Source organism: Columba livia, chromosome 6 (genome assembly GCF_036013475.1).
Source record: "Columba livia isolate bColLiv1 breed racing homer chromosome 6, bColLiv1.pat.W.v2, whole genome shotgun sequence".
In the NCBI taxonomy this organism is placed as follows: domain Eukaryota; kingdom Metazoa; phylum Chordata; class Aves; order Columbiformes; family Columbidae; genus Columba; species Columba livia.
Window position 1 is genome coordinate 35,481,892 of NC_088607.1, and position 211,268 is coordinate 35,693,159.

The window sequence follows — 211,268 nt, forward strand, 5'->3', positions numbered from 1 at the left end:
GTGCTGCAGGCTGAACACCCCAGGATCCCACACCCAGCAGGCATGGCAGGAAATAGAGTATCTGCGCTCAGCAAGCTCTGGCATGGACTGGTGTTGTGAGCACCAGGTGATGCTACCAGCAAGCAGCCCTGGACATCTCTCAGTTCCACAGGGGAAAAAGGGAGGTAACCAGCAGAAAACCTGGTTCCCATCTAAGTTTAGCCCCAGCATGACTTGTTTAGCCCATGCAGAAACCTAAAAAAGCGCTTTTTTATTTCCACAGGCATGTCATGAGGATGAGGTATTTAAGAGGTAAGGAGCAAAGAGCTTACTCAAGCAGATAAAGCCAGACTCAGGAGCTTTGATGAAATAGGATTCTCCCTGACAGCTGGGTGGGCAGTGAAGATGGAGCTTTTGGGGCAGGCAGCTCATTCTGAGTTATCTGGAGCTCATTCGGCCACGATGGAGCCTGAACATCACCAGGTGCACAGCTTGGGCTTGTCTTCTGATGGGAAAGAAAATTAGAGAGAGCAAACCCAGTCGAAGGGCTGAGGAAGGATAAGGCAGGATTCAAAAGCAGAGCCGACACCTTTGGCTTGTGTTGTTTTCCCCACCTGCTTGGATGTGGGGTGGGATGGAGGCTTTTTTACTTCCCTCAGAGGGACCAGACCTTTGATTTCTCTGTTGCTGTCTTTGCAGTGACCCTTCCAAGGGCTGAAGAAAGGGCTGTGCCACCTTAGAGCAGCTTGTATGACAGCTCAGAGCCGTGCCGGGGGGCTGGCAAGCATCACCGAGCCATGCTGCTCCCCAGACCTCCTTCCGTCTGGAGGCAAAGCCAGGCCAAGCACCGGGCAGCAGGCAGAGAGCATCCCTGGCTGCCCCAAGGAGGAGCTGCCACGCTCTCCTGCTGCCAAACTGCATTTCAGAGGCTCTTCTGCCACCCATCCAGCTGGGAAGGCAAAGAGGGGCTGATGCCAAGGGCTACAAATGGAGCAGCAAGGGTGCTGGCAGATGTCCTGCGCAACCAGCTCCTCTGGCTTTGGTACCCCAGGTTTTACCCATCGGGGTGACTTCGCACAGGAGCAGATGATGGAGAACTTTCCGGGGTGCAGAAAAATGGTACTCACCAGCCAGGAGCAATTTGTCGCTGCTTTGAGAAGCTCATGGCCCGCATTTCACAGGTCTGGCTGGCACATACACAACCTACCAAAGGTAAAGCCATACACCCTCAGCCGGAGATAAATTTTGGTGTGCATTTTGAATAGCAAATGGGGTGATATTTACTAGACGTAAGGCAGGGGAGGTCTGTGATATGGCATACACAGGTGTTTACCTTGCTTCGGGCTCCTCATTTCTTTATCTTGGTCAGGTAAGCACTGGAAATGTCACCTTCCCACGCCTGTAATTAAACCCTGCGACACTTGTCCTGGCGTGTGCATACGTGTCTGTGCGCACACACTCCCACGCACGGCTTCTTTCCTCTTTATGAACTACCCCAAAACTTCATTTTTGCTCCAAATCAGCAATGCAGATGTGCACCATGTAGCTGGATGTTGCCATGGAAACGGATTTTGTCCTCCTGTCCCCCCAACCCCTTCCCCTAGACAAAGAAAGGGAAAAAAAAACAAAACCCAAAAAAACAAACAATTTTAATAATGTCATGAAAAGCAGACAGGGATATAAAATCCATTAAGAGCTGGAGTGGCCCTCGCAATGGGAAGTGCTCCAGCTCCTTCCCTTTCTGTCGCTTGCTCTCTCTTCAACCCCCTGAAAGGTAACCTTTAAAACACACTCAGCAGCCTGGTACTTAAACCTCTGGCATTTACCTTCATTTCACTCCAGCTTTTATTTCTTTGGAGGGGAGGAGGGCTTTTATGTTATAAGAGGACAAGTTGTTTTTTTCCCTTCCCCTCGGCTTGATTATTTTCCCCTCCTGTGCATGTGGTTTCTTTTTCCCACCCCCGTCCTTGTTTCGTGGTCGCCAGCATCTACGCACAGAGCCCCGGGGTGCTCGGACCCTGGTGGAGCAGGATGGAGAGCCAGCCTAGCAGCCAAATCCCCCCAAACCAACACTCTAAACGCAGGAGAACGGTGAGGTGGGTGATGCTGGAGAGGAAACGATGGCTTGGGGTTCCCGATGGGCTGCAGGAGGGGATCCATGCCAAGGAGGCTGTGCTCCACAGCAGAGATGCTCAAGCCGCAGCAGCCTTTTAGGGCTTTTTCTTCCTTTTTACTGCCACATGTATACAGCCTTCAAAGCCCTCCAGAAAAGCAAAACTCTCCTTAATATTCCTCTCCTCCGGCATCTCTGCCCACGAAGTAATCCTTCCTGACAAGCTACCTGCCAAATATCCATCTCCGGTGAGGTCTCGAAGAAACGCCACTGCTCTCATCCATCTGTAACAAAATGCTGGGCCCCGAACCGCTTACCCCGGGCTGCCTCGCAATCAGGGCTTTGCTTCAGCCTCCCATTTTTTGGCCCATTAGGACCTGTTAAGAGCTCGACCTGGGGAGCCATCCAGCAGGGAACGCTTTGCAATGACTTCATTACAGTCCTGTGAGTCCCGACGTGAGCTTTTCTATCTCTTACTGAAGGACAGCTGCATGTCACGCCAGATCGTGATTTTATCACAGTTTGCTTACTACATGTGCTTTCTTCTTCCCCTACAGACCCTGATCAGGAGTCGTGTGACCAGCAGAGCATCCCCATTCTCATTACAAAACCAAAATCTTGTATTTTCTAGGTTGCAAGAGAGCTCAGAAGCACGATCTAATTGTGCCCAGACACCTGCGGTCAAATCAACTATATTAATAAAAGGAAAGTTGCCCATTTTTTTCAAAGCCATTCATTAATTTCAAGTGTGACCCAGCAATAGAGACACGAATTATTATTCCTGCTCACCCAGCAGCACCTGCAATCCCAGGCTGACCCTGTGCCATGTTGTGCACAGCAGAGAACCTGCTCCCAAACAGACACCCCAAATCCCTGGGAGACTGGTGCAGCCCAAGGGTGATGGGGGCACCCAAAAGCTGCTGTACCTCCCCAGCCCCACTTCTGCACTGGAGTTACACCCTGGGGACATCTCATGCCTCATAGCCCAGGCACAGGGACACGGGGAAGGACAACCTGGGTGTCGATCTGCTGGGTCCTCATGGCGCCCACTGACAGTTTGCAAGAGAGAATCTGAGTATATACAGTGTAGACTGGACCTAAAGTGAACTGAGTCAATGCGTAGAAGCTTTTTCTCGTTCACAATTATTGTCGGGTTTTTTTTGGTTTGTTGGGGTTGTGTTTGTTTGTTTTTTAAAGGGAGTGATACTCTGTGGCTCATAAAGATCAAACCTTCACCTCTTCATGGCTCTGCATCAAAATAAGTCAGCATAAAGTAATCTGTGCATGGGCCCAGCGCTCTGAGCGGCTCCAGGTACCAGCTGCTTTCCAGATTGCTGCTCCCTCTGGCTCAGGCCCAAAGAAGTATGGCAAACAATCAGCACTACAAACGATCATAAAGAAAACAAGGCTTGCTCACTAATTGCAACAGATTAAAACCACCCAGAAACAAGTAAAACACAAAATTATGCAGATCAACCATCTCACAGCTGCTGCACAATGGACTTTTCTCCAGCTCTACAGGTTGGAGAGGACAGACAAGCCTCCTGGTGAATGAGGTTTCTTTGGGACACGCCGTGTCACAGAATCATTTTGCTTGGAAAAGACCTTTAAGATCATCGAGTCCAACAATCAACCCAACACTGCCAAGCCCACCTCTAAACCATGTCCCTGAGAACCTATGTACACATCTTTTAAACCTCTCCATGGGGTGGTGATCCAACCACTTCCCTGCACAGCCTGCTCCAATGCTTGACAACATCTTGGGCTTGACCCAAATCAGATGCCTTCAGAAACCCTGCAGAGCCAAGAGCATGGTCCCAATACATGCCCCTAGCCAGGGACAAGAGGTTTCTGGGTCCTGAATCAAAGCAAGCAGTGCCATGACGCAGTCATGAACGGAAGCAAATACAGAAATCATCAGAAATGCTCCTCTCAGCAGAGGTGCCCAGGAGAGCCAGGTGAACCAGGCGACGGATGAACCCCACTTGGTCATTTTTGCCAATCCTTCAACCAGGGGAACAGGTTTTCAGTTACATTTAGATGGCACATCTCTGGACGAGGAGGGAGTTTCATCTAAAGAAAGGAAACACAAAGTGCAAAGGTACGAAATTACCTGAAAATTTTGTCTGAGCACAATGGGATGGGGCTCTGGAGGAAAAAAAGAAAAAGATAACAAGAGAAAATCTTGACTCTTCAGTGTTTGCAGAGATGAAATTGGAGCCTTCTGGTCTGATTACATCGATTGTGTTTCATTCCCCAAACAGTCACGTGGCCGTACAAATGACAGAGGATGCGGCATCCACTCACAATTTGCTCGTTTACCAGTGTGGATCTCTGTGGAGCAAACCATGGCGGCCAGGCTGGGATCCATAGGAATTCAATCCAAGGGAACAGCCACAAGCAGCTTCCTTCCTGGGCACACGTCCCAGCTGAAAATCTCACTTATACTGTAGATGTGCAGTCTTAAAAATGCCTCAGTCCATGTCTAAAAGTGCATCAAGATGAACCTGAGCGTAGAGCAGCTCCTTAGACCTGAGCTTCCAAAGAGCCCAGTCATCAAATTCCCCTCACTCCTCAGAGGGCGTCTAATATATGGCTGCATTTTTAATCTATCTAAAAAAGACACAGCAGAAAGGCAAGAGGCTCTGAGATGAGTAATAGAAACCAGCAGAGACAAGGAGAGATTGATGGGCCAGGGACTGGCAGTTTCAAAAAGCAGCTGGATAAAAGGGCCATAATAGAGCACGGACATAACTAATGGTCCTGGAAAGGTATTTCCCCTTTCTCAGACCATGAAGACACGCAGGAGGGGGAGCCTGATTTCAATTTAAAAGGGAAATTTTGCCTTTTTTTGAGTGGAGTGGGATGATTTACTGCAGGAACTCCCTGCCTCAGGGTGCAGTGCCCCATCACACCATCCCACTCCAACCTTGATGGCTCCGTGCGTGGACCTCTTGCCAACCCCAGCACGACTTCTCCAACCTTGCTAACTCCTGCAGTTGCACAGGTACTAAAATGCAAAGCTTCACAGAAGGAGAAGATGGGAGGGCAATGGGGAGAAGAGCAGCAGCCAAGTTTTTAAGATGAGCACAGCCCCCTGGTGAAGCATCTCTCCAGTGCCCAACCAGGACCTCTTTGGGAGGTCTGGTTGGAAGGGTCCTGCTGCTGGCATTGAGGCTTGGAGGTAATGCTGAAGCCTTCACGGCATGAGATGGCTGCAAAGGACCTTGCCTAAAAACACGGAAATCGGCAAATATCTCCAAACATTGACTTCTGCCAACAAATACATTCAAACCAGCCAACAGGAATAAAAACTGGCATAGCTGCTGCTCTGGAAGCTGGTATTTAGATAAGGCCTTCCCTGTTGGGATTTATGGTTCTAATTTCAACATGACATTCGCGTTGGCAAAGTCTTGCCATGGGGCAAGTTCTTCTGATCAACAGGCTTGTCCCGCCAGTGCCTGCAAACCTGGTGCTGCTGGAGATCCTCGCTGGCCCTGGAGTTCCCCATCGCCACCTCCAGCCACTTTTAGAGCTGTGTTTTCCGGACTCGCAGGCAAATTCCTGACGCAGCGCTTACACCTTGTTTTCCCTCCTCCAAATCTGCAAAGCCACGTTTCAAGTGAAAGCAGAGAGAAGGTGTTTGACCGTAAGAGGCAGAGTGACAAGGCCCTGCGAGAAGTGGACCCACAGATGCCACTAGGGTCACGTCAATACCTTTCCGTTTCTTTTTATCGTTGCCAATCTTTAATTTCACCCACTTTTAAGAGCTGGTAGCTTCCTGGGAACCCTCAGCCACCTGGGGAACCCCGAGTCGTTCCCCAAACACCAGAGAGGGGTGACAAGCGTGCAAAAGGAGAGGAGCTTTCTGTCAAAGACCGAGGGGAAGGATCACAGGCAACAAAAGCTTGTTGACCACATAACACAGTCTACTCATTTCCACACTTTCCTCCCAAATGGACAGATTTAAGGGCCATATTGCTCCTCCTTTCCAAGGAGAGGCGAAGTCTATTAGTGCAGTTGCCGTTATGTTAGCATCGGTGACACAGGCTTTTAATCCTTCACCTGAAGAAGTGGAAGGTATCTATGGTACCAACTAAGATTTCATAAACAGAAAACTTCTAACAGCTTAAACCACCTATTAGACACAGGCAATCTGCTTCTGCCCATTCCCTGGATGCCAAAAATCAGAACAAGGCAGCGGTAAAACACGAGCTCTGCAAGAACACACATAACTGGGGATACCGAAGCCAAAGGCACATCGTGGCTGAACAGCAGGGCCGGGGTGTCTGGAGGGATCTCCAGGGGACGGGGGCTTCACAGACAATCCGCTTTCTTTTGCCTTTCCATCACATTTGTCCAGAAGGGCTGGGAGAGCATGATAGATGGACAGGATAAGGGAGCCTTCAGCTAATTCCACTTCAAACCCAATTTCATTTCCTTTCTAATTAGAGCAGCAGGCATGTTTTAACAAATGATTATCTCTCCTGGACAGTTGTGTGTATTCTTCTTGGCTAATTTTTCAGGTTTATTTCCAAGCAAAGGTCTGTTGTGATTGTAACATTAAAAAAAAAAAAGGAGCAAGGCAGAGCACATGCAGTTTGGATGATGTTCTGCCAGCAACAGGGACCAAGGTTTCCTTTTGCATTCCTAACAGTGAAAACCAGAAGATGCAGCACTGGTAGCAAAGTACAGTCCTCAGTAAAATATTATTAAGGGCTATATATAAAATATAAAAGAAATAAATAGGAAAAATCCCTCTGCAACAGGCATTCAACACTCATTGCCATGCTATAGCCACCATATCTCCTACCTGTGCATCCCACAGCATCCAGGCAACGCAGCTCCTGAGCATCCAACTCCTCCTACCCACCAGACCCTGGAGCTGCCAACACCACCTACAAGCCCCTTTTAAAGCCGACAGCAAGGCTAGGGCACAGGTGAAGGGATTACAGCCCTGATGTGGGTAAAACCTCCACAGGTGGACACAGTTATCCCTAAGGTACAGTGGGAGAAGAAATGCACCTGCCTTGCTGCAGCAGGTCCAGCCCATGCACCATCTCCGAGGGCAGCGAGTCTCACTGAGGGTTAACCGCTGTCATTTCCTCGCCTCCAAATCCCACTGCTCGCAGCCATTTCTGCCTTGTTTCCCTGGGATGTGTCATGACTCCACTTGGCTCGCTCCTCCAGCCGCGGGTGCTAGTGCTTGGCTGCAAAGCTGAGCTCCGGGGAAGGGGTGACAGGCTGGAAAGCGAGTTCTGAGACCCCGCCGTGACACCCCTGCCTTGGCATGGGGGTACAGCGAGGCCATGGCACAGCCAAGCCCCCCCCAGGCTTACTTAGTGTGGGGAGAGCAGGGCTTGTGGGGGGTGGCCACTAAGCTCGCCGTGTGGCTCCCTTGCCATCATGCCACGCTGCAAGCATCCCCCCAAACTCACCAGCTTCCCAGAAGCACATGGCAAGACGAGTAAACCCACAGTGTTTTCCCCCAAAGCTTTTATATTTTATTTTAACCCCAAAAAATAAACTCATTTGGGTAAAAAGACCCAGACCACAAAGCTGAGCATCCCTCCCCATCCCCGGGGCTGCCCCAAACCCCCCGTCACCAGCAAAGGGCTGGGAAGCTATGAACCCCCTTTTCCGCTCTTCTTCCACGCTGGCAGCCCATTCGCAATCGTAAGACATAGTTTGTTTTCCCTTTCCCACGACCTCACCCCCATTTCTCTTGGTGCTGCCTCTCCCCTCACCAAGGACACACGCTGGCCAGCAGCAGCACCCAAAGTGGCGGGGGAAAGGGTATTTTTTCAGTAAAAGCTTTTTTTGGCACAAAAACCAGGTCTGCACCCAGGTACTTGCTGCTGTTGCAGATGCTTCATGTTGCCAGGGTGGTGCTTTAAATATTCCCACCCTCTTCATCACCGGGACCCGGATGAAGTCCATGGGCTCTTGTGCACCCATCCCACAGTAAACACACGCTGCACTGAGACAAGAGTGGGAAAACAAAGAGCGATCTAAACACCGCTATTCATAAGTGATCCAGTTTTATCCCTCTCCAAAGTCTCAGACTAGCGCTTAAGTTTCCTGCGCCCCATAAAAACTCATTAAGCAGTTTCAGTGCGACCGGAGTGGTCATCTTGGTGGCATTTTCCTCCCTCAAAATGAGATGCGACAGCTTCCAGTTAATAAGCCCAAGAGGAATGCTTATAAAATAAGATGGTGTCACAACGTGTTGTTAAAATAGCAGGTGAGCCGGCCCATTTGGAGAGGCTTAATGGCCCCAGGTTTTAAAAATATCTGTGCTACATTTTGCCCGACAGATAATAAATCTGCGGCAGATATGGATTTTCCTGCCTGGCCACTGCACTGAGCTCCAGCTCAGTCTCTGCACCCCAGGGAGATCTCACCCCCCACACAAAACCTCTGTGCTTTTGCCACCATGTTTTTGGGGATGGTGTCCCCTGCATGGTTCTGCAAAGGGCGTTTTGGTGGAGGCAGCGGTCAGCATTGTCCCTCGTGGGAATATTGCCCCACTCTTGATGCTCCTTCCTTCCAAGCATCTCTTCTTTGCCTCGGACAAACTTTTGGGGGATTAGCCAGGGCAAAGATGCTCCCACCCGTGACATATTCATGGTGGGGACAAACAGACGTCATTGCAGGGAATGGGAACCAGGAGCTCTCCTCCCATCCGGACACACCGATAAGACAGACCAGAGCGCTGAAGAGGGGCACGGTGGTTTTATCTTGATTTTTACCTTGCGCTATTTGCAAGAACTTAAGGCACAGCGTGAAATCTTCCGAGTGACAAGTGAAATTTAGTTAGCAGAGCTTCTGTTCTTCCCAATTTATTACTCCGCTGGAGAGTTGTGCAGCCTTAAGGGCTGGAGGAAGGAAAACACAGGGGCGCACGCATGCACCGACAGAAGCCAGCAAACCAAACCCAAGGCTCCCGCTGAATTATGACTCACAATTTATAAACCATTACGTGCAATGGATTTCAACTATATTTATTGCAATACGGCTGCTAGCAGTTCAAAAATCAATTTGGTAAACGTGGAGGGAAAGGGTGAAATTATTAATATGTTTTATATAAACGCTGTAGCTTATCCTTTCCCCAGTAAATAACTGCGGGCCCTCTGCTTGCTAAAGGCAAGGGGTTTGCCATGAGGGACGGGATTCACCCCCGGCTGCCTGACACAAGGGGGTGGGAAGGGAGGGGAGGGATGCAGAGGGTGTAATAAAGGCAAGGTGCCACAACAGAAGATGGAAGAGCCTTGGGACAGGCATAGGGACGGGAGGAGGAGACTCGTCAAGCAATAAGATGTTGCTTCAAAATGTTAAGATAGGAGAAAACGTGTTAAACAATAAAATGCCCTTGGTCAAGAGGTCCCATCTTCTGCGCTGGAGATGGATCATGGAGGGACACGGAGATGACCTCCTCCATGTACCCAACCAAAGGCCACGTGTTTCTCAGCACTACCCAGACAGAAAGAGGCCAAAAGCCAGGAAGTCAAGCTCGTGGCCACAGCGAAGGTCCCTAAAAGGTGACATTGTCAGACGGCCTAAAGAAGTGGGCTGTGTCACCAACACAGGCAAATAATGCCCGGACAAGGGACCCCAGGCAAGGGCTGGCAGCAGTTCTCTTTGCACGGGCACCGAGGGGAATATTTCATTTATACACTGGGAGGTGATGGATGGAGACATCATCTCCAGTTTGCACATCTCACAAGGGGAAACACAAGCCCAGCTTCATCAGGAAAGCTCTCGAAAGGCTGTAAGTGAGGTGGTGGCTGGTGTATCCGCTGTTGAGCACCCTGGAAAATCGGGGCGTCTGCTGCAAAAAGGTTGGATGATATCGGCTTTTCCATTTTGGTGATCTGCAACCATCTGGTGCACTCCAAAGGAGAGGGTTTCTTCTCCAAATTGAGAAATGGAATGGAAAAGTATGAGATGAGGCAAGAAGCGGAGGGGTGTTTTACATGTCTTTAAGGATGACCTTTTCCCAAGTTCTTTCTGTAACACTGGGAAGGAAACTACTTCTATTTTAAAAGAAAAACGGGGTTTCTCACACGTTCCCATGATTCCTGATGCTAGCACTTTAAATTAAACATTGCAAAGAGCCACCACAAAAATAGTGATACCAGGAACGAATATCCTCTGGGCAAACGTTGCAAATGCTGCCTGATGTGTTCACGGTAAAGAAAAGATCATTCCTCTCCTTGGCACCTCTCCTCTGGTTCTTCTTATGCAAAACATCCAGCTAAGGAGAGTTTCCCAGGCCGGTCAGTGGGGCAGATTGAAGCAGCAAGTTCACAGGTAATTATTTATGTGTGAACTCAATCCAGCAAGATTAAATCTGAACTACGTTCTCTGCCAGGGTCCATTTTCCCTTGGAGTGATGTGTTATACAAGGCTTAATTACTCGGGGAGGCAAAGGTTTGAAATGCTCCGAGATTTGTTAATCCTGCGTGTCCGCCGTCTCTCTCCAGGACACATCCCGCCCCACTGACTTCTGTCATCTCACATTTCAGAAGGGGAAACAAGAAGAAGTCCCGTGATTTACGTGCCCAGCCGCTGCCAGTCCTCACAGCTCACTTATCCAGCACCATAAGCCCAAGAACAAATTTGGAAGTGGCAAATGATTTCCAATAACTGGTTTACCTGAGGACACAGCGGGTCGCGGTGGGTTCACGGGCAGTTTGCCAGAGGCCAGAGAAACTCGATTCACTTAGCAAGCTATTTGCATAGAATTATTTGCTGGGGTCTGCTCACCACCCAGCAAAGTTTGGAGGCTGACTCTTCTCTGCACAACCCAAAGTCATCCTGGATTGTGCAAGATTTGTCCTTTTCTCCCTGGGGTTAATCGAGGACAGAAATATCACGGTGGTTCTCAACCGAGCTCACAGCTTGGGGTGGTGGCAGAAGAGGTGGAAGGATAAGTGATGATTCATGCAAGGCCACTTCCTTCGGGATGCTGCGGATGCTAAGAGGTTGCACGAGCTCCAGGAGGAACTAGATGAGATCATGGGTACGACCTCACTGCAGACTGTTAAACAAGCAGTACTTGTGTTTGTCTCCAGGTATCCCCAAGGAAAGTGGGCTGATGATGAGAATCAACCCCTCGTGCCCGGACGAGTGAGACCAAACAGTAGTAACAAAGGTTTCGCGGAAGAGGAGACCCATAATTTCATCCCCCATCCTTGAGGCAGGAGGGGAATCACTCAAATCAGAATTTGGCTCACAGTAAATGCACCTGCCTCTTGGGATGAACATCCCCATCCCTGCCTGCTGCGCTGAAAATGTTTTCCTGGCCTTTACAGTGTGAAATGACAGTGATGGGAAATTAACTGGTTTTACAGGAATTGTTACTCACCATTAAACTTAAACGACCTGGAAGCTGGGCGAGGTGCTGGGCTTCCCAGCATTTCTCCTCTTGCTCTAACACTTTCCAGACCGCTGCTTTCTTACGGCCACCTTGCCAGCCAGCTGCTGGGATGACTTCTGCTTTGAGGAAAGCAGAGCTGGTGTCTCCGTGCCCAGAATACGGAGGTTCTGCTGGGGTCTGTGGCTTTCCTGAGGACAGCAAAAGGAAGAAAACAGGCCTCTCACTACTGAAAACGTTTTCCCTGAGCTCATTCATACAGTCATTTTGCCTGGAACAGACCCTGAAGATCACCAAGTCCAACCATTAACCTAACACTGACACCAAACCATGTCCCTAAGAACCTCATCTATACATCTTTTAAACACCCCCAGGGATGGTGATTCCACCATTTCCCATGCATGGACCTACAAATCTTGGAGGAGAACATGGCCCGTGCCCTTTGGCTTGGGGTGGGGGGGTGCTAGGAGGACGGGTGCCCCACCTGATGGGCAGTTAAGGTGCAGCTTCAGCTGAGGAAGGGGACCTGTGGAAGATGGGCACGCTCAGCTCAGGTAGCCATGCCAAGTGCGAGCAGGCAGCTCCTGGGAAGGGATGGAGGTCTTTCAGCCCCTCTAGCTGCTCCTGACCCACGTGGTCCGTGGCCACTTGCATTCAGCAGTGTGGGTGCTGCAGGTTTGCGTTCGATCTCTGCAGGACTGGGCATTGCACAGATGCTTACCCATCCAGACACCCACCTCTCCGCCTGCCCCGGCTGCCTTTGCAGCGCTCAGGTGGCCGCATGCCTTGTTTCCCCCCAGTTTTACGCACGCATTTTGCTATCAGTGCTGACAGACCCACCCAAGGGACGGGAGAAGTCGAGCAGGATTCACAGCTCGCCCTCGCCCTTCCTGCAAAGGGGTTTCAGCTGAGCACCGGGGAAAGAAAAATGTGCCTTGTGTAAGCCGTGACAGCTGATGACTTCTGACATTTATCTTCCCTCCTGAGGAGGACGAGAGAAGTCACTTGTGGCTGGTTTCACCTGGTTGGCAGGAATCTCAGCGCTGGGTTTAGCCTCGGGGAGACAGCCGTGTTTCCACAGGCCAACGCAATGATGTGCTGCAAAATGCTTTAACGAGGGGCTGCCTCAGGTTCAACCCCAGGTCTTTATACCTGAGTCACAAACGTCACCTGTAAGCGTTCAGAGACCAGTGAGGGACACAGGTTGCTGTTCTCCCACCAAAACAGTTTCCCTTTAATGAATAAATCCCCTTTCAGACCAATTTGTTAATCCACCCATTGTGGAAGACTTGACATCACGTGGCTGGAAAGATGGATGGCACAAGTGGTGTATAGCTATAGGAAACGAAAACAAGACTCACAGAGAAAGTGTTACCTTAGAGCCTGGTTCCTCAAGCAGAGGTGTTGGGTTAACAGTTGGACTTGATGATCTTCAAGGTCTTTTCCAACCAAAATGATTCTATGATTCTAAGGAGCTGCTGCTCGTCCCTTTGGCTGCCCAACACCAGACAGCGGAGGGCTGCGGGGTCTTTTCTCAAGCACTGCTGCAAGGTCAGGATGTTCTGCTGGAGCAGAACTCCCTGTGGATGATTTGGACAGCGGAACATCCACTGAGCAGAGCATCGAGAGGTCTGGTGTGACCTGGCTCAGTCCCAGGCGGAAAGCAGCTCGTCTCCCACAAGTCTGTTCCCTGCATCGCTTGGCAGCAGAAGATGTTTCAGGGGGGTTAACACCTGCAAGCATCAGCAATAAACTCTGTGATCAAGGACAAGGGGGGAAAGGCGAGTGGGGTCCCTCCTGCTCATTTCAAGTTGAGGTGGCGTGATGGAGAAGAACAAGAAAATTCACCTCCTTAAGGAGCTTTTGACTTTCTTTTTTCTTCCCCTGTGCCTGTGTGCAAACTTCACCACCATTGCTCTGTACCACTAACAGCTTCAGGAGGAAGGGCTCTGTGTAGGGGCTGGAGGGAAGGCAGGGAGGAAAATGTGTTGGGTGTTACTAGGCAGAGGAATCGCATCAGTTCCCCAGAGAGGAGCAAAGCTGGAGGTCAGGACAGCTTTTGTGGCAAGCACAGATGCGCTTTTCAGCTCAACCAGTAAGGCCTTTCTTACGTCCACACACGCAAAGTGCAATGGTATTGGAAATGTGCCTTTTTATACGTATATTTTTTGAACTGGTAATGAGTTCTGTTGCTATGAACTCCTACCCCCTTCCAACTGAGTATTTAGATACTTCTGGCATTCTGCAAAATCTGTTTTCTCCCTGTCGCTGGTTTTCCTCCATCTCTGAAATGGTGAAGATGTAAACCAGCAGACTAACCCACCCTCCCCTGGCGGATTCTGCTCGGAGGCTTTCACCTGAATAATTCTCTGCCGGCTTTTCCCATCAGTGGCTGTGCCAACAGCCACCAGAGGTATTGATCAAGTGCTGAGTCACTTTTGAGCCAGCACAGACACTTGTAAAGAGAAAAAATAAAGTCCTGTAAAGGGAAATCTATCTCAGTACAAGAAAATAAGGAAAGAGATGGCTAAAAGCATAGGTATTAAATGCAATACAATCTGGCTTTATAGAGAGTCCTTTGTAGGTAATTCCAAGTTGCCTTACACGAGTTTAAAAATGATTAAAGGTAATACCTCCCTGAAAGAGCTGTTCCATTTAGGGATGGTTAGTCTTTTTTCATTTGTGGTATTAATGCAGTGCCTGAAAGGCCTATTCACGGGTCCTATTGTACTTGGTGGGATATTAGTGCAGAACAAGAGGGTCCCACAGGGGAGGTGTAGGAGAAGAGCCACCTGACAGATACTGATAGAATCATTGAATGGTTTGGGTTGAAAGGGACGTTCAAAGCTCCCCCAGTGCCCCCCCTGCCATGAGCACGGACATCTTCACCAGCTCAGGTTGCTCAGAGCCCCGTCCAGCCTGGCCTGGAATGTCTCCAGGGATGGTTCATCCACCACCTCTCTGGCCAACCTGGGACAGTGTCACACCACCCTCAGGGCCAACAATTTCTTCTTCAGTTGCCAGGGTAGGAGACCCATGGTCCATCTGATCCGTAGCAGCCTTAGCACATCAACGCCAAGCGTGGGGGTAGCTGAGGGACCTGGCGCCTCTGCCTCATGCATGGGGCAATAACCTCAACTGCTGAAGGAGAAAACAAGTGACAACATGGGGCCGTGAAGATGAGGAGATTAGGACCAGTCACAGCAGCTTGCCTGCTTCCATTCTTCCCTGAAAATATGTGTATAGCAGCTGCAGAAAAGATATTGGTCTAGATGGGCTTTGACTTGACCTCGTTACAGCCTTTGGAGGTGAAGCTGGTATAAGAAGCTCCCACAGCTGCCCTTTCCCCTGTACGCCCTGCTTCTTCCCACCCCCTGCCACACTGCACGTATCTCTCTAGATTTGGGGTTGTGCTAGCAAAAACATTCTGGTATGAAGGGTAAAACACAGCCTTTATGGAGAGGTTCCAAAACAAACCACTGCCCAGCTTCCCTTGTGGGACATGCAACACAAGTTTAGGGGGGGGATTACCCCATGCACAGCTATGGGGAAGGGGCTGCCTGGTGATGCTGAACAAGAACAGCCACAGGCTGCCTAAAAGTGGGGATGTATTGGTGCAAGCATGAAAAATAGGAGAGATCTTCTAACGGAGCGGGGAAAAGGCAGCATTTTAATTTTTGGTGGTAGTAGGTACTTGGTTTTGTGCTTAAAAAAAACAACAACAGATTCTATATTTAATTCAGCTCTAGGTGTAACATACCTTGGAAATGAGAACAGGATTGGTGAGCTGTTAAATATTGCCTTTCCATAATTCTGTGTGTGTTTATGTGTGATGCCTGCAGTTTTTCTCCTCTCTGTTCCCTTCCTGAAAGCATAATAGTGGCTTTCGCTTTTTTATTACACGGTGCATCTGTTGCCACTTCTGTTCAAATCTTCCAAACAAATGCATTTCCCCCCGATCACCAGCACTTCAAAAAAATGACAAAAGAGGCATCATCTGTGCAGCTCTTGCCTACCTGTGTCCTTTGCTTGGTGCGGGGCTGTGCCTCCCATCCTCTCCCTGGCATCGCTTGTGCTGCATCCTGGGGGTGCCCGGGTCCCAAGGATGCGGGTCCAGAGCTGCTCTGCCCTGGCTTTGGAATAAACAAGGAGAGTTTCACCACAAGCTCAGAGGGGATGTTAGGGTGGGTGCTCCTGTGCCCATCCACTCAGCCCCGAAATTAATTGTGTTCCTCCCATGGAGTGGGATGGGGGGTGTCAGAGTCGCCCACCAGGTCTTTTCAGTGCAGAACGTAGGATCCAGATGAAGAAAAGCACGGTCGTGATGCTGACAAAGATATGCCCCTTTTGTTTTATCATTTTCTTCCTAACACTGGACCAAATGTGGCCGCAGCTCAGCGTTGCCACATTTAAGGACTTTTGGCCCCCTTTTTTTTTTAATTCCCCCTTAATGCCTTAGACAGCGTTAATTTCAGTGTCTAATTAAGGGAAATTTGACCCACTTGCCTGTGCCTGCCCTTCCCACGCCCAGCCTCCCTCTGCTCCCTTCTAACCCCTTGCAATGCCATAGGTCAGGGGGCTCCACGCAAGCAGAAGTGGGTGGCCGGTGTGAGCAAGGCCATCTTCTCCACACGATGCTGTGATGCATGGGCTGCCCCGCTGGCTTTACTATAATTTAGAAAACCACACCAAAAAACAGCAATAATAGCATTTAGGATTTACATGGCACTTCCAATTTTCAGTGCAAACTGTTAATGAGTGAATGACCCACCTGCCTTTTCCCCGAGGTGGCAGTAAGCAGGCCACCATCTCCATACTGTGGGGTGGAGAAGGCTGGGCTGACCCACGGCGTGAAGCCTTAAAAAGGTCTTTTTCATCTGTTTGGGCTTCAATTTAAAAAAATATGAGAGAGGAAAACTTCCACACTGCGGCTGCTGTTTCTGAAGCCCCAACCTCTGCCAGATGCCAGCAGAGGACCGAAACGCCACCTCTGCCACATCACCTATGGCCCTAGCACCATGCGTCTGGGTGCAGCCTGCCACAGGATTGGACTCAACTCCATGGTTGTCTACACCAACCTCTTAAATTTCTCACGCTGCTCCAGCTCCGCTAGTAACAGGAGCAGTGATATCACTTTGTTAGACAGAAACTGGGGAGGTGATGAGCATGGACTCAGATGGATCTCCTCTACCTGCGTTGAGGTCCTCCTCCTCCTTCTTCTTCCTTCAGCTGTGCTTGATTTGACAGTTGATGGCAAAGCAAACCCTTGCTGTCTTCTATCCATGGTGCTTTCATACAAGCAACCACAACCTGGAGCTCCTATCTGTCTCGCTTGGGGTTTGACTATCTTCTTCTTCAGCAGTCAGCTTTCCAAGGTTAGCTGAGCCCCACCAGCCCCAGAATTAGGGTTGTCTTTCCCCCACATGACAGCTGACCAGCAGCATCTCCCTCTGCATTGTGGAAATGGGACCTCTACAATCTGCCATTTTTTGATACCCCAGCACAGGGTTAGTCAGCTCTCCAGGTGACAAAAGTGTCAATAGACCACAGTGTCTTCTCCAGACCAAGATCCACGGTGGATACTGGGGCCACATCAGCCACAGCACAAAAAGGATGCGTGCGGATGTCGAGCACGGATGGTTATCAGATCTGCTCTTCTCACTCTCACTCCTTGTCCTGTCTCGGAGCGGGAAGCATTATTTATTATACATTTTTGCTCCATCTAAACACAACCAACCATTTCTTGGCATGTCATCAAAGATAAATAGCCTGATCCTGCTTCCATCAACGCGGAAGGAAAAATTCCCCTTGGCTTCCTCTGCTACAGCCTGAAAACCCCAAGAACATCAGCATGGGCTGACAGATTTAGATCTCTTCTCACCTTTTTCGGTGTCCTTCCTCTGCCAGTAGACCAGGCTCCCTCCTGGGCTAACCCTCCCTCCCATCCTCAGGAGAATCATCTCCCTTGAACCGGTTGCACAACACCGCCTTGGCGGCAGAGAAGGAAGGAGAAGCTGCGTCTAGGAGCACGGCCCTGAAATATTTAGAGCTTCGTGTGCTAAATCCAGAGCCCCGGAGCGACAGCAGAAAGGCTAATGGCACGGATGACGGCCCTGCCACTGGGGTGAGGATTGCTGCAGGGGCAGCAGAGGAGCATCGCGCACGGTGGCTCGCTCACCCCACTTGTTCGACAGCTAAATAAAGGGTTTCGGTTTCAAAGGCCATTAATCTGGCATCTCTCATCAACTCCAAAATGAAGCCAAACCCAAAAAAACAGGACAGGAGGGAGGGGTGTTGGGGGGGGAAGTGTGTTTCTTTTCCCTTTTCAAATTTGTAAGTGTGTGTGTTTAGCGCTCATGAAAATGTCAAATCCAAAGCAGAGGGAACTAGTACATCATCTGTCAGAACTGCAGCTGGGTTTAGCAGCTCAGCATGACATTATAGCGGCACAACACGGGAAGGGAAAAAAAAGCAAGCAAAACTCCAGAAGTGTACAGCCCAGCACGAAAAGCAGAGGACGAAGGCCTGCCTGCCACATCAGAGGTCATTAGGAATAAATCTGACACATAAAACTGAGAATAAAATGCACAGTAAGCTTGCAAGAAGGGGCATATTGTCTTAAAGGCTATTTCTGTCACTGCCTTATGCTACAAATCTTTCTGCTACAGGGCACAGAGCAGGGCACGCTTTTCACCATCTCTCTTGTGTCTGTGGCTCCTCTTGTCTACATCTTCCTTCAGCCTCCCTTTGAACCATCAAAACCAGTGTCACCATGCTTTCCACCCACGGATCTCAAGGGGCCCCCAGAGCCTTCTTTTCTCCATCTTCAGGGGAAGGGGAGTGGAAGAAAGCAAATGACTTGATCTCAGGTCACACGGTGGTGGCGGATTCCAAAAATCACGATGCCCCAGCAGCCCTGCAGTGTGGACACTGAGCTTGTAGCAGACCCACATTTAAAGCCATAGGATCATTTTGGTTGGAAGAGGCCCTCAGGATCATCGAGTCCAACCACAACCTACTTCAGGCGCTAACCCATTCCCCTGGGAACCTCATCTATGCATCTTTTCAACCCCTCCAGGGATGGTGACTCCACCACTGCCCTGGGCAGCCTGTTCCAATGCCTCACAACCCTTTCTGTGAATACATTTTTCCTGATAATTTCTCTCTGTTTCCTCTTCTGGATCCCCAGAAGCTTTGCTCAGACCCCTCCTCAGCACCCTTCTCAGCTGGCTGTGCCCCTGGGACCTTCACATCTCTCCATGACTTTCGTGCTCCCCCAAGTTTGCTTTCTCTCCGTGTTTCCAAGCACTCTGGGGAGCAGGACCTTGTATTTTTAGCACTTGTGCCGTGAAATGCTAAGCAAATTCCCAGTGACATATTATCAATAGTCAGTGCTATTAAAAATTTCCCCCAACTCTAGCGAAAGCCAGCCAAGGACTGAGCAAAAAGCAGTCGATTTTGAGTCACTCCAGTCCCCGTTCCTCTAGTGTCTTAAGAGATGGTTACATGGAGATGTCCAGACGGGGTGGCAATGGGTGTCTGGATGTCTTCCTGGGGCTTGTGGAAGGTTTTGCCCTGGCAGTGAGCAAAGCCCTGGGCTGGTGTGGCCCACAGCAGGTTGGCAAGACTTGCCTTAGGTAGAGTTAAGGCAAAAAGCCCTTCGCTCCGCAGGGATGGAGATGGGGCTGGAGGAACTATTTGCTATAAGTCTGCTATAATTACAGGTAGGTGCCCTCGGGGACACCCACGCAAAGGGGAAAGCTTGGTGTAAGAGCGGGGAGTGAGGGCTGGGTGCCCCCCACCACCCGCAGTCCTGCATCCAGGGGTCTTGCTTGGCCACGTAAGGGTGAATGGCTCTCCGCTGCTGGCTCAGCGATGTCATTTAGAGAGAATTAAGTAGTGTAATCGTATCTTCTGAAGCAGGTAATGCTGCCTGATTATGAGTAGGGGAGGGGGAATTAGAAGCCAAGGCAAAGACAGAGCTGTTTAATGGACCCATTAGAGGGCATTAGCTGATAATAACAGGACATTGCTGGCATTTTAAAGAGCGGCAGCACGCGCAGGCATCGCCTGAGCTATAGGCTTGGGGTACGTATGTGCTTCTCCATCTGTCACGCTGTCTCTGGCCAGCTGTAGTGCTTCTCTTGTGCCCCAGGAAGTGACTTGTCCAGGGGCTCTCAAGCCTTGCCAGGTACTGGAGGAGGCACCAGGGGGCTGGAAGATGGAGGGCGGCAAGGTGACTGTCCCCAGGGCACATTTTTGGCTCATAGAGCTGTGTGGGTGCAGCGGCATCACACCCACCTTGCAGTGGGCATGGGAGCCCCGATGCTGCCACCCCAAGGCTTCCCAATCGCGGGTCATCACCACCTTCTCCTCTGTGACCCTCTGGGTGACCCGTGCCACCCAGGACCCATCCGACACCTTCCTGTAGCGCAAAGAAATCTCAGCGATGCTGGGAATGTCACCTGAACCGCTTTCTACTTTCCCAGCTAATTCATCACCCTCTACCTCTGACACTTGGGATTAAGCATCACTCACCAGGGTGGGAGGAAGGCCCAGGTCCGGCAGCACCACCCTTGCGCTTCCCCCCCATTCGGTTCAGTCAAGGAGCATCAGCTTCTCCAATCGACGAGGCAGTTGTGCTTAAAAAACAAAGAAATAAACATAAGCCAAACCACAGCTCTACAAATAGGACCCAGCTGGGTGGGGAGGATGATATTTAAAGACTCCAGAGAAATGGAGACACAGGCAAATTGGATACATATGGGGTGGGAAGGGTGGCAAAATAAGCCCAAACAGAATTTCTCATGGATTTAGCATTCCTGTGTATTTCAGAATAGTGCAGGATGCAGTCGTCCCTCCCCGAGACCAGAGAGGGACCTCGCAGGGGCAGCAGCATGGGTGATGGATATAACCTGTTCAAGGATGTATTTCTTCCTTCCTCTCTGCCTTTCTCCTTTTCTTTCTCTGCCCTCCCTTCCACACCCCCTCCTTTCTTTTCCCCACTGGGTCTTTTCAGTTGGTAATTACAGCTGAAGTGGACAATCTGTCTTTTTATTTTTAGGCTGGGTGCGCTGCCAACGGTCAGCGGGCTGCTGAAAGCAGTGGGGATGGCTGCACAGGGTCCTGTCCTGCCCCCCACCACCCTGCGGGGTCTCAGCCTCCTTGCACAGGGCAGATACACCCCTCTGGTGGAGGGGTGGGAGCAGGCTTGGGGTGGATGCTTTCTGAGCATCCCTTCACCCAGGCATCCTGCAGGCATCCCTCCTTGGCTTTGGGTTAGTCAAGTCCTGTTCTCCAGTGCATTTTTCCTCCCCTTGCCCCATCCTTTCTGCCCATCTGAGCAGTTTTGCTAATAAACCCTTGCACCTCATTGATGGGAGTGAGGCGGGAGATGCTGCTGGGCGCAGGGTGCGGTGGGAAGGGGGGGTCCTGGTGGGAAGGAAGGGGGTCCCGGCAGAGCCGAGAGCAGTTTGGCAGCAGCATCAGAACCTACTCGCTCTGCGGGTGCTCTGCCAGATAACAGTCTGCGATAGCCCTGCACACATGTGCCAGTGAAGATAAATCCTTCATTCAAAGGGGTGCAGCAAGAGCAAGAAAAAGCAGAAATTTTTAAAAAAGGGAAGAAGAAAACAATTAGAGTGACTTATGATTTAAGGGAAGGAATTCAAAGTCTCCGTTTCCCTCCTGGGTAGCTGGAGAGTTTTGTCGTCTTTCAGCTATGCGAGATGCACAAGCCCCAAAGTGTGAAGGGGTTTTGATAGATAAAGATTTGTTGCTGAATTAGTCTGGCTCAAAGGAATCTCAAGGCCGGTCCGAGAAGCTGAGAACAGAATGTGCTGTGAGAAAGAGGGGCGTTCCTCAACCAGCGGGGTCCAGGCGTGGCGTGAATCATCGGACGTATCATCAGTGAGACTCCAGCGCATGGACAGCCCATGACACTCATTTAGCGAACCCATGCTTGGAGCGTGGACGCGTGATTAGAATATAGTTGCATATATAAGGAGGCTTGTTTCTGTAATAAATGGCTTTGCGTGATTCACATTGAATCGGAATGCTGAGTCCTCTATCATTCCAACACCTTTCCTTCCCTTTCCATCCCTTTCCTTTCCTCCTTTCCGTTCTCCCCCTTTCCTTTCCGTTCTCCCCCTTTCCTTTCCCTTTTCCCTTCATTAACATGAAGAAGCCAAAAAGAGACAGGCAAAGCAGGATGGAGCCCGAACACAGGGCAGGTGCAGAGCCGGAGCAACGAGCCTGTGAAGTACAAGACGGGCTATTTGATACAGCAAACACTCATTAGTAAAAGATATTGTTGCCGGCAGGGAGACAGTTTCTGGGTGATTGAAAGTAGAACGGTTTGGAACAAATTCAATAAGACCCGCCGTGCCTTTTGCTTTTAAATATGCTGTTTTGTCTAAGCCGGCGGTTTTCATGGAAGCGCATTGATGGAGGCCAGGGGGTCACCAGGGGGTTGGGAGGCGAGATGACGGGCGCGGTGGTCACCTCAATCCGGGAAGAGGTGGTGACCCACACCCGGGCCATCTCATCCACAGGCAGATGTTTCACCACAGTCATCTTTGACAAAGACCCCAAGCTTGTGCTTCAGCATGAAATGTCGCCTCAAAACCTGATGTCACAACCTCAAAAAAAACCCGCTGCAAAGCCAATTTGGGGGCTTTTGAGTGGCCCAAACCTGAGGGCAAGGCTGGTTTTAAGTGCCTTCATTTTCCATGTCTTTCACCTGGTTATCACACGTGCCCAAGGTGCCAAGCTGTGAGGCAGAGGATTCCCAACGGATTCTCTATTTACTTTCATTTATAAGAGGCTTTAGGAAGGATTTAATTGCTGAGGTCTGGACTAGCCATTTCCAGTTGTGACTACGAGTGAATAAAAGCGCTGGAGCCCCTGTTTTAATTAAAAGACACGATATCTGTTCCTACCTAGCGTGCAATAGCAACAAGAGCAGGTTATTAGGAGAAGTAATACCAATCTAATCCGATCTGATCTGATCTGTGTAGTTATTAGGCCTAGCTAACTACTGGTATTGATTTTATTACTAATATCCCTGCCGCAATAAGAAATCAACCGCAGCGCATAGTTTTGCATCATTCATCATGCTGTTCGTTTGTTTGGCTTCAGATCAGCTGAATGTTTTCCCCCTGTTCTCAAAATTTACATACATGTCTCTTCTCTTGGGTTTAACTTCCTCTTCCTTCATCTTTACCTCTTCCTCGCTACATCTTTTGGTCGTCCCCTCTCTTGAGTTGCCCCTTGCCCTCTATAAAAGGACTCTGTGCAAGATCAAAGCCAACACATACATTTTCCATACTCTGAATTCCGCCAGAGAAGCTTCCAGCAGTTATGAGTCAGCAATGCAAGGCAGAGCTGCTGGTCACCGAGAGAAATTGCCAGGAATTTGGGGAGGATGAATCACCCTCAAAGATGGCTGAGAACAGAAACAGGCACAGAACCTCTTGTCCTTTCTCTTCGTCATTCAGGTCATGTTCGCCCCAGGCTTGAGCAAGGAAGGAATTATCTTGTGTCTCCCCGTAGGAAAGTAGCTGAATGTGCTCGGTGCTGGAGTAGGTCCGTCCATGAAGCCACACAGAGCTTGGCTTTGGCTCCTGGTGTTCCCAGGGAGTCTGATTCAAGCCGGGGTTAACTGCAGTTCCCTCACAAAGCTGTCTGTCACCTCTTGTACCGCTCAGTCTCTTCCTTATTCGCTCAAGAAAATAACAGCTCATGCCGCTCCCGGATGCAGAAAAAGCCCACATAATTGGTACGCTCTCCACAAAGTACATGTCGACCAACAGTGTGGCTATTTGGAGCGCGAAGGGTGGCCTCATCTTTTCAGATGGGTCATGGGTTTACAACCTTGCTTATTTTTCAAGAAAAAGTCAAGTCTGGTAGCATCAATTTAGGGCATGTTTGGAGGAAAAAGACAGGCTTCCATCCCGCAATGTTGCAAAAGCCTCAGCACCAACCAGCCTTGACCCTCAGGTGATTAACCAGCTCTCAGCTTTCCTTTCCTTCTTTTTTTTTGCCCTACATCTAGGTAGGATGAAGGATTTTGACACTGAAATGCAAAGATTTAGGAAACGTGGAGTCTGATCCTGCACATCCTCAGCCACCTCTCCATTCACATCGGAGCAGGAAATTGCCATGTCATCAATTTAGCGCAGACAGCATCTTGAGCACCAAAACCAGTTGATTTTGCTGTTTTGTTGCCTGACTCGGCAGTCTTGATGGGGTCCTGCTACCAGCTATCATTAGCATCTCTCTCTCCCACAACAGATAAATAGCAATACAAAGAGCCACACGTACTTATAAATAAATATAAAAGGAGCATCAATTCAGCCGTGAATCCAAAGCTTAAGTATAACTGCATCTCATTCCTGTCTGTTGCCTCGGGCACCGTGAACTGACGATCAAAATTCACCAAGCGCCAAAAATATTAGTTTAATATTTGTGTGTGCTCAGCTCCTTCTCGTGCTGGGATGACAAACAGCCTCGTGAAGGCATTGCCAGAGGCACTAACACTTCCATTCTCTCTCTCCCTGGTTCTGGCACACAGAGGGATCTTTTCAAACCGATAAACGCTTTCATTTTTGGCTTTGCTGAAAGGACTTCCTCTACGGGGTGATGTTTTGCTAGAGGAAATGATTTAAGAGCAGATATATGGTTGTGATTCAATAGCGCGCTCAGGAATTCCTTGTAAAGTCAAGGGAGAGACAAATTCTGACATTACGGGATTACCTGAGCCCTGTTTGGATTTCTCGGAGCCTTTCCGCAGTAAGAATCAGGCAGCAAACCTACAAAGACCATGACGCCTTTCCAGTGTTGTGTCTGGCAGCTCCTGCTCCCGGGTAGAACAGCAGCAAAATGGCTTTTCTCGTGGGTTACATCCTGACCCACGTAAGAACATGCAAAAGGAAGGGGAGAAAGGAAAACGGGTGAGCTTTTCCACCCCCTCTGTTAGGGATGGCTTAAAGCAGATGGGGTTCAGAGCGGCTATAATGTCATCAGAGCTGGTTCCTCACACCCTTTGCTAGTTGGGATGCGTCAGCCACCAACTAAGAGCCGGCAAGTTAACCCAGTAGGAAAAAAAGACCAGATTTACAGATTTTCTCTTTGCTTTCCCTCCTTGTGGCCTTTTTATTGCTGAGAGGCAGCATGCCGCGAGCTGATGTCCACCAGAAACCCAGACAAACAACGAATGGCAGTCAGAACCGGCCCCCAGAAGCGGCTCTGCTCACCCAGCGCCAGCTCAGGCACAGTGGCTGGGGTGAGTCACCTCCTTGCGTGACAAGGGGAAGGGCTGAAACGCTGTGGGGGCGTCCCAGTCACCCCCCGGCCAACACAGCATTGGGTCTCAGGCAGCAGCTCCCTCCTACCAATAACACACTGATTTCTGGCCTCAAGCGAAGATGTTTTGGACACGTTTCTCGACGAGCTGTGGAGAAGAACAATGCTGTCTCTCTCCTCGCCAAGGTGGGCTGTGGCAAGGCAAAGTCCTACTTTTGCTCTGGCGCTATGCTGAATCACCAGGCTTTGTATTTGCCTGTCAATATCCCAGTTGGATGCTGCTTCTATATATTTAATTTGAGATGAGTACTGCGGGACCTCTTTTGTTAGCTGGATACCTCATGCACATTGTTATTATTTCTTTCATGAAAATCAATAAAGACTTAGGAACAACAACCACCAATAATAATAGTACATCTCTCTTTGTGTCTTTGTGTTGCGACTGGCTGAACAACAACTCAGAAAAGCGTCTGACAACAGGCCAAACAGAAGATTTAAAAAAAAATAAATAAAAATAAAAATAGCGGTTTCCAACTCTGACCTAGTCTACCAACCTGTTGCCTTTGGAAGAGGTTTCCAGCCACTTCAAACTGAAGCACCATCTCAGCCCATAAGAAGTCAGCAGCAGAGGGTCGGGAAGGGTGGAGATGCTCAGCAGATGAGGCACCAGACGGAGTTCCCCTACCTTGATGTCCCGGTGCCCTTGCCTACGAAGTACAGACAAAAGCAGGGACAGAAATGTAAGAGCACCGCTTTGAAAGCTGTAGGCAAACCGTTGCTATTGAAGTGCCTTCCTGGGCACCGACAAAATCCAGGGAGCTGCATCCCCTTGATGTTTTATATCCTGCTTTGAAATGAGGAGAGATGAAGAAATATTTCCTTGCCATCCAGCTCCCGGAAACAGCCACAGAAGCTGAAATTACCCAGGACCTCTACAGTTCAGCTCCAGAGCATCATCTAATTACCCTACACGAGAGGTTAAGAAAACAACTGCATGCCTGCAAGGCAACACTTTCTGCTCTCCTTGAACTCCCGTGAGTCGCTCCTACAGCTCAAGCTGAGGCTCCTGTGTACGGAGCAGAGACCAGTCCTGGCTACGGCAGGACCGCTACTGCCACAGCGCTGCTGCAGGGACCCTGTTGGCTTTGATTTTGCTGGCCCGGTGCTCACAAAGCCCTGGCGGGACACAGCGTGGTCCCCGGGTCAGAAGCCGGCCAGCTGGGCTCCAGGACAACACCACCTTCAAGAGAACTACAGCAGCTTCTGCACAAAGAAAGCCCCAGAAAAAGCCCAATTTCCTGGGGGCACACTTGCTCAGACGCAACCTGCACTTCAGATTTACCAAGTTTCCAGTATCTGGGTTAAAGAAAATATATAACATTCTAATACTATTGTTTTAAAGGTTAATGTATTCCCAGCCACAAATACGAGCAGAGATTTCGGTCCAGGAACAATCACCCAGTGGCAGGAAAGTATTGAGTAGATGACCTAGGTCTTTCCATCTCTAATATTTATGCATGTATGGCTCCTTTTTTCATTTCTTTCCTTTTCCGGTTCACCCATCCAAATATAAAACTAAGGCTAAACACAGCTGGGGTTTTATCCACATCACAGCTATTACACACGCAGCATCAGCACATATCGCAGTACCAACGCTCCTCCGGTATTTTTTCCTTCCCCTATGAAGGATTGCTGCTGTTACTACACTCAGACCAACATGCCTCCCGACACGGCTCTCATAAACCAGAAGGCTGCTCCAAGCACAACAAGATAAGGAAACTCAAGCATCAAAAAGAAGCCAATCTGGTGCCATTGAATATATTAACACCTGGTGAAAAAAGCAGGCTCTATCTCCCCAGAAACCTTCTCCTGTGCTATGAAAGAAAAGGTGCAGAAAACAAACAGTAGCATAGCCAGAAAGCCTTTTAGCTCTTGAAATAAAGGAAAAAGGAAACCTTAGCAAACACCAGCCTCAAACACAGCAGATCTAGTGTTTTTTCTGCAGAAGCCCATTGTCCAAGACCCAGCGAAGAAGAGCCCCAACCAACCCAGTGCTGCTCAGCTCTTTCCTTTTGCCTCCCCAGCAGCTGACTCTGCTCCAGTAAATGCCCTTGGCTGGGACTGTGCCCCACTGTTAACCCAGCCCAGTTTGCCTCCCCACAGCTGAATCTGCTCCAGTAAATGCCCTTGGCTGGGACTGTGCCCCACTGTTAACCCAGCCCAGTTTGCCTCCGCACAGCTGAGCACCAAAGGAAGGCTGGAGACAGGACTGACCCCCCAGCAGCCACTTGGAGACCCGCAGAGACAGCCCGTGTTTGTGGCACAAATGAATTCAATAAAAAAGAACACTTTGGGGAAATATTCATATCTTTCTGCATCAGAGGAAGAGGTTTCGTTAGACCTAGAATAGCACTCCTGAGCGTGTGGAAATGGGCCATGCTTGTTTAACCCAGCAGGTTTTTAGTGACACATTGAGGAATGTTACCTTCATTTTTAATTTGAAGTCCAGGTTTTGGCTTTCACTGCTGGTGCTGAGAAAAGGTGAAAGGGCTCCTTAATCTTACACATAAGCAAGCCCAGGGTAGATCCTCCCCTCCTGAGGAGCATAGGGAGGGGACAACAGATGCTGGGAGGAAGACTTGGGCCACCCCGGAGAAGATGGTTGAGCATTCTCAGAGAGGGTGTGAGATGCTCTGAGAAGCTTTGCATCGTAAGACAACAACTTTTGGCAAAACATCACCCATCCCTTTCATGCCCTGGTTCATGAGCCTCAACCCCATCACAGCCCAGAGGAACCAGAGTTGGTATGAGCATCCAGCCAGGGCAGAGCTGCATCACACAGCAGCTGGGGAGGTCTCCTTGGCCTTCTCAATTCCAGGTCAGCACGGGCCAGGGATACAAATCACCCCCATGGCAGACCCAACACAAGATATCAACGGTCTCCTTTGGAGGCTCAACTGTGCTCAATGCTGGCCTCAACCCAAGGCTGAGTTACAATGGGAAACACAGAAGCAGGCGACAGAACACAAACAGAACGAATTAAAGAGAAGAAAGGCACAGCTAAGGTGACTCAGGTGAAATTGAGGCCATCAAAACACCGCCCTGCTGGGCTGCTGGGCTGCTGACTTGGAAAGCTCAGAGTGGGGAATGGGAGAGGTGAGGATGGAGCTTGTGTCATTGTGGCCTTAATATAGACAGCCCAATGGTGCCTCCCAGCATATGCCACGACTGCGTGTTTTCCTTCTGGAGAAGGAAACACAGACACCAGCACAAGAACTGGTCAATCAATTTTTACATTTTTTTAAGTTATTTAATTCAAACTACCATTCCAGGAGAATAAAAAAAGAAGGCTTCTTGATCCAAATATGATTTCCCATGAGATTCACACGATCTTGATGTTTTCTCGCGTTGCTTCTTGTTGGTGCTGAAGAAGTGACATGAGAGCTGGACTGGTCTGATGGATTTGGATGAAAGTGCTCGGGAAAATTCCAGAACAAATGTGGTAAGTTCTCTAAATGAAATGGTGCTTTTGGCATTCCGGGATCTTTTCTGAATTACAACGTTGACGTCGGGGTGAAGGGAAGAAGGGGAAAAGAAAGGTGTCCTAGCAAACCCCCCTTACATTTGTACATGGAGTAACTTCTTTTTGTTTTTTCCTCTGGCAAAGATGCTCTCAGGAAATTATGACACCAACAGGAAGGAACAAAATAAAAAGGTGATAATACCTAGTTATTCAAATATAGAGATAACGGGAATAAAAAGCCCACCTCTGGTGCTCGGAACGGCGTTGGATGGGCGATTTTGCTGTTACGGGTCTGGCATTTCTCTGCGCTCAGGAGAGAACAAAGTGGGCACGGCGGTCTCTCACACTGCCCTCGGATTAAGGGATTACCATTAATTAACACCGCGGCTCCACCAGGCCCTGCCTGCGTTGCCTGTGATACACTATCTCACCATCGGAAAGAAACAGATGGATCTGAATTTCCAGACTCTCCGAGATGGAAACAGCAGGTATGAGATAGGAGGTGGGCACTGGTGACGAGGCAGGTACGGGGACGGGAGGGCTGCGATCATCAGCGAGGAAACTCAAATCTCAGTGATTTATTTCAATTTCTTCTCGTTTCCTAAGGAGAAAAGGCACGTGGGGTCAGTGTTTGTACATCAGCACCTGTGTGCCCATCCTCTGCTATTAGGTTTTGACTCTAGCTTCTTTTAAAACAAAGCTGGTAGTGCTCTCAAAGTAACATATCCCCATGTATTTGGGGCAAACGCCACAAGAGGAGGTTTGTGAGTGCCCCTAAATTGAAGGCACTACTATGGGCTATGGTTGTTTTGGAAAAAAGGTTGAAGAGGTTCAGTTAGAGGCAGGAAAGCTCAGTTAAATGAGGAGGACAAGATATCTCCCCATCTCCTCGGTCCCTCCAGGGAGATAGCTCCTCCGCTCTCCGCTTCCCATCAGATACTGAGCCTGCAGCATCTACCGCTGCCACACCGTGAAAATAGCAAATCCTCCACCTCTCCTGCCCTTTGTGAGATCTGGGGACTGAGATCTGAACAGTGACTAATGGAAGCCAGCCACCCCCGTCCCTCGGCTCTTAGGATCACCTTCATTTCCAAAGAACAGCTGCTCGGCGTTACCCAAAACCTCATCAGTTGGATGCGCTGCCCTTGCAATGGCGAGTCACTTCAGAAAGCCCAGCGCTCGAATAACCGGGTCCAAAGAGGGAAACGAGCTGCATCGCTGGGAAGAGAGACCCAAATAAGGGGTTTGCGGGTGGTGCAGGAGCTCTCGTTAGCCCCAGGGTACGCCAGGACCTTTGGCATCCCAGGGGTGGTACCCTGCGCTCAGGAGGAGGAGAGCATCACGCATCCCAGCCCATCTAGAGAAGAAAACATCCAATCTGTTTAGCAGACAGTGTGGCCGAGCAGCGTCAGGAGGGGAAGATGAAGGTGTCAGACATAGCAGGAGCCCAGCTGATACTGTGTTCTCACTCTATTTTTTTCCTGTATTAATTAGAAAACACTTCCTTGAGGACAAACTGGCTAAGTTCACTTTGAAATCATACTACCAGTGGCATAAAACAAACCCTGATGCCCTGCAGACCTCCCGGACCTTAACTGTGTCCAAATACAAGTATGTTTATGCAGCAATAGGTCTGTCTACAAAGAAGTGCCCACCTGAAGAGCACCCCGACCTGCAGGATGTCACACCAGGTGCCAGGAGACCAGGACCACTGTGGTGCCACCACGGGGCGGTCCTTCTCCACAGCTTGCCTGGCCTCTCCTCATTGACAAAGCTATCTCAGCCATGACTTTCATGTCTAAATAAACACCTTAGCTTAGCATTGTCCCAACCATGTCGCCCTTTTAAACCTTCTCTGGTGGCACTTCAAGGCTGTCATGTGTTGGTTGCATATTATTGATAACAATAAAACCGTTAATACACGCGTAGCTGGTTCCATGTCCCCTGTCCCACACACCTGCCTTGGCGTATGTTGGCACAAATACTCATTATAAAGGTTTGGCTCTTTGCCTTGCTGCTTTTTTCCCTAAAAACTAAAGTGGACAAGGAGTGCCTGGTCTACAGCTGATTTTCCTGTTCTCTCCAATCACCAGGATTAAAAGCTTTCTTCCTGATGGCTGCTTCATAGAAGACACAAAGTTTTTACTCATTTATTCCTTGAAAAAGGAAGACATCATCTGTTTTAAAAGCTGTGATTTCATGGGTAAAATCCTCAGCAACTCTTTGTCTCTTGAATCTGATTTTCCAGACAAGCCGGAGCTACAGAACCGGACCTGAGCAAAAGCAGAAGTTTTGGCAAACTCCAGCCGTACTGCGCAGCCTCCGAAATCCAGGCGACCTCCCTTAGCAGTGCAGGATCTCTGATGGTTATACGCCTCCATCCAGGTGAGGTGGCCTGTTCCTCCTTGGAAAGGCTCCGGCTCCTCAGGGACCAGCACTTTCGGAGCTTTAAGTCAAAGCGTGCTGGGTTCTGAGTGCTGTAGGAAAGCAAACAGAGCACACACAGTCCTTTTAATATGTGTTAGCCAAATAAATGTTCCTATTCCAAGGCAGGTGAAGCAATAATAAATATTAGGTAGGAGAAGCGAGCCTGCCGTACCTTTTCATTTGTATGCACGGCATTTTTTTTTTTTATTATTATTATTAAATAAAAATTCACTCCCCAGAAACGCAGCCCAGACCTGCTAGCTCAGGCCAGCTCTTGTTAAAATGATTATTAATGGTAGTGCACCTCTTCATAATGGGAATGAATGGTCCAGCCACCTCTCGGCTCCACACATATTACTGACTTATTCCTCCAGCCTCCTCTCGGTCGCAATATTCCGCACAGCCGTCCCCTCCAGCCCTTGAAGACCCGCATGCGGGTGATCCATCTTCTGACTTCTAATGCCTGTTTTTCTAAAGAGATAAAAATAAACCATTGCATTCGGATGAAAAACACGGGATGCAGCGGCACCAAGCCCTCCAAAGGAGATGGGGTAGGGTGGGGGAGGAAGAAAAGTCTTTTCCTCCCTTTTGCATGTATCTAAACCCCAAATATATAATCCATCTCCCTCAACGGCCCCACCCATCCCAAATAAATCATTTCCTCACCGAGGTGGAACGGGGAGACAAGAGAGAGGAGGATCATAACTCATGGAAAGGAGGCCAAGGCAGAGGGTGCACCATGCAAACCCCAGGAGGACGTGGGGTAATTCTACCACAGCAAATTCTCTCAAAAGGGATTTTTAAGGCAAGGGCTGCTCCCGAACCCTTTGCATGGCCCTTCCCACGTGGATCTGTAGGAAACTCATAGCCCTGGATGCCCAGGAGAGCAGGGGAAGGGGTGGATAGGAGGGCAAAGGGGGGTCCCACAGGCATTTCATACACTGGGAAAAACCAACAACAATGGCTTCAGGCCTTGGTCTTTGTCTCTAAACAGCTTCTGGCCACACCAGCAGCTTGTCTGGACCTACAAGTCAAGCCCCTCTTGGGTTGCTGCGAAGCAATCGCTAATGGAGAGCTTGCATCTCGCTGCACTCAGCTCTTGTAATAGCACAACAGGCAAGTGCATTGCAATGCATCAGAGTAAATAAAACTCAGTGGGGCTGGCTGCAGTGGGGTTGAAAATAGCCAGCAACGTTGGACTTCTTGAAGCCATCACAGAGAATCAAAAACACAGGGGGAAAAGCTTCCCCGAAAGCCACGAGCTCTTTCAGACCTTCAGACACCCAAATCCCACTCAAATTTACCCGGTACCACAAGCGCGCCCTATCATATAAAAACCATCCCAAATACCGCCAGCTGCTCACCTGATACCCCACAAACATCACCGCGTTTCTTCAGAAGAACTCGGGGCTATGTGCCGCAGATCCCTCACTGTCAGCCCCCACCCGTCTCTACAGACTGACCACCAGTGAAGAATCTTGCTCTCGGTATTGGCGCCGTCTCCAGCGCTTCCCACCATTAATGGGCTATAAAAGAGCCGCTTCGCTGTTGCATTTGGTAGTGTGTTTGTTCAGATTCAGCAAAGTACGTGGGTTAAAAACATGGTAATTAGGGCTTTTAGCAGAAGAGCACTCACGGCAGAAGCAGCGGCGGTAGCGGCAGGAGCATGGCGGCCCAGATCAGCCAGGCAAGGTGTGCGGGACCAAGCCCAAAACACCAGAACGGCTCCACAGCACCGCTGGATGGGGCAAAACAGCCAAGGGGAGCATGGGTTAAACTCTTTGTCCTCCCATATACTTATTAATACATCCGCCGGGAAGCGAAGATGGAATTTGTCAACTGTGCTCTCTATGTTTGCTCCTTAATTGCTTTTCTAAAACAAAAAATAAAATTGCAAAAGCAAAACGACCAACCTAATAAAACCCGTAACACCCAACCCATGTCCACTGGCTGTCAAGGAAATTAAACCAAATTCTAATTTCGATTGAGACTTAATTAGCGGTTACACCAGCAGTCACCGGCCGCTGCCCACGCAGGCGGTTATCACCATATCTCTTCTCCCCGGCGTAACGCGGCTCTGGTATCATCTCCACCTGCGACGTGGTGAGCAGGGACAGAGGGACATTGGCCAACACGTATGTAAAAGTGATTACAGGCAGAAGCCTGGGGGGATTGGTTTGGGAACAATGTCGTAATGAGCCTGAATATAATCTGCTGCCCAGAGACGGGTCGTTCTTTCCCCCGGAGGGGTGGCGGCCACAAATGAGATCGTCACATCGCGTTATTTCCAGCAAGTTAACTCCCAACGCCGCAGCTCCGTCCCGCTGAGGAGGGCGACGGTGCGAATGGAACTGTCCCCACCAGATGCGCCCAAATCAAAGATGCTTTGGGTGGGACGAAGGATTTTAAATGGCTCAAAGCAGTGGAAATGTATCACTCTGATGAGGCCCTACGAGTCGTTGGGTTGAGCGTCAGCCATCGACAGTCCCTAGAGAAATTTCGCCGTCTTCAAGCTAATCTTCTTATAAACATTGTTGTGGGGTTTTTGTTATTATATTTTTTAATTTTATCTGACATGTGTTAAGCAGGTTTGCTAAGCCCATTACACCTCCTGGGAGGTTGGTGTTTGCTCTGTTTCCCACCCCACCATCTGATGCTGCTTGTCTCCTTGTTCACTCCTCTGGACATTTCTCCATCGCTGCAGGCAGACCCACTTTGTTTTTTTATAATTAGCAAAGGAAAAATATAATCTCTGCAGGCTTGGAGGCTCAGATAAGATGGACATGCAGGTTCCAGGTAGACATCCCCGTTTTCTGGAGCTTGTGGGCTTCAGACGTGAGCTATCAAACTTTCTGCTCCAGTCCTTCTTGCTCAGTTTACTTGTTTCCAATGAACCCTCAAAATAAATAGATGAAAAGTTAACTGGACATTTTAATGTGCTTCTCCAGTGCAAAATAGTTCAAGTTCTTGATAAAGCCCCACTTTATTTGTGTTATTCCCTCCGTTTGGGTTTATGAGCAGCAATAGGCAGGGATTAGACCCTTGGATGGTACGGTTTAAAATGATGTGATAAATATGAACCTGCCTTTGAGCTGCAGGTTGAGGGACATGCATTGATGAAGGGACATCTATTGAGACCTCTCCCCCTGCTCAGGTGGCAAGTCTGTAGGAAGTCAATAGAAAGGATGAAAAGGAGGAGAGAAACAAACAAACAAACCAACCATCAAGTTGCGCTGTAAATGGCCATTTACTGGAGGAAGTGTTGAGTTCTAACCACAGAACAGCAGATTAGAAATACCCAAACAACAAGACACATTCACACATGCACACGCGCACACACCAACACGTAGACTCTGGAGACACCGCTACAGAAAATCAATGTGAGCTTATCAGCCTGCAGCAGAGTCAGGACAATTAAACATTTCCCTCTCTGCCTTTATATATTGGATTCAAGTTTTGAAGTTGTTCTCACCTGCAAATGGAGAGAAAGAAGCATCTGAGCCAGCATCTCTTAGAGAGAGTTATCTCTAATGCAGGCAATAGCCAGAATTCTTTCCATAGCTAACTGCTGCCGCCTTTGCCCTTAAAAGAAAACACCTGGCTCTTATTTCCTACCTATGTACTGAAAAAGGAGGGTAGTGTGCATTCAGCATCGGTTTCTTTGCTGGAACCTTTCCTTGCGCACAGACTTCTGCACTCAGGGGAAAACTCCGTCCCCAAAGGCTGAGCTTTCGTCCTCATTTGTAGTCTCGGGTGCAGAGCCAAGCTTTGCGGGAGGAGGCCAGCAAAACCCAGAAACGGGGCCAGCCTGGATCTGGAGCTGCCCATGGGTCAGTGGTGGTGATATGACCTGCGACAAAGCAAGTCTATGAAAGCACCGCCTTCTCAGTTTCCCTGGAGCCAGAGGGTGCTAGAGCCCCAGAGGAGTCTCAAGCCAGCACCTAAACACTCTCCTATTAATTTGTCTGGTTTTAACTGTAAAAACAGCTACTCCAGCTCAAAGCCGGCTGTGGAATGAAAAAAAACCCCCCAAAACACAAACCCGCAACACACACCAAGATAAACGAAATAATTAACAAAGCAATAACAAACAAGCCAGCCACTGCTGTTCCTGGTGCTTGCTCTGGCCGCCTCTGCGTGCAGGTTCGGGCGCATTGCCCAGGAGCATTGCGTGACACAAACCTTTCTGGAGGGACATCAGCACCCCCAGAGCCCCGGCTGCTAAAGGCACATCCTCCATCTCCTGGGCATTTGGGTTTGAAGCAGCAGCTTCTTTTTTATATATATATATGTATATCTCCCCCAGTCAAAACAGGCAGGGCAGATAATCTGGGCTTACATCCCTTTGAAGTCAACCAAAAGACTTAACTTCAGCGAGCACTGGAGCGGGGAACCCAGGCCCCCGCATACCTGATCCGGGGATTTAAGCATCACGGGCTCTGTCCACACAGACGTGCTCTAAAGCCACCGAGTCCCAGCCCTGCCTTGGCCAGAGATCAAGGGCAGCGAGATTTGCCTACAACCCTCCCATCTTATCACACATTAGCCCCATCCAGATGCCAGGCGCTACCCCTCTGTTAACAATCCCCTTTTGCCGCCTTCTTTTATCTCCCCATTCAATTGCTGACAAGACCTTCCTGGCGGCCTTTTCAAAAGTAGATTAGAAAAAGAAATCAACGTGTTATTTCAAAAAGCAAAAGTCCTTAGGGAAAATAAGAAGAAAGAAATGAAATAGGAGCGAGGAGGGGACCGCAACACCGCTATAGTGCACAGAGCCGAGAGCGAGAGGAGGAAAGGGGCTGGCATGCTGCCTGCATGAGCATCCCTGGTACCTCCCGCCTCGTCCTTGTGAACATTCACAGTGCTTTACCTTCCTTGTGGCTTTTTCACAGCGTTCCAGGAAAGCTGTAGTAGAGTTTTAGCTTCGTGCTTGCTTTTGGAAAGGTGACACCGCCAGCTTTCAAAGGACACTGAAAAAGAGGTGACACAGGGAGGTGACTGCCCAAGCGGCTGACAGCAGCAGGCAGAGGGCACTGGATTTAAAACAAAACAACACAAATATATATATATATTCCTAACCTTTGCTGACATGGCCAACACTATGTCAGCAGTGGCAGCCCACGTGCACTGGGAGACAAACGCAGCCAAATAAAGCCCATGTCAAGCAAACCCCATCTTCATTTTTCAACCTGGCCGAACAGATTTGATTCTCCATTTAACTGGTGGCAGAAAGTTGCGGGAACAAAAAGCATTAGGGTTGCGGATCCTCCCACCCCCCCAGCTTTATTTATATCTTGTGTTTCCTTCTCTTAGAGGCTTTCCATCAGATTCAGAGTTGGCCAAATGCTGCCGGCTCCCCTGGCTGATGCACATTCGCATTGCAAACAGCTTGTTGCTTCAGCAGGACCCAAGCTGGGAAAAACACACCTCAATGCATTGCGCTAATAAAAAATAGCGGGCAGATAAATCCCCGTTCCAGCATGCAAGGGAGAACCCCTCGGCACAAACAGAGGCACTTGTTATTCGCCCCTCATGATTTGTTATTTATTATCCCGCTTCTTCCAAAATTGCACGCATCTAATCAGAGCGCAGAAGCAACAGAGGGTAATTTGGGTGATCAGTCACACGCTACCAATAAGGAATAATAAACAGCCACAGTGACCACTTGAGATGATCCACGAACCAGCGGTGGCTCGCACGAGCCGCTCGGTGGCCACTTCTGCACGATGAATGGGATCTCGGGCTCAACGCCCACTTAAGCCCAGCGTTAAGCCAAGCCTTTAGCGACGCCATCCATACCTGGGGATTACTTTACACACTCGAGATGTAAGCACGCGTGCCTGGGTTGGGGACGAGGTTCATTGTATGCCTGCCAGCATGTCGCTTAGGAGACAAGAAGAAAACAAGCAAATATAAAAGAACCCTCCTGCATCCTGGAATGACATAAAAAACTTTTGAATGTTTCCTGGTCTAAGAATGAGGTAGGTCACTATATCACAAGATGATGCTATAGAATTTTATTGCCTTGCTTCCCACCTCCTTATACAAGCCAAGCTGCTTCTGCGCTGCTGCAAACCCACTCAGGGAAACAGGGAAGCCAGAGGAGCCCTATTGCACAACTAGGAAAGGAAAGGAAAGGAAAGGAAAGGAAAGGAAAGGAAAGGAAAGGAAAGGAAAGGAAAGGAAAGGAAAGGAAAGGAAAGGAAAGGAAAGGAAAGGAAAGGAAAGGAAAGGAAAGGAAAGGAAAGGAAAGGAAAGGAAAGGAAAGGAAAGGAAAGGAAAGGAAAGGAAAGGAAAGGAAAGGAAAGGAAAGGAAAGCCCTTGCAGTAGAAAGGAGAGGACTGGCCAGACAAAAGCTGATTGATGCTGCTCTAAACCGTACTCAAAGGCTCACACGAGTGTCACTTCTCCCCCCACGAGGGAGAGGTGCGGACATCAGTTTCTACCCATAATACGCTTCTATAAACAAGTGGTATTAGACTACCGAGGAATAGGGGGCCAAGCACCCGTCCCCCGCTCCGCTGATGTCTGTGTCTCCCGTAAGTGCCTGTCTGGCTCTCAGCTTTGGGAACATGTCGCACCATTGCAGCTTCAGCTTAACTCTTCACAACGGCAACACTATAACCCTCAAAAAATGCAACATTGCATGACCTTTACGTTCCCTCCCAGCTGTGCTGTGGGTCTTCCTTCCCTTCTCTGTGGAGAAGCAAGGGGGACCACAGTTTTGGCAGAACTGATGGACTATATATATATACACACACATATAAATATATATTCCCATCTTTCAGCAGAAATGTTGCCAAACACTTCAACATGTTGCTTTTTTTGAAGTGTACCTGAGCTGCTGTGGATCTGCTGCCTTGGGGTGCTCTCCTGGGGTGCTCAGCTGCGTCCTGGTGCCTCCCAGGGCACCACAGCTGAAGAGTTCATGACTGGCTCAGGACCCTGAAGGTTTAGCTGGAGCTTTCTAGTCCCCCTGGGACCATCTGTGTCATCCTCTTGTCTGATACATGTCTGAGCTCTGCAGACGCTGCTTCAAAGGGTAAGCAGGGCCTGAGCCTTGCACCATTTACACCAGTGCAGCAAGAGTGGCGAAACTCTGGTTTTGCCCCACTTAGCTGGAAATAACATGGAATATCTCATCCTGCAAGTCCTGCATGGAGTTAGGGCTTGCACTGCAAGCCTTGGAGAAATGCAAGCCTGCCTCGCTGCTTTTCCAAGGTTAACCTCCCACTGCTCATATCCTGGCAGATGTTTCTGAAAAGCCTTTCTTGGAAAGGCTAGGACAACACACATCAGCAACACCCTGCTTGTCTAGATGGGGACACAATAACATCAAAAACCCCATGCCCAAAGCAGCTGGTGGACCTTGCCACCATCACCAACCCAAGGAAGCCTGCACAACCTCCCCATGGGACCGGTACGGCTCTCCTGGCTCCACAGGGACCAAACTTATTGCTGAGGTACCTGCCATGTGTGCGGAGCCAGCTCATCTCTTTGGGCATCCCCAGGGCAGCCCCGAAGCAGAAATTTGGGGGGAGGAGGGCTGGGAGCCCATTACAAGCCCCTGCCCAACGCTGGCTCCTGCACGCAGCCCTGACGTGCCAGCTCAGGATGAGCGGCGAAACCGCAGGGAACGCTTTCCAACTGGAAATATAAAGGCCGTTTCCACCTCTAATTAACCCCAAGCACAGTCAAGCGACGGAGTTTGGCTCTCGTTAGCTAAGCCATGGCAGAAACTCCTGCACTGGCTGCGTTGCGGGGAGATCTGCAGCTGGCACGGGGCGCCAAGGGCAGCAGGGCTGGCTGGGAAAGGCAGCTTTCTAGAATACCGGTTTATAAGGGGAATAAACCACCGTGAGACAGAAAATGGTTAAAAAAACCAAATAGCACAGGAAGGAACAAAGAGACTTGGAGTATTTGCAGTGGCCAGGGTCAAAACCAAATCTCTGCCTTGCTGAGGTGCCTTCTCTCAGGAGTGACGCTGCACTGTCCATCTTCCCTTTTTAAGAAAGGGTATTAAAAGCAGTATGAGCTTATGGATGGGAGAGAGTACCTGGTGGTCCATTGTTATTAACACTGGTAATGAACAGCTGAAGCAAACAACATCAAATTATCCCCTTGCTTGAAAAATATCATCACAATTCAGAAACTTGCAGCTGATTGAACTAGTTGTGGACTGAGCTGGAACCTCTGCCCTATGAGGCTTTTTCAGCTGCAATAGCTTCCCGCTTGTGGTTAGAACCAGGCTTCTTATTTTTCCAGGAGAAACTATTATTGTGCCCCTTCTGAGTGGCCACAGGAGTTGTGCTCTTGAGATAACACCTTGGCTGCCTTTATGGTACTGTTATCTGCTGTTAGATCATATAGAAACGCTGTGAACTAAAAAGATACAGCAAATTTAGGCACCGACCCCGTTAATTAACACACACCATAGGCATTGCAAGAGAAAGCAGGTCAGCTATCCTAACAGAAGATACACAACACAGCATCACCCCAAAGCCTTGGACAAAGGTCCCATAACAGAAGAGGCGTTGTTGTTAGACCAGCTGCTAGATTCCAGGGTGTTTCTGAAGAGCTTTCCAAAGGAAATGGTTAAAAATAGCAATTTTTCTGCACCAGAAGGACCAAAATACAGCCTGCACCATTGCATCAGCTGAAGGAAATGCAGAAAGTAAGTTATCAGGTTGAAATCAAAGGAAAAAAGAAGAAAAACGACAAACACAAACCAGCAAGCAATCTCACCCAAATCCACACACGTGAGGACTTTGCTGTGACTCCTTCCCCGACTCTATTTTCATCCTCCTGACCTTCTCCGTTCCCGCCAGAAGGGAATAGGAAAGCTCTAAGAAAGCTATTCCTGTGTTATTTTTAGCAGAGGCAGAAGAAAAGTGACTGGAAATAATCCATGAAAGCGAGCTTTCACCTTGGTCTGCAGACTCCGGAGATTTCCATAGCCTTGATAACAATCACAGCTTTACCAAAGGCAGAGAAAATGCTGAGTGATACAAGAAGCACAAATGGAGCCCTTCCTTTCTCCCCACTTCACATTGCAAACCCAGTGAACCACTGATGGAGATGAGGGAAACTCTTTCCCCCACAAGCCAGTGAAGTGGTGGCCACACTCAGGCTTGGCCGGGTTTCAGCACTTATGCAGCAAGAAAATGCTACGTTACAAGCAAACACGTTCAAAATACAGGCTGATTTTAGAAGATGCTAGTAGGAGAGGTCGCTCTTTCCCAAGCAGGATTAAGAAATAGCCATTCCTACCCCCCCCCCCCCCATAACTTGAACAAAATAACATTGCAAAATGAACAACATCGGGAAGAAAAGTCCTTACTCCTGAGTTATTAAAACCCAGCAAGCCCTTTCCCTCCCCGAAAGGAGGGACAAATTAATTGGGAAGAACTTTGGCACTTCATAGGGACCTCTGTGCTTCTTTGCCTGCCCCAGCCCACCAGCACAAGCAGCTGCTGATGGGATATGGACCTCAGCTGTGTCTTTTAGAGACCAAAGGAATCAATTAGAGAAGCTGCACTCCCAAGGTGCTGATAATAATAAGAAAGCAAGGGCTGATCCCATTTAAGTCAATCTCCTCCGGTGGCTGCTGCCATCTGATGTCTCCCTCTTCCCCATTGCTGCGGGTTCCCACCCCTCTTCCCGGGCTGCCTGTAGCTGTTATGGTCTCAGAGGAAGGCAGAAACATGTGGGGGACTGCAACATTATGGTCTGGGCTATGCCTGCTCTGCTGGGCATCAATGCACGGTGACCACATCTCCCATCCTCATGGGCTGCTCCCTAACATCACGCTGCCGGCTTTGTTTTACCGCTCAGGCTTCCTCAAGCCACTGTGGATTTAAACCCACTTTACTTCTGCTGATCCGTTTTAAAGCGACCATAGCAATGAGACCGATTCACTGGCTGGGTTTAAAAAAAGCGATATATCTATCGCTTCCCCACGCTTTTTACACCATCAGCTTTTCTTCTGCTACCAAACACCTGCTTTTCCCTCTGCGGCCAGGGCTGCTAAGAGCATTTCTTCATGGGATGGCCGTCCCTAAGCTCTCATCCAGCTCTGAGGTGGCAAAACCCTCCAGCCCTGAGCTGAACCTGGCCCAGCCTGGCACATCCCCATCTCCTCCTGGTTTGGCCCTTGCCCTGTGCATGGGGACATGGGGCTCCAGGCCAGAATGAAGCCCCTTGGAAGGGGACAGCAGCTGCCAGCCCATCCCTTTCCATCAGCCTGGGGAGAAGGAGTCTTCCCCGTGACTCGAGGACACCCTCCAAACGCAGCTTTGCTTCCCCGACACCAGGACAGCCACATCGGCATCATCCCTTCATCTTGCTTGTTTGTCATTAAGCGCCGCTAATTGGACGTGATGCCGTTCAGAGGGGGCGGGAGCGGAGGTGAGCGAGCAGGAGCTGCTCTGCTCCGCGCTGCGGGGACGGATTAATTGCAGCCGCCGATGAAGATGCGGTGCCAGGGAGGGAGCGGGTGGCGTTGATAAATGACCGTCACCCACCGACCCGTGGCATGCTCGCACGGGGAGAGCTATCGATCGCAATGACTATTTGGACCCCCCCTGCCCCACGTTATTCAGACTTTCTCAGACTGAAGAACACGAGCCGGGGGTTATTGATCCCTTGTAACTGATAAGCTGCTCGCTCATGTTGTTTTAATCAGCCTCAGGGAAGGAGGATGAACAAGTACCCAGTCCAGAGAGAAGCTTATTACTCCCCAGCACCCACTTTTGGGCCAGAATTGGAGCTCCCCAAAGAGCCATGAACCACATCATGTCTCCCCCATCCCACCCGACCAGGAGCATCCAGGGCAACTGCATCCAGCAAGAGCAGAGGCATTCAAACACTCCCACCTTGCCCAGTTTTTAAAACATTTTCCTGGATCGAAGCGGCACTGGGAAGTGCTGTCGTGGCAGGAGATATTTATTGCCGTCTCAGGAAACGTTTCATTATTCTTTGGTAAGCAGTGGCAGTGAATTTCAGCCTGTCTGCCCAGCCATAAAGCGGACCATCATCGGGCAGGTTATTTCCCGCAGCTGGACTCCGCCGAGGAATGAAGTGTCACCTCCCAGCTCTGAGGACTATTTTATCTGCAAAAACCTGCCCTCAACCCTGGTGGCAGCGGGGGAGACCCAGACCTCCCATACCCCATGGGGAGAGTGGCCGGCTGCGGCGCTGCTCCCCCTCTATTTGCAATAGATAGAAAAACACTATAAATGCCTCTGACACGTTCTTTAAATACTCATTCCACTCAGAAGCCTCCAAAATGAGCTCAGCAGGGTGGGATGGAGGTGGAAAAAGCAGAAAGCCAAGGCCACCAGCTGGATGGGACCATCAGATCCTGCCAGTGGCACAGGGCAGGTCAAACCATATAGTCACTCTGCAACAGGATGGGGAGAAAACATCATTTAATCATACACAACAGAAGTATTTAAACACTGTCTAACTCTATGTAAGCTTTCAGCACCTATAATTTCCCATAGCAGCGAGTTCTACTTTTCAACTGGGTGCTGGCTGAAGAGTTTGCCTTTGCCTCTTGCAGCTTCTCTAGATGTTCCTATTCCTGACATCGAGTGCTGCTTGAACTGAGCAATCGTTGCTGATTAATTCTTCAGCTCTACAATACAAATGGTTTCATATCTAGCCCTGCCTTTATCAATCCTTGCCTTCAGTGGATCATTTTCTAGGCTTCTTCCCATCCATTTTTTATGATGCGAAAACTAGAGTTGCTCAGATTATTCAAGGTGGGATACACCAGACATTCATTAAGCGGCACAGTAACATCTCCCACTTCATTCTCTCTTGCCTCCCCATAATTTCTATCATTATATTTGTTTTTTCGGACTACTATGGAGCATAGAGTGTCATATTGATAGATATTTCCAGCATAGCTCTCAGATCTCCTTCCTGAGCAGCAATAGCCAGTTCAGAGCCCATCACTGCAGGTGTAAAGTTAGAATGATCTTTCCCCTGTGCATTGTTTTTCATTTAGCAGCCTTGACTTTCATCTGCCATTTTATTATCCACTCACGAAGTATCATAAGGTCCTTTTCCCATTCTTGGAGGTTGGCCGTATTTTAATCTTTTTGGTATTAACTCAGCACTACCAGCAAACGTTGTTATTTCATTTTATCCCCCCCTAGATCCACTCGGGCTCCCCAAATTCAGGGAAACGCAGCCAGACTGACGCACAACGAAATGCACGTCAATACTATATCATGAGCAAGTGCATAAGTGCTTTCTCAAGCCAGTGTCGTCCATAGGGGAGCAGGGTGCAGGTGGGAAAGTCACAGCTACCACTGCACACACTGGCTTTAATAAGGCTGTTGAATTTTAGCATAGCTAACATAAGCTGAACTGAGTAATACAGTCGGTAGGGACTGCGTGGCAGTTGTGTGTGCAGGGCAAATGGAAAGCCACGCACCAAAGGCTCTGCTGCTGGTTACCAACCTGTCGAGCTCTCCAGCTCCCTAGTGGTCAGCAAAGAGCTGTTTCCTAAACGGTTTCAAGCCAACGGGCCACGGATACCTTGCAAAACCACACATTAAATTGAGCCCCGGACAGTCCGTCAGCCGTTCCTCAAAGCCACGTGGTGGAAAATAGTTTATTAGAACAGTTTCCTTCTATAATGAAGCTTTCTCCCGTATTGAAGAAAAGCCATGGCTTGCTTTCCTCTTCTAACAAATGGCTTCTTTAGAGTTTAATTAACTTCTCCCTGCTCTTCTTTTGTGGCAAAGTGTCACCCTGACCACGAGACAAACTCTGTTCCTTTATCTGGGAGAGCGCTGGCCTGTCAGATAAACTGCTCTGCCTCGTTTGCTGGGGCTTTTCTCTCCCCACTTTGCATATTCCAGGGAGGAAAGCAATAATAACAGAAAGTGATGTTCCGGGGAGGCTGGAAACCTCCAGCTTTGGGGCTGGGAAGGAGGAGCTACTTAAGTCCAATGTGCTCCCGCATCATTGCCGGACTGGGAACAAGGGCCCGTTTCACAGACCCCCCTGAAGCTGGGTCAGTCATTTCAATGGGCTGGGAGACAAACCTGGAGGAAACGATTTCTGCCCTTCCCAGAGTTCAGGATTTTGTATTTTCAGCAGTGTGTCTCCCTGCGTGTGAGTGCATATATACATATATATATACATATACATATATAGCTCAAAATCAGTAAGAGTGAGATTAGGTCACTGTATTCCTGAGAAACGTGCTCCTGGTAGCACACAAAACCAAACAGCTTCTGTTCCTTTTTGCTCGCTCTTGTGCTCCAGGAGACAGTGGCACAGCCTGGAGAAAGCCAGGCTTGTTTTCCTTCCGCTCTTATAAAAAGGATGCAGAGGCTGAATTTGGGCCAAGTCAAGAGGGACCATCGCAAGCTTTGGCTTCCCAGCCAAGCTTCCCGCTCCAGGAGCCACCAGGCAGCAGAGGATGGGAGCAGGAGGGACACAGCAGCCCACGAGTGTCACCTGGAGAGATGAGTGGCCTTTCCATGCAATGCCCAGGCTCTTTCTTAGGAAAAGACGGTGTATTTTGTGTAGTTTTGGGGTTCTGGCAGTAGCCAAGCCCCTGAGCAAAGCCACTTTTATCTCAAGTGGGTCTTTGAGTAAAGACATCCCAGGGCCAGGCTTGTTATACAATAAAGACACATTGGGCTGCAGCTTCTGAATGGGGACGCTTAATTAATTGTGCCAGGCTGACAGCAGCGAGGGTTTTTTGTGTGCTGAAGCTTTCAGACACCAACGCAGTAATGGTCTCCAGTACACAGACAGTCTCAGGGGACTTGTCCTTCCTACCCAAACAAAATTAATTAATGGTGGCAATAAATAAACCAAACCAGGCGAATGAGAGCGTCAGAGCCACCCCGGGGAGGCTGCTGCAAACACACGGTGGGAAGCAGATTGTGTGGTAGCAGGACTCGTGTTGGGGTGATGGACACCCCGTAGCCAAACACCTGCAAACGTGGTGGCAGCAGAGCAGCTCTGGCCACACAGTAGGGTTGGGCAACACCAGCACCGAGGTGGTACCAACCACAAGCATCTCGGGACCTGCTCTTCTTCCTCCTCTTCCCCGTGCTGCTCGTGTGGAAGGCAGCTAGCTGAGATATCCACCTGTAAATCCGAGTGGGTGAACCACCCTACCATGCTGTAGTTTAGGCTGAAATTTAGGCTCGCCTTGCCTATGGGTTGGAGGGAGACCGGTGCAGTTATGAGCTGCACAGCCTGCCTGCTGCTGTACTGTGTAACTGGGGAAGACAGCTGGTTAGATAAGTCTTCCTGTGAACATGATAGAAACAAAAAGTAGGGAAACCAGAGCTTTTTCTAGCACGTGTATGATGAAGGAATAAACCTGTTAAAGGGAAAGCTAACGCTTTCTGAGTACACCGGTGAAACTGGGCTGCAGTGGGAGCACAGGCCAACGCAGAGCATCCCAGGGAAAGGAATTCATCCCCCTCTTCTGCCACCACGTGTGGGCTGAACTCAACGGGAATGACTCCTCTGCAGACACAGTCCTGTTAGGTCTGCCCCAGCCCTGCCTTACAGACCCAGGCAGAAGCAAATCCCTTTAATCCAACTGTTTTATCCCACCCACTACACTCCTCGGGGCATAAACAAAAACATGGTGCATGCTTGATACTGATCAAATCAATCCATCACAGAGGCAAGCCCCTGCACCACCCCGGGATTGATCAACAGGACCTGGCACATCCCTGTGCTCGTCCCATTCCTGCTGTCCCTCTCCTACCTGGGCACAAAGCACCGGCTTAGCAGCCGCTGTCTCCTCGGATCCCCACCCCAAGGTCTAATCACCGGCCTCTCGTATCTCGAGCAGTTCTTAGGCGCTCCTAATTGGCACTTGACAAAGCGCCTGCCACATGTTGGTCAATACCAATTAGCATACTTATTAAATGCATGTATTTGTTGGCGGCCTTTATCTAATTACCTCGCGAGTGCATCAGGGAGAGGCTGCGCAAAGGGTGCTGCGGCCAAGAAGCAGCTTCTTCGGGTGGTTCATGTGCAAACCCTGTGAGGCATTAAACCCTGCCAAGCAGCAGGAAGAGGGGCTGCACCAAACCCTTGTCTAATGGCTCATGTTGGGCGTGGAACCTGCATCTCCAAGGTGCTGAGCACATTACAAACGGGGGGACACCATCCGCACGGCCCCATTTCCACCCATCCTCAAGGGGTGTCCCCAAAAGGGGCTCTCACCTTCCCTTGATCCCCGTGCACCTCCGCAGCCATGCTCTGTGTCTCCAGCCAAGTATTGTCACCTCCTCCAGGTTAAATCGCTCTGTTCCCTGTGCAGAACCTATTGGGAGATCCAGGGTTACACGACTCAGATATCTGGGCTTCTCCTTCCGCAGAATTAATTACCTGGGAGCCAGGAAAGAGGAGCAATGAGAGAGGCTGAGACACCTGAAATTACATTTACTACACAAGGCTGCTGCTTTTTCTTTCTTCCCTTCTTCTTCTCTTCTTTGCATATCACAGCAGCGGCTGAGCCTGGCCAGGGGTACAGCTCTTATCAGACAGCGGGCAGAGTCCAGAGCTGACGTTCATACCCGGGAACCAAAACAGACCCTGTGCGCTGTTTTAATTTAATGCTCATGAAAGCCTCCAATTCTGATTTTTGTTATTTTTCTATCCCCTCTCCCATTTGGAGCTGGTCCAGCAGCGTGTGCATGGAGGAAGCTCCTCACTGCTACAGCAGGGCTGGCACGGAAGGACTTTTCCCTCTTCGAAGAAGAAGAGGACGCTTCTGGGTGATGGATAAAATGAGAAAGGACGGTGGGTGCTGCGAGCTATTAATACAACAGACCCAACTCAGAGCAGAATAAGAGGCTGGGGGAGAAGTTAAGGAAAGTCATGGTCCTATTGCAGGCCAGCAGCCAGCTCCACTCACCATTTTGCCTTTTCTGTCCATCCTTGACATTTTTTTCCCCTTGCTCTGGTGAGCTGTGTCACTCCACTGTCGCTTGAGCTGGCCCAGGATGGATGGAGCACATCTAAGTCTTCCTTAAGGCTGAGTCTACTACATATCATATGCAAGCAGCGCGCCGAGTAGCTAATCCGTCATGTGTGCCTATTAAGCAAAAAATTAAAAGAAAATTACACAGGGAAGTCAGCAGCAAGTAGGAGGGGGCGGGTTGTAATTACATGACTATTAATTGGCGTAAAGTTACGGTTTAATGCTCTCCGGCCCGTGGTGGTGTTTCCTAGGGAAATTTTCTCTCTGTTAGTTTAGGATGAGGACTGGGATTGTCTCTGGAAGCTCTGGGTCTGCCCAGAGAGGTGACGTTAAGCTTGGGACCCACAGAAGTTTTTGTTTCCATGCACTGATGGACAAAAAGAAGAGGCTGTTCTTATCACAGCTTCACCTACCTGAGGTGCAGGGTGTGAGAGCCGAGTTTTGCCATTAGATGATGATAAGGAAGCGATGATCCTTTTGAGAACTTTCAGCCCACTAAATACAACATTAAGGAATAGAACACCCAAGCTTCTGTTCCATAGTTCCATGTTCTTCCATTCTAAGGAGCCCCATGGGCAGCTGGGAAGACACCAGAGCAACAGGAAAATCCGCCGTGTTATTACAAACTGGGGGGACAAGAGAAGAGAAAATTAAAGGTTTTAGATTTTTTTTTGCTAAAATATTTCCATGGATAAAGCAAAAAAAAAAAAAAAAAGAAAAAAGGGGTTTTTATTCAGCCCACAGCTTGGAAGCTCATAGCAAGAAATTCTCCCTTCACACCACGGACAGCATTAACGTGGAGCTACATCCCTTTGGAAAAGCAGAGCTTGCGCTACGGCCCATTTCAAGCTTTTCAAACCCATCAGTTGATTTTTAAACCCCTGGTTCTCCCTCTGTCTGCCCCTCTCATTTCTGAACTCTGCAGAGCAAACTTCTGTGCTAGAACAAGGACCAGGAGGCTCCACAGTCACCCGGCTCCTGCAGCCAAAGGGGCGAGAACATACGGATATTATGGAACTTCAGAGAAAACGCCCAGCTGTGGCGGCTCAGCACACTGCTCTGGACAGACGTTCCTCTGCCACGCACACCTAGCGCAGAGGAGATATTCCAATAACAGAACAACTTCAACATGCGATCACTAAACCCACTTCCTAAGCAAAGGAATAATACTTAATTTTCGTTTTAATCCACACTTAGGTTTACTAGTTGCTTCTTCCTTATGGTTTTGCTCCTCAGCAAGCGGCTGAAAAGATGGGATGGGGTCAGCACGGGGAGATGAGACTGGTCCCACCATCAGAGGTACCAGCAGCTCCAGCATGCTGCCCATGGCTGTATTCACCCCAGATGGGGATTTGCCGGTGGATTTGGAGCCTGGAAGATGTGAAAAACTCTGCAAACACCCATCCTCCTCCTCCTCCGAAGGTGCACGAGCATCTGCTGCCAAACAGCTGGTGGGAGCGGAGGAAGATGCGATGGGAGGGCAAGCGGGGAATGCAGCATCAGTACAGCCCTTGCATGGGAAAAAGGCCACGGGGCTCCCCGTGAAGAGCAAAGAAAAAGCCCCCCTGGCAGGCAGGGCTGAGTCACAGCCCCCCCTTCGCCCCAGCAGAAGGGACAGGGTGGCACTGATACTGCTTTAATCAACGGGGTAGCTGCTGAGCTGGAGGAGAGTCTGTAAAATCAATGTGCCGTTAGAGAAACCACCAAGGGCTGCCCGTCAATATGTGGAAAAGACACGGCTGCCTGTGAGAACCCCAACCAGCAACCCACTGGTACTGACAGGAGAAGCGGCAGGCTTTCAAAAACAGCATTTGTTCTTCCCGCCTCCCCCCCCCAGTAAATTAACCCCAAATCTCCTTGTTTACCCTCATCCCTAATAAGCTCTCGTGGCTCACAGAAACAGCATTCCAGGCTCTGTCCTGATCAGTCCGGAGCCTTTGTTCCTTTTCACCCTGGAAAAAGGAAGGGGTTTAGATAATCTCAGAATGCTAGAAAGCAATTTATTTTGACCTAGACTGTTTCTGCAATGTCATCGCTTGGCTCCAGCACAGGGGCAGCTTCGTTAACCAGCATTTATGCAATACCGCCGCGTTCAGATGGGGCTTCGTGTCCTGGACACCGCGCAGGACCAGCGATGAAAAACTGGTCCCCGTGACCCGAAGTGTCTTGACCCCAGTAAGGGACATGGAACAAGCGTCATCCTTCAAAGGTCCCAGCTGCAAAAGAGATGGACTCACCAGGCAGGAGCATGAGGTTGCTCAGGGGTAGCTGCACACCCCAAGTCCCTAATGCAGACGTGGAAGAGACTCAGGAGAGGACCCCATCCTGTCCCCCTTATCCCAAGGCAGTACCAGCTCTACCCCAATGATCCAGAAGGAGCATCTGGTCCTTCCCTCCTCCCCAGGAAAGAGATTCGCAGTGATGGATTCTCCCCGCTCTTCCTTAGCCCCTGGGCGAGCTCAGCTCTTCGCCTTCAAGATGTTTTTTTGGCAGCCTCAAGCCTGGAAAGTTTCTTTAGGGAGGAAAAGCGAAAGCAGAGAACATGGCATAGCCACGCGGCTAATAGCAGGAAACAACACCAGATGCTGCAAGACTCTCTCAAGAACAGCAAGAGCTGGCAGCACAGAGCTCAGCACACAAGAGCCCATGTCTCTTCCAGCTCCACTGGCCACCAAAATCCACCTACTAACGCGGCATGAACCCCGCTGCAAACACACCAAGTTATCTGAGACCCGAGAGCAGCATCGCTGCAAACCAGGCCAGGAGCACGGCCCCACCAAAAATCAGCTGTCTGCGGTGTGAACCCCCTTTTGCCAGACCCCAAATAACTCCCCCATTGCACAGCTCAGACCTTTAGCTCTGCCCCACCTGGGCTGCTCAGGGATAGCGATAACTCATCTCTCTGCCAACAGGGAGTATTGTTAAAACCCTTCCTCCCCGCAGGCAGGCAAAAGTCTCCTCTGCTCTTTCCAGGCAGATTTCTCTTTAATTATTATTATTATTAATTATTGTTATTTTTCTCTAGATGAGGAGCTTAAATCCCAAATCCTCCTGCCTCCTTTTGGGGCGGGGAATGACACGTGAGCAGCAACCCGACTTGGAACGGCTTGTTGCGGGCGGGCAGCAAGAAGAGCTGAAAGTTTGCGCACCCACACTTCTGATGCAGAGCATAAAGCGAGGCTTGTCCTCCCTTTCCCCAAAGTTACATAAACATAAAAGCAGGCTCTTTCATTCCCTTGGCAGCCAGCAGCACGTCCTGCCGAGCAACCTTGTGTCCCAAGGCTCTTCCTCTGGGCTGGCAAAAAGAGCCGAGGAGCGCAGCCCATTCCCCGACTGGCTCCCTCCGAGCCTCATTTCACCCCGTGTACTTCCCAGCAGGACATCGATGTGGACAGGCATCTGGAAAGCCTGCAAGAGTTTCATCAGTGCTTTGTTTTGTTCTGTACTTTCCATGCTCGGGGTATGATTAACATGCTGGTTTGGGTTGTGCAACAGCTTTGAAGAGCGAGGAGACGGGCCACCAAAGACCCGCCGAAATCCCTGCGGTTCTGCCACCGCTGAAGACCCATGCTGGATGTATTACAGTAAGTCAGCAGAAAGCAAATAAACAGGCAGACAGGATAAACAGGCTCTACAGCCCTGTGTTCCCTGGGAAAAGTATGATTCTTTTTCCTTGTTTCCCCTCTAATACCCATCGCTTTGTCAGCAAGCCTCTGTGCACAAGGGCATCTTTTGTCTCCCAGCCTTGCAGACCCATTCCACTGATAAACAAAGTGCTTGCTGAGCCCCAGGTCCCACAGAGAGACGACTTTACTTCAGATGAAATGCCTAAGCCTGACTCACAGAGATCAGCCACCCTGCCAGGCGGTTTTATCCCTCTCTGCAGCCCATGCTGCTAAAACCTGGCCACCATCAGACCCCTACAATATGTCTCATGTCCCCAAGTGACTAAGCTCACGTGCCGCAAAACAAGATGCCAGCTCCGTGCCCACACTTGGAGATCCAGCCACCTACTCTTAAAGCGCAGAAAACATGATGGAGAGATGTCCCAAGACCCCTGGGATAAAAAGCACGAGGGTAGAGGAGGTCTTACCCAGGGGCTATGGCTATTTTCCCCTTTAAAGACCTGTCTGTGGAGTAATTAAAGCTCCTGTTTCTAAGCCACTTGGTATTTTAATTGATTTTCTGCACTGGCTGCCCACAGTCTTGTCATTTAAATCTGACATTTATCTTGCAAGCCTCAAACAAGAGGCAAGGGAAAGCAACCTGCCCTGCACCTTCCTGCCAGTCCATCATGGTTTAGATTGGTTGGCACTGGGATGCTCTTGGTCAGGCCACCAGGATGCAGGAACAACGCCCTGACCTCCACTGGGTACCAATTCAGGACAAAGGAGCTTCCCACGCTCATCTTGTACCTGGTGGGTTTGGCTGTTTTTTTCTCATGGGAACTTTCTCTGGGTTTTCCAGTTTTCACAGGAAAAGAGATTATTAATTCTGCATGGTCAGATTCTCGTCAAGAGTAAACTGGGAGTGTGAAAACAGGGACTGATGTCTCCAAATTAATCTCTGGTTTTTCCCTTTCTGGTTTCAGATGCTGTCGAGTACCTGAAGAAGCAAACTGGGCAACGCAAGCATCCCTGCAGCAAAAGGCATTTCTCCAGCAAAGCGAGCTGAAGAGCTTGTTCTGTGCGAGACGCTGTGAAATGGATCCTCACCCTACATTTTTGTGGAAGGAGCAAAGGTCCCTCTTGTTCATCCTCTTCCAAGATCAGATTTTCTTTCCAGTGATGCGTTTCCACAATTCCATCTCTCCCCTCTTCTTCATTCCTTGGGGACCCATCAGACGTCAGGACACATGTCGACACCGGTGACCGCGGCCGGTTGTTTTTGAAACAACAACATTCCTGCTTCATTTAATTTAGCGTCTGAGACTCGCGCAGCTCCCGGCAGGAGGCTCCATCAAAATGACGAGCGGCTCCGCGCTGCCTCCCTCGCCTGCTGTGTGCTGGGAGCTGCGGCAGCATGAGCCCGTCCCAGTCCTCCAAGCCTGTCCCAGTCCTCCAAGCCCTTCCCAGGACACCGTGAGGACCCAAGGCAGGACCACCAGCTCCCCAGCATCCACCACGTCCACCCAGACATCCCCACGAGTTACCTTCAAAACATCCCGTCTTCAGGATAAACCTAAAGGAAACTCCTGGTCGAGCGTTGTGGTGTCTGGGAATACAGCTTGCGCCGAAATCCAGAAGGGTTGGGAAAGCTTTTTAATGAAATCCTAAGTCCAGCCCAAACTATTATTGGCAAAATAAAAATCTGGGACCTGCTGGGTGGGTTTTGTTTGTTTGCTTGTTCTTTTTAGTCTTCTTTTACCAGGACCCCAGAGCTGATGACAAATGTGTATAATAAGCCAAGCTTTAGAGTGGAAAAATCAAGCTCTTACAACTTGGTAAAAATTACTGACAGTGGGATAAAGATTCCTAAATCCGCGGAGTGACTGCAGGAGGTCAGTTCTACAAAACCAGACACAAATGCAAGTGAAAAGACAAAAAAGAAACCCACACAAACCCAACACATTGTCTTTCCAAAGTGTTTCTTCTGGCCTTGAGCTTGCTCATGCTTGTAGCCTGTATCTGGGAGAAGCCTCCATGCAGCCTCCAGCCGAGTCCTCCAGAAGGCAAGGAAAATAAACAGCTTCCAAGGTCCTAGGTTGGAAGCTTCTTTGCTTGAGAGATGCCTTCCTGTATGCTATGGACAGACTGAGCCTCCAGCCTCCTCTAGGAACCTGAGAATAACCCACGCGTATAATAGGTGCACATTTAGTATGAAAGGAAGATGCTTCACAGAGGACAAATATTAAACCAGAAAATATACCAACAGACATTAGCTGGGATAAAGCTGAGCAGTGAGCTCCCGGGAGCTGCTGCGACATCTGACGGAGGAATGAAAGCGAGGAGGAGGCTTTACACAAGGAATCTGCCTGGTCTTCCTAGAGGAAAGGGTCAGTGCAGGACCCTTCTGTGCTGTCAGCTTGCAGACACAACTCTCTGGGCACCCCTCTGAAACCATTGGCTTTGCAGGGAAAAAGAGGGGATGGACAGGTAAGATGAGCTTTATGAGGCAGAGCATCACAAGAACTTACACGTCTTGGTGATGATCCTGTCACCACGTGCGTGTGCCATAGGAACATCAGTACAGCTCCTCGGTGGCACATTCAAGGTCCTTCCCTCAATGCCTCCCTCAGTTGTGCTCATCAGCAGAAATCTTGGGAAAGAATACAAAAATACAGCAAGCAAAGAGCATTATTTCCCTAACATCACCATTCCAGCTGTCTGCCATTTCCATACTCTGAACTAGAGGCTACATTTCCATTTCTGAGTTTAATATCCCAAGACGGACCCTTGCCAAATCATTGTTCAGAGCCTACTAACAATTTGGGTCTCTGAAACAACTGGTACCAAGTTGTTTGACAATCCAATCCTTCTATCTGCATGGTGGTACTTGCTTTAGTTTCTAAAATACACAAGTAGTAAACCCAGGTGAGGAGCAGCAATGTGGGTAAATCCACATGGAACGTCCCTCCTGGGCAAGAGTGAGGCCTTTGCTAAACTGGTTTTACTCAGTCACTTAAAGTGGGTTTACCAGTTCACATCTGGATGTACCAAAGCGCAGCGTTACACGTTGCTTCGTACCTTGGGTGGGCAACAACGAGTTTAGAAGTACTGATGGACTGGCTGTGTAACCACACTAGGACAGTCTAGGGGTCATCATCGCCCAGCAGTTTGCTCTTTTTGTACCATTTCCACCTCATTGATCTTTTTCAACCCCCTCATCTTTTCTAGCAAGAAGCCCAACTCTCCCACTACCACAAAGCCTTTGTCTCTCTTCAGCAAGTGGGAATCCTTATCTCCCTGCCTGCTCATACAGAGCCTCAACAACTGGAAGAAGCCGAGAGACTTATTTGGCTTCTAGAGCACCGTGCTTCTGCTTATCTCCTGCCTACTTCTGTTCCTTACATTCGCAGGCGAGCCGGTAAGGAGAGCTGCATTTCCGTGCTGCAACCACCACAACAAAAGTTTGAGGCTCGTAAGCCACTTATCTGGGGCAAACTGCTCCAACTCTGGTGTTCTGACTGATCCTGGGCATTTTTCAGAGAGGCAAATCCAAGCCCTTGGGTGTCTATTAGAGTATCTTTACCTAGTTGGCTTAAGCTTTGAAAGCTTGTGCAGTCTCTGAAAGCCTACAGAGAAATTCAACCCTTGCCATTAACCACACTGGAAAACGGGGCTGCTAAAATGGAGGCATTCATCCTGCATGGACTGACCCATCTCTGTTCCTTCTGTAGCACAGTCAATGGATACAACACAAAGGATGCTCCTCAGCCACGCAGAAGAGAAAACTCACTGCCCAACACCATCATTGCAGGATGCCTGCCCTCTTCCATGCTCTGCCCTCACACCAGCTAGCAAATACAGCACCCGAGTACTTACCTGATATGCTTTAGACTAAACACAACAACCAAATGACTCAGGAAAAACTCAGCTACACTCCACACAGGCTTTCCTTGCAGCCATAAAGAACAGAGGCTTGTGTTTTTTTTTTTTTTTTTTTTTTCTCGCTATAAGAGATGAGATGCTGTAGAACAAGCCATGCAGCCCACATAAATACATCAAGCAAAGTGGTTCCCACCAATGGGCTGGGTGTTTGTCATCTCAGGTGCGGGGCTTTTAGCTGAATGCATCTGTAGGTGATGAAAAGGTCACCCGAGGCAGCTGGAGTCTTTCTTTTCTTATTATAAAGGCTGGTATAAAAATATATTAGTAATACATTCCTGACAGGTGCTCCTATATATGGAGCCTCAGATAGCAGCGATGGTGAGTTATGGCCCTATAATTCCTTCGTGGGGTCCCAGGCACATCCCAAGTCATTACCTGACACCTGAGAAGCTCTTCATCAGCTCTGTGTAAGCACAGCCCAACCTCCCAGTAAGCTGGGCTTACAAGGGACAGGATCTAGCTACCAGACTTGGGGGAAAAGGAATTCCCCCCTCCCTCCAGCCTTCCTCACTCTTCTGATGTATTCCCTTGAACTTCTATTTCGATAAAACAACCTCCCTTGGAAGACACTGGCATTTATTTCCCCTCTCAGGCACATGGTGATCTGGCAAAGCATCCTGGATCACATGAGGTTGGTCATATGGACCAAACCTCTCTACTCCGCCCTGGTGAGATCCCATCTGGAATACTGTGTCCAGTTCTGGGCCCCTCAGTTCCAGAAGGACAGGGAACTGCTGGAGAGGATCCAGTGCAGGGCAACAAAGATGATGAAGGGAGTGAAGCATCTCCTATGTGAGGAAAGGCTAAGGGAGCTGGGGCTCTGGAGCTGGAGGAGACTGAGGGGTAACTCATTCATGGGGATCAATATGGAAAGGGTGCGTGTCAGGAGGATGGAGCCAGGCTCTTCTTGGTGGCAAACAATGATAGGACAAGGGGTAATGGGATCAAGCTGGAACACAAGAGGTTCCACTTAAAATTGAGAAGAAACTTCTTCTCAGTGAGGGTGATGGAGCACTGGACCAGGCTGCCCAGGGAGGTTGTGGAGTCTCCTTCGCTGGAGACATTCAAAACCCACCAGGACACATTCCTGTGCGACCTCACCTGGGTGTTCCTGCTCCAGCAGGGGGATTAGACTGGATGATCTTCTGAGGTCCCTTCCAATCCCAAACATACTGTGATACTGTGAAAAGCCACCGGGAGGTTCAGTGGAGATCTGGGCTGGAATAAGTGGCTGTGAGAGCAAACGAGAGAGAGAAGACGGGTTTTTGTGGCTTGCGGTGGGAAGGAAACCCAAGACGCGGGGGGACAGCTTGGCAGGGAGCTGGACTGAGAAAGGAGACAGAGGGAAATTTCACACCAACGATGCTCACCCGGGCTCTGCAAATGCCACACTGGCCTTTTCAGCTGGCAAAAGGAAAGGAGCTTTTGCACCTAGGAGGCTTATTTTGAAAGCTGTCTCTAAAGGCACTTGCACAATTAGGAGGCTGGTCTGAAAGGGAGCGACTTCTCCATCTTCCCCAGCTGAGATTTTTCCTCATACGGCACTTTGGGCAGTGAAAAGTGTTATTTTCCAACTCTGGTGTGCATCAAAGATGAAGCTGAAAAACTAAAATGAGCTGAAGAGGCCCCATGCTTACTTCCACACCCCTTCTTTTAATAAAGCTACTGAATATCACATTCTCAGTATAGATTAACCTAAGCTTTGCTCCCAATTATTATTTCACTTTCCTACATGCAGAAGCAGAAAGTGGCTTGACAAACGAACCCAGCTCTGCCGTTAAGCTGTGCTTCCGCTTTTGCAAGTTCACCTGTCGCCTTATTTCTCAGATAAACCCTCTTTCTTCACACAAATCGCTGGCTGTGTATCCTCAGGCCTTTTCACAGCACTTAGGACTCCAGGACAGGGATTTTTCCAGCTTTTGGTTTGCAGAGCTTTAAGGATTTTTCCCCTGGGGTGAATTCAGACCTGTTGGTAGCAGGCTTGCTTGGCTCAGGCTTCTAGGGACATGGGGGCATGAAAGCGCCGCACACAAAAGTAGTGCTTGTGCTAGAAATCCTGCCTTCTCTCCATTGCAGTGGAAAAGTAACGCTGCTCCTGGAGAGCAGGGCATCGGGGGACCTGCTTGTTACCACTTGGTCCTGAACATGGCAATGAAATGAGAAACGGAAATGGAGGATTTGGTTGCCCAAATGGAGGGAAGGGGAGAGGGAAGAAGGGGAGAGGGGAGAAGGGGAGAAGGGGAGAAGGGGAGAAGGGAGGAGAAGGGGAGATGGGAGAAGGGGAGAGGGGGAGAGGACAAGTTTTGCAGCCCAGCCTGAGGTTTAGGTCAGAAGAGGCTGTTGAGATCCACAAGGCTGAACTCCCTGCCTGGCGTATTTGCCGCACAAGCTGGGATCTGCACTCGAAACATCCATGATCTGCTGCTTCCATTTGCAGTCACTGTATGGGGCAAGACAGGGGGTTGATTGTATCTGCTCAGAGTGGATTGTAGGGCTCCAGCACTGCAGAAAGACTCCTTGGAATAAAATAAAGAATAGGGAAAATAGAAGTACAACATCATGGCAATTTAGTCCCGTCATCCCAAAAGGCTGATACAGAAGTGAATTAGTCAATGTACTGTGTCTTCCACAGGTCAGGCTTAACGCTAAGCCAGGTTATCTCCTCTGTTAAAGAGGGGAGGGAGCGGCAGGGTTTGCGGTTGTTCCCCTTGCCTAGAACAGAGGCTTTAACAGCAAAAATCATGGAGCAGTTGGGTGATTTGAGTTGTCCCTTCTCCATCCACACTCTCTACTGAACTCTGTGTGACCTGGGGAGTCCTTTATAGAGACACCGAGGAGTGTGAAGGCGACTATGGACCTAAGGAAAACAGATAGTGACTCTTGGACATCTTATCGCTCCCTACGCCAGGAATATTTTACCTCTTTCTAAGAGGCGTTTTGCAAATTGTGTGGCTCACAGTAATTTAAGCACGGGAAGAAAGCAGACAATAGCTTGGCTGCATCCACAAAGAAGTGATATCTGTCTCTCCTCAGCAGAGAAAGCGTTATTGACCACCACACCAGTGTTATGAAGCTATCACAGAAACACGGCACAGGCACATTCTGATCCCCCTTTGGAGATACCCGTCTCTAGGGGGATGTTTGCAACTCGCCTGTGGGTGGTAGATATGGTATTCGCCTCACAAGTGATTAGCCGCTCCAAAGCAAGCACAGCGGGGTCAGTTCAAGCTCAGAAGTTGGTTTAAAACATCTTTCAACCCCAGCCCCGGCAGGGAGCAAGTCCTACATCTCTGGTGATTTGCCAAAAGGCGTATTGCTGACTTCTAATCAGGCCAGCAAGTATGGGAACAGGCGACACGAGCGCTTGATGGTGCGGGGACACCTCTCACGGTGGGAAGATTCCTTCTTCTGAATACCATACGTCTTGCACTGCTGCTACTTGGCTATTATATGAGACATCACCACATTTGTAAAAATAGCATTCAGACCTCATCCAGAGTGGTTTATGTTTAAAGATGAAAACATCCTGGTAAAAATAGGCAGAACTTGCAGCCTATCTGAATAAATCAGTGCTATTTGAGAGCTGCCTGAGAATATACTTCAGGGAAGCACAAAGATGCCACTGTTTATCAAAATAGGACTCTATTCATAACGCATCCTAAAGGATCCCCACGTCCTTCAACCAGGCCCAAACAAAACACGGCACTAGAGGCTTGGGCGGACTCATATTAAAAGCATCTTCTTTTTCCACTGACTTTCACAGAGCTTGGATCAGACACAAAACGGGAGTGCAGTGTCAATAGAGTACCTGTTCTTCAGACCACAGCACCTCATTATCTGGGCAGTGGGAATAACAGGTCTCCTGGTTCACCGCTACAACCAAAAAATCACCCCCCAAAAACAACGATTTGGAGGTCAACAAATTCATTTCCAGTTGGACAAAAATGCTTTGTTTTACCCAAAATACATAGTTCAGGTTCTGGTTTCATTTGATTCTTTTTTTAAACCCTGAGCATTTTCTTTTTTTTAACTGAAGAAATGAAAACACAAGTTACTTTCTTCAATCCCAATTTCCAAATGCCGGCCCAAAGCCTGGAAAAAGACCCCCAACCTGCTCTCCTTACCATTGTAGTTGGGAAATGTGCTTAGAAGCCAAGATGCTCTTGTGCTAAAGCTCCATGGGTTTGCAGGTCGGGATGCGGCCACCATCCATGGTCCACAGATGATGGAGCTGATGGTGAGTCGGCACTGAGATACTGCTGCTTTCCAGCTGAGCATTTTAAGGCGTCTCGGGATGCGTCCAAGAGCTTGTTTAGAGGTGGTTCAGGTATTTATGGGCAAGGGGCAAGGTGGTTCCCATTTTGGCTGAGCCAAGCTCCTCCATCCCCTGATAGCAGCAATGGTCGCTCGCTCTACTACATGTTTGGCAGAATAGCAATAATCCGAACAATCCTCCCTCCTGTAACACACAGTTTTATGAGCTTCAGCAGATGTTTCAGACCACACATTACCCTGCTCTGCCACTGCCAGATTGAATAGAAGAACATCATGACGGGGAGCTGGCGGCACGGTATGAATTTCGTCTGGCCGATCATCGTAGCCAAAGCTGGAGCCCAGCCAGGACAAGTGGCTAATACCTCCTTCTCCTGCTCCAGCCAACCGTTCCCGGAGATCATTACAGACGCCACGTGACCAACAGCAATAATTAATCACCAGAAGTTGTTATTTCTCTAAGTCAGCTCATAGTCTGCCTCCTTCATGGATGTGACAGCAGTCAGTAACAACACTGGTAATTAAAGTTATGTTAGACCCTCTGGTTAACAAGATAACATTCACTGATTATCACGTATCTGTATCAAGTCCTAACAGATTTTCTTTACTTAGCCAAAAACTATTCACATACCAGGAGGAACAGTCAGACCATCAGCTCCAGACTAGTTTAAGTATCTGAACTCGCTCCCAAGCTCCTGGGAGCCCTTCGGAGGGGACAGGGATTTGGGGAATGAGGTACCACTAGCACCTTGTACCCAGCAGTGCCAGGGACTTCGCAAGTGTCACCATGGCCCAAATCAGTAACCATCCCTGGATTTCCACATGAAAATATAGGAAGAAGAGGACTGTGGAGGAGAGATTTGTCTTGACTAGGAAATTAGTTTTAGATCAAACTTGGCTAATGTGGGAAATGCTGCTGGCAAGGACACGACGGCTTCAATTAGCTCAGGAGTGATCTTCTGCATCTCCACTCCCGGGCCGGGCGTCGCTGGCAAAGAGAAGCTGGGGAGATGCTGAAGCTCTGAAGCAGCCCTTGCTTGCAAATAAAAGGTGTTTTCACATTGAGCCACAGACCTCAATAGCGCATTTCTCTCTGGTGCCTGCGCATTCCCCACACGTTGTGTTCCCACACCTCCTCTCCGAACTCTGCTCCTCTGCGCTGCCCGAGCTGTGAGCACCTCCGGGGAGCTGATGCACATGGTGCTGGATGCACATGGTGCTGGATGCACGTGGTGCTGGCACAAGGGCACTGGGACAAGAGAGAAGAGTTTGCACAGGTCAGAGCAGAGAAACCCATTGCCAGCACCCTTTGCAGTCTTCTCAGCATCCTTCATCAACCCGGGCCAGGATATTCAGTGAGCAATGTGTGCCTCGCCATCAAAAATAGCACATTTTTCTCCGGAAATTAAAAATAATTACATGTCAATAGAACATCTGCTCTTAAGGGAAGATAAAAGAGGCAGGAGGGAGCCGTCAGCATCAGCCCACTCTCAGAGAGAAGAAACCCAAGCTGGAATGACTTTGTGCATTGACTGTTAGTGCAAGGTTGCCTGGAGTGCTGAGAGATGCAAGACCCATTCAGGTAGCTCCAATATTCCATCAAGCCTTTCATCACCTGCCTGGGTGTCCCTGCAGAGGAAGGCACAGCAGACATTTGCATTTTGGGGGTGCAATGCAAGAAGGGACACCAGCAGGCCTGGCTTGCAGCTGAGAATTGTGTTTAGCATCACACCTCCAAACACTTTTGGGGGATTAACACAGATCCTCTTCCTTCAACAGCCTGGCATAAGACGTAAACCAAAGTACTTTCTTTGCTATCTTATAGCCTGACAGCTCCCGCTCACCCAAGGTTCCTTTCCATCACCTGTCTCCTCCAGATGCCCAACACCTTGTCATCAAAAACCTCTTCGGCCTTGGAGGGTTTCTCTACTGAAAGCTCCCTAGTCCAAGCAAGCCCCAAGACCTTCCATGGGACACCAGCAGGATTTCCAAGATGAGATGATGATTTGGGTTTGTGTTGAGATAGAAAAGGCTTCCTGACCAGGATGAGCCCCAGGATCCTCATATCCTCAGCATGTGCCCAACCTTCTCTCCCATTCGGCGAGGCAAACGTTCCCATGGCACAACGGGAGGCTCTTGGGCCACCACTGCTAGCCCCAAACCTTTATTGCAAAGCCTGAGGGACTTAGAGGGATGAAGCCAAGGCAGGGACTGTCTGTTGGTTCAACACATGCTGACTACGCCCTCAAGTATGGGACTTTTAGACTTGATTGGGAGTACTACAATAGTGCCTTTGTGCCATTTGAAATGGAATCAAAGAAAACATTCGTAAATAGCCCACGTTAAAGATGGATCCATTTATTTTTTCCCCATCAATTTTCCATTCTTTCCTTTTGCCGCATTTGCTAATTATCCAGTACGCATTTGCTTAAAGAAAGCATTTTTCCAGCCTTCGCAATCCATCTTCCTATCCTAATGGATCTTGTGGTAAAGTCATTACGGAGACTTTATGAAATCACAGTTATTTCCATGACAACAGTGATGTAATAAAGGTGGGATTATGACATTACTGCAAGATCAAGCTGAAGGACAGGATGGATTTGTTTACCCCTGATAGGGCAAGGAGGAGACTTCATTCATTCAACGTTTCTAAAAGTGCCTTAAGGTCTGCTAATGGAAGATACATTTTATATCTGATTTTTTTCCTGTTCTTTCTTTACAGTTATTTTTTAGGGCTCTTTTTTGAGCGCACATAGTTTAATAAGTTTCAGAGGAGGATCCATGCTGAGGGTATATTCACCCATCTCCGTGAAACAAAAGACCATCCCTGCAATCACACGGTTCTCACCTTTCCTGAAGGCAGCAATGCCCACTGGGGAAGGGTTTCCACCAGTGTTCAAAGGACCACCAGGACAGACTTGTCCCTTTCAAGGATGGCTGATCTAAGCCGCTTCCTCTTCAAACGTTTAAATAAAGAAATCACCTGCCACCACATCACAGCATGAACTGGTTACCCATGAAATTAGGTTTGAAAATGGCATTAAACCCCTCTTCTCTCCTTAATGGAAACATAGCCAGCCTGGGTCTGGCCAGTAAATTCCAAGCCAAAAAACATTTGTCTCTCAAACGCAGACACACTAGTAAAGTCACTCTAGAAGAGATTTTTAGCTCACTCACTCTCCAGCAATCACAGAACGAACTTAGGTGGAAATGACACAGCAATTCCTAAAGGATCACAGCATGGACTGCCACGAGACGGCTTTGAAGATAGCTGGGCTTTCTGGCTTGTTTTTCACAAAAGAAAAAGATGAATATTTCATACGGTACATGGTTCAAAAGTTGATTAATGTTTCAGTGTGTGGAAAACCAAGCTCAAGAGACAAGCTTCCTGATGTAAAATTCTTTGAGCTGGCAGTAGGACTTGTACGGCCAGCTTCTCCAAGGCTGTATTTCATTTAACCTCCTTCACAACCGCTCCTGCCCGGTGCCCTTGCTGCTTCATGAATGCTCTAGTCCAACACTTGACTTACAAGTGTGGGGCACTAACATTCTCCAGGCCTGTGCCATGAGACAGCAGAACATGCTGGTGATGGCTGCTCAGGTGGGTTTTGGGGTCCCTATCTACCCATCTTCCTCCAGGCTGGTCTAATAGCCCACAACAGTCCTCCTGTTTGGCCCACAGGATGATATTATCAGGCTTTCTTCTGTTGCTAGTCAATCTGGGGCATCTTCTCTGCTGTTGAGGAGCTGTGGCCCTAGTACCTTTGCTCTACATTGTCTGGCATGGTAAATATGCACAGGAGTGCCGAAAAGTGCCCTACTCTGAAAGCTTGTTTGCTTTAAGTCCAGCCTAACTGATCTCAGAACCATAGAATCACCGTAGTTTGGGTTGAAGGCACCTTCCAAGCTCACCCAGTGCCCCCCCTGCCATGATCAGGGACATCTTCAGCAGCTCAGGTTGCTCAGAGCCCCATCCAGCCTGGCCTGGGATGTCTCCAGGGATGGTTCATCCACCACCTCCCTGGCCAACCTCTTCCAATATTTTACCTTCCTCATTGTAAAAGATTTTTCCCCATGTCTGGCCTGAACGTCTCCTCCTTCAGTTTAAAATGTCACCCCTTGCCCTGCTAAAAAGTCCGTCCCCATCTTTCTTATCAGCCCCTTTTAAGTACAGAAAGCAGCTGTTTCAGCTTGTTCTGCCCCAATTCCCGCTCCTCTAAGCCTTCCCAATCTCTTCATCAACAGAAGGGAAACGTCGTAAGGCCACACAGACGTGCTAATGAAATGTGAATTATTAACTGCAGCATGCTAAGGGAGATATGGGGAAGTGGGGGGGGATGTAATTTTGCCATTAATATGTAAAACGGGCGACGCTCCCTCCGTGCGCTGGAGGGAAGAGCAGATTCAAGCCCCAGTCCCATTCCGGGGTGGGATGGGTAATGAGATAACCCAATTGCTGCGCCTCTCGCCCTCTTTCTTTTTCCTCCGTGATAAAAGGACAGAGGGGAATGCAGACAATTAAAAGGAGGATTCCAATCGGCCCCGGAGAGATTCAATGAATAATAATGGACCTCCAGCTGCTAATGTGCTTAAGGACTTCCAAGTCTCAAGTGTCTAACCAGCTTAAGGGTCTGTACCGCTGACTTCATTTCTGGCCGTAAATAGGGAAGGCAGGAGCAAGGGGGGGTTCCTGCTTCTGCCTACAGATGGGATCGTCCCTCAGTCGCTCACCGAGCCCTTTAGGAGGACAAGGCGACGGCAGCAAAGAAGTCAACTTAACAGCTCTCAAAGCCAACATCATCTATAGGGTGAGGAAATTCCCTGCTTAACCAATTCCTGTATGTCACCTACAGCTGATAACACCCACGCTCACTCCAAAATATCGCAGAAGATGGCCCAAGATGCTACTAGAATAAAAACAGCACGTGGTCACTGAAGTTTCATGTTCTCGCATTAAAAACTCGTGCACAGCCAGACAGTAAATGTGCGACTGACTCTTCCTCTGTACAGCTCTCGGTAAGGGCGAGGTGTGACCCACACCGACTGCTTATCTCCCACCCCTTTCCTGCAGAGGGGGCAAGGGTTTACAACACGTAAGACAGCCAAAGCCACATATAAAATGCCCACCTGAAGTTTCATTATGAGTTTTTTCTGGCACTTCCCTCATATTTGGCTTTCTCTCCCATTGATGCTTCTCTATCTTTTTTTCTCACCATCCATCTACTTTCCCCATGCAGTTTCCCTCCTTGGCGCCCTGACCAAGCAAGCCTCTTCTCCTTGACCCTCTCATGTTTCTACCATGCTCATGAATTTCTACAGGTGATCAAGGAAAAGATTTGCAGAGGGGCAAGAGCAAAGCACAAAGCATTGGCCCAGCCTGGAGTTCTCCATGGAGCTGTGCTCCTCCTCTCCCCACCTGAAGGTTATATGGTAACTATCACAGATTCAAAGAATAACAGCTTCAGAGGCTGGCAACCGGATGATCAAAGGAACGGGGAAAGTCAGCTAGGGAAGGGCTCCTCAGCCTTGGAAAGGGATAGGACAAGAGGTCTCGGATTCACAAGAAGAGCTGTTTCCACCTCTCCTGGAGCAAGGACTAGGGGCATCAGAGGAAACTTGCAGGTTCAGAACAAACAAAACCAGCTATTTTTATACCCAGCGTGTCTCTGTGCCACGGGACTCCCCACCAGAGGGTCCGTGGCTGCTAAAAGCTTATAAGAGGTCATCAAATTCCTGCATTTTTCTGCTAACAGCTGGTCTGCAGAGGTTATTATGTACAAACAGAACACTTACAGGTGAGGAGGTCCCTGATCTGCAAACCACGGGAGGCTGGGAGCCTATTCTGGAACATGACCACAACCACTGACCCTGCACTTACACAGGTTTCCAGGCACCCACTATTAATTGCATCAGAGACGAGACCTTGTGTTTGGGGACGCCTGGTCCAACCCGGCACGACCGTTCTCATGTCCCGGTACCCGTAACCAGCTGCCTTCACACCTCACTAGTTCCAGGACGCAGCTTGAGAGATAACACGTCCCCTTTCCTCCAGCTTTGGGGAAAACCCGCAGGATCTGTAGGCAGTGGCGAGATGTCACACAAAGCATGAAGATGGAGTTTAACGGGGATGAATGCTGGCAGCGGGGATGGTTGCATAAGCCGGTGATGGGGACTCGCTGGTCCCTGGCACAGGAGACAGGTACATCCCTCGACACAGAAAAGAGATTAAAGAGAGAAGTTGTGTCAGGTCGGCTGCGCGTCATCCCTGCACGGCTGGATCATGCAAGGTTAAAGCCTTCAAAGCGGGATAAAGATCTCGGCACAGCCACGTGCGCGCTCATTCCTTCAACCTGAGGTTGGGAAGCCACGGGAAAGCACAAGTGAAAGCAGAGTGGAGCAATTAGCTAATTAGGGGAGCTGACTAATCAGCTCGTTTAGAAAGGCTTTTCATTATTATTCACAGAGAAAGAATTCTGGAGAGCTTTGGCACGGAGGGCGGTGCAGCCCCCGGGCCGGAGGGGAGTTCTGCCTAAAGCCAAGTGCATTCAGAACTCACTGCGGGGGGTGAAAACCTCTCAAGTTGCACCAGGGGAGGTTTAGATGGGATATTAAGGAAAATTTCTTCATGGAAAGGGCTGTCGGGCACTGGAACAGGCTGCCCAGGGCAGTGATGGAGTCACCACCCCTGGTGGGGTTTAAAAGATGGACAGATGAGGTTCCCAGGGACATGGTTTAATGACAGTGTTGGGTTAACAGATGGACCCGATGATCTTGAGGGTCTCTTGCAGCCAAAATGATTCTATGATTCTAGGTTGTCTGGAGAGCCCAGGGTCTCCTCTGCTATGGCTTGAACCAGCAAAGGGAGATCTATTTGCCTAGAACTCAACAACTGGGTTCAACCTTCTTCTAAACACTACCTGGGCAGCTCAGGCAATTCGAGTGGTGAAACAACATCGTAAAGGGAATGCCCAGGGTGGAACAGAGCTGCTGCTTTCCTCCTCTTCAAAAGATCGCTCAGTCCAGGGAGAGAAACGTCAATACAAAGATGTTTAAGTTGAGAAGGGAGGGGAGAAGCAAAGAACATGGATGCCCAACCTGCAGCTCCTTCCTGTTTCCCCTTCATTTCTCCATTCCCTTCCCCTCCGACGTCCTTGTGTAACTCCAGCAGCAATATCACGCTGCTGCTATTACGGTCAGGATGGATATTCGAACAGCTTTAGATCAATATTTGTGCAAAGGGAAAGCTTGTGCATCACAGGGCTACAAATTAACCTCTCGTCCCATATTCACACCGGCACACGGGACCTGCAGGAGCAGCACGTTCCCCCAGGGAAAACGGGGACATAACATGGGGGAAAAGAGGAAAAAGAAGAGTAATAATAGATCCAACCTTTTTACATTTCTCCCTCAGGTTGGGTGGGGGAGGTGGGAAATAGCTTTTCTTAATTAGCATCCTAACCTTTTTTAAACAGGTTCAAGGGTGTCTTGGCAGGCTTGGGAAGTGGTGTGAAAGCAGCACTGAATAACAGCGGCAGGATTAGCCAGGTGTAAAGATGATTAGGTACCAGTAAGGAGAAATATGAAGAACTTCCAAGGTTGCAGATACCTGTTTTTCCTTTATTAAAAGGAAATATTACCTCGAAATTGCACGCTTCGGGGTGGAACATATTTCTTGCAGCAGAAAACCATTGATCTATTAGTCCCCCAGCAAGTTCAATCCAAGGATGGATTGACAAGGCAGTTTGAGGAAACAACTAAGCCCACCTGTCTGTGTCCTTTACCAGTCCCCATCTTTCTCCTCTTTGCTCACCCCCAAACCAACATCAGCTCGCTGCCTTCTCTTCCCCCACCTACATACGCGTCTATCAACACTCAGATGCACCAACGCCACAGACCAGCTTTGCCTGGTCTATCTAAACCACCCTCTGCCTGATCCTCCCTGGTAGCACCAGCAACGTGGTCCACAAAGCCCGGAGCAGATTTACAAAACACTCCAATCTCGCCTCCCTTTCTGAATCACGGCAGCAATGGGTCGCTGTTGTGCAAGGTTTGCTGTCCCGTTGCTGAACAGCCTTCAGAAGACCGTGGTGGTTGCCCACATTGGGTTTCCACCCAGTCTTGCTCTGACAACCTTTGAACAGGAGCTGGAGGTTTCACTCGCAGCTTCCACACCGAGTCTCCCACCTTTTGCCCTGGTTGGACACAGCAACATCTGGATCTGTGCAATCATCCATCCTTTTCCAGCCTTGCAGCACAGGCAGGCACGTACTATGGCTCCTCACCACCTGAAGACGGAAGAACTGCCAAATTCACCCCAGGAGAAAAATGAGCAAAGACTTTGATACAAATAGTAGGGTTTTGGCTCCTTCAATTTGCAATAGACGCTCAGTGATGCTTGCTCCTGCTTTTTCCTCACGTTATTTGCCGTATTTAACCTCCTTTCATTCCGCCTTGCCCTTGCGCTGAGCAAGGAGGGAATGGCACTTGCCCAGCAAGACAAATTTGCTCATTGAATAACACTGGTTTGTTTTCCCTCCTGCTCAGGCTCCATCGGGGATTTGTTCCTGGTTTTCAGATGTATTCCCCCTTTTCCACCCCTCCTACAAATCCAGGGAAACTATTTTGTTTGGGTGGGAAACAAAATTTCCCCAAATAATGATATTTTTGTGTGGGGAATTTGTACGCAGAAAGGTACCAATTAATCCACATTAAAGCGAAATTACCCTAATATTAAAACAATAGGAGGATGACAAGGGAGAGAACAGCCTCTAATATCCTCATTAGCCAGTGCTGCTCCTTGTGGGCTTTCCATCATGTGAAGGTAGCTGTCTGGTTGCACTTCATTAGCACTGGGGTTAATTACAGCTAAGGAGGCAGGGAGATGGGCCGTCCCCTCATCCTTGCTGCCCCTATCCTCCCAGCTTCACCCATTGCTCCTGGATGGAAGTTGACGTTCCCCTTGACTCCTGTCATTCCTGTTTGTAATGGCAATACAAGTAGAACGGGACCCATTTTTCCAAACAATAGGTGTGAACGGTGTCTCCTCTGGAGCCGGGTGTAATTCAGGTGGTGCTCAGCTCCAGCAGGACCACCGCACCCCTGGCACATCGTAGATGGAGCTACACAGATGAACTCTTCTCCCTGACCCTCACAAACTCTTCCCGCTCTCCTACAACTCTTGTGTCCTCCTCTTCTCCTTGGCTTCCACAAGATGTTTCCTGTCTCCACCCCACATTGCTTGCTTTCCCCTCCTTTGCTGCTCCTCTGCTTTCTGGCAGCTGCTCAGCTCCCCGAGCCACCTCTCTGACTTTCTCCTCTTCTCCTACTGCCAGTCCCAGCTGCTTATTTTTATTGTTAAGCTTTGGGGTTTTAAGAATTCTTTTTGACTCCACTGATGTCAGGTCAGATCGTCTGTCAGCACAACATCAGGCTGCCAGCAGATGAAGGATGATTTGCAGGGAAGACAACAAGGAGAAAAGAATAATGATAATGATGATTATAATAATAATTCCTCCAAAGACTTGAGACTGTTTCGCAGAAAGGATACAAAATCGCTCAAGGGTCTTCCTCCAAAAATGCAGCAGGATGCAGACACATGGCAACAGAGATAGGAACAACGTCAGTGGGAGTGGGGCATTATCTACGGAGGGACTGTTCACATCTGCCCGAATACATGAATTACGCACAAAACCAGGCACACAGACAGGTTGGAGGTTAAGATGGAAACAACTTTGATTTGTGCTTTTGAAAGAGCCCTCCAGCATCAACCTGCTCTTCACAGGGACCATACGGAGCAGGGACAGGATGGGATGGACATCCGCAGAGCTCTGCTGGGGACTGCAAGATGTTGACAGGTTATACTTGGGCAACTCTAACCCCATCTTGTTTTTTAGCCCTTCCTCAAGCATCCCCACATGCCCTGGGCTGGAAATGTATTCCCAGATGAGGGACACTTTTGACAGTCTCAAATCAGCACATCCCTCGTAAAGGAGACACGGGGCAGACAGGCTCCCTCGGCGCTGGGGAGAGATGCGAAGTCTGGCGTTGCTGCCTTCCCCAGAGATATCACATCCTGCTTGCAAATCCAAAATCAGGGGAAACATTGCCTGGGCAGAGCCAGGGAAGGAGATCTGCTCAGTGGGAACCCGCCAAAGAGGGAGAACACGTGAACCGGGCTCTCCGACCGCCTAGACGCGTGTTAGGGGATTGGAAAGCGCTGTACTGTGAAGCGGCATGATAGCTCTGAACCGAGAGCTGCACAGTGAAACTGCGAATAAAATCTATTTCTATTGAACCTTTAAAAGTCCTTATGGATTGTTTAGGAGCGAGGATGAGCTCCAGTGCACACCGAGGGCAGAGGCAGGGTTGTGGCACACGGGGAGCAGCGGGCAGGTCCGTGCCACGTGTCCGTCTGGAGAGCATCCCTCCACTCCATGCACAGTGTTCATAACCCAAAGCTTTGCAGGAATCGAGGGCCGTGGGGCTGAATCACACCGCGTTTCTCTGTCCTGCGTGTGAGCAAGGGTGGGAAACCTTCCTAGCTCATGTCATTCTTCCTTGAGACGGACAAGACTCTGCAAATTAAGTAGGAACAAGCAAATATACGGATGGTAAAGCCAGGAGAGGTTACTAGGTCTGGTAGGGGTCTTGGACCCACAGGTTACAGTTTTTTGCTCTCTGAAAGTAACCAGGAGTCCTTTCCAGGTCTGAACGTTTCACGCATGTGGATTCCTCAACATTGGACACTTAAAACTGAGCTGGACAAGGCACTGGGCCGTCTTGTCTAGACTGTGCTTTTGCCAAGAAAGGTTGGACCAGATGATCCTTCCAACCTGGTACTCTGTGACTCGCCTCCGAATCTACTCTGTGCCCACGCTTCAGCCCCCCTTTCCCAACCAGCCCTCCTTTACGGCACGCCGGCACTACCATAAGCCCCAAAGCGGGCAGGCGGCAGCGGAGCCAGGGCCAGCCAAACTGACGGGCTGCCCTTCCCTGCATCCTAAAAACAGCAGCTGGAGGGTAGGGAAAAGGCGGCTTTGTGATCAAATGGCAGCAGAAGCTGCAAAGCAAGCCCCGAGATGGGGCAGGATGGTGTTGCGTGCCGGTTTCGCCGGCTCCCATCCCTGGGTTTGGCTTACGGGACAGCTGGGGTGCTCCGGCAGCACCTCCTGCCCAACCCGCCGGCACAAGTCACCCTGTCCCCAGTCCAAGGGCAAGAAAAATGGGCTTTCAGCTCTCCCCCAATCCCACATGCATCTGCTGGTGTCCCGACCACGGCCGCGAGTACCGCCCTGTGCCGCTCCGCCGCATCCTTCCCTCCCACGTGCTCCCCCCTCCTTCCCTCGTTCCTTTTAATTAGCAACTTTTGCTTTGTTCCCTTTAATTAAGCGGGGTGGGGGAAGGAGAGGGGGAGGCTGCTGTCAGCCAGATGAGTTATTATCGCGGCGCACAAGATCAAAGGCCGGGAGCTCTCGTCTCGTCCTTAATTTGGGCAGCGTCTTTGGGCGAAAGGCTCTTTTCTTTGTGGTTTTTCCATGGATGGAGGTTGGGATGCCAAGGGTTGCAAGGGGAGGGCTGGGAGGGCTGGAGCCTGCTTCGAGTTCGAAGCAGGACTTTGGCTCCTCTCAAGACAGAACTTGAAGAGGAATTTGGGTGGTGGCCGGACTCGGTGTGTGGGCATCTCGGGCAGGTTTGCTAATGCCCGTGTGTAAAACCCGACGGCCCAGATACTCACCCCGGGGATGGGGAGACGACCAGGGGTTTCTTAAAATCCTCTGCCAGGGCTTTAACATATGGGAAAAACAGAGGCAAATGTGGGAAAATAAATCGCTCAGGGATTCGAGAAAGAGTGGCCTTGCTAAAGGTATGAGCCAAAAGCCAACACTACAATGCCATTTTTCACATACACGTCTTTCAAGCATGTGTGGGATCCCCTGGTGAGCGGTGTGTCTATGGGGGGGGATGGACACCAATATTCTGGGGTGCCAAGGCTGCAGAGACATTTCATTTGCCCTTAATTTGATTTTGATCTAGCGTAACATTACTACAGGACAGGCTATTTGCTCACCCTGAGCTCAGCAAGCCATAATGTAGAGCTGGAGTCTCCATAATCGGGTCTGTTTGGGTTCACAGAAGCGTAACAGGGCGCTGCTCCTGTTTTATCAAGGCTTAGCCCCTAATTAAAAATATTTCAGCGCCTCTCTGCCTCACATGCCATACTGTATTTTTCATCCTTATCACACCCACTTATCTATAGCATGTCCCAAATATCCTGCATACCATTTAAATAACTTTCTGGTGCTTTTTTTGGTAAGCTAGGTCAGAATTGCATGCTGGAAGAGACAACGCCAATGCTCTACCCCACACAGCATTGAAACAAGGGAAGTTAAGAGTCTTACCAAAATAGACCTGTCTGCTATGAAAACACACCACCCGGACGGTGCATAGCTCATAGTGGCTAAAACTAAAGAAAATGAACAAATTTATACCTAAGATTAAGGTCTGTGTGATTCTGGAGTGTTGTCTTACAACTGGGTATCAGAAGGCAGAGGGCTGTTAATTAACTTCCTATTGACGAAACAAAGCGCACAGAGAGGAACCTTGCTAATCTGTTTTGTGCTAATCAGCACACATTATTAATTTGCTGGGGGCGGGGGGGAAGTCATCCTCTTCCCACTTAAACGCGAGTTTAATAGGGCTGGAGTGCGGTTTCGCATTACCCGGGCTTCGCTCTTTTGATGACATATGTTGCAGTGCATTTCCTAGTGCATTATGAAGCTTCGGCATAAATAATTTAAGCAAAACTCCAGTTGTTAAAACAAACGGGCAAAGTATCTTTGGTGATTAATTATCCTTCCTTCCTCCTCCCTCCCTTCCCTTTTAAAAGTGTAATCACATGTGCCACAAGCCAGCAAAATTATTGCGTCTCCTCCTGCGACTGAGGGCACCCTCAATGGTTTTACCCAGCACGGGGGGACATTGGGATGCTCAGGTTTGCTGCGAGGGTCTGATCAGCCCCGGAGATGCCAGTGATCAAATCCTACTCACGCCAAGTCAGAAAAATAAAAGCTTCAGCAGATTTAATGCTCGATGAATCCCCGTTTAACCAGCGGCTTTACGGGACTCAAGTTTTCAATGGGATGAGGTTCAGGGTCTGACTTGCCAGCTTAGAAAGCTTGAATAGTCAGTAATAACCGTGCTCCGTCTGGAAGGATGACACTCAGGAGGGACCTCTCGCTGCTCCTGCCCCAGCTCATCCAAACCCAGGGTGCATGCAGCACCCACAGCCCGGTCCTCCTGGCCCTGTCTGGGGTTGTTTCACAACCAGCCATGAAAACTGTTTCATTTAACAGCTCAGAGCTATTTATAGCACCCATTAATTCACTTGTTTCTTCCCCCCTTAGTCAATGAAGTCGCTTGCACACTTGCTCTGCCTCGGCTCCTGCTGCTGGGTGCCCACCTGAAGTCAGAGATCCCTGCAGCAAGAGGAAAACTTCCTGCCTCAATTAAAAAGAAAATGGAAATTAAACAAAGCGGGGGGGGCAAAAGTAGGGAACCCCCTAAGCAATACTAGAGAGTGATTTCCACGCATCACCATATCCGCATCTCTCGCAGGATCGGCAATGCTTTAAGAGAAAAATCAAGCTGCCAAAAACACCATCTTAATGACGGATCCACAGCGAAGCAAGAGAAGATGGACTATTGACCCGGGCAGAGGAGACGGGGCGCTGGGGAAATGCACGGCGAGCCCGTCACAGCAGGATGGAGAAGGAGAGAGCAGCAATTCCCATCGGGGGAAAGCCAGCATGATGGATGGCACTCCTGTCTCCCATCCCCGCGGTTCACCTCCAACCGCCTCCCTTCACTTATTTCTCTCTCCGCCTCCCTTAGTTTTTCTCTAAGAGTGCCTTTTAACAATTCTTTCGGTGGCTAAAGGTATCCTCCTCCTTTTTTCATACCAAAACTTGTAGCAGAAGGCAGCCGGACAGGCCCAGTTTAAACCCAGGCGAGGCGGAGCGCTGCCCATCTCCCGTGCTTTGCCTCCCAAAACGCAGCGTGCACACAGGGTGAGGGGCTCGGGGGGGTGGTCCTGCCACATCTCCCTGCTCCCACAAGGTGGCAGGTCTCCATAATTGTTTTACACACTGCGATCCCCATCGCACAAGCCCACCGGCAGCAGCTGTGGCTCCCCAGCTCTGCCGAGAGGAAAGCCAAGCCCCAGCCAGTTGTTTCCCAAAAACAAGAGAAGTCCTTGGCGCACATAAACAGCAGTTCTTGCAAAATGGATATGTCTGTATGAAGCAAAAAAAGCAGCACACAAAAAATAACTAGGACAAGGCACGGCCATATAATGGCTTCTTGTGCATCCTTGAGCGATTGCAGAGCTCGGAGCAAACACATGGCCAAGCAGGAGGATGCCAGAGAGGTAGAAAGCCAGGAGGGAGCAGAGAGGTAGTTCAACAGGGTTCAGAAGGTGGGGAGGAGATTTAGAGATTACGCCAGATCAAAAGGATAATTATTTTTGCTCCGTTTCCCTATCTGCACCGCTCTACCGGTTATGCGAGAATTCGAGCGGCGGTGCTGATTTTCGAGTTTCCGAGCAGGCCTGGCACAAAGAACAGCTTTCTTAAGCCTCGGCAGTAAACACCAGCCTTTCATCAGACCTGCTTGCTGACTGCGTGTTGAGGAGCAGGAGAGGCAAACCCAGGGAGACCTGGAGATTTAAGTCTGCAAACGTTTCCCCAGACACCCACGCTGCTCCCCGAGGTGCCGAGGAGCGCCGGCACAGGATGGCGTCCCCCCAAAAAATGGCATCTCGACTTGGCGTCCTCGCTATTAATCCCACCAGGACTCAACTTGTTGGCTCCCCACTGGAACTGCTGTAGGAAAAGCCACTCATCCTATATAAAGCATCTCCGGCTGGCAAAGAAACGAGTCCCAGGACAAACTAACGCAGTTACTCGCATGTAGTCACCAAAGCACACCCAGCCACAGGCACAGGTGAGGAGCAGAGGCAGGGTTTGCCTCCCTGCTCCACCTGAAAGCCTGCGGTAGGTGTCCCAGCTGGATTTCTGCTTGCCCTTCCCTCCCGGGAGGCTGTTCCCAAAGCAGCCGCTGCACAATCCTGCCACTTGCAGCCCTTTTCTGCTGGGCCAGCAGCAGCTTGCCCAGGAGCCACGGTCTGCGCTAAAGCAGATCCTGCTGAACCAACCCAGCGTTCGCTGGCTCCAGTGGTCCCAAGCCTGGGGACAGCTGGAAAGCTATCGGGGTGGTGGGGACAAGGATATCAATCTCCCTCCCAGCTTTGCAGGCAGAGGGCAAGCGCCCAGCAGCTGCAGGTCCAGTTCCTCCAAGGGCTCCTCTCTCCCTAACTGGGGAGGAAGCGCCATCCCAACACCACATGCTGATGTCTAGAGAGCGTCGCCTTGCCCTCAACGCCAAGCACTTCGAAGTGCTGTCGTCAGCAAAGAAACGTCCCCCCGGGGAGGTGATTTCTCAACAGTGAGCCACGGATCCTCCCGCCCCAGAAGCGCCAATATGTATCGGAGCACCTTGGAGGACCTTGGCCATTGCTCCCGTCTCTTTAGCGCCCGCACCTTGTGGGTGAATGTGGTGCTTGGTAGGGATGAGCATCAACATGTAGGCGTGCGGAAGCTCTCCCAACATGCAACTAGCTTTCCCACTCCTCCGCTAGCCACCCATGCTCCACTTCAATGCCACAACACTGGTCCTCAGGGACCCTTGGCCACCAGGACCCTTCCCTAGGGAAGGAGACATCCCCGGGAGGCAGAGAATGCTCACGGACGTGCTCACAGCTTGGACGAAGCTCTCTTGCCGAGGCCAACCCTGTGACTATAGGCCTTGACAGTCCCCCGACAGCTTTTGGGGCTCCCCATCCCTCTTCTGCCATCGACGGAGCCAGCTGTCTGCTCGCAACTCGGTATCAATACCATGCTTAATTTACAGGGCAATAAAAGTTAATTAATGCTGTAGTTACAAAGCCATTACAATGTAATTGTTGTTTAATTGGATTATAAGTTATGTGATTTCCGACAAAATGCTTATTGCTTATGTAATAAACCAGAAGATATTTACCAAGTGATTAATTGCCGTGGCACTAAGCAGCCGGTGCAGCGTTGCAAGGGGGACAGGGGCTGCCTGTCTCCAGGGGAGACCTCGAACCCATGTGTGTCCTGGCACCAAGGAGGGACACGGGACAGGGACATGGGACAGGGGAGCAGCAGGGACCGGCTCCAGCGCGGTGCCACCAGCACCCACTTCTCACACCCCAGCATCAGGACATATGCCATCCCAGCTCATGGGAAGACAACAGCAATAAATCCCTGCTGGCTTCAGCTGGGACAGCATTTCTCCCTGGTTGTGCATATTTGTTGTGACCTCACCAAACGTGTTTTTTTCCCCTAAACTCCTAACTTCTTGATTGTGTTTCCTTGGCAGGTGAGGTGTTGGGCTTTTGGACCGTGGTGGAGTAATCACCTCCCACTGCAGCCCACACACACAGCTACGCAAACCTGCTTGCGTGCAGAAGTACCAGCAGGTCTCTAAAGGCACAGACTAAACATCAGGAAGATGTTTTTGACACTGAGGGTGGTGAGAGCCTGGCCCAGGTACCCAGAGAGGTGGTGGATGAACCATCCCTGGAGACATCCCAAGCCAGGCTGGACGGGGCTCTGAGCAACCTGAGCTGCTGAAGATGTCCCTGCTCATGGCAGGGGGGGCACTGGGGGAGCTTTGAATGTCCCTTTCAACCCAAACCATTCTGTGCTTCTGTGATTGCTTTCAGAGAGGCTACTTTGCTCTCTGCTTCCAGCAACCAACCCAAGAAGGTACCAAATGGGAGAGAAAAAGCAGCAATCAGAAGAGGAGGAGCGCTCTGACTGCCCGTGTCTGCCCCTCGGCTTTCCACTTCCCCATGAAAAGGGAACAGATGGAAACAGCTCCCAAGCAGCAGAATATCAAGCCAGGAGGCTGCTCGCCCAGCTGCCCTTTCGTGTGGGATGAGCCTCGATAGCCCTTACACGTGTGTCCTGCGAGCTCCGGGAAGGAAAAGGGCAGCAGCCGCCGCCGAGCACCTGGGGCTACCCGTGACTTTAGCACAGAGCGGTATCGGAGCAGGATTTAACTCCGCAGTCGATAAGACTGCTGGGGTTTGTGTGCGGGAGTGGGCACCCACGCAGCAGAGCCGGACCTGGACCCACCGGGCATCCCTCGAAGCAAAAGGCACCAAGCACATCGAATCATAGAATCATTCTGGTTGGAAGAAACCCTCAAAATCCGCCTCATACAGGCCAAATTCTGCCCCGGAGGGCTCAGTGCGCCCCTCTTATGAGCACCAAGCACCCAGCCGAGCTCTGGAACCGCATCCCCCCAGCCAGGAAGGTCCTGGGACAGGCGGGACCCCTGCACAGGCGGTGCTTTAATGCTCTCAAGAGCGGCGAATTCAAAAAAACATGAGGTTTTTATGATTAATATTGCTGCTGGGATAATTACTGTTATTACTGCTATTATTACTGTTTGGATAGGGGTTGTCATGGTTCATTTGGGGAGAAAAAGTCACAGCCTGCTCATGGGAAAAAGGGCAAAGCACGCTAAAGGCCATTCCTCGCATGACTCAGGGCCAAATAACTCGTCGTCTTCTTTCTGCAATGAAAGATTATTAGAAGCCTAATAGGTGTCCAGAGCTTTTTTTATGTGGCCCCCCCCCCAAAATCCCCTGTTTCACGTCCAGCCCATCCGACCCATGGAGTGAGACCCCATCCTACTACCATAAAGGAATCCCCTATAGAAATGCAACCCAGTACTTTCCCAGCACAAAATGCAGCTGCTTTGAATCCCTGGCAATTAAAAGTTAGACCGGCGTGGGGAAGGGAACCATTTGAATTTCCCTCACGCTCACTTCGTTTAATTTTGTAAGTTCTTTTTGAACATTTTTAGGATGCTGCGTTGTTATCTAAACAAGCTGCCTCTCTGAGTTCTTATTTGGTGGGAAATTTTCAGCTTTCTGCTAAATTTAAAAAGAAAAGAATCAACTTATAACCTGGAAGTGGCCTGAATAGTCAACACAACAAATTCCAGCTCCTGGTCCGGCCGCATGTACCAAACTGGATGAGGCCCTCCAAAGTGGACATCCTGCATGTGGCCACTCCTCTGCCGCTTGAATTCTCTCTTTGTGACATTTCCAGCACTCAAAGAGCAGCGGGGGGATTTGCTGTGTTGCTTTTGTGAATGGTATTTAAAGCTTCTTTTCATAACCCTGACCCAGTTTAGCCTTTCACGTAACAAATCAATCTTCCCTTAAACTGTTTAGCTTCTAGTCAAACACAGGGACTCTTATTGATGTAAATATTATGTTTGCTCACTTTATAAGCCGGCACGCTCTGCCGCCGCCTGTGCTTCTCTATGTGATGGCTATAGGATGCCCGTACAAAGCAGGGGAGGGATGATGCTTTCTTGGGGCAGGGGTTGGCTCAGTGTTGAGCAGAGGTGAGAAAGGCTCAGAGCCTCCAGCTCCCCAGGTGATGTTAAGGAGAGCTCTGCTACCAAAAAATGCCTTTTTATTCTTTATTTTCCCGTCCGCAGGGCCAGACTATCCAGTTCGGGCATGACTACACCAATAAAAACTTTCTCCCTCGCTTTTCTAGCTCAGGTTTATGGGCCAGACACCAAACTCGAGCTCTGAGCACAGAGACATTCCTGTTATCCAAGAACATCTAATAATATTTAATCCTGCTAAGCTCCTGAACACGCCGATACCTTCTAGCAATGAGAGCTGTGGCTTAATTAACAGAGGTTAATTAATAAGCCAGGGAGTGGGAGGAGAAGGAGGGAGGGGCAGTTTTACAAGAGAACCTGATTACCTCTCCTACACTCCATGTGCTGCCGCGACTATTTTCAAGCCACTTCCTAAGCAAAGCCTGCCTTGCCCCCGGCTCTCAGCCCATCCCCTTGCAGAGCCCAAAATAGAGGACAACGGCACAGACGCTCGGTCGCCAAAACCCCGATCCCAGGCGTGTGTCCCCGGGATGTCTGAATAGGAAGCGAGCCGAAGAGGAGAAAGCCGCAGGGCTTTCTGCAGGAGCCCGAACCAGAGCTATTACAGATGTTTTACCAGCTTGCATTCTCACTGTTTTCCCTCCGGAGAAACGCAGCTGAGGGGCCAGCTTGGAACACTGCCCGGCATCTTTGGGACAAAGCTTTGCCCTTCCCCACCAGCCAGGCTGGAGAAGCCACGTGCCAGCCCCAGCGGTGCTGTTATCCCCCCGGCCAGGATGCCCAAACCCACCCCTGGGGTGTCCCCGTCACCTGGGGGTCACCCATCACCTAGGCTGGACCAGCAGTCGCTGCGCGCAGGGAGTTAATTCTGCTTCAGTGGAAAACCAGAGCTGATTACTGTCCCAACTTTAATAAGATAATGAAAAGCTGGGCTCGTGCCAGGGAAACAAAGGAAAGTGCCACGTAGCCACCCTGCCAAAGCACTCATCTGCCTTTCTGGAGCTTGTCCTTTTAGCACGGCGGTGCCCTCCCCCAGGACCGAATCCTGCAGTTCTGGGAGCAACATTGCAAAGCCCAAGTCCACAACAAGCACGTCATGGGTGTCTCACCAGCCAACACGCAGCTGCCTGGCACAGGCTCAGGTTTGAACACCAACTCAGCATCCCCAGCCCAAGCTGAAATCACGTTCGGAGCTCAGAATATCTCATTGCATCGCTCAGATATGTATTTCCAATCAAAAGAAATGCAAGGAAGCCTGAAGAGCAATGTAGACCTAGAAGAGGACGGCACTTAAAGCATCACCTGGAAGCTTGCAGCATCACTCCCAAACACAAGTCCCTGCCCCAAAACCTTTATCCGTTCAGCTAAGGCAAGAAACAGATGAAAAGAAATACTGTGGGTCAGGGGAAATGGCAGAGAAGTGCTGCAAAGGGGAGCGGGAAGGGGCTGTGGATGGTGTGAGGTGCTGGGGCTGTGAGCGAGCAGAAAGAGCAGTGTGGTCTCCATCTAGAAGTTGACATTATGTTCAGTCCTGTCCTAAAGTTATCACTGTCCCATTTCCTTCCTCCAGAGCCTTTTTAAGGTAAGAAAAAAGCAGACAAATCACTTATTTCCCCCCCCCAAAAAAAATAAAAAAAAATAAAAATAGTTGGGGTTTTTTGGCCAAGAGCAGATCAGGAATACTGCAGTGTTTGTCATCATTAGGTTAGAGAGACTGCCAAGCTGTAATAGCATTAAAGCTGAAGGCACTGTGGGTAATAGCATGCAAATTGCTCCAAAGGCATTGGAAAGTAAGGCCAGTGCCTGAGCAATGTGAAAAGGACACTGCCAAGTTCTCCTCTCAATTTCCGAACTCTGCTTTTTGTGATGCTGCTGTAGAAGGCAGCAGGTCAGTGCCTCGGTCCACTGACCTGCGCCGAGCTGCAGGCCCATACAGGTTCTTGCATCTCGTAGTACGTACCAGCACCACCGGTGACTCCAGCACAGCTCTGGGGACAACCTGGGGGGGCTCTGCCATGGCTCACTCCTCCCAGTTCACCCCCGGGTTTCTCCCTGGACCCTTGTGATGCTGCAGAGTACTCAGGGTGAGGGTGAGCAAAGGGTGAAACAGCCGGTAGGAAAGGGTAGCAGGGTCTTGCTTCATTAGGAGAGATGCCAGTAAATTACGAGAAGTAAGAAAAAGCCAGGTGAAGCCAAGAGCATGTCGCCCATCTGCATCCAAAATCATAGAATGGTTTGGGTTGAAGGGACCCTTCAGAGGTCACCCAGTGCCCCCCCTGCCATGAGCAGGGACATCTTCAGCAGCTCAGGTTGCTCAGAGCCCCGTCCAGCCTGGCCTGGGATGTCCCCAGGGACGGTTCATCCACCACCTCTCTGGCCAACCTGGGACAGTGTTTCATCACCCTTGTTGTAAAAAACTTCTTCCTTCTACCTAGTCTGAAAATGGCACAGCTGGTGTCAGGCTCAGCCAGCCATCAGCCCTCAGAAACCGTTCAAACCTCAGTCTCCCACCTTTTTAACATCACCACCTATTTATCTGACTCAGAGAAGAGCCCCCAGCCTCCCCACTCATGCCCTTGACCCCGGAGATAAAAACAAAACACCTAATTTCACTGCTACCTGGACACCTGAACAGCCCAAGAACGCCTCCTGCTAAGCTCAAGGGTCTCCTCATCGGGGACCACAGCAGCTAACACTTTCCCTCTGATTTTTTTCATGTAATTAAGTACAGCTTCCTAATTGGAGTGTTGTGGACTATTTATAGCTTTATAATGAATGTTTACTACAGTAGAACTTAGATATTTAAAGAAAAAAAAAAAAAAAAAAAAGAAGAAGCAGCCTAAATAGCAAACAAACCACACGCATCAGAGAAAGCTCTGTTATGAACTAAAACCTCTTGCAACAAAACCAAGGATGTGACAGCATTAGGGGAATCTTATTTTGCTGGAGGTTGTTTTCTTCCATCTCCTCCTGTCTGACAAATGCTCTCTGAAGGAGCTGAACTACAATCGATCTTCATGACCCCGATTTCCTAATTCTTAACTTAACCTTGCATGAACAGTGGCTTCTGTAAAATTAAATAACAACCAAAACCTGTGCTTTACCATCAGATGCTGTTAATTTATGGTGTTGTTTCTCTTTTCTTAAAGAAAAAAAAGCAGTTAGAACCAAGAGGAGACTCATTGACAGATGAAGAGAGGCTGGTCCTAACCAACTTGACAGTGCCGTTTTAATAGGATCTCACTCGGAATCGTTAATAAGATGTCTGGAACTCGCTTGGCTGATTGGTATGCCAGGGCCGAAAACACTCGTGTAAGAGGGAAGACTCTCGTACACGTTGAGAGCCCTTTGTGTACTAACTTTTTGACGGAAAACTGGAGAAACAGGTGGATACAAAGTGCTCTCTGATATCCTCCGCGCCAAGAGGAGAAACGTCTCAATGATGGAGACCGCGATCCTCTTGCTTCTCTCCAGCATCAAGGTTTGCCACCTCAGCTGATCCATGGGGACAGTTTTGAGGGAAGGAGATCAAGAATAAGACATATCTGCTCTTCAGCAGCACACAGAACCTTCCTCTTCCCCATCCAGCTTTTTTGGCCGCTCTGCCATCACAGCCTGGGAGGAAAGGGACCTGGGGGTCCTGGTGGACAGCAGGATGACCATGAGCCAGCACTGGGCCCTTGTGGCCAGGAAGGCCAATGGCATCCTGGGGTGTGTTAGAAGGGGGGTGGCTAGTAGATTGAGGGAGGTCCTCCTTCCCCTCTACTCCGCCCTGGTGAGACCCCATCTGGAATATTGTGTCCAGTTCTGGGCCCCTCAGTTCCAGAAGGACCGGGAACTGCTGGAGAGGGTCCAGCGTAGGGCAACAAAGATGATTAAGGGAGTGGAGCACCTCCCATGTGAGGAAAGGCTGAGGGAGCTGGGTCTCTTTAGTTTGGAGAAGAGGAGACTAAGGGGGGACCTCATTAATGTTTATAAATGTATAAAGGGTGAGTGCCATGAGGATGGAGCCAGGCTCTTCTCGGTGGCACACAATGATAGGACAAGAGGTAATGGGATCAAGCTGGAACACAAGATGTTCCGCTTAAATTTGAGAAAAAACTTCTTCTCAGTAAGGGTGACAGAGCACTGGAACAGGCTGCCCAAGGGGGTTGTGGAGTCTTCTTCTCTGGAGACATTCAAAATCCACCTGGACATGTTCCTGTGCGACCTCACCTAGGCGTTCCTGCTCCAGCAGGGGGATTGGACTGGATGATCTTCTGAGGTCCCTTCCAATCCCAAACATACTGTGATACTGTGACCCTCCCATGGCAAGAGGGGTCTTGGCTGGAGATCACCCCCCTCCTCCCTGGCTGCTCCCTCCTTCAGCAAAGGGCTTGTGCCTCCAGCTTCCAAGACAAGCCTTTCACCTCCCAGGAACAAGAGACTCATGTTTCACACTGAACGAGATAAAATTCCCACTGTTAACTCATTTGCATCTCAATACTGGCAGGTATTGGCTGTTATTTATATATGGCTATTATTTATATATGTGTAAGACATCCATTTCTCATTCTGTGGGATACAGTACAAATACCCATCTTCCTGTTCACCTTTTCTGCATTGTTACTTCATTTTTTCCTCTTTTTCTTACCCCTTGCTCAGGTTTGACTGTTGCTGAGGATCTGCAAATAAATAAAAGCGTGAACAGCCCCATAAAAGCTGATTGTTTCACCCTCCTGCAAACATTGTCTTTCTGAAGAAGATTAAAAATCCTTCTGTGCTGCAGAAGACAAAGGTATCCCTGGGCGAGAATAAGACATAAAAGAGGTTACTACATACATTCCTTCGCTGTGCCGACTGCTAATTCGTGCTGTTGTCATCCTTTCTTGTCCATCTTTACTCTTTCTTCCCATTATCATTAAAGGAAAAGTTACCTGTTCGGAAGCCACAGTTGCAACGTGACCAAGCATATTCGCTATCCCAGCCAGCAAGCTTGGAGATGGGCTCCGGGGGACCATGGATAAAGGAACCACATCTGCTCACAGCTGGGATGTGAGGTGGGGTTGTCCATTCTTGTGTCACTCTGCCTGATTCGGTGGCAAAGGAGCTCACCCCTGGGTTTGAAGCCCTTTGTCACGATGACACAACTAGTTGCTTGGGCAGCAAGAAGAGGTCACCACACTGGGTCTCATAGCATGAGATTCTTAGCCTATAGCCATAGGCATCAACCTAGGAGAGTATCTCTTTACCAGCTGCAAGAATACAGCTCAACCCATGGCCCTGCTGAGGCTGGATGCTCTACAGAAAGCCTCTGGGAACACCAAAATCTCAAATGACTTGCTCTGGAAGTCCAAGAAGGTTCCTCCTAAATCCATAGGTAAGGAGGGCCTCCTCCTCCCAACCACTTCTGCCAGTAATCAATCAGAACAGAGCCATCTCCCACCAAAGTGCTCCCAGACCCCACCAGCACTGACAGCCCAGGGACAGTCCTGCGAGCCCAGGAGAAACCACCACGTCCTCCTCACCAAGCAACACGCATCAGGGCTTGGATGAAGGCCACGCCGCGGGGCAGACTCCAAAAGCCGGTGGGTTTTTCCCTTCCTCCCCTCGGAAAGTGCTTTGTCAGGATTCATTAGAAGCACAGCAGGTTTTCCTGGTACCTGCACTATCAGCAAAGTGCCTGCTTTTCTTCTTTGCTGACAACCTACCTTTCGCTTAAGAGATTTAAGAGACCTCCAGATTCAAAGCCTTGTAACGACTTTCCTCTTCCTTTCTTTCTACCTTCTCTCTTTAATGGTTTTCACTAAAGAGAAGAGGACTTTTTACTTTATTTCTTGCACGTTGAGCAAAGCGAGAAAAAGATTCTGCTTCCTCATTTTCCCTCTTCTTCATCCTCCCGCACCACATAGACATCAGTGACTCATTTTCTCTTCCCCAATAGCTGCGGGTACCGCTGAGAACTCCCCACCAGAGATGGGGACAGCAGCTTAAACAGATTTACATACACAGGAGAGTCATGCACTTTGTAAGGGGGGTAAGAAAACTCATATATATAGAGAGATATCTATCTATCTATATATATATCTCTCTATATATAGATAGATATAGATATATAGATGCATTCAGCTACAATCAGTAACCACAGCCTTTTCTCTTTCAGAGCTGAAATGAAGAGTTTTTCTAACCTGGCCCCTGGAAAACAAGGTTTATTTCTCTGTTTTCAGCCAAGAAGAGCCAAAAGAGATGGACAATGGTTTATTTTAAAAATGGGTAAAATACAGCCTTGGATGGGTCTCCTCATTGCTAAGCAGCTGAGCCCCTCGCTTGACTCTAACACAATTTACCTATTTTTCTGAATGATGGCATTTCTTTATTAATTGCCAGCGTACAAATGTGATTTTCCTGGGTATATTTTTGAGCGTAATGGGGAAAGGAAGAAGAGCTGGAGCTGCGGTCCTCCAGAGACCCTAAGTAAGGCTGATCGATTGAAATCACTTGAATTTCCCCTGTTATTAAATAGAAGAGCGCTCCTGGTTTGTCTCAGACGTGCGGGAAAGGGCTGCAAAGGAAACAGCAGCCCAGCGTGGAAGTGTTGGAGGAAGGACCCACACCTGTGTTTCTTCCTCATTCTGTCTCTCATCTGCAGCAATTTGAGGCTGTGTTGGCACCAAAGTCCATTCTGGCGACCAAATTTGCTGTATTTGAGGCAGGAGGGCAGTTTCCAATGGGGAAAGCACACAGTAAGGAATACAGGAGCAATGGAGAAAGCACGAGCATAAAGGAATTCATCGCTTCTCGTTTCTGATCAATTTTGAAATGCCAGTGGGCTCTGAGCTATGTCCAAACATACTTTTCAAGTCCGGCACCCAGGAAAGACCCGAAGATCCCCAGAATTACCTTTATCCAAATGTCAATAACCTGTGCCAGCAATGAGAACCAGCCAGAAAACAAGAACTGTGTGAATCGTGAGACCTGGGGATTTCTCTTCCAAGACCTTTTAATTTAATGTCTGATTCTTCGGAGCGGGAGAGGAGACGCACACCAGCCTAAGAAACACAATACGCAGGTTGCGAGCGGTCCCCTAGAAGATGAAGGATTTTGCATGTTTGCTCTACCTGATTCCCTCTCTGGCCCTGTGCATGTTTAATTAAGCCTGGCCTGCTATCAGGCAGAGGTTTTGAACATGATCTCAGCACATCCTGGATGGATGCCCTATGAATAAGCATTTTCTGCCTGAAAAGGCTCCATAAAACATGTCCAGCCGCCTTCCTTCCTTTCTTAGCTGTACCCTGATCTTTGAACAGACTGAAGCTCCAGCACAGATGAAAGACCTATTGAAGTCCTCTCGTTGGAGCGTTTTAAGCATCCAAAGGCTTCCCCGAGCCACTCCTAAGCCCATTAAGCAATATCAGGTTTTGTTACATTTCTGAAGACCTTACCTTGGAAAAAGTCTGTGTATCAAAACCATCCTCTTGAATTCCACCTTCCAGCAAAACCCAACTAAACCAAAATCTCACAGCTCTTCATTGTGAGTGCTGGAAGCGGGCAAGCCCTTGAGTGGTCAAGTCCCAAGCTCTACGCCAACTTTCGACTCAGCATCCACCATTTGCAAATTAACATCATTTGCCAAAGAGAGTGAGAACATGAAGATGCTTTGGTGCCAGGAAGCTTTGGGGACACACATTTTTCCTTGCCAGTTATGTTTTGCCATCAGACTCGCACCCTTTGATTAACTTCTTCAGTGAACAGACACAGAAACCAGAGGCAACCGTGCCTCTGATCTCTTACTGCTTCAGTTCTCCAGCACTCAAAAGCTGGCATGCCTTTGCCTAAATTCTCATCTTCAGTAAGGTCTCCCCTTTTATTTCTTCTCTGCCACATGCACAAACCCCATTCTTTTAATCCGCACCATCCTGGAGACGTCCCCTCCACTCCCCCAACTCAGATCAATCACAGAAACCCTTCCACGCAATTCCTTCAAGACTTGACTCACTCTAAAACAACACACAAAACAAACCAAAACCAACAACAGCCTGTAGATATCATGCGAAACCTCACACAGGGCAACCGTGATCGTTAAAGCATCTAATTATATACTTTCCCATTACTAAGCCTGATTTGATTTAAGTAGCTCCCTGGCTAGCACTCTGGGACATAACACCATCCTCTGAATCACCCCCGTCCCATCTGCTCCCATCTTTGCATCTTTGCCCTTCCCCGCTCACAGGTAGGATAACACCACACGCCAAGCTAAATATTTAATTGGAGTGCTAATGGCTTTGTTAAGTGAAGATGGGGGTGGGGCGAGCGCTTTCTCCGGTTTAGGATGACAGAACCAGGTTTGCACTAATGGGCAGCCTATCCATCCCAGCCCTGCCCTGGTTTTGTCCTGGGGTGTGAATATGGGGCTATGGTCACTGAGTCACCACTAAGAAAATCTTGCACCAGAACAGCTTTAAAGGATGATTTATTTATTTTGTACGCTTCTTTTCAGGTGAAGGGATTGGGCACCCCAATAAGCCTTCCTGGGATGATGGTTTGTAGCGCTCAACCAAATCAGGGCCATAAACACACAATGGTTAACCTGGCCTTAGAGCGATCAGGGTCGGAGCAGAAGCTCGGTGGAGCTGCGCCAAAACTACCCATTTTCACCTTGCTAAGATTTTCCTGACAGTTTGCAAATCCCATCGCTGGGAGATATAAACCACCCACCAACGTTTCGGGGCCAGATGGTAGTTTATGTTTATGAAAACTGCAATTTGTTTTCATGGAAACTAGTAAAAGGATAGCGAGCAAACCTGGAAAAACACCACTCACCCTTTGGGGAAGAGGATCTTTTATGGACAGCTTTCTGTTGCCACTGCCGATCTGTAGGTGATGGAGCACACTTGGGAGATGGTTCACGAGACCATCCTAAAGGTCTGCCCAGCTCAAGAGAGACACCAAGTGATCCAGAGGCTATCAGATGAAATTCAGCCTAGATTAGCAAGAGAGGTACCTTACATGACGTGCTGGCTTGCCAGCTCACTAGCAGAGGCAGCTCGTTACAGAATCTTTGTTATGCAGAGAATGAAATCATGGGCACGCTCATCAAGGTTGGTAGATGAACCTGAAGAACCAAGGTCCATGCAGCGACTGAGACGCCAAGGAAAAAAAATTATACGTCAGCTTTGTGTCTCACAGCTATGTAACTGGCTTAATTCTTTGCATTTTTCATCAAGCAGCAAGTAAGAACCAAGTAGCGGGTAGAGCTTATCGTGCACTGGGCCTCCCCTGGGGTGTCTCCAGCTCTGGCTGGTCTTTCTCGCCAGGTCTCCCCACCAACTGGCCCTGTGCCCTGGCGTTGGTTTTGGCTGGATTAATCTCAGCCTGATCCCCTGAGAGGGAGACTCCATGACCCAGGCAGCGTAAATCCCGTTGGCCATGGTGGCCCCAGGCCAGGAGTGACATCGGTTCCTAGACAAGACACAAACTTCATTCAAGTTTTCTTCCACTGAGCTTTCGCTTTGCTCACAGGCAACCTGTAATACTTCATCCGGTCCCACAGATTTGTGTTATGATGTCATAAATCTGTGATTACTATGACATCACTGACAGTCCAAGTAGAAGGAGAAAGAGCTCCAGGGACCTTCTCTGTGATGAATGGCAGTGATTTGGCCGACAGGACCCTTCCCACCAAATGCCCCCCGGAATCGCTCAGAAGCAGGGAAGGATTCACATTGTTCAGCCCAGATTTATCTTTCGCATTGATTAACACAGCAAGACTTGGTCAATGCGGTGGGTTTGGACACATTGCTCCCGAGAGCAGGCGTGTGTCTCCTCATTGTGCAGGTTTGCTCTGCTTTCTGGGTTTATTTTGCCCTGTTGCTGAGATCTTCCATTCCTTCACATGACAGCTTAGCAGTTTTATGAGCAAAGAGAGAATGCGGTGGAAAAGAGGGCGGTGTCTCGGCGAGACCTTGTTTGATGTTGCAGTGACACTTACTCTTCCTTAATACATCCGCACAGAATGAAAGCTCGAAGACTAAATTCCAGCATTGCTGGGGGGTGGAAGACAATGATTCTGTTATTTAAGAGGCTGGTCTCAGCCTTACTGAATTCAGCTCTCCCAAGAGCATCCCCAAGTGCATGTAGATCCTCTTTATATATATAGATATATCTGCAAATGTTGATTCTTTGCATCCATCAATCACCGCGCAAGCAGCAGCAAGGTTGCTTTGTGGCTGGGTAAATATTTACTGGCACCATTGAGTGCCATCATCTGGAAGGACGGCGGGGTGGATTCAGGACGAGGTGAGGTCTAAGAATAGTCCTCTCCTTGTTGTACATGCCCTGTCCTTGAGCAACCCCCCGGCACACACCTCAACACCTGGACGGTCCAGCTCTGCGCTGCGCATCCCGCAGCCTGACAGCTACCGCTGCCGGTGGTATTTCAGTCCTGCACCTCAAGGGCCCTGTTTCTTGGCAGGTCATCTAGAAATCAGAAAAAGACTCCACGAGAGACATCTCGGGGTGGAAAAGCTAAAACAGACTCGTAAGCCACAGCCCAGGATTGTCTGCGAGGCACCTTGTGCTGTTGGGCGGTAGGAAAGGGCAGGAAGGGGACGCCACCGAATTCTGCTCTAACTTGCTACATCACCAGTTTTCAATATAATATTCTTCTTGATTTTTCAGTTTGGAGGCACATTTATTAAAGGTGTACTTCGGCTTGATTAAATTAAATAATGTGGCATTAGCAAATAAAGTTCTTTTATCCCAGCGCACCACCCAAAAAAAAAAGGCTGTAATACAAATAGTTATTTAATACTATAACAGAAGAGGGGGAGTTCCATTCTTCATAGGCTCCTGACACCCATTTGTTATCTTCCCTTGGCCCCACCACCACAAATCACACTGGAGCCTTGAAGCAAAAATAACACAAATGTAAAGCAATACAATGTCATCTGTTTTCCGAGATATGTAATAGTACATTTTGCACACAAACCAACCTTCCCAGCACACCAGCAGGGCCCTCCCTGGGCAGCTCTTAACTTCTCAGACTCATTTCAGGGCTATTGCCAGGCTGGAGATGGCTTTGAAAATGAGGCTGAAAAAGGGTTTTCAGCTTATTTTTGTTTTGATTTCTGCTAGGCAGCAGGAAAGGGCAGGCACTGGTTTCTGAAATGCAGGACTTGCCTTTGCTACCTTGTCTTTATAGGTCCACTTTGCTCGAGTTGTTCCCTCTCAGTCCTAAATCCAACTTAGCTAGTTTTAGATGGAAAAAACAGCATGTTTGGCTGCTCGCTTTCCCCTGCTACAACATTTGGCTAATTCTAGGGCTATGAACACACGAGCATTTCTTAACCATGCTGGAAAATCTGTGTCAAACACGGCTCTCCCCATCCACGAGCTTTAAAACCACCCCAGCAGAATGATCTGAGACGTGGGGTACGAAAAGGGAGGAGGGTTCTCAGCCACATCCAGACCTTCTCCTCACCACCTCCCCAAGGAGCAGGGCTGAGAAGTCTCCAAGCCTTTGCTGCCACACAGAATAGAGGGAAGCTTTTTGGACAGGGACTTCTCCATCTGTTCCTGCCACAGTCGGCTCAGGACTCTCTCCTGCCAGTAGCTGGAGGAGAGGTTCAGCAAAGCAGCAGACTGACATTTCCATCACTCCTCACCCACAGGGGCAAGGAACACCTCGGTGGGCATCTCCTGATGGGAAACAGAGCCAAAAACTCCTGCACCAAGAGGTGTTGCACCCTCCCTTCCCCGTTCAGCAACAAAGCTGCTGGGCCAAAGGCTTTGCGGAGCATCCTTCCCCTGGGCACGCACACGTGCAGGAGCACCCGCAGTGGGTGCTTGCTGGAGACGTCCCCTTCGGATGCCTGTCGCCCATCATGCTTTACACACAGTATCACAGTATGTTTGGGATTGGAAGGGACCTCAGAAGATCATCCAGTCCAATCCCCTTGCTGGAGCAGGAACACCCAGGTGAGGTCGCACAGGAACATGTCCAGGTGGGTTTTGAATGTCTGCAGAGAAGGAGACTCCACAACCCCCCTGGGCAGCCTGGTCCAGTGCTCTGTTACCCTCACTGAGAAGAAGTTTCTTCTCAAATTTAAGCGGAACCTCTTGTGTTCCAGCTTGATCCCATTACCCCTTGTCCTATCACTGTTTGCCACCGAGAAGAGCCTGGCTCCATCCTCATGGCACTCACTTTTTATATACTTATAGACATTAATAAGGTCCCCCCTTAGCCTCCTCTTCTCCAAACTAAAGAGCCCCAGCTCCCTCAGCCTTTCCTCACACGGAAGATGCTCCACTCCCTTAATAATCTTTGTTGCCCTGCACTGGACTCTCTCCAGCAGTTCCCTGTCCTGCTGGAACTGAGGGGCCACAACTGGACACAATATTCCAGATGGGGTCTCACCAGGGCTTTCTCTTGGGCCACTTATTTCCCCACAAAAGGCAAAGCCAAATTGGTGCACGGCATTAGTGGAGCACTGCATGGGGGAACACAACCGCTGAGGGCCCTGGTGACCATGGCAGGGACACAGAGCAAGGCTGAGGGGGTCTGCTACTAGGTCAATCCAGTACCAAGCCAAGACACCAGCTTTGCTAGGCACAGCCCAAATCTCACCTTCACAGAATCACAGAATAGCTGGGGTTGGAAGGGACCTCTGGAGATCACCCAGTCCAACACCTTCCCCATTTACAAACAGGGGCAGGTTGATGGAGCTACAACGCCTTGGGAAGCGTTAAACTCGGCTTTGAAAGGTAAGGCACCTCCGCGTTCCTTAGGTGTTTCAACCCAGCGCTAACAGCTGAACATGCTTTTAAACAACAGTAATGATCAGTCATCAGCTCCTTGGAAGATTTCCATTGCAGCATTTGACTACTGGATAGCAATCAAGTTGACAAAGGCTTGCCAAGTTCTGGGCACTTGGCTGGCATAAGAAATGTTCAGTGCTTTAGGGAAGACTCGGTGCAGCTTTTGATCCTTTCTAGTCCCGTAGTATTTAAACAAAAATAACCCTTTTCTTCCCCCTTCCTGCCAACCACCATTTTCCTACATTTAACACTGAAGAAGAGAAAGAGGCCATGCATGTGGTTTCAGCATGTTTTAGCAACGCTATTTTTTGACGGAGTTGGCCCCCAAATATCGCAGCGCGATTGCATTCCCTATTGGTCATAAGACTGCCTGAATTTTAGGCTATTCCCTATATCTCACAAGCTCACTCCCTCCTGCAGCTCACTGGTTTTATTTGTCCCATTTCCTCCCCCCAGAATGTCCAATTTGCTCCCCCTTTGGGTGCCATTTGTTCCCCATGATTGCAGCAGGAGGTCTCTTCCCCCCGGCTCTCCTCTCCATCATCACGTCTGTTTTGCCTTGGTGGCTTCAGTGTCCACCTGACAGCACATTGCACACCCCAACAGATACGATGTGACATGGCCAAACGCCACCAAAACGATGCTGCCCCGGAGATGAAGCATCAACCTCCATCTAACAACCATCTCATGCTGTCTGGTTGCATCAAGGCCACCCAGAACCAGAACGCCCTGGCCATTCACACATGACAAGGGCCTTTGGTCTCAACCTGGTGAGGGGGACAAGCAGTGGAACTAATGTCATGGAGGGAAAATAAATAAATAGAAATTAAAAAACTCAACTTCTCTGTTGCCCAGAGTGTCTCTTCTGCCCACTCCTCACCTCTTATTGCTGAGCCATGAGCCATGGTGAATCTTGTAATTAAACCCACAGATTGCTCAGCTATCGCAGATTATGTGCTTTGCTGCCGTTGATCGCATTTGCCAAAATGTCTCACATATGAGTGTCGGACACGTGCCCGATTTAAGCAGCTTCTTCTCGCCCCTGCTCTGTGTCTACGTTCTTCATACAGAGGGGATTGATGCACCATCCCTCACTTCTGGCCCTGAGCATCCTCTGCATCCCTCCCTCCTTTATCCCAACTACCAGTCTGTGTGTGCACAGAGGAAGGAAAACCAGGACGAGCGCTGACTCTCTCCATCTGGAAGGCACCAGAGCTGAAGCATAAACGCCCCGATATATCTTTGGAAAGATTCAGGATCCAGAGAGAGATAAATAAAAAATAATAAAAACCCGAAACCTTGCAACAGTAAGGAAGACAAGAACTTCAGAAGTGCTTCAAAATAGTTAGAGTCAGTCTCAGAGCAAAGGAAGAAGATGAAGATCTCAGGGCAGGAAGCAATCTTTAGGAGCACCTTTCTACTGAGGGACCAAGACACTGTCTGGATGACTGAAGGCAAAGGAGATGTGAACCAGCACGGTGGTCCTCCCCATTAACGACACTCCTGTCCCTGAGAGAACTGTCCCTGGGGACGAGGACAATAAGAACTGGGGGATGTTTTGCTGCTCTGGTTCATTCAGCTCCAAGGTGCAACTCTCCACCTGTCAATTCCTGGGCTTCACTCAGCACCTATGGGCACATCCAGCTAGCCAAAACCCTTTGCACATTAAATACAACAGCTTTCCTCACACCTCCTCATGTCTGGTGCCAGAGGAGGGTTAAAACAGAGACAAAAACAACACCCAACACCCTACCGGGATGACTTTTTGTAGCCAAAGGATCCAAACAATTGGAAATGTATTTACACTGCAAGAAGTGCAGCACCCATCAAGAAGTGCAAGAAGCAAGCACCCATCCTAATCTGTATCCAGCCAGCCAGTGCTTTCAGCTCTTTCCCAGAGAAAGAGTGATATTGAATTAAACACCCTCATGTGTTTTTGAGGTGTTTTACACCCTCTCAGACATGCCCTTGTTCCTTTACACCTTTGCACTCAACTCTATTGGTCAAAGGTCTGACAAATTTGCCTGTTGAGGGTTTTGATTGCAGGGTGACAATAAACCGTGGCAGATGTATTGTTAGCCCCCTCTCCCCCCTTCCCACTCAGCACAGGCGATCGGGAGGGAAAGAAGGACAGAGAGAAGAGAGCTGGGAAAATTAACAATGTTTTACTAATGCTACTAATAAAATAGAGAAAATAATACAAAATATACAAAACCAATCCTGAAAGTCCCAGCAACTGCAGAGCTGGCACCCGAAGTCCTGGACTGGACTCTCCAGCCAACCGGAGCTGGATTCAGTCTGTCACTGGCCTCATTTCGCAGGGACGACTCGCAAGATCCTCTCCTAATGTCAGCCATGAGGAAAAGTGAAAAAAGGGACGAGATCCTCATGCTCTCCCACTTTTATATGCAGTATTCACGTGAATGGGATGTTAGACACAGTTGGTCAGTTTCTTGGTCACCTGTTTCTCGTTGCCCCTCTGGCAAGATGTCCATCCATGCTTATCAATAACCTCGCATTCCATTGATGTGTTCACCAAAACATGGATCTGGTTCTCCAAGAAAATGCAGCTGATATGAAGCTTTAGCTGACAGGCAAATAGATCCACCTGCACCAGACTTGGGTTGTGCAGACAGAGCCCCGGCCATGGGTCATGCCCATCCCCTGCCAAAACCTGCTGCTTGTGGGTATTACCCCCAAAAAAGCCGGGATCGTTAGAGCTCTAATGAAAAAGGCCTCGCCCAGCGAGCTGGGCTGTAAGCAACAAACAGGCAAACATAAGAAATAACTGATTAGACTAAGGCAAGAGAAAATGATGGAAATGGTGAACAATAAAACCAGGGAGCGGGCAACAGTAGTGAAAAAAGAGCTGATGCTTTCAAGATTAATGACTAATGATAAATAATTGTGGCTGTGGAAGACCGACGAAAAGGCAGAATGGAAACAAGAACCAGGCAGGAAAAACTAGGCATTAGGTCTGATGGCAAATTTCAGGCCATCAATTCATAATTGCAGCCATTACAGCCGGAATTTTCAAGTGAGCCCAGCAATATTAAGAGCTGCTGGATGCGCGGTCCTTACGGAAGAAATTCGGCTGTTATTTAGGGTCCTACGTGAAGGCTGAACTGTGGTGAAAAAGCCGGCCCTAATCCCACATCACGGGTGTTTGTAGGAATCTCTGCCCTGAAGAAGGAAGGATAGGGGGTAGAAAAGGCATGTGCCCTTTGCTCCCTTTCTGTGGGCACAAAATGAGCCGCTTTGTACCCATTTATTAGCTCCTGGGTGCTTCTTTCCCCCTCCCAGCAGCAGCAAATGCTGACGGCTCGTGCTGCAGTCCCAGCAGCTCGACACGTCCATCCTCCTTCAGGTTTTCAAAGGGGAAATCAAAGTGTTTAATGACATCTGAGGGTCTTTTCCCAACAGCACGGGATAAAAGGAAGGGCATCAGGTGAAGCAGGGTGGTTTTCTTGGGGCTTGAACATTGTCCGTCCGTCTAAGGAAGTGGGTAACGCTCATCCCCGTGAATCACATCTGTTTGATTTACTAATAAACCTGACAATTCACTGTTACCAGTCCCTCAGAGTCAACACCTGTCTCGCTCTGCATCATCTATGAGCAACACAATCACCAGCTTTGGTCCAATCCTGGAACATCTACAGCTTGGGATGCTGGAAACAGGAGCAACACAAGGACACATTCACCTCAGATCTTGCACTCACAACAGATGGAAGCACTCAAACCAGACTGACAGGGCAGACAGGACTCTTGGCAGCCTGGCTAATTGTTGTTCCTCACCAAAACCGATCAAAGCAATGGAGATACTTGCCAGGGGAACATGGGATCAGTGGGTTTCTCCCCCTCTAGCTGTGCTCTTCCCTCCACTGTGTTCGCTATTTCTTTTCTTCCCAGTAGGAAATCTCACCCCAGTTTCTGCACAGCATTTCGTCCACTTAACACCACGCTGGATTGAAACGAGGAGGCTCTATCAGTCCCTGGCTATCGTACCCTTATTTTATTAATGAAATTGTATATTTCGATGCACAGAGAAAAACGCTTCGACTCGCAACCTGAGAACATCTGATATCACAGTGAATAAGAGGAGGATTAAAGCATGATGGCAAGATGTTGTTCCCACAGTCACTTTTTTGATTATAATCCCACTTTTACACATGTCCACCAGATGTTACTCGTGTCACAACTCAGTACAGACAGATGGCTTCAGAATCTCTTCTTCCCCATCATGTATCATTGGCTCCCACTCATCTCGCTGCTGCTGCTATATAACAGCCCCTGCAGAAGGGAACAAGATGTGCAGGTACCAAAACACCTGCACAGGTGTCCCCATGCGCCACCACTACACGTTTCTTCTCACAAAACCCAGAGCGTGGGACTTGTGAGAGAGGAATTCCTCCTCCGAGGGCCCAGACGCTGTTAAACTCCTGGTAATTACTCCAGGAGATAATCAGCATGTGTCACTATGACTCAATTACCACTGCTCGCACCTCCACACCAAAAGGTCAGGGGTTCAGCTTTACACGGGGCTCAGGCTTTAATGCGCTTCTGAAGATGGGGATAGAGCCCACCACAGGGTGGAGGCAGGATGGATGGATGGACGGATGACGGAGCTGCTCCACGCCCTGGGAAGAACCATTTGCTGTGCAGAAGATAACTGGGACAGCTTCTGCTACCAAAATCCAGGAACAAGCGTGCGGGAGCTCAACTCTTTGCCAAGTTCTGCTATCAGATGCATTATCTTGCAAAGCACATCCACAGACTTGAGGGTTTGGCTTTGCGCAGATTTGAGGGCTCATTATAGCCAGATCTTACAGCAAAAGAGTAACACTTAGACCAAAATGATAAGAAACAGGGTAATGGTTTTAAACTAAAAAGAAAGGAGATTCAGGCTAGACATAAGGAAGAAATTTTTGACACTGAGGGTGGTGAAACTGTCCCAGGTTGGCCAGAGAGGTGGTAGATGAACCATCCCTGGAGACATCCCAGGCCAGGCTGGACGGGGCTCTGAGCAACCTGAGCTGCTGAAGATGTCCCTGCTCATGGCAGGGGGGGCACTGGGGTAGCTTTGAAGGTCCCTTCAACCCAAACTATTCTGTGATTCTATTAGAAACACCAGACATAGGAGGAGTTTAATCGATGGTGAGGGCCAGTGTGTTTAGGATGGCTATTTGATGCCCCAGACAGCGGTGGGTACAAGGGCCCTTCAGCCATGTGGGAGATGAAGCAAAGCCCGAGTGCTACGGGCTACAGGAGTGGGAGAGGAGGCAACTTCAGGAAGCAAACAAAATAGAAACAGCGGATGAGATCTGAAGGGATTATTCCTGACAAGGCGAGTGACAGTATTAACAGCCTGGAAGTTTCCCCAGTGCCTCAACATCTAAGCGCATCCCCGAGGAGAGCTGACAGACAGATCAGTATCAAGAACCATGGACGCAGAGGAGGAGAGACTCATCCCTCAAAACCTCCCCATCCCATCCCTCTCCCTGACATCCGGCGCAGAAAACCAAGCCTGAGCCTCCAGCCGCACGAATATGAAGCACTTTCCTACTTGATTTCCCTCTTTTTCAGCCCACTGCACGAGGGGCATGTCTAAGAGGGCACAGAACCCTGGTTCGAGTGGACATCAGGGATGTGGCTGTGCCTCAGAGGGGACAAACCCACTGGGCTCTGGTATAACCGGGTCCCACCAGCAGCTGCTGGTCCCCGCAAAGGGTTTGGAGCAGCAACTGGAGCTTTGCCCATGCCCAGCAAGGCGATGGGGTGATGGAGAGATACCTGTGGGGCGGAGGAAAGGGGAGCAAGAGGGTAGAGGGCAAAGGGTGTCCATTGAGATAATTGACCGCTCAACTAATTAAAATTCCTGCCCTTTTGCAAAGGTTGCTAATTGGGGCTGGGATCTGCCTGCTCACTCAGCAGCTTTGCCCAGAGAGAGGGGAGCCTGCATGAGGGGGGGAATGAGTTTGAAAAGGACCCAGGCCCCTCATCAGGGCCAGCGGAGCCCAGAGCTGTTTTGTCTGACCGATAATAAGTCGCCAAATTGCTTTTGACAAGTGAAGGGGATTGGAAATAATGGGGGTCTGTGAAAAGCCCGGAGTGCAGATGGGGGGGATCCATGAGATAATGAGGAGGCAAAGCCCTGGCATGGTTGGGGTTTCCCACCTCCCAGCAAGGCGGCGGGGACTGGGAAGATGTGCGGGACATCTGCACAAGGTTCCTCTCAATATTTGGCATGGAAACATTGTGCCCGAAGCACAGTTTTACCCAGAGGGGGTCCCACCGGGGCTCCAAGACCTTGCCTCAATTCCAGTTGTTACAAGCCACCTTTAAAACCTCATGTTATAGCACCAAAATCACCATCACCCGTGGGTTTTCTCTTCCGTCTCCCACCCCAGTTTGGATATTTTCCATGTCTTGAGCAGATGTGCCAACAGCAGCCCCGAGACCCCAGCACAGGATACGAGCGCTCCGGCAGCACCAGGCACTGATAATCAGCAATCAGACTGCAATAATTAAAGCGTTCATTTACATACCAATGCCCTCCATACTCTGCACCTCTATCTCTTTCACGACGATGCGGTATCCAAATCTGGAGCGCGTATGAACACACGCAGTCAATTTCTTTCTGCTCAGAAAAGAAAATAGCCTATTTTTTTCATGTTGACATGCTCCGTGTAATACACGGTTGGTTATTTTAGTATCTAACGCACATGACAGCGTCCAGAGAATCTGCACCTCTTGTGAGCTGAGACAGGGGCCTTATTGGAGATGCAGAAGACATCCAGGAGATAGAGCTGGCTTCTTGCAAGCACAAAAATTAGGATACATTTGCTCAAAACCAGAAAGAGGAGCTAGGATGTACTGCTTTTGAGGGGGTCAGCTGGGGAGGAAACAGGGTATGGAAAAAGAAAACACACTGTGAGTTAATGATGGTGCAAGCCAGCCCTTCTACATGGATTTAAGTTGATCTTGCTGAGGGCTCTGTGATCATACGGAGCTGACATCAAGTTTCTCACTTTCTGATGAGTCAGATTCACCCATTTGGCTCCATAACTTGGCTTTGGGGAACAAAAGTGTCCAGGGTCGCGCGGGTTCGCTCGTGTTCATGCGCAGGTACAGCCCTGGTGAGCCGCTGCCCTAAACCTCAGGGACTCCTGCCTGCATTTTTCCCCTACAAGCTCTGCTTTTGCCCTGGGGTGGGATTTCCCTGGAAAGGAGCTACATATTCCTTGCTCACGCAGACATCGCACCCCACTATTTTTCAGGGCACCTGACACACTGCTCTCCCCCTCCCCAGAGCTTTCCACACTGACAGGGGCCGGGAAGAGACAGAGATGCTCCTTTCCAAAAAGGAACATAATTCCTGTGATTTTTCCAGCACGGCCAAGAGGAAAAACATCACTTTAACCCCTTGGTGGCTGCGAGGCCATGGAGCTGTCTGATGCATGCACTCACCGCCATGCTCCAGGCTCTTTTAGCTTCCACCCAGTTGGTTTCAAAGCAGATCTCAGATTTCAGCAGCCCTGTGGGGACCTCCGGAGCTGCTGATACACCCTTTTTTTCCCACATCAAGTAATACAAAAAACTAAACATAATGTTTTAATGTTTTTTCCCCCCCTCTACATCTCTAAACTTGGATTGTCTTCCCTCCAGTGGAGCTCTCAAACAGGTACTCTGCAAGTCGCATTCTCAGCTTAAAAGCGTTGCAGCAAACCTCTGTAGCAGCTCATTTGCTGTTTGTTTCCTCTTGTTTTTAAAGACAGAGATTCCTCAAGCTACCTGGAAAACAGAAACCTGATCCCCTCTGGTTCCAACCCTCCTGGCCCCTGAAGGCCACCTTATTCCCTGCACAAAGCCACGACATGCTGCATGTCCCTAAAACCACCCTGGACCGGGTGAAGTTCTGGACCCATTGAAACCCTCAGTGCTGACAGCCCATTCCCATCGGCGTCACGCAGAGACACGGGTGCCCACCAGAGAAGACAGGTGGGGCGATGTGTTGTGCTTTCCTCACAGCACAAGGGGCAGAGGAAAACAAAGCAGACAGGGCTTCTGATTTTTTCCTTGTTTCCCCCACTTCTTTTTCTTTTGGAAGCAAAAAAACAAAACTGCTTAGAAAGCGAAGCTTGCTGTAGCAGCAATGGCAATGCTCCTTTCTCCTAGATATTCTTCTAAAAGTCAGTCTGTGTGTCTCTTGATATCTTCGTCCTCCTTTTTCCTACAATAAATCCTCAAAGCTCCAGCGGGGCCAAAGGCTACCGGAGTCAACAGCAACGTTCCCAGGTCCCGTGGAAGAGGAGCGAGGGCACGGAAGGAGCTGCAGGATTGTCTGCATTTTTCCTTAACAGTTTGGGGTCAAGCCTGATCCCCGGTAGGGTCAGGCTAACACGTCCAAGTCAAAGGAGACTGTCTTTTCGCCGCGGGAGCCCAGCCAGGGGGAGGCTCTGCAGCCTCTTCAGTAATAAAAGGGTCAGAGACGGATGGAAAACATGGGGAAAGGAGGGGGGAAGGATGCGGCGATGCTGAGGAGCAAAGCGTCTCGCTGCGGGGATGCGCTGGCCCTGTCCGCTGCCCAGGGAGGGGACCCATCCCCATCAGCAGCATCACACCCCAGCATCCCTTTCCGTAGAGCACGAAGCTGCAATCCACCATGGGACCAACGGGACCTGGTTTGGGAGCAGATCCGCACAGGAGGTGACATCAAGAATCGTGCAAATCCTCACCCAAACAGAGACCTCTCATCATCTACGGGACACTTCTCACCAGCAAAGAGAGCTCGAAACGCTGAAGCCATGGTGACCCGACAGCAAAGTGTTGGCACCTCGGATCAGAAAGAAATGAGGAAATCTGTGCAGCTGCGTGATACCTAAATGTCACGTTCCAGCGCTAAGAATGAGGTTTGTGCACAAGAGCGAGCGTGTATGCTGCATCTTGCTAAAGGGAGATAGAGCGAAGGAAAATGCACACGTGCTCCCTGCCCCATCCCTGGCTCATGCGAGCGGAGTGGGATGCCACGTGCAGCAAAACAGAAATAAGGTATAAAATAGGAAGATGTCAAACTTATTTTTTCTCGAAACGTAAGCCCCATTACACAAGGCAAAAGGTACATATTAGCTGTAATAAAACAAGAAGGTTTTATAGAGATGAATATGTCTGCCCCTTCCTCACTAAACCGGAGGTTATAAATTGTGACGGATCATGTATGTTTTGGGGAAGCGAAAGCAGCGCACATGCTCTAAGGGAAAAAAAAGGCGGCGAATTGGGGAATAGATCAGAAAGTTCTCCGAGCAAAAGGCCTGAGAGACACATTTACACGGTGCTTTTTCTTCTCGCCTTGGAGCTGGTGTAATTCTGTTCTGCAGAAGGAAACCTCTTCTCACCCCTGTGTTCTACAGCTCTTGGAACCCATGGGCTCCAGGCACAGACCCACCACGAGGATGAGCTTAAAGCCCGTTGTTTGCTGGGCTTGTGATTATTAGAATGGGATAAACAATGAAAACAAGACATTACGGCAGCCCTGTTATCTGCTTTCGTGTGTCAGGCTCACCGCAAGCATTTCTGCGCTCCGATGTCACCCGTGAAGCTCTTTGAGAATAGGGGAGCTGGGAGCAGCAAGTTTGAACAAAAGATAATCATTCCTATCTTTCCCCTTTCAAGTTCTTCTGTAACAAAAGCCTGTTCCTGTCTGGTCAAGGAACAGATCTGCCTGCCACAGCCAAACTTCAAATACTTCTGATTGACCTCACCGCGTAAAATAGGTGCCATTAAAGTGCTCTAAGAATAATTCTCAGAAATCATGAGTCACTGTCTGATTTAGGCAGAAAGGACTAAAATGATTAAATTATTCACTATGAATTATTCACCGAGGTCTGATAATTACGTTGTAGTTAGCGATCTCCGCGTAGACGGTTCATTACGAGCAAACCACTTACGCACAGTTAATATCTCACCAAAAAAACCCACTTTTGTTATTGCACGTCGTCTATAATGAAGCAGAAATACCGGCGGCCCTCGGAGGCAATCAGAGCAGCATTAAGCGCAAAGGGAAAGCGCTGATATTTCTCACTAATTCTCACACAGCCTTTCTGAGCGAAATGCTGGTCTTAGCATCACTTTCTCCGGTTTCAGAGCCAGCTGGGGCGCGTTCCTTGGAGAAACACAGCAGAAAATTCACCTTTTGCTGATGAGCGCCAGGAAGCCCCAGCATTGCTTTTGATTTCGGGCTCTCAAGGACCACAGACAGTTTAGTCTTGCTTGTCCGAGTGCTGCTCGCAGGCAGCTATTTGGCAACCGAGCAGTTATTTACTCGCGATTACGCTGGCAGAGGCAGCACGAAAAGCTGGCAGAGAGGGGAAAGAAGCTCTGAGAGCTCCTCACCTGCCGGGAAAATGGGAGGAGAAGCTCATCTCCCCCACATCTGAAGGCTCACCAGTGATGCTGGGATGCAGAAATAGCCAGGTGGCTTCTCTGCAGCCCGGTGCCACGGTCCACACTGCCGACCAGGACGAGGACCTCGGGCACAGCTCCAGGAGCACATCCCAGACCCACACCAACCCCTGGAGCATCCACCCATAGGTCAGAGGTTTCCGATGCCTCTGAGAGGCTCTCAACGCCCAGATAAAACCAGGTGCCCAGCACTGTGAATATGAACTCCTCATTCTGTGGGTCCTACAACATGGCACAAGCCCTGGCGGGCAGACCAGGATAGCTATGGTGCACCAGGCTCCCAACTCAGGAACACCCCATTTTTTCCAGTGGTGCTGTTTCCTATCACGTACACACAGCTAAATAATCACCATCTTTCCTGTGCAGGGCTCATTTGACATCTACAGGAGTCACCTGGTTTCCCTAGTCCGTACCAAGTCTGAGGAGCTACGACCTGCTCTTAGGGTGCATTTTTCTGATGACATCCCTACGAAAATAACACCTTGCAGGCATTCCCGACCATAGGAAAAGAGAAAGAAAACAACGAGCGGAAAGGTCCATGCAATGTCTCACTTTCCGTGATGCAAGTTGGCAGGGCAGAGGAACTGGTGTGAATAGAGAGATGCTGGGGTTATTCCCACTTCTCCACAGGGTTTTATCACACAGGGTAGTGGACGCAGGACTGTAAGGGATGTTTTATTGCTAATAACTCATCATCCCATCCCCTGTTTCAGTTGCTGCGTTTCATGGACGATCAGCCATAGATTTAATGCCAAAACCTCTCAGCCAGCCGTCTGTCATGAGAAGCGGACAGGGTTGAGGGCAGAAAAGCATCCAGGCACACACGACCTGGATGCTGGGCTGGCAAACACTTAATTCTTCCCTTTCTAATTGTGGTTTAGAGGGTTAAACACCCCACACTTCTGAAGGGCAGCAGAGCACAGATCTCTTGCTACAAGGAGACCAATAATTGAAGGCTAATGGAATAAAACACCGCTAATCGCTGCTTAAATCAAGGTTCGCTCTCTCTCACTTGACGCTACTTTTCTCTTTGGGTGCTGGTGAGGTCATCACGCCGAGATGGTGACATGCCAGTCATCACCATGGTGACAGACAGTGATGTCAGCAAAACACCAGCACGGCCTCGCCGGAATCGGGCTGTGAAGGATGCAGAAAAGACCCCTGTGCAACAAATCTCAACTTCCTAAGACTCCACCTAAAAGGAGGGCTCTGCCACCCTGACAGCAGCGCTCCAGTGCTGGGGACGGCCGTGACCCTGCAATGCGGGCAGGCACGGCAGAGGACGGGGACACCGGGATGCTTCTGTGTCGCATCACCCCATAGGGCCCTCCAACGGCATGCTGAGCAGATGTCAAGTTTAACATCCAGAAGAGCTCACAGCTTAGCTACTCAACATGATAAAACAAAGCAAGTCTTGGCGTTGGACTAGTTGACCTTTGAAGGTCCTTCCAACACAAACTATTCTACTATTTAGTCCACCTCAGATGTGCTGTCTCTAGTTTTACTTGATACACACGAGTTTTTCTCTTGGAAAAAGCAGTCAGCAATCATTTCTATTTATTACCTCTGAATCCTACCCTATTTAGCTGGTCTGGTCAAACAGTCACAAGCCTGACAATATTCAAGGAGCAATTGGACAACACCCTCAGACACACGGTGTGGACTGTAGGGTGGTCATACGCAGGGACGGGAGTTGGACTCGATCCTTGAGGGTCCCTCCCAGCTCAGGACATGCCGTGACTCTGTGCAAGATGCTTTTCCGTACCTTCATCATTCTCCTTGCCTCTTCCCTGAACCCTTTCCCATCCCTTCCTCTCCATCAGTGGGAGGCCAGAGCTTCACACGACAACCATGATGTGGACGTACCCTCTATCATGGCGTGATACTGTTTGCTGGTTTGTTCCCTGCTTTTCTAGTAATTCCTATCATTTTATTTGCTTCCTTTGACTGCCACTGAGAACCGGGTTGATAATCTCATCCGGCTACCTATTACAGCCATAAGATCTTGTCGGTGAGCGGTAATAGCCGGTGCAGCTCCCCTTAATCCTAATTTTCTGTAGGCGGTGTTTTCTCTCGGGTGAAGGCAGCGCAGGAAAACAGGACTTGCTCAAAAATCAGAGTGCTTAGGCTACCCCAAAGTCCTTCATTTGGCCCTTTTTAGGGGGTGCAATGATTTTCCCTACTCTTTGCAACTCCTTTGTCTCATTTCTGTCTGAAACTCCTCGCTGCACAGGCATTTCTGGCTCTTTACCTTGGAAAAGTTAAGTCAAAGGGCTTTCGAGGATGAAGTTGCATATAGAGTTACCCCAGCACCGTGTTTTAAGACATTTCTTCAGCTTTTATGCTTGCCCTCTCCCTTTTTCCACGCCAGCATTGATTACGGTGGGTAATTGTTTTCTAATTGGCCTGCAGCTGCTTATCTATCTTAGATAATTAAAGTGAAGAAGAAAAAGAAGAAATAAGGAAAGAAAACGGAACTTTACTCTTAAGTAGCTGCCTATCGACTGCCTCGATCGATGGGGAGGTCACTTTGGGCAGATCCACAAGCAGGACACGTCCTTGAGTGAAACGCACACTCTGACAAACCCAGTGAGACACCGTCCAACCCCTCCCCTCCTGCTTCTGCCAAGTCCCCCCTTTATTTATTACACCACAGTTTAAAGCAAACAGGTCGTATAGGATCAGGATGCTGACAAAACCCTTCAGTCCAGCAACACCATGTTGGAGGACACCACCCAACCATCAGTTTGAGTTCAGGAGGCAACAGCAACAAATTTCAGAGGGTGCTACGGGCTGATTTATCTGTGCTGGCAGCAGCACGTACAGACCGGTATCTTCAAGATCTCTAACACCCCTGTCAAGCTGGATTGAAACCAGCCAACGAAACTATCGACTGCTCGGCTACAGGTCTAGAAAAATCATTAGGAAGGGTGGAGCCAGACCACAGCATGACTGCACCACCCAGCTCCCTTGCCAGCCAAGGCAACACGGAGATTCCTCATCACAAATGTGCTGGATTTCACCCTCCAGCCCACCCAGCTGTATTTAATAGTAAGCACATCAAGGCACTCTGGTGCCTTCTCACAAATGCTGGCACCAGCTGTAACTCAGAGACAATTCTGGAGGTACTTGCCCAAAGAAATGAAGAACTCTTCCAAGAATCTTAAGAGTTCAGTATCTGGCCCTACTTTGTAGTGGGGCCTAGAGTGGAAATCCAGCTCCCCGCTTGCTCAGCCTTGGAAAGGCAACTCAGAGCAGCTGGACTGAGACAACAGAAGGTTTTAGACCCGACCCAGTCTCCCAGAAGTCCCGTTGGAACCACGAGCACATGCCTACACACCTCAGACAACTAAAAACCACGCACAGGGTGACACAACTGCCACCATAACGTGTCTCCCACAACTGCAAACCTCACAAAATAGCACAGGAAACTCATTATCAGAGTTAGCAAGCAGAGCGAATGAGGCTCTGTAGGTTCATCTGTTGGCACAACTTTGGCATGGCGCTTCGACAAGGTACGCAATTAAGAGACTGTTCTTCTAAGGGCAGAAGTCCTGCCTGCCTTTGAACATCCACCAACTTAGAGGTGCTGGGGTGGAGAGCTGGCTCGGTATTTTGCAGAGGAGGCCATGGCAGAGATGCATTTGTCTCGCTGTAGATGCTCAGGATGTCACCGCGTCCATGAAAGCTGTTGTATGTTCCCTCCGTAAATAATGGAGAAGAAACACGCGCTCCTGGGGATTAGCTGACTTGCTCTTCAGATCAAAAAGAGACCAGGAAAACCTCACCCCAGATGCACTCATTTCTAGTCTCTGCCTACCAAGGGATCTCAGCCGGCCAGCTCAGGTCAACAGTGAGGACTTGCAAAGGCGCACAGTTAGAAAGATCTCTCCAGGGCAAGGAATCTGCTGAAGCTCGGGCACGGGTTAAGCTGCCTATTTTGACTTCGCCTAATTTGTGTGTCCATCACCCAGAGACCTCAGCACAGCGACGCCAAGACTACACACGCAAACCAGCGACTATCAGTGTGCCACTTCCAAACATCGCCTGGTAAACTAAGGAGGTCCTGCCCAACCAGCCACCCACAAACACCAAATTAGATCCTCTAAGCACACAGCATGATAAAATTCAGAACCAACTTCAGCAAAGTGCTTTCTAAATAAAGTATAAGGTTTCATTTGTTTGTTCCCGCCCCACATCGCAGATCATGCTGGCAATGCTCCAAGCAGGAACCTTCTTTGTGTCTGCGCATGTAAAACTTCCAAGCACATGCTAATTCAGTTTAATTATGGATTTACTTCACTGGTCGCGTCGCCAATGCCAGCGATGGCCAATATTTGCAGCCAAGGGAAGGGGGGAAAAGGAAAAGGAGGTTTTCTGCGCTCTCGCCCCTCTCAAACCCCGTCACCGCATCCCCATCCGTTCAGAACTTGGTGCGCACGAACACCACGAAGATAACCCACTCTATTTGTACAATTTATTAGATAATCTCCTTCTAATCGAGAACTAATTAAAGGAAGTGAATGCTTGGTTGGAAACAGGGATTAAAATGTGGATAATTATCATAAACGCTACATTTGTTGTTCCAGCCTGCTCGGTCCCCTCCTCCCCTCTCTGTTCCCCCGGTTCCTCTCCCAGGCTGGGTCTGATAATGTTCAGCCTGTCTCAGAGGGGGTTTGCTTTCACAATCAATTATTTCCTTTTTGTCTCTCTGGCTAGTGTTTCATTTGTGTGAGAACATTAGCGAGAACTATTTTCTTTTCCTTGTAAATTCATTTAGATGACAGTGACAGAAGGTGGGGAGGTGGCAGCTGCAAGGAAAAAAAAAGGAAACAGGAACATTAAACCGAAGCTTATAAATTATTTCATCTTCTGCAGACAATCCAGACCTGTCACCGCGCTGTGAGAGGAGTTTTTCTTTGGCCGAGAGTTGCTCGCAGGCACCAGACATTGATGTATGTGGGAGCCCGACAGGAGTCTCTGCGCAGCTTTGGGTTGTTCTGCTGCTCACCTGCCAGAGCCACGCTGCCACTAGAAAGGACTATGGCCATGGAGACCTCTCTGGACACTGTATTTAGCTCACAGCCAATGAAGAAATATCTAGTTTAGCTCATCATGATGGCAAAAGCACATTCTAAAGCCTGCCCCCTATTGCTTTGCTGCAATCTCCTGACAAGGCAGAAGATTCGGAGAAGCAGGAGGTGGCTCATGCCATGCCACGGCACCTCCAAACGTGCTTGTCGGCCAAGAAGCACTTGCCATAGGTTGACCTGAGGCTCTGGTTTCTGCAGGGTGAGGCAGAGCAGCTCCTCTCTCCCCTGCATCAGCTGATAACCACAGGAACACAAATAATTACCCCTTTTAAAGTGCCCTAGCATGAAAAATGGGAGGAAAAGTAGTGACGCTGGGAGCAGGCGTCTCAACAGCTTGATACCAGAACGTGATAGGGATGTTGGCATCATAGCCAAGAGGCAGCAAAACAGTGGTGGGTTCCACAAAACACGTTAGACAATTTTACACTGCGTCTGGATTTCTTGAGGATTAGGCAGTAAACAAAGTGATAAAAGCACAGAAGTGAAAGGCAGGGGTTTATTTTCATTTCTTCTAAAGAAGGGGAAGGTTCTTCCTGCCTAACCCGTACCTGTCATGTCACGGTCCCACTTCATAGCGTGTCACAAAACAACCCTCAGCCAGTCCCCCAACTTTTAATGTGACGGATGCTTGGGGAACGAGACAACCCCCAGCTGAGAACACACAGAGTCCTTGGAAACACTGTCATTTTGTTTGCTTTGGGTAGTCCTCCCAACAGCCCCGTGCAGAAGCAGTGATCGGAGGGGCTGGGTGCGCACCAGCGAGGGCACCGGGACCTTGCCTTGTTCGCACCAGCATCTCCTGTCGCGTCATCAATTGTCCTCACTAAACAGGGACACTAAACCAGCCCTTTGACAAAATGCACAGATTTTTATGCCAATCCACTCCCACGACTTTGGGAAAGCACCTCTGGCTCAAAGCCAGGCTGGGCTTTGGCACAAGCCAACCACACCAAGCACAGACCCCACAGATCAGGGATCTTCTGATTTACGTTCATCCAGGAGACAAGCACTGTGTACAAATGCACAAGGCGTTAGCATATTGTTATTCCTGAAAAATCTGAACTATTATATTTCAAAGCGATACGTAACGCATAGGCGTCTGGACTCGGATATCCTCATCATCCCTTTTTGCCTTGAAGTAAGGTCTTGCTCTCTAAGCATCTCAACAAGAATAACACTCAAACAAAATGAAAAGCAACCTGGCTGGTGATATATATAAAAGATGACATCTCCAGAAATCCCAAACTTCAAAGGGGCAGCTTTCAGCTCATGACTATCCACTTCCTCCAGCCCTCAAGGCTAGTGTCATAATTCTAAAGCCACGGGAATCATTTGATCTCTCCAAATGGCAGCTCGGTGGTCTAGCACTCCTCTGGATGTCAAAAAAGTATGCACCGCCACCAGCAATATTCTGCGGGGGTTAGCCTTTGAAAGGACAGATTGAGGTGAAACAATCAAAAGATTCAGTAGCATTGGGAGGAGGAGGGGGAAAGGAGGTATTTAAAAGGACAAGCGCATTCTGAGGGACTCAGCGGTCCAGCTTTCGCGATGCTGGAGCGCGGGGCTGACGGCGCGGCGGGATGTCAGGGTTCCCAGGTGGGATGGTCACTACCAACGTGGTGGATTAACCCCCAAGGTCTCACCCCAGTCTCGTACGACAGCCCGTGGCTCACACAAGAGGGGCACGGAGCCTGTTCACAGGGCTAGCGACAGCACACCAGAGTGGTCGTGAGAGCACAGCTCTCCTCTGGGGCAAGCCAGCAGGCTGGGGAAGCCCTCCTCCTCTTCCTCATCCTCCAGAGCACGCTGCAAGCACCAGCCCTCCCCCAGGACAGGAGGGCATGGGTGACGAGGAGGGAACACCAGAGGCTGCCAAGAGAAGTAATTGGATGCCTGCTGGTGAGAACTCTTAATTAGAGGCTTTTCAGCAACTGCATGTTTATACGGAGTTAATGTATTTACTTTGATGTATACGCACTGTCATAAACGAGCGCCCTCCCTATGCGCCGGCAATTAAAGCAGCGTTTTTCAAACAAACAGACCCACAGCCTCCCACAGACCTGCACGGCGACGGCCAGGAGCCAACCCCCAAATCCACACCTCTCCCCAGCCCATAGCCCAGAGGAGACCCACAGAGCACCCCGAGAGACCACGGGTTTCCCAGGGCAATGCCACGGGTGACCGTGACAATATCTCCTCAGTCCACGTGGGCTCAGCGAGTTACAAATCTCACCCAGTCCAGCCTGAAAACCAGGAAATTAAGCACAGTTTTCATATTGAAAACGGGAGTAAATCCCTTTCTATAAGCCGGGCGCTGAATTGTGCACCGGCAGCAGTTTCTGAACAGATTGGAAATGCTGCGATGCCGCAGTTTAATAGTGAGTATTTACTCCTGTGTGGGAGAAACACTCCATTATCTGGTTTATTAATTGTTAGTTAAGTAATGGGAAGGTGCCCAGAGCGGGAGACGAGCCCTCATCACTTGTTATTAGCTTAAGAAACCAGCAGAAATAGAATAACTGAAGATAAACTATCACAAGTGCTGCCCCAAGTACCGCAAGCTGACAGAGGGGAATTCAAGAAGCGCTCTCGGGGGCAGCAGCGAAGAGACAGCAATAGGCAGCCCAATTTCATATATACAAATATACTTAATAATGAAAAGATTCCATCATCTTTGATTTTCAATACCACTTTTCATGGCTGGAATCACATGGATATTCACAGCTGAGAGGGTGTCCCCGCTCCTGTAGGAAAGCTCTATTTATTAATCTATCACTGGGAAAGCGAGACAGGTTTTGTATTGGTAGCACGATGCTGCACATGAAAAAGAGGGGGTTTTATTAAAAAAAGGCAACATACGGCTGCAAACAGTCTGTCCTGCGATAGACTTGGAAATACAGGTAACCCCGTTATCAGCAGAGGAGGCTGGAGCAGCGATAGGAGTTTCTATAAAATGAATTTAACAAGGACCTCGAGCAGCAGTCGAGAAGCCAGCAATGAAAAGGTACAGGAGTCCGCCTTGAATCCCTGACAAGTAAAAGCAGCCAAGTTTCTCAAACATTGCAATAGCTGCCGCATCTAAACAAGTCATATCCAACTACGTGCTCAGCATCCACACTCATTTCCTCAAAATCCACCTTCCAGCAGTGGCCGCGTGTTCTCAGTTTGCTGGTTCCCATAGCCAGGCATGGGCTTTGAGCGCAGAGAACCCCGGTCTGTGCACAACCCAACTATGGGGAGGAACAGGAGCCTCCCACCCATGGAGAGAGAAGGGTCTGGGATCCAGAAATGAGAGCAGGGTACCCACAAAACATATATATGTATGTATATATTCCTGCCCTCACAGCCATTTGCCTAGAAAGCTGATCCAAACAGCTTTTTTGTGCAGCCCATCTAGCATTTTCACCTGCAGTTCTGTACCGAAAAGTAGACATAAAGGAAAAGGATACACCAGGAGGTCAGAAGGTTGAATTGACAGCAGCAGCATGCTAATGTTAGGTAGAAACCAGCTACAGCCAGAGCTTTGGTCTAAGCTTACTAAAACCAAACCAGAAACATCGTCTGATCTAGGAGAACGCAGGAGCACCCAATGCCGTTCTTCACCCACGCAACCAGAAGAAGCCCCTACCAGCAAATTCTATATCTCTGGATCCTCCAGGTAGGGAACCCAGCCCCAGATCACTCCTTCCCTTGTAGTTTACAGCAGTTTGGTTGTTTAAATGCAGGTTTTATTTACATGCATCGCTTTACAACCAAACACCAGTTTGTAAGAGAGTCAATGGCCTCTGTGGAATTAATTGATCTTGTTTTAGACCCAGCAGCATACAACCAAGAGAACTGCAGCACACAGCCAGCCCCACAGCCCAGAAGCAGCCCCACTCGCTTTAGAGAAGCTTTACAAGAGCTGTACCACTTTCAAAGCCTTAGTTCTTCGGGTATAAGCATCTCTTACTCCACATTGCATCTATTCTCTTCTAGAAACACAGTGATAAACACCATTTCATCTGCACCAGAGCACCCTAGATTACAGCTCATTCACTGTAGTATTTGTTTGCCAGAGACAAAAACCAACCAGCCTGCTCCCAGCCCTAGAGGACTCCAAAAATGCTACACCTAGCTCAGTGCTTTTCATTTGAATACATATCTCAAGTTCAAATAGAAGACTTTCTTAACAGAGTAGCAGCTCTCCGAGAAAATAATTAGCTCAAAGCTGCTCCCACATCCATCATCTCCAACTGTTTCTTACCTGCTATCCCAAGTTTCCTCTAAGTTCAGCTTCCAGAATAAAGCAGAAAACTTCCCAAGCACCTCACTCCTGCTTTTTTATAAGTTCTTGCCGCTACAGAACTACTCACAGGTGGGCTAATGATGGCAGCCCAATTAGGCCGCCCTAACAAGATCCCTTCACTTAAGTGGATCCAGGTGCACCTTTCACTTTGCGAAGGTGCCTCCTTTGCTGTGTCTTCCCAGAGTGGGTACTCCACTGCTAAATTGCTTATTGCTTGACAAATGCTTTGCAAATGCGGTGTTTTCCTGCACCTTTCTTGTGACTTTGAGGATGTACAATGGATTTGAAAGCACCGGTGTTTAAAAGCAGCGCTCTGTTCATTGGTACTACCCGATGCCTCCGAGGCAGACAGGCTTTGAGTGAGATGAAAGGAGACAGACGTGCCAGAGAGAAGCTTGTTTTTCGTATTATCGCTACATGTTGATAATCTGTGTTATTACTTCATCATAGGACTCTTTCTCATAGACAAATTATAATGCTTATATATGCAAATAGAGCAGCTGCTATCAATATAAGCATTTTTCCCTGGCTGTGGGCTGCTGATGGTGCCCCGTGCCCTAATCTCAACTCGGAGATGGAAACAAGGCTGCGGTCAATGTGGAAGGTGAATCTACCTCTCTGACTTTTCCCTTCCCAGCCTGGCTTGCCCAACCTCCAAACTTCGACTATTGGTGCTTAATAAAAAAGGTATTTTTCATCATTCACAGGCATTTAATGCAATTGTGTCCCTCTGTAACTCCATCCCTTTGCAAAACCTCCGTTGTGGTGTCCTGGAGGGGTGAACAGCTGGACTGCAGTGAGCTTATGCTAAAAGCTCTGCCAAGATGCAGCTTAACAAGCTGACAAGGTACAGCTGAAGAGCACTGAAGATATGGGGAGGACATCGGCACAGTAGGTAAAGCGGGCAACAAGATCCACATCAAAAGCAGCTGGTCCCAGCTCTTGCTGACGCTCACGCTGCTCCAGAGACTGTTTCATCTTGGAGAAAGCTCTCATGTACGCTGTGATTTTAGTGAGAGGCAGGGACCAGAAAGGTAGGCAGGATGAGAATCAATCAAGATTTGTCAAATACACCGGAGAACTCATTTTTATGAGATAAGTGCCTTTGGAGAAAGCGTTGGTAGACACCTACCACATGTTCAGCCTGCTTAGTGGCGAAGTATGCAACATTAATCACTGTCACTTGAAGGGGCCGAGCTCCAGCTGAACCATCTTCCAAATTTCCTCCTCTTGCAGCCATCCTGTCCCCTTTTCCCTCCTCAGCCACAGGCAGGAACATGAGTTGCATTCACAGACCTGTGAACCTGCAAATCAGGCTGATGCTTCTGGCAGCTGCCGTATGGACCCATCATTCATTTGGTGCTGAGCTGCCCTTCAGCTCGCTACACTGAATGGACTCTCATTTCATGCAAGATAATTAGTGGCATGGGCCAAAATGGTGTTAGAGACGCCTCTTAGCAGCTGAAGTTCAGGCACTGCTGTCCCACTGCAGTGGGACTTTGCCCTTAGAAGCAGCCAGGATGAGACAAAGTGACTGGTTTGGAAAACACCTTCTTCCCAAAGCAATTAGGAGCAACAAATGAAGACAGGTCTATCGGCTGCCCTGATCACTCAGGAGCCCCAGCTCTGTGACAAACCTACCTGGGAGCAGGAGAAGATTGTGACAATCCCACAGCAGCACTGCAAGAGAAGAACCTGCAAGGACCTGAGTTGTCTAAGCTATAGAAAGGGAAACAGTTATGTTCTTCTAGGGTATTGTCACCATCCTCCTGCTCCCCACACTGAAATATCTCAATGGGAAGGGCTGTCGGGCATTGGAACAGGCTGCCCAGGGAAGTGGGTGAATCACCATCCATTTTGGGGTTTAAAAGATGCAGAGATGACACTCTTAGCGATCCGGTTTAGTGCCAGCTAATGGTTGGACTTGATGACCTTGAGGGTTTCTTCCAATCACAATGATTCTATAATATTTCTTATTACAGTGTATTATATGCTGCAAGGCTTTGTTGTGTCTTTCTTACCCACCCTGACGACAAGCAAGGCGACAGCCCTGTCCTGAGGGGTGTTCACAACAGACTCCTCTTTTTCTGTATGTCAGCCCATTTTTAGGCTGAGATTGTTTTATTGTCTTACTGGGGATCCTGTTCCCGCTCTTTAACAGCCCAAGTTATGGGGCTCAGTTGTTGTTTTCAAGCTATTTGCCCAGGTAACCACATTGGATAACGCCTGGTAGGTTAAACATTGCATCTAGGGAGTGGGGAAAGCTGGGTTGTAGTCTGAAGACCACATGGACTGCACTGTTAGGACTAGAGGGAGAGAAGGAAATGGCTGGGAAGCCATAAAAAGACCCTATTTTGGGGGTTTTAAGCCACCTTTAGGGAGCAAACTGCCCTAAGATATCCTGCCACAGGTCCCCGCTCTGCACCACCGCAGCTGTCACCAGGGACATGGTGCAGAATTAGAGAGCCGAAGCTCCATCGAGGTCCCCTCCTTGCAGTGACAATGACACCTATTACAGGAGACGAACGGCATTTCTAAAGCCTCCTGGCTGGGCAAGATTATATCGCTGCAGTGGGATTTGATGGAACAGAAGAGAGAGATGGGCAACAAGGACTGTAAAAGCTGTTGAGTCATAAGCCAAATCTCATCAGGCATTAAAACACTGATGACGGTGAGCACCTGAGGGCAGCAACCTGGCTGGAGGTGGGAGAGGATGGTTATCTGCAAGTTCCCTTCCCTTGCAGGCTCAGCCAGATGGGAAGAGCATCTCTGCCTGCAAAACTCTGCCTATAAAAAGCGGCGGGATCACTTACTGCAATGCATCTTCCCCGTGCTACCCCAGTTTTGGGTGCACCTCTTCCTTTGGCCAAGCCTAACATTACAACTGCCTTCCTCGTGTGTCGTTGACACCAGCAATGAGTCCCGCGTCCACGCTGGGGGTATCCGAGCATCCCATTGCAAGTGGCACCCCAGGCTGTATTTTGGAAGAGGGGGATCCCTGCCCAACACAGTCTCTGGATCTTCACTAGAGGAGGAAGGGATTCACCTTCCAAACCACTCCAAACAAAGGAGCCAAAGAGACACAAGGCCACGCAAACACCTCGATCCATCCCCACCTCACCTACCTGTGACCCGTTTTATAAGGGAATCTGCAGAATCCCAAGCATTGGAGCTTTTTGGGTTGTAAAAACACCAGGGGTGGCACCGAATCCAGCCGCCCAGAAACCAAAATAAAGTAACTCCTGACTTCTGTGTGGTTTGGAGCTGGTTGTCACATCTGGGGACAAAGACAGATGTGGACCAGCACACATCTATCCCACAAGGGCTGTTACGAGCCATTCATTTGCAGCTCAGGAGTGAGGACCATTCAAAATAAATTACCTTTTTTTAAAAATTTATTCCTTTTAATTTATATTCATTACAATTATTTATTAAAATTAATAGTGTAGCGGTGAGGGCAATCAAAGACCTGCACCCTGATTTTCGGCTGCTGCTGACAGCACACACACAAAAAATAGCTCAGAGTCTAGGGCACCAGAAAAAGACATTGTCAGTGTGTTCTTCAGCTATGGGACGGGAAAGGCAAAGGGGGGAAAGGCAAAGTGGGGAGGAAAATGAGCAAAAATCTGCCTGCCAATGCCCCAGACCGCTCCGCTCTCATCCTAAAAAGGAATCAGAACTCTGGAAACTGGGTAGAGATAATCAGCAGTAAACATCTGAAAGTCAAGGTTTTTAACTTGGGTTTATCTTTCCTTTTCAATTTCTACATCAGAGAAAGGAAAATGCTTTTGAATGCTTTATTATATTGCTTGGCAATGAATAAAGGCTTGATTCCTACATCCAAGCCTCCAGAGCCCAGCCAGTAAACCCACTGCAAGGGTTATCGTGTGATTTGTGGACTATGGGAGGAAAGGATTGTTGCATGGTAGAAATCATCAAATACAAAATACATAGTGGTGCGTGCAGGAGGTTCCAGGGATGGGCCGGAGGATGCGGTACCTTTCAGCTCCAAAAACACACAAGCCAGGATGAGCTGAAGGCTTGTTTTCATGTGTAGACTCAAGAGCGCTTTGGAAGGAGTAGGAAGAGGGATATTGTCACCACGTCCCAGCTCTGAGTCAGAATTTGGTGATCCCCAAGCAGAGCTGGCAAAAGGGAGGGTGAGGACGCTCCATAATGTGCTCCAGCACAAAGTCACACCGAGCAGGCAGGGGACAGGAGTGGTGCCATCCCCTCCCTCAGACTCAGGGGACCGGTGGCACATGGAACAGCCACAGACTTTGTGCGTCAGTCCTTCTTGATGAGAGTCCGACCACTGAATGTCCAGGGCATTAAGTTTACTGCTCTGCTGGCTCATGGGTCCTCCTCAGGTTACCCCAACTGTTTCTTCAGTGCATCCAGGCTGAGCAACAGCCTATGTCCTGCCCAGAACGAACCACCACCATATCCTCAACACTTTGCTTTCCACCAGTAGATATAGGCGTTGAAAATAAAGGGGATTTCCCACACCCCGTGCAAGCACAATTAGCCCCCAAGGCAGAGGGCTGCAACAAGCAGTGCTGAGCATCCTATCTACATCAGGAGATACCTCCACAGTCACAAACAGCATCATCCCAGCTCACTGGTTGAGAAGACAGGCTGAGGAACAAAGCAACGTGAGGACAGAGGTCCCATCCTGGCCCAGAGGTGATCCCTCGAAGAGAAGGAGGTAGCAGAGCAGAACAGCTCAGAGAGGAGCAGAAAGGGAAGGCAGATTATTAAACCTCAGCTGCTTCTCCCCAGTCTTCCTGCTCTGAAGGCAGATTTATCCAGAACAAAGGCTGAGCAGATGAAAAATAATAAAGGCTTCAGAAAGAAGTATTTATTTGCAGGTGCTAAATGATTTCTTGATTAATTTTGCAACCTGCTTCTTCCTTGCCTCCAGCCCTGGCTGGAAAAAGTGGTTAAGCTCAAATAAGAGAACGTTCCAGCAGAAGTTTGCCTGATGTGGGCCGCTGGGTTTGAGAAACAAAAGACTGAGAAAGAACGTGAAACTAACCTGAAACCCTTTTAGCTAGAGCAAAGCTTTGCTTTATCATCAGCACACATCTAAACTTCCCCAGACCTAATAAAGCAGCGTTATCATTACAGCTGGTGCTAAATGCAAGCATTACTTTAAGGGAGGTGGGGGAAAGAATAAAGAAGTAACCTGTATGTAAATATAGATATGGATAGAGAGGTACCACAGTAAGCTCTCAAATTGCAGGCTTTCACAGTCCGCTGTTTTACAGTGGGATATCATCAAAATTAACATGACAACGTATCATTACAGGGAAGGACAGGCTCTCACACTCCCACAGCCCAAACAGGGTCTGAATGCGGGATCCCTCAGCAGATTCCCTCCCAGCTCATCAGCATCGCCGTTTACTCCAGGGAGCACGTGGAGGAATACACTGCAGATCCAACATCTTTGGAGGTATCAGTAACATAAACAGCAACAAACTGTTAGATCAGGGAAAAGCCCGAGCAGCCGGATAGGAAAAGCAGCGATGTACTGAAATCCTGGGTGTTTGAAGGAGAATTCGAGCAGCACCATTCAGTTTATTCATTATTTACTACCTGGCATGGGGTTCCCCTTTTCAACCTGAGACAAGCCTCACTCAGAAGAGGAGCGCTGTGCAATAAATCACCTCTTGCCATCCGAACGCAGCAGTAAAAACAAGATAATCAGATCTGTGACAATGTAATTATCACTCTCCTGAGGTGGCTGCCCCATCCTGACCCCGTTAGGGAGCCCATGGGGTGCTAAAATCCCCACGACTTGGCCAAAACCTGCTGGGAAGCCAGCGGCAAAACACCCCTGTCCATCTCCTCTTTCAATTGAGAGAAGAAAAGAGATTGAACCTCAGGCCAAGAATTTGAGTCACTTCAATATGAAAAGAGCCTTAAAACCTTCGCAGCACCGTGAAACTGGTCCGTACCGAGGGGAACGCACTGACTGAGGAATCCCCTTCTTATTCCTGTTGCACTTTGGGGTGCACCAGCTTGCAGGGAGTGGGGAGGGTGCATTTGCTGGCAAGAATTGGGCACAGGGAATCCTCCAACACAACTCAGTTCAGGCGGTGCTGGCTTACAGGTCCCTTCCTTTAAATTGATTAATAACGACACATTTAAATGGATAACACAAATTAACTTCTGAATTGCACCATTAGTAAGTAATTAATTTCTTTGCTCTGTGAAACTAAGATATCACATGTTATCTAAATCTATAAAGAGAAGAAATGCTGAATGAGGACTCCATTAATGTAAAAATTGATTTTTCCATTTACCCTCTTCTGAGTGTTTTTTATTAATTCCCCCCCCCCCAATGCATTTATTTTTCAAGTGGCTGGGGTTGGGGAGTGTAACCTAATTTATACTTCCACTGGTAATCAAACGATCATGCATGCTCGTTTCAACCAAATGATGTCATTATGAAGGCTGTTAAAGCCAGGGTTGCCTTGGAAACACAAAATACTGATAGTTGAGGTTGGACATCCGAGTTCTCTGCCGGCACAAGTCACGAGGAGACGGTGCGGCCCTGCCAGACCCGGCCTGGCTGCTCACACTGGGAACATCACCCCCAGTTGCTCAGATGGTCTCTTCAGCACTTACCGCGTTACTATCTTTCTTATTCCTCCCACCAGCTGCCACAATCTCTCACTTTTATGGAACCAGGAGCGGAGAACGGGCTGGGTTCAAAGGCAAAACGGATAGCGAGGTGTGGGGTAGGACCTGCTCACTCCAACAGGAAGGACTCACCAGCTCCTTGCCGCATTTCAACCCAAAACCACGTACCTGGTGCCTCTTAGTGCAGCCCAGGATGGAGATTTACTGGAGGCGTCTCCACCGACCAGAGCCAGGAGCCAGTTACAGCCAAGGTGTTGGATGCTCCTTTCCAAACTGAGGGGCCTGGGAAACGGTCCGGGACACATTCAGCGCTGGTGCAGGAGATCACAACCGTGCGTTCGGCATCCTGTTGTTCACACTGGAGCAGGAGCTGCAGCCTAGGAAAGGGGAGATTCATTTTGGGTGCCGCAGAGCAAGGGCTTTGCTTGCAAAGCTCAGCAAGACTGGACAAAACAAGACACATCTGTCCCCTCTTATAGTCCAGAATGCTATTTCCACGGCAGTGCTGCCGAGATGGCTTCAGGCAGCTGTCCCCACTGAGGGTGTCTGCGTGGGGTGGATGGTGAGAAACAGTTGGCACCAGTTAGGCAGGAGACTTTGAGTAGCCCAGGACGTTGCTCCACCAGCAGAAAAGGATGCAGACTGGTGTTATGGGTTTGGGACCAGTCCCTGGGGCTCTTTAGCCAGTTCTGCTCTTCTCAGTTTAAGCTACAGGGAGAGAAAGCTCAGGACTAAACTGGAGATGATTCAGTACCAAGGATGCAAAGAGCCACATCTGCCTCCCTTCGCCCAGGAAGCCCCGTCCCTGCCACCGAGGCCCTTCAGCTGTGCCAAGCCCTGAACTTCAACGTTCCTTTCCAGCTTGGTTTTACCTACCGTGTCCCAAGAACAATGCCACGTCACCTCTGATCACATCACGCTGAGCTGAGAGCTGACGTTAACGTCCACCTGGGAGAGAAGAGGGTACAGCTTGAACCACGTCTTCAAATGCAGGCACTGCATCCATTTCTCTAAAGAAGAAAATAGAGCTGAATTATTTACAGCGAGTATTTTGGCTTAATCTTCTTTTTTTTCCTCTTGTTAAAGAGCACAAAACAAAACACACATACAAACAAGTCAACGGGATGAAACATTTACTGTTTGTGCAAAGAGTGTTAAATGAACCCATTTCAGCTTCTCGATAAATATCTGGATGTCCCCTAGGCCCTAACTTGGGTGAGCAGGTAATGACATTAATGCCATCATGCCATCCTCTTTTCCCTTATTGAGTCACCTTCCCCTTACACAAAGGAGCTTCTTTTAAGGCTCATCAATTGAAACTGTTTGAATGCACCGAGAAAAATAATAAGAAGAGCATTTCATAACATCGGAATTTCGGGCATGAGTACTTTGAATATTTATTCGCCCTTTGTGCGAGCAATCTCAGCAAGAAAAAGTCGGTGCGAATAAAAGGGATTGCAAATACCAGCGAAGTAGCTGGGTAGTTTTCATTCATGAGAATGTTTGCACAGGCTCCTGGGAGAATTATTAAGCAAGGTAATACAAAATCCCTTGTAGCGTCGAAGCTTTGGAGGCTCCGTAATCCTCCTTGTCCAACAGAAAGCATTTATTCCTGATTGCTGAGGGCCTAAGCTGCTGTGGTTTTGGTTGTTGGTTTTCCCTGGATTGGGAAGCCTGGAGAAGGATTGGCAAAGCCTGGAGAATGCTCGGCTTTGCCATATTTCTGCGTCATAACGTCTCTCATTGCCTCTGCCTCTCCCTCTATGGGAGCTGTAGGGAGGTGAGGGATTGCAAGAAAAAGCCAGTTAAGGAGCAAATCATGGCAGAACTTTGTATCACGGGGCTGGATTAGACGAGATCCCACCTCGAATCAAAGTGAGAAGGAACTGCTAAGGAGTGGAGCCAAAGCATCCTCCCGCCAGGCAAAGAAAAAGCAGGATAGCTGCATCCACTGAGTTTTTGGGGCTCAGAAATAAAAGCACCAGGGCAAATTTACTCATAATTAGCCTTTACAGGCAAAAAAAATCCCAAAGAACTTCACTCTTGCCATAGAATTTTATAGGATGGTACAGAAACTTATAGAAAGGATATTGTTTTCCATTATCTCGCACAGGTTTTTAGAGCATTTCTCTAGAACCCTGTTGGTTTCAGCCCTGTTAAATTCAATAACTTCCCTCAGGGAGTGCTTTAAGTGTCAGGCTTGATTCAGTTATATAAAGGGATAAGGGAATAATCGTTAGACAGTGCACAGGGATGGGAGAAGTGGTTTTGTGTGGCACCAGTCTTATTTAAGAGCAGTCTGAATTTATAGATGAGGCTGATGAGAAAGTTGGAAGCAACTAACGTAAGCGTAAAAGACAAAAGCCAGGCAGTGCTTTTAGAGAGGGTTGTGATTAACTGGAGTTCTACAGAGACACGGGGATGGTTTCAGACAAGTATTTTAAGTGTTTTTAGATGTTTGTCTTGGTTTCATCAAAATGATGTCCCATGTACTCGTCTTGCTATTCATAATGTAAGCTATGGGGCACTGGAGTTTATATAAGAGCCTGCATTGCTTGCTTTGCAATTAGTGCATCCTGCAATTAGCAATCCAGAATACTGCAGTCTTTAATATTTCTTCTAACCGCTAATACAGAATATTTTACTCCAAATATACTGTTGTCTTTGCGTCTTAATTTATTATGGCAGTGTGAACCGTGACTAATCCTTCAGCGTGCTGAGCGCAGACCAAAAACCCAGATCAGCGTCTCTGCTTCCAACCTCTCACCTACCGTCTGCTCCACAAAGGGCCACGGTGGACAAGCGTGGCCTCCAGGAGACACGGCATGCGGACATCTGCGTCCACCCAAGACCTGCTCTGATCAGGGGCACCTGCGACTCGAAGAGGAGAGAATTAAAGATGAAATTAAAGTGAAATTAAAGATGTTGTGACAGACTTTTCACTCAGCCTGTGCATCTCAAAGGTCAAAAGAAAACCAGACCCAAGCATATAGGCAGTGTTGAGAAATGCTGCCAACACCAGCACGACTGTGACGTGAGCCTGGATTTTGCTGGAGTCAGCAGCACGCCAGGCAGATTTGGAGCCTTTCCCAATTTTGCCATCGATGATCATCGCTTCGTGCCTGACGCCTGGCGATCCATAGGCTCTTGCTTTTGTACAAATCAGGACAACTGCAGGAACTCTTCCCAACTACCCAAATGCTGTGTTCACCTCTCAAGCTCCGCAGCTCTTCCCAGCCCTGTGCCGGGTGCAGATTTCCTGCTCCATCACTAGGAATCTTTTTCTTTTATGGTTTCTTTGGGTTCATCCCGAGCCTGAGATGCTCCATTTGTTTTGGCAAGAACGTCCCTGAGATTTATACCTATAATTATACAGGTAACCTTTCCGACAGGGAATTTTAAAATGATCAACGCTAAAGCAACCTACGCATTAAATGTGATTAATAAGATTCCAAATGGCCACGAGTCTGTGCCTCCCTGCTTGTTAAGCATGGCAGCCAGAGTGTCCTCGGCTGATCCCACCACTGTGAGACACCCAAAAGCAGTGTGGAGGGGTCATTGCCACTGGGCACATCCACTCCTCCCAGGCAATGCCCCTGGGGGAGTTAGGGATGACAAAGGATGACATCCATCTCCCCAAGTTGAATTTCTAAGGATGGAGACTCCTTCTGGCCCTTGCTAACGTCTTCTCCTGCCCTTCCTGGTGGGAGCCGTACTGGTACAGCTGGATCTCAAGCGACAGGAGGCAGATGAGCATGAGCCTCTCTGGGCAGCAGGTTAAATGAGGCGCTTGCTCCCCCATGCAAGGTCCTCTCTGCAGAATTGTCTTGCCATCCCTAGGGGTACCGATTGGAGCTCTTCTCCTCGCTTGCTGAGCCACCACCAGCTTCTCCTACTATCAAAGCACCCACTACCCATACAACTGGGGAAAATAGCATCTGTCAGGACGTCCATCACACCCCACGGAGGCGTGGGGTCCCCTCCCTCCACCAGAAAGGGTTGCGTAAGCGTAAGATGAAGCTCCACCGTACGTGGCATGGCCAGGGACGGTAAGCTCAGCAGGTTGCACAGCGCTATCTGTTACAGTGTGCATCGAGGCGAGCTTTTACAAAGCTTGCATTTTGCTGACAGGCTGCCCAAAGACAGTAAAAATCAGTCACGATCAAACTTGCATTGACCTTCAGTCGATGGCTCCAGCGCAGCAGAATTACAGGAGAAACCCTGATCGCTGTTTCCCTGTTCTCTGGACAAAGTTATTGCATATAAATTGTGTATTGATTAGAGGCAGGAAACGTTAAGAAGCCTCTTTGGGAAAAGTGGAGGGGGTAAAGAAATTCAGGGGCTGACAAAAGAGCTACTTTAATTAGGGAGGAATGCAAAGTGGTGGGAAATAAAAACAAACACAAGAGCCTCCCACTCCAGATCTGAAAATCTGATCAGGAATCGTCTCTCTTAAGGCAAGAAAACTGAATTTTGGAGCTGTTTTGGCTGCAATGCAAGCAGAGAAATGAGCCGGTTTCCTTCCTTCGCCCAGTGCTGGTGGGGAAACGAGTGCTGTGCTTCCTGCCACTCCTGCAATTGAGTGCTGATCGGGGAAAGCCATAGATCACCTAATGAGTATGTAACGACCGTGCTTATTTCTGCCTCCTAGCTCAAAGTGCTCACAGTGTAATTACACATTTTGGACTTATTAGCTGTAATTACTAGGTTCTGTAATGTGCAAAATGTGACATTATAGTATGGGCGAGCTCGAGTGGTATAAATACACTGGGAAAAGTATCCTTGTTTACCTTTCGACTTCTCCTGCCTCAACCTCAGATGAGTACGGAGAGACGAGGTTCCCTGACCTGGGACACTCGTGAGCACACACACAGGTCTGGCCAGCAGCTAATTACAAGAGTCCTGACAAAATTTGCCTCTCGTTCATACAGTCAAATAACATGAAACGCTCACCTTGAAGTCAGAGGACTCCTTCGGATAGAGAATATTTCACCAGGAGTAGCTGGATCAGCAACAGGGCTCTGTCTTCAGTAGGATGGCTTTGGAATCACACAGCTAGCAATAAGCATGAAAACAGAGGTTTTAAAATGGGTTTGGGCTGCATAAAAACCCTGCCAGCTCCCCACAGACGGGACCAGCCAGGGCCAGAGCAAATGCAGCTCCCTGGCCTTATTTCAGCGGTCAGAAATGAACTGGGTTAGGACTCTCCTACCTACCAGGCTGGTACAGCCCTGGTTTCTGTACCCCCCATGAGAAAGCCTGGGATTCCTGCACCTCAAACAATCAGCATCTCCATACAACACTTCCCAAGGAAGCTCAGCTTTGCTAGTCCGGGCTTTTTCCCAAAATCCCTTTAATTTCACACCGGTGCATGAAAAAGAAAAGCTGGTCTGCTTGAGTGTGCCTCCAAAGCAGAGGCACATACAGGCCTGTCCTGGGATCATCAGGTCTCCTGGTGGCACCCAGAGAGGAGAGACAAGGGGGACCGGGCGACAGGGCTTGACAGAGACCAACAGAGCCCAAAAAGGCTTGACAGAGGGTGACAGGGCTCAACAGAGCCCGAGAAAGCTCAGAGCACAACAAGGGCTCAGAGACTGAGAGCCCAAAAGAGCCTGAGAAAGCCCAGCAGAGCTTGACAGAGGCCAAAAGAGCCTGACAAAGCTCGACAGAGCTTGACTAAGCCCAACAGGCCTCGACGGAGCTCGACAGAGCCTCACAAGGCCTGACAGAAGCTGAAAGAGCCCGACAAAGCCCCACAGAGCCCAGCAGAGACGGACAGGGCTCAACAGAGCCCGACAGAGCCCAAAACAGCCCAAGAGCGCCCAACAGGATCCTCACATCTAGCCTGAATCTCCCCTCCAGTATAAAACCATCAGTCCTTGTCCTGTTGTAACAGTCCGTGATAAAAAGTCTTCTTTACATTTCCTGCCTATTGCTTTGGCTAAAAATCTATTTGCAAAGAAAAAAAAAAAAAAAAAAAAAAATCAAACAAACAAAGCCAAAAAAGCTTGTGGGATATCCTAGACTTCAACATACCCTTCCATACAGAGGGCAAGGAGGTACCCCGATATTAGGGTCATACAGCAGAATGAAATCAAGTGCTCACTGAAGAGGGAAGTGGGAAGTAATAGTGCCGATTGCATGTCCTGCTGTTTGCACCGCGGGCTGGGCTGCAGCATCCCGTACCGCCCTGCTTTGATCTGCAGCGAGCATGGCCCACAGCAGCAGTGTCACAGTATCACCATATCACAGTATGTTTGGGATTGGAAGGGACCTCAGAAGATCATCTAGTCCAATCCCCCTGCTGGAGCAGGAACGCCTAGGTGAGGTCGCACAGGAACATGTCCAGGTGGGTTTTGAATGTCTCCAGAGAAGGAGACTCCACAACCCCCCTGGGCAGCCTGGGCCAGGCTCTGCCACCCTCGCCAGGAACAAGTTTCTTCTCAAATTTAAGTGGAACCTCTTGTGTTCCAGCTTGACCCCATTACCCCTTGTCCTATCATTGTTTGCCACCGAGAAGAGCCTGCCTCCATCCTCATGGCACTCACCTTTTATAAACTTATAGACATTAATAAGGTCCCCCCTTAGCCTCCTCTTCTCCAAACTAAAGAGCCCCAGCTCCCTCAGCCTTTCCTCACACGGGAGATGCTCCACTCCCTTCAGCATCTTGGTGGCTGCGCTGGACCCTCTCCAGCAGTTCCCTGTCCTGCTGGAACTGAGGGGCCACAACTGGACACAATACTCCAGATGTCGCCACCCTGCTTATGGCAGTGACCCAGAAAGCCAGGCAGGCAGAGGGGGCCATGAGGGTCAGGGACCAGCTGGGATAGGTGACCTCTTCCAGAGGCAGCAAAAACAGCTAATGCGTCTTTCCAGGACAACAAAATGCTACGTGGTACAACATGAACAAGCATTTCCATGGCAATTTTACCCTAAATTATATGTGCCTTCTCTTTATGAGCATCTAATACCTTCTGAAAGCAGCGCTCACCTGTGGGAGCCTGGTGGCCACCTCCTGCTGATCTGTGATAGTGCAAAACCAGAACCTTGTCCTTGTAACCACCTAGGGACAGGAAAGAGAAATAATAATGTGTGACCACCGTTTTCTTTTTGTTTCCTTGGGAACCAACATCCCATCGGTGATGCGAACATGGGCTACCTAAATACACAAAGTCTGGTTTCTCTTCCCTCTGGGGAAGGCTCATGTGGGTTTATAGAGACAGAAGAGGGAGGAACGTGGACCGTAGGCTTCAAAAGCAATGCCACAGGTACCTGTTGCAGTAGCTCCAGGTTTCTGGGCATCAGCCAGCGGGTTAGGTGGCTGGGTAATCCAAAAGTATCGCTTATCTTTTTGTATGCTTAAGGTTTGTTCCTTTATTCCTCTATAGCGAACGGCACTGCTTGATACTTGAAGAGAGCGGATATAATGCCAGACGTTAGCGCAGCAATTACTTATCTCACCGGAGCTCTGAGAGGCTTAATTAGTTAATATTTGCAAACTACGATGAGTTCTGGAGATGAAGGATGCAAAACATCCAAGGCAAGAGATTGCTCACAACAAAGCCCAACGCATCTCTTGCTTTGCCGGCTGAGCTCCCCTTTGCTGTCCAAAAAGCCCGGCTGGTTTGAACCCCGCTCCTCACGTGGTGAAGCTGAAAGACACCTAAGGGAGTGCTCTCTGCTTGCATGCCAGCTCTCTGAAACCCAGCATGAATATGACACTAATGACATCTTTCAGAAATGTAATTAGCCTTCATTCAAGGAGAGGTACATTAGGGAGAATTCAGAGGCTCGAAGAAGTGGGCTCCAGTGGGTGAGAACTGAGGCTTGTGCTTTGAAAGCTGCATTAAGGGAAGGGGGAAAAAAAATAGAAAAGAAAATGTTCTAATATTACTTAATTACTCCAAGACATCCTCAGATGTAATCGAGCTTGGAGGGCTAAATGAATGCTGCGCGTGTGACACCGGTAAAGGCTGATGCATTTATAATGAGAACACTTTGCAAGGCAAAGCGCGTCCCCACAGAGACGGGGGCAAAGGGAAAGGACAAGACGAGCTGGAGAGGTGTCAGAAGGTACCTGAAGATCTCCAGCAGCTTTGTGCAAAGTTCCTTGTCCTCTGCTTTGGGTTGCAGCTCAGGGCGGGTGGAGGGAGGACAGGAGATGAAGGGTGCAGATGTGGGTACCAGCAAACCATGTACCACGAAACTACATCACTCACGGTTTGGAGGCTAAAACCCTATAAAACATATTCTTAGTACCCAATAAAATACATACAAGCTGCTACCTCACACTGACAGCAAGACATCCCTCCATCCAGATCCAAACCTGAGTTGTTTCAGCACCTGATCTGTGACCTCAGCATCCTCCTTGAGAAACCTCTGCAGGAGGGGAGCTGGGATGGGAAAGTGAGGACAAGCTTGGGGCAGGGCTGTCACCCATTGTCACCAGGGCTTGGCCCCGTTGCTCCCATTAACATTGATGGAAACCAGGCAGCTAAATTCCAGTACAAAACCCAGTCCTTCTTATCCACAACACCAGAGGCCCAATCCATGCTCACAAGTCCATTCCAGCCCTGATTTACAGACTGTACTGAAGGAGATACTAAAATCCAAACGGTTTATGGTAATTGACACTCGTTTAAATATTATACTGGTAACTATCACTTCCAATTCTATTCAGCATTGAAGGGGCCCTGTGTGCATGTATATACGTACAGGGAGATTTCAGAGGGATACTGTGTCTTCTCTCCTGATAGCTGCTTTCCCAGAAAAAGGATGTTTAATGTTCATTAATTGTTTCACTTTGAGAAATTGCTGTGAAAAGTCACCACAGGAGAACAGGAATATTCTTTTTATTAATTTTTGTAAAGAAAGGAATAATGGGAAGCCCTGCCTGTGGCATGGATGTGTTAGCTGAACACAGCTCTGCTCAGGCTGTTTAAGCACCGCAATGGGTGACAAATAGCTATTAACACTCAGCTCCCTGTCACTGAAGGAATGAAGACTATGGAGATCAAACAACCTTTAGATAGGAACAAAATGCATTATTTATCACCAATTAATCTTTCTTTGCTAGAAAGCCCGAGCAGTAGGACTGGGGTGGGAGGCACCGCTGCCTCGCTGAAGGCCAAGGGGACTTTATCAAGCACCTTTGGGGAAACCTTGTGCTGATCCGCCCTTTTGTGATACCTAACATCACTGGGCAATAAATAGATTGAGGAACGAACCCATAAGTTATGGTACAAAATGAAGGCTGTAAGTGTCCCAGTCCTGTTTTCAAGGCTCATAGAGCCACTTCAGCAAAGCCAGGAGTGCATGGCCCTACCTTGCAGAGCTGGGCCACAGCGTCCTCAGAAGATGAGGAAGGAGAGAAGATGCCCACCGCCACATCCTTCAGGCAGCCTTCCAAACACTAAAGGCTCTGTCTCTTCCTTCCTCCTATGGAGTTTCCTTCTGGGAAGGTGAAAGACACAGAAATTTATCCCTCAAGGGATACCCAACATGTATATATGGCAGAGCGCAAACAGCAAAGGAGAAGCAGAAATGCATGGTGCAAGGTCTTAACCAAGCAAATAGACCAGCAAACTCATACTGAGGGCAAGTAGTCAATGTTCGTACCTTGTCTGCAAAAACTACCCATGGTATTTGATATATCAAAGCCATCGCTCCTTAGCCACCCATCCATGGGAAGTGGCAGCAGAGCCCCTGGGAACTGTTGCAACGCCACTATGATCCTAATGATGTTTTCTGCCCATACCATCTCAAGTGTGGCTCCTCCTCATTGCAAAACAGAGGTAGCCAGGAGAACCACCCCAATCCCTTCAGGCTTTGTCCTGTCCTTTGAACCACATTGCCCAGAAGAAGTCCCCAGGATTTTCTTGCAGGGGATCATCAAGTGATGCTGAGAGACATCAGCAAGAGCCCGCGCCCATTCCAATCACTTGCCAAGGTCTTGCAAGATCCATGTTTGCATTAAAAAGAAATTAAAAGGTTTTCCACTCCACTAGCTTGCCCAAAGCCTGCATGCTAAATAGCAAATGCTACCTATGAGGCTGAATAAAATCTTCATTAAAAAAAACTAGCAGTCATTGAATACATCATGAACAATGACACTGGGGAGGCATTGTTCTTCTTCTGCCTGATGGGCCATGCTGGAACACCTGTTTCTTATCGTGAAACCGTTAATAACTGTCATCACTGAAATCAGGGCTGAAAACATGTCATTAAGTCAGGTTATTCCAACCACCACCTAAGTGAGGAAAAAAAACCACACCAACAACACAGCAAGGGGCAATGAAGGCAAAATTAGATCCCAGATAAAACCCAGATAAGTGTCAAAATCATACTTGTCCATGTGTCCACTGAAAAGCCACCACCAAAGAAACCCAGTCTACATATTAGATGGCTTCTGCCTCGCAGACATCTTCTGGCTGACATGAAAGACACAGCTGGGTAACTATAGGCAATTTTAACTGATTAACTACAGACATTGACCCTTTCAATTAATTCGCCGGGGATTTGTTTCATTGCAATCATCTCCTAAAGCTACAGCCTCCCCACAGAGCCAACAGAAAGCCTATTTCTGGTCCTGCCTTTCCCCTCCACCAGCTGCACGGGGGTGACAGGGCTGGCTCCTCGGGGGTGTTTAAGGTAATCCTGGCTTAGGCAGGAAGGACAGAGAGGATGCTTTGTACTTAGGAGGGTGGACATTTGCAGAATGCAGCCCTTTAGGGCCTGTAAGGTCTTTACCTTCTCAGAGAAACCTGGAGCAACGCACAAGTGAAATCTCCTGATTTTGTACGGTTGAGATGTGGAAACAGACCCGAGTTTTGTGGCACAGAACCATGTTCCGTAACAAAAGCTTATTGTGCAGCTCACTGGCTAAATCAGCCCCATCTTCCATAAAAGCTTTAGATAATTTTTCTGGTTATTTCTCCCCAAAATCACAACCAGCCTCAGAGCTTCCTCTTTCCCTTCAAGGCCCCAGTCTGGTCCCATTTTGGGCTGTTTCTGCCCAGTGGAACCCAGCTGTGACCTTGTAAATTAAACCCATCCATCCAGTTTTTGATGTCTTCTGCACTGACAAAGTAGGTGGCGAGATGAAGGCTGCTTTTCTGTGATAGTCTACTGCCCTAATGAGCTGCATTTTCCCATTACCAAGGACCCTATCTCTCATGGCACCATGCACTTTGTACAAAGACATCCATTGGAGGCAGTAGGTCCATCCCCTAAATTTCAGGCAGGAGGCTACGCTGTCCTTTGAGCAAAGCCCTTGGGAAGCCACACGGTGCCAGCCTGAAAGCTTCATGCACAGTCTGGATTTGAGTCTCCTTATTTCTGTTGTCTTGAAACATCCAAGTTTAATTTCCCCCACTGCCCCTCGACTCACAGCTGTATTGCCTGGAAGAGTTCAAACATGATCCGCGCTTTGGATACAGCTTGGCATCCTTCATCTTCAGCTCGGCATCCTTCATCTTCCCCTGCTAACTCCCCGGCAGTCTGAGAAAAGACGGTTCAAAGGAGCAAAACAAAACACTCACCTGCCTGACAGAATAGTTTGCTTAATCCCCCAAAGGCAAATCCCGTTAGCATGTAAAACCAGGAGTGATAATTGTAACCGGTTTTCAACCTTTACTGTAGTGGAAATAATCACTTCAGCGGCACTGCCTGGCTTCCCAGAGACTTCTTTCTCCGCAGATTATTTTAGACTAATCTAGCAAGGCAGGGGGAGCAGGAGGGAAGGAGGATAGGAGGTTAGAGAAGAGAGAATATTTAAGACTGGGGCGGGAGGACGCGATCCAGGCAGCTACAGGTTGCTCAGGCTGGCCAAGCAGCATGTCTGTTCGTGAAACAACTCCAACACAAAACATACGAAAACGGGTAAAACGCAAACTGGATCTCATGCAGATGGATTCCATCAGGCAAGCCTGGTAAATATATTTTTCTGGGAGATAACAGCTTTTTTTTCTTAGACAAAAGCCAATCTTTGTCTTTTGTGAGAGCGCTTGACCATCTGGACTTCAGAAAAACAGTTGATGCTTTGTCACGTGGGCAAATGATTAGTTAAGCTGCAGGAAGAGAACATTGCAATAAGAATTGTGAAGCAAAGAAAAGCTTTGCCTAAAAAAATAGGTTGCAATAGATAATACCAAAAAAGGAGGCAGTCTGGAGGGGTTTTGCTGAGCGGACTGTTCGGTCACCACTCACATTCAACATCTCCTTAACAACCGGGGACCAACACTCAAACTCAATGCTTAGGAGGCAAAACAACCCAAAACAATGAGTTTTGGCATCGTTTGGAAGGAAATGATGCCTCTAAGAACCAGATAAACAGACGTGGAATGATGTTCAATGGCACAAAAGCCAAGGGCGGGTTTAAAAAAGCGGGGCAAGGATGGAAATTTGGTGGAGATGACACAGAAGCCCTGGCTATGTGGCCGAGCTGCCCTGCAACAGCCACCGACACAACACCCATTAGAAAATGGCATCTACAACTCCGAGTATTTCCAAGAGAGAAAAACCTATTAACTGCTAATGAAGAACATCGCTGAGGTTACATCCCCAGTACTGTGGTGAGGTTGGAGAGAGCAGATATAAAACACTCATCAGCACATTTAGGTTGGCTAATTACTATTTGCTATCATACGAGCCAGGGCCTGAAACAGCCTCATTTAAGGGCTTCTGGGCCTCTCTTCTTACAGATGCTCGGAAATAACCCTCCTGGGTTTTATTTTCTTACCCAGGTCCAAACCAGACTAATTTAAGGCTTATCCGTTTGGGGAGTGCTGGTCCTTTGCAGCTGAGCCAGCCCAGTTTAGTCCGGAGTTAAGTACCTCTCACTCATTCCAGGAAGATATTACAAGAATACAGGTATCAATAAGTATCTCAAAAACCAAACCGCCAAGGAACAGATGGAATATAAGCCGGTCTTAAGTCCTGCCAGCATGGGAGGTTGTGCAGCACAGCGTCTCCAAACCCACATCCTCACCAGCCCTCTCCAAATGCAAAAATCGCCTTTGAAGGAACCCAAAATCACCGTTTCTCCTCTACAAAGGTCTTTGAAAAGCAGAAAGGAATGAAGCAAAGGGATTTGGGTGGAAATTAAACTGGATTTACTCTGGTGAATTTTCATGACAAGATACTTTGGGCAAACATTATTAAGCCTCCCTAGGTAATATAATTAGGAGTTCTGCCCCCTTTATCTAAAGTTTGCACACACACGCAAAAAACCCATCACTGCATTAAGTGGTAAAAAAGGGCTTTTCCTTCTTTTTTCTTTATTCTTAATAAATGTGGCTTTTTAAAAAGCTTTCTTTAAGCAGGTGAACATTTCACAAGGAATCCCAGGCACATTCTGAGTACATTTGGATCCCTCTGGAGCAAACCAGGAGCCAGGCTCAGGTTTTACATCAAAATACGAGGCAATAAGCCTCAAGATTCCGTTGGCCATTCGAGGGTGAAGACAGCAGCAAAGGCCTCTAAACAGAGAATTACTCAGGATCTGTGTTTATGGGCAAAATCCCCTCACTCCACTGTGAGTAAGGACAGTCGGAAATTGAGACGAAATGGGTTTAATACGAGAACGTCCACTTGCAAACCCAAGATCTCACGGGAGAGAGAAGAAAGGCCATTTCAAATGATGAACTTATTTACCCAGGCCAGAAGTTTTTCAGCATCATTATGGAGTTGTCAGCAGTTAAAAAAAAATGGTAAGATTTAAAAAGGAAGAAAGAAGAAGGAAAAGAGCTTCACAAAGCACAAATAACCTGGTACGTTGGGCACTGTCCGGGGGTGCAGATGGCTCAGTCAAGCTCTTCAAAGCAGGGATTTGTACCTCTCTGTGTCCAACATCCCCATTCACAAACCAATCCTGGGAGTTTTATCTTCAGTTTCAAACAAAAAGAAGTAATAATAATTTCCAAAAGTATCTTGGATTTATCCTGATGTAAGAAAAAGAGCTGCTTTCGTAATCTCAGGAAGGGTTGTGGGATGGGAAAGAAGTAGGTCCCTTCCCGCCCTGGTTTTGATTACAGCTTATTAGCACCATTGTTTCATTTAAGATTTCCCATAATTACCATTCCCATAATTTCCCATAATTCCCATTCCCATAATTTCCCATAATTCCATTCGTGGCAAACACCCCAACCGATAGAGTAAGCAAGCGTTAATAAGAGCTGTCTCATATTAAGACTAGTTTCCTAAGAAACGGAAGCTCCTGTGCGTGCACACACGTCTGTCTCAGTTAAGCCACCGTTTAATATCTCCCATCCAGTTTTGTCACAGGGTAGGAATTGCAAACCGTTACCTCCCTGAAAGCTTAACGAAAATAAATAGCTGGACAACGGAGACAGCGATAGCCCTGTGAAGAACAATCTGTTCAACCTCACTATTAGCCATCGGGGAAGCCACGCCAAGGAAAGCTATAGGAGATCACGCTCTGCGCCGTCCCCTGCCAGCCGCAGCACTTGGCTCTTATAAAAACTGATAAATTAGCGTCAATAATAAGTGGATGGGGGAAAGAAGAGAGGTTTATGTGTTGAGCTTGTCCTCCTGAGAGCGGCTGCTCCTCGCAGCGTCCCCACTGCCAGCAGGGTCAAGGGCTTTGCCCCCTGTGGCCCCAAGCAGATGGTGTGGACACGCCTGAGCTGGAGGAATCTTCTGTAATAAAAACGCCTCTCCCAGAAATTAACTTTAATTAAGGTGTGAAAGCTTAATATCTGTATTTGAGATATTAAGCCTTCAGCGGAGAGGCCGTTCCCAGCCTCCCATCTCACACCTTCCCCGGCATATCCTCCTGCCCCTGAATGCTGTGACCCAACCTGGTCCTTCAGGAAGGCGCCTCCAGCCGCTAATTTGCGGGGGGACGTGCAGGAACGTCACTTCTGGGGAGCTCTCGGTCCCTCTTGGTAAATTTGACAAGGGGTTCAAAACTCGTGGAGAGGAGGCTGGTGGGAGGAAAAGCGCTGACAGACAGTACAATCGCATAAGCTGCTTTTCCTCGGGAAATCAGGCTAAAAATAATACCCTGCGATTTGACAGCTTCAGCCCAGGACGCAGAAGCGGAGCCCGCTCTGGGCTCCCACAGCACCCAGGCACAGGGACAGCACCCACGAGTGGAAACTGCACCCACGACCAGCGATGGCACCCGCTGTCCCACCCCAGACACCAAGGTCCACCAAACCCACAAGTCTGGGTCCACCCAACCCCAGAATTTTGGGTCCACCCAACACCAAAATTTCCAAAGCAAAAGGGCTCCTGCAAGACCCCCACAGCTTGCATGGTTTCACTGTGCTGCCGCATTAGCCTAGAAGAGAAAAAATAAGTCATTTAACTGCCCCAAACCACGTTTTCCCGATGCAAGAGGGAAATCTTGCTGTCACAGACACAATTCGCTCTCCACATCCCGCTCCGGTGATGGAGGAGAAAACCCTTTGGTAGTAATTGCTATGCAAGGCGGGCAGGAAGAGATTCTGCTAGCTTTTATTATCAGGGTATCCAGATGTAAAACGAACGCCTGCAATATTTATACATGTCATCACTTATAATAAGTAGCCTGATTTGTCAAACGGAGACAAGATTCAGAGATGTCAATTAGGAGGAGACGGAGGGCGAGGCGGGGGAGAAACCGCGCGGGGTTTATCAGCGCCGCAGATGCTGCCTTCCAAATGTCAGAGACAAAACTCTGAGCGGTTTGACCGGCAAAGGCACGGCCAGAAACCCGAAACAAAGCGGTGAGGGTGAAGGCAAAGGGTAAATCTGCGGCTGGGTCCCATTATGGGGTCAGTTCTCTGCTCCAGGTGTGGTGGGCAGCCTGCAGAGCCTGGTGAGCAGGGTGGGAGGGAAGGTTTCCTTTGAGTGCCCTCTAATGCCAAGTAGAGGAAGAAGCGGTGGGTCCTGGAGGACATGGCGTGGGTCTGCGGGGAGATGGGCAGCAGGAGGCGGGAGCAATCCCCACCAGGAGGTGAGAGATGCTGCCGTAAATGTGACGGATGGAGCCCAAGAACAGACCAAGGAATGAATTGTCTGTCTGGAGAAACCACTGCACTGTACATCCCTGCAGGGTACTTTAGCCCACGGTTACTGGCAAAAATCCCCCTTCCTTCTTCAAAATCAACAGGCAAAAGTCTTGCTGAAGGCTGAGCTGGTGCACCCTCTGCCCCAGCTGCTGGGAGCTTCACCCATGCTTGGGCTCGCCTTGGCCAGGTGAAGTCTCCTCTGTGGAGCCAAGGCTTGCCAGCAGCAAGAAGACCACAGTTGAAGCATGTAAGAGTTCATTTAGGAGTTTAACTAGCCCTGGCCTCCAAAAACCCCCTAGCAATTCACTGCCAGCCTTAAAACCTGCCTCCTGTGATGCCCATGGCTGGTGGCACCAGCCAGGAGAAAGGTCCTGATGGAGTGGGGCAATGGAGAGTGACAGGCCCACCATAGAGCTCACAGCTTTGGGGAGATTTACACCCAACCTTTGGGTCAACTTTGAATGAAGTGCCCCAGATGTTTGCACCTCTGGATTTGTGCAGCTAAGCCCTGCTTCTTCCCCCCACCCAGCAATAGGTGGTAGCAATGACCTGAGCTGGCCATGCCCTGTGGGGCCACTGCTCCTTGCACCCCAGAATCTGGGTCCTTCCCTCAAACCATGGCCTGTTCTGCACAGGTGGCAACAACCTCTGCACACTGGTGGCCAGACGTTGGAAACACAGAGGGTAGGGGTGACAAGGGAACCAGAGTGTCGTCCTCCTGCAGGGTTAAGTGGCCCAGTGTGTCCCATTACAGCAGCATCACCATAGCAAGGATGACAGATGGGGTAGTGAAAGAGAGGAGACCTCCATGGAATCTCATCTTCCAGCCTGACAAAGCAGAATCATCCCAAAGCACCTCAGCCGACAGCAACATTAAAGATAAATCAGGGAGAAACGTCTAGTTGAAGATCCCTTAGAGATGCAATTACACGTGCTGTTTGCTCATCAAGGCGAAGGAAGGACACTCGCAAGAAGCACCTGCAAACAGGGAGAGCTTGGTCTTCAGCCCAAAAACGCGCAAGGAATAACTGAGGTGTATTTTGTCGCTGAAACCAGTCCCGCAGTCAAGGTTTCATTCATCACTTTCTCAGAGGCTCAGGACCCTGAAAAGCCAATACCCTGCTTTTTTTCCTCTTTCAATAGTACTAAAAAATACATCCTGTGGCAAAGAGGATGGAAGAAGGAATAGGAGGAAATAGGAGGAAGCCATGGTGCTGGAGCGCTGCAGAAATACAGCCTCGGAGCCTGCCTCTTCCCGTGAAGCGACGCCGTATCTCAGGCACAACATATCCAGCAAGTTTCAAGGCTCCTAAGAGTGTCACCCCGCGCCAAAGTCACCACGAGGAGTCCTGCAGGAGGAGGAGCAACCCCTGAGCAACACCAAGGGAAGTGCTGACACCGGGATTCGTCTTGCTTAACTTAATAACTGCAGACACCTACAGCTGAGCTCCTCATTCTGCACGCCTGTCTCTCTGTAATGAAGAGAAATAGGCACTTTTAGGATACAAATCGATTTCAGGCAGATAAAAGCTGAAAGCACTTGCGCCGGGGAAGTCGCAGCCGTCAGTGTCCAAGCTGTCCGTGCAGCAAATCCCCCCCAACCACGCGGCAGGGGACAGCAGAAGGAACCAGCCCGGGAGCAAGATGCGTCTTCATGAGACGAGAGCTGATGTTTGGGGACAGCCACGCGTCCTGTCCTCTCCTCCATCGGAGACCGGGCGCCCAGGCTCCCACCTCTGGGGAGCGCCCAGAAGGGAAGCGGGATGACAGCCACATTAGCACCTTCTCCTTCTTGACAGCTTGTTGTTGTCCAAGCTTTCTCGTCCTCTGCTAATTATTTCCTTTTGATTTGGAGACTTCAGAAGTGAAGATGTGGCAGCAGCCCCCGGCTTGCAGCTGAAGAGGGGGAGAAACAAGCCCTGAATGACTGAGAAGGGGGAGGCTCGCTCTTGTCCTTGCATCAAGAAAGCTGGAGCTTCTCTTTAGAGGTGTTTGATGTGTATAAAAAACAGAGGCCAGACCTAAGAGCTACAGTATGTTGCACTGACATTCAGGGCTGACCCGGGGAGAGCAGAAAGAGCTGAGCACTGACCAGGTAACCCAAGCCCAGCCAAGGAGGACAAGGTCTAAAGGCATCCAAAAACCAGCACGAGGATGTTGAAGTCACTTAAGGAGTATGTTTTCAAACCTGGAGGGCCACTGTACCCACTCAGCGTAAATCTCTGCAATGCTTCCTCAAATTAATCCATGGGAAGAGACTCACTAACCAGCAGAAGGTCAGCGGGGGTGATTCGGACCAGTGGCTTGGAGAATTCTCGTTTTGACCGATAACCAAAGATGAGAAAGGAAAAGAGCACACTCATGGGAGAGGGAAAGAAACAGTCTCCACCAGGAAGGGAAACAGCCTGCACCCAAATACAGCCTCTGTGGGATGTAAAATGCTTGCACCCTGTCACACCAGTGCTCCTGTCTGTATCCCTAACACGGATGCTCAGCCCCACAGCCCTCCCCAGCCTGCAGCTTTGGGGTAAGGAGCCATGGAGGTCAGCTTCCCACCCACCCCCAAACCATCGCAGCACACACCAGGCAGTGAGAAAGCACCCGAGGGAAACCAGAGCAGCCCAGAGTCCCTTCCAGCACCTCCTTGTGTGATGTAAACCAGGCTGAAAGGTCCCTTCACCCCACACCCTCACCAGATTAACCGAAGGCACCAACACGGGGCCGGCCAGGCGTTTGCATGCAAAAATCCTCCGCCCGCTTGGAGCTTTTTTTCCCCGAGCCCATACTATTGTATTAAACGGTCTGTTAGAGATTTGCCGGTACTTTTCAAGCTCTGACAGCCCTGTTTTTATTTCAATTGCCTTTAAGCCACTTGGTGGTATTTTCATATATAAATATGGAAATATGCAAAAGCCCCTCCGATTTATAGGATCCGACACCACGGTTTAAATGAATCCCCAATGATTCTGCCTCCTGCTCCCCCAGCATCCCCTTCCTCAGGGCTCCGGCGCTCCCGCTCCGTGCAGAGCAACAACCCTTCCCGGGCAGGTTGGGAGCTGTATCTGCGCTCCCTTCCACCCATCTCCCATCATTTACACCAGCGAGGCCACTGTTTTGCTGCTCCTCTTGCACAAACCGAGGCCGTGCCGTACAAGAGCAGTTTGCAAGGCAAGGCAGCCCTGGGGATGCAACCGTAGCAGCCAGCGGAGAATCCACACCAAGCCTCGATAAGACCCTACGTGGCTTCCGAGGAGCCGATCCCCAGGCAGAAAAAGCTCTTCCCAAAGGGAAAAGAACTCCTCACCCTACACAGGAAAGCCTGGCTATTGCTTTGGGGTTAGATCAGGAACAAGAAACTTCCAGCTCACACCACATTTCCCTATTCTGCCTGTCTCCAGCAGAGCATCACAAGGGAAGAGCTAACTCGGAGGGGAACAGGTCCCGTTGCCGCAATGGAAGCCCAGTGATGCTTCCACACTGAAATCCCCACAACGTTTACTTGGGAAAATGCCTTTTCTCTCTTTCAAACCACTCCTGAGCAGCTGAGCACAACACAAACCTATGCTGAGCTCATCGCAGCAGGAAATCACCCCAAAACATCCATCCCCCCTGGCAGGGGCACAACCAGGGGCTCATCCGAGCTGCGTGGCCGCTGCCATTCTACAGATGCTTAAAAACAAGTTTAGAATATATCTATATAAAGATTAAAGTAATGGTAGCCTATATGAGGCTGATGTTTACACGAGTTTAAATCACTGGAAGTCAATTAAAAAAGGAAGAAGTAATACATGTCCTCTAGTTAAAGAAAAACAGATCAGCAACCTGGAGAAAATTGCCAGTTCGGTATGTGCAACAAGAGACGGTTACAATGATCTTCTAGCAGGCGTATATTTTTCTATAGGTGCCCCATATTCTCCCTGAATACTAACTTGTTCAATCATCTCGCCGCAGCCCGGGAGGAGACTCCTTTGCTGGAAAATGGCTGTGGCACCCGTCGCCCTCCTCCTCTCACACTCCTTTGGGGACAGAAATTGGAAGTTTGGCTTTGCAACCAGAGTGGGGTTTGTGAGCCTGGAGGACACACGAGGGGGAAAGACCAGAAGAGATGGGGCTGGTTTACCAAGCACAGCAATGCTGCATTTATTTAACAAATCGTGCAGCTGAAAACACGAAACGTCTTTGACGAGGAGAAGGCAGAACCACCTGCTCAGCGAGCCCAGCATTTCTCCTGGGATGCTTTGGGGTTTTGTTTTCCTTTTGGCCTATTTTCTGCATCAAGAGAATATCCATTTCCCTCCAAAAGCAACTTGATACAGATCATGAGAAGGAGGAGAAAAGAAAAATTGGGGAAAAAAGCGTAGACACAGCTTTTCCTGAAGGAGATGCCTCTAAACAGCTGTACTGGAGCATGTAATTCTATCAGATAAAGGGTATTCATTATTTTCTAAGAGATTTTAAATATAAACCCGTAAGTTTGGTGTTAGGTCTACATTCCTACACTCGGTTATCACATTGACACGTCCTGATTAACCAAAGAGAATTAACCTCTCGGTGTGCAGAAAGAGTTGATTATCTAAAATAAATCAACGATTCTTTTCCAGTTCAGATCACACGGACAGTCGGTTATTTTTGATTTGATCTACATTTTGGCTGCACGTGCCCTGGCACCCGTGGGATTGCTCAGCTGCTCTGCCCTGCAAACCACCAAACCGTTTGGGTTGGAAAGACCATTAAGACCACCAAGCCCAAGCATGAACCCAACAATGCCAAGTCCACCACCAACCCATGTCCCTAAGAACCTCACCTACGCATCTATTCAACCCCTCCAGGGATGGTGACTCCACCACCGCCCTGGGCAGCCTGTTCCAGTGCCTCACAACCATTTCCACTAAGAATTTTCCAAATATCCAATCTAAACCACTCCTGATGCAACTTGAGGCCATTTCCAAGGTGCTCCTGAGGCTGTGCTGCCAGCTCCTGCCATGTCTCCTTCACTCCTCCTCCACCACCATCTCCCGCTTCGTCCCTCAGCGTGAATCATTCCGCTATTAACTGGTGACACCATTAGCTTTTGCTGTCACCAGAGCTGACAATTCAAAAGGCCCTCGAGAGCTGTCTGCAGAGACACAATAAATGAGATCTCTTAATTAACACCTCCCTTAACTAAATAAATTAATTTTATGCAGATGATGTGCCGTGTCTTCGCAGTTTGAGGGTGACTGAGTAGCTGAAAACGTCCCTCTTGGTTGAAAGAATTTTGCTTGACAATGTTTCTATAAGCGAGCCCAGCGCCGAGGTGGCTGCGGGTACGTGATGGGCACGAAAGGATGGGGGGAAGGAGTCTGCTGGCATTCCACTGCTCCAGCATCCCTCTGCTTGCAGGAGAAATGCCTCACCAAGACCAGGGAGAGGAAGAAACCACTCTGCAAAGACAAGACACGTGGGACACACACGCTTGTATCCTCAGGCAGCTGCAGAGGCAGATCAACACATCTCCTTTTCTTACCCGAAGCAAAATCAGCTGCAGCTACACCAAAGAGTGGAGGAAAAGTCAGGGAAGGCTGGTGAACTCCTTGCTGCAGCGAGCACGGTAAAGATGGATCATAAAGGTTAGGATTAAAGGACTTCGGGACTCAAGAGCTGGGATTTGAGCACTTGACCTATAGGCACCTCGTGGGCAAAGCAGATCCCACAGCCCCAGCCAAACGCAAAAGCGCCGCTGCCTAAATAAGCATGGAAAATGGATTGCTCAGCCAAAACACCTTCGATTTGATACATAGACACAACCCCCTCTCCAAATTCATCTTTCTTTTGAGGGCAGATGGCACACACACGTGAACACTCTCTCCAAAACACCTCACAAGGGATACGCTTGTCTTTCACCTTTTTACTACCCTACCTCTCTCTCTCTTTTAACCCCAGGGGAAGGGGAAGGGAGCCTGGGTTGTGGTTGGCATACCCACAGCTATCTTCTCTAAAGCAGCCACTGCTAAAACGATAAAAGCTTCCTATAGGGCCTTTGGTGGCTAAGAAAACAAAAAGCAACCATGAAAGCTTACCACTAAAACAGACATTCTTCTCCGGGTCTGACTCACCAGTGCAGCCTTCAGTTCTTGAAGAAATGAGATTGTCCACAGGAACAGACTTGAGGCCAAAATCAGAATCGGATTATCCAGGTTATCAATGGGACGCCCTGAAGAAACACAGCCAAGAATTATTTCCTTCTCCTCCTTTTGCCCGTTGGAGCATGACAGAGAAAAAGACTCTCCCTGGTTTTATTTTTTTAAGGAAATTAATTAGATTTTTAAAGAGGTTTGGATTTAAAATCAATTTTCCAGTTAAAAAACATAAGGTTTACAGTTGGTGCAGGATTTAAGCTTGGGCTGCTTGTTTGCCTTACGGGATGGATACACCAAGCCCAAGTGCCCTGGTCATCACTATTTCAACGAGAACTTCTCAGGGAACGTTTAGGGGAAGCGTTCTTCCAATCACAGCCAGTTTAAAGGAGAGAGAGAGAGAGAGAGAAAGAAACTACACTCCTGCCAAGTAAAGCAGCACCAGGTAGCTCACATTGAAAGGCATTTTAAGGGAATGTCCACTTTTCTTTGCAAGAGCAAGGAAAACTCTCCCCAAGAAACCAGAGACGGGTATCAGTGGATTCTCTGATGTGTACTACGGGGCTGGGTCTCCCTGAATTTCTCCCCCATTGGGACACCAGCAGCACCCCCTCTTTGCCCAGCTCGCCTCTGAAGGAACTGGTTCCAGGCTTGACCCTCTTATCTTCTACAAACAGAGCTTGACCTGGGCCATACTTGCAGCGAGTCCTATTCCTGTGGGGTGAATTAGAGCTAGAAGCGGATTATTACAATCCAGGAAGAAGCGTTCTGGCTTCTTTGGTGTTTACAGCTTTTATCGCAGAAAAACCCACCTGTGCTAGCTATAAAACCAGATAAAATCTCCCAGCCAAGGCTGCTCTACTCAAGATCCCACGTCACTAACAAATCCCCGTGTGCTCTGGGAATCCCCCCTCAGAGAGCAGGAGCTCTGGGAAAAGCTGTAAGGTTTTCCTCTGATTCCATCTGGCCTGTGATCCTGGCTTAGAGGAGCTCTAGAGACGAGCTTAACGCTGGCCGCACAGCACATGGCCGTGTCGAACAGGGTCGGGCTGCAAGCTGGATCAATGCTTCCATCATCCAGGCACCGCCAGCAGCCACCGACGCGCACCTGCTCTACAGCAAGACCAAGACGTGGCAATGGGGAGAAGGAGGAAAAGCAGGCTTAAAAATACATTTGTATATACCTTTTTGTGCACCAGTGGAGCTGTTTCCACACCCAGGTGCTCTTTCATCGTGTCTTCACTTGTTTCCAGGCTTCAGGGAGATTTTGTCGCTGCGACATAATGTAGATGTTGGTCAGCGAAGCCAATGGTATTTAACAGTATGACAAATCCGAGCACATTCCTGTGGTGCATGTGATTTGGTGTTCTAGAAAGATGCTGAGTGCTTCCTTTGGGAAGGGGCTGGGGTCAAACACCAGCTTGGAGGTACCTGGGCCATTATGAGGAGAAAGCGTGGGGAATGGAAAGGAGATCTCCAAAGAGCAGCAAGAGACGAATTTAAGAAGAGCTGTAGAGGAAAGCTGGGAGATGGATGGGGACCAAAGACAACTTGGAGGGAGGAAAGAGCTTGGAGTAAGCAGTGAGCTACAGGAGCCCGAGGGTGAGGAGATGTTGGAAGCCATCACAAGGATGTAAGGCTGTTGGAGGACAGGGAGCCAGAGGCTGGCATCCAAAAGAAAGGAGACTGCATGCAGACCATCTCAAAGTCTTTTAGGGTTTCTCACAGCCCTGGTGCCACCAGAGAGGATTTGATGAGCTGAAAAAAGCCTCACCTTGCAGTTTAAAAAGCATCTATCTCCTACAGCCAAGAAGAAGAGGGGAAAGTGTCAACATCCCATACAAACTGCAAGGGAAGGAAGGAACAGGGAGACACACAGAACCTCGAGCTTGGTTCACGTCTATTGATGGAAATAAAATCAGTTTGCCTCTAATTGCCTCCTTCCCACACTTATACCCAACCCATCCTTTGGCCTTTCTCGCTCTAATTCCACTAATAGTTGACCCATTCCACCAAAGTTTGAGAAGACAGGATACAAAGTTCCTACCAGCTCGCATGAAAATCTACATCAAGAGACACGTGGAGACCTGGGCAAGGACATCAGCAAAGCAAAGGGTACCCAGAGATGCTGGACATGCTCAGACAGACCAGAAGAGGGTGGTACAAGAAGGGTGGGGGTGTGGAGAACCATTGTGTTTTTCATTTATGTCCTCCTCTCCCCACTACTCCTGCCTTCCACAGGAAGCAGTTTCAATGCAGTTTCAATGGCACGTGGCTCATGCACGGCTTGAGAGGGAGCAAAGAAATTGTTCGCTTGCTCCGCAAACAAGCACAGGAAGGCCAGTATTCCTTCCCATTCCTGCCGTTTCATTAAACTAATTTTATGCATGAGGTGAGGCTGCATATTTCCTAAAAATAATAATAATAATAATGAATACATTTTTCTCGAGTGACAGCATCAGTGATGGGGTTTTGCAAACAGTTCAAGAGAGCACATCTAGAAGCTGCCTGGTTAAAAACACACCATGAGCAGCCGCAATGAGCACCTGAAGGAATTTATGAGGCTTTCTGGGTTCTTGTGGAGCAGAAAGGTTAAGGAACCATGCCATACAGAAGATATATGCAACCTGTTCCCAAAGCTGTGTCCTTCTGAGGGCAAATCGATACCCACAGGATCCATCCAGGCAACTGGATTGAATGAGCAAACTGAGGGCACTGAAGCAGAGATTCACAGGTACTAACTTTGTTAAAGCATAACCCTTCAACAAGTCCAAAATGTGACCCTGAATGGGGATGCCAGATAGCACCCGGATGAAAAAAAAAGCCATTTTTGATGTGAGTAGGCAATCTCCAAACCCCACATCCCCCATAGAGGATGACTCCAGCCAGTCCTTTGCCCAAAGTCAGTTATAACAAAGGAGATAGGAAGACAAATAGATAAATCAAGTCCTTGCAGAAATACCAAGAAACACAGAAGTAGCTTTGGAGGGAGAGAGCACGTTGCAAGGAGAGATCTCGGGAGACAGTCTGTGCAACGCAAGGAGAAGGACAAGACAGAAAAGCTTTTAGCACCTGTTTGCTTGCACTTATAAATAAGGAAAGAGGCAATTGCAGTGAGGGAGGACAGGAGACACCCATCTCCTCCTGAATCCTGCTCGCTGTCCCCTCGGTGAACTCCACACTTGATCGGAGCTGCAGCGAGAGGAACCGCATCCCGCTTCCCCAGCACGCACACAGACCAGCTTCCCAGGGAAATCACCTGTAATTAGAGAGCGAGAGTCATAAATACAACAGCTGAATTAAAAGCGAGAGATGAGTTTAAAGCAAAAAAAAAACAAACAGAGCTTGAGCACAGCCGAATCGCAGCGTTTGCCCAGCCCTTGAACCTGGTTTGCGTGGCCACAGGAGCTGGTGTTTCCAGCCAAAGAACTTGCCCCTTTTTCCACCAAGAGACACCTTCCCCATCATTATTTTCCAGGGCTGAATGTGTTTAGCATGGATGACAAAGCGTAGTCATTTCCGAGGGCTGTTACAAGCAAGGTTACGGACACGGCGATCGCTGATTAAAGAACCCAACACGCTTTGCTAAAGTAGAGCATCCTCCTATTTGCAACCCAGCACACAAGGCCATGGAGCACGGGTCCCTTCAGGCACAGACTAGAATAGAACAGGTATTTAACACAGCGGGGCGTCCAGGATGCCTCCTCCACAGGGTGCCCAGAGCGGCCAAGGCTTTTCTATTAGGTGGTTATGACCCACAACTGCACCAGAGCAAGCCCACAGCTGTAACCTCCACATCTGGCCACCAAAGAGGCCCAAGTGAACCAGCGAGGTCCACGGCAGCTCCTCGGAGCCCTGTGGCACTTGGCTTTGCACCATCTAGCAGGAAAGCCCAGAGAAGAGAAAAGACCGCCCTGAATGATAACAGGCAACAAATGGAAGCGTGGAGAGGAGGAAAAGCAGCAAAGTTCTGCTCACACGACAGACAGAAGAACATCGCAGCACACACTGCAAGCTCTTGGCTCTTCCTTTCTGGTGGAACACTCCAGGAGTTCTGGCTGGTCCTGTAAGCGAAAGGTGAAGGTGTTTGCACCCATCATCCCTTCCCAGATAAGGAGAAGGAGGGGCTGTGCTTTAAGACTTTGGATGCTCCGGACACCAGCTCCTCATTCCCACTTGAGGATGAGGAGAGCAATGAAGCTGAAAGACTTCAGTCCCTCTGGTGTGAAGTTACATCCGGAGAGCCAAGTGAAGCTGTGCCAAAGGTCCGACACCCTGCCTGCAAAAGGCAATAAAAGCCACGAGCGCTGGAAGAGCTGACTTGCCTGTCAATGCCTGGTTTCACAGCGTGAGAGGAAAAGTGCCTCCGACAGCCTCGCAAGCGTGGCGGTGAGGTCGTGGAGAGAAGCCAAGGCGCCATGACCTCCAAGTGCCATTGAGGAGACCAGCAAACCCCCGTCCTCGCCCGCAGGATGGGGGAGCAGCCGACCGCGGGCAGCAGCGCCCCAGCTGGAGTCGGTCTCCCGGCTCGTTGCGCTAACGTGTGGAGATGAGACACACCATCAGCTATTCCCGGGTATTTTTAGTACCTGATGACTCTCCTGGAAGCGTGCCACAGCAGCAGGTCACAGCGCGGACTGCACAAGGGACAAATGTGGCCCCTTTGCGCTGACAGCAATAGATAGCAGCCCAGGTTTGAAGAGGTCACTCTTCCTCCATCCTCATCCTCTCTTCCCCTGTTCACCTGCGGAGCAGCAGCCACCACCAGACCTGGCACAGAGAGACTGGGTCATAGAATATAAGTTCTGATTGAAGGGACCTACCCAGCTCCCCCAGTCCCCCTGCCATGAGCAGGGACATCTTCACCAGCTCAGGTTGCTCAGAGCCCCGTCCAGCCTGGCCTGGGATGTCTCCAGGGATGGTTCATCCACCACCTCTCTGGCCAACCTGGGCCAGGCTCTCACCACCCTCATCGTGAAAACTTCTTCCTCATGTTCAGCCTGAATCTCCCTCCTTTAGTTTAAAACCATCATCCCTTGTCCTATCACAATGGGCCCTGCTGGAAAGTCTGTCCCCATCTTTCTTATTGGCTCCTCTTAAGTACTGAAAGGCCACAATAAGGTCTCCCCGGAGCTTCTCTTCCCCAGCTGAACACCCCAACTCTCTCATCTCCAGACCATGGAGGAGAGACTGCAATTATTTCTGAAGAGGGGGACAGGGTGTTGCCCCTGAAATGGAATAAAAGCAACAGCAAAAACCCTCAAAGGTCTGGTCCCAGGGGGTACTAGAAGCTGTGTGGCACCTGCAAACAAAGCGACCCATCAGCCGGGGTCACCACTTCCCGCAGCCCTGACCAGTGCTGAAGTCATCTTGGCATCTCCTAGACCAGTGGTGACCATGAGGAGAAGGAGCTCAATCCTTCAGTAAAGATTAGGCTGAAAATTAATGACGTCTTCCTTTCCGCTACCAGATAGACACATCAAGAGGCATGAAGGAGGCAGCTCAGCAAGGAATTCAGCCTGGTTTTCCACCTCATCTAACATATTCCCCCCAAAAGAAGAGTCTTTACGACAGCATCTCAGAAGCAACGCACGGGGACAGCGGGAGGAGGAGAGGAGGATCAGTGCGGCCGCACGTGGAGCCGAGCACAACGTTGCTTTGGGTTTGAGTTACCGAAGAACTATTGATTTACTGTCCAGCAGCACTCAGGGGGCTGCAGCAGAGATGCTCCCATGCACCGCACAGCGGGGCTCGGCTGGTAAAATCCGCGTGCTGAGGCGCCCTCGCCGAGCAGAGCCACGGTAGCACTCAATAAATTAAGAAAAGGCGCGAGAATTTCAGTATTGGTTTTCCTGCTTTAGGATCCAAATCAACAAAGGGAGAAATTGGGAAAAAGATACTACATGCAGCACTCTGAAGTCACTCTACAGGTGCACGAAGCAAAGAGCTTCATCTGGGGGGAGGAAAAAGATCCAGCCCAACCGCCCCATACTTGGCATAGAAGATTTGACCTGGTTGGGATCTGAATATGTACAATGACAAACATAAAACTGTCGTGGGGCCGTATCCTATGCATCCATATCAAAAAACCCAAGGTGGCGAGGAGTTTGAAGGAGCAGGCAGAAGTTGTGCAGTTTAGATTCTTACCAGTTCACTCCCTTTAAGGTCTTGCCCACCAAAGAGAAGCTGGGCCAGTCCCACCACCCCAGTGCTGCCCCCAGTGTCACTCACCCCCCTCTGCTGAGAAACTTGGCATCTTTGTCCTTCCATCAATGACTTATTCAACCTTACCTGCAGCCCAATTACATGTTGAAGCATTAAGGGAATAATAAAAAAAAAAGCAACTTTGCTGCGTGCAAACTGCTGCTTTACTAAATTAGTTTGGTTGGTTGCGTTGTTTAGGATTATTTTTATTAATGCATTCTAGATATCTTTTCTATTTTGCTCCATGAAAAAAAAGAATTGGTAAGAATTAATCTAAAACCTGCAATAATGACAGGGAAGGGGAACAGAGGTTTATAAAGGATGGGTGTTAATGGGGTGAGAAATGAATGCATTTGAGACACAAGGCAGTAGGTTAGGACATGAGGCGAAGCATCACAGTGAAGGGGTTTTATTCTGGCTGCCTGAGAACTTCCACATCCCCTCCCGCCATCCCCAGCTTCCCCATGTGATAAGATTGATAAAGATAACTAACTATATAATTGAAACGAAATGAAAGGAGTGCAAAGGTCTAAGGGATGCACTTGCCAGCAGCCACATGCGCACAGGACAGAAGCAGCAACACAAAGCTTTGCTTCTCCATCAAGAGGAATTGTTTGAGTATCTGATGGAGCGCATGTGTGGCCGAGGCCACTTAAGCACTGAATGAAGAATACAAATGAAGGCAGGTGTTCTAAAGGCCTTACAGGTACCCAAAACATACACCGCGAGGCATCTGATTCCCCTGAAAACCCAGTATTTTCAACTACCTTGCTGAAGAGATTGCTGAAGATAATCCAGAAAGCTCACATAATACCTTACAGAGATTGGTTTTTTTATTATTATTCTTTCTTTGCTGCTCGGGGACACTTGGGATTCAGCATTATGATTCAGTTTGCAGGAGGAATTTGGTCTTATGCTTCTCCTCCAGCCTTTTTGGAAGTTTTGGAGTGCATTTCTTAGTTATGATGGTAATGAATGAAGACAGGCTCCAAGCCTGGCATCACGGGCACAACCTGCAAGCAAAGAAATCCTTTTGCTTCCTCACACCCACTGGCATCCACCCGCTGCCCCTATTTTTAGCAAAAAGGCTATTTAGACACATAAGAAGGACAGACGGACAAAGAGGGATTGGGTGCAGAGATAAAACATTTAAAAGCACCGAGAATACGGCAGGCTCCTGACCGCATGGGAAAGTTATTACAGTCAGAAGAAAGCAAGCCACCTGCATGGGAAGGGAGCAATGCCAGCAACTGAGATCCCTATCAGGGGACAGGGAGGCGAGCGGGATGTGATGAGAATTGGCATAAACATGAAGCCGAGGCAGAAATCATAAGAAAATACGGAAAGGAGAAGGAGCATCGGGCTACACGGCACCCCAGGTTCTCCGGGTCCAGCCCTCCAGCCAGCGCCTGCTAAAGCAGGAGAGGTTTCATCCCTCCTGCTCCCAAGGGGAGGCTCGTGCGCAGACCATTGCTCTCTAATCATCAGAAACAATCTTCCAGTTTCCAGGCTGAATTTATTCTGGGCTCGTTTACCTACATTTGTTCCTGTGCCAACGCTGTCCTCGAGCATAAATAGTTCTCCTTTGCTGACGCTCTCCCCTCCCCGTCTTTCACTGGTGTATTTATAGGCAGCTATCTTCCTCAGCCTTCGTTTTGCTAATTTAATTAAGCCAGGCTTTCCTCATCCTCCCTCCAAACACTCGAGCTTCATGTCTCTTATCACATCAGCAGCCCTTTCACAACCCCGGTTCTTCAGTTCAGCTCCGGTGTCCCTCAGCCATACAATTGCCAGGGGTGATGTCTCCTAGAAAACAGATACTCATGAGCAGAGAGCCTAATGGCAAACAGACAGAGACAGGCTCGTCTTTTCTCCTGTCAGCTCTTTTGCATCAGTTAAAGATCATAAATAGCGCTCTGGAGCACAAGCAGGTCCCGTAGTGCTTTGTAATGTATTTGGTTTACATTTTGGTCGGGTCGTCTCGCCGTAATCCCGAACCGTTCTTTTTTTCCAATTACGCTACGCCACTTTGTAACGCCATATGATGCCCGTCAGATTAAATATTATCCTATTTGGGGATAGAGAGCAGCTCGTATTCGCAAAAGGAGAACGGCACGTCCAGCCGAGCGGAGGACGTGAATACTGCCGCCTCGCTTGCCATTCGGCTAAGAAGTCACAGTATCACAGTATGTTTGGGATTGGAAGGGACCTCAAAAGATCACCTAGTCCAATCCCCAAGTCAAATCCCTGGACCTCATAAAAACTAAAGATCACGCAAAAACATGGCAACAAGAGGGAGATATATTTAGGTGATCAAGAATTTTAAGAGAGCCAGCCATTTGGACCACCTAATGCTCATTTTAGTAAGAGCCAGGATACCAGAAATGCTTTCAAGAAGATGGAAAAAGCTAACGTCACATCAAGATACACACGTAAGGTATGGCAAGCAAACCCACAGAGCTTTAAGGAAACTAGAGGCTTTACGCTATTCCGTTTAAATATTTGCTTTACCGCGTTCATAACGTTGGATCTTTCATCCCAGTAGTATTTCCCATTTTCTAAAGAGATGCTGGTGCTTAGCACGGCTTTCCTTCGATGCCAGGGAAAAAGGGATGGATTGATAAGTGCAGCCACTTCCATGAGGACTCACCCAGGCTATGGCAAGGCAATCGCCAACCCCACTATTTCTGGGAGGTGCTTTGCTCCTGGATATGACACCTTGAGACAAACAGGCACAGAAACTCAGTGTCTTTGCAGCTGTGATTGCGCTCACGCTTATAAAAAGACTCTGTTGAAGAGCAACCCCGCTTTTCCACCTACCCAAAGATGTTTGTTAACCCAGCAAAACCTGCTTTCTGCCTCGTGTAAACGTGTTTTTCTCCCCTTCTCGCTGATGACCAAGACCAGATCTACAGCAGCTTCATTGCAATCCACAGAGGATAATGAACTTCTCGTGCTCCATCTCAACCTCCTCTTGACAGCAACCGATGTGGGGACCAGTGCCAGCCCTGTTGTCTCCCTCCTACAAGCTGTCCCTCGTGTCACCAGAACCAGAGGGGTACGTCACCCCATTTGGTGGCCATTGAGATCCCAGGCAGTCTAGAGGAACAAAGCACCACCCCGCACACCATGGCATTGCTGCCAAGTGGGGCGTTATTTTTAATACTGTATCCCCAAAGGCTCATTGTAGAACTGGGTACCGCTTCGTGGGATGATTTTCAATCACCCAGCAAGCACCCTTCAGCCAAAACAGAGGGGAAAAGGTGCAGCTGGAGACCAATTTGCTGCAGTGCAACCACCAGATATAGCAGAGGAACATGGAAATATCCCCACAGAATCCCCAGCCTTTCAATAAATAAGGAAAGCTGCAGTTGAGATGCAAAATAAGCAGGTGTTGCTTGTAGGACGGCAAATTGGGGTGCGACAGGGCCAGAGGAACAGTTCTCTCCAGCCACCCTCGTTTCTTTGCAGAAATGAGATTTGGTGTCGGCTCAAAGACACAAAAGCCACAACCCATTTCCAACAGCATTAGAAACACAACCAACACACCAACAATTCATCAGAATGACAAAACAATGAGGAAAGGAGAGGGGGGAAATATGTTATTTTCGAGCACGTCCATGGGGGATTTGCAAAGATCGGGTGTTAAAAATAAAGCAAATGGCCAGCGTCCCCCAACACAACTCACTGCATTTGCCATTTGACACAGGACTCAAGACAGTCTTGTAATGTTTGGTGGTTGTGTTTTTTCCAGCTAGAAACACAAAGATCTAGCATGAACACCTTCTAGCTAAAAAGAAGATTATTAACACCGAGAGAGCGACTAAAAGCATCCAGCACTGTTGAAATATTAGCTTTTAATTGCAGCATTGCAATTCCCTACAACCTGCACCCTTCTCCCACGAGATGCTCACAGGGACCCAAAGCTCAGGCTGGCAGAGATGGATGGCCAGCCCCAGGGTAGCGTGATTGATTTCCCTCGTTAGCCCCCGTAATTAAGTGGGACAGAAGAGTGGCTGCACAGCCAGTGGTGGCCCAGGGACAGGGTACGGGAAGGGCAGCTCGTTTTGCTCAAGTTCAACATGAGCAATATGTTCCCTATGAGCCCTTCCTTACAGGATAGATTGGTTTTTATTGGTGTTCCTTCTACAGTGAGCTTCTCCATTTTCCATACACAAGCACAGGTGGGATTAAGGCTCAAACTGGTGATACTGGCCAGGTGTGGCAGAGCAAAAGGAGCTCTTGGTGATGAAGCAAGATGCCTTCAAGTTGCCACCAACCACCCCCAGTTAACACATGGCCTGAGAAGAAGCTCCCCAAAAAGGTTCTGACTTACAGAGCTCAGTTAGTCCTTGACATCAATCCTTTTTCATTCCCACTCCAAAATAAAGCATTCCCTGAGAACTCAACGCCCGCAATGCTGAAACCAAACCTTAGGCAAGGAAAGAGTAAGAAATCACTAAAAACTTCTCCCCTTCCCATGGAAAAGTCCTCCTGCAATCTCAGCTTTAAAAGTAGGTTAAAACTGGTTTGGCTTGGGGCTTGGTGGTTCAGGGGAAGGGTTTTTGGGAAGCCAAATGAAGGCACCAGCCACCCTGCTGTCACACCCGCAGCACGACGAATGTGCGAAGCAACCGCTGGACCACGGGCCACGATAGAAGTGAAAGATGGGAAATGGTGAATCAGCATGAACAGGAGGAGGAGAGGGCATGAGAGACATATCAGCCCTGTTGCCTCTGAGCCAGGTGGCCGGCCATAGCAGGGCTCCCCTCGCTCAGTGGGCATCGGTGGATGCCCCGATTTCTCATTGCTCACTCCTAACCGGCAAATAAAACAGCAGCTCAGCTAAACACACCACACCAGCCCCGCCGAGCCCTTGTCCTTTGCTGACATCCCTGGATCTAGGAGCTTTCTCAGGAAACAAAACTCCACACCAGCTATTTTTCGTCCTGGCGTTTGGCCAAGCTGGGCTCAGCCCCTTGCTCCAAGGTTCGTACACAAGTGCCCGTAATGCACACGTAGATAGGTCAGCGCCGGCCCGTGGGGCCACTGCAGACATGTATGCATTTGTCTTGCATCCTTAGGCAAGCTGGAAAATGTCACTTACTCGCTAGGCGATGGCTGCTCGTTTTGCTGCCCAAAGTGACCACCTGCTCAGCATCTGTGGCTATGGGAGCAGGCTGCAGCGCATGGTTTCTCCTTGGTTTACACATTTCGCTCATTTATTTTGGGTTTTTTTTAAAGGCAAACTGAGTGATTTAGAGCCCGAAATGGGGGCAAATGTCCCTTCCCACATACTTGTCCCTGTGCGGTGTCCTTCACCTCCCTTTTTGCTTTCACCCTGTCTGCTGCCTGGCTTTCAGCAGCACCATCAGGCTTTTCCTTGAAGTGGGGCTGATACCCAGGCAAAGCACAGAAATGCCATGAGGAGCTGTTGTCCACCCCAAAGGCAAAGTCCTGACCGAGGAGGTGGTGGTGGTCCCTGCGTGGCCCATATCTACGTGCAGGAGCCAGAGGCGCTGGTTTCTCTTAGTCCATCCTTGGGGAGGCAGGTGAACATCTGGCACGGGACGTACACTCACCGACGGGTGTCTGCTGTGGAACCCCATGCTCATTAAAATGACCAACCAAAATGATTCTACGATTCTCTCGTACAATCTAAAGGGGGTTTGGGAGCAGGGACGGTGCCATGAAGCGCCAGGTGAGTCCTTGCTGGGCATGGAGGCAAGAAAAGATGGAAGGGATGAGCCTGAGCTGAGGAGCAGAGAGCCGAAGCCCTGTCCAGGAAGGCAGAGGGCAGCTGGGGATGTTTCAAAAGGGTGCTTTCTATCTCTTAGCAACAGATGCCAGAAAAAAAGCCAAGGGAGATGGTCAGTAGAGAGTTCTGGTTGAGGAAATAGGGGCTTTTCCCTCATTCTCCCCCTCCTTGGGCTCCTTACACACCGCAACCCCCGAGCCAGGCTGCGTTTGGGCCCAATGGCCCAGGGAAGAGGTTGGGGGTGTTGTTCAGCCCTGCGCAGAGCTCCCCTCTCCCCTGTAGGAATCATCCAGCTTAACTCAAGATAATAGGGTCACGATTCAGGCTCAGGAGCTAAATGGGGGACCCCAAAATCCTGTGTAGGGTGGTGCTTAGCTGGGATGCCCTCAGGGTCTTTGCGTTGCCCAGTGTATTTTGGATTCCATCTGCTTGCTGGTCACTGGGTTCATCTGTAAGTAGTGACCAGGGCAATATTTACAGCACCAACAGGTTTTAACCCATCAGGAAATGGCTGAAGGACCCATGCTCAGGGATTTACAGACATTAAGGGGGGAAAACAAAACCCACCAAACCTGCATCTACGGGAAAAAGCACCCTCCCCATCGCTGTATCGATTACAGAAGATGCATTAAAAGGTTTCAGCAATGATTTCTTGTCAATAAGCTGCATCTTCAAGTCCCAATGTCCTTACTCAAAACTCTCCTGGGAGAAAGATGTCCCAGCAAAACAAAGGGACACACCACAGATCCGAGAGTAAAGGCAGCAGAAAGATAATAGGAAAGAGATATTGGGCAGAGAGAAAAAGATCAGAGACAGCAATCCGTATGAACACAGACAGATCACGGGTCTAAAGGAAGGTGATTCTTCACTCTGTGCCTATACAAATGACTTCCTTCCCTTCACGCTCCCTCCTCCTCTCTCCCTGGTGATTTGGAGGCTTTGGGAGCTGCAGTAAGTGCGACTGTGTTCTCCATGCGAGTCAGCCAAAGATTTAAGTAGGCAGGAGGAAAGTGCTCTTGTTTTCCATCCGTGCTCAATAGAAAGACAGTAAATATATATATATGTATCAGGGAAGCGTCCAAGCTGGGAATCATTAAAAGAAAACACAACCAAAAACATAAGCAGAGAGATGGAGTAGAAAAAGATGCTCGGGTGATCCTTCCAGCTCTGAGCCGCCCTCCGGCACCTCAGGTAGGTAAAGTCTTAATCAGAGATCAATCTGCCAAGCTAGAGATGGGCAAAACCAGCCCAGGAGGAGGCTCCTCCACACCAGCTGATATCTGATAATCCCCAGGAGAGAACTAAGGAGGAGAGCCGGCCATTGTGTTCGCTCGGTCCTTGGGTGGTAAAGTGGGAGGAGCAGAGGGTTATGGTAAAGCTACTCTATGAATGCTGATGATCAGCCTGGGCCCACTAATTCTGCTCTCTAAATCCCTAAAACTCTGTGCCTGACCCCATCAAGCGAAGGCTGTTTGAGGTGGGCGCTGGTATGATGGGTGGTCTGCGATGCAAACCCCATTTCCTAAGGGAACAGGGCACACGCAAGTCAAGACATCATCCATCTGTCCCTTCGCTGATCATTTTCAAACCCATCAGTCCATTTTAACTTCACCCAAAAAGAATGGAAGAGACCCCCTCCAAAAAAATATCACTGGGTACCACCAATGTCATCCCCCCCAGTGAAAGCGGACAGAGGGGACATTTTTCTGATTCAGAGGAAAACAAACAGCCATGGGGAATTCATCCCTTGTTAAACTCCAGAGAAACCACACAGCAGCTCCAAGATGAGCCCAACCGCAAGCCAAGAGCAGGGGGTTTTGGGCATGCAGGTGACGGGATGGCTGATTTTCATTACAGGAGGAAAATTCAAGAGGGTGGAACAGAAGCAGCCATTCTTGATGCAACCAACACTCACCCTCGGAGACGTGGCACTGCAAGAACACGTGTTCTGTCCTTCCCGTGCCACCGCGACCTTCCCAGCTCACAAGAGGCTTTGGCTCATTCTTTTCTTCTTTCCGAGACCTTCATCTTTTCCTCGCCACCAGACATGGCCTGGAGCCCATCCAAAGCTTTCCAGGAGCACGCACGCCTTGCAGCTTTTCCATTCTTCTCAACATTGTAAAACTGTCTTGTAAAAGCAAAATTAAAGGCTTGAGTGCTGGCCACAAAGCCCTTACCGTGGACATGTTTTCTGTTGTATGCAGCTCCGAGACAGAAGAAGGGGGGTGGAAGCCGGGAGAGGGCTTTATGCATTAAACTTTTTATAAATCTATTGAAGGTATTTCATCGCTTCCCGACATTCCTCTATAAAATCCACTCAGCTACATTTACAAATTATAAAATTAGCTTTATGTGCAGGGTCCAGCTAATGGCCCAGCTAAATCTAGGGAGCAGGAAGATTAGATGCTTCTCCCTTCTTCACGATGGAGCTTATTTTGCAGCATCCCTGTGCAGGGAGGAGCACTGACCCTGGGGTGGAAGACTTTTCCCTCCCCAAAAGGTCAAAGGAGCCCTGAGCACTAACTGGAGAGCGTTGGAGAAGCCACGTCTGCAGTGAGCAAACAGAGCTGGATGGCCCAGGGCAACTTTTGTGGTCCACAAAGGCGGAGCATTCCTGGTAAATTAGGGAACAAACAACTGGAGAAGTTAAATACCATGCAAGATAATACATGCATTTGGGATGAAGGGAAAGGGGTGCAACATTGAGAACTTTTTGAGAAAAAGGGACAATTTTCATTACTCTCCTTATTTTTGGGAAACAGGCATGCACCTCACATAGAAGACCATGTTGGAGGCCAGTACCTAGTGCAGTGCCTCAGGGGTCAGTACTGGGGCCAATATTATTCAATACATTCATTAAAGATTTGGACAAGGGAATAGAGTGCACTATCAGCAAGTTTGCTGATGACACTAAGCTGGGAGGAACGGCTGACACACCAGAAGGCTGTGCTGCCATCCAGAGACCTGGACAGGCTGGAGAGTTGGGCAGGGAATAACCTGATGAAATTTAACAAGGGCAAGTGTAGAGTCCTGAATCTGGGCAGGAACAACCCCAGGTTCCAGTATAGGTTGGGAAATCACATATTAGAGAGCAGTGTAGGGGATAGGGACCTGGGGGTCCTGGTGGACAACAGGATGACCATGAGCCAGCACTGGGCCCTTGTGGCCAGGAAGGCCAATGGTACCTGGGGTGGGTTAGAAGGGGGTGGTCAGTAGGTCAGAGGTTCTCCTTCCCCTCTACTCCACCCTGGTGAGACCACATCTGGAATATTGTGTCCAGTTGTGGCCCCTCAGTTCCAGAAGGACAGGGAACTGCTGGAGAGGGTCCAGCGTAGGGCAACTAAGATGATTAAGGGGGTGGAGCATCTCCCAAGTGAGGAAAGGCTGAGGGAGCTGAGTCTCTTTAGTTTGGAGAAGAGGAGACTGAGGGGTGACCTTATTAATGTTCATAAATATATAAAGGGTGAGTGCCACAAGGATGGAGCCAGGCTCTTCTCGGTGGCAAACAATGATAGGACAAGGGGTAATGGGATCAAGCTGGAACACAAGAGGTTCCACTTAAATTTGAGAAAAAACTTCTCAGTAAGGGTGGCAGAGCCTGGCCCAGGCTGCCCAGGGAGGTTGTGGAGTCTCCTTCTGTGCAGACATTCCAACCCGCCTGGACACCTTCCTGTGTAACCTCACCTGGGTGTTCCTGCTCCATGGGGGGATTGGACTGGATGATCTTCTGAGGTCCCTTCCAATCCCAAACATACTGTGATACTGTGACACCCAGCTAACTGCATCTGACCATTGCAGCATCGCGTTTCCCTGTGCACCTGGGACATGGATACCTGGCAGCTGAATTACTTGCACTTGGTACCCTGCCACGCTCCTCAGAGAAACACCAAGCAGCACCAGCCTCATTACCAGTGGTCTCCCATTCCTTGGCTCCAGCACAAAGCATTACCCCACACAGCTCTCTGCAAAAGCGCTAAAAAACCCACTACAGGAGACCGGACCAGTGCAAATATTAATTTGGCACAACAAGGAAGAGAAGGGGTGATACATTTCTGCTCTTCTTGCACAGGGCCAGCATCTCTGCTGCCCAGCTCTGTGCTTCATCATTGCTCACATCCTCTCCTCGGTCCCTCTCCGGGCTCCCCATGTATTACACGGGGTGCTCACCTGGTCCATAGGGATGCTGCCCGCTTCCCCGTGGCATCCCAGCACTCCAGGCCTGTGAGAAGGGATCTTACAGCAGAGCAAAGTCGTCTCCAGATGCGTTTGGCCACTTGCAAACCCTTGCGCAGTTCCCCTGGTTAAGGCTGGAAGAAGAAAACAAGAGCTAATCAGCCTCAAGCACGGGGGACATGAAGGGAACAAGCTTCTTCAAGGCACGTGCTCAGCTTTAGTTCTTTGCTCCCTTGGAAAAAAAAACACAATCATTTCCTTCTGTAGCGTATTAATCAGCATGAGTCAGCCTCGGCAAGAGTTATCCATGGAGCTACACAGGGACTGCGAGGACACACTGTTATTGCAGGATTATTTACTTTTATAACCTTTACAGAGATAACTACATTAGAAAAAACTCACTCTCACACACCAGCAGCGACCGCCTGATTCATTCCTGCGTCCTCCCATTTGTACACATGTGCCAAAAGGGCCGATGGTCCGGTTGCCACCGCGTCAGCCTCAAAACTGGCACTGTCCCCATGCAGGGGTGGCTTTGGAGGGTGGCTTTTTAGCAGGTTTGCCTTTCAGAGGACCTGGGGGTGCCTGTCTCCCACACCACAGGGCAATGACTCTCAAGGGCTCAGGACCGGAGGTCACCCAGGGTTGTGCATGGCATCGCATGGTGGCACAAGCCCAAGTGGCTGGTGCAGCAGGACCCTTGGAGCCTCCTCATTGCTCCCACGGGGAGCATCCAGCACGCATCAGTCACCAGCCTTCCGATGGTCCAAGGTCATTGCGCGCCACGAGCGAGCCTGCACAAAACGGGGAGCCCTCCCCTAACAACCAGCCCATCTGACCCCAACGCATCCCTGAAGCAAACAAATGAGAAACTTCTCTTCTGCGCTGCCCTCTTCTTCTCCCTGCCTTCTGAAGCACAGCTGAAGTTCACCGTGGCACCAGGACCATGCCCAGGGGCAGATATTGCACCTCTCTGCATTTCTGGGTGAGGCGCTGCCAATTTCCAGTGAACGCACCAGCAACAACCGTGCCGGGTGCAGCCTTGAACCTCTCCAAAAATCAAACACACATGGCAAAACCAGCACAGTTACCTCTAGTCTCTGCTGCGATGAGCCAAGCCTTGCAGCAGAAGTGTTTTTCCATCCCCGATTTCTATTTGCCCCCTTGCACTCTCTGCAGTCGTCTCCCATTTCCGCAGAGCTCTGTGGGCGACGTCCTGATCCACAGACACATAAAGGAGCCTTTGTTTACAAGATAAGAGCCACAAAATGCAAATAAAAAGCCCCAAATAGCGCGAGATCAAACAGGGTCCGTACCTACCCCTTCAAAGCATCCAGGCTGCAAAGCTCGCTATAAGCAATGGTTTTGTTTGCAACATTAAATACGATACTAAAAGCATCTTCAGTGGGAAAACAACATGCATATGAGTTTGTTTATGTTATAACTTTAATCTCTCCAATAACAGGACTTTAAAGCTTATTTTAGGCTGTAAAAATAATACTGAGTAATGAATCAAGGCCTTAAGAGGCTGATAAGCAGCAGGGGACCATCACAGAGAGTGTACTCCTGATTTAATTAAAGTCTTAAACATACTCCAAGAAACGAAACCCATCCACCCATCAATATGATGAAAAGACTGCAAGTTCCCTTAAAACTCACCCAGGCCACCTCCTGAATCTCCTGCTTGGGAAAGCGAGGAAAAAATGCCGTCTTCTTTCACTTAGCTCTTCAAATCAGCCATTTCCACGCTTGCAGGAGCCATTTCCCTACCCCAGGCTTCGAAGCTTTCTGGCAGTGGGGATGCAGCAAAGCCCAGTCCCCAGCGCCCACCCTGCAGCTCAGGCCACATGTCACCTCCCCTCCCAATGTTGTTCCTCCAGCAGCCTCTGCGGCATTCAATCTTTTGGCGTCCCTTGAGTTGCAAAAGGGGATCTGAGGCAGCTCAGATGGCAGGAGTTATTTTAAGGTGTTGCTCTTCAGTGCTGGGACAGCCTGGGGACTGCTCAGATCACAGAACCCCAGAGTGTCAGGGGTTGGAAGGGACCTGGAAAGCTCATGCCGTGCAATCCCCCCATGGAGCAGGAACACCCAGATGAGGTTACACAGGAAGGTGTCCAGGCGGGTTGGAATGTCTGCACAGAAGGAGACTCCACAACCCCCCGGACAGCCTGGGCCAGGCTCTGCCACCCTCACCAGGAACAAGTTTCTTCTCAAACTTAAGTGGAACCTCCTATGTTCCAGTTTGCACCCATTACCCCCTGTCCTATCATAGGTTGTCACCGAGAAGAGCCTGGCTCCATCCTCCTGACACCCACCCTTTACATATCTGTAAACATCAATAAGGTTACCCCTCAGTCTCCTCTTCTCCAAGCTAAAGAGCCCCAGCTCCATGTCACCACCGTCCCCATTTCACTTCTTTTGGCTTGCACTGGTGGCTTATTATCTCCATTTTCACAGCAGCGAAAATTCAGATCACGCCTCACCATCATGTCCAGCATCCCAGAGGGTGGTCACATCTGTGCCGGTACACAAGAACCAGAGGGGATGGACATCTGAGACAAGAGGACTTCTGCAACTGGACCTGGTCCTCCTGGAGCCCCGAGGTTCCAGTGGCCTCCACAAAGGAGCCTCGGAGCATTCCCGGGTCAGAGAGGCAGCCGGACCCACCTGAAAGCAGAGAAGCCAAAGGGAATTAAGTGGATACTCATCATTAGGCATGCGAGTAACGTCTTCCAAATCGGAGCTCAGGCAACCAAATGAAAAAAAGCAAATATTTGCTGGAATGAAAATGTCAAATTCTTGGCAGTTTTCCTTGTGCTTTGTGTTTCTGTTCATGGGAGCTTCGACCAGCTAATAACCATGTAACTCATGGATTTTTATTATTATTATTACTACTATTTGGTCAGGGAGGTGGGGGCAACTCAAGAAAGTTTTGCTTATTTCTTACCAAACAAAATTAAAAGCAAGGAGAAAACAGGGCAAAAGCAAAATATCTATTCACCGGCAGAGCGTAAAACACTGATTTTCCAAGTCAGTAGTGGCTTCGTTGAAGCTCCAAACGTCACTTCAAAAAACACAAGTCAAAGCATCTCATTTCAACACCACACAAAGAGCTGGTTTGATTTTTTACAAATTGCTGTTTTCTGTTGTAATTTTTGGTTGAGTTCAACACAAACCGTTGCAGCTGACCTCAAGCCCTACTTCTCAACACATGCATTTATGTATGTTTAAAAAAGAAAAGGAGAAAAGTCTAGTTCTTCGGCGTGTATTGGTGCAAAGCCACTAATTTTTAGTCGCTGGCTTTCTGCTGGAGATAATCACGCCGAACAAACAGCCAAATGAATCATTCTTGTCACAGGTGTATCACAAGGAAAGAACAGAAAACCAGGCGGTGCATCAGAAAAGGAAAAATATAAAGTGTATATAGATACAAACCACTAGAAATATGTATAGAAACGGAGCACCGGTGTCGACGCTTGAACGCTTGCGCTACCGACCCCCTTTTCACATTGAGCTTGCCCAGCTCGTGGCACCGCAGACGTGCTCCCCATCAGCCAAAAAACCCAATGAGGCAGCTTGGTTTTGTCTGAGGAGCTGGAGGGGCCTCCAGAACAAGGGCTCGTGGCTTGAAGCCACTCTTTGGGTTCCTTCCTCGCCGAAAGGAGCGTTGATCCTCCGGGTGACCCGGCTCCAATGCCTGGGGGATGGCCGCTTCACTTCCTCATTAAATACTTCTGACTCATGAACCCATCAACAGCCTCGCACTGTGGCCGTTGACAGTTTGCCTCTACAAAGGTAAAGTTTGTCGAATAAATCATTTCCCGCAAACGGCTCGCACAGCGTTAGTCATGTTTGTCCCTTCCTCCCAGCGCCAATAATCTGGGTTGTTTTCATTGCCTTCCCCTGTACCCTCATCTATCTCGGCCGAGCGCATCTGCAAGTTTATCTCATCTTCCTGCAGCGGATAAAGACAGAACTGCCTGGCCTGGCCAAGAGGAACGGGTTTAAATACAATTGTCATCCTTTTCTCCTGCAAAAAACCTAAATGACACTAACACCCCCCTCCAGTCTGGCTCATGGCCCTCAGAGGGGTCTGAATAACACACAGAGGGACACAACTGGAAGGTTAAATGTTACTGATCATATTTAACTCAATTGCTTTTATTTGTATCACTCTTCACTGGCCTCTCCTTCCCTTCTGTTAAACCAGCCCAACTACCTATGGCCATCCCTCATGCCCACGTACCTTTTTAAACCACAGGTAAAGCAGAGGACTGGAAAACAAATAGTAATAATATGATCAAGATGCTCTTAAAGGTAAACTTGAAGTTACACACTTCTGGGCCCATGAGCAAACACCTTCTTGGGGTGAGAAACCAGTTTTTGAGGAACTTCTCTATGCAAGAGAAAAAGATCCTAAAGACCTGACAGCCCCCACCCCCTCCAACACCTACTGTATTTCTAGAAGATCTGCACATTCATATCAGGTGCTTAGCAGGGAAATGCTCTTTCTAAGCCATCTCCACTGTATATTTTCTTCTGACATAAATATGAATTAAGGTTATGGCCCAGTATGATCTTCCCAGGAAAAAGTGTAGATTACATCAATGTGACCCATTAAAGCAATCTTAAATACCCACTGATGGTTCATTATCGAAAGTTACTTTCCTTCCTGATGTAAAATTTATTCAATATATTGGAGAAAAAATAAGTCTCCAGGAAGGCATTGCCTGTGCACCACATTAATAAAGAGGGATAACGCAAGGGATGGGCTTGACAAGTTGTAAGGGAGGTCTCCATTTACCCCAGCCCACTGGATAAATCAAAATAAGCCTCCTGAAGGGGCTCATACGTGACTCATACATTCCATCAAACGCCACAACCTAATTAGAAGTTATTACAAAATCTTTGCCCCACTGCAGGGCCAGAAGCGGCACCTTGAATTGGATTTCGGTGCGAAAGTGGAGCTTGAGAAGCTTGAGGGCTGAACCTCCACATTGTGCCACCACGTGCCCAGGAGCCCTTGGTGGCCATGAAGACCAATGCAGGGGAGAAGGGAGGAGCTGCAAGCTTGTCCTGAGGCATCGCCGTGGTTCAGCAAACCCTAAAAGGTCAAGAAAAGTTGGGTACTGAGCATAGGGTGCCCTGCACCCCTCCCATGGCCTCTCCATCTCCTCTGCCTTCAACTGGAATGGGTACAGCGGCAAAAACAGGGCTGCCAGCTCGGCACGGGAATGCTCCGCTCCGCACCCACAGCCTGGCCACATCCCCTCACCCTTCACAGGGGGTTTATCATCCCTCTATGCTCCCCGGATCCAAAAAGCAACCCTCTTCTCCAGGACATCCTCGCACCCATAGAAAACCCACCCCCAAAGGGCCAAGAGGCTTCTGTGGGCACCTTTCACATCACTTATAGCAGAGAGGAAAGGTGTCCTGAATCATTTAGAGGCTGGAAGGTGAGACGTGGCACATCTTCCGTTTCGTTAATTCACAGTATTGACAAAACATAAAATATTAACGCCGGAGAGAACAGGATTCTCCTTAAAGAGACTGATTGGCAAAGGTTGGGAGCAGCTCCTTTGCCGTGCAGAACTGGGCAGGCAAAACATCTTCAGCATCAGGCGAGGAGTTTTGTCGCAGGGAGGAAGGATTTGCCCTCTTCCTCCTCCTCCTCGCATTGGGAAACAGGTGACATCTGCCCAGGGGGAAAGAGTAGAGGGAGCCAGGACCAAACCAAAGCCTACCTTTTGTTCCCCAAAATAAAACTTCCTGTTGGGTCAGCTTCTTCACTCACTCCAACTTCCTTCCAATCTTCTGTGTTCATTGTGCATCTAATTAATGATTCAGATAATTAATGGGTTTGGAGCAGAAATTCTCTTCCCATTTCTAACGTGACCGTGCCAATCCTTAGCCCTAATTTTAAACAACATATTTTGTTTAAGCTTTCTGGAGAGAAAACAGCTTGAGAACAGAGACTTTCCTGTCTATTCGCTAGACAATGTCTCAGAACATTATCAGCAGATCTCAACGCACCTTCATTTGTTAGGAGGTTTTCTCCAATGCCGCTACACAGTCCACCCACCTATAAATGCACACAGGACCACAATCAATACATGTTAATTAAGCTGTAGCCCACTCCAATTAAAACTATAGGATCTGAAGGACAGACATTTATTTTTGTCAGTAAACTAATTTTAGTGTCCATTAACTTTAGCTTTAATTTTTTAATTATGTATTGCTTTAATGATAAATAATTCCTCTCATTACAGAGGAAACATATGGAAGAACAAGATAAAATGGGAGAGACTTGGACCTGGTGAGGAATATGCTCCCCAGCGCTTCCTTCTCTTACAGCACATAAGTAAAACCCCATTTATGTCGGCAAACTGGGCACTTTTGAGAATGTGGCTGGTGAGCACGGTGCTGGAATAAGAACAGAGATGCTTTGAGCGTCTCACCTCCTTCTCGGTCGGGAACACGAGAGCTTGGCTGTGAAATCGCAGTGTTTTAGAACAGCCGAAACCAAAATAAACACTTTTCTGCAGAAATAAAAATATTCCCACTCTAACAGTTTTGTGTTGTTCGTTTTTTCGTTTGTTTTTTAATTTATACAGAACAGGGCAGGTTGTTTGGCAGATTAACCCTTTCTGTACATAACGCAGCACAAAGGGTTGATTTTCAAAGTGAAGTTTGCACAGTGTCCTGCACTCGGCCTTAAATCCTCGCCGGCTTGGATACAGCAGTTAATTAAATATGGGGCAGACCAGCAATATTTAGGCCGCCTTTTCTCAGGTGGCCAATGATCGGGGCTGGTGCACAGAAGGGTTTTAACCCTCAGCGTCTTCATCCCAAGGAACTTACCCATCAGTGACCATCACGTCTGTGCCAATGATCAGGGCTGGTGCAAAGAAGGGTTCAGCATCTTCATCCCATCAGTGTCCATCACGTCTGTGTCAATGATCAGGGCTGGTGCAAAGAAGGGTTCAGCATCTTCATCCCAAGAAACTTACCCATCAGTGTCCATCACGTCTGTGCCAATGATCAGGGCTGGTGCAAAGAAGGGTTCAGCATCTTCATCCCAACAGTGTCCATCACGTCTGTGCCAATGATCAGGGCTGGTGCAAAGAACAGTTCAGCATCTTCATCCCATCATTGTCCATCACGTCTGTGCCAATGATCAGGGCTGGTGCAAAGAACAGTTCAGCATCTTCATCCCATCATTGTCCATCACGTCTGTGCCAATGATCAGGGCTGGTGCAAAGAAGGGTTCAGCATCTTCATCCCAACAGTGTCCATCACGTCTGTGCCAATGATCAGGGCTGGTGCAAAGAAGGGTTCAGCATCTTCATCCCATCAATGTCCATCACGTCTGTGCCAATGATCGGGGCTGGTGCAAAGAAGGGTTCAGCATCTTCATCCCAAGGAACTTACCCATCAGTGTCCGTCACGTCCGTGCTGTGCATTTTCTCTGCTCCACCTCAGTGCAAAACTAAGCAAATATCCCCACGGCTTTTACTTCTGGGTGAAGCAGAACGCGGGGTGCCTGGCACCCTAAAATGTTGTCTCTGAGATCAGGAGCTCTTCACCCCGCAAACTGCATCAGCGTGGCCGGGATGCTGCATCCACAGCAGCGCTGCACACCGAGCCTCCTCCGCACCGCCCCCTGCCCGGGACCTGGCAAACGCCAAAAAATCACACCAGATTAACGAAGTAAGTTATTCAATGGAGAGGGACATTACTCCTCAAGCGCTGCGCTGGGAAGAACCCATCAGCTTCACAGCTGATGGTGGCAAACAAACAGCAAAACAAAATGGTTTGGTGAACAGACTGTCTGACGAAAAAGCTGGGAAAGCACAAGGTCTCAACCTTCGGGGAGCTTTAGACTTGCAGTACAATTATTGTTTCTTCTTACCGTATTTCTTCCCTTGAAACAACTACTCTGGGGAGGGAGAGTCCCCTCTGAGCGCTGTTGCAGGGGGCTCAGCGCCAGCGCGATGCACAGGTACCATTCCTGCAGACGCCTCCCCGCTGCCTTTCCCCCAAAACAGTAGCACCGGGGCAAGGAAAAATCTAGGTCTAAACTCCACCCTTCTATTAATTTAGAAAACTAAAATCAATCCCCTTTTCAAGTTAGGCCTTATTTTACTATTTGTCCTGTACTAATTAGAACCTTTTGATACACTTTTCAGTTCAGGGACCAGCCTGACCAGGAGCTTTGGGGGTAACCCAGTGCTCCTAAAAGCCAGACAAGTCACCACCGCTGGCACACGCATTAAGCAGAGTCCTGGCTGCCTCAGAGCCAAAATCCACTTCTTCCAGCCCCTCTGCCTCTTGGCATCTCCTGCCAGTGCCAAAATTAAGTGTATTCCCTTCTCCAGATCCGTACCTTTGCCGAAGGGACTCATCCTGCTGCCTGTGTTTCCCAGTATCAGTACTTTACACCAGCAGGAGATAACCCCGTTCTCTGAGTAGGTGGAGGGGCAGACCAGCCGCTTGGAAAAGCCTCTTCAGCAGGACCTGCGGAACAGTCAGAAGGGGAATGGGGCGGTCACAGAGACACCATGCAAAACCATCTTGTGTTTCCTCAACTACTGCAGGTATTTAAGCATTTAAAACTAAACAAAAAAGGGCTTTTCTCCCCATTTATCTGTTAGCTCTTCTTCCATACAACTTTGCTGCTGAATTCCCATATTTATGACATCCGTGCATGTTGCTATAGAGATAATTAATTAATGCAACATAATAAAGTCAGCAATTTTACTACTTTTCAGGTTAGCGCAGGACTGGAAATAGAGTGGGGAGGATAGAAAGCCTTCTAAAAAGTGGTACATTTTTAACAATCCTCCAAGCACAGGGCCTGAAAATCATTTCCCCAGCACACAAAATATGCCACATTTGGTATAATCACTGTCACTAGGAGCCCAGACAAGAATTAGAAAAACAGCAATAAAGATGAACGAAGGTTCAGCCAAACAATTGCAGGTGGAAAAGAAGGTTCCCCAAGCGCCCACAACTTTTCTGCTTAACCTGGCAAAAATACGCACCCAGAGCTCACCAGGTATTTGGCCAAAGATGCTACAAGCCATGATGTCTTATTGGCTAACTCAGATGCCTTTTTCCAAGAGTTTTCCATTGTTGGCCACTCCAAAAATCATCCTTCCAGGGCTTTGTCTGTTATGGAGGAGGAGGTGACAGCAGGCGGAAAGCAGCTCCTTCTCGCAGGACCTCGTGCTGAGAAGGGCGCTGAGACAGCCCCTTTGCACCCCAAAAGACTCAATGTCACACTCGGCCACGAGCCAGCGGCCTTTCCCGGCTGCTCGTCACAGCCACGTTTTGCTGCCTGTCCCCAAGGGGCCACACGAGCAGTCAGGAGGTGAGACCACAAACTCACCTCTCAGCCATGGCTGCCTCCTGACAGGCACGTTGACATTTGCGGCTGACAAGGACATTGGTGACTTGTCAGCGTGTCCAAACAAGACAACTCTTTGATGGGAGCTCTATCTCCACCCAGGCGCTTGCCTTCCTACCAAGAACCAGGCTGAAAAAGGGAAAGAAAAGATGTTGTAGAGCATTCAAGTAGCTGCCACACTTGCGGTTCAGTCTAAACTCCACCCTTCTATTAATTTAGAAAATTAAAATCAATCCCCTTTTCAAGCTAGGCCTGATTTTACTATTTGTCCTGTACTAATTAGAATCTTTTTATATACTTTTCAGTTCAGGGTCTCTGTCTTCGGAGGTTAGAAAGAAGAAAGCAGCACAGATTAAATTAGGTCACTTAACCCTCAGGACGCCACCGTTCCCCAGCAGAGGTTCCTCTGCACGCAATGAAGCGAAGGGAAACTCTTTCAGAGAAGGACACATGCAGAATAAATGAGCAAAATACTGTGTTTGGGGACAAAAGTGACATCATGGAGCAGTATTTAACTTCCACAAGCATGAAGGCTTTTGTCATGTTGTGATACGTTCATGGCAAGCTACAGTGCCATGCCAGAATTGAAGACAAATGCACTATTAAGAGAACTGCCCAGCAAAATAAAAACAACAAAATTATTAAAAAAAAAAAATGTAAAAAGGCCATTTAGCAGAAAAATCAGAAGGCCAGAATACTGCTGCCCAATTTATAAGCCACCTCTTCAACACCCATTTCAATAAAGGCACGTAAAAGCGTGCTGCATTTATGTTGCATTCGCGCACAACACAGTTGAGAAAAATTAGAACACAAAATATCCAAGTATTAAATGGATTGCGGTCTGTTTGGAGTCTTCAGCATCAGCTCCCAATTCTTTACAGGCTGAGCTACTTTCAATAGGACAAATTGCAAAGAGCCATTAAAATCCAGAGCTCTATTGCGTACCACGTGCCAGCAAAGCCGGAGCTGTTTGCCTGGCAGAATGCTGCTCTGACCTGGTGCAAGAGTCCCCCCCGTCTGTCTGCAACACGGTCCCCAAGGAGACGCAGCCACCGTAGGGGTCACTTGGGCTGCAGAAAGGCAGAAGCCGGTTAGACAATCTTCCCGAGACAATTGGAACGGTAATATCTAAGCCACCCAAATGTTTGCTTGATCCACATAAAACAAACCAAAAAACCACCACCGGAGCAAACCCCACTCTTGCAATCACCAGCTGTTACTGCACAGGTTTGAACCGGAATAAAGGAGAGAACACGTTTCCCCTAAACCTAGATGACAATCCAACTCGAATAGCAGAGATCAGAAATCATCTGTGGTGAGAGCAACAATGGGCAATTTAGCTTGATGATATCCTTGCAGATCTTCTTATTTATAACGGTTTGCGTTATTTTGAATGCAGACTGTTGTGGTGGGGTTTCTTCCGTGTGCATCAGCTCTCACAAGCGAAAGTTGTCATTAGCTCCTGATTAAAAGAGGCTTTAAATAAAGAGTGGAAACAAGCCCAGACAAAGAAGTGGTGCTGCACCCCAGTCCTGCTGTATCACACTGCTGCAAATACCAGTTGGATTCACTGTTTGGAGTCCACTACCCTTTTCTAGGAAAGATAAAACTGGGAATATTGGGACAGATGGGAGAAAACAAAATAATTAAAAAGCCACAAAGAGGTAAATAAATAAGCAACCATGGGGCTTGGGTGTCCAAGAGGGTCCTGCTAGTTCATACCTGTAACAGACACATAAGTTTGCCCACAGATGTGGCAAATAAATTAAATAAGCTTCACTAGCGAGAGCCTGACCTTTTCCATCTTCCCCCCAGCAGAAATCAAGCTCCAACAGGGACCAAAAACAGGGTTAGAAATAGCAAAGATAATATAGAAGACTGAAGACAGGCAAGTGAAAGGACAACCTCAAGAAAATCTGAGATACTGCAAGTCATCCTCTATCGCCAAAACACCACAAGACACCATCCATCGCACTCAAATACTGGCAGCAGGGGGTGCCACCCAGTGAGGCCAGGAGCTCCGTTTCAATGCCGAGAGAAGGACCCTGTTCAGCTTTATGTGTTAGAACTGCTGATTTTGGCATGGGTGAGCGCTGCGCCTCTTCCAGCAGAACAGAAGTGCCCTCCAGCAAGGGGCAGGCAGACACCAAACAAGATGACTTTGAATTGTCCAGCCTCAGCGGCATCCAGGGCACAGGAAACAGCGCTGATGGTTTTAAGTCGCAGGTCCCTAACCCCGGCGATGGCCAAGCCACAGCTTTTAGGGGACACTTGCACTGCACAGCCACCGATTCCACCAGCTGATGGAGAACCCAAGTTAATGCCGTGCTGGTCAATCATATTAGCACTGCCTGGGTTACCCAGCTTCTGATTAACTAGCCAGCATGAGCACCATGGGGAGGTGACAGAGCAGCACCTGTGGATGCGATGACACCAGCTTGGTTCATCCAGTCTTCAGCAGGTACCAGTTTACAGATGCGGCTTTTAGTGAAGATGAGAGGAAAGGGGACAGAGAGGAGGGGACCCTCCAAATTCGCTTCTTTCCTGAGGGTACAGGAGCAAAACCGCTGCTCAGAGGAGCTCACGGCTGCTCTCTCCAACCCCACAGCTGCGTTCACTCTAATGGACCGCTTCAAGATCAGCACGAGGAAGAAATTATTTACCCTGAGGGTGGAGCCTGGCCCAGGTTGGCCAGAGAGGTGGTGGATGAACCATCCCTGGAGACATCCCAGGCCAGGCTGGACAGGGCTCTGAGCAACCTGAGCTGCTGAAGATGTCCCTGCTCATGGCAGGGGGGCACTGGATGAGCTTGGAAGGTCCTTTCAACCCAAACATTCTGTGATTCTATGATTTGAGACCACCTTCCCATCCCGAACAGCACAGGTACTCAACCCTCGTCAGCGGGCAAAAGCTAACTTCAATAAATGCAAAGCAATTCCACTTGACGCCACCTTCTAAATGCAACATTTAATTAACTCTACTGGGGCTTCTTTCACTCTAACTGCTGGTGTTTCCATGCCACCGAGGTTAGGAAAACACATTCTCCCTTTGCACAGAGGCGCCCTGGCTTTCCTTCCCGGCTTCATGCTGGCATTACATTAACCAGAGCCCAAACCCTCAGGCACACGGAGCCAGCCCCACAACAGAAAACCTCAGAAACCTGCCACCAGCCAAGGGGTTGTGCTGCTCCACTGACCCTCGCTCAGGCTCCAACCCAACCGCATGGCAGGGCTCCGGTGTCTGAGTAGAAACCAAGCTGCGCTCCCCATAGCATCCAACGTTTAGTGGCAGTAACGCTAAGTCTCTGAAAACAGAGGAAAAATGAAAAGGTGGGGGTGGGGGACAAGAACCAAAACCAGATGTTTCTAAGCAGCTGGCATCACTGTTCTCCCAAGTTGCTGAACAACGCAAACGCTGCGGATTGGCCGCCCCCTCCCCCTTCCTGCTCGCCAAGAACTCCAATCAGTTCTGCTGGGTTTAATCATCTTCTCCCTTTAAATAATAAACTAGGGGGAGGAGAGGGAAAAGATTTATTCATGTCACTAACTGTCAAAGAAATGTTTAGTGTGCTAAAATAACCTGGGCTCTTCAACTGCAGGGGAAAATTAAACTAAAAAATAAGAGGAAGAGAAAACACCCAGGGGAGAGGGAACTGTGAGAACAACAGCTCCGCACGAGGGGCACGGACATGCCCGGGTAGACAGTGACACGAGCATACACGAGGTCTTCTAGCAGATATTTACAGGGAGACATAGGGAAAGCCGAGCGGCAGGGAAGGAGGGAACACTTTGCTTGACTTAGCTCGGCTATTTGAGCTGCGCTTTGCTGTTTTGGACAGAGCTGAGAATGAACTTTTCTCTTTGTGTTTTTAATGTGGAGCTTTGTGGGACTCGTGCCAGACCCCAGCACTTACTCCACAGTCCGCAGAGCAGCTTCCCCGGCCTGTGGTGGCGGGACCACCCTTCTCCAAAACATCTTCAGAGAGGGAAACGGAGACCACAGAAGCAGGACTGCAAGGTGTTCTCCCTGCTGGAGAAAGGTCGGGATGCAGGAGGCTCTAGGAGAAGCTGCAAAAACTCAGCATAACAGGAAAACCAGGCTTTGGAGTATTACTGAAACACATCTCCAGTTTGGACACACAGCTCCTTGCAACAGGGCATCAAAAACGTTTAAGCAAACTGGCAGGAGTCCATCAAGGGCTATTCAACACCAAATTACAGATTCACTTCTAGCTCAGGAAGCCCTTAAGCTGCAAAATACCCCAGGCTGGAAGGGGGGAAAAACTAATCGGCTGATGGGCACATTTCGGTGGCACAGGGGCTGTGAGGTTGTTGGTGCGGTCCCAAGAAGCATGTCCCCTCGTGGGGGGACCCGCGGCCAGCTGTACCCATATCTACAACCTCCTCACCACCTGCAGCAGGTAACTGAGGGCAGGCACAGAGGAGACCCAACCTGGCCCACACTGAGCATCCCGCTCTCCAGCACACCCAAGGGACAGCGTTGCTCAGCCTGGACATGAGGAAGAAGTTTTCACTATGAGGGTGGTGAGAGCCTGGCCCAGGTTGGCCAGAGAGGTGGTGGATGAACCATCCCTGGAGACATCCCAGGCCAGGCTGGACGGGGCTCTGAGCAACCTGAGCTGCTGAAGATGTCCCTGCTCATGGCAGGGGGGCACTGGACGAGCATAGAAGGTCCCTTCCAAGCCAAACCACTCTATGACAGCAATTGTGCACAGAAATAAGGATCGCTTTGCTGGAGCAGGGCCTTCAAGACAGCCTTTCTAGAGTGGACATACTATATTCTTCCAGGATGAAGAACAACTTGCAATGAAAATACCTGAGCCCCCTCTACAATTCTTTCAAGTCTTCTCACACAACCCAACCTTCTCCTTTCTCTCCTACAAGCTTCCATCCTTTTACACTGCTGCCCACAGCTGGAATCCTGCTCAGATCCTTTTCTTTTTGGTGTTTTTGAGCACGTTCCAAACCTTTTGGAGCTCTCCTGTGCTTCAGCTGTTATTTCTCAGCCTGGGAGACACTCTGCTGGTGGGATGTGACAGCACAGTGAAGGCGCAGGGGGAGCCGAGTGGTGGCTCGCAGCTCCGGTTTGAGGTTCAGAGCCAACAGCCACCTGCAGAAAACAATCCAACAGGAGAATCAACCACCAGCAGCGCAGCCAGCCCCTGATTCCCTTGCTGTCCTCAGGCACCCCAGCGCTGCTCAGCACCTGGGAAAGCTGAGACGCCTCTCTAGATTAATCACCACAAAGCCATCTTATCATGGATAATACTGATACAGCTGAGTCCAGTAACAAACCGTGTTCTGCTATAAACCACGCCTGTCATCGCAGTCCTTAGGAGACGAACCACACAACAAGATTCCCTCCTGTCAGAATTAAATCTATTATAAGAAAACAAACTCAACTGCTGTACAACATCCTTCAATATTCCAGTTTTCGTGATCCAGAGGTGGTCGAACCATCTCGTTTAGGGTGCCCCGTACGTTATTCCGGCAGCAGGACGTCATTCCAGCTCCACCTGCAGGAATTGCTGCCCTGAAGGTTAGATGGGAAAGGTGTTGCTCAGGGAAGCAAGTAGGCTGAGGTAGGTGGGGAGAAGGAGGAAGCAAGTCTTGGGGCTGTACAAAATTACTATTAAACAGCTTAGAGAGCCAAGGAGTTTGGGTTCCTTGGTATAATCCCCCAGAAAATGCTGAATGCAGCTTGGTAAGAGCATCTTCTAGCAACCTCCGTGAATTCTCTGCACAGCTCGGCAGCTGAAGCCTCCAGAAGGAAACATTTGCTGAAACTGAATTTTACAGGAATATTAGAGGACGTTTGCAAAGTGAAATCTGAACTGACAGAAGAGGAAATACATGATGCAAATGCCACTCCTAAAACGTTACCCCTTTAAAACAGGAAACAGACGATTAGTACATCCTTGCAAAATTATCCACCTCTCTAATTACAGGTTTTAAACACTGGGAACTTACTGTGTTTAAGAATCTACAGACAAAAGAAAAAAGTCATCTGGTAAATAATCACAAATGGGAACACGAGAAAACTGTGGCCGTCCCCAAGACATTTCACCTGGAGATAGTAAGAATAAATCATGACAATAAATTGAGACGAGGTGTACGCCAAGCACACCAACAATGGTCTAGAGGAACAAACATCCTGCAGAAAGGACTCACCTGGAGCCACCCGATGGGGGAGAAGTCAAACTGGAATTCATTGCCCGGGAGGAATGGCTTCTGCAGGAGGCTTCTTCTCATCGGACAAGAAGAGTGCAGCCCCTGGATAAGCACATTGCCATGGCAGAGCTGCAGACCCCATCTGCAGGGTGCTCCAAGGCAGCCGCTGAGCCTTGAACTGGAGATAAAGCCCAAACAGGCAACTGTGCGACCCATGGCGAGGGGGAATCAAGTGATGCTTCGAGCAATCTGACATGATCTGAGCATCAAGCTCCGGCGGAAAGAAGCAGCAAGCCAGACGGTTTCATAAGTAACCCATTCTATGAATGGGGAACACTGTTACGAGGTAAAAACAAAGACCTTCAAGTGCTTTTCCCACCCTCAAACTTACTAGGTCCCAAACAAAAAAGCTTATAATCCACACAATTTAAAAACCAAACATTTAAATGTTATCCACACAATGCCAACAAGGAAAGTTATCAGCACATCATGGCTCATAGGAGAAACCCCTGTAGGTAAAACCCAGCACAACAGGACCTGGATGCAGGAGACAGGAGAGTTCACAGCGTGGATCGCTGGTCCAGAGTGCAGGGAGGCAGCAAACGAGCCACACGCGAGAAACAAAGACAAGTGCCACCCTGAGCTGAGAACATATAATAATAGATCCATAAAGATGCCAATCTCCTGTTTATATCATAGATAGATACCTGTGCGGCTGCATCAAGCTCCTGAGAAAACCCCACACCAGAGATTTCTCTGCTCCCGTCTCCATATGAATCCATTGCAAAGCTGGACTAAATGCCTCTTCTCCTCTCTACAAGGCCTAAGTGCCGTGCATTTTATCTGAATTATCAGCATTTGCCTGGTGTTACCTATGGGGACAGCAATCACAGAAAAAAAAATAATACGATAAAGGAGAAAAACTCCCATACAGCTTATTCAGAGGCTGGAAATGTCTCGCAGGTTGTTACACTGTGATTTTCTTGCATCTCTATTCAAACAGAAAAGCAACACGGGAAGAGTTGAGATGTAACACGGCAGCCAGACTGACCAAGGAACAGGTTTGCTGGAAAAGCATAAAAACGACCGAGGGCCAGAGCAGAACCCACTGAGCAAAACCAACAGCGTCCTCTGTGTGAACTGCCCTAAGCTGAACTGGTTTTACCAGCTTTGTAAGCCCAGTTTAGGCTTGTAGGAGACTCCAGACAACACCGTTCAACCAGAGTTAGAAATTAGCCTTCTACCCAATACTGGCTTTGCAGGGGTCTCAGAGAAAGCAAGAATGCCTATGATATTAATGCCTGTATGTGTGCCAATATACCAAGAGATCGATGGTACCCTTCTTAAGTAATGTGAGAAGCCAGGATTAATTCAGTCTCGGCCCAAAAGGCCAAGCAGGCTCCAGACCAAACAAGACTCACGGAAATTAAGGCCCAGGTTGAGGTGACTCGAACATCTCCTAGGAACACAAACACCTCCAAACACCCTTGAAAAGCCACCAGGAGCATCATTACAAAGAATCAATTAAAAACGGTGGGAATGGAAGAGAAGGTGCAATTGCACCCAGTGTTCAACTCCTCCATCCCAAGGCTTTTTTCTTGTGGATCAGTACTTTCTGCCCGTGAGCAATGATAAAACAACTGATTAAACTTTAACGGGGGACTGCTCTTTGAAGCAGAGGAGAGGCACGGTGGGGAAGGGATGCATTATTTAAAGAAGGGTTGGTGTTTTCCACCCCAGCAGCCACCACGAGGTTGCCAGGCAGAGCACAGTACACCACCCCATCCAAATCCAAGCGCCCCAAGATGAACATTACACGGTAACATATGCTTAAATAATCCATTTAGTGCATCTTCCCATTGGAACTTTAACAAGGCACAAGTTTTACAGCTGATCTTTTGGGTTTTTTTAAGGCACGCCAAGAATTCACGGGAGAACGAGTCTCACCTAAGTTTATTTCTTACATCGGGGGACTAAACAGATCTTTTCACATAAAATTACCTATCACATGGTGCCTATAAAAACATGCAGCTGTAAACGTCCCGGTTTCAACCCTGCAGCTGAAAGTTATCACAAAAATAACAGTTCTACAGCAAAATGGCTACATGCTATAGGTTTTATACCTGCCTGGAAAGCTTTTCCATCAATGCCGCATTATCACATACGCTACAGCCCCAGCCACAGCTCAAGCAGGGTTCTGCTGGCCATGTGCAGCACGCACTGCCTATCATTTCAAACCAACATTTCTCCCTTCTTTTGTTAATCAAAGAAGAATTAACCTCGGGAGGGGAAGCCCCAACACACGCATGGACCGTCTCCCGCAGCATTGACACAATAGTTTTCATTTGCAAGTTGAACTTCAATGCCCAATATTCATTTATCAACATTAAGCTAGCTTCCCCTCCCCTCTTTTGCTCTCACAAGCATTCTTCTTGTTTGGTTTTAAGTGGGCTCATGGCTGTATGTGTAGAGCTATTCTGCTCCTTTTGCTTGGAGAACAGTTCCCCAGATGACCCCCCTGAACTTCCCTGCCCTTGGCCCCTGTGACAGGGTTGCCTGTTGTAGGCAACATTATTAAAGACAAAAAAAAGAGTAGAATCAGACTTTGCAAAAGGCTCCCATTCAGGGAGATCCATTATCATTAATGGCATGCCTCCCAGAATCTATTCTTCATTTCTTTTTCATTTTCAAATGTCAATGCGCGTTGTCAGAACGCAATTGTTTTCCTTAATCATCTGCAGCAGTGAAGTAGAAAGCGCTCATCCTCGCGGTGTGGAAAAGCCACTCGCCTTATTCATACCACACTCCCTTTCGAGAGGATGTTTTCCAGGCTGGGTTTGTCCTCAAGATTCAAGGCACACGCACTCATCTTCAGCACGAGCCTGTGGGAGTGATCAAGACCCTCCCACCGGGAAATTCAGGTTTGTTTGCTGGGGTTGGCACTGGAGGAGCATGAGGACACGTCTCAGAGAACCCCGAAGGGAGAAGCATCTAGGAAATGGGGATTCTCTTCCTCTAAGCTTGGGAACTAGAAGAAGAATGAGGGCGTTGCAAATGTCTTGATTTTCCTCAGGAACTGGAAATTCACTCTGCTCCGTTACTACTTCTCGAGAGCTGCTCCTTGGTGCAACAGCCACATCAAATCCTTTCACTTGGGTAACTGTTGGGTTTCTCCCCCCAGCAATCACAAGGAGCAGCTGCTGAAAGGTACAGGCAACAGACTCCGTAAAGAGCTGTTGACAGCTCCCAGGAAACTTTTACATTTCAAATGCATTCTGCCCACATTTCCTATATTTTCTGTGGTTCTTAAGCTCCTCAATTTAGCACACAAAGCTATTTGCATGAAAATAGCATCTTGAGAGTTTCTTATGGAAGACTCACAATGCCTTTCTTTAAAAAAAAACACCACATAATTGTAGAATTATGTGTCGAACATCTCAGGTAGCTGGGGTAAGAGGAGAATGAAGCACAAAACTGATTGCAAACATTTTTCTTTCATTTTAGATCCCATCAAGTTCTCATTCTCCAGCTGCCACTCACGATGGTACTCCTGGATACATTAATCTAGTGCCATTATCATTCTCTAAAGGCAAGGAGCACTTTTATTAAAGCAAAGACAAATTAATGTAATGGTTTGACTGTCTGTGTTTCTAAAAATACATGTGGACTTCCTCTTGACCTGCAGGTGAGAGAAATCTATATTGGTTTATTCTTGGACTAAACCAGGTCCCTCAAAGAAAGATAAAACATCCTGTATCTCATAAGCACCCCTTTCCTAAAGTCCTGGAGAAATGGCTGGAAGCTACGATGCATCCGACAGGTCAGCAGAGGATTAGCTGAGAGATGAAATCTGTTTCCAGATGAGATGGTCCTATGCAAATCCACAAGACCATGAACTCCACCAAGACTGTGATTTGCAAGAGGAGAAGTGCTATCCAAGCAAGGAGATCACCTTTCAGGTAGCCAGCAATCACGTCACTTATGGTTGTTGCTCTTGCAATCGACACGTTAAGTCGCACATGGTAGTAAACAGGCAGTTAGCATTGCACCGTGCTCCAGAGAGGAAGAAAAGCACTATACTTACCAGATTTTTACACTTGCTGCTGTTGCAGAGCACATTGCAAGCGCCATCTCACAAAGAGATGGCTCCCGGTGTTGGGATGAGCAAGGACAGGTCACAGCTGGCAGCCTGTCCATGCAGTAGCTATGGACAACAGAAGCTCCTTGGACCCTTCTGGACTCAACATCTTCTCAGGTTGCCCACAAATACGGGGAACTGGAGCCAACAACATGGTCCTACCAGCCCCACCTGCCTACACCTAAACACAAGGACTCTCTGGCCAAACCTTTGTCACACAGGTGATCAACTGATCAACCAAGAGAACTGAAGAAATACCAGCTACGTGCCTTGGCTATCAACTCCAGCAAAGACAACTACAGTCTTTTCCTTACACTTGGCTCTGTCACCATCAGCAGGTGGGTGAAGCGACTGCAGCTCCTGGGGTGACATCAGAGTGGTGACAGGCAGTGACAGCAGGGGACAGAGCATGGCGCAGTTCACCCACCTGCAGCCTATCTGCTTTCAGCAGCAGATGATGATGTTATTTCAATTGCCTGGGACTCACAGCACCGGGTTTCCACCAGAACGCCTAGGAAGAGACAAGCAGCCAGCACAGATGTACATCATGCAGTCTATTTGATATTTCAGGCACTCACACTTACCTGGAGTTGGGTCTTGGAGCCATTCACGCACACAGGGACCAGAAACCACTCCACTGAAGGCTGTAGCAATTTGGGGTATTTTGCAAGCATTTTTGCTTCCTGAAGGCCTGAAACAAGCTCCACATTTCCACCTCAAAGTTCCTAGTAAAGGAGATGTTGCTCGCATAGAAATCCTGAACTCCAGTGGAAAAATCCCTGCATGAAGACAAGTCTTAATCAACTATTTACCCACTTGATAAGATGCTTCCAGAAATTGGCAGCACGCTTCAGACACCCCACGAGAACATGACCTGCCATAGGCTTGATGTGCAGAGATCCCAGCAAGGGAGATGCGTCAATTAAGACAATAATCAATGTTATCTGTAAGGCAACCATTCCCCTTAAGATCATCATAAAGTCCTAATAAAGAATCATCGCCACCACCTTTTAGGGCAGACCACATGGACTGTGTATGATGTTGGGTAAAGGAAAAGGAAGAAAAGAAGAGAAACTTCAAGAAGGAAGGGTAAATGGCATTTACCCCCAAACTGGAACTGCAGCAGGGCTACAGTGTTCAAAATTCTTACAGGAATTTAAGATCTGGCCTTATTGTCCTTTGATCTACAAGGTTTCTGCTTCATCCATGCTCATGCCCCTAAACGAGACCCTGGAGTTTATTCTACACAGATGCCAGAGACTCCACAGTCATAACGAGTGCTCAGATCCTCAGTTCCATGCCTCACCCAAAATAATACACACACCTTCGGTAGCACAGACCAAAATGAGGAAAGGAGAGGAGAGCACATCAGCAGGAACCTGGACAGAAAGAAAACAAAGAATAGCAAATCACTCGTGCAAACACAAGAAAAACACAACCAAGAAATACACTGAAAAGCTTAAACCAAAATACTGCAAGTAGAGAAGCTCTCCCGTGAGACAGCAAGAGACTTTGTTAAACACTTCTGGCTGTTACTGCAGAGGCAGGAAGAACAGACAAATTAGGAAGATGAGAAGGTAGCAAAACACAAGGTCAGCAATAATGTGATTCCAAGGTATTATTGGATTCAGTCAAGGTTAATCAGAGAAGCCAAGTTCTTATCGTGGTGCCTTCGCCGGGGTACCTAAAAATGATGTAAGGATCCAGCCCAAGAAACCTTAGACTCTCTCATTTCTGCCTCACAAAGAAGTATTAGCGAGAGCCTGGTTAATTAAACCAATAAACCACAAGCGAAAGCCTGGCCTTGCGCCACACCTAGAGCAGGGGTGCTGCGTTCACAGCTGTGATCCCATCGCAGGGGACGAGGGAGCCGAGGACAAGGAGCAGCAACAGAAAGAACAAGGCAAGCCAGCTGATTTTTCAATTAACAGCCGAAATAAAAATGAATTGCTTTTAGCTCTCGGCCTTCAAAGCGCCAATACTCTTAAATAACACAGATACCTGGCCACTCTACAGCCCTATTAAATCAACTTCATTTTTTTTAAGCAAAGCTGAGCGGTACTTCTCTAACAAGCACTTCTTCAAGCGTGACTCGACCCGCAGGGAGGAACCCTTTCAGGGCAAAGACAAAGGTCTCGGAGGGATGCCGGGGAAGAAATTTCTCTTTGGACTAGAAATCCCTCACCATAGCAGCTTCTGGCCAGGCTAGGAGCGTTTGGATCATCTGCTTCTGCTCAGGCTGGGCTACATCTTTCTTTGTCCCACAGAGGTACGTTGATGTCCAGATGTTCAAGTGTAAGGGTAGGACTGCAGGCTCCTGGAGGGAGAAGCAGACACCTCAACAGCTGGTGCACCCAGGCAAGACACCCCAAACATTCTCCTCAACAGCACCTGAAACCTTCCTACCGCCTTGGTCTTAGGGGAATCATAGAATGCTAGGGATTGGAAAGGACCTGGAAAGCTCATCCAGTGCAATCCCCCCATGGAGCAGGAACACCCAGATGAGGTTACACGGGAAGGTGTCCAGGCGGGTTGGAATGTCTGCAGAGGAGACTCCACAACCTCCCTGAGCAGCCTGCGCCAGGCTCTGGCACCCTCACCAGGAACAAGTTTCTTCCCAAATTTAAATGGAACCTCTTGCGTTCCAGTTCACACCCATTGCCCCTTGTCCTACCATTGGTTGTCACCGAGAAGAGCCTGGCTCCATCCTCCTGACACTCACCTTTATATATCTGTAAACATTAATGAGTCACCCCTCAGTCTCCTCTTGTCCAGCTCCAGAGCCCCAGCTCCCTCAGCCTTTCCTCACACGGGAGATGCTCCACTCCCTTCAGCATCTTGGTGGCTGCGCTGGACTCTCTCCAGCAGTTCCCTGTCCTGCTGCAACTGAGGGGCCACAACTGGACACAATATTCCAGGTGTGGTCTCCCCAGGGCAGAGCAGAGGGGCAGGAGAACCTCTCTGACCTACTGACCACCCCCTTCTAACCCACCCCAGGTTCCATTGGCTTCCTGGCCACAAGGGCCCAGTGCTGGCTCATGGTCATCCTGAAATGGTTAATACGAATCAGAAACTACTTGCTCAGGATCCATGGTGCTATGGATCCGTCCCCAGGTGTGAAGCAAGCCAAGCAAGGGGTCTTGACAGCAGCCTTAGTGCATGGTGAGCCTCCGAGCTGTTACCCAGCCCACCTGAGACTCCCAGCCTTTCCTTTTCTCGGAAAAAAAAACAAGGATTTTGCTTATCAAGCAGGTCTGAGGCGTGGGAGTGCATGGTACACCCACGCTATCCGCAACTGCATCCTTCCCAAGATCCTTGCAGACCGTGGCTACCCAGACCACCATCCTGTCCCAAGCAGGAGCACATCACTGGTCAGCACCCACCCACCCTGCTTATCGAGGGCTGAGTGAAGCTCCTGGAGCTCCTTCACCATGTTTTAAGCACTCAGGGCTTCAAGTTTCATTAGTGGTTACTCTCACCTGTCATTTTCTTGCGTATCCTTATCTCTTTGATCATTTCCTGTAAGATCCACTCACTCCAATCGCCGACCCTTCGTCTTGGATCCAACACACAATGAACACTTAGTCGCAGCCTCTCTCTTCCTGCTGAAGAGCTCTCCAGCAGCAGCTTTGCGAGACAGCCAAGCCCACCCAACGGCCCCTTCAACACTTAGAGCATCAAACTCTCTCAATCAGCCGCCGGTTCTCCGTGCACAAGTGACTCTTGTCCACGCACGACCGAGGCGCTCGTGCGCTCAGCACAAAGCACCTCAGCGCATTCAGAGCGGTTTTTTATGAGCCAGCTTGAATTAACCTTTCCTCTCAGAAACCTGAACACGGAGAACGATGGTTATCCAAAAGGCCCCATAACCAGTCAAAAGCATGTGGCACGGCTAAGCCTGGCGGAATGCTGAATTGCCTTCCTGGGATGGTTAGATGAGGGACATAATCACGGGAGAAGTATGTTGAAAGAGTGAGTCTTCACATCTCTTAAAAGAACCGATAATCAGCAGCTAATTTTCTCTGTCCTGGTAGAGCTTGTTTGACTTCTCCAGAAATGAATAACCTGTCCTTAAGGTCAGGCTGATACAAGCACCGCTGATTTTTCAACAGCTCAACTTCAAGGCCGCCAGAACAGCAAAATTATCATCATTTAAATGTATTATTAACTAAAGCAGAAGTTTCATCATTTAAAGTAAAAAAACCCAACATGAATACATGCGGAAGAACACCTGATTTCACACTTTTGGATAGCAACATTTTGGGAAACAGCCTTAACTCTCCAGTACTAGTCAGTGCAATACAAAATATGGATTAAAAGAAGACCTGGGGAGGGAGCAGCACCACACTGAGAACACAAATAGTTTACTTCTCACCTGCCCCCACGCATCTAATTTTAAATCCTTGCTCTGTGCTTTGCCTGCAGGGCACTCCGAAACGCAGCATTCGCATCCCATTACGGCAGTCGTCGTCCAACGCTATGTGCTCCTCTCCCTAGCAATGCACCCAGGCTTCAAGAACAGAAAAAATCAAGCATTAGGACAAAGTTGTGATTGTTATTAGAGGTTTCAGAAGCGGGAGGGACGAGGGAGGCCAGAAAATGTCACAGGCTTCTTGCGGCCGTGACACAGGCGGGCTTGTGGGCAAATTAACACAAGCGGGAGGATTCGCTGGGGCTCATCAGGGTAATGAAACGTGATATCCGCTGGAGAGAGCAGGGGCAGGGACACGCTCCGCTCAGCCGTAGCGGCGATGCCCTTTAGACAAAAGGCTCCCTGGTGAAATGCAAAACAACTCCGGGATGGAGTTGTATTCCAACAGGAGCCAAGGACAGCTAACCCAGAAGCACGCCTTCTGCTTATTGCTGGGCTGCAGGGGGACATGCCAATGGGTATTTGGGGAGGGCATGCTCAGAAAACACTACCTTTTTTCCTGCTGTGCTGTTGTTCAGGGTCCAGATAAAAAGGTCTCACCCCAAAACCAACCTCCCTGATGACATCGATGGGCCACACACACCAGCCACAGGTTCTTTAGGACTGACCACAGCAACCGCTGCACCGTGCGGGGTCAAATTAACCCGGCAAAGAACCCTTCCCATCCACGCTCCTCTTTCCTTCTGCAAACCAGCCCAAACCCGCCAGCGCTCCCCTCCTGCAAAGACAGACACATCCCAGCTCTTTGTGACCTCTCCTGTTCAGGAACACTGACTGTTAGGAAGGAAAGAAAGCAAGGAAATCTTCCCTGTTAACGCACAGGGTGACCCATCTGGCACCCGCCATGCCCCAAGCAGGACTGCGGGTCCCGTCTCTTCAGAAATGCTTTTTGGGGGTGTCCCCGGCTTTCCTCCCATCCCACGTCCTCCAACAGCTCCCAGCCCAGGTGAGTCTCTCCCAGCTCGCAGATGAAGCTTATTGACCTGTCATGGTCTTTCTATGCAACAGCTCTATTTCAGGGCCCTCTTTGTACATATTTCCCCAGTTTCTGTCTTTACAGACACCAAATCCATTTTGGCAAGAGTGGGGCTCGCCCAGAACTCTTTCCAGAGAAACTTCAAGGCGGTTCTAGGAGAGGTTCTCCAAAATAGTGACTATTCTTGCCCTAACATCAGTTGGGCATCGTATATATGTTATTAAGCATACATAGAGAGTAGGAAAATACTCATTACCCCACGGCTAACACTACCTGAGAGATCCGCTCTGTGAGCCTGATGTAGCTTTGAGTAAAAGGGAGACATCAGTCCTAGGGGGGGGGGGAAAAAGAGAGATCACAGCTTTAACTTTGCTTTTCGCATCTTCCCCCGCAAAGGAAATGCTGCAGTAAGATGCTGGGTGAAGCATAACACATCCCACGCTCCCCAGCTCAGCCTGAAACACTGAGCCTTCCATCCCAGAATCCCAAATCGTTGTGCTCAGCCTGGCCAAAATAGGTAAATTCATTTGTTCAATTACTCCTTTGGTGCTGCCTGGACTTGAATTCATTTTAATGAGCACATATCCAAAGATGCCAACACTTGGCGATCCAAGATTGGGTTGTTGTGACCCCGGTTTTCTCTGGCTTCAAAATCACCTCTTGGACCTTGACACCAGCAACATACAGACATTTGTTTCCTCAGACAACTTATGTTTTTTTTAAGTTCTTGTAAAAGGTGTTTGGAAAAGTGTTGACTTTGCAAACAAAGTTTCTACACCAAGCAATTTGTCTGACACGCGGCATCTTAATTTGGACGTGTGTTTTAAGAACGCTTCTCCAGGCGCTGAGCGGCTCAGCTTTGGGAGGTTACATAAATGGGTACATTTACATTTGTATGAGCTAACAAGAAACGAATGCCTCTTTCCCTCCCCATTAGCATCTATGCGTGTCACGGCTGCTGCTCCCTCTCCCCACCTTTTCCCCTGTCTTCAGGATATGACCACAGAAATTGTCATATTGAATTACACTGATAAGCCATCTCATTTAATGCCCTCTCTAAAATAATACCCCACACCAGCTGCTACAGAGGAACACTTAACACTCCTTATAATTGACAATGATGGAACAGCACCACCACGAGGGACATATTCCGTTGCATTAGGGAGCCCCCTCCCTTCCTTTAGCATTTTGCCATGTATATTTTTATCCTGGCTCACATACCTGTGAGTTTAATACTTTGAGCAAGTCTACTACTGTATCTTCCAGCAGGGTTAGCACATTAATTGTGCGTGCAACATATTGACTCCTGTACAGCCACTCAGCTCCAAGCTTAAATCTCCTAGCAAGGGCTACGCGAGGGCACGAGCTCCAAGACCTCTATTCACCCCGTGGCAAGAAGGAGGACGATCAGGGCCAGGTTCAGCCCGGTGGGCACGCAGACAGCCCCGTGACGCAGAGGAACAGAAGACGCAGTGGCTAATTGGATGTCACAGCGCTCCCGCGGCACGGAGGGGACAAGGCTGGGCTACCTTGCAGAGTTCAGCTTTCCTCCTCGACGGGGAAATTTGCAGCGTAATTAAAATGAAATGCTGGCGCCTGTGTTGCGCGTTGAAATATTGATGGCGGGAGGCATAAAGCATTTTATGAATGCATGGTTCCATTGGGTGATTTAGTGCCCCCAAACAGTGTTTGCACACAATCTACTTGAGAAGAAAGGGGGAGAGATGAAAGAGCAAATAGCGGTTTTATCACTGCAGAAAAAGGGAACGGAATTGGACAAAGTTAAATACAATGTATTGAAAGATAGTCTTTGGCTCTAAACTTTAAATGCAGCAGGAGCTCCCTTGCTCTTGGAAAGGGTCCACTGAAGTCCGTGGAGGTTTTCTACCTTTCCTGTGCTACACCACATAATGCTGGGAAGGAGCTACACTGCTTTTAATTGTATTCAAAAAGAGGTCAAACCCCTAGTTATAACAGGGCTTGGAGTAAAGTGCTCACAGCTGCCTGGGAGGACACACAGGTAGGACCCTCCATCACCTCCATTCACCTACCACTGTGTCTTTATTACTAGTCCCATCAGGTACAGTTTGGCCAAATGGAAGTCTGACTCCATCCTTACTTCAAAAAAAGGGGGAGAGGAAATATTCAGAGAGTTTTCTAATTAATCACCTAATTACGGAACATATCGCAACTCCGGACCAACCAAAGTGCAACATTTTCAAATGCACGGCAAAACAGCGTCCCTAAATACCAAGCCGAGGACAAACAAATTAAGCACAGCTCCCCAAACTGCCCCACACACCTGAAAAAAGAAGATTTGCATTGCACGTGCACAGAAGCACCTGAATCTTTAGGATGGAACTCAACCTACCCAACTCCAGGCTCCATGCTCCTGGTCCAGCTGGGTCATAGACGGGACCACCATGGAGCAGTTCAGCGCACCCAGGGTCTGAATCGGCCCCCAAGGTTCGTTCAAGGCATCTCTCTTGAGATTCCATACCCAAATGCTTCACTTCAGGGCCTATGCTGACTTGGGCTCAGCCCAGCTCTCGGTGACACTCCACTTGCAGATGCAGGCATAATCTTCTTTCACTTCTCTTAATTACTATAATAACAATAACACCTGTTCCAAAAATCAAGTCTGTTTCATTAGACTTCAGCTTTACATTTTCTACCTACGTTTCTTCCAACTCTCATCTCCTTTGCTGAGCTGAAGAACTTGGCTTTCTGAGCCAATTGAAGAACATTACATTTTGACTCAACATTTAAATCTGCACGTACAGTTTTAAATCATCAGTACAAAGCAGATGCTGTCCCATAAGCAAACCACAAGCTGAGGCAGAAGAGGCAAAAACCAGAAGCAAACCCAACAAGGGTGTGTATTCAAAGCTGGCTGGTTGTAAGAGGCCTTACTAGCTACATTTGCTGAGAAAATACATTTCATTTTAAGGTTTGAGCCTTTTTTTAACACAGAGACGGGATTTATACAGCAGTGCAACTTTTTTGCAAGATGAATTTTTATAGCCCGTGTTCACTTTACGAGTCACTCACTGCAATGCAACAAAACACTTTTTGAAGCCCCTCGATTTACTATTTACTCAGCAGAAAACATTGGCAAGAGAGGTCTGTAGAAAATTAAATATATGCACACATTGAGGAAAACAGTAAGTGATAGATACCGCTCAATGAAATTTTATGTGACCAATAGCTGTGATTTAAAGGTTGCATTAAACATCTGAAGCTTTAACTAATCACTGTATAAATAACTTAGAGTGGTCGCTTTGGGCAGATGGTGGATAGAAGGGTTCTCAGCAGATACGGACACGTATCACCCACTAAGATATACAGAAGGGGAAAAAATCATCCCCGAAACACTGCTGGGAAAACAAACAGGTCTGCAAGACAGTGCAGTTTCTTACTGAGAAGGAATGGGTCTTACCGCTTGGGATGGGTCTTTGGGCAGCACAGCGGACATGGTGTAGAACACCTGATGGGAGCAGCAAAGCTGCTCAGCCAGCTCAATTCTTCAAAGCTTGGCCTTTATTCTCTTATTTCCTTCCCATTCAAGAGAAAAGGATGTGCTTCATGAGAAATGGGAGTTAGAGGCCAAACCCACCGCCCTCGCAATGTTCATGGACTGGGAGACCACTGGGAACCCAAGAGCAGGGGACAGACTTGAGCATCTCAGGAGGCCCCTCCGAGGCCTTTTAGTTCTCCAACCTAAATCACATTAATCTCTCCAAAGGAGGAATCACCTCGGGGCACATTCAAACTGGCAGGAAGGAAGTGACGCAACTTCCCAGCATGATGGAATATTTGCCCTGTTATAACACGCCGGTGTCCAGGAAACAACCCCGCAGGTGGGCCAGGACAGCGATGGCCTCTCGTTCTGCAGAACAAGGCTGAGCGTGCAGCGGTGGCTTCTCATCGCTTCAGGAAAACACCAGGTGTTGGGTGAGGTCGGGAAACGCTTCCACAATGTGTAACTCCTCCTTCCTGCTTTTGAGGTAGAGCATCCAATTCTGGCCAGTTTCACGTTACCAGGCACAGATACAGTTCACCACCGGCAACGTTAATTTTCGGCACTGAGGAGGGTAATTCAGACATCAATAATTATTGATCTTCATTTTCTTTCAGAAAGACGTTCTCGTTTTACCTACAGAATGAGGGTAATCATCTGTTGTTTGTCTACCTCTGTCCGCTGTTTTCCTAAGGATAATCACTTTAGATAAGGAGAGGAGCTGAAGTTACTGCCCAAGTTAAACCAACAAACAATACGGGGTGGGGAGAACAGAACGTAAAAACATCAGCAAGGTCAGTTTTGTGGGGGATGAGGAAGGGACTGGACAGGAAACTGCCCTTCTACTGTCACTTTTGGCTCCTGTTCCCATGTTGAAACCCAAGAGCTACTGAAGACAGATGGGTTCATCCACGCTGTTGGGTCTGGATACCACTGAAAATTATTTAGTGGTCAAGAGCTGCCATGCAGAGCATTAATTAGCAGAGTTAGGAGGAGAGTGACTCTACCGGCACGTCAGCTACTAATAATAGAGCTCAAATGGGTCGTGGAGCATATCCAAAATGAAGACGAGGCAACCGTTGGCTTGTAACTCACCTTCAGCGCAAGCAACAAAGGCAGCAGCTCTTCCAGAGGGCTCGTTGTCATCTCCCACCTCCTGGTAGGACAGACGTGTCCAGGATGAGCTGCTACAGGGCCAGGAATCCTCAAGGGAAGAACAGTGCCCAGGGGATGGAGGTGGGACCTCTGCACCAACCTGAGAGCGCGGGTGCAGGTCGCCAATGTGGAAGGTCAGCAGGTGGGTGCTCTGTTTTCTCCAAGATCTACTGTTTTAAGCCCTGCTTTTCCCCTTTCTGCAAGGGAACCTGCAACCCTTGCAGACCTGCCCAAGGGACCTCGGCACAGCGTTCCTGTACAAGAATCTTCCGGTTTCTACCATTGGGGGATAGAAACCCACTGAGAATTGGGTCTCTAACACCTCTGAGGTCTTGATTTCTCCTTGTCTCAGTACAAAACCTCCCCCCATCCATTTCAAGCATGAAATCAAGAGCACAAAATCTCTCTCCCCATGTGTCTACAGGGCCTAAAAAAACCCAAACAACACAACAAGAAGCTTGTTGTGGGGCTTTTCTACGTTACTAGAAAACAAGCCAAAAAAGAATGAACAAAAGTGATTCCTGGGAGAAGAATCTTAAGCTGCACTTAAGATAGGCTCCCAGGTGTCTGGAGAAGCACAGGGAATGATGATGAAATAACTATATCATGTATTCACACATTTCTTGGAGCACATACTGACACAGCTGGGAGACACTGACAGCTCTGCAGAGTAAGACTAATTTCTAAGCACTGAAAATCATCTTGGTGGAAGGTTTAGGAGTAAAAATTATCCAGCGAATCTGACAGAGCGGTCATAATTCCGGCATCTAACATCTCAGTAATGCCTGAGCCACAAATTATCGTTCTGCATCAGCAGAAAGCAGAGGTCTTAATGCTTTTTGTTGACAAGGCAGACTTCATCACTGGCTACAGTGATTTGGAAAGGAAGACAGGTGCTTTTTGCAGCATGCTTAGTGCCAATGAAGATACAGACACAGGGCGGCGAGGGCGAGATCCTGGCCTCTTCTCCGCTTTGTTTAGGTTTCCTCCGAGCTCTAAAATGCCCACTCTGGGGTTCTGTAAAAGATACATAAATTCCATGCTCTAAAGCAGGGCTAACCCAGCAGAGTAATGAAAGCAACTAAAGGTAAAAATCAGCACGCTATTTTCTTCCTCTTAAACCAAACATGGAGCAGACCTCATGTTGTCTCTCAAATGTCATCGGAAGACAGTACCACTAAGACAGTAAAACCCTTCTGCCCAGCTCATCTCCGCTGGTTGGTTACTTTTGTCAACGAAGCGCATGCAAAACGTGACCCAGAACCACAGCGACCACAGTCTGATTTTTCTGTTTCGTAGCCCGTAATGTAGGTATTTTACAGCATCGCTTAATGAAAGCTTTGCACCACTAAGCAAAAGGGAAGCGTTAAGCTGCGGTTCTCACCAAAGCTCCAGAAAGGCCAATTCAGATCCCAAATTTTACTGTGCCAAAGGGGGTGGGTGAGATGTGCCCAATTTCAGATGGGTTCTCACTCCTTCCCCCCAGAACAGCCACGTGAAGAACCGCGATGGCATCAGGGATGTACCCGAAAATGCAAGTGCTTTTAAAAATCACGGTCCTCCCTCCCTGTGCTGAATTTGATAGCAAAAGCAAGACTGGATTCCCAAGCGTCTAGTGGGCTGAGGTACATTCCAATACCTCATGGAGCATCCGTGCTGATTTGAGGCGTCTCTCAGCCCCATAAACCACTAGTTACCTATTGAAGAAGGTGGATCAGCTGCAGTCACCAGGCTTGAGTGCATTAGCGTCACCCGCTCCAACTGTGCAGAGGAGACAGCCAAGTTATCCCAGAGCACGTGGCCACGCAGGCCTGAAGGGCGGGCTGTAGCACCACGGTGTCTGTATTTATTTACATGCTGGGCACTCACTGTAAACTGCTGATCAACAGCTGGTTCCTGGAGGGAAACCCCAATGTGCCGAGCGATGCTGCTGCTGGGGCACAGAGGTTCCTTTGTGATCCTGCTGACTTCAGTCCCTGCTGCCACAGCAAGATCACATCTCCCAGTCGCACTGGAACTGATGGGCCTTTTTCCTAACGCAACTTGCTTGGATGCAGGAATAGGAGTTTTGGGGAGGAAAATTCCTGGTTTTGTTCTCCCTCTTCTTCTGCCCTTGGCCACCGGGTCTGTCCCTGTCCCAGCTCTACTTCAACCAGGTGTTCCTTCTCCATTTAATTTGCAGGCAGTTTGTCCAAAGCTGTACCCACCACGCTGGCTGAGGAGGGGGAATCACCAGCTAACGAGTTCTCCTGAGCCTGATGAATGTCAGAGGTGGATCCCCCAGGACACCCTCGCTTTAGAAACCCTCCCATCCCATGAACAACCATCGTCTCCCCATCCTGGGGCACACTCCTGCTCCCCACCTTCCCTTCGTGTGATCAGCACGAGGACCAAGCTCTCACAAGGACCCTCTGGAAAGCTTATAGTTCAGATCAAGCCTACGCAGCTCCATTTTGCTGTAGCATATCAGCAAACTTCCAGCACGGGCTGCAAATCGGTGGCGGTTGGTGGTATTTCATCTCTCCTCCTCGCCATGACTGCCACAGGAACTCTTTACCTCAGACTTTGAAGCGAGTTGCTACGTTATTTAATTTGCTATCCCCGACGGGTGATTCACAGCAGCATTTTGGTTTCTTAGAGACTGCTGCGTATACAGTTTTCCCATTAATTTCTACCCCGCTTCGAACAAACAGTGCAGACAGCATGGTCCAGTGGTCGTTCCTACCAAGAGCGGGAACAAGCAAAGCAGTTGGATTCAGTCCGTAAGAAGCAGTACAAAGTCATTAGGCTGGGGAAAAAGAAAGGTAGTAATATAAATAGAAGAGCAACCTCATCAAAAGGTTTAATGCTAACAAGGAAAAAAAAAAAAAAAAAAAATCAAATCAGCACTGCTCCCGACATGGGTTTCACAGAAGAGTTTCTGCAATCGGATTCTCCAGCAGCTCCTCCGTGCCTGGACAGCCCCCTGTGCTCCCAGCAGTGGGATACGATACGCTTTGCCCTGCTGGGGAGGCCAGAGCTGCAGCCGAGCACCCAAACGGGCTCCTACAGACAATCTGCGAGGGACCAGCACACCCGGCAGCCAGCCTGGGACGTTCATCCAAAAATATCACAGAATCACAGGATACCAGGGATGGAAATGACCTGGAAAGCTCATCCAGTGCAATCCCCCCATGGAGCAGGAACACCCAGATGAGGTTACACGGGAAGGTGTCCAGGCGGGTTGGAATGTCTGCAGAGAAGGAGACTCCACAACCCCCCTGGGCAGCCTGGGCCAGGCTCTGCCACCCTCACCAGGAACAAGTTTCTTCTCAAATTTAAGTGGAACCTCCTGTGTTCCAGTTTGCACCCATTGCCCCTTGTCCTGTCACTGGTTGTCACTGAGAAGAGCCTGGCTCCATCCTCCTGACACTCCCCCTTTATATATCTGTAAACATTAATGAGTCCCCCCTCAGTCTCCTCTTGTCCAGCTCCAGAGCCCCAGCTCCCTCAGCCTTTCCTCACACGGGAGATGCTCCACTCCCTTCAGCATCTTGGTGGCTGCGCTGGACTCTCTCCAGCAGTTCCCTGTCCTGCTGGAACTGAGGGGCCACAACTGGACACAATATTCCAGGTGTGGTCTCCCCAGGGCAGGGTAGAGGGGCAGGAGAACCTCTCTGACCTACTGACCACCCCCTTCTAACCCACCCCAGGTACCATTGGCCTTCCTGGCCACAAGGGCCCAGTGCTGGCTCATGGTCACCCTGCTGTCCACAGGACCCCCAGGTCCCTTTCCCCTACACTGCTCTCTAATTGGTCATTCCCCAGCTTACACTGGAACCTCTGCTCTTTGATCTGTGATTTGAGAAAGAAAAGAAATCAAATACAGTACTATGATACTGTGAAACTATGATACTGTGAAGGCAGCTCTGGGAAACAAAATTCACCACTCTACCGCAGAGCAAAGCTGCTGGCGCTGGCCGGTCCCCTCCACCAGTCCGGGCCATAAGCTCCCCATGTCTCTGTCTCCAAGGAAATCACTGCCTTTGCACATTCTTTTTCTTCACTCACCCATCATCTCCTTCACATTACAGCCACTCTTCACTTCTAAAGCAACCACATATGTTAAATATCCCACTGAGCCGCAGTTTTCAACTCCTTTGCCTTAGAAGCCTGCCATTTCTAGTTCCAATCGAGGAAGAGCTTGTATGCCCAAAAGATTCTCTGCTTCTCTAATCCTGCCCAATGCAAGGTCTGTGCAGACAGACTTGCCTGCCACATCCGCATGCAGAGCCCCCTCCTGTCCCTGCCACAGGGCAGCGTACCGCAACACCGGCGATTATGAAGCTGGAAATAAAACCTGAGGACTTCTAGGACTTGAAAACAGCAACGGTAATCAAAGACATCTCACAATCTGGCTGGAGAAACATCCCCAATGTTTATGTATCTAAGGACGAGCACACCCCAGGAGCGGTACCAATGTTCTGGTGTACCAAAGGACCTGGAGATGTTTCTCACCAGAAACAATTTGGCAGCTGAAGAGCCGCTTTGCTGAGTGCAGCCACTCTTTAGCAGGGCCGATCACATCAGCACTCGCTCCTGGGTGCAGGGCTGAGATGGCTTTCCAAAAGCCCCAACCCTGGGCTGTCCTGCCAGGTTTCAAGGGAGCTCTCCCATTTCTCAGCATCTTCCTGACCCCTAGTGACTAGACGTGGCTGTACAGCAGCCGCTTCACACGCAGCGCCCGACCAGCCTTGCGTAAACAAGGAGCAAAACTCGCTCTTTAAGATGGAAGAGAGGTTTAACGATCCATCAAGTTACTCACCCTCCACAACCCCTGCAAATTTAACAGAAAATCCAAGCTGTTTAGCAAAGAGACTCAACTTTGGACTGAAAGTCAGGAAACAAGCTGGATTCAAGAAGCTTCCCTTGCACCAGGCTCCAGCTGTGCCCAGGGATTCGGGTTCCGTGATTAATCCATCAGCAGGCCAGACAAAGCAAGTTTTGCTGCATTACCTTCCCTCGGGGCAGAAGCATCCTGTTGTGGGAACGGAGCGACCTTGGCAGGGCAGCAAACAGCACCATCTCACCACCATCCGTCAGGGACCACAGAGCATACTCCTGGGGACCCTGAGGGCAAAACCTGTGACACGGGAGTGTGTGTTAACTGCCAGGGCCCGATGCCCTTGTTTTTGTCACCACATCTGGTTTCAAGGACAAACTCAGAGTCAAAGAAGGATTGTTTCAAGTGTAATTCATGCCAGGTTTCTCTGTGCACGGGCTAGGAATGGGTCATCTCTTCCAGCACCGGTGTGACAGAGGAGAAGGTACTCATGGCAACGCGTACTCAGGTACCCTGGACTCACATTTGCATCTTCCTCCTCCTCTGGGAAACATCCCTTTGATGCAAGATTTCTCCACGTGGTATTCCACCGCCTCGCATGCAGCTGTGTCCCACCTTGGTATCCACGTCTGCTGTGCACTACAAGTGGTTATGCCACTTTTATTGCCATTTTTTCCAATCTAGCCTTCTCCAGAGGCACCCGACACCAGGACCCTTAACCTAAAGCATCGTGTGAGCAGCTCAGAGAAGCCCGCACTTGTATCAGCCTCCGATTTATTTTGTTCATTGCACTAAGGCCAATTCCCAGCCCTCGCTGACTTTGATAAAATGACTCTAACAAGAGGACGTCTCACACAGGAATAATTAACGATTCATCTCTATTTATTGGGCTCTTTTGTCAACTTAAACTTGTCACAACTGCCATAAATCCCCTCCAGTGCTAAACAAACCCTTTAATTAAATCTATTGTGCCACAAGAGCAATACTTCAGATACCAGAGGAGTAGTCAGTGATGAAAGAGGTTGGCCCAGCCCAGCTCAGAACACCCTTTGGGGGCTGAGGTTCACCTGTGACCCTCAAGCAACTTGCTCAGATGCCATCAGCATGGATGCAAACTCTGCAAACATATTCCTGGAGAATTCCTGAGGCTCCGCAGCTTGTTACTTGTTTCCCTGCTGACTAAGCAGTTGTTCCCTCCCTGCCCGTAACACACGAGTTTCAATCTCAGCACAGGAGAGAACTCAAAGCTACAAAATACATGGACAACTCAGCACCCACCAGGCAAAAGTCTGTTCCCCCACTTCGTGGGTTGCTAACAGTCCTCCTGCCCTGGGTCCCCCCATTTGGGGAACAGGGGTGAAGCACAAAACACCCTCTCCCTCCCAAACAGTGGGAAGAGGGAATGGCAGATGGTGCCAGATCTAAAGAAGAGCCACGTGCATCAGTTAAAGGTGAAGCAAACTAAAAGCACACCCAGAATTTTCTAAAGGCCTCTCTAAGGAGCAGGAAGGGCCGTTCTGATACAGGATTGAGTTCAACCCCTGTCTCCATCTGCAAACCTGGGAGATGCAGGAACACAGCAAACACAAAGGAACCTTGTCCCTGTTTCTGACTTCACAGGAGATGGGGACAGGCTTTTGAGCAGGGCCTGTTGCGACAGGGCAAGGGGTGATGGTTTTAAACTAAAGGATGGAGATTCAGGCTGGACATGAGGAAGGAATTGTTGGCCCTGAGGGTGGTGAGAGCCTGGCCCAGGTTGGCCAGAGAGGTGGTGGCTGAACCATCCCTGGAGACATCCCAGGCCAGGCTGGACGGGGCTCTGAGCAACCTGAGCTGCTGAAGATGTCCCTGCTCATGGCAGGGGGGCACTGGATGAGCTTTGAAGGTCCCTTCCCAGCCCAACTATTCCATGATCTTCACATGATGTGTGTTTTCCCATTTAGGAACCCCCAGCAGGTCCCTCCCGTCCATCCCAGACAAACCCCTCCTAAGCAGCGCTGCAGGACATGCACCCTCCTTCCCAAGGACAGCACAGAGCTAACAGCCAGCCCTGGAACTGCTCCTTGTTGAGACAGAAGTCTCCTTCTGCCAGTGTCATCAGCAAACATCCCGCTGCTGAGTCAGCGGCTCTGCTAACCCGATGCAAACCTGCACTGCAGCAAACAAGCCGGTGCTTTCTCTACCAGTTAATCCAATTTGCCTTGTGAGAGGGGACAAGATGTAGAATCAGAGTGAATTTACCGTGATTCGAACCATATTCACAGGGCAGTGGCTCCCAAGGGATGCCCGGAAAAGCACACCTGCAGGAAGATGGCATTGAGCACATTTATAACACTGCTAAGTGAGGAGCCAGCACAGACCATGGGGAAATAATAAACCAAATGAATTACAAAGCTGCTTGTTGCTCTTGGAGAGTTCTGAGCTCCCGCAAGGAGCTTCTCTCTCCTGGAAGCAGCAGGGACCACGCTCTCCACATCCTACATGATTGCAAGCAGCCACATATTGCAGCCAGCGTGATCGGAGAAGGAAACTCGTGTCCCCTCTGTCCTCAAAGGGACCATCAAAACCTTTCAGGGGCGTGAAAGGAGAAGAGGGGGGAATTCAAAAGGCAAATCTTGAGGTGGGTCTCAATCAAAGCAGCTTTGAGGGTCAGGGACATTTTGTTGGAAAGGTATTGATAAATAATAATAGGAGGTGAGCGATGCAAGAGCGCCCTCCAAATACACAGAAGCAATGCAGGTATGTGGGTTTAGCTGCCACTGACCCAGCCCGAAGCAGCACAGCTCTAAACTGGGCAACAATGGAAGGAAAAAGAGAAGAAAGGACCCCCCCAGCCACAATTTTACAGCATGGATCGAGGAAAATCACGCCTCTGTTGAGAGTTTCCAGCAAAAGCATGTCCCTCTATGAGAGGCCTCGTATAATGCTGGAAGTTAAAGCTTGATTTATAACTTAGGAGAGAAAACGCAGTTACAAAGGAGCTGGGTAATCAGCAGATACAGTATAATTAATTGTTTTTCTCCTGATATTCTCACCTCTAATGTGTGGAGGTGTCCGTCAGTTGCTCTGTGCTGGCAGCATGTGTATTGGCAAGGCAAATAGCTCCCAAGAACAAAATCCAGCTGGGGGCAAGTGGGGTACCATTAGAGATAAGGGATTCACTTCCTCCCCACCTCCAAATCAAAAGGGAGGCCAAGAGAAGCACCATCCCCTAGCCAAGGTGCATTCAAGGCCCTGACAAGCCACCAGCAGCACAGCCACTGCATTTGCTTGAAAAAAGCAGAGCTGGTACCCGCAGCACCCCCATCTCCACCTGCAAATCCACAATATTGCTTCCTTTCCCTCCTGCTTACGCCCCTGTTCACAGGGACGCTTCTGCTGGGCTGTGCTGATGACACTGCCAGTCCCACAATCAATCTGACACCACAAAAGTATTCTACTGGCTTTTTCCCAACCTTACAAACATTGCTGGAAAACATACGGCACCCCTTCTCATCCACACCGGAGCTTCCAGCTTCCTACCCGCACACGGTTATTTTCTTCTCAAGGGCTACGTTGCTCTGCAAGTCTTTTCTCCCCAGACAGACACTCAGGGCCTCCCAGGATACAAAAGATGCTCTTTTTTCCTTTTCATTACCTTGGAAAGAGAATCTATAGAGTACAAAAGAGGAAAGGAAGAATTTGCTTCCATCTAACTTGCCTGCTGGAGAAACAAATCATCTCTGTGACACTCACAAACCATAACAGTAGAAAACAAATGTGCACAACCATATATACAAGGGATGTGTGTCATACTATATTAAAAAATTTCCAGAATCTGTCGCTTCAAGGGTAAAGAAAGCCACGAGGGTATAGCAGGGCACTGAATTTCTGTCTGCCACATACATCAGCATGGTACAAAACTGTTGTCAGCGCTAGAAAATTGCCTATTGTGGGTTTAGCAGACGACGAGCTGCAGGACACAGGCACAAATCCGGCAGGCCCGGAGAGCGGAAACGAGCCAGGGATGAGCGCGCAGCATCCGTGCAGACACTGTTCCCTCGGCAACGGGAGAAAACGCTTTACAAATGCTCAGAAGTGTGGAGCCGCATACGGTCCCCTCAGCACCCCGGCTCTTGGCCCACGTGCTACAATATAATCCCAGCTGCCCCCAGACAACACAGCCTTCCGCTCACGATTATCACTGCACAGAGCTCCCAGGGCTGGGATACATGCGTACGCTCCGCCAGGGTGACTGACGCACTCATCACACTTGTTGCCAGCGGCACCCGCTTTAGCTGCCCCTCTCCATCCCCCTCGTGCAAGAGGTTAAAAGCGACCCCACAGCAGAGGGGCGGGCAGTCGTTGGGTGCACAAATCACCACTGTGGTGTGCAGGGGGTCCCAGAGACCTTGTGTTAGCATCCCCTGAGCCCCGCGGCCCCTGTGACCGCTGCCTTGGGAAAGGCACGGGCAGCACGGGCAGCGGCTCGTTGGGGGTGGACCCGGCCCCCTCGCCACGCCTCTGGCTGCCACCAACAAGCTAGGGCTGCGGCACGCTGGTACGGTTCAGCACGCTGGGTACAGCACACTGGTACGGTTCAGCACAGCGTGCACCTGGACCAGGGGCAGAGGCCACGGAGACCCGCGGGCGATGGTAAGTCGCTGCTGGGAAATCCAGCTGTGGTTTTGCAGGCGGCAGCAAAGGAGAGGGCAGGAGGGTTTCGGTGCTGGCTCCGGCCGCTGAGATGAGGCAGGAGGTGAGGGAGGGAAGGAGCAGAGCTCGGCGCTGTGGTTAATCAGTAACGCGCAGAGCTCAGGCGGCTGCTGTGGAATTAGCAAAGCCAGCGCTCTTCAGGCTGGGTTCTGCTGTGAGGGGGAGGGAAAGGGCCCAGCGCAAGCCACGCTCGAATACTGCGTGGCAAGTGGGATCCCACCTGTGCAACTCAGCCTAGCCCTCTGGAAATCAGCTTTTCCACAGCAGCGGAACGGACGGGAGCAAAAAACCTGTGGGCCTAGCGGTCAACGCTCACACCGGGGCTCTCCCCTTTACCTTCTCCCAGGGGACAAGTCACCCCAAAAAAGGAAGATGTTAGTCCGAGCAAAGAGGATTGTTTCATCTCCAGAAAGCCCAAAACTCTCCTGGTCTCCCATGCTGGTTCCTTTGCTTTAGTTGCACAATGCATCTACTTGGTTTCCTGCTGGTAGTTGAGAGCCAGCGAGAGCAAACACAATAATTAAATTTGCCTAATAAGAAAAACGTGTTTTAAAGGGGTAAGCACGCAGGACAGCATTAACGTGCCGCACCGACAGAACAGCAGGCTGGCCAAAGTGCTGGGGTGCAGCAGCAGGGAAGGGAGCAGAGTGGAGGGCACGGAGCGGGATTCGGGCAAAGGGTTCACGAGACACAGCCAGAGGAGCTGCAGTGTGTGTGGCCCCTTGGCCAAACCTCTGCCTGGTCATGCCGGGCCTGGAAAAAGCCCCCAGGCCCAGCCTCCCATGTGTTGTGACACAGAAAAGGCTTCAGAGAACAATTAAGCCACAACTAGGCAAGCAACAGCTCTGCCTTTACACAGCCTTTCTTTAGCATCCCTACACAAGCCCCTGCTCCCAAAACCTGCCACAGCCCTTGCCCGACTCCAAGAGTCCCCTCCACACCCCCCCATATAGAGCCAGCCTCCGTCCCCACCTCCATCCCCACGTTATCCAGTTGCTAAGCTACGCGCACCCAGCTTATCAGGCCATCAGCACAGAAGGGCAAGGGCTGAGGGTTTATTGCACTGAGCTGTGTTTACTCACTGCCTTCCCCAAACATCGTGCAAGAGGGATAACACGCAGCCACAATGCTGGGGGACCCCATCCCACCCCACACCTTGGCACTGTCACAGCTATGCAGACAGGGAGGCACCCACACAGCCTAAGGGCTTAGCAGACCCAGAAACATAGGAACGGGGCATAACCTTTGCCATCTTGCTCACAACATGCAAAACCAGAGAAAAACCCACAAAAAACATGAGCTTCGTGCCTGCCTCTGGTTTGGTACAGCCTGTGAGCAGGAGAAAAGTAGGAAAGGATGATTTGCCCTCTGCTCAGCAGCTCCTTGAGACACTCTGCTTGGGCATTGTCACTCAGAAGCAGCAGTTTAGAGAGCTGAGCAAACACCCACAAGAAGTTGCAGTTGTTGGGACTCACATTTAATTGCAAAGAGATGTGGGGCCTTTGTCATTGAGAAACAATCCTCACTAACTCTGAAGACCAGATCACCTACTAGGCAAGAATTTTAATTGCTAGAACCTTTCAGATAGAGCAATACACCGAGCCAGAAGATACCCTGGCTCTGGTACCCCCATCTCCAAGAACTCCATTTTAGTTTCATCTTTGCCTATATTCCCTCCCCAAAGCCAAGAAATGGCTGGGTTTTGCTCTCCTCTTGAAAAACAAATAGCAGCTCTGCCCAATCCCTCCCTCTGCCCTTTGTTACTCACAGACAAACAGTCTCTCAAACTCCATCAGAACATAAGGGAGATTGAAAAGGTAAAGGAGCTGAACAGTTCAGTGTGATTCATCGGTCTGATTCACACTGCTTTTTCCTCTCGAAAGCAGGGCTTCAGAGCCGGCGACTTGCAAACAAAGCCCTCCCAATTCAGGAGGGTGCTTTGCAAAACCTCCAAAGCAAGCAATTCTTAGTTCTAGAAGCCATCGCAGAGTTTCAGGGTTGTTGGGTTTGGTTTGGTTGGTTGTTTTTCCCAGAAAATTATATATAACGTATTTGGGAGCTTAACCTTGCACAGTCATAATTTCTTAGTACCTTGGGCTATAATGAATGTATATATATATATATATACACACTGGTAAAGCGGTAGGTGTCGCAGGTCAGAAGACACAAGTGACAAGCCGGGCATCACTTGGCCTATGTACACACAGGATGTACCCAGGGCTGGGGACAGGACAGCATCCACGTCCCCTATTTCAGCACCCTCCGTTCAGGTCTAACCCCACTCTGACCCCAGCACCCGGTCTGCAGCTGCCTCCTCGGCCCCACAACTCCACCGCCCACGGGACGCCTCGCTGCTTGGAACATCCGCTTCGTCCCACCCCTGCCACACTGACCTGCTCTTCTTGTCTCCCGTCCCTGCGGCACCAGGCAGGGAAAGCCCACAGGCTGAGCGCGGAGGAGAGGGAGCAGCTGCTGCCCAACCTGAGAGCTGTGGGCTGGAACGAGGTGGAAGGCAGAGACGCCATCTTCAAAGAGTTCCACTTCAAGGACTTCAACCGGGTACGAGCGACGGCAGTAAAGAGTTTTACAATGCCGGGGGAACCTGGTTTGCAGAGCGGGGGGTCCCATCCGCAGGGCTCAGCCAAATAAAGCCCTCCGCATTCCTCCTGAAATGTAATGGCTGAGCGAGATAACCTGCCCAAGGCACCAAAGTGCTCAACCCAGCACAAGGTTTGCCTGGGAAAAGTTCCCCTGAAGAAGGAAAACTCATAGAAAAATAAAAAAAAAAAAAAATATATATATATATAGATATATATATATAGAACATGCCATGCCTTGCATTTGGTTGAGTTGCATAGAAAGATATAGTGCAAAATAAATAGCAACAAGGTGAAAAACTCTATTGCACAGAAAGTGGTTCAGAGGTAACTTTTCTTCTTACTCCACTGGGCAGGCCTTCGGCTTCATGACCAGAGTGGCTCTACAGGCAGAAAAACTGGATCACCACCCCGAATGGTTCAACGTGTACAATAAGGTAAGGAAGAGGGATGCAGGAGCAACCGGAGCTCTTCTGTGAGGCTTGAACCAGCAGTAGCAAAGCCTGTTCAGATCAGTGGGACCTTCTTTTCTCAGATGTTATTCCCTTGGCATATCAGTGACAGGCTACAGCTACCACCTACAGATCCTTTCTCCCCCTCCCTTTTTTGGTCCATTTGGTTTTGTTGGGAATTTTCCCTCCTGCCCAGCTGAGCTGGTAGAGCCTACAGAGGTATGTTTTTAAAATCAGCGCTGCTTTTTAAAAATCAGTATCAGAAGTAGCAGCAAGAGGAAAAGCTGCTGGAGAAATGCAGTGAGTCAAAAGCCAGCTGTTGTCACCAAGGCAGCAGTGGCAGTGACAGCTCGTGGCCAGAACAAGCCGCAGGAAGGACAAAACCAGGCAAAACACCAGATTACCTCTCCCATCCCAGGAAATTTTGCTAAACAAATCTGGAAAAAGTAATAGCACTACCTGGCTCATCAGGTGCAAACTGTGTACATCACTGGGGGAAACCATTCCTGCTCTTTCTGCCAGCAACACTTGGTCAGTCTGTCTGTCTTGCCTTAGGTTCACATCACCTTGAGCACCCACGAGTGTGGAGGCTTATCGGAGCGGGACATCAACTTGGCCAGCTTCATCGAGCAAGTTGCGGCTTCTCTCTCCTGACTGGAGAGAGACACACAAAGTCAAAAATCAATTCTGCCACCGCCATAAGCCACGTCTTACCCGGATTCTTGCACCTAGAGCCTCCTCCCACTCCTAAACCAGCCCAGCCTGCCTGACACTACGCCAGACGCCCCACCGCAGCTCAGGTGGATGGAAGCACCATGCATATACCCACCCAGAATCCTGCCGCTTCCATTCTCAAACCCTTATCTCGCTGCGCAAAACGAGCTCACAAACTGCTGAGTTTTCAGCAGAGGAGCCCTGTTACCAGGAGTCACGTTACACAATTGCGCCAGTAAATCTTTGCAGAGCCTGACCGCATCCAGCCACTGTGTCATTGCTTTTTTACCTACTGGAATATGCTTTCTACCCAAAACATGGTACATGAACCCTTCAGTTCCTCTGTAACATGCAACTGTGGTGTGCCATTCGGTTATGAGTGTAACCTCTCTGTAGCAGTATTATAAGCAGGCATGTGCTCTCACCCCTCTTGTAACCAGCATTTAGCAGGATACCAACTGAAAATGTTTATGAATAAAGGTCTTGGTTAACCTGATGTGAGTTTGGAAGGAGGCCTCACTGTCAAAACTGTGCCAACAGGTTCTCCCATAGCAGGTAACTGGCTGACTGCCCTCTCAGAAAGGTGCTTTTTGATGAGGGAATGGGGAGAAACAGCACTGTGCCTTCACAGGCCTGCGACCTGAACGTGAGCGGGGTCTGAAAGAGAATGAGATGATCAAAGCCACAGCAGATCAGATAAAAGCTGCTTGTGCTACAATCAAAAAGTGCACTGTAGCCAAGGTACAAACACGGGGAAGGCACAACCAAAGGGCACCAAAGCAGCCCAGGGGCTGCTTACAGGGGGACACCCCCAAAAAGAGGCTACAGGTGGGTCTGGTGGTATGAGAGCTTCGGGGGGTCTGCAGCCAAACTGCTGCATTTTCCATAGAACAGGAACAAAACAGTCTGAGAGAAACACTACAAACACCCAACTCAGGGCTTTTTTTCCTTAACTCTTTGAAGTTCTGTAAAGTATTAAGAGAAAATCCATAGCTCTTAAATGGCAATTTTCAGCATCCTTGAGCATCACATGTGAGACGTGGCCACGGGTACCAGCTTTATCTTGACAGAAGGCAGAGTTAGTAAGAATTCACAAGGCATTCTCCCAGCCGCAGACTGCGCTGTGCATGAGCAAAGACCAGCAGCAAGAGGTCCCCATTCATTCAAATAAGCATTGACACCAGAAACATGAAGAGTTCGATGAGCCTACATAGCTAAATGCACCATTTTAATACAAACTAGGCTCATTTTCACCATCTCTTCAGCTATTTCAGCCTACAGTTGTACAGTGGCCAATTAGAGCAATACAGAACACTCATCCCATTTCTTCATTAAAAAGTCCACGTGTAATCACCGGGCAAGACATCATTGTGTTGTACGCAACCGTTCCACTTCAGAAAAGTGTGGATGAAATCCATGGCATGAAGACACCCAACTCTCCTTGGTCCGTCCCACTGGATATTCTTCGCTCTAGTACCTAAGAGCACTCAAGCCCCTTGGGAGTGCTTTCTACAAGCAACAAATTCAGTGTCCCACTTGGAAAGTCTCACAGAAATCTTGCAGGAATTAACAGTTGCAAAGATCCCTTGAGGTCTGAAGTACCATCCAGTTTCAGCTCATAATCCAGTCCATTAATTCTTTTTCTTTTCATCTTTTAAATAATTATACAGCCTGTTAAACGCACCATTTTTCTAAGACCATTTGGCATGATAAAGGAGATGCAGGTTACATGTTAGATGACAAGGATAAATAAAGACTACATAGTAAATTACAGCGTCCTATTCCTGACCAGAAGATTACATTTACAGTATAGAACAAACACACATAAAACAATTAAACCCACAAATATTACTAGTAAGTGAAGCCCAGAATGGAATACATTGACTTACAAATAACATCTTTAAATACATCCAGAAATGTAAAATGGAGCACTGATCTCTCAGATCCACTACTTCGTGGGAGGAGAACGCAGCCAGTGAAGAGGAAGGAGTTTCCTTCACCCCACTCCAAATCCATCCCTCCCCTCTTTCTCTTTTAAAGCAGAAACATAAAGAGTACCTCCCTTTTTTTTTTTTGTCTTGTTTCCTCTAAATCTCGGTTCTAAAGAGAACCAGCACAGTAGCCAGACACTTCAAGACTGCCCCCAAAGTATGGCAAACTCAGAGATGCAATAATGGTCACATCGACAAGTCTTACCAGAATAAACAGGTCCAACACAAACTGACTGCCAGAGCTGGTAACACCATCAAGAGATTATCAGACAATCCAGCTGTTTTCCAAAGGGCTCAGAGACATGCAGAACGTCATCCATTTAAGGGCAGATCGCCAAAACACGAAAGTGTCTTAGCACTGAGAATGAGCCTGTTAAAAAGCAAGTGTTCTATGGCTGGGCCAAGGCTCCACTGGTTTGTGCAGTGCCTGGGAAATAACCTTCTCATATAATTATTGTGCGAGTGTTAAGCCAGAGAGGGTCGGCTTTAGGGTTAACAAGCCCACTACAGCAAAGAGACAGATGCCTTCAGCCCCCCACAAGGCTCTGCAGATGCGGCACAAAGTCTTCTCTTAAGTGTTAAATTCTGCCTGCAAAACTCTCCTTGGTAGCTTGCAGAAAGCTTAGGGTAAGTCCTGCGGGATTAACTCCAGCACTGTTCGGTAACTCTAGAGACTCTAGCTTGTTCTTAAGGCCACAAATGCCTCTCAAGTTGCACTGGAAAAACTCTCTCACCATAAAAACAGTGGGGAATAAATCAAAAGGGTAAGCCAAACGCCCAAGGCTTGACTGTGTCCCAACTTGCTGCGTCCTATCAGAGCTGGACCAGCATCTTTGTAATACTGTGAAGGAACTTGGCTCAGTATGACTCCTCTTCTACCTTACAGGCAAGTGTGCTTTCTCTGAGGCCAGTCTGCCTTTGAGGTTTGTTTTTCAGTGTAGTACCATAAGGAAACAAGCGCAGCAGACGCTGCGATCGACAGCTGAACCCTCAAACCCTCCCTGGCATCCCACGAGCAAAACAAAAAAGCCAGAGAAGCATCAAGGCACAATGGTGAATGCCCTTTTTGAGAACGTGCCTTAAAACAATCAGTGCAAAGAGCAGAGATCGCTACTGTGACAAAAGTCGCCCTTTTATGCTAAAAGATCACAGTAAAAACAGGTCAGCTTTGGCGCCATCCATTTGCGGGTGAAGTCCTGGCCGCGGCACACGCCGGGGCTGGGCTGACTCTACTACAGCATCGTGAGATAGTGCAACACCTTCAAGTTATGAACAGTGAAATCGCCGCTTTGCACATCCCTCCAGAAGTGTGCAAGGTGCAATGAGCACTCTAGGTGGGAAATGCTTCTGAAAGAGGCAGGGAAGCAAAACGGTTACTACGTACCTAGGATTTTCAGTACCATCCAGTTCCTCTCCCTATACCACCCTCTTGGTTTCTATTGCTGCTGTTACTCAAACCAAGAGATTCCAGAGAAAGGATTTTGTTCGGGGTTTCTTTACCCCCTTCGGCAGTTATTGATTGCAGTCTCACTGAGATCTCCAGAGGGGATTTCCAAAAGAGTACATGACCATCTCTCCTTTGCCAATTGATCAGCTCTGAATGACACAGACAGAAGGCTCCCAGCGCAGTCTGTTAAATGCAGCAGCTTGCAGAAATACTCAAAACAAAATATCCGATTTATTTTCTCCCTTCAACTTGTGGGAAGATTGAAGCTTTGGAACACAACGCGAGAACCCAAATCTAACGCTTGGCTGGATGCCGGCTGAATATCACGTCTGAGGAGGAGAAACAGCAAGGAATGAAGTGACACGCAGAATACCTGAGCAATTTCGAGTTGTGGAATGGACATTTGATTCACCATCAAGAGTCATGATGAAAATAGGCAAGGCGAAGGGAAGAAAAGCCCTAAAACTAAAGCTGGGCATGAACGTGGACTTCAGAACAGACTAAGACGCAGAAGGAAGTTTTAAGATGAAGCCGCCATCAGACAGAACAAAGGCTTACTGCAATCTCCTGCTCTCCAAAACCTTTAGAACCACCCCAGTGCTAGCTGGCAAGGCACCGATTGCTGCTCCACAGTCAATGGTGGCTGGGAGAGCCGTTCATGTGCTTTTCGCTGCAAGGAACATCCGTGCTGTAGAGGCCGTCCAAGTACGCCTGAGAAATCTCCGCTACCAAGCTCCTGTCTGGGACCGACTGGGCCATTCCATAGATTGCGCCCTGAGCAGAGAAGAGAAGAGGAGGTCGTTATGAGGGATCAGAGAACACCCTCACCACACGCCCACCCCCTCGCTACGTGCTGGTCACCTTACCATGCCTGTGGTCTTGGCGCTGAGGTCCTTCATGATCTCCTCGATGCCGTCTCTGACGTCTCGCAGGAACTGCTCGGCAACCCCGGGCTTTGTGTGCAACTGCGTAATGCAGAGGTGAATACTGGGTGGGCAGGGGAGAGGGGAAAGATTCATCACCTCAAGTATGGACAGCACCATGTGTTCTGAGCATTTCAGCAGTATAATGGGAGAAGACAAGCCACTCCCTTCCAATTAAAGGTAATCCCTGCAAAATAATTGCTAGAACCAAGCTGCGGAGAGTTCAGCTCTTTCACAAAACAGCAACTCCCTCTTCCTTCCGGATGTCACCATACACAGTTAAAGGGCTATAATTATATCACCTCATTCCAGGTAAGACAAACGCAGCTGCCTGCAAGCAGGGCGATCCTTGTCATCATTCCTTCCTCTCCAGCGCAAACAAACCATCAGTCACCCATTGCATGGAATTTGCATCCATCAGAAGGAATGGAGCAACTCAAACCTGAGCTATTGCTTCGGTCTCTCTAGACTTTGCTTCACGCTAACTGCAAGTCCAAAACTGTTTCAACATAGCTACATCTGAGAGCATCTGCCATTTTTACCCACAGGAAAAAGTAAAGAAATACCCACTCAAGGAAACTTTCTGACAATCATTAGTTTTACATCAGGCTGGAAAGATCACTGAAAATGGTCAGCCCTGCCCTGTTCTTTCAGTTTTCACAAAGATAATTCCTTCTCTGCAGAGGAAAAGTCTACATACACTTTATCAAGATATGGACAATGCAGCTCAATAAATCAAGAGAGCTACATGGCCTGAAGATGAGCATCTTGTGTACACACATTGCTCCATGAGTCTGCAACAATGGTTCCTGCTGGGACCACAAACTCACCTTGGTGGGAACTGTAGGGCATTTAAGTTCCATCCTTTTGCAGCTAAGGAATTAGATAGTCGATAAATGTCAAAGGTTTCCGAACCGATGGAGATAACAGACACCTCAGGTTTCCCAAGAATGAAGATGCTGTCCATTTTTCTCAATCTTGAAAAGAAAAAGAAGAAAATAAGCAATTGATTGGAAGGGTTATGGGGGCCAAACACTCTCCATCTGTCTGGAGCTTTAAAGGAAAAGCTACAGAAGAGAACAGAAGACAGCACATTCCTACCAAAAAATCATTTAAACAGCCCAGGCCGTTGGGACTTGCAAGAGGACTCAAGTCCCTGAGGTGAAGTAAATTTAGGAAGAAAGGGAAAAGAGGGAAGACAAAGAGGCAAGGGAAGACAGAATAGCTGAGAACATCAGCTTATCAGCTCACGCAGCAACACAAGTACCCCAACAAGAGAGAGTATAACCCTTCTTCCATCATCTTGAGTCAGCCCTTACAGATTCCCCTTCAGCCAGAGCTGCAGCAGAAGAAACTCTCAAAGCAAAGTCAGCCAAATCAAGATGTTTGCAGCCCTCCTCTCTGTGCCTCTCAGCCGGCTGGCACAGGGCATGAGCAAAGCACCTTCACCCATAACCACCCGGTGGATCCCCAACCAGCAGCTAACATGCTATAGCTTCTCCAGGGGGAAAAAACACAAAGAAAAGTTGCAAGAGAAACAAAATCAGTTTGGGAGAAGGAGTCCAGAACAGGACTAAAGAGCGTGACCAAAACATCGAGTCAAACACATACTCTGATTCGAGGAAACGAGCCGTTTTAATGATCCTCTTTGTAGCCTCAACGTAGCCCGATTCGCCAATGTGCATCAGAGTCGCCCAGCACGCGGCTATGATTCCACCAGCCCTGGAGCCCGCCAAAGAGGGGGAGGCATATATACCCCCTTGCCAGTCGGGTGCTACAAAGAACTGGTAGCTCCTGTACTTCTTGTCGCTGTACAGCACCACCGAGGAACCCTTGGGAGCGTAGCCGTACTGCAAGAGGCACAGAGAGCGTTAAACAGCAGGAGGAGGGCAGAGGAACAGATTCAAGCACTCGCTATGCGCCGTCACCAAGATCCCATTTGCCCACACTTTGGGGTGTCACACAAAACAGATAAGACAGCCCTTACCCTGCACATCAGTGCTCCCTCACATCACACGGTGGAAACATCTGAAGGCAGGGATGGCATCAGGAATTTCTCCCAAATAATTAAAGAATTGGATGACTCTTCTCCCCACTTCTTACCTTGTGGGTATCGGCAGAAATGCTGGTCACGCCTTTTACGCGGAAGTCAAAGGGACGCTTCAGAGGGAAGCCTGCCTTGTCCATGAAAGCGATAAGGAAACCACCCAGGCAGGCGTCAACATGGAAGGGGATTTTGTACTTCACCGCAAGCTGCATGGGAACGAGAGATTCACGTTACTAACATGCAATCAGGCAAGAAAACAATGTTGTCAGGGCACCCAAACTCCAGTCACCAAAAGGTATGTTGCATTTCACAATTCAATGTTTCCTGGACCCTTTTGGAACATGATGCCACTTTCAAGCTGGTGAGGATAGATCTGGAAGGGCTGGCTACTTGTGGAGTGCTTTCTCCTGCTTTCCACATATTTGAAGGTAGCCAGCAAGATGAAAAACATGGTGTTTTGGCAGTTTGCTGTATTTGCCAAAGAGATGCGATAACATGGTCTGAAAGGAGTATCCGCAATAAAGTGTAAGGCCGTGATCCAAATGAAAAGAAGGTCAGAGGCCCTGGCTGGTTACATACAAAATAAATAACTGGAGAAGGGAGAGAAACATCAATAGGCATGTTTGAAAAATAAGATCCTGGCCCTTTGACTCCTACTCCCTGCACACATTCCTCAGACTTCTGCACCAAGCTTGCTACAACCAGTAGAGGCCCTAAATCAAAACCTTTTTACCAGATCTACTATTTTGCTGGTATTTCCTCTCAGATATCAAAGAATGAGCCCTCGGTTGGTCTAGCAGCGTGTGCAGCAGAGCCCTAAGTCCTGCACACAACACATACCTTCAGTCACCGCAGCAGTTTGTGGCACAGAGCTGAGATTTCAGAGACAAAGCACACACAGAAGGCTGGCCGAGACACACCGCGTGCGCCGGCTCAGGTCTGAAACCCAGCCTCAAACAAACACTTTCATGACAATACCCAGAGGTACTTGTGGTATTTAAAGTACACCCTCCCACAGCAGTTAAGAGTGCAAAAAAATAGTCTCATATTCCTCCTTATTTCCAAACCGTGTCCTACACACCCTACTGTTGGTTAACACCAGATCTGAGGACAGTAATACCCTCCTGACTAGTCAGCTCCTCCCATCAGATTAACTAGGTGGCTTCCTGGGACCCCCTCTGCTCCTCTAGTACATGTTGGTTTGATTGCTACAGCACCCCAAAGTTCCAGGGGCATCCTACCTCTGCCACCTCATCAATCGGGTCCATAATCCCATGGGGGAACTGGGGAGCGGAACAGACCAGCATGGCTGTGTTCTTCGAGATGGCTCTCCTCATTGCCTGAAGATTTAAAGAGAGAAGATGCTCACATTCCATTTACCAAGTGCCACCCTGCCAAAAAAGATAAAGAGTGAAAACGTGCAGCATCTGGTCTTAAAAACCAACACACAAAAGCCTAGAGAAAGCAAAGCAATGAGCTACAAGGCATCAGCCAAACATCAGCTGAGTAAATTCATCCACTCGGAAACACTAGAAAACTTCTGTTTGCCCTCATCTGAAATCTGGTGCTATTTCTGAAATATGTAAGTTATTTTATTCTAAATGAATCACATGGGGGAAAGGGATGGTTTACATACAACTATTTCAAACAAAGCTTTATCTGCAACAACAGGTACTTAATTCTTGTCATTCTTCCTTATTTCCAGAAAGCATTCATCCCCCTCTATCCAGTGACTTGCCACCTGGATCGGTTGATTTCTCGCTATTTGCTGTACAGTGCTTATTTCCCAGCGGAAGAGCGCCGTGCTGCCAAAAGCGATACCTGAACATCCACTTCCATAGCCCTGGTCAGCGGGACGTGAATCAGCTTCAGCCCAAAGTAATGCGCTGCCTTGTCAAACGCTGCGTGAGCGCTCACCGGCACCAACCTGGAAAAGGAACACATTGCACGTGTCAACCCGGGCAGCAACTCAGATCCGCCTTGAACGGGAGGGGAAAGAGCAAACAACTTGTAGATATTTCTGTGTGACAGGTCACAAACAGACCCACTGCATGTTTCAACCAGACAAAAATCATACAGATTGCAAAAAATAAAGGAGCCAGGGAAAATACTCCCTGGGACGGAATAGGGGCCATGTGCTGTTCTGAACTGAAATGATGGAACACCAGACCTTAAGCAACCCAGGGAAAACCTATTAAAGGGATTCTATTCCACTGCATGGTCCTCTGTGAACTAGGAACCAGAATTGCCAAGAAAGCTGATTTCTTTCACATCAAATGATATTGTGCTATCTCCAACCAACCACCCGCCCTCAGAGGGGCATGTGAGACAATACAGAAGGGAATGAGCAGCATCAATAACACCAAAGGAACATAACATTTGCTGTCTCCCATCTCGAATGGCAGTAGCTGAAGAGCCTTAATTAACCTTGTCTTCTAAGGTATCGTATCTTTACCAGGGCCCTTCACAGCATTCAAAAATGTTAGAGAGGGAAGAAAAGAACAGCAGGAATTCAGCAGAAGATGAACACCACACTGTTTCATCTCTCTTTACATTTTCCCCTCGTAAGCAATTAACCACAGAGATATTTTTGATGCACTGTCTAGACAAAAGCAGCATGTTAGAGAGAACAAATCCTCTATTAGCAGTGTAACAATTAGCATGATTCCTCATTTCAGCTCCAACCAGCCCCAGCTTTAGTCCCAGATTTTTCAGGCTAAATCCTCTTTGATCTGATTAAATCAAAACCCTTAAACGCTTCAAAGGGCTTGACAATCTCTGCTCAAGAGGGGCCTAAAGAGGCTATAAGGAGGCTCTGTCTAGAGCAGCATGCAGGTGTTGCCAAAATACACCTGTACAGCATGGCTACCACAACCCCCCAGCAACATTCATGCCCCTCAGGCTGATTCAAGGTGGTTCTGTTTTTACATCACCTTTCTTGACCCACACTTTCCTCTTTCAGACACAGATGGACAAGGAGGCGGTAATGAGCTAGGAAATGAAGGAATATTGGGGTCTAGCAGCCACCTCCTCTCAGAGGAACAAGAAATCCCACCAGCTCCCAAAAGGAAAACCAAGGCAGAGGGATTGCTCACATTTCTGGCTGTTTGATGCCTCTGTCGTAAGCCAGGTCTCGGTACGCCTTGCAGGCCATCAGAATGCTCTCTGTCCCCCCAGACGTCATCTGCAGTGAAGAAAAGAAACAAGAAAAACAATCACTTACATGGATGTTGCATTTCTGCCCTAAGAGGCTTCAGAGGCAGCGGGTGTACAGGACAACTCGGGTTTCAAGGGCAGCAGAAGACAGGGAACAGCTCAAGGTATCTTTCTGCCATTCCACTTGAAAGTGCACGTCTAAGTAACGGTTGACCCTACTATTCAAAGAGGGAGAGGGAAAGGGAAAACAACCAAAAAATATCCAGCTTCAAAGTCTGCTTAGAGGGGACCACATTGCACAGACCCTACCTGCCAAACATGATGCTACTAGTGCAGACTTAGCACTTGAGCACCCAGGGATTGTTTAGCTGGATTGCAGATTAATTACATCACATTTATGGACACAACAAAGTTGATTCAGTATTGAGTCAAGGGGAAGCCAGCAGGGTTTATTAGGTCTGGAGCAGTGCCCACGCTGAGGCGCAGAGCCAGCCCAGCCTTGGCACTGCTCCTGAGCTACAAAACCTTCCCAAAACCTGGGACGCCGCAGAGTTCTCTCCCACCTTCTCTCTGCAGAGGCCAGTCTAGGACTGGTCAACACCAGGCCAGAGCTTTCAAGTCCTCAAGGACCTCAGAAATTTTATATCAGGAGGATTTTCTGCACTATTCTCCCCAGCAGGTCCCTTAGTATTCGCACAACCTCTTACCGTCCTGCTCCAGCCCTCCTCACCCTGACCGGAAGGAGAACAAGGGGGTGGAAGAGAGGAAGGCACATGCACAAGCCGTCTGATCAACTTTACTACCACACACCAGAACCCAAGAGCTGTTGCAAATAAAGCAAATGAAACTCTTTACAAGAAGGAATTCCTCGAGTGGGAGCACTGTCTCTTGTCGGCCAGCCTCTGAGTTCTGACAGGCAGGGACACAAAAGCATGTGGGCACAAACCTTTCAGAGTAAAACTTCAACCCAGTAAAATGTGGGGTGGATTTCTCAAGCAGCCTGCAGGGCTGATTCACTGCGGTGCTGGGTGAGGATGGGGGCACTTAGGACAGGTCTACAGAAGAACAGGTGAAAGACTGAAGCCTAAAGCCACATATAGCACTTATGGAGGACTAATTTTGATCCTCAGCTCTGCTGAGCCAACTGCAACTTCCCTTTCAACCTCTTCCCCCCAAAAATAAACAAACAAAAAGGAGCCTTATGACATCTGCTAGTCTGGGCTTTCCTTTGTTTTTTACCCGCTGACACAGCTGCAAACCCCAAAAACGCAAAGAAGAAGTGCGGCTGCGTGACAATGACTAAACATTAAGTACAGAGATAAGGAACAAAGTTCACAGGCACATGAAGCAGCTTGTTTGTTCCTAACACCGGCCAACCAGCAGCAGCTGCCACCACGAGCAGCATGGAAGTAACTGTCACACCACAGACAATTTCTGCTGTTTCGGTAGTTTGCAAAGCAACAGCTGCCGCAGAAAAACCCCAGCAGAGCTTCATGCTGGAAAAAGAAATCATTGCATTTATTATGAAGCAAATAGTAGCAGGAACACAATGTCCAAAGCATTTTATGGGCTGTGTGATTCACTTCTCAGCCCTTCTTATGAAAAGATCTGTAAGCTGTCAGCTATTACTTTTGGAGAAAAGAAACAGCTGGTGTAAATAGCATGGATTGCCCTCCTGCTGCGGGGTGGGAGAAGAGGAATGGGATTATTGCATGTTTGTAACACTGCTTGCAACATTGCTCAAAATATTGCAGTGATTGTGAAAACTTCGCTAAGCATGATCTGGGGATCTTGTGATTCCTGTTACCGAATAGCAGACACTTCGTGCCACCAGGTCTGCACCTCGTTGAGCAACCAGTCCCTACCTCTGCCCTCTTCTAAAGAGCAGCCTCTGGTTTATTCCCATTTTGTTCTTTCCACCAAACCACCAATACCTTGCCCTCACATATGACAAACCTTTCTCCAAAGTCTGGCTTATCACCTGCACGGCAATGCTGAGCCACACACAGTTTCTGGGAGGTCAGAGCCAACAATTTTTGGTAGTATCTAAGAAGGATCCTCCTCCCGGGCAGATGACGGCACAGAACGCTTGGTCAGGCAGCTGAAAATCCACCCAAAAAGCCACATTTCGGCCAGAGCAGCTTCCTACATTGGCCCAGAGTCAGCACATCAGTACCAACACGAGCATACACCACAAACCTTGATCTACGGCAGCACCTTCCCCGTGGTGAAGCTCCAACAGCAAACCGTTTGGTTGGGGCGGTTTATACCTGCAGAGGGAGTCTGCTCCTTTCCAGGAGGGTTTTGTCAGCTTTTGCTACCACCAGCGAACTCGTTCTGCTGTTGAATCACTGTCACAGGATGGAGTTGCGCAGCGCCCGCGGCGGGCCGGCAGCCGGCCAACACGCCGTGATTCAGCACCCGCCAAAGCTCACACAAACCTCGGGGCTCTTTTCCCCCCTCTGTCCTCTAAATGAAAACTCACAGGCTCGAGAGCTGCCATGGGAAAAAAGGGCTGGAAACACGCATTGTTTTAAGCAGCTTCCCAACCTTGAGCTATCTTCAAAAGCCAGACAAAGTGTGTTGAAAAAGGCAAGAAAGCAGACTTCTTCGTTCTCAATTGATTTATTATTTTCCAAATGGGAGGGGAGAGGAGAAAGCACAGTAAAAACTATCCCCCTGCTATTGAAACTCAGTATATCCCTTCCGCATCATCAAAACAGTCCCTATTCTAGAATTTCTTTGGCCGTGCCACTGTAAAACTGTCAGACATAAAAGAACCACTTTGGTTCATGGTCTCTAAAGTTCTGCTTACATTTTCAGCTTAGGAAACACACCCCTTCAGACCCTGGAGACGACGCTGACCAAGAGTTTCAGTGAGCTGAACCAACCCACAAACAAGAAAGCAAACTACAATTTATTTCTAAGGTAGCACTGGACTAAAAATACACCACAATCCACTGCACAGCCATAACATAGCGGCAGACTCGCATAAAACCCCCGTAAACTTGCAGGCTGTACATTCTACTAGTTGTCCCTCCCAAGGTGATCAGCTCATCTCTACAGGTAAAACCTAATGGATCTGCAGAGTTTAAGCCCCTCTCGTCCCCCAAAACACATTACTCGTATTTCACTGTTAAAAGTGCTACTTAAATGTGCAGCCAGCACCACAAAGCATAGAAGTCACCGAATTTTTGGGGAAGAAACAAGAGGCCCTAGGTCTGCATTTGCTGATTGTGCCTCCTCTCTCCTGTCCTCAGCTGCAGAGTAAATGCAAAGAAGAATTCACCAAGAGATTGACATCAAATACACACACCTGCACTCCCCTCCACAATGTTCCCCTGCACTTTCAAGCTGGTTGTCTTTAAAGTTCAAAAAACTACTAAAAACTATAATAATTGAAGCTTTCACAAAAGTGGTGATTTCTCCCCAAATTACAGGGGAAATCCAGAGAGTCAGCCCTGCAAAACAAAGCACCTTGTGAACAGAAACACACACACACAGAGGAACAACCTCTCCCATTCCTCTTCTACGTGCTGAACTTAATTAGTCCTTCCCAAATCACTGCAAAAATGTGATGAGAATCTCCCAGGAGCCAAAACCCACCAGTTCCTGCCTCTTTGCTCTTGCGTAACATGATTAAAAGTAAGAACAAAAGTAGTAATTAGTGAGAAATAGGAAGCATCCATCTGCTGCTGAAAATGATTACTTTGGAAACCTGCCTAAAAACATGGAACATCTCTCTGTGCAACTGAAGGCAAAAGATGTGCCTACACGCCCCCTAGCACAAGGGCATCGCCAGTGGGTTTACACCCAGGTTTAAACAAAGGAGAATTAGAGCCCCCATCTCTCAAATAAAGGGAACTTCTATACATAGCACAAGCTGCTGATCTGATTCAACATTCAGAACTCTAAAAAGACATGTTTCATTTTAGTATTTATTAACAACATGGACAACCTTCAAACAGGAGGCAGTGGACCGCTCTGCAGAGATCCTGTTTAGGGAGATGTCCC

General features: G+C 48.9%; 3 protein-coding genes across 3 annotated transcripts; 1 reads left to right on the top strand and 2 right to left on the bottom strand.

Annotated features, from left to right (window-relative positions):
* Positions 1–311: 311 nt before the first annotated feature.
* On the bottom strand, positions 312–170,270 carry LOC110361658 (uncharacterized). Its single transcript, XM_065068635.1, has 34 exons — positions 170,190–170,270; positions 143,044–143,122; positions 142,433–142,518; positions 141,527–141,713; positions 138,434–138,531; positions 127,712–127,821; positions 125,648–125,775; positions 124,400–124,559; positions 123,314–123,385; positions 121,276–121,377; positions 119,094–119,193; positions 117,199–117,332; positions 116,491–116,699; positions 58,380–59,776; positions 55,357–55,486; positions 52,842–52,963; positions 48,571–52,484; positions 47,119–47,331; positions 46,640–46,819; positions 45,946–46,110; positions 35,597–35,696; positions 32,091–34,576; positions 31,031–31,197; positions 29,382–30,776; positions 28,544–28,900; positions 25,331–25,483; positions 24,228–24,377; positions 20,010–20,113; positions 15,488–15,604; positions 12,847–13,204; positions 11,463–11,662; positions 1,313–1,579; positions 1,107–1,182; positions 312–484 (listed from the first exon to the last, which is right to left on the bottom strand). Exons 1-7 carry the CDS (start codon positions 170,268–170,270, stop codon positions 125,673–125,675), a joined length of 744 nt encoding a protein of 247 aa, XP_064924707.1. The 3' UTR covers positions 312–484; positions 1,107–1,182; positions 1,313–1,579; positions 11,463–11,662; positions 12,847–13,204; positions 15,488–15,604; positions 20,010–20,113; positions 24,228–24,377; positions 25,331–25,483; positions 28,544–28,900; positions 29,382–30,776; positions 31,031–31,197; positions 32,091–34,576; positions 35,597–35,696; positions 45,946–46,110; positions 46,640–46,819; positions 47,119–47,331; positions 48,571–52,484; positions 52,842–52,963; positions 55,357–55,486; positions 58,380–59,776; positions 116,491–116,699; positions 117,199–117,332; positions 119,094–119,193; positions 121,276–121,377; positions 123,314–123,385; positions 124,400–124,559; positions 125,648–125,672.
* Positions 170,271–193,572: 23,302 nt separating this feature from the next.
* PCBD1 (pterin-4 alpha-carbinolamine dehydratase 1) lies at positions 193,573–198,186 on the top strand. The gene is made up of 4 exons (XM_005506458.3): positions 193,573–193,867; positions 196,355–196,486; positions 196,881–196,961; positions 197,532–198,186. The coding sequence occupies exons 1-4, from the start codon at positions 193,865–193,867 to the stop codon at positions 197,628–197,630; spliced, it is 315 nt and encodes a 104-aa protein (XP_005506515.2). The 5' UTR covers positions 193,573–193,864; the 3' UTR covers positions 197,631–198,186.
* A 700-nt stretch (positions 198,187–198,886) lies between these two features.
* SGPL1 (sphingosine-1-phosphate lyase 1) lies at positions 198,887–207,282 on the bottom strand. Its single transcript, XM_065068031.1, has 8 exons — positions 207,194–207,282; positions 205,920–206,025; positions 205,340–205,438; positions 204,155–204,304; positions 203,663–203,901; positions 202,882–203,028; positions 201,995–202,115; positions 198,887–201,902 (listed from the first exon to the last, which is right to left on the bottom strand). Exons 1-8 carry the CDS (start codon positions 207,280–207,282, stop codon positions 201,762–201,764), a joined length of 1,092 nt encoding a protein of 363 aa, XP_064924103.1. The 3' UTR covers positions 198,887–201,761.
* Positions 207,283–211,268: the final 3,986 nt, after the last annotated feature.

Excerpts from the sequence above, each read along its gene's own strand:
- PCBD1 (XM_005506458.3), top strand. Across the intron at positions 196,487-196,880 it reads ACTTCAAGGACTTCAACCGG|GCCTTCGGCTTCATGACCAG; the intron begins GTACGAGCGACG and ends TCCACTGGGCAG. Across the intron at positions 196,962-197,531 it reads GGTTCAACGTGTACAATAAG|GTTCACATCACCTTGAGCAC; the intron begins GTAAGGAAGAGG and ends GTCTTGCCTTAG.
- SGPL1 (XM_065068031.1), bottom strand. The coding sequence starts at position 207,282 with ATGACGTCTGGGGGGACAGAGAGCATTCTGATGGCCTGCAAGGCGTAC. Across the intron at positions 204,305-205,339 it reads CGATTGATGAGGTGGCAGAG|CTTGCGGTGAAGTACAAAAT; the intron begins GTAGGATGCCCC and ends GTTCCCATGCAG. Across the intron at positions 201,903-201,994 it reads GCGCCAAGACCACAGGCATG|GGCGCAATCTATGGAATGGC; the intron begins GTAAGGTGACCA and ends TTCTCTGCTCAG.
- LOC110361658 (XM_065068635.1), bottom strand. The coding sequence starts at position 170,270 with ATGAGAAGAAGCCTCCTGCAGAAGCCATTCCTCCCGGGCAATGAATTC. Across the intron at positions 142,519-143,043 it reads GCTTCCAGGAGAGTCATCAG|GACCAGCCAGAACTCCTGGA; the intron begins GTACTAAAAATA and ends TTTCGCTTACAG. Across the intron at positions 125,776-127,711 it reads CTCTTCCAGGCAATACAGCT|AAGGAAACTCCATAGGAGGA; the intron begins GTGAGTCGAGGG and ends TCACCTTCCCAG.